General features: G+C 29.2%; 5 protein-coding genes across 16 annotated transcripts; 2 read left to right on the top strand and 3 right to left on the bottom strand.

Moving 5' to 3' along the window:
* The first annotated feature begins 10,046 nt into the window (after positions 1-10,046).
* LOC136968290 (BET1 homolog) lies at positions 10,047-15,303 on the top strand. Its single transcript, XM_067262291.1, has 4 exons — positions 10,047-10,184; positions 12,193-12,287; positions 14,973-15,029; positions 15,127-15,303. Exons 1-4 carry the CDS (start codon positions 10,166-10,168, stop codon positions 15,280-15,282), a joined length of 327 nt encoding a protein of 108 aa, XP_067118392.1. The 5' UTR covers positions 10,047-10,165; the 3' UTR covers positions 15,283-15,303.
* A 14,859-nt stretch (positions 15,304-30,162) lies between these two features.
* Positions 30,163-30,681, bottom strand: LOC136968304 (heat shock protein 30-like). Its single transcript, XM_067262310.1, has one exon. It carries the CDS (start codon positions 30,679-30,681, stop codon positions 30,163-30,165), a length of 519 nt encoding a protein of 172 aa, XP_067118411.1.
* A 3,251-nt stretch (positions 30,682-33,932) lies between these two features.
* LOC136968279 (tRNA wybutosine-synthesizing protein 2 homolog) lies at positions 33,933-43,341 on the bottom strand. The gene is made up of 6 exons (XM_067262266.1): positions 43,240-43,341; positions 41,898-42,265; positions 41,655-41,805; positions 41,429-41,538; positions 37,471-37,628; positions 33,933-34,622 (listed from the first exon to the last, which is right to left on the bottom strand). Exons 1-6 carry the CDS (start codon positions 43,317-43,319, stop codon positions 34,197-34,199), a joined length of 1,293 nt encoding a protein of 430 aa, XP_067118367.1. The 5' UTR covers positions 43,320-43,341; the 3' UTR covers positions 33,933-34,196.
* Positions 42,795-75,369, top strand: LOC136968280 (pleckstrin homology domain-containing family J member 1-like). Of its 2 annotated transcripts, XM_067262268.1 has the most exons (9): positions 42,797-43,112; positions 43,265-43,566; positions 48,188-48,273; positions 50,235-50,313; positions 57,621-57,711; positions 57,781-57,844; positions 67,371-67,473; positions 70,114-70,179; positions 74,895-75,369. In XM_067262268.1, exons 2-9 carry the CDS (start codon positions 43,473-43,475, stop codon positions 74,921-74,923), a joined length of 612 nt encoding a protein of 203 aa, XP_067118369.1. In that variant the 5' UTR covers positions 42,797-43,112; positions 43,265-43,472; the 3' UTR covers positions 74,924-75,369. The 2 variants fall into 2 exon arrangements, with proteins under 2 accessions (XP_067118370.1, XP_067118369.1); XM_067262269.1 differs by lacking the exon at positions 70,114-70,179 and having other exon boundaries at positions 42,795-43,112.
* A 4,270-nt stretch (positions 75,370-79,639) lies between these two features.
* On the bottom strand, positions 79,640-241,218 carry LOC136968281 (tyrosine-protein phosphatase Lar-like). Of its 11 annotated transcripts, none has more exons than XM_067262270.1 (37): positions 241,163-241,218; positions 232,027-232,099; positions 211,832-211,945; positions 178,357-178,395; positions 169,510-169,794; positions 156,778-156,957; positions 153,562-153,672; positions 151,912-152,184; positions 151,544-151,840; positions 148,660-148,680; positions 147,851-147,951; positions 145,106-145,301; positions 134,317-134,601; positions 133,459-133,758; positions 118,959-119,270; positions 116,041-116,238; positions 115,685-115,777; positions 109,786-109,972; positions 108,396-108,603; positions 105,917-106,103; positions 102,173-102,267; positions 100,255-100,471; positions 98,221-98,390; positions 97,952-98,134; positions 95,674-95,894; positions 95,309-95,558; positions 94,903-95,208; positions 94,707-94,820; positions 94,469-94,623; positions 94,113-94,398; positions 88,873-88,966; positions 88,711-88,787; positions 88,495-88,629; positions 87,713-87,838; positions 87,483-87,637; positions 83,544-83,679; positions 79,640-83,459 (listed from the first exon to the last, which is right to left on the bottom strand). In XM_067262270.1, the coding sequence occupies exons 3-37, from the start codon at positions 211,896-211,898 to the stop codon at positions 83,391-83,393; spliced, it is 6,129 nt and encodes a 2,042-aa protein (XP_067118371.1). In that variant the 5' UTR covers positions 211,899-211,945; positions 232,027-232,099; positions 241,163-241,218; the 3' UTR covers positions 79,640-83,390. The 11 variants fall into 11 exon arrangements, with proteins under 11 accessions (XP_067118371.1, XP_067118374.1, XP_067118373.1 ...); XM_067262273.1 differs by having other exon boundaries at positions 95,309-95,537; XM_067262272.1 differs by having other exon boundaries at positions 151,553-151,840.
* Positions 241,219-252,523: the final 11,305 nt, after the last annotated feature.

The raw sequence follows: 252,523 nt of genomic DNA, 5'->3' as shown, positions 1-252,523 counted from the left end.
TGTTATGTATACATAAAAGCCAGGAAAGTAAAATACAGTATAATGTAATTACTTAACTTTTTATTGTTTTTTGAATCTATCAATCAACTTATTGAGAATTCAAAGATAAAAAATAGATTTCACTAATCACTGGTGGCATAGCTACAAATTTACATTACAAACATTACAAGTTCACTTACATATGGATATTTGTGGGGTAAATTTAAAAATTGGCACTTTTCTAGATAAAAAAAAAAATTAATATTTAAATTATGTTTATAAAATTATTGGAAAAAGTACAGTATAATTTCTGTACAAGACTTAGTTCTTAAAATTTTTAACTAATATTCTCTTGTAAAAAGTTTGAAGTTCTTTCTACTAAACAATTTGAATTCACTATTATTAAGATAATTATACATTTATAAACCAAATACAGCAAAACTTCTCTACCACAAACATCTGTAACTCGAATATAAAGCACACTGTAGGTTTAAACAAAATAGCATAGAGATTTAATGTCTCCAACTTGAAGTTTTTGTGGTCTCCTGGCACCAATTTGTGTTATTTTCAACTTCCGACTCAAATTTTAATATTTATTCTATTCAAAGTGATCCCAATTATCGGATTTCCGTTTAATTTTCAGCAATTAGTTGTATCTACTGTCCAATGCCCATTTGCAGACATGTTCCAGTCCAAAGCAAAGTGTCCTCTTGTTTTATCTCAACAAGATGTATATGCAAAACTGTTCGATTCCATTAGATTAATATATTTGATTTATGAAAAGGTTTAAATAAAATATAGCATTTAGTGTAAATCTTTAAAGAAAATTAAACATTTTTAATTTGTTACTTACAGTGTGTGTTTTAATAATAGAAATTAAAATAATTTTTAAATATAACTCCAATAAATACAGAAGTAAAACATCACATTTATTATACAGTATTTTTAAAATTCACAAAGGAAGACTGTATACTTTCAGGCATAATTTATAAGCAAATATAGTATACTATATAATACATATAAATCATAGTACGAAATAATGTCATATATAATAAATTATATCATGAAATAATAATAATTTTTTAAAAATAACAATCAACTTTTCTAAAATTAAATTTTTATATTGAAACTGATAAATATATTTCAATATAAATGAATTTCTAATATAGAATATGAATTCAAAAAATTAATAACAAAAGAAATATAAAGAAAAAAATATATAAAATGGCTATAACAGAAAATAAACATACTACATTCAAATAATTAAAATAACCATTACAAATTTATTATATATTGACATTATATATATATAATTAAATACAGTACATTACACTAATAAATATTGTGATTGAAAGGAATTGTGTGTGAAGGTATCTATTAAAATTCAACAGTTCAAAGGACTGACACACATTTGAAGACTATTAATGCAAAATAAAAATTTAGTAAATCCAATGCAAAATTTATTTTAATTATTTTAAGCAACATACAAACTTGAATAGCTCAGTTTTATTATATCAGTATAATACAATTTATATAGTAAAACCTCGTTAAGTCAAAGTTTAAGGAGTAAAAACATCCTGACTGAGTTTTGAGTTAGCTTGTTAATTAATACCCAATTTTTTCAAATTTTCCAATGGCCATAAATTTTCTATTATTAAGTCATTTCTTAAGAGACTGTTCATAAAATAATTACAAAATTATATACAATTTATGGCACTTTTGAGTTTGTTTTCAAGGCTCCTGCTTGTATCCCAATCAAATGCCAACATCATACTATCAGTAAGGATGTTGATATATGGCATATGGATATAAGGATGTTGTAATTGCATAATTGTGTTTGGCATGGAGCTGTAATGTTTGCTTATCTTAATTGTCTGTATTCACACAAAAGAGAAAATGAAAATTACAGAGCTATCAAAGGGTAGAGGGTACACAGGAAAATAGGTTTGAGTTAAAAGAACTGACAATTTCGACTTAATGAGACCATACTATACAGAAAACCTTATATACTGTGTCTGGTATCTGTAGACAACTTTTGAGTTCACAGAGTTTGACTTAGTGAGATTTAACTGCACTACAACTTAAAACTACTGTATTTCTTGTAATAATCATCCATCTAACTTGTACTGTGAGGTAGTTGACCTAAATACTGGTATATTAATGGTATTTGATATTATTGAATAATTGAATATTGATATATTATTTTCCAATATCAAACTCAGAAAAATGAATATTGATTATCATCAACATTTGATATTATTGACATCAAGAATTATCTAAATTTACAAAGTTAATTAAGACAATTCAAATTACTTTTTATACATTTATCATGATATTCCAATTTAACTCGCTCTTATGTCTCTTTTAACATCATATTTTTTTACTTCAATAATTGCCCAGTGGACAATTATTACAGGAAATAAAGTATCGTACATAATCATTTATTTTGCTAATTTAAAAAGCTAGAGACAAATTTAATAAATAAGTTACATCAAATATATTTTAATAGTCTTGAAAAATCATTCTTAAACACTGTTGGCAAATTTTATATTTGTTTAACATTAAACAGTTAATTGACTTATGGAAAGTGTATTTGTGCTCAGTTATATTTTAATATTGTAATATACTGCTTTGAAACTATCAAAATTAATATAGAATGGTTTATTTTAGCAATTGCTAAGTCTACAATTATTTGATATTAAGATTTGATAATATAAATTCACTTTTAATAAGAAATTTTCATATTTCTATAAAATTATCCAATTTAAAATTTAGCATCTTTTATTTAATATTTACAAACTGCATATAAATTAATAAGAATTATTATTTATAAAACCACAATAATTATAGATATTTGATTTGAATATATTGATAATTGTCCAAAATTATGACAATCTTGATAATTGCATTAAATCTAAAGACAGAGAATGAAAGCCCTAAGTTCTATTATATGATCTGACATTTCTTTTAAAAATACACACTGAAATGCTTTGTTAGTTGGTCAATTTCAATATGGCATTCAATAGCTTTATATAAAATATAATGTATACTGTTTTTCTTAATTCAATTATTAATCTTTATTAATGAAATTAACTTTTTCAAAGTATAAAAATAATAAACGATTTTGTTATGAAATAATCTTGAATTTATAAAGGTAAAATGTATTTATTAATTTTATTTAATATACTTTACAATTACATAAAAATTAACTGTTTATTTTTACTTTACTAATTTAAAATATTAATATTTTTCTAAAATAATGTTTAAATTGCTTAGTTTTCTTTTAAAAGTATGAAATATTAAAAATAGTTTAATTTTTCAAATATTTTTAAGACTAAAATTTTTGATTTCTGAAAAAAGTATTTTATCATCAAATATTTTTGTGAAATTGTCATAAAAATTTGAATGAAAATTTTTTCTGGTGTTTCAAACATTTTATTATATTTTTATAGTAAACATTTTACTAATGATATGCACTTCACTTAATTACCAACTTAACAACATGAAAAGGAGATTCTGAAACAAAAAAGAAAAATTTTTTTAATAAATAAATAAAAATGTTTTTCTTCTGAAAATATATAAAATTTTTACTAACCTTTGTAGAGACAGAATCTAAATAATAATACATGGCTTTGGTTCTTTAAAGGGATTATCAGCTTGGCTTATACCTGTTACCAACACATCTGACTTCTCATGTTCTGTACAATACTTCATTAAACTGAAAATTTACATTTAAGTTAACCATTTACTTAAAAAGATTACAGTATTTTAATATAAATATTTTATCTTTTAAATCCTAGAAATTTTTAAAATTACATTTAAATAAATAAAGCATAGAAAAATAACACTTAAAATTGAAATGAAAAATTTAATTGATCTATTCTAACATAAGAAGAATCTACGTTATTTAGATTAAAACAAAATGTGTCATTTTAAAGCACATCAATGTAATTAATTATTTCACATACTAACTAACAGTCAATGACTAATATTGTTAATAAAATTAATTAAAAATATAAATTCTGGTGTATAAACCAGACATCCATCCAAAGCAAGAAACTAAACCTTAATAAAAAATGACTATTGAATTATGTTCTTCAGTAACGTTCCAAATGTTGTAATACAATTGCAAACTGTCTGGAATTTTTCCGAACTACATGAAATTTCAGTTATTGTTAAAAATTGTTCAGAAATGTTCCGAAAAATGAAATGAGTTGTACATATTTTTAACACATCTTTTTTCCTCGTGAGAAGTTAGCAGCCCCAATTGTAATCTGAATTATTTTCATTCCTGCTAAGTTTCTTTATTTTAATTTTCTCTCTTTCTGCTCTGTGGACACCAATGAGGCCTTTTTTTCAATCTACACATAATGGATTCAATAGCAAAGCAAGGACCCACCATATCTGAGACAGACCAGTCCCTGAAAAATCCCTGGAATTTTTCAGACCATCATGCTATCTCATCATCATCAAGTAAAGAAAAAATGTTTAAGTTTGTTTGTAGATCTTTATTTTGTTCATCACTTTGCACATTGTAATGCATTATTATTTTTCTATTTTAAAGTAATGGAGAATAAGTTCCTGGTTAAAATGTTAATAGCAAGGTTGAAGCTGAAGTTTTCAACACAAAAACGTGTACGTCGGACATTCAGCACTGGTTTTCTGTAAGCCTAGAAGTTTGACAATGGGATTTGGAAAGTCAGTGGAATCATGCTCAACATTCCAAACGCTATTGCCAAACTTCTAGTCTTACAGGAAAGTGGCACTGAACGTCCAACGTACACATTTTCACATTTAAAACTTCGGCCTCAACCTCGCTAATGTTTAATGTCCTGTTCTTAAACAGATTATTGACATTTAACATTACCCTGTATAACAACACAGTTATAGGACAATTTACTAAACTACAAACACCATATTTATTTATTGTGGTGTACACAGGAAATGCTATAAATAAAAATAGTTAATCTACAGAAAATATAAATACAATGGAGAAAATCTTTTCCATAATTATTTAAAGTAAAAAATAAAAACTGTAACGAAAAATATACAGTTAAGCATTATTTTGTATCTGATCATAACATATTAAAATATTAGTCCTAGATAATGTTCATTAACTTTGTTCATTTAGCTGTAGAAACAAAAGTTTTATTTATAGTAGAATGCTGCCATAACACTACATAATACTGTATTTTGCAACGAACCAAGGTAATGCTATTACCAGAGAAAAATCGGGAAATGAGAGTCCGAAACAGTTCCACTGATTTGTTCTCTATTAAAGAAACTGATTACTTAATTGTCATACAACTTGTGACTTCATTGCATTCCAGTCACAAGATCCAGTCATAATTGGTCAATCAATAAAACTTCTATGAAGTTGATAGGTGATTTGAACTTTAGCCAATCCAAATTTCCAAAAATAACACATTTTACAATAATTCCCTATTCTGAGATAGTCAACTCTGATAATGGGATTGGCAAAACATATACAGTATACGAATAATCTTCTTTCATCATCATCAAGATTGGAATTTCTCCACAACTTTCTAAAACAAACTTCCATTTGAACATTTTTCTTCAATTGTTCTCATTGAACTCATTCACATACCTACATTTCAAAGTCTAATCAGTACATCACACAGTTCATTCTAAAATATTCTACATTTAAAATTCAATTATTATTTGATTCTTCAGGTTTGATCCAATATATCTTCCTAAGCCTTTTAGTTTCCGGTACCCAAGATGAAAATTAACATCCAACTAACGTTTTTGATTCTCCTCTGAGATCTTCGTCAGGTTCTTTGACGGTTTTGAAAATGGAATGCAATGAAAAATAGATTGCTTTTGAAATTCAAATGATAGAACGCCTCTAGCGTGCAATAACTGAGAAAGATCCAACATGCATTTAATATACATGAGACCATCGTAAAAATGACGCTGTCTATCCGAACAGGAATACTACTCAGCTACCATTGCGGGCGCACCTCGGATATATATCGCCACGCATATGATAAAACGTTGCCATCTTTGAAATTAATACACTTTCCCGATTTTGATGCCTTGTAAATCTCAAGGGTCTCAAAGGCCCTGATGCGGTCCGTATCGAATGATTTTTTAATGAGGCTGGTATTATCAAAATCTGGGTTCACATCGGGGTCCGTGGCGTACGTCGACAGGGCGGTGGTGTGTCTTTTTTTGGCAACATCATATCTGTTCCAAAATCCTTCTTTGAACAGACCTCTTGGTAGATCCAATATATATTAGGTCCCTTTGGAACCTGTGATCCCTTATTGGGATACTATATACCCCTGGCGCTCTTAGAAAATCCGGTCTGTCTTTGGCATTCCTGAGTAGCGAATAGATCAGTTGGGTTCTTGAGTACGCCAACTTTGTGCCCTTCTTCCGCACTATTTCCTTGTACAGGGCATGCAGACCTCTGTTGTACTGTACCACCGTGCGTTGGTTCGGACCCGAATTGGATTCATCCCGCGCCACTGAGGCTTGATGTGTTGTGTTTGTATTAAGGAAGTTACGCGCTAATCTATGGACAAGGCCACGTCCGTATCCATGACTAGCGTCTATGTCCTCTATGTGTCTCAGTTGGATGTTAATTTTCATCTTGGGTACCGGAAACTTAAAGGCTTAGGAAGATATATTGGATTGTACATGTACCGGTATGATGATTGTTTTCTTCAGGTTTGCTAATGTAAAATCCCAACAGGCACTACATAAAAAGATCATTCTACTATTTTTGTTAACATTTTAATGTTATGATACATGCATAGCAAAACGCATTTTTATGGTTTATTTAAATTTTTTACAATGATATAAAACTTTTTGAAAAATGAAGTATTTCTAATATAACTATAAAATGAAATATCTGATTCCCATAAACATTAGCCTTTACTATTGTTGTGATACTTCAAGAAGCAAATTTATAACCAGTGTTGTGGAGTTGGAGTTAGTAAAGTTCTTTTGACTCCAGTGACTCTGACCTCGGTTTACTATTAGTAAAATGTAAAGTAAGAAAAATACTTTTTAATTAATTAGTATTTAAAGAAATTTAGAAAACAAACACTTCAATAAATGTAGATATCAAAGTGATATTAATTTAAAGCCCACCAGTGACTGAGTGAATAAAACCACTAAGCATTTGTAGTTAGTCGTCAGATAGTGCCTGGAAAGTAAATGCTTACAGTATTACCAAGCTAATCTTTACTAGAGAGAAGCTCCCAAGAAAAAAAAGTTGACTTTCATTTCGAGTGCCATAATTTTTACCTGGGGTGATATTTTTTTTACATCTCGGATGCTTTACTTTGGATATCAACTGTCTTCAACTAATTTGACTATTTAATTTTTTCATTTTTATTGGTTTTGAGGTATTTCTGACTATTATAGCTTCGATAAGATAATTTAGTCTTAAAACACTCAATAAAAAAATAAAACAGATCGTATATAGTTAATCAGGGCCTCCCGCTCCTAAGCTTTCCATATATAGTCTCCATCTATCTAACTCCATTCTCAAGATTAAGAAAGGAGGGCAGACAGATGTCAGTGGGAATTTATAGGTCTGCAATTTGAAAACTGTAGCCCAAATATTGGGGATACTATAGATTACCAACTATGGAATTTCGGGTCTTTGGGTATATAGCCGAACTCAGGAGACCGAGACGAGTTCAACGATACCCTACTTTTGGACCGGAGACGAAAAATAAAAAAGTTATCATACTTTTTTCCAGTGATCGCACGATGATAGGGAGTCGCGTCGCTCTCTCCGCTAAGTCGGCCTCTCTATCGTGATCAGGAGTCACGTCACTTGCCGTTAAAATTGCTTTTAGTAGATGTTTCCTCCCCTTTTTTTACTTTGTTCAAGAACTACTGTGAATCAATAACTAGTGATGTTTAGCACATGGCGGCCTGCCGGTGGCTCCCCTCCAGGGTCGAGAGCATGAACTGTGGGAACGGCGCAATGTTCGCTGCCATAAGTAACATTAACTGAAATGGCGATCGCGCGATGATCGAAAGTCGTGTCGCTCTCTCCGCTCTCGTATCGCGTGTTTAACCATACTGGAGATGACCATAGTCCGATGTCATGGTTTGCAGACTTTACCGCAAGATGGCAGTACTAGCAACTATGGTGCCCTCTTCATGAGAGCATTAAAAAAGTATGGTAACTTAAAAAGTATGATAACTTTTTTTTATTTTTCATCTCCGGTCCAAAAATAGGGTACCATTGAACTCATCTCGGTCCAGAGTTCAAATATATAATCAAAGTCCTGAAATTCCATAAGTGGTAATCTATAGTACACCCCAAATCACATTTGAAAGCAACCATAGGAATTGAGAGTTCAATTTACTATATTTATATCATATTCACAACCAAGAATCAAGAAATAACCCAACAAATATACACATACTAAAAACTTATCCTAAAGAATAGATGCAATTGATATTTTAAATTTAAATAAATTAAGACTACTATATTTTCATCACGTTCTGTCTCTCCGATGAACTGTTATACCACCGTAGATAAAACGTTACTACAAAGTTCATTTTGCCTAAACAAAAACTAAGAATTGAGTTGAAATGCTAGCCAGGCGATATTATTGTTTCAGTGCTAGCAAGTCAATAATATCAGGCAATCAATAATAATATTAATAGAAACACACATATATAAGTTGTGCTTCTATTAATAAATGCTCATTTCGTATATAAAGGCTTTATGTTAAAAGCAACGCCTTTATATACGGAGTTTATATATTTTTTTAATTTATCTCGTGTTATATATATATATATGTAACACGAGATAAATTAAAAAATAAATTTGAACAAGCAAATTTGCAATAACCTATAATTACTAGCTTAATAATTTAACTGAAAAAGACACAAGAAATGCACTATTTAAAAATGACGTAGATATCACTTTCAGATGAAATTATAATAATTCTTTATTTTGGATAATTTGATTTTACGTACTCTTCACACGCTTGAGAAACATTAATTCTTTGTATGTTAGCTTCTTGTCTCAGCTGGAGAACTTGTTGTTTAATTGCTTGAATTTGTGACATATTCCACCGTATGCTTCCTCGATAAAAGTTTTGATAGATAAATTAGACCACACCTTTGAAAAGGCAAGCCACTACGATAAGTTGCAACATGTTGCCAGATACAACCAATTTTCCATGATTTCCCCAAATTAGAGGATTTTATCAAAAAATTTCCTACAATAATATTAATATAATAGATAAAATTTTTGAAATTTTAATGCTTTTAACTTATTAGTAAAATGCTTTTCGATTATGTATTAAATGTTCACTTCATGATTTTTTTTTCATATTAAATAATTGAAAGTTTTTTGATTTGCGATTAATTAGTACTTGGTCGTCCCCACAGTGGGCCAGGCCAAGTTCTAAGGGTTGGACCCAATATATCTAAATTTACCCACTTATATACCATAAGTACTGGTACTGTACAGTACATATAAGTACTAGTATCGGCTTATGTATACCATACAGGTGCATAAGCCGATTGAATTCGACGCAGGATCTCGAAAAGGGTCTTTACCATCTTGAAAATGCGGCTAATAAAATGTATTAAATATCTGTAATATTTATACAGTATATTTGTTTGGAATAAATACTTTTTAAATTAATCATAACCTCGGTGCTAAATAACAAGGTCGGGAACTTAGACAATAGGCAGCGTCGGCGCGGATGGCTTAACAATCTGGGGAATCCGGGATCGAATCCGGACGGGTCGAAAAATCTCTAAGAATATTTCGGGGGATGATCCGGTCGTATATGTCGGCCCCCGTCTTTCTACTACCCGGTCGTCCCATTGTGGGCCAGCCGAACCATAATGGGTTTACTAAGAGATGCCCTCTTAGCGCTCATAGGGCGGAAAGAGTAAAAAAAAAAAAAAAAAAAAAAGCGAAGAGAGAAAAGGAAAAAACTTATTAAACAAAAACAGAATATAATTTTTCTGGTAATTGCTTTTTCTAAAAAATGAAAAATAATGGAACCAAACGAAAAATTTTAAAAAGTCGCTAATAAATAACGTCAACAATTTGAAAATCTGGCAACCGTAAATGACGATTGCGTCAATGGCCGGTCCAGGAAAGACACGTATTTGTTTTGAAGTTATGTTGCACGTTTAAATCACGCTTTGTAATCCATAATTTACAAAAATGAGACGGCCACTTTCTTGTAAGTTCTTTTATCATATGCTTCATTTTTTAAGAAATATTTAAATTACTTATTCTATATAATCTCTATAGTAAATATATAATTGTGAACGTAAGGCAAACGTTACTTTTGATCTGAATGACGTTTTAACAGATTATTTCGATTTTTCTATATGATTTATTTGTACGTAAGCGTGATTAGCGACTATTAATTGTTGCGTGCATTACAGATAACCGCTTTAGTTAGGAAAAATAGCATTTGGACAGGCCATTGAAAGCTTGTTTGGCACCCAGATAAAGGGGGTCCCATACTAAGCCATATGGTGAAGTACTTATGTATGGTTGGAACCTCACAGATGATTTCTTCAAAGCTTCATATACAATATATATATATATATATATATATATATATGGTATTGCTTGCAGTCGAAAAGAGTAGAGAAACTAATTTTAAACTGAAAAAGGGGAAACAAAATATACATTTTATTGCACTTTTAATACATTATTTACCAAAGTCATATTTGAACTAATTTTTTCACTCTTCTCTAACTGCAGTTAAATAACAATCAAACCTCAACAAAAAAAACCTTTAAAATGCAGCTTTTTATTAACTTTTCAAATGTTTTCGGCCATTTGAATGACCTTCTTCGGGAATAAAAATCAAATTATTCTGATTTCTATAAAATGCACTTTGTTATGGAATGATTTTAAATGTTTGAATTATCATAGATGTCTAGTGCACAAGTCTATAAGTAAAAATACAATATATATGGGTTACTTGTACAGTACAATATACATATAAATGATACATAAATATAATACAAGAATAAATAAATAAATAAAAATAAAATAAATAAGTAAATAACTAAAACAGTAACTCAACTGTGCCTAATTCTTTAACCGTTTGTCCCTTTTTCGTACTAAAATATTCAGATTATGCCTGCTCTTAGTGCCACTGAGACTGTACTCAATTCTCTGAAGTTTATTGCTTGTCCTTCTTGGTTGGTCTTGTGTATTTGCCATGCTTCTGTGTATTTAAGATGTCTCTTGTCCGAAAATGTTTGAAAAGTTAATAGAAAGCTGCATTTTAAAGGTTTTTTGTTTGGGTTTGGTTGAACTAAGTTTTTCTTTCTTCATATGTAAAGTCACTATATAAGGTACAGATACCATACATTGGTTGTTTTTTCTTTCATTTTTTTGAGAGACATATTTGATAATTACCAATTACTTAGTTAAATGTTCGACAGTATTGCAAATAATTCGGTAAATGTTCGATAGAATATCAAATGCTTCTTGCCCCATTCAATGTTGCTATTGATTGATTACATTACAATTATTGTCTGTCATTAGTGTAGGCTCCTTTTGTCCTTTAGTGGGTCTCTTTTAATTTTTTTTTTTTTTTAAACAAATGAAGTATGTAGAATGTTTCTTTATTAATAAATAGCAGTCTTAAAGATTTTATTTTTGTTAGTTAAAAATAACATTAATTTATTGAGGTAGAAACCATTAGGGCTCCTAAGTTTTTTCCTGGTCTGGGGAAAATTCTCCGCTTTCCTTTCTTCATAGCTCTATGTTTGAACCAGAGATAACTTCTATGAAACATAAATCTTTATGCATTGTTAAACAAATAACAATCATTGAAATAAAAACAAAGTAATGCATTAGTCATTTTTAAATAAAAATGAATTAAGATGACATAAATTACAATTTTTCTGTATTCCTTATGATAGCATACAGTTTTCATGGAATATAAAAGTGTTAAGTTTTTAAATAACAGTTTTGTTTAAAGTAGATTAAACCAAATTATGAATATTGAATGTTAAAAAAAAATTGATAAATCAGTTTATAATAATTAGAAAATTAACTTATTCAAATGTTTTTGTAACATATTTTTAATTGCATGAATAAAAAGTAATAATTTGATTATAATTTTAAAATTAATTATTTTATCAATGGTTTTATTCTTACTTAAATTATTATTATTTTTTACCACCAAATCTTGCATTAAAATTTTCATAATGTAATTTTAGCAGAAGGAAGTTATTCCTATCCTAATAATGCAATTGAAGAACAAAATGAGCAACTTGTAGATGGTTTAAAACATAAAATTTCAACTCTGAAATCAGTAAGTTATTTTCTCCTTAAGTGTTATTTGTATACTGAACTGGCCAAATTACTATAGTTTTAAAATTAGTGTTTAAAGTTTTATTGTTGAAAGTATGTATTCAGGTTACATCATAATAATTCTCCTGTAATATCAATTACTGAATCTTATGTTTGTGTAGAATATTGAAGCTTTTTATGATTGTTGTAAAGAGAATCCTTGAAGAGGAGCTATTTGTCAAAAAAGTGTTTGGGATTAAGTTAATTATAACATAAAATATTTGGTTGAATTATTGTTTTAAATAGAACTTTGAACTTTAAGGTGCAATATTCAAAATAAAACATTTTACAATAATTTACTTTCCTTGTTATAAAGAATAAAAGTGTTATATTCCTTTTTCTATCTTTTAAAACACACAAAACATACAAACATAGAGGAAAAGAAACTAGAAAAATTAATAAAGATGTTGAATTCAAACTGTTGAAAGTAAGTTTTTCCAGGAGTTTAATTTAACAGTTTATTAAATATATTTAAGGATTATTCTCCTCATTGTCAGAATTTATATTTTCAAAGATGTTTACTAAGTTATTTAATTTAAATTAGATTTCCAGAAGGAAATTTGCTTTCCTCCCAGTTTAAAAGACAAGTTTTAAAATTGATAAAAATTTCTAGTTTTGTTTCTGAATGTAGTATTCAATCACGAGATGGTATGGATTCCCTCTACTCAGAATTTATACTACATTTTTGTATGTATAGTCCGACAGTCGTGAATAAGTTTCTCAATCAAGAAGGACTGATCATATATGTATTCTAGCTTTCAGATACAATAAAGTAGGGTAGAACCAAATATTAGAATGTTTGCCGTAGCTAGTTCTCATTGTCTATGCTTAGTATACATAAATTACATCACTGAAAAAGTTTATCCATAAATCACATATCCTATTTTCATTAAAGTTTAAACTCCATCCCTTAGTATTGATAGTCAAGTGTGGCCTCACCCCATATAAAACCACATGGAAATTTCAAAATTCCTTTTTGGAAAGGTAAATTATGTTATTGTAAAAAAAAAATACTTTTATGTTTTTGTCACTTCTTTTTATTTTCATTACGATACCTATTTGTTCTAATTATAAAAATTTCAATTATTTGTATTTCATATTCTTACTGTTTCACATTTAAAAATTACATTTTATGTATATGTGGTTCAACAATGCTAATAAAATGCTTGTTTGTTTTTCTTCTTTTAGTTGGTTTTATTTTGTTTATGTTTCTTGCTTGTTCGTAGCTTAAAATTAATGAATATAAACAAGAGCGAATTTTTGTTTCTTTCACTTGAAGGAGTAGACTTTGCTTTTACTTCATTTATTATCATTTCAAATATTTTGTACTCCTGGTGTTCTTTAATGCTATCTATTGGATAAGCACCAATACATAACAAGATGTACTACTATATAAGCTAAACATTATGGTGAAAAGAATACCAAAAATGAAATTAAATTAATTATAAACAAAAAGAAATAAAAATTAGTCTAAATTTCAGTACATTAAAATACAGTAGAGCATCGATTATCCGACTCAATTGGGGACTGAGGTTGGTCGGATAACTGAAAAAACAGATAACCGAAAAGTATGAAAAAATACATTATTAGTATAGTGTATTAGTATATTAGTATATCCCATGTAATAAGCACATTAGTATATCGCTATTAACCTACTTCGCATTGAATTTTCATCGATGTTAAGCCTAACAAATTTTTTATAAAAATAATAATCATTGTTAAATTATTTCTTTATTTTGCAGAAAATAAATACAGAAATAAAGAAAAATAGAAAATTAAGCCTGGTTTAAATACTGGCCTCTTTTTCATGGTCGAGCCAGTGTTTCCAGCTAAAACACGCAAAAATTTAACAAAAATAATATTAAAGTAGCCAAGACATAGCCAAATATTGTAGTGCCACATCACTAGCGGACATTTGAATTTGCCGACTAGAATGCGGTTGGTTAACCGACGTGACGGTTGATCAGGGATCGGATAATCAATGCTCTATTGTAATAATATATCAAAATAATTATATGTAATAAAATGATATCCTTCAATTTTTAAAAAATTAATCTGTTTCCTATTTGTTATAAGTAGTTAATTATCATATGAACGTTAGTTTCTAATGTTTTTTTTATGAAAAAATACTCTTAAAATTTTCCTTGTAGACTATATTTAAGATTATTACATCATGTATTTTAATTTTATATTATATGAATAAATATTTTCTTCTATTTATTGAAGATTTTAGATGTGTGAGTCAAAGATTTCAATTTTTATTTTTTTTGTAAAGAAATTCTGAAAGACTGTTTTTGGTTAGGAATTTTTCCTTTGTGTAAAAATGTAGTAATGTTATTTGATTCAAAGATTGTAGAATTAATTTTTACAATGTTTTGTAAGTGGATTTGATATTGAACATATTTTTTAATTTGTTTATCTGTATTTATAAGAAAATTTTATAGCAAAATTTATAGTTATGATTATACAGATTTATTCAAGATTAAAAATATTTAATCAAACTTGTTAGTAGTGGAGATTATTTTTGAATTTCTATATGCCATTTGTGTATGCAAAAATTTCATATAATATATTTTAATGAATATTTAAAAGATTCCATTATTATTATTTTTAAATAAATAATTTATTGTAAATATTAATTTTTAAGCTTTCCATTGACATTGGACAGGAAGTAAGAACTCAGAATAAATTATTGGGTGATATGGTAAGTGAAAAATTATTGATTGGAAAATTTATAAATTCTTTTAAAAAATAATATTAGTACATATTTTACTAATTGTAAAATATTTTATTATTTGCAGGATAATGATTTTGATTCCACAGGTGGTTTTCTTTCATCAACTGTAGGCCGAGTTCTAAAATTATCTAAAGCTGGACATAATCGTTACATTTTGTATTTAATATTATTTTCATTTTTTGTATTCTTTATGATTTATTTAATTATGAAATTTCGGTGAATAAAATAGGTTTTAAATTCATTTATAATAAGAATTAACAAAAGCTATGTTATTGTTTTTCATTGACAGAATAAGAATAATTATCAAGAATTCTTATTAAATAATTTTTCTTTTGATGACAATATACATACATAAGAAGGTAAATATTACTAATGTTGATTAATATCTTTAAAAAGATTGCAAGAATATCTTTAAAAAAAAAATTATAATCATAAAGATTCTGAAAAGAGACAAACTTTTAATACTAACTTATATTATTTTGATTTATTTTTTTCCGCATGTTTCAACTATTACTAATTATTTTGAATTTTACAAAATAATTATAATAAATTAAGTTTTTGATCACAGAAAATCTGATTATGCTTTTTATAGTTATAAGTACAGAGTGTTTGGCTTAAAGGTTTAGTAAAAGAAAATTTTATAACTTGCATTGTATTTGTATCAGACTAAAAGTGTGTGTGTGTGTATTTTATGTTGACATCTATAACCATTTGTGAGAAATGCCACACCATATAGTGCTGCAGTTACTAGAGCATGTGCAAAATGTGCACTCAGTAATGGATTTATGGATTACAGGATTAGAGCAAGTTATTTAGACATGCTGCAACTTTTGCCATGCCTCAACTTCTTCCCAGCACCATTTTTCAATAAGATTTCTGATTCAAATAAAGCAATTTCTGAATGGAGTTTTTCAGATGATAATGTACTAGACTTACTTTCCCGGCTGTTACTGTACTAGACTTTTACTTTCCCGGCTGTTATGTATATGTAACAAAGGAAAATATTGGAATTGTGTCAAATTTGACTCTTCAAGTTTTTTGCAAATTTCTGTTAGATCTCCTGAATTGAAAAAAGTAAAAAAAAAAAAAGGCAAAAGAATTCCTTGCTGTGTGTGCGTGTTGGCATCATTTTTTTGCATATCACAGGATGGGGTAAAGATTAAGTAATGAAATTTGGTATGGTGACTTCTATATGAGGGGCTTTGATGCTATTAAATTTTGGTGTTTGAAGGTCAAGGGTGTTGGGAGATAAAGGGGAGTTATGTATATTTCCAGTAAGGTCAGGTTTAATAACAATTTTACTTATTGACATTTATACTTTTTTATAAAACTCATCCCTACCCACAAAATTAAGCTTTTTGATATTTTATACTAATTAAAAATATAGAAAGTTTCTATAACACACTCTCATAACAGATGGTGATATACAATTTTACAGCTGGGAAAGTTATGCAACTTGTTGCTGGATTTTTTTCCTGTGGGGTTTTGAAGAACAGTGTATGTTTATATCTGTGTATAACTTGAATAGTCTGAGACTCAGAATTATCGATTTATCAACAATATCACACCTTATATTCCTCCTCCAATCATATTTAAGTTGAACATGTGCTACACCACTGTTGGTGCATCTATAAAAGTACTGTACATTGAATGTAAAGAAGAAAATATGTTTCTATAATATCAGAAAACTAACTTTTTCTATTAAATTATGATAAATTTCCAATTTATACAGTTTTATTTTATTAAATCTATAAGCTGGACAGGATACCCTGTATTTTATATATATAAATGAAGATATAATTTTATCATAATCTGGTTTCTAAATTATATGACTGTAAATGTAATATCAGCATGATATCATTTCTATTAATACACTTCCATTATCAAACCAGAATTATAAATCATTACATCACATATTACATTTAAATATTTAAAAAATTTATATATGAGTATATAATGATTAACTTTAATATTTCTAGAATATAATTATGTATTATACAAAATTTTATTTGCTTGGACATAATTTCTCTGTTTTTATAAAAATGTTTTTTTCACTCAACAATACAAACTAAAAACAATAAAAACAAATTATTATGATTAAATGAAATATTGAAAATTCTACAATTGATATAAAACAAAAAACCAGGAAACCCACAATAATGTGTGTCACTTTTAAACAAATATTAACCTTAATCATTTTTTGGTGTATTATGTGAATGCCTCTCAGTTTATATTTGTAACGAAGAATACTACATCTTTAAAATTTTTAACTTTCGCTTGTTTGTTGATAGCATGATTTTTCAAACCATAATATTCTAATGTAAGTTTGTGCTAATAAGGTGCTAGAAAAAAGTTTGAAGTCACTTAAATTTTATTTATATTTTTCATATTGTTGAAAATTATTTATTTCTGCTGTTAATATACATTAATCAAAAGAAGAATACAAATTATTATACAGTTAAACAGGAATTTAAAAAATTAACAAAAATATTAGAAAAAGTTAAAATTTTTAATGAAATCTACTTGGAAAAAGAGTAAAAGGTCACATGTGTAAATAATTTTCACAACTGTTGTTAGTATGTTTAGACTTGTTACAAAATTGCTACAAGTATTTTACATGGTATTCATTCTATAATTTTACTTGCAACAAAGCCAAGAGGAAAACATTTATCAGAATTTGAGAGGAAGCAAATTTTAGTGTTTTTGGAAATGGAATTGAATGGAGCAGTAATTGGATTAAAAATTGAATGATTTAAAAGCATGGAAAACAGTTTTCTACATAATCTGGAAAATTATGGTACCAAGAAGGACAGGAAGTCAACAATTGTGATCTTCCAGTCCTTTTCTATTACTCAATGAAGATTGATTAAGTAAGTAATTCAATGAGATTAATAATGTAAAATAAATGTTATAATGCCTTTTTATTATATATAGAACTAACTGAACAAATACACAAATTGGTGGTGCCATTTGTAATATACAGTGAGATCTATTAATAGAATAGTTCAGGTTTTGTAGTGTATACAATTGTTTTATGATAATTATATTCACTGAGGAGGAGCCAAAAGGATCTCAAAGTTGGCTCAAAATGCATGTGAAGTATTTGAAATATATTCAATAAAGGATGGGTTGAAAGCAAGGAGTCTTGAAAAACCGGTTAAGTTGCAAAATCAGTTTACTGAATTATGTTGATGCAAACATAAATATTTTATTTTGTTGTAAATTTCAAATAAAAAGCTTTGTTGCTTTCATAACTTACAATGATGATTAAAATGAAAAATCTTCATTAAATTTACATATAAACTTGAAAAAATTTTTATTAAATCTTATGCATAGTTTTTTACTACTGCAATATGAAAAAGAAATTTTTGTTTATTCTAATGAAATACTAGTTCTTCAGCACTTATTTGCAAGTTTAAAAAATGTTTTTGTATGTGTGATCTATCTTCACTCAGCTTACAATGTGAATTGATTATGGATATTTGGAGTCTTGTTCATAAATTTCACTTCAATATATATTTAGAGGAAATGTTTAATAAATTAGGGAGTTAACAACTATTCTTTACATTTATCTGATAAATAAAATATAATATTCATTTTAAAGTTAACAATATACTGTATATTTACCATACCAAAATTTCTATTGCAAAAATTTGAAGTTTTTTTAATAAATCAATGAAATTTACTAACTTGTAAGTTTTTAATTTTTGATGAATTTTATCAAATTAAAATTTAAAATAGACCAAGCCAAGTATTTTTTTACAGATTTATATCAAATGGTAAGTTTTATGGAAATTTACAGTAGTTATTATTGATGGTTATCTCATTTAAATTTTTCTTTATTTTTTAATTATGGTTATGTACTTTACATATGACTAGTAAATATATATTGTTAGAAGAAGAAAAAAATATATCAATAGTATGTGGCAGCATATGTCTTATTTTTAAATATGTAAATGTAAGGAAGGCTATTTGATTCAAAAAATAAATAAAAAAAAAGGGTGAAGTTTAAAATAATTTCAACAATATTTATTTATAAATATATTTTTTTCACATTACACACCCTACAAAAGTGACACAACTAAAAAGTGTCGGTCTCTAGAAAAATGTAACTGTTAAACTGAAAATGACATAAAACCTGAATCAATTGTTGTTTTTAAGTGTTGTTATTGTTGAATAATCTGATTAACAAAATAATGTATTATTCAAAAATAGTTTCTTGCATTTTTCTAGAAACCTACATTTTTTTAATTATCACTTTTAAAGATATATTTACTATTTTTGCAATATATTTACTGTTTCAGAGATGAATATTGAGATTTTAATAGCTACTTTCATTATTCAGCTATTTTAATCAGTATTAGAAAATATAATGATTAGACGAATGCAGTATATTGAATATGTACATAATTTACCTAATTACGAAAATGTATTGAATACGTGTTTATTTATGTACGTACATTAATTTTGTTCTAAATTATGAAAATTCAAAATAGATATAATTAAACATATATATATCTTCAAATGTTTTAAAGTTTTCAGCCATTTCTAGAAGAAACAAATACCAGCTGATCAATTGTTGTTTCTTTTGAAGATGAATTAAAAGACTCGAGACAGAAAATTCAAAACATTTTCAATTTCATTTTTTTTTTCCACATATTTTAAATTGTATACAGGTGGTCCTTGACTTTTGAATGATCAACTTGCAGGAAACTTGTTATTTTGTACATAATATTTTGATATCCCTAAATTGATTTTCTATGCCAAATTCAGTTTCATATTTTCATCTGAAAAACAAAAAGTTTGAGCTGTCATGCGGTGATGCTTTCAGCCAGTTTTAGTTTTAGTAATAGTAAATTTATTTCTGAAAATTAATTTTTGTTGTTTAAATTTTACTTTTAACATTTTAAAATAATCTCTTTGTGTAGAAAATTAAACTTTACTACCTTACATAAGAGATTATAAGTTTTTTTTTTATCTGGGAACAGAACTCCCTTCATAATATGCAGCTCTGTTGTTTGACTTTTTTACACATTTTTAGGAATGCTGCTGTTTATTTCCATATTTTGTAAGAATTATATTTCTTTATCATCAAATGCAAGAAAATTGATTGTACCAGCATTTCTAAGAGGAAAAAACATGTGACACTATATGCAATTAATTCAATTCGGTGGCACAGCATAAATTTGTTAGAATAGGTTGAGTAACTGTTATCTGAAATGCTTGGAACCAGAAGTGTTTTGAATCTTAGAATATTTATATATTTGCAATCTGATTTGATTTGATCTATATTAGTATAATTTGACTTTTATTTTTATGTTGTTTATTTAGGAATTTTATTAATTTTGGATAAAACAAACTTTTCATACATCTGTGTAAATATGATTTTTTAAATGTAGCTACAAAGATGTGAAAATATTTTTAAAAGATGTTAAAAACTGGGATGGAACTACACTCAAAGAATACAAAAAAGTCACTTTTTGTGTGTGTGTGTGTGTGTATTTGAATGGCCAGAAAATTCATCCAGGTGGAGGTGGAGCACCTGGCAAAAGTATTGGGAAAACCACTGGAATGTTCCCAGTGCTTTGAGGAATTTTCCATTTGTGGCACATTGTAAAGGACAGCAGTGTTTCATATTACAAAAGCCTACAGAACAACATCCACAGAGGCATTACTGGTAATTGCTGGTCTGCTCCCAATAGACACTATAGTCTAAGAAAAGACTAAACGATACCAAATCAGAAAGGGACTGCTGATCAAAATTGATGGAGAGGCTTTCCAATCTGGCATTTATGAAATCAAACTAGAGTATGCAGATCTGCTGGAGCTGTATAATAGGCTAAAAGTAAAACAGCAATAGACAGAGAAACTGTAAAGACCCAAATCTTTACTGATGTATCTAAGACCAAGAACTGCATGGGAGCTGCATTCACAGTCATACATAACAATGAAGAAATTCATAAGGGCCAGTTCTGACTTAACAACAGGTGTTCAGTCTTCCAGGCAGAGCTGTTGGCTATTAAATAAGCAATAGGGTGGTGTGTAAAGAATAGAACAAATCGAACCATTATTATAAACTCCGATAGCTGCAGTGCCATTGATGTACTATTGCAATTCATGGACAACATCCAACTGGCAGTGGATATCAAGGAAAACCTTACAAGGTTTAATAATAACATCCTTTTCAGATGGGTAAGAGTCCATTCTGGTATTAAGGGGAACAAGAGAGTGGATGAGCTAGCAAAAGAGGTAACCAAGATGACTTCAACATGTTATAAGATTCCTGTGACATGCCTATATATCAATAGATTCCTAAGAAATCAAACCTACAAAGAGTAGCAAGACAGATGGAACAGAAGCGAGAAAAAAAGACATATCTTTGACCTCCTACCCAATGTCTGGGAAAGAATCCAAGACATGAAGTGGATACCAATAAACCATATAACAACACAATTCCTCTCTGGCCACTGTAACACAAAAGCCTACCTTAAAAGGATAAGGAGAAGAAAAGAGGCCATGTGCAACTGTGGAACAGAAGAGGAAGATTTGGAGCATCTCTTTACCAAGTGCAACAGATTCCTGGCAATGCGTAACCAATTGTATACCTACCAGAGAGATACAGCTTTTGTCTGTATATGACAGACAAAAGCTGTCTCTCTCTGGCTCAAGGATGTCTACACTATCACCATTTGATCAGGAACAGACTTCATGGAAATCCAACATTTTGTGAAAAAGATATTATTGCAGAGCTAATCTATGTATATGTTAGTCAAAACCCGTTTTTAGTTAGAACACGTTTTAACTAGTTGAAACTAGTTTATACTGGATGTCTTTGTTAAAACCCATTTTGTCTAGTTAAAACTAGTTTTAACTCGAATTCATTTTTGACTAGCAGTGAATTCTAGTTTTAACTAGACAAAATGGGTTTAGCAGTAAATTAACTACTACAGCAGTACTACAGCAGTAAATTAACTAGACAAAACCCGTTTTGTCTAGTTAATTTACTGCTGTACATGTTTTGATTTTAGATAAAACTAGTTTTAACTTTTAACATTAGTTAAAACTAATTTTAGCTACATAAATATGTTTGGAGGAAATAAATAAAGTTATGTGTAGTGATTTGGGGGAAGATGCCTAACATTTTGCTTATGAAGGAAATTATAGCGATAATTTGGGTTTTGGAGGCCTCTAACGAAAATATCATATTCTTGAGCATGTTTTTCAAATAAAACTTTGGAGTATATGAAAAATAATTGTATATTGTGTTTGCAATGAGGACTTTTTTACTGTCTGGCATTTTAGGCATCTCACCCTAAGTATCCAGGTGAGATACCAAATGCCATTAGGGTAAGATAACAAATATAATTGCATAAAATTAATTTTCGAATATCTTAACCAAATTTAATTTATTGCATATGTAGTACAAAGTACTTCATAGTAAGTATAACAGCACAGTATAAGTATTGTTAAGTTTCTGCTCGTTCTAACATGCTTTATAGCTTTTCAGCCCAGAAAGCTTTTTTCAGTCCAAAAACCTTTTTGAGAAGTCCTTATATTTTATTTCTATGCATATCCTGCAATAAAATGAGAAAACAAAAATTTATTAAAAATAGGCATATTGGAGTTCAATTAACAAAAAATAGGCATGTTACCCCAAGATAAATGTGACATCTTTCCCATTTGTCGGGGTAAGATGCCTAGTGGAGTCACGTGTTCTAGCGTGTCCGATCGGGATCGGCAGTAGCTCACAATGGAAACTTTAGAACCTTAACTACATCACACATTAATTGTTTTTCGCAATTTTTAATAAATTCTATTTTAACTTTTAGTTTTAAAATGATTCTAGAAACATTTCACAACAAAAACTTCATTCTTATCTTGCTTTTATTTTTCTCAAATGTAGAAAATAAGGTAACGGTAGCCAACTACAGCTTTCCACACTCAATATTGACCCAACGATTCATCATACAAACACATGACAATATCTGACGTCACAGTTTGAAAATATCAAAAAGTAGGCATCTTCCCCGCTTACCATCTTACCTCTAATCACTCTATATGTTACAGTTAAAACCAGTTTTTAGTTAGGATGCATTTTAACTAGTTTATACTGGATGTCTTTGTTAAAACCTGTTTTGTCTAGTTAAAACTAGAATTTACTGCTAGTCAAAAATGAATTTTAACGGGTTTTAACAAAGACATCCAGTATAAACTAGTTTCAACTAGTTAAAACGCGTTCTAACTAAAAACAGGTTTTGACTCTAACATATATACTCTAAATACTTAAGCAAGTAGCTTTTTAATTTTGTAAGTTTATTTTACTCTAATTTTTCTCTTTGATTGAAATCCTGATTCTTGTATTTTTATTATTTCAAAGGCAAAATTAAAGCAGTATCCTTGGAATGCTAGTGTGAGACAAAGATAGTCTGATCTCTGCAAAGGGAAATGGTGCATATCTAATGGAAAAAAATGTGACACATTGTGTCACATTTTGTGTCAGCACTCAAAAAACTCGTATTCTGGAAGTTTTCAGCTTTTGGAATTTTGGATAAAGGATTTTCAACCTGTTTATTGTATATCATCTTTAATATTAAGTATAACAACAAATCCAGACTTGTATATAAATGAAAAAATGAGAAAAGTGTAAGGTGATGCTGATTGACTGCTGAATGATTTTTTATGTATTCCAGATTGTCTGGAATACATAAAAAATAATAAATATATAATTTATATTAGCAAATAAAAATAAATTTGGTTGGAGATTCTCCAAATCGTTTTTATTGAAATCAAGCTTTCGAATACAGTACAATATATGCATTAAGTCAATATATTATGTGTTAATACAAATAAATTTATTGATGTTTCTGTTAATATTTTATATATTATTAAATATACAATCAACTGGAAAAATTGCACATTAATTATCTAAATTGAAAAACAATGTTTCAGTTTATAATATAATTACTTACAGTCTATTCTTGAAGTTGACTGAGTGGTTTGAATGCGGAGTAAGAAAGATGAATTATGATAAAATGAAATTTTGAAAGTGTGCATTTTTCAAGTTGAGATTTTAGATACAATAATTTCAAAAACGTTTTTTTTATTATAGAAGTTTGTAATGATATTTCAATTTTGTGTAAAGGTTATCATTTGCAATGTTCTAGAAGTCTTCATAATATCTTCATTTTGGAATGGATTAAATGTTGCACTTGGCTCTTTCATCTTCAAATTCTTAAAGATTCAGTACTGTAAATGAAAGCTAGATCAGTGTTGTATAGTTTTTAAAAAAAACTATGAATTAATTTTTAAAATTAAATTTTAATCATCATATGCTGTGAATGAGTACAGTAAACCCTTGATTTAGCATATTATCATAAGAAGAAAAATCCGTAACTTAAAAAATCACAAAAACATCTCAAAATAAAGTTGCTTTCGATATTACTATTGCTACCTACAGTAAACTATTGATAACAGTCAGAATAGGTTAGGAGTAATGGTGGTTTCTGTTTGAATAAATCTAGAATCTTTAATGAAAAAATACTTTTATAAAAGCAATTTGCAATTTTTTAGATCAATGCACAATGCTATTGATTTTAGTAGTATCTTGCCCCTGTACATCATACTTTTCCTGTTAACAAGAGAGTCACACTGGTCATCTAACTCTGTTCTTGAGAAAATTTTTGAATTGAAATAATGTGACTTCCTGCCCAAACCAGAAGTTCATATACACTTAATCAGGCCTCTAGCCTCCTAAGCTTTCCATACCTGGTCTCGACTATCATCTAACTAGCTCTGCTCTCGAGATTAAGAAGGACAGAGAGACAGATGATGCCAGTGGAAATTTATACGTCTGCAATTTTAAAATTGCAACTCAACAACTTCAATACTACTATAGAATGAAATCTGTTTTATATATATTCATATTTAAAGTGACTATTTTTTGCAAGCCAAAGCAAGATACTTTTCATGTTTTGGGTATTTGTATATAAGACTCCACCTACACCCATCAACTACCCTGCTCTGCTTTGTACCCTGCAATCTACACCGACTGCAAGTCAACACCAGTAAGGTTGTTACATCAATCAACCCAAAATTTTCAATTTCCTACGCGTACTGTAACCAAAACAATGTAATGCCTATATATAAGTTACAAACTCATATTTAAATGTAAAAACGTTTAAAACATTGCTTTCTGATCACTACTTAGCCTAATATGATGGTTAACAAAAAGCTATATACGTGATAAGCCACATACACAGGGCTGAGCTGTAGATTTTCTCAGTATGATGCAAGTCTTTGAAATGGCACCCCTTAAATGCTGCTTATGCCACACCCCCTTACGGTGTCGCCTGATGCGGCAGCCTCTGCATCATAGCACGTCACGGCCAGAGTAGGTTCGGCATTAAGGTGATGGCGACATCTGAACGAAAGTGTGGCGGAGCTTCGTCTCGTTGGAAAATGAAGTCTTCCCAACTGTCCTCTAATGCGGTATTGGCCACTGTTGCAGCACGTCTAGATATGCGATATGAAGTAAGTTTGCTCCACAAAGAAAAAGGGATTGTACACGTTGGAAGAGGAAACAGCATAAAACACATTCAATTTAGGAGAATCACGGATGTGTTCCACCGCTCTATGAGGAGATTCTGTGTCCCAAATGCGTACGTTGTGACGATTTACCATGCCACACGTGTTGCCGCGTCACTAAAACTAGTTTCTTAGCAAACCAATCTTCCTCTAGTAGCTGTTGGAAATGCACGCAGAATTGGAAACGAAGATCGTGATATTGGTGATTCATCGCTTGCAACTGCTGCATTCGATATAGTTTCACTCGAAGACGTTTACGTAGAATACGCTATATTGTTGGTTACAAGATCTGCAATTCCAAGCTGTTTCTGGTACAAATTGACGATTGGCCTGTTCGTTTTGATGCGTGCAGGCTGCTGAAACTCGGTGTACCATGAATGAATTGTCTCGCCTGTCGGACGTCTATGTGATATTGGTTACGAAATCTTCACAACAAACTCTCATTTTACAAGATCCAAGACTCAGAAAGCTTTCTTCTTACCAATGAACGTGTTAGGCTCAAAGACTGAAAACGCTCATTGAGCGAAAAAAACGTCCACAACGCGTTGTGACTAACTCAAAAAGATCACAAAGCGAAATGAAACCTTAGGAGCTCACAAATGTTCAGAATGTCATGAATATCTGCGGAGAAAGCAACGAGAATGAAGGATTTGGTGCAAATGTTACATGCAAGCTCTGTTTAAGAAAGAACAGCATCAATGCTAAGAGAGAATATGCCAGATAGGCTACGTATAGAGTAGCCTACATCAAGCACCTACTAGTACATGTAGTTTGACCTTTAGCACTTTTAAGTAAAAAAAAAAAAAAAACAAATGTGTAGGGGAGACCGGGGCTAGTTGTCACAAGGAGCATGATGTCACAGTGCAAATATCACCTATATAATCAAAACTGAATGGTCACGTCATCGTATCTCGCCTACGGAACGGAAAACAATGCCGCTGCACTGTTTTCCGTTAATTGGCGGTTAAAAGATTTACAGCGAGTCGCGTAAATTTTGATGCATCATGTCTTGTGCTGTTTGAAAACTTGCAATTAGAAAAAGGTGAGTAACAACTGTATTTCCTATTAGATGGATCCTTTGTGTATATGTACTGTACATTACGAGCAATCGAATTTTCTATTTTGAAATTAGAAACTATGAACCTGTTTGTTAAGGAAGTTCATTTGGGGCAAATTGTCACTAAGACCGACTCATCAGAAGAGAAAGAAAAGACTTTCTGTTTGGTCTGTGGCGAGATTTTGATCTCACGAGCTATGTACAGATGTAAATCCATATTATGTTTGTCACAACTGTGACTCCGAAGACAATACGTAAAGATTCGAGTTATTTGTCTTTCGCAGAATAAATAATAGTAAATTAGTAATCTATTTTCTTTATAGAGTTGGCACGAGTAAATGTCATGATATTACGCATAATTTAAAGACCCTAAAACTAGAAATGACTAAAAACTGTGACAACTAGCCCCGGTTCTAGCTCCCCTATTTTTCTCCATACATTTTATTTCTTTGAAATTTTTTAATGTATGAAAATTAAATTTCTCGGAAAACTTGTAGAACTAATGTTGTTCGGCACTAAAAATTGTAAATAAAAATCTTTCGAGGCTAGAACCCATATATCCGAAGTGCACGTTTCGACGGTTATTACGAAAGTAAATTTGGAGAATTCTCTACTTATTGATACGAGTTATTCTGATGTTTCTGCTTGGTTATTATGTTATCGAGCGCCGAAACCCCGGTAGGACTTATGAATAACCATGGATATATGACTAAAATACCACATAACATGTCTTTTACGACTACACACCATCGCATTGATAGCTTTATACTGACAGGAATAAGGTAAAAACTAGTTTTTTCAAAATGAAAAACTAGAAACTAATAAATTATTTATACAAGAATACTGTATTTCTTTAAGACTCGATGAAAATTTCTGAAGTACTATTAAAAAAACTTTATAGAATTAATTAAGTTAGCGACTACTGTTAGAGACGTCACAAAGGCGTGTTTAGGCCACCGATATTTTGATTGGTTCCCACTCTGTCGCCAGGGTCCGAATTCGGATCACGGAGGAGATTGATATTCCTCCACCCCGACGGCAGTCCCAACTCTCCCCGAAGTGTTTAATTACAATATCCTCGAACGATAGCCCACAATTACGGGAAAGATGTGTTTTTCTTTCTGTTCAGAGAGGATATAGCTGTTTGTAGAGGGTTTCAAGGTGGAACTTGACGCAATAAAGTACTCTCCCTCTTGTGTTCCTTGTTTATATCGAAGTATGATGTCGGAATCCACCGTACACATTATTTTCCTTTCCATTTTAACTCGTCTAAAACATCTTATTTTCCTTTTCGGGCCTTTGGTAACAAAGAAAGTTTTGAACATCAACTCTCTTCCTTCGACAATTTTAAGTGCGGGTTTGGACTTCACAGGGCTTCACGCCTTTTAAAAATGTCTCTCGATTGGAATGCGACATTTAAAAGCATCCGTTTTTTGGCTTTCTGTTAGTAATGGGCAAAGTAGTTATTTGTAAATAACTGACAATTTGTTGTCATTTTTCAATAACGATAACTATACTAGTATTGTTACAATTAACTGGTTGTTTTGAAGCCATTGATCGATGGTTTCGTCTAATCATCGGCGATGGATTAATAATAAAAGTGTTAAAAGCAGCGGGCATATAGCTTTAGTTAGCATTTCTGTTCTATCACCAGAAATATTTCCTCAATTTAAAAATGAGCAAATACCTATTAAATGTTTTCTCTGTTCATTCGTCTTGATTACGTCTGGCCATAATCTAGCTTTTCATTTTTCTAATTTTTAACTCTCCGCCCAGTGGACACTAAGAGGACCTTTTTTTAAATCTGTTCATCATGAGTTTGACCGCAATATGGGCAGTGGGTTTGTGAGGAACGTGAGATAAATTTGTTCATCCACTTTAAAGCTTAATAGCGAGGTTGAGGCCGTTTGGAACGTCTAGCATGATTCCACTGACGTTCTAAACTCCATTGTCAAACTTCTAGGCTTACAGGAAGGCGGCGCTGAACGTCCGACGTACACGTTTTCGCGTTGCAAACTTCAGCCTCAACCTAGCTAATAACTCTTGCCTTTTGTTTAAAATTTCTGAAATTTTACGGGGAGGTTTGTGTATTAGGGGATTAATTCTAGTAAATTTTGTTTAAAGGTCGAGACCATTAATTAACCAAAATTTACTAGAATTAATCAGAGATAGGTGGAGAGTTAGAGGAGGTTGTGTCATATCATATAAAATTGTTGGTGACTGTTACGTCGTACCAAAAGTCAAGTTGATTGGTGAGTAATTGTGATGTCACTTCGAAAAGTCATATCTCGAGTAGGGTTGGACTTAATGAAGATTTTACTCGTTCTCGTTATTAGCATTTACAAATTTTTATAAAACTCATCTCTACCCTGAAAAGCATTTTGCCATTTTATAATAATTAATTATAAAAAAGTTTTTAAAATAAAATATTGTAACAGAAGGCTCCACATGCAATTTTAAATGTTACTCAGCTGGTTATTAGTATTGGATTTTATTATTGGGAAGTGCTAGATTTTTCTACCATTCGTTTATTCTGACTTTTCTCCAGTTGTTAGCGTACTTAGCCCTATATAATAACGCATAGGGCCTATGTGACGTAGTTCATACCGGCTGTTATATTTTATCTTTTTTTTTTTTTTTTTTTCGAAATAACAGGTTGTTGAATAATAACTATTAGCCTAATCACTACTTTCTGCTATGAGAAGTGTTAGTATGATATGATGCTATGACGCTTCTTCCCGCACCAGCTATTTTCGATACGCATACGCTTGCCAACACTGGGCATTTTTCGTGCGATTTTAACATTATAACCAATTGTATATAGAATGCAATGCCAGACTTTACCCGTGTATTGTTTTGTTAAAGATATTGTATTGAATTTTTGAGATACCATAAATATAATTTTTCTTATATTACTGTATCGAGTACATACTCAAAAAAATTTTGTTGCGAGATACGAACGTTCTGTGAAGTTTGAGTAGGCCCTTTAAGTTAAAAGCTAAAAGACGTTCTACTTAAAACAATTTAATATTTAATGTATATAAACAACATAGAATTACAAATATAGACAATAAAATCAATGTTGATCCAAGTAAGCTCGAAGAATGTTTATGGAATAGCCTAATAAGCCTATATCTAAACTTCCGTTTGATTATTAATGCTCAGGAGAAAAATGTCATGAAAACTTTTACGAGGTCAAGAAGAATCAAAGAAAACAAAATCTATATATAGAGCCTATATGATTATAACAATAAAGCAACAAACATTTTAATTCGATTTTATATAGCCTACTGCTATATATATATAGTAATAGAAATAAAGTAGTAGATTAAAACATATAATATATTAAACTATATATAATATATATTAAACTAGATATATAATTTTCAATTGCAGATGTGTGTACGGTGCTGTACCTACATTTTGTATCAGAATAGCGTAAATCGATACCTCCTAAGGTCAGCATTCGGAATTAACATCTTTCTTTTCGCATTTCGACTTTTTTAAATTATCCTTTTCAACTGTGATGTGTATTGATCTTTCTTTATATAAAGGAGAAACTCGAATCCTTAATAATCCGTCTTGCGTTAATTCCGAGGAAACAGATTCGGGATCAGCATCTTCCGGAAGTTGGAAAACACGTCGAAATTCTCTATATGAGTAATTTTTCTTCCTTTCGTGTTTTTCTTCGTGCTTTCCGGTAATTTCTATCTGTCGTCCTTTCATCTTTATTTTCAATTCCTTCGGTTCGTAATGTTTTGTTTCGTCCAGCTCTAGTATAACTTTACTTTCAATACATTTTCGTTTCAGTGAAATTTTATTCACGTCATCTTCAGAATATCGAGAGGAAAGATTCTCTAATTCGAAGAACAATTCGTTCTGAAGATCGGCTAACAAATCGCTGAAAGGATAACAACGTTTAAAACATTTGTGACGTAGTACGTTGTTATTTTTTCCCCATAAAGAAAGTAAAGCCATGGTTAAAAGTATTCACTAAATTCTGCGTTTAATGCCGACGTTTCAATTGTTTAAGAATTTGTGTATATACTGTTCTATTTATTCTAGAAAGAGCTATTAATTTCAGCTTGCCAGCTGATTACGACGTCATATCATATAAAATTGTTGGTAACTGTTACGTCATACCAAAAGTCAAGTTGATTGGTGAGTAATTGTGATGTCATTTCGAAAAGTCATAAATACATATACGATTTGAATTATCAATACAGCTGTATAACTTTTTCATTTTAGAATTGCGGTATATTATTTATTTCTGATAAATATTATTCTGGTTTTATAAAACTTAATGATAATCGATTAATTTATTATTACATCTATGATAAAAAGGAAACTATTTTGAATTTTTCATTTCATTTATTTCTTATATTATACCAATTAAAATATATAATTTGCCTGGAGTCAAATATTCAACATATTAAATTTAGCAATTTAAAACTTAAAGTATATATTTTGCATAAGTATATAAAATATCAGATACATATTGAAAATTACAATCAGATCAGATCGTTGGAGTCTGCCAAATTATTGTATTCTGCTATTAAGTGCGAATTCACAGTAGAGATCAGCTATTAATTACAAATAAATTTGTTATAGGATCATTTTGTTTTATTATAAATAAAATTTTATCATAATTGTCAAATTAAAATTATATTACCCTTATTTCTCCTTTATAGGCAAATTATTGCTATTAATTTTTAAGTTAACTTGATTAAAGAAGACTACTTTATTATTATTATTATATTTTTGGTCAATTAAATGTTTAAAAAAAATTTTTCTCCAACATTAAAAATACAAGTTACAATGTGAATCCAATAGTTACAAGAGTTTTAGATTGTCTATTTTGCTTCATAAAGTTTAATAATTGTTCATATTAGTTCATTTTTTTAAAGTTTTTATTGGTAATAAATTAAAAATTATGTTTTTTCTTTAATTCTTTTGATCCAGATAACCTTCTAAAGTAACATAGTTTCTACTACTAATCATTTCTATTATAAGTACTTTCTAGTTATTGCTCTAAAGCTTTTTAAATTTATAAATATATTTAGATTCTAAAACATCATTAGATTCAATAATTGATACCATAGTATAAATTGGTGATGAACCTTTTCTGGATTTGGGCCACATGCATTTTTTCTTAGGGTTGCAGGCTTTAAGTCTGCTGAGTACCAACATATTCCACAATCACTAGTACACTAGATCCTGAAATAATATATGCTAATGATACGAAAACTAGTAATATATATTACTTTTAGTTTATTCTCATTTTTTCACTGGTTGAGTTTAGTTTGAATGCTCATCATCACAAATATCAGCGTAATAAGGGTTACATAATGGCATAAGACAGAGAATAGGAAATTAATTTATGTTGCTAGAGCCGTATGGGCCACATGTTAGGACCTCATGCAGCCTGCAGGTTGTTTATCACTGCCATAAATAATAATAGTAAAACATCTACTTTAAGGAAATCAAAATTTTGTTAAAAATATTTATAATCCTTTATTTAATTATTGTCAACTTATAAAATATTTTTGAGCTACAATTTGAAAAAATTGGACTTATAAATTCCCACCGTCATCTGTTTGCCTTTCCTTAATCTCGAGAATGGAATTACGTAGATGAAAGATAAGAGCGGATATGGAAACCATAGGGGAAGGAGGTCCTGATTAACTATATATGAACTTCTGATTTAAACTGGAAGTCGTGGTATTTTAATTCAAAAATTTCCCCTGAAAAGTATTAGATGACTGGCACAACTCTATTGTTAAAGGAAAAGTATGATGTACAGGGGCAAGTCATTAGTAATTTGAGGTGAGGGCATATATTTTAAATAAATAAATTAAAAATTGCAGCTCGGCATTGTGATGATGTCACAATAAATAATTGCTCATTTAAAATGACTTTAATATTTAAAAATTTTAAAAATGTTTTTTAAACAATTTTTTAAGTAATGTTCTTTTCATTATAAACAGACATTATTGTTTAAAAATAACAATTGTTTGTATTTTTACATATTAAATTTATACAGGAAATCTTCGTTAGTTTAAAATTCAAGGAACCAAATAATTGCAACTTTGAATTAGAGATTTACTTATTCTCCAATGCCACATAATTGATGTAATTTATTAAGGAAATGGAATACAGCTACATATACAGAATGCTATTTTGTTAATTAATAATAATAAATAAACTGCAGGTAAACAGTATGTCCAATTGGAACCTCACAGGTCTCCAGATAGTTTTTTTTTATAAAACCTATCTGGAGACTTGGCTTACCTGGAGGATTCTGCCTTACTTTTTATAAGTAAGGCAGAATTCCTTGAAATGTAGCCCAAATAGTAGTAAATCACCCAAATGTAGTAGCCTAGAGCCTACAAATATCTTAATCTGCTACTTGTAGCCCAAGCTTGCAATCCTGATAATCAGTCATATTTTGAGATAAGAGGAAAAAAGGGTAAGATTATACTAAAAATCTGTTACTGTAAAAGCAAATCCATATTGATCAAATTAGAGTTGTTCTTGATCTATTGTTCTCTTATAGTATGGAGCACTTCAATCTAAATGAATAAGTTTACACACATCACAGTTCAGATAGAATTTTCACTTTGAATTTTGAAGTAATTGTATTTTAAACTAACCAAATTCCCTTACATGTAAAACTCTATATCCTGGACTGGGACAAAAGTATAGTTATGAACTAACAGGAATTCAAACTACCCGAGTTCAAATTAACAAAGATTTTCTGTATTTTTAATGAAGATAAGAAAATGGACAACGATTTTACATATTTCAGATAGTTTGTCCCCATCACACATTTGTAATACACATTTATAGTAATAATAATGTAGAATTTTACTTAAGGTTACAGATTAAAAATTTAAATCCTTAACATTTAATTTTTGTTAAATAATGGTGCATAATATAAATGATATTTAATTTAATAATTAACAAAATTTTATAACTCATTATCTGAAAATTTTGTCACTAAATTGTATGTTGCATTAAAAATTTTATAATCTGTTAAAATATTTTTTTTAATTTTAAAATTACAGATATTCATACATAATCAAATAATTTCATTTCATTGTAAAATTTATTACTCAATAATCTTTAGTTAAGTAAATAAATAATAAAAGTTTATAGTTTTAAAATGTAATACTGCTTTAATAAAGAGATTTGTTTAAAACTAGAATAATATATATTGTACACAATTTAATATGAATACACAAACTATGCATTTATCTTATAGTAGATTAACATTTTCATTTGCTTCTCTCTCTAAATTTAATTTCCATATTACTCATTTACAATATTCATCGTTTTTATATTACTTCATTTTATTTTGTTTTATTATTTAAATCATCTTATAAAAGTTAAATTTGTTTAAAAACTTTTAATACATAAAAACATAAATACATTATGTACAAATTTACATGTGTGTTGAATTCATTAGCAATTGTATTTTTATCACAGAAAATTTATTCTGAAGGTTTACATTCAATATCAATTACAACATGATCAATGTGAGGAGCATAGGATTTAACATGTTCCACATGAAGTATTGTTACATTCCATGGTTTATTATAAATTTGAAATAATAATGTGTTTATTTTTTCTGCTGTTTTTGTTGCCCAATTTTTCCATTCGGCTTGTAATAATTTTGTTCCTTTGGATTTTATTTTGTCACCTTTACTAAAATTTGTTATGTTGTCATTTTCATTTATAAATTTCAAATCAAATGAAGAATCTAGATTTTTAGTTCTTGCTGTTTTGGTTTCTACATTAGAATGGATATGCAGAAATCCTCCAGTAGATCTAAGTGCAAGGCATGCAGTTTTATATCCAGGTTCAGATGAAGGAAGAAGACCAAGATTTATTCGATCTGCTATTCCAACTGGACACACCTATAAATATTGTAAATGTAATTATTTTATAAAAAGAAAATAAATAAAATATAAAACATGTTTTTAAAATTATATTTATTAAAATATATATAATTATCTTTTTTGAACCAATCATTACATGATTAATTGGTTGAAAAAGTATTGAATAAAGTGAAATTGCATAAAAATTTTTACACAGTAAAATAGAGATGCATTTTCAAAATTAAAAGTAACTATGTAAATTTAGAAAGAAATATATATTTTTCCAATTAGTATGTCTGTAACTACCATTAAACCTTGCTTTGTGGACGCTTCAGTTATGTGACCATCTTGCTTACGTATTCACTCCTGAAATTTCTCTATATAGCTGCATAAGTTCTAATATAACTAGCCATAACTATAAACTAGGACATCATGCAACTTTTGTCATATTGGAATAGAATTGAGACATAGGATTTCTGCATTGTAAACTTGACAAATTTAATTTGTTGAATGTAAATAAAGATTTATTAAATTAAATTAAAATTAAATTTATCTCTAAAATTTAGTAAGAAGAAAGACAATTTTTTGTTCAGTTATTTTATACAAAACCTGATTGCATTTTGTAAAAATATAACTATGTAAACCAGTGATGATTGGTTATAATAGTGATAATACATTACCCTGTAGGAGAGTGTGAATTTCTGTATATTGCAAAGGATGTACAGTATTATGTGAATATATTTGTGTGTTGATTTAATTTTGTGTTTGTTATTTGAAATCATATTACAATGAAAATACGTAATACTAAGATCATCATACTGAGAGATAATTTTTACATATACAGGGTGTTTGGAAATTCCCGTTACAAACTTCTAGGACTTGTAGAGGAGAGTGAGTACATAATATTTTGATTAGGAACCCATGTCCAGAAATGTACCATTTCCGTTCTACGACGATTTCAATTCAGATGTTTAACTCTTCCACTTCTGCTTGAGGAATGTGAATTAGCCGTGATGCAGTGCAATTATTAGGTAACTATTTGAAAGGAAACATAACGAAGCATCCATTTATCACTTAAGCATATTTGTTTTTATTAACACTTAAACTTTACGTGTTTACATTATTCCAGAACAAAAAAAGAACCCAGCATACTATACATACAGAACAGTACTGATGCATTACAACAGCAGCTCGATGTGGCGACCACCAACGTTCTTACAGACATTGTACCTACAAAGCATGTTCTGGTACACTCAGACTTTTCTCTTTCCCTCAGCAGAAGTGGAAGAGTTAAACATCTGAATTCAAACCATCGTAGAACGGAAACAGTACATTTCCAGACTTGGGCTCCTAATCAAAATATTATGTACTCACTCCCTTCTACAAGTCCTAGAAGTTTATAATGGGAATTTCCAAACACTCTGTATAATTATTTTAAATATAAACAGAATGTACTTAATTAATCATACATGTTTACAGCTAAATATCAAACTCTAATAAAATATTTTAATATTTAATTAATGGTAATTAAACTATTAATACCAAACATTTAATAATTTGCTGAAAAATGTCACTGATATTAAAATGTAGGCTGGTATATTTCAATGAATTATTAATACTCTGTCATTCAAATGCCAATTAACAGGTTATATATATTTAAAAAATTATATATTTATATTTCGAAGGACTTAATATATACAGAATGATAGCAAAAGTCTTTTTCCAGACAAATATTCCAAAAATAAATAATACAACCATTGTAAACTTGTTGCCATTATATGCTAAATTAAAGGAATGCTTAATAATGTTGATACCCACCTACCCTCTGTTCTTAATTCACAGAGATGGACTCTCTGTCCCTAATGGAAACAGGACATCAATGTCAATTAAAAAAATTGAAGAGAATGAGAAAATATGCAATTTTAGCTTTTCTTCTATTTTGAAATATTGAATAGGACCCCAGTACAAACTGTAAAAAATTTCTCCCACATGCACCACTGCATAACAAGGATACAATGTGAGAGAGACTAAATTTAACATTCACATAGCTATAGACAGGAACAAATAATCTAGTTGAGTGGAAAATATCAAAATCCGATTAAATGAAAAAGAAGAAAACAGAATGATACAAAGAAACATAGATTGATGTTTATACACACCTTTTATTTTACAAACTCAAAATAACCCACCACTTGCAAACAGAACTCTGCATTCATAATATACCATTCATTATGATAGTTCAAGTAGGAATGTAAACTTAAAGAAATTTACATGTCAGTGGGATTTTACATTCCTTTCAAATGGGATCATTATGCCTGTTTGGCACAGAGTGGTGCTGGCTTAGTGTGGAGTACACCAAATTGTTACCAGGGCTGCCAAGAGCTTGTATGGAATAGAGGGAGTAGAGCAGGACTACTGTCTCTTAGTGGGCCTCTTTTTGCCAGTTTTTTCAGAACAAATAAAATATGTAGTGTGTTTCTTTATTAATAAAAAGCAGTCTTAAAGATTTAATTTATAGGGATAGGAACCACTACATGTCCTAAATTTTCTCTAAGCCTGGGGAAAAATCCTTAGTTTCCCATCCCTCTCGACAGCCCTGACCATCACCACTCTACACCAAACAAGAACACAAATCCAATATATGTATCAAACCCTTTTATACTCAAGGCAAGGAAAAAATAAAAACATTTGATTCATGTAACTAATTTGATCTTTGTTCTTATTTGAAATGCCATATCAGTGAGAAGACCATTTTGTAAAGCACTTGAACATTTGAAAAAAATGGCATAGTATTTTAATATATTATTAAATTTGAGAAATAAATTTATTATTCAAATAAAAACTAAATAAAATTATACTGTAATAATAAATGAATATAAATACAAACTTTTCTATTATCTCCAAAATGAATAACACATCTTTCATCAACATGATTCAAAAGAACATTTTTTCTTAAAGCTTCTACTGCATCGGGATTCCATTCACATGCATGTACTTTAGCAGCATTAGTATGGACAAGATAAGGAAGGGTAAAATAACCAATTCCTATAAAAATAATATTTTAATATTAAAATAATTTGAAAATTCTATAAATATGAATATAATAATAAAACTTTCCAAAATCCAAATATCTGTATTTAACAAATGTTTTTCAAAATTTAAATTAACCAAAACATTTTTAAGATGTCCGTAAAAAAAATCTGTGGAATTCAAATAAATATAAAATTAACACATTATACTTTCAAGTTTTATTGGGTTTCAATTTCAAAAACTGTAGACCTATAAATTCCCACTGTCACTTTCTGTCTGTCTTCATCTCAAGAACGGTGTTAGATAGATGAAAGTCAAGACCAGATATGAAAATCTTAGGGACAGGAGGCCCCGAATTAACTACATAAGAATTTTTAAAAAATTCAGTAAAGCAGACAATACATAAGTGTCTTCATATGTTGTCCCATTGCACACACGTGAGGAAAATTAACAGCTTCACAGACAAATAAATTTTTTTATTTGTCCATGGAAATGTTAATAGTAAGTAAATTTTTATCAAATTTATTTGTTATTTTTTAATTGTGCCATCACCAGAGGGATATTTTTAATGTTTTACATATTGAGGCAGATGAGTAGCCTCAAATGGATGATTAACTCTGCCATAGAACTGTTAATTTTCCTCATGTGCATACAAAGGGAATTTTCCTCAAAGAAAAATTCCCCTACAAAGGGAAAGGGAAGGGATGGGAAAGGGTACAATTTTCCTCATGTGCATACAATGTAAGAAGACACTTATGTATTGTCTGCTTTACTGAATTTTTTTAAAATTTTGTAAATTTTAAAAATGTATTTGTCTTGGGAATTTTTATCAACTATATAAGAACTTATGCTTTGGTAAGGAAATCATGTTATTTCAATTCAAAAATTTTCTCCTGAATGGAGTTAGACACATGACTGGCATGACTTCATTGTTAACAGGAAAATTATGATGTACAGGGGCAAGACACTAGTAACTTAAATGCATTGTGACAAAAAATTGCAGCCCAGTTTTGTGATAATGTCACAATAAATAATTGCTCATTAGGTTCCAGAAGTTAACAAAAATATACTATTCTTTTTCATTACTAAGAGAAATATGTTTATTAAAGCAGTCAAAATTTATTTCCAATCAATAATTAACTAACAATCACAATTAAAAATACTGTATTATGCATTAATATTAATTTTACTTAAATGAGAAAGTTTTTTTTTTTTACAAAGTATCATCATCATCTGAGCTTTTTCGTTGATCTTTATCAAAAATATCAGCAAAGTCTTCATTTTTTATTTTTATTTTTACCATAAAAATCTTTTATGCATGACAAACTAAAAAGTAAATATATGTTATTAATTGAAGATTTGTTCTAGCAGTTTGCATTTTTCAATTGAGGACCAAGCAATTTATTTTCCAGAATTTATATTCAAATACTGAATTAGTATCTTCATACTTGAATTGTTGGGAACAGTTCAAGTATCAAGATACCACTGTATTTCATCATTTTTATGGATGATTACTTATCAACAGTTAAAAGAAGTTTAATGACACTTACCTAAAATGTTTAAATAAACTTTACTAAATACAAAGATTAATGTATAAACATGATACACTTCAGTGTCAAACCATACTGGTGGCACTCCAAAAGGGAATTCAATTGTAGACATTCCTTGTGCCAAAATTATTTTCCATTTAGAAGCATGAAGAAATATCTCCATGCAGTTTCCATGGAATATGAAAGAAATTATTATTTTGTCATGTCAGTGCATTCACATCCGTATGCAAAAATCCCTCTTACCACCATCAGAATTAGAAATAATAAAAAAGGATTGTATTTATATAAGCCTCTCCATCCCATATCTTGGATCTGTGTCCTTACACATTACCAGAAGATTTCAAAAATCAGGATTTAACCTCCAATAAAACCAAAGCTACCCTTATGCAGAATACTGCATAATGACAGGGACAAATTAACTATGTTAGAAAATTCCTTTGCAACAACAAAACAATGATGAAAAAGTGATATATATTGGAACCACAAGTAGAAAATTGCAAAGCCAAATATTAAAACATCAAGAAAACATTTGTAAAAATAAAATTTCCACAGATCTATCTAGAAAAATTCTCAATCATTACTTTACACCCTTATGGAATGACTCTTCCATCCTTGTATAAAGTGAGGACTTCAACTGTTTATTCATCTGGGAAACATTATTTATTGAGAAATTAGATCTGTGTAATAGGCCCACTCTAGCGCTCCCAAAAATCTGGGTTTCACTATTTAATAATCTAACAAATTAAATCAAAGCTGCCAATAATTTTTAATTATAGTTTGACCATTAATTAAATGTGCAAGTTTAATAGTGCATCATTTAAATTTAACACATAGATTTCAATTACTACAAATTAACGTTAATATTAAAATTTATGTCAACATTCTAAAATTTGTTTTGTTTTGCCTGAAGAAGATATTCTATACACCTAAAGTGCTTGCGAGATATTGTGTGTTTATTTTCGTGCTTTACTCATCAAAACTTTGTTAATTTAATAATCTTAAACTTTTATCTGATAAAAATCTGTTGTGACAGAATAATAATTTCTTTCATACTCCATGGAAGCTGCAAGGAGATATTTCTTTGCACTTCTAAATGCAGAAGAACATTGGCACAAGGAACATATACAATTGAATTTTCTTTTGGAATGTTGCCAGCATGGTTTGACACTGAAGTGTACCACATTACATTACAAATTGCTTCCAAGGTGTATAGGTATGTTAATGTATAAAAACAAAACACAGTGACAATCTTAAAAGTTAAAGCCCTGAAAGCAATGACAATGACACCTGGTTGGAAAGCTAGAACAAACGAAAAAATTGTACTATCAGTTTTCATTAAAGTAAACCTGGTGAAAAGCACAAAGCAGATTGAAAATTTCAATATTCTAAAATCCATGGGCAAATTTAAGACAGCATGAATGAATATTTGAATAAAAAAACATATTGAATAAAGGAGTTTACAATTAAAAGTTGTGGAATTTTGTACAGAGGATTTCTCAAAATCTCAAACGTATTAGAGTGAAACTGGAAATTGTGTTGTACAAAGGATATCTCCAATTTCCAAACCATGTAGACGTACCGTGTTATATGAGGGATACCTGTATATAGTTTGTTGGATTTTCTTTTTTATTTATGTTATACAAAATCCATAATAGTCATTTCATATGGTCATTTCTTTTACCCATTAATCAATAAATATTCATATTATTTATAAAAGTAACATAATGTACTGATAAAAATAATCTTAACCACAATATTTTTCAATGTTTTCTATTTGTGAAATGATATAAATATTTAAAATATTGAAATAAACATTAAAAAACTTATCAGAAAGCCATACACACGTATAAAATTTTTGCAAGCAGTTAAATTATATCTAAAAGCATTTCATAACACCACACACACACATCTACTTGATATATTATTTGAATTCAGATACACAGAAAAATCATAGCAACAATACATAAATATAATTCATAACAAAAGGAAGTAACTTCAGAAATTCTGAGGACATAAATACACTCTGATATATTTCTAAAATATAAAATATTCATTAATGAATATTGTATAATCCTACTCAATTTAAGTAATATTTGAAAACAATTATATAAAGCATTATGTATAATTTAATATTATATATAATGCTTTAATGTTTTTTTTCTGATGAAAGCAATTTGAAAGTAGTAAGCACACTTCTAGTCTGTAATGCCTGATAAACTTTATGTTTTTATTTAATAATAAATTAATAAATACATAATCTTTTACCTGCATACATATCAATGACAGTTTCATTACTACAATCAAATTCAGAAATTCTTAATTTTTCAGTAATATTTCCTGCACTAAACATGCATTTTGTAACATCATAAGTATATCTGAAATAAAAAATTTTAAACTATTTCATAAAATATTTATATCTATTAATTTAATTATCTGTTTGAAGTATTTTAAGTAAATAAAATCGCACTAAAAAAATCTTTAAAGAACTTACTTAATTCCATTTTCTTGACAAGTTATCCAACCATCCTTGCCTAGTAATAATTCAACACGAGGGGATCTAAAATTATCTGGTTTTATAGAATTTTTCCTTGCAACCTTTTTACATTTTAATATGTTTGCCACAGTCTCCCATAAATTAGGACCTTTTGAATAAACATCACATTTGTAATTAAATAAAATAAACTAAATTAAATTAAAATTTTCCGTTAGGTTTAAGAAGTTCATTTCCACTTACACTTATTCCATTCAGATTTTAAAAAAGACATTGGTGGTAATAAAATTAAATCACCATGCTTTTCCCAGTGATTTGGAATATCTTCTTTACAAGATTCATCCCAAAGATTATTTTTCTGCATTAAAATTTTCAAATTTTCAAGCAAACACCGATATGGTGATTTTACTTCTCTTTTTTTAAGTTCCATTTGTGGTGTATTTGAAAGTTTAACTGAAATGCCGTTAACTTTCGGTATTTCGTCTGATACATCAACCAGTTTATTTAATTCACGAGTAAATTCCGTAGTAGTTGCAGCAATTAAACATTCGTCGACATTTACTTTTTTTATAATTAAATTCTTTTTTAATACTGTCTGTTTAAGGTAATCTCTGTAATTAAATAATTAATTTTTAAAAACTTTTAAAAAAATTTTGCTATTATAAATGTATAAATTTTGATTAATGTAATTCTATTGTCATGTAGTGACATGAAAAACAGTTCTATCATTCAAACATATTCCAATCTTTTAAACATTTAAAAAGGTGTTCGATACGAAAATTTGTGGTACAGTACATCAGCATCTGGTACGTCGAATGGCCTTGCTAAGGCACGTTCAACGTACCAGATGCCCGATGTACCACAAAATTTTGTATCAAACACCTTTTTAAATGTTCAAAGGATGTAGTAAACAGCAATAGGATTACATTAATCAAAATTTTACTTTCACTACATCTTTCTACCAAGTTATTTTACTTCTATGGGTTTGTAAAAGGTTTTATTCTGATAGAAGTATAAATTCATCATTTTATGTTAACATCCATTACATAGACTAATTGATGCAAAAAACATTATTATAATATTCAAAAGACAACAACAATATTACATTATAATAATAATGAAAAGACTTTGTGAGGGATGACAACTAATATGACATCATTTATGAGTTGGGCTTTGTCATAATGTGATAATGAATGACATGGGAGGGGGAGTTAAAATATGGAAGTCGGTGTGATATCATTTATGGATGACCCATACATTAAAACAAACTAAAAAATAAATGACAGCATTTTGATATTGCTGAGTAAAAATGTCAATTCGCCCATAATTTCTTACTCTTGGAATGGAAAACTCTCCCAGAATCAACTCAAGAGTTGGCAAGCTTACATATATATAGTAACACCTAATAATCAGTGCGAAGTTCGAATCTGTTTAAACCTGAATTCTCGTTTTACAAAGGTAAAATTGTCAACATACATCCACGTGCAACCTTTTGTTTTATGTAAATCTTAAATATCTGTAATTTAAATTAAGCTTACATATATAAATAATTCTCATATTAGTTTAGAAATTCAATAATTATTACCTAACTTTTTGCATATCTTGTGCAGATACAATAATTCCATAAAAATTTCCTTTTGCATTCCTGGCTACGGAAGCTGCCATTTTGGATCATAACACCATCTGGTGAACGAATGCAAAAGTAATAACAAAATGGCGTCACACTAGTAAGAGATGTTTATAATTTTTAACTAGAAAACGTGCACGTTAGATATATGCTGTTATTTTCATTGGTTATGAAGAAGTTGAATACTCGAAATGAGGTATAACGAGAAAGAATTAATAGGATTAGCCAATGGTAATGCAGATAAGGAAGGAAGACTTCATCATAGATGTCCAGGATTCAGAGAAAGTAGGATGACTTTACACCGGTTATTTAATTTGTATTTATTATAAAAACTATTAATTAATTTTTAAATAATTAAGTTGGAGATATCTTTAGCTACATTTGACTCTTACTTTGAATTATAAACTTATTAAGCTAATTAAATGGTTCCTGTTTCATTTAGGCAAGCTTACAAACTTTCTTATTCAGTTTATATGAATGTTCAGCAACAAGGGATATATCTAAATTGCTCCACTTTACAGCATGTATACATATTTGTTTTCCTCTATTATTTGTATTTATATTAAACATATGTGTTTATTTTTGTTAAGTAATAAATTGGAATATATATACAGGGTGTATCAGTACAGTGGTTACAAACTTTCAGGAGAGATAGAGTACACCTAGACGATGGGAAATCACATAGCAATGCATGGTCGGAAATGCTTTCCTGGCACAGTAGGGACGACACAATGGCAGGACACAATAGTGATTGGGCGGGGTTGTTCGGTGCATTGGCCCGCTCGATCGCCAGACCTCACTTGCCTTAACTATTTCCTCTGGGGGTACGTCAAGGTACTGGTGTACAAAACTCCCGTTAACAGTGCTGCGGAACTTGTTGCATGCGTCGTGGCAGCTGCTGGGGAAGTCCAGGACACGCCCGGTATTTTCGACAACGTTAGATCTTCAATGTGCTGGAGACGTGAGGCCTGCATCACGGCCCGGAGTCGTAATTTCGAACACCTTCTTTGATTTTTGTTGTACTAAGAATAATAAACATGTTTTCTCACCCTGTTCGTGTCCTTCCTTTCTTGTGTTTTGTGTCGTCACTACCGTGCCAGGAAAGCGTTTCCGACCATGCATTGCTATGTGATTTCCCATCATCTAGGTGTACTCTATCTCTCCTGAAAGTTTGTAACTGCTGTACTGGTACACCCTGTATATATATATATAGGGTAATGTCATCAGTTGTTGACTTGACTGGTGGGTCGCACGTTCATTGAGGGCCTCAAATGTGTCAACTGTGAGAGGATGAGCAAGCACATTTTGTAGAAAACATTTGCTCTCGTATTGTGTAGTGCTTGCAATGGTTACAAGCAGTGTCGTGCTGTTTATGGATAATGAAACGGAAGAGTATCTAACCCCCTTTTATTTTCTAGTTTTGTTACCGAAAGAGAAACAATTCATCAGGTCTTTTAGCATTTTGATCAAAGAAACTAATAGGTTGTTGATAATGCCATTTTGAAAATAGATGTACAAAGTATTTTTTGGAAACAATTTAAACCAAAAATGATGATGTAAAACATAGTTGAACAACTGGTATTTGGTTAGCTACACAAAGACAAATATAGATGATATTAGAAGTTGCATAGATAAAACTGAGCAAGATAACTTACTGAGTCAGTTAACACAGTTTATTAAATTAATTCAGTAAATCTGCTTACTTGCCATTATCTATGTGTAAATTAAGTTTTAAATTTTTATGGATGTTTATTAGAATTAATTTTATCAATTTTCATCAAATTATTTATCTGATAAATTAAAGAAAGTACTTAAAATAAATATGATCTTTCAAATGTGAAAATAAGAAAATTCATTAAAAATTTAACTCACTTTTTGTTTAGTTGTTAAATTTATTCCATTTTAAAATTTAATATTTTAAAATATTTTTATAGTAAGCATTTGCTTTTATTTACATTTCAAATGAAACTGTACATAAAAGCCTTCTGCTGTTTCTGTTATTTATTCAGCTTAATATTCAAATCCAAAATTGTGTTTTTTTATTATTATTATTATTATTATTCTTATTTAAATGTTTACTAGGACAGATTGTATTATTAGGACTTATTATACTGGTGTCCAAGTTTTGCAAAATGAGGAAACATATCCAGAAAAAAGGGAAAATCTTTATTGTTTGCCTGTTTCACCTGTACACACTTTGTGTTTCGAACCATTCGGTCCCTCATCAGCAAGTTTACAGCCACCATGTTCTAAAACAAGATTTAAAAAATGAGTTATTATAGCATTATTGTAATCCATTTTTTAAATCTTGTTTTAGAATATGGTGACTGTAAACCTGCTGATGAGGGACTGAATGGTCCAAAACACAAACAAAGTGTGTAAAGTATGTACAGGTGAAACAGGCAAACAATAAAGATTTTCCCTTTTTTCTGGATATGTTTCCTCATTTTGCAGGACTTGGACACCGGTATAATAAATCCTAGTAATACGATCTGTCCTAGTAGACATTTAAATATTAAAATTGTATAATGAGGACACAAAAGCTTAAGAATTAATACCAAAATTGTATTGTTTGATTTTAAAAATAAGAAGTGTTTATTTCTATTTACTTGATGATGACTTTGCTACTGATAAGTTAAAAAAGTTTTAATGGTGTATGAAAATTTAAAGAGCATCAAATAGAAACATTTTGTATTCTGTCTCAACTAAGCTGATAGTGATCTAGACAGCATGACATCATAAAAATCACCATGATATTTCTCAAATAATTTCATAACGTAAGGACTTCTGTAAACTAATTTTTTGATAGAGCTATATTGTAAGTGTATTGGCATTCTTTGGTAGTTCACCTATCATGATGATTTTTGTGATGTCATGTTGTCTATGTCTACACTATAGTACAGGTATACCTCACCTTACGTCGGTAATTTGTTCCAGGAAAGGCGACTTAAGTCAAATTTACTTGTCACTAGGCTAAACCACAAATAACCATTCCCAGTTCTGTATTTTATTTATAAATGCATTTTTAATAATAGATGGTTAATAAAAATTATTTTAAGCTTACAAACAAAAATTTTAGTTTTTAATATAGTAGAGAAAAAAGTAATCTAAATTTATGAATACATGTATGTACATACTTGTATATGTACATGTTTACAATTTGGCAATGTTTACAGTACATTACGGACTCTTTATTTGTGAATGTGGTTTGCTCTAAGACATTATAAAATAAAATGATTTTGTAAGATTAAATAACAAATACAGTTATTAAAATTATTTTGCAATAGTAGAAAATAAACTAATTTATGTAAAATTTACCAATAAAGACCACTAAATAAGACGGCAACACAGAGTCACAGATGTTTTCATATTTCGTTCTCTAGAATTTATGGTGTACGATATTAACATTTACTGTAAATTTATGTATTTTAATATGATTTTATATACTTTTATTCTTATTTATTGTACAGTAACATGATTTTATGTGCTTTTAATGCTTTTCTAGTGATATTATGACTTCAGTATTGTGGCAGACAGACCTAAAGTCAAATAAAATGACTTAAACTTGATTCTTATTTTTCCATATATTTTTTTGACAAACGACGTATAATCGAGAAGGACTTAACTCAAAATGATGTAACCTGAGGTATACCTGTATTAGCTTAGTTGAGACAGAATATAACAATCTTGAGTTTTACACAATAAAATAAAATAGTTATGCTTTTATGGATGCAACTACAGCAACAACATACTGAAGAATTTGTTTAAAAATAACTCAAAAATTACAGATATGTTTATAATTTCTGAATGTGCTGTTGATGTTAATGCTATTGCACCATGTGTCGTGAGTAATTCCATCATAATCTACAGTATAGAATTATCTACAGTTGCAGTAAATTTTAGAAAAGTATCCAAGTTTTTCAAAATTTATTCAGGTTTCAGTCAAAACAGTCAACTGTTGCACATTGCAATTATTGTTATTTGAAATGGCTACTGGCAAGAGAGAAATATCAGTCAGAGTCACGTTAAAGTTTCCAGTGAAAACTTTTGCAGATATCATCTGGAAAGAATTTATAACACTTATATATAATAAAAATCAAAATGAATGCACTTGGGGTAATTCTGATAGCCGCGGCACCATTATACCAGCATAATATCACAATTTTAAGATTCGAGAAAAGAACGTGTGAAGTAGTCCATTATGTATGTCAATGTATGCATTAATAAATGTAATTTTATGATAAAATCAAAAGAAATTGTTAAGTCCATTTATCTCAATTTTTTGAATATGGAAAAATTACATCATTTTGGCATCAGCACTCAAAAATAACAGTCTGAGAGCACATGGAAGAACAGCATAATGGTTTCAACTGTATGTGTTTACAACTGTAACTGCTACATACTGGGAATGTTACCAGATTTCTGATGCACATAGCAAACTAGTTGCTGAGGCAGATAGTATTACCGAAGGTAGCACCAATATCCTATTCTCCTCTAATTCTTGGGACTTAAGTTTTAAATTTGTTACAATAATTTTTTAAGAATGTGATGTATGAGTAATTTTTTTATATTTGAAGAAAGAGAAGTAAAAATAAAAAAAGAAAATATTTTTTAGAAACTTAAAAAACATTCTAATTTAGATATATGAATTAGATGTTGGTTGCTTCAAAATTAATAATAATATTCTGGAATAACAACAGATCAAGACTAAAAGTTAAAATATATATATATATATATATGAACTGAATATTATAATAATAATTGAGATAATTGTAGAACACATCTCAAATATTATAGTAAATTAATTTTTGAAAATTATTTAAAATAAATGCTACTGTAGTGAAATTCATTTAAAAAAATTTAGTCATTAAAAAATTTCTTATAATTTTTTACTTTCTTTTTAAAGCATATAAGGAAAGGTGGTTTAAATTAAGGGGCAATCTATTATTTTACTTTCGATTGAATGAGTATGGAGCAGTTTATGAAAAAGAGGTAGGTATATAATATATATGAAAATATTTTTCTAATCATATTAATCTATAATATGTAAGATGCAATTTTTTAATTATATTTATTGTATATCATGTATTATTTGTACAGTATGTATGAATGAATTATATAGAATAAGAAATTCAAGAAATGGCAAATTTCAGCATGTGACTACAAACGTATGTTTGTAGCCACATGCTGAAACTTGCCATTTCTTGAAACACTAGTATATCTTGTAATAAACATTTGTTTCAGAATCTGTCTAGTTTTTCAGGTCACTTTTTAAAATATTAACCTAGTTTCTGCAGGTGTTGGAACAGATGTATATTTCAGCATCTGTTTAACAAAACTAGGAATTTCATTAATGTCTAACAGCTTATTAGCACATAATGTAAAACAAAACAGCTGAATGTTTTCACACTTCTATATATTGTAACATACAGATTCCATACATGAATGCGTGTCCTTGATGGTCATTTTTACTCATTTTAAGTTCTTTTTTATTTAATCTCTCTCTACCCTGTGGACCTTTTTTTTATACCCAGTTTCTTCTATACTTCAGGCCCATGGTGGGGTGACTGGAAGTTAAGAGACAGGACCCCAATATATCCGAGAGAGACTCTATGAAAAACTTGTAGGGAGTTGCATGCTCAGATTTGATCCTAGGTCTTTCAGAGTGGTGGGCTAATGCCTTAACTGCCTCATCCATCTAGCAGTTGCATTTCCAACATTCAATCTGTGTAGCTTGTTTATGGCAAGGCAAAGAGCTACTAACAGAAGATGAAATAATGCTGCATTGTTACTATTACCATTTTATTTGATAAAATAAGATAAAAAATTCTCAAGCCAGCAATTATTATAAACAAAAACAGAATAAAAACAAGTATGCAGTTTGATTTTTGAGTAATTTATTTATCATATAACATTGATTTTCATTTTTTTTTTTTTTTTTGTTGTAAAATATTATAATCTAGTAATATACCCAAAAAAATTAGTAATTTTAAGTTCCCCTATTTTTATTTCATTTATATTTTATAGCCATTAAATATTATTAAATTCAAAATGTAAAATATACAATTTTGCCGTATTATTACATTTAGAAAAATAATTATATACAAAAATTGTTTAACTATAATTGATTTATTTTTATTGAAAAGGTATATTTTTGTCCAGTAATTCACATTCAAAAAGTTACAACATTAAAAAGTTTGGAAGCATTCAACTAATTGTTTTACTCTCTTTACTACTAATTGTACTAATTGTTTTAATGTCTGGTGATATATTGTTAGACATTACATAAAATGCTGAAATATACATCCATTTTGACATTTGCAGAAACCAGGTTAGCATTTCAAGAAGTGACCAGAAAAACTAGACAGACTGAAACAAATGTCTATTACATGATGTGCTAGTGCTTCAAGAAATGGAAGGGCATTTCTTAAAATGGCAAATTTTATATGAAGAAACAATGTGTAATAATTGTTTGACATTATTCAACATTATTTATTTCTTTCCAATATGATTCTTACAAATCAAATAGTGTAATTTTAAATTGCTTTAAACAGATTATAATATTTTATATTAGAGTTAGATATTTTTTTTAAATTTAAATACATATTTAGAAAGAATTCATCATTTACATTTATAAATCAAGGTAATATTTTGATAAAGTTAACTTAAATATTTATATTTATCATCATTGCAAATAATTTAATTTAAAAAGAATTCACCATTTCCAGTTGATGAATTTCTGTATTAAAAGTTAGAATAAAAATCTTGATATTATATTTGATATGGTAGTTAAAGTGAATAAACATATTAAAAATAAATATTTACAGTTCTTATATTTTAAAATTTGTTATAGTTTTACTTTTTAAAATTCACTTTAAACTTTGTATTTTATTAGTCATAACAGCGTAATTAATAACATTATTTTGTAAATGTATTTTTTAAATGTTTTTTAGCCTGTTGGTGTTTTGGTTGTAGAAAACTGTAGAGTTCAGCATGAACCTTATTCAGATCTTCCTTTTGCATTTTCTATCAGTGAGTATATAAATGAACTTTAAAGTTTTTAAAATGACAACAAAAATGTTTTCATTGTGAACATAATGAAAACATTTTTGTTTTCAATAGCTTTTACATGTAAAACAGGATTGAAAGAGAAATTAAATAATCCAAAATTAAAACAGACGAAAAGCTAAATTTTGTTACATGATTAGAGACTCAAAATAACTTAGTTACAAATTTTAACTAAAACTTTATATTACAAATAATCATACAAATATCAATGTACATCTTTCAGCAAAATGTTCAATGTAACTAATGGAATTGAACAGTTCTGCAGGTACATCTTGTTGAGATAAAGCAAGAAGACTTGTTGCTTTTGACTGGAATATTGTCTGAAAATTGGTGTTGGAGAGTAGATACAACTAACTGTCTGAAAATTTCATGAAAATCTGATAATTAGGATCTCTTTGGATAGAATAAATATTAAAATTTGAGTCGGGGAAGTTGAAAGTAACATAAATCGGTGTTATAGGACCATGGAAAACTTCAACTTGGAGAAAATTTAAGTTAAGACTTAAATTTTCTCCAAGTTGGAGATGTTAAATCCCTATGCTATTCCATTGACACCTACCAAGTGCTTTGTTTTTTTCAAATTAAAAGAAATATTCAAGTTATAGACATTTGAGTTAGAGAAGTTTTACTATATTGTAATTTTGATAATCAAACTAGTTCATTAACACTTGTATTTAAGTTAAAAGATTGATGACAATAAAATGAACTTTTGAATAGGAATTAGATTTGTATGAATATTATATTGAAACTAGTTTGCATAAAATCATAATTTATATGATCTTATTTTGAATGATTTTAAAATAATAATAGCTGATTTTTTAATATAAAATAACATTAAATAAATCTTATTACATGTAAAAATTAAAATTAATACACTTTATGTTTAATCAGGATTTTAAAAAAGAAGTGTGTATAAAGTTAATGACTAATCACAGTGAATGACACTGTACTTTATTTACATTTCTGCTATACAAATATTTATAATTTTCAATTGAATTTTGAAAGAAATATTTTAATATAGTACACAGTTTCATTACAAATTCTGTTTCACTTTACCTTATTTATGTCAGAAAAGTTAAAAAATTTTACATAATTGACATTAGTTGAAAAATTGTTTAAGTTGGTAATTATGCATTTAAAGAATGCATCTGGAATTTTAGTGTATTTCTATATTGCATGAATTCTTGTTTATATACTTGCACCAGGAATGCAACTAAAGCATAGATAATGACAAAAAATTAAGTTAACAATTCATTATTATCAATCAATCAATCAATACTTTATTATTCACATATATACATCATATAGTTTAATACAGTATTAGTTCGTATTAACAATAGAGAACAATTTCTCTGTTTAGGGGGAATTTTACAAATTATTTAAAGGAATAGAACAAGAGATAATAAATTTAAAATTAAAGTTATAAACTACAAGTTAGTTCTTATTTTGTTTAAACATCAATTATATTTACAAATGTGGTAATTCATCTATTTTCCCACGACAACGGATGGTTGTATTAACATTAATTTTGATTTGACAAATAGTATCGTTCTGAAACTTTTACAAAATAATTGTAAATTTTATATAAATCCGTTTTATTAAGATTTTTCAGATTTGATTTAAATTCCAGTTCTGAATTAGTCTGACATATTTGGTTTATTTTATAATAGTTACGTAGTTTTAAAAGTTCTTTACAGCTTTGAATTAAGTGGAGTAGTGAAAATTCTTCAGATTTGCATAAAGGACAGTGATTTCTTGTTAGATCAATATATTTACCATCAATAAACACAGAATATTTATTTAAGCGGAGTTGAATTATTAGACGCTTCACGCTAAAATTTATTGGTTGAAGCATATAGAGTTGCGAGGATGGAATTTGCAATAATTTAATATACCATGAGTGATAACTGCTTTGGTATAATGAATCTTGATCTCTTTTTATTGCTTGTGAAATTGCAGAATCTATCAAGAGAGAGTAGCCAACTTTCCAGTCATTAATATTATCGTTGAACAATAATATTGATATACCAAAACTATTTAACATTTGATTTAATTTATATTGCCATAGTTGTTTGCATTTTTGATCTTTACTATGAGTAATATTTTGATGATGAAGATATGTTATTGTATTATCATTTTTAAATTTAATTCTGTAGTAAAATTTAATTATACGTTTTAAAACAAAAGGAAAAAACCAAATTCTATTTACTTCATGTCTCAGAGCGTAACCTGGAATTGTTCTTTCCAGTTGAAATAGTTTGCGTAAATAATAAACGTGAAGAATTTCTAATTTGTATATATAATCTAAACTCCATATTGGGCTTGCATAATAAATTATTGGCACAATTGTTGAATTAAATAGTTTAATATGAATTTTCAAGTTAGTAGTTCTTAACCTAGAACATAGAAATAACAAATTATCAATGGCTTGTTTTGCTTTTATTTTTATTTTGTTAAAATGTGCCTTAAAGGATAAATTCCACTCAAACCTAACTCCCAAATAATCTATTTCGTTTACCGTTTGTAGAAGGATATTTTCATGGTATATTTTAGTGTTATTTTCAGATATCTTACAGTTGTTGCGAAATATGATTATTTTCGTTTTAGAAGAATTTATTGTTAAATATAATGATTGTAGAAATTTATTAAGTTGATTTATTTTCCTTTGTAGTGAAATTTTTGTTGGCGCCAGGAGCACAAGGTCGTCCGCAAAAAGAATATAATGATAAGTTCTGTTTCCTATTGTAATTCCATCGGTTGGTTCAGTAAATAAACGATCAATACCAATAAGATAAAAGTTAAATAGATATGGGGATAAAGGATCACCTTGGAGAACTCCACGAAATAAATGTAAATTTTGAAAGATATTGTTACCTTGTTTTATCCTGATAGTATAATCCAGATACAGTTTTGAAATTACTGAAGTAAATCGAGTACTTGCGCCACTGGATTTGAGATTATGTATCAATAAAGGCACATATATTGAATCAAATGCTTTTTGGATGTCAATAAAAGCAGCATATATTTTCCTATGTTTTTTTAAAAGATATAGTTGAATTATCATTAATAAGGTAAAGATTGCAGATTCGGTTCCTTTATTAGTAGTAAATGCATATTGAAATTCCGCTTCCAGTCCCATTGTTCTAGTCCATAGCTTAAATTTATTTGCAAGAAGTGAGGTAAAACATTATCTTATTACTGGTAGTAATGCTATTGGTCTATTGTTGCTAGGGGAAAACGGATCACCCTTTTTGTATATCATTGTTATCATGGCTGAATTCCAGGATTCAGGAAAATACACAGATTTGTACATACTATTAAACAGATTTAATATTATTATTCTAGAGCTAGTTGATAATATTTTTAAGAAATCAATAGGAATATTATCGCATCCTGGTGTTGTTTTACTTTTTGATTTACTGATAACGTCCTCTAACTCAGTTATTGTAAAGTCAGAATCCAGGATATCATTATAGATTTCTGTGTTTGTGTTTAGCGGTATTTCCATATTAATTTGTGGAAATCTATTATAGAATTGTTTCCAGGTATTAAAATCTATTTTAGCAGTGTTTCCATTTAAGTTTGATTTAGACCAAAATCTTCATATTGTGTTCCAGAATATGCTACCATTATTGTTATTTTTAATTAAGTTTTGTTCTATTTTCCGAAAATAATTTAATTTTTTAGTTTTAAGAAGATTATTATACATTCGTTTAGTTTTTTTATAACTGTTAAGATTAAATACTGTTGAGTTTTTCCTGAATTTTTTCAATGCTGCTTGTTTTGTTAATTTCATTTTATAACAATCTGAATCAAACCATCCTTGCTTAGCTCTAGTATTTTTGTTTATACATTTGTATTCGTTTAATATAGTTATTATTAAATTATATATTTTTCCACTATTAGTACTTGTTACTTCTGGAATTGCTTTAAGTCGATTGTCAATCTCCCTCCAATATTTTGAAAATTTATATTTTATCTTTGGACTATTTATACCTTGCTTATTAGTTCCTTTTGTTGAAGATATTTGAAATTTAGTTATTGTGGGGAAATGATCTGATATATCCATTAATGTTATCGTAAAGTTCGTACAATAATCCAGAAGTAGTTCAGAACATATTGTAAAATCAATTGTTGATTTCCCCAAATGAGTTAAACAAGTATATTCCGCAGGAGAATTGGTTTTAATACAACCATTCAATATATAGAGTTTATTTTCTTTTATGAAGTTTAACAGCTTGCTCCCCAAATTATTAACCTGTTTATCTTTTGATACTCGACTATTACTAATTAAATGATTTGGTCCCTTATATTTGGAATCCATTTCCTCACCAATGCGAGAATTCAAATCGCCCAATATAATAATATATGGAGTTATATAGAACCATGATTCTATAACTTTAAATATTTCATTTAAAGTATTTACATCCCCAGGAGGAATATAAGTTAATAATATCATCATTATTTGGTTATTCTTATTTAATTCTTTGTTTCCAATTATTGTGATGAGAAGTAATATATAGTTCCTTGATTTTTTAACTTGAATTATTTTACAGTATTCCCTTTCCAGCAATAAACATAAGCCGCCCCTTGGTCTTCTGGGCCCAACTGGTTTACTTGCAATTGAGGATTCAATTAAAAATTTTTTCAAGAAATTTGTAGTATAAAATTTTTCCGTTGTTATCCAAGTTTCCGTTATACCAATAATAGCCGGATCATATCTAGTATACAAAGAATTAATAACTGAAGTTTTATTTTTTAGACCTTGACAATTCCAATTTAATATATCAAAAGAGGAATTTTTATTAGATTTATTCGTACTTTGGGTTTGCCTTTGATTTGTATTATATCAACTTCCCAAAACTATCGTTTTACGGTAAGGTAAAAAAGTATCAACATATACCAAACTTTTCAAGTTAATATTATAAGTAATTTTCTCAGATCCTGATAGTAAGATATCATTATGTAGTTTAGCCTGTGCATTTTGTTTCCGTATTTCATGTAACACTGGAAGTAAATTTTTTCGTCTTATTCTTGTATTTTTATTAAGATCTGGGGATATTTGAGAATCTCTCCAATCTTCTAACTGGTTTTGCATTTTTTTCTGAATAAAAGCAGAAAACATTCGATTACGGAGTTGACTATTTTTAAAAATTATTTTAGTAGTAGTTTTTGGTGGTTTTGTTAACTGAATCACATCTATAATGTCCTCTTGAGTTAAATCACAAATTTCCAATAAGGAAGTAATGAAATTATGGATTTCTTCTTTAGAAACAGATTTCGAATTAGGATAATTATATATTATAATATTACTACGATTATTATCATTAACTAAAGAATCTAATCTAAATTGTGTAAGATCCTTCTCATTTTGCATAGTGTTTATTTGTTGTCGTAAATTCGCTATTTGTTCCTCCAATTCTACTTGTTTTTCCTTAACTTCGTTTAAATTCTCATGCATTAAGTTTCTTCCTTAAAATCTTTTATTTGCTTAAATAGCTTATCATTAGATGTTTTTATTAAATTAGATATCTTATTCCATAGAATGGCAGATGAAGTGTCCAATAGCTCATCCGGATTATTTGGTAAAGAATCAAATACATTTGGCTCACCTGAATCATCTTGAGTATTGCGTTGGTCTGATATTTCATTAATTTTCTTAGCTTCCATATTAGTGTCTTATAAATTTTTATCCAGTTGTAATTTATAATCAGTAATTAATTGGGAACTTGTTGCAATATCGTCATTACGTTTACCTGCTGATTTGGTTCTGGTGAGCGGTGGTCTTCCACGTTTAACTGGAGAACGTTGCATTGCTATGAATACTAAACTTTTTGTTAATATTATAGTCCTATAATTATTAGTTTCTTTTAAAGTCAAAGTTGATTAAATCAATTATTTAATTTAAAAAATCATCACCGATGAAGTGAGAAAAAATTTCACCAGCAGCGTCAAGAGACAGATACGCCCCCACAATTCATTATTATTAAGAAACTATTATAGTATATAAAATTAATTGAAAATTTAATTGCATTGATATTTTTAATATCAACAACCCAATGTTTACATTGTAAGAGAAAATGTAACTGATTGTTTGGCATTAAATATTCTTTTATCAATACATACAAAATATATTCATTTCTTATAGATAACAGTATAAATGACATGTAATCATTTCTTTCAGTTAATTACAATATATAATACTACAAAATAAAAACTGATTAAAAAATACAAGTAATAATAATATAAATTAAAATTATCAAATAATTATAAAATATATTAACATTATCATATTTATATAAAAATTTGAATTTCAAGTAAACCAAGTAAAGTTTCCTTCAGTTATAAAATTTAAAAAATAATTATGAAAATATAGTTGTTTGTGAATACTATTATAATTAAAATGATTAAAAATCATAACAGTATTATATGGTTCTGAACTCTAGTTTCATTTGGTGCAGTAAATTACTAAAACAATCATACATTAAAATGTAATTTAAATAACTTTAAAAAAGAAAACCTATATTTTATTTGCAATTTTAGCATTTTTTGTGTGAGGAAGTTTGAGAGAATTTATGGAAAGATACACTTTATTTTAAATAGTTTATTATTTTTATCAAATAGAGAAGGAATTACAGATGTCCAAATGGGACACTAGGAATAGGTTATCAAAGATTGAAAATGTATAAAAAAGCAAAAACTACTGTTTTAAAACAGATCTTATTTCTTATAAAATCTATTGCATTTGGTAATATATTAATATGCATTTGTTAATCACATTAACAAACTGTTTCTTTTTTATATAGAATAATCATAATTTTTGTCTTGTTATACAAACATAAATAATAGTAAAATTCCCTGGGATAATAGAAGTTTTAAAAAATAATAAACAGGTAGCCCTGAAGTAAGAAATAAACTGAAGATAGTTGTTTCAATCATAGATATCTTTGAAACTTCAAAATTTAATTATTATTATAATAATGGTATAATAATAATAACAATTAGTCAGTGATAAGCTTAAAATATCTCTTATTTAAAAGTTTTAATCTGATAAAGATTAAAATTAAAAAGACTTTTTTTTTAATTTAAAAATATCAGATGTAAAATATCACTCTGGTAATTTAAACTAAAATAAATTAAAATTGTATATATTATATTATATAAGGTGCCATATTAATAAGCTTCTGTTGTAGTTTAAAAAATATTTTAAAGTATATTGGAATTAATAAAATCTAAATATTTATTTTTACATTTAATTATTTTTATTATAGCATTTGCAGATGAATTAGATAAACGTCATTATTTTAGTTGCATTACACAGAAGCACTGTGATAATTGGATTAATTTAATAAGAGAAGCAAGGTAAGTTTTTGAAAATTTTTATGAAGAAATATTTGCAATGGCATTTACTATAATCTTATTGCATTTTAGTTATGAATATCAAAGAGAAAAATTACTTAGAATAAAAACAAAAATACTAGAATTAACAGGAACAGTAAGTTTTACTTTTTATTTATTTTTTAATTAAAAAATTGAACAAGTATTCACTTATATATAGATTACATTTTAGCTATTTAAACTGAAAATTTATTTATTGTGATATTTGAATATTTCTAAAACTGAGATAATATTTTGATTATTTATGTGAAAAGTGTATTTTCTTATGTTATTTTAAAATTTTAACTATAAAAATCATGAAAATTAACTTGAAGACATAGTCTGTCCGAAATTGGTAACTACCATTTATTCACTTCTTGTGTTCCAGAATACAAACATGTGACGACCTGACCTTTCTTTTTAGGCTGCTTGGCCATGGTAAGGTTGGAAAGAAAAATGAAGATGTCTGTAAGATCTGCCAGTTCCAACTTTGTAATTTTAATTGGATATTTTTCTGTTTTTTAAAGGAATGTTTTTAAACTTGATGGCCAAGCAACCTAAAAAAGAAAGATCAGGTTCGTATTCGTAAAAATGTTCGTATTCTGGAATACAAGAAGTGAATAAATGGTGGTTACCAATTTCGGACAGACTATGTCTTCAAGTTAATTTTCATAAAATTGCCGTCCGACAAAATTCTACAATATAAAAATCATATTTTATACATAAAGTTATTTTCATCTGTAATGAAATATTAAAGTAAGTATTTACAAGATTAAGGGAGAGTAAATGGATTATTAAAAAATTTAAACTATTAAATTTGTTTTTAAATAATTTATTTAAAAAATTAATTTTTAGATATATGTAGCAGAGATCTTGACAGTCAAAAGTGGATGTTAATTCAAAAAATTTATTTATGATATTTGATATCTGTGGTTGTCAAAAGTTCGTAACCATTTGAACCAAAAACATTTGATTCAACTAAGGTAGCTACATAAAAATATACTTATGTATTGTGTTGTTAATTCTTTCTATAAAAATAGTAACTGAATTTTTCATGGAATCAATTTTTTTTATAAAAATTTTGGTTTAAAATCAAAAATCTGTATAAAATAATGATTTATATTATTTTTATGAAAATATGATACTGAAGTCATTAGAATAAGGTTGAATAATTTAATTCAAAATGATACGAAGTGTAAATATTCATACAATCCCTCTACACACCGGTAAAATAAGTGTATAAATTCTTCAAACCTGTTAACCGGAGTGAGGAGTAAGAGCCCAGGAGGTGCTGTGAAAACATTTGCAATTCTAAAATAGATCGACTCCGGTTAACAGGTTTGAAGAATTTGTGTGTGTAAATATTCTTTAAAGATTGAGAAATTACTAATAATAATTCAGCAAGTAAATATTTCCTTAAATATTGAATGGGAATATGTTGTTATTAATGTTCATTATGGAAACTGATTTTGGAAAATGCTAGAATTTTTTGGTCATAAATGTAAACATATTCTACCTGTTTTTACAGTATTTACACTATTCTAAATAATTCATTAACTACATTAGTTGCAGTTATCACAATATAAATAAAAAAAAATCAATTTTAATTAGGAAAACTTCTTGGAACATTTTCTAGTTTTTTTTTTGTTTTTTTTTTTTTGCTTTGATAAAAAGTTAAACATTAAACATTTATATTTGAATTTATTATATTAAAACAGAAGTATTTTTCACCAAAATTTAATTCATTTCATTGAAAGAAAATCTTTTTAAAAAATGTAATTTTAACCAATGCATTTAATATAAATGACATAAGTACACCGATTAGGTTTACATTTGAAGCAATGAGATAAAAATGGGACTTGTTATGATTTTGTATTTTTGAGAAAAACACAAAAAACTTCATTAGTTGTGTTGCTGCTATTGAAAATAAAGTTTTACTTTGTTATTAGGAAAAATGCATTTTCTTTAGCTTATCTGTGAATAATTTTGTTTGAATCATAGGAAAATTGTTTTTAAATGATAATTAAAACTACTGACTTCTCTTCTGAAGTTTTCTTTCTGATCTCATTAAAAGTAACATTTGAAATTAATTAAAAATTCCAAAACACACATATATTTTTGCTGTAAGTTATACATAAAGTTAGAAAATTATAGAAACTACTTTCTTATATCTCTTTGGTAGCTATATACCTATGAGTATATCTTATACCTATCCAATATTAGTGTATACATATACTAATGCCAACAAATAAGATTGTAAGATATCTTGTAAGATATATCCCTGAGCTACTTATTTACTGTTGTTCTTCATTATTAGAAAGTAAGTTATGAGATAATTTACTGCCTGAACTTTCTTGAGCTGATATTTCTGTATTACTGAACCTGTTTACAATGACATTGTAAACAGGTAGAACTACTACAGTATCAGTGCAAAAGCAGTTGTGATAATCTGATAAGTTATTTTCTTCAACTAAACTATTTATTTTGAGGGTCATCTATACTGTGGATAGTTTTCATTTTATCATCAAACTTTGTAAGATTGTTTACATACATATGCAATGGTCTTAACTCATATACCCCAAAATCATTAACAAATTTTTTTTTTATCTAATTCCTTCAGCTTTATGAATATATATTGATATTTTTAAGCACATTTTGTGTTAATTTCATCTAAATTATTAATTGCTGTAATTCAGTACATTTAGTTAAGGTATGTTGTTGATATTTGCTATTGATGTATTAGTAAGGACAAAGATAGATCAGCAGGCACCAAAATCATCAGAACCACCTCATCCCTCTCATGCCAGCATCATAGATAAGTGTGAAATTTATAATACATATATGCAATAACCAAATTTATAACCTATATAAACAGCAGAGACAAGAATTTCCTTCCCCTGCCTGGCAATATCTTTGTAGTTTTTCACATCAACTACTGCCATCATAGTCCACTTCCCATGATTGTTTACTCCATCAAAATCTATCTCATCTTCTTTCTATCATTATCATTCCTGTTTCAACAGTTCAATCTGAAGATGGCTCATTTACCAGGTCAAAGAATGTCAGTTGTTGTTTAAACTTCACCCCCTGTTAAAGGTACATTCATTAATTCAGATGTATTAGTTTTGTTAGTTTAAATATAATTATTCATTTTCTTTTGAATCCCAAACTTTTCACAGCCAACAATAGAAATAATATATAATAAGTGTAAATACAAAGTATGTAATATATTTAAAAGTGCCATTTAGATGATTTTATTTTTAAAATATAGATACTTCTATTGATGATGATTTATTTATAATTTCTGCAAAAAACAATTGATGTCAGTATAGCAAACAACTCAGCAAATGATAAATACAGCCTAAGGCTCTTGTACAATAAAGCAAATGAAGATCATTGTTAGTCCTTTTTATAATTATTTCAATGAGTTATTCTATCCCATTAATTCATTGGCTTTATAATTTCTGTTATCGATTAACTGTAAGGATTTTATTCGAATCTTCTTCTTTCATGAAATGAAGTATATATACTACATTTACTTGAATGTATCTCTGAAAATAGGGTGCATCTTAGATTCAATGTAAAATTTCATAATTAGCAAACTCTAATGCCACATATCTTATTTCTCTGTTAATAATTTCATTTCATCATTTTAATATTCCAATAATATGAATAGACCAATATTCATAATAGTAAACATTTAATAGACCAGCTTATCTCATACTTATTAGTATATTATTACAGTAATGTCATAAGTAGGTGGATGAAAATCTCAGAAAAACTTGTGCAGCACTCTCAGGAAATCTTGCATTTCCAATACTTTAAACAGCACCGAGGATGATTGCATATGGGAGAATGTGATCTTCAAATACAGTGTTGACTCAGAAGAGCCTAATATAGAAAGTGAAGTGGTTTCAGATTCAATATCACGGAAGACAGTGTTATATAATTTACTTATTAAGCAATAAATTTGTCTTACTATAAACTTTTAAAATGGAGTAAATCAACTATTTCAGTATGCTTTGTTTTCGAGTCCACTTGCAAAATTTTTTGATAAGTGACTAGTTAATCAGGAATATCAACTAAATATTTTGTCACTGTTTTCATTTGGCTCTATTTTTCATTATTATTATTGATCTTAAAAAAACTCATCTAGTAATTACAGATAAAGACTGGAAAAAATTATTACATAGTCAAAAGTTTTATTTTTTGAAAATTTTACATTATGCTGTTAGTTTAATTGCTATTTAGAAATAGTGAAAAAATTTTGTTAATAGATAAATTTATCAATTTAGTATTTTATTTTATGGTAAGTTAAAGATATGTATGTTTCAGGATCATATTAATTATTTAGTGTTAGACTCCAGCTAAATTACCTGTTGTTACTTTTAGAAAATGTTTAGAATGTTATTAATCCTTTAAAGAATTTTATCTTTATCAAAGTCAATGTAAATGTAAGTACAATAAAATAAGATAATGCTTTTATCTTTAACTTTTTATTTAACCTTCAGTTCCATATACATCTGATAATGTTGTGAGCTTTCATTTAATCTATAATTTTAAATTATTCTAATAAATGTAAAGAAAATTACAAAAATGTTATATAAAGTATAGAAATCAACATTTATTAATGGATAAAATATATACTTTATATAGCATTTCTGTAATTTTCTTTGCTTCTCCAGGGAGCCCAGAAACTTGTCTATATGTAATTTTTCATCTTAATATTTTGTTGTAATGATAAATGCATTAAATATTCAGCTCATATCAATTTGTTAAAGTTCCTTGCTCTCTCAATATCTTAAAAAAACTTTTTATGAAGTAGAAATGTATTAAACATCACGTGGATAATTGCATTACTGCATTGTTATTTTTTGCTATAATATATTCAACATGTTTTTCAATTTTTACTTTTCGTTTTATGCACTAATTGCCTTATATGGAACAAGATAATGTAAGCTAGTAACAGCACTATTTGAGGACGAGCGACAAGCTTTTGAAGTGTATTACCATATTCTAATATTTTATTTATAAATTCATATAAAAATGTTCTGAATAATTATAGATGTATGTATGATAAATAGTAATTTCATATATCTAGAATATCTTACATTTTGTGATATTTTCAAAATTGAATAAGATTGAAAAACTATATATGTACAATATTAATATTAGTTTTTTTACGTTTGACTAATTATTTCGAATTAATAATTTTGTGAACGAATTTCCATTAATTTCATTTACCAGTTTTTAGATTAAATTGTTTATTACGGATGAATGACGACAATATTTCAAATAATTTTTTTATTTAATTGTTGTATTAAATAAATAAATTTAAATATATTCAGTTCATATTCAAAATAAATTTATCAAAAACAAAATGTATTAAAATGTTGTAGTTTTTTAATATTATTATGTTGGGTTAAGTTAGATATACTCGGTTAACACCGGTGGCTAAGTACTATGCCGGACCAAAGTCAAGGCATAGTAACCAAAACAGAAATTAAAGAAGTGTATCAGTGTGTGTGTCTGTATTCAGGAATTTTCTCACAATATGACATGTATTCAATATAGTGGCCTTCTGTAGAGTGATATATGTGTTTCTATTCAATTCTAATGTGCCCAGGCTTTTGTGTAGTGTGTGTGGTATGACACCTGTAGAGGAGAGAACAACAGGTACAATAAGCACCCTATCCATCCTCCACAGATGCCTTATTTCTTGGGCGAGTTCTGTGTACTTGCTAATTTTTTCAGTGCATGCGTTTTGTATATTGTGAGTGTTTGGAATGGATATGTCTATAACGTATGTGATTTTATTGTGTTTGTCAATGAGTGTGATGTCTGGTTTGTTGTGGTAAATTGTTTTATCTGTGATTATGGCTCTGTCGTAGTACATTTTGTGCGTGTTGTTTTCCAATACTGTCTGTGGAATGTATTTGTAGTATGGTTCGTGGATGTCTACTAATTTGTGTTTCTTTGCAAGCTCTTGGTGTATTATATTTGCTACTTGGTTATGTCTGTGTAAATAATCTGTCTGTGCCAAGAGCTTGCAACCAGAGGTGATGTGTTGTATAGTTTCTGGCATGATGTGACATTTTCTGCATGTGTCATTTGTGAGTGTTGCATCTTTGAGTATGTGTTTTCTGTAGTTTTTAGTATTTATGACCTGATCCTGTATGGCAATCATGAATCCTTCCGTCTCCCCAAAGAGGCATCCCCGAGCTAACCAGCTGTTTGACGCAGTTTTGTCAACAAAATCCTGGGCCAGATCGTAAGGATGCCTGCCATGGAGTGCCTTTCGAGCCCACGATTGCTTAATGGTGTCTATGCTTTTTATATGTTGTGTTGTGTCCATATGATGTGAGTGTAAGTTTAATGGTGTGTTATTCGAGTCTGCTAGAGTTACTGCTTTATGTAATTGTGATGTTTCTTGTTTTTTGTAGAAAAACTCTCGCAGTGACTGTATTTGTTTGTAGTGAAGGTTAACTATGTCAATCAGGCCACGTCCGCCATCTTTACGTGGAAGGGTTAATCTTTCTGTGGCGGATTTAGGATGATGTTGTTTATGCTTAGTAAGTGTTGTTCTTGTTTTCCTTTGGAGTTGCTCAAGATCAGTGTGAGTCCAATGTATAACTCCAAAAGAATATGTGAGTACTGGGATGACATATGTGTTTATTGCTTTAACTGTGTGTTTTGCATTTAATTGTGTTCTGAGAATAGCATTTAACCTACTTTGGTATTCTTTAATTAATCTTTGCTTTATTTGTGTATGTTCTGTTAGTTTGGCCTGTTGGAATCCTAAATACTTGTAGAACTCGCCCTCTTCCATGGATTCAATAATGTCTCCATTTCCAAGTGCAAAATCTTCTTTCTTCAGGATTCCTTTTTCTATGTGAAGTGTTTTGCATTTATCTAGGCCAAATTTCATTTGTATGTCCTTGGTGTATGAATGTGTGATTTGTAGGAGTTGATGAAGTTGTTTTTGTGTGGATGCATAAAGTTTTATGTCATCCATGTACATGAGATGTGACAGTGTAAACTGTGTTGTTTTTTCGTGTCTGATATTGTAACCATATTGCGTGTTGTTTAACATGTTGGATAATGGGTTCAGGGCTAAGCAGAACCAGAGAGGACTCAAGGAATCTCCTTGAAAAATTCCTCGCCTAATAAAAATTTGGTTTGTTTGTATGGAAGTGTTATGGGCCCTGAGATGTAGTGTTGTTCTCCAGTGCTGCATAGTGTTTTGAAAGAATGCAATGAGTGATGGATGTATTTTGTACATGTGTAGGATATGTAGCAGCCAACTGTGTGGAACACTGTCGAATGCTTTTCTGTAGTCTATATATGCCATGTGTATGTTTCTGTGTTGTTTGTGTGCTTGCCGTAGAATGACTGAATCTATGAGTAACTGTTCTTTGCATCCCCTGTGGTTTCTACGACAACCTTTTTGTTGTTCTGTTAGAATGTCGTGTTCTTCAACATGTTTGTATATTTTGTTTGCAATACAGGATGTCAATAATTTGTAGAGTGTTGGAAGACATGTAATTGGTCTGTATTGTGTGGGGTCTGTGGTATTGTTGTTTTTAGGTTTCATGTAGGTGATGCCCTGAGTAAGAAAATTTGGCATGTCTTGTGGATTGATGATGATGTGTGTTAGATGTTTAGCTAGTTCCTGGTGCAGTGATGTAAACTTTTTGTACCAGAAATTGTGAATGTTGTCTACACCAGGTGTCTTCCAGTTGTGTGTTCTGTTAACAGTGTATTGGAAATCATGTATGTTTATTTCAACACAGGGCATAGTTGGTATGTTGTGCAAGTTTCTGTTCTCCTCGATCCAGCCTGCATCAGCATTGTGCGTGACAGCACTGGACCAAAGAGAAGACCAATATGTTGTGAGTTCTTCTTCTGTTGGTGTGCCACTGTGCTGTGTATCAGTGTTTGCTTTGTTATTAATTTGTCTGTAAAAGAGTTTTTCATTGTTTGTAAATAATTTATTTTGTTGTTTTCGTAGTGTACATGTTTTGTATCGTTTGAGTCTACGTGCTTTGGCAGCAAGTTTTTGTTTTAGTGTATCAATGTATTCTGTAATGCATGTGTTGTGATGTTCATGTTTTGTGTGTGTTTTTATTTTCTTGAAAATGTTTTTGAGCTGTTTCCTTAATTTGGATGTTATGTTGTTTTTAGTGTATTGTGTTAGCCTGCCTAATTGCTGTCTAATGTCATTTATTTGTGTTTCTATTCTTCTCTGCCAGGCAGGCTTGTGATAGAATTGTGTTTTCTGTGTATTTGTCTGTGATTGTACTTTCAGTCCATGGTGTGTCACTACTGTGACTGCTCCAGCATAAACTAATGTATGAATGTCTGCGAGTGTAGAAATTGAATGAATGTAGTGTGGTAGTAAGTGAGTGTTTACATAATTTAGTGTTTTTCCTACTTCCTTTGACGTGTTGATTTTTGGTATTCGTGGTCGTTGTGTGGGATCTGTACCTGTATATTTAGTGAGTGTTTCCTGAAATATAAGTGAGAGCGTATTAACTAAATTCATGTCTATGTTATCAGTAATGGATGAAGAAGTGTCTGTAGTATCATTAGTGGTAATTGTTGTATGTGTGTTATTATCAATGCTTGTTGCTGGATTATCCTGACAGGTTACATGATCTTCATTAATGTTAGATGTTTCTGTCTGTTGATGTATTTGATCAGCAACCTGTTGTTTGATAAGTTCAAGTGTTGTTTGTGGAATAAGGTTGTTGTGTATAATTGTTCTTTTTTGATCAACAACCCTTTGTTCGGTGACAGTGAGATGAGGATACTGTTGTGTGAATCTATGGTGTAGTTGTTGTCTGTATGCTGTCATGTTTGTTTCAAGTTTTGTGATGGTGTAGTAAGTACGGATGATAAACTCGTTCATTTCTACTGTCCATTTCATCCGTTGGCATGGTTTTCCAGCCTTTGTGGTCTGTGGATGCATTGCCACAGAAACACCAAGGCTGGGTTGGTTCCTCACATCTGTTGAGGGCATTGCAGTAGCCATGCTTGGGCCGGTGCTGCTTTCGCCACCGGTAACCAAGGGAGACTGTGACCTATTTTTCGAACGTGAGCCTCTGCCTAACCCACGAACGCGGACCTTGTTAACCCGGGCGACGTCCGAGCCGGTATCACACTTTGATCTAGTTATTACCATGATGAATATCTCCACAGAATGTGGGCGTGGTCACTCTTAGCTTCATTTCTCCCCATAGACCTTACTGGCATGGGTGTCCCTACCAGGAGCTTATGCTCCAGCCTGCATTGCCCTATGGATCAGTAAAATTACTGGGCTCTCCCACCACGACCAGGTAGTGACCATGGGAGAGATATTATTATTATTATTATTATAAAATTAAATGACTTTACTCGATTTCTGTATGGTTAAAAATTTATTTATTACAGCCAATATTTATTATAAGTTTCTTTAAAGTTCATTCCAGATTCTACAATAATTTTATTATTATATGAATTATTTGAACTATTATATATTGCAAAAGATTTAAATAAAATCCTTATTTAATTTTTATTTTGTGTTCATAATATATAACATTAATTTTTGTGATTTACTCAAATATTAAATTTAAAACATTTTAAATAGTGAATTGTTTCAATAGGATCCACTTGTAAGTTTTCGTTCTGGATATGAAGGTAAAGTTTCTAAACAAGATGCATTAGTCCCACCAAAACGCCCTCCAAGAAATATGAAAAAATCATCAGGTGAAACTTTAAAATATCTTATTAAATATGCATTGTAAATATACTTTTAATATTAATCAGCCTTGAAATTTTTATATATTTATTATTATTTTACGAATAGAATTTTTAAATATAAATAAACAACAACTAACCCGTTATATATAAAGACCAACAACTGCCGAATTATCGGGCTAGCAAATGGCTATCGTAATATTAATAATTTAAGTTAATTTGGTACTAGAGTTAGGCGTTAGGTGCCATCTCTTGCTAAATTTAATAATTAGAATTTTAATTAAATAATTTTAAATAAATTTAGGCTTAACTGGAAGAAAAGAATCGGCCCGAAGCGGGATTCGAACCCGCAACTTCTGCTATCCGTGCAGACACGTTACCAGTTACGCTACCCGGACCTTCGGTCCGATCCTCCTCTTCCAGTTGATATAAGATTACCGTACGACCATCGACAGCTATTACAATGCCGGCTGGGGACACATTAATTGCCCACGTCCTCCCAAAGGCACTCAACCGGCCATCGCAAACCCCGGCAAGGTGTATACATATAAATAAACAACAACTAACCCGTTATATATAAAGACCAACAACTGCCGAATTATCGGGCTAGCAAATGGCTATAGTAATATTAATAATTTAAGTTAATTTGGTACTAGAGTTAGGCGTTAGGCACCATCTCTTGCTAAATTTAATAATTAGAACTGGTAACTGGTAACGTGTCTGCACCGATAGCAGAAGTTGCGGGTTCGAATCCCGCTTCGGGCCGATTCTTTTCTTCCAGTTAAGCCTAAATTTATTTAAAATTATTTAATTAAAATTCTAATTATTAAATTTAGCAAGAGATGGCACCTAACGCCTAACTCTAGTACCAAATTAACTTAAATTATTAATATTACTATAGCCATTTGCTAGCCCGATAATTCGGCAGTTGTTGGAATTTTTAAATACTGGACAAATGCATTATTTTAATTCTTAATTAAAAATGGCCATGGTTGTCTGTTTTATATGAGTTTTCAGTTATACAGGGTAGCATTGATTCACATTACCTCAGCTAATCAGAGTTTTGTAGTATTATTTGTTTGTCATTTCAAAAATTTCATTATTATGGAATTTGTTGTATTGCAAATTGACTTGTATCAGTCTAGTAGAATATTCTGACAATATTTTCAAGAATGTTATACTAGGGTGTACAAATAGTAGAACTAGTTATTTCAAGTGCTTAGTCACAGAGAACACAAATGACAAATAGACTTTTTGTGTTTCATGGCAATTTCCTAGTTTCTGTACTTAATTATCATCAAGACATTGCAGTTACATACATTTACATATACAATATTTTTTGCAATTAACCCAAAAAATTTATTAATCAAATAATATAGCTAGATTCTTTTCAGGCTATGTGGAGAGCCATAGATGAAAAGTTGTTACTCTTTGGTACTGTATGGTTATATATAAATGAAATTGAATTAAATTGGTCTGGAAGCAAAGATTGGGTGAAATGCTGAGTAACATAATTGGTAATGCATCATGCAACTTTATTGTACCACAAAAGAATTGAGACAGAGCCAGAAAGAAAGAGGTGATCCTTGCACTTGCTGATACAGAGGAGGCGATACAAGAACAAGGCAATTGATGCCAATTGCATTGTTTTTGTGTTTCGTTCATTTTTCATGTCTGTTATCTGTTAAGTGCATGCAATGTTGTTTTTCCCCTAAATTCAGTTAGGCGTGCTGAATTGCATCAGGGAGTATGGACATTATCACTTTGACCCTATGGTATCTCGAAAGTGAAGTCATGGACTTACATTTTTTATTACATTTTTGGATTCCATATTCTAAGTAATGGAAAATGGCAGAATTTAATTAAAATTGGTCTATCAAATTTTGAGAACAAACACAATTCTGTAAGCACAGAGAAGAGGCTTTGCTAACGCTCCTCCTCAAACATGACAGCTGAATGCTTTTAGTATATTAAAAGAGAAGGAACAGAAGAAATTTAAAAATAATTTTTCCAAAATCTACATTTTGGATTTTTGTCTTGTGGGTTTTTTGAAAAATATTTGAAATGCCATAATATTTCTTTGTTATTTGATCAAAATAAGACTAACCAGACTGACTGACAAAAAATAATAATTTAAGAAGTTCCCCCAAAATTAATAATAATAATTAACATTTCAGAGAAAAAGTATACACAGTATGTAAAAAGTTTGAGATTAACTAATTTTATTTCTTATTGAGAACAGCTTTTCTTCAAATTTCTATTGCGATTGTTTTATAATTTTTGTTGTTTTAGTTTAGTAAAAGTGAATATTTTTTGGAATTTTATTGGGTGAAAATATCGTGATTTTTATTAACGTCATCATATTGAGAAAGATTTTGGTTACTTTTCCTTTATCTATCTTCCACTTAAATTTTCTCATTTTTAATAAGAAAGTGCTCTTAGCTGCAAGAATGTACAATTATAGTAATTTTACTTTTTCAGCATGTTCTTGTCCTAGAACAGCCAACATATTTTTAGGAAAGAACCTATTTTAACGTTAAATCTTTAATAAGTGAAAATTTTTTGTTGCTTTTAAAATCTAACAAAACTTTAAATGACTTATTATTGTTATAAAAATCACAAAATTCTAAAAGTATTTTTTTTCCTTAGGTGCTGCCTCTACATTTTGGGGAGAATCTTCATCAAATGATACACAGCAGTTGAAATGGGATTTTGGTATGCCATGTTAAGTTTTTTTATTTTAATCCAAATGGTACGGCAAACATGTAAATGCCAGATAAATTAGTTAATTGTATTTGTCGTGCATATAATAAGAACTGAAAAGCTTTTATTTTTAACTATTTAGTAACTAATTATGCTAAACATTCTGAGTATTTTGATTTTTTTTATCACGTAATGAAATACAATTGACATTGATAAATTTGGTAAGCCGAATAAATCTTCAAAATTGTTCAAAAAGTTCACTTAATTATGGATTTTGAGAAATTCAGAAAATTGAAAATATATATTTTCCTAAAAGTTTTTAAGTATTGGAGATAAATTAAAATAAACAATGCACAATAGATATATTCAATAATTATCCAATATTCCATTATATACTGCATGTTTTTAAATTAGTAAATAGTTGTACACTAATTGAGTCAAGTCAACATTTTAGAAACAAAAATCAGCATATATATATATTTTTGCAACTGATTGTAAGTGTTCTGAATAGCATGGATATTCCTCAAATAAATTAATAAAGACTTTACAATGTTTATTAAATCATTTGATGCACAATTTTATATTTACAAAATCAGAATCATATTTTTGTAAGTCTAGGTTCCAATATATATATATATATTATTTAAATGAAGGCTTTAATATTTGTTCAATGAGTTTTACAAATGTGTAATTAATGAATAAACTTTTGGATGTAAATATAACAAAACTTATTCACACCATTGTCAGAGTTCTATTTAATGAACAGTATAATCTGATATGAGTATTTATTTATTTTAATGTGTTTACTCGGTTTATAAAAATTAATTTTCTGTTAGTGACTTATTTCATATATACTTCTTAAACATAGAGAGAGAAAAATTAATGTTATGAAAATTTTTAATCATTAAATCTATTTTTACATATGTTATTTGGTAAAAAAAATTATGAAAATTATGTAATTTGTTTATTCTTATTTAATATTTTATTAACCGAAATAGGTCTTTTAAAAGTAAATAGTTTTCTATACGCAAAGAGAGATAATAAAACTTTTTATGTAATTTTCTTTTAAATTTGAAAGATTATATAATTTGCTCTTTTGTGTTTTTCGTATTCAAACTTTGTGAGGGGAGAAGAATCATACACGAAATTATAAAAACTGTATACATATATTTCAATTATTATATATAACTATGAAAACATCTGCTTATAAAATTTAAGTTTAAAAAACTTTCTGATAATGATTTTTCTCAAGAGAAATAGATGTTGTTAGAAAAATTTAAGATTCTACTAAGTCGTCATTATTAATATTCAAGTTGTGCTATAATTCTGCATTGTAGATCATCACAAAATAAAGACTGAGCACTTTATTAGTAAGATATTGTGTATATTGTGAAAAATATCTTGTTTTTTACTTTTATATGAATATAGAAATAAAGCAGAATTGTGCAATGATAATTACATGGATATGTTATTTTCTGAAAAACAAAAAAAATTTAATTTTTAAAAAATATGATTTCCTGTTGTTCAAAATTATTTCAACTTTATAAATTTCAATAAAAAAATTTTTTCTTATTAAATATTAATAAAATATTGTTATAGTAAATTTATCTATATAACATGTATATTGCATCAACATAAATTGTCGGATATAGTGAAATCATCAAAGAAATGTGATGAATTAGTGTTATTTTATGCTTTTGCTATTGTTATATTTGAAGAGAAAATTTTGTAATCATGCTTATATCTTTGATATAATTGATACTTTTATTATACTAAAATTTTTCATTACTGTTTACAGACAAATACATTAATATTTATAATGTAGTGATGAATAGTACATTCAAATCATCCATTCTTGACAATTAGATGGCAGATGATGATACTGTCCAAGCTACTACCAACAAACACCAGACACAGCCAGTTTATTTTACTGTTTATTTCTGGTTTGTTTAAAATAAACTATTCTTCAATCATAAAAAGCTTTATCCACTTTGACAATTAAGCATCATAAGAGTATAGAAATACTGGTTAAGATGATAAGATGACCATATAGCTACAGAAGCTAAAGTATGTAGATACTTCTAATCAAAGTTGCATTCTTAGTTATTTTTGTGATGGATTTGTTTAGATAAGATTCAGAGCAAAGGAGCCCACATTTGTGTTTTGTGAATGTGTTCCCGACGACGACGACAAATTCAAGAGTAAATTAAAAATGTACAATCAGATACAACCAATCGCACAGAAATACGAATGTTTGAGGTTTTCTTACTTTAGGTATAGTGTTTGCTTTTCTATATTAGTTTGATAAATATTCACTCCTTATTACAATTATTATGAAAATAAAAACAAAGCTGATACTATAGTCATGTTTAGGTTGGAGCACTAATATATGCTCTAGATTGTTGTATTAATATTTGCTATAAACTGTGCTGAAATGAAAGTCAGTGTTTTGTCAGGACAAGCGTGGTTCTCTCAAACTATCATCAGCCTGAATGCAACTTATGTAGTTTAAAAATCTTAGAAATTTGTGCATTTTTTCTTTCAGAATACCTTAATTGTTTTCAATGCATATGAAAGTAGTATGAATTTATGAAAGCAGATGGCTTCCATGTTCTCTTATTTAATATGTGATAATTCTGAAGATGGTAACTACAGTAACTAGAGATGAACAGAAAGATAGCTGACAAAAAAAAAAAAAAGATATTTTGCAAGTTTCATCTAGACATTGTTATTTGGTAAATGATAATTTCAAGTGGAAGTGAGTTTTTACGAGATTCTTCGGCTAGAAAAAGGTTGTGACAGTATAAAACCAGGTTCGGGTGTAATTGGACAATGAAGACACGCACAACCTGAAATTTATCTTCAGTACCAAAATTGGTCTTGGTTCCAACTTGGCCAAAAGGTTTTTATAGTTAAGCTTATAAGGGTATTAGACAAAAGCATAGTGCTTGATGTGGGATATTTGATGAGAAGGCAAAAGTCTGCAACGGAAATGAACCCAGATCAAGAACTGAGGCAATGGCAGCAACTGTGTCCACTCCTTTCCGGTATCAGTTCTAACTTTATCTGAACAAAGGAGGTCAGGCTTGCCTGTCAATGTATAAATAGTATAAATTTTACGTCCATTTTCTCTTGGCATTCTGTGAAACTACATAGTATAAACTCACGAAGCTGGAACAACAGCCAATAACTTGTGCAAAAACTTCAATACTTACTCCAGCACTCAGTTTACTAATCTCACAAACAATTTTGGTATTTTTGGCCCATTTTACTGGCCTTCGTCAGGTAGTACAACTGTTCCATCAAACACAACATATACAGAATAAAATTAAAAGTAAAAAGTTTTCTATAGGAACATTCCATCAGCAGAGTGACACAAATATTTAAATTGAACATTTCCATACGGATTTTCAAGCATGAAATTAAAATATACATGAAATAAATAATCTACAAGAATGCTTCATTGGCAAAGTGACACAAATTTAAAACTTACCAACTCCAACACTCAATTTATTAATTATTACTGAGGTTTCGATGCGAGTTATTGAAAGTACACTGTTTAAAAGGACCAATACTGGCTCTAGGTATGATCACACTTGATTTAATCAAGCTTGACTGAGTTACTATCCTTTTCTGCCTCCTCATCCTATAACTTACTTTGTAAAGAAGGGAGAAATATCAATTACAAGAAAAGATTGTACTACAGGACAAAAGTTGATAGCATAGGTTACACTTGGACTAAAAAAACCAGTATAGCCACTTTTCTTGAAGTCAAAAGCAGCCATAAACCAGGACACTCATATATAACTGAGTGCATTAAGAATAGATATACTACCCAAACAATAAAGGACGCATTTGTTTTTTGCCCAACTGGCCACCGCTCACTTCGCATATCATACTCTAGCAAAGTTGATTGAGTTGGGCATCGGTTTTGTGTTCAAAGAAAATCAGCCCTCCAAACATATCCCAACTTTAACAAGATGAAAAAAAGTTGGCAAACAATCCCTGACTTTATTTCGTATGCGATCCATTGAGCATATTGTAAAGAACTATTCTATTCCAAACAGAAGTTTTGGAATAGAGTAGTTAAAGTTCCAAACAGCTATTGGTCAAACCTCGTATCAGAGGTTTGCTGCACTGCTAAACAAGAAGTCATCGGTATCATTTAGTCTTACAGATTTGTTGTCTGCTTAACACTATTTTCAGTTTTTATGTTTCTTCTTCATAATATAATAATTCAACCTTTGTTATGTTAAAAAAAATTATTACCAAATGAATTGGCACACAAAATAGCGTAATATTTTGTGCGCCTTCATCCATTGATAAATCTCGAGCGTCATTTAATTTTTGAGAACTATTTTATTACCGTGCCGTGCGATAGAGGGATGCAGTCTGGTCGAGGTAACTTTCTCACTTTAACTTGCAGAAATTATCCATCAGAATGAAATAATAATGCATTTATCCACAATACAAATTCATTTTTAATAAAAAGTTTAATTTAATTTTTAACACAAAGCTTCGTCAGTTAATCGGTTATTTTTTTGTTTGACGTTACACCTTCATCCATGCAGGATGATCGGATGAAAGTGTTATGTTAAAATTACTCAGAATCCATTGCATGTTTGTTTAATATTATAGAAATTTTTCTTACTATCTAATTCATTTAAAATATGTGACTTTTCTTATTATTGATATATTAATTTATACTAATTCAATATCATTCCTAGCTTCTGCAGACGGATCGGCGAATAAATGAAGATTTACTTACACGATTACACGTGAAATCCAAAGCTTAATAGTCGTGCCTTAATTGAAGATAATCAACAAATTTATTGTTTCCTCAGGGATTGTTTCTTTAAATTAAAAGGTCACAATTACATTGTTTTTTTAAGATTTTTTTAAAATATCTATTTGAATGTGCAATATATACAGTATATTACAATTTGTCTTTGATCAAATAAAACAGTCCACCATTAAAAGTTTTATATATACCAAAAATTTTTGATATATAATAAACAGTGTAATGTAAATTTCATTCCATTTTTATTTTATTTTATTTTATTTTTTTCGTAATATATAAAAAGAAATTTTAAGCATATACATTTTATGTAAAGCTTTTTCATATTTGTACTGTTTTTAACTAAAATTATAAAAAGAAAAATGTAAATCTGTGTGTAAATAAAGTAGTGCTTTTGATTTTAACATTTGTATGAATTGGATTTTTAATCCAATAAAAAGATCTATTTAAACTGGTTGAAAAAGATTTTAATTTTACAAATGATAAGATTACAAAATGCCTAATTAACATAATTTTGTGCAGGCAACTACGGGTTATCTGTCTTCGAGAGCCAGTTTGAAAGTGGGTGCATTTTATACACCGATCTTTAAATTTCAGTTATAAACTCATCGAGCAACTTTTCCTTTTCACCAAGAGCATTTTTAGAAACCTTAAATATGTTTGTATACAGTAATACCTCGGTTTTCATTGACTTCGGTTATCGACGATTTTTTTTTTTGTGAAAAATTTGTCTCGTTTTCGTCGGTTGTCTCTGATTTTGTTGGCATGCTTGTGTGACCTTGCAGCTAATTTTGCAAAAACAAAAGCCAACCCATGTGTTTTCCTGCTCAGTGTGGCATTGTTTCTCCATTGTGTGAGTATTACCCTGCACATCTAGCCAAATAATTCCATTGCTTTCCTTTCCTTTTAGCTTTATCACGGGACCAAACAAAGTTTCCAGAGCCAGCAGCCCTTTGAAGAAGAAGGAGATTGTTGAAAAATACGAGAGTGGCATTAAGATTGCCAAAATCGGTCGCACGTATGGAAAGTCGCCATCCGTGATAAGTTCCATTGTGGCAAAAAAGGAAGCAATAACAGAGGCTAATGTAGCAAAAGGTGCAAATGTGCTAACGAAACAGTGATTGCAAACAAGTGAAGATGTCGAACAGTTGTTATTAATTTGGATCGATTGAAAACAGTTAGATGGCGATTCTGTTTCGGAGGCCATCGTATATGAAAAGTCCAGACTGTTGTATGCCACTCTCGTTAAGAAAATGCCTAGGACGAGTGCTAGTGTACTTAGTGATTTTAAGGCCAGCAGAAGCTGGTTCAAAAAATTCAAGAGGCACACTGGCATACACTGTTACTAGGCACGGCAAAGGTGCAAGTTCAGACAAGTCTGGGTCCAAAAAATTTGTGTCCGAATTCAAAGATTACGTAGAGGATTCTCGTTACTTTCTTCATAAATTTTATCTGATGAACCTCTAAATGAGATATTTCGATTTCCTTTTAAATTTATTTGAATTTGAATTTTTTTATTTTTAATTTCTAAAAAAAAAAGAAACAATATAAATAATATGTATTTATCAGACTAGAATAGAGGAAAAATTGGGCAAATTTTGCCACCTTTAAAATTTTTGCACCTTAGTGCTTGTGTGACGGTCACGCATTGTACCCGCCTAGAGCCGGCCCTGTCTGATACAGAATTGTCCTTAAGAGAGTTCTGGCAAAAACATTTCGACATTCTCAACTGCATTAGTCTTATAGATAAGGCTTGGCAGGGAGTGACATCCAGAACAATGAACTCTACCTGGAAGAAATTATGGTCAGGATGTGTGCATGAAGGGTTTGAGCCTTTCCCTGATGGCCCTACACATGTGATACAGTCAGTTGTTGATTTGGGGGAAGTCCATGGGTTTGGAGGTGAGTGGTGAGGCTGTGGTAGAGTTGGTGAATGACCAGTGAAGAACTCACCACTGAAGAGCTGCAAAACCTTCACCTAGAAGTGCAACAGACGGCAGATGAAGAAGGATCTTCAGATGAGGAGGAAGGACGAGAGAATGTGCCTTCTTCAGAGCAAGGACATCTTTTCTACGTAGAGTAAGGTACGGGGGGTTTGTGGAAAAAAATCACCCAGACAAAACTGTTGCAGGCCATGTCTGCAACTTGTTTAATGATAATGTCTTGCCCTATTTCGGGCAAATCTTAAAGAGGCAGCAGAAACAGACTTCTTTGGACAGCTTTCTTGTGCGACATGGATCCACCAAAGATGGTCTTAGTGCCAAAAAAAACCAAGACTGGAAGTGACCCCAGATAGTGCCTTGATATCTAAGGTCCCTATGGGGGGGATTCCCCTTCCAAATAATAATAATACAGTATCTCCTCCTTGCCGTCTTCCATATGCAAAGAAGAGTCTTCAGAAAGGTAAATGCCATGTTAAATGTTCATTTATTCTTTACATTAGTCTTATATTCATTTTATATCAATTTCTTATTGTTTTTAGTATTAAACACTATATTTATTCTTATAAAATGTGTTTTTGGTATGTATTTTGAAGTGTCTAGGACGAATTAATTGGATTTACATTGATTCGTGTGGAAATAATTGCCTCGGTTTTTCATTGGTTTTGGATTTTGCCGATTGTTTTTGGACGGATTACCGACAAAAACCGAAGTATCACTGTACTTTGTTTTTTGATATATTCCATTCATTTTCTGCACATTCATTTGTGCTTTAATTATTATTATTATCATTATCATTATCATTAGACCCACCTAATGGAAACCTGTCTTAAAAATTTATCAATTTTCAGTTAATTCTGCCCTTCTATATAATATCTATTTCAGAGAAATGACAGATTATACAATTACAATAATTTTTAAATTTAATAATAATGCAAAATAATATTAAATGATTTGTTGTAAAGATAGATTATTCGGGCTACATTCCAACTAACTATTGACAGTAGTCTGAATATAATAAATCATCAAATATCAGACTTGGATGTTTATATGTATATGTTACAGTAAAAACCCGTTTTAACTAGTTGAAACTAGTTTTTACTGGATGTCATTGTTAAAACTAGAATTTACTGCTAGTCAAAAATGAATTTGAGTTAAAACTAGTTTTAACTAGACAAAACGGGTTTTAACAAAATGGCTTAGAAAAACTGTTTCGACCAAGGTCATTCAGTGTATGATGAATTTCGTATCGCTCTAACCCTTTTCCCCCGACATCTTGTTTACGTTTATTTTGCAATCCTTCCTAAGGCAATATAGGTCAGTCAGGCGATATTATTTTAAAAGTTCACCAAAAATCAAATTATCATTATATCTATATGAAAAAAATCACTTACATTTATTAATATCTTTAGTTTTAAATACAATATTTTTTTTCTTGTAAATTTTTCTAATAAAATGCATTGAAAAATAATATATATCAGAACTGACACACAAACTTGATAATTTGTAACATTTTGTGAAAATTAACATTGTCTAGTTACATAGTTGTTTGCTGTCACTAAGCCAGAAAGACATATATCGAATTGTACAAAACAATATTCTAACACTTATGCGTGTATGTTTGTTTATTCCTTGTGAAATTATCGTGCATTATATCAAACATTTGTTTGAAATCAAACTTTTATACTGTTATCAACTAATATAATGAATTATTATAGTTTAATCACTTCGTGTCGAACGAGATTATATCTGTTGTTAATAAATTTTAAAAAAATTGATATTTACCAAAGTAACGACGAATCGGTACCCTCGAAGTTTTGCTTAAAAAGCCAGGGTACCGATCGATTGGTGACTTCGGGGACAAAGGGTTAATTAATGTTAATAACACAGATGTGTGACCAATATTTTCAATAAATATCGTATTAAATAATACAAATGTTTTAATCCCAATCGTCACTTTATTTATTTCCCCCAAACATATTTATGTAGCTAAAATTAGTTTTAACTAATGTTAAAAGTTAAAAAGTTAATGTTTGATTTTAGTTTTATCTAAAATCAAAACATGTACAGCAGTAAATTCTAGTTTTAACTAGACAAAACGGGTTATAACAATGACATCCAGTAAAAACTAGTTTCAACTAGTTAAAACGTGTTTTCACTAAAAATGGGTTTTTACTGTAACATATATATGCAATGAATTTCTTGCAGAAGTGAAACAGAAAACATTGGTGTACAGTTTAGAAGATAAAAGAACATATTAATGTCATACTTTCAATGGCCACTCCAGAGAGACAGGAAAATAGCAAATCCAGGAACCTTAGAGGGGGTGCAGAAAGAAAATAATCCACCTTACAAATTCTTTTACTAACTGAGGTAACTGGCTTTACTCGGGAAAACTCCGAGGAGGGTGCAGCTGTGCCCCGTACCCCTAAATCTATCCCTGAAGAGCATATTTGGTGGTGTGGGTTATGCAAAGATTTTATTTCCATTCTGGGTATTTTCTGCAGCTATACTCTGCTGCAAGCTATCCACACAAAATTACAGTAATTAGATGTGTCAATGTAGAGTTGAGCAAATTAACAATTTGCTAGATTACAATTTGCACATTGAAATTCTGCAATATGTAAGACACTAAGTGATGTTTCATCCCAAAGAACATAAAACTTTTAGGTTAAATGCAATTGTGTAATTGCAATATTATGAAAACAATGAAATAAAATGAATAGAAACAATATTTTAATAACAGTTTGTATAACTTGAACCTTTTACTTTCTTACACACAAAAATGTTACAAATACAAGCAAAGTAACAAAAAAAGGCATAACTGTACATGATCAACTTATACAAAAGTTTCAAATCAACAGAGAAAAATCATTCACAACAGGTATTCAGAGATTGTCATCCTTATTATTAATTTATTGTTGGCAGAGAGGACATTGTTACACGTTGCCATTTACGTTTTCCTGACATTCTTTGAGATATATTTATAAATATCAACATAGTCGAAATTCTAACGTAGCTAAAACCACAGTGTGATTGATGCTGAATTCTCTGCCACTTGCTCAAATTAAATTGACTACAAATAAAAGTGATGTGTCCAAAAAGAATTCTCATTCCTGCACAAGCAATTGTTGATATGCAGTTTTTTTATCTTCACACAATTAAATAACAATTATATATATTTATTTTATATGGTATATACCGTATGTACGTGAACGGCATATATCATTCAAACAAAACTTACATCTAATACTACTAATCTGCTTTTATAATAGGATCCTGACTATTTACATGTTTCCTTTCGGGTTTATGGACTGCTCCACAAATGATAAAATAATTTTTGAACTTTTCTCTTGCTTCTTAAGTGCACTGTTTATAAGTACTGTTATGTTGTTACATTTATTATTGGAAGGTTCATCCAGATGTGGATTTTTGGCTGTATATTACATTCATTATATACATTTAAAGTTATATAATTTTGTCAACGGTTTGAATTTTTTTCTATGGTCGACTTTAGACAAATCATTCACCATTGTCGGTTCGGACTTTGTCCTCTGGACATATCGATCGTTAATAATCGTAATTTACTTAGATTGAAAAAATTTCCTTGGGACAGGACGAAAAACGGATGATAAATATAAAATTTTATGGCATTTTCGTCCAGATAATAAATTTTGGTAGGAATAAGCTCACCCGAAAACAATTTTTTAAAAGACAAAAGAATAAGTCGACACTTATTTTATAATTCGACGTGACATATGGTAAATGATTTAATGCAAGTCGATCGCATCGGATGACGATTTAAGACGAAGTAACGGATTGTCAATGCATTTCGTCCCACGGATGACGGACGTGCATCGAGATGGCTGATTCGAACAGATTTTTTAACGTCTAATTTAACAAAATCTTTCAAATTCTCCCTCTGTTTTTAATAGATTTAGAAAAAGTGTAAAAGTTCGGCACTTTGATGAGAGAAGAAAAACAAACCGTAAATAAATCATTTATACAAAGCAATGCAGCACCTCGATCACAAAGTATTGCTCATTATAAATGCTAAATTTAGAAATGAAGTTTAAAAAACTAACTACACAATTCCACATCAGGATTCTATGGTTTCTAACCATACAAATAAAAATCCAGAAAAATACAAATAAAAATAAGGCACTAAGAACATTCTCGAAAGACTGCCGGTTTGTTTATAACCGGTTAAACGGTAAAAGAATTACGAATTACATGATTCCAAAGAATTTTGCACTTAACTATTCATTTTTATGTCAGATGAAAATTTCAACTGGAATTAACGTACCCGTTTCTCGGGTGCAAATTGAAATTTCAGTCACACAATTACTCTAGATTCCAATTTTCCAACAGAATATGTCATGTAATATAAAATACATCAAAAATCATTCAATATAGCCACTTGGATATTAATCAATGTATCAGATCGTTAATATATGGAATATAAAGCTAAATCAGAACTCCGATTTCGGTAATAAATGCCGTAATTGCTATAGTCAAAAACCCATCGTTAAAATAAGTGTAACCTGGGCTTGAATAGTTTATGTAATTCTAATTAGAAATATTCTAGACACACTACACAATAAAATGAACTGGAGATCCCAAAACAACTTTCTACGTATGAAATAAATAGGCATTTTATAAAAATTGTATATTTTAAATTTTTCCAAATTGGAGTGTGCACATTGATTTTTTTTAATTAGTACTAATCACAGATAATACATACATAAACCACAATACAGGATATTTTAGTTTGACACTAGCTTCTTCCTTTGCCCATTGTGTTAAAATTTATGATTTGAATTTTGTTGAAAGTTTTGTCAAAATGGTTTTCTGACATCGGTCGGTGAATGAGAGAGAAATGAATCACTCTAATTACCTATCGAAAGAGGCATTTGATTGTACTCTCCAGATTCTCTACGGAGCCGGATTGCACAAGACTCCGACGGCCCGAATGACATTTCTGAGCGAGCAAGTGCGTCGATTGACTGCATTGACGTGTCTAAACAGAGGCAGAATGAGATTTTAAACAATATTCAAACCATTTTGCTACAAGAACCTGAAATTCCGATATCGAACGGTCGGATTTATTCGACGAGTAGCACTTGTCTTACTCGAACCTAAATGTATTTTCCATTAAATCAGATTAATTACAGACTGCATACGACAATTCAGTAATAAGAAAAAGCAATCTGATCAATTTGTTCTAATCATGAGGTAGTTTCTAATATCTGATTTAAATGAAATGAAGTAATTTTATGATGAATAATTGAGCAAAATTTTTGACATATAACTATTTAAAAGATTCGCTGAATTCTGTAGCACCAAAATATGAAATAAAAAGTTAGGATTCTGGTATTTTAAAAACTAGTTTGCATTACAGCAGGGATTCAACGTGTTATTAAAAATTTTCTGAAATACCTATTGATAGCCACACAAACTGAATATTAAATACTCATTCTTTTGGATAGTAGCACCATGGATTGGAACATTGTCGACACACCTCGATATACTGCTTTTAACGTCCTCGTTTTTCTCCACAGAGCTTCTGTGATGATTGTTAATTTCTACTATTTCTTTACTTTGTTTGATAACAAATGTAATGATTAATTGGAAAAAGCCTGTTATCGTCAAGCTAACAGTACAGATGTGGCAGTGCTGGCACATATATTTGATGAAATTCAATGACCAAACTAAAGTAATACTAAAATTCAATGTTATACTTAAAAGAAATGGGGATGATGACAATTGAATGAGCTTTCAAACAATTGAAAGCAGGATCTATTCAATATAAAAAACATGAGGCATCACAACTAAGTCTTCCAAGATAAAACTTTGCACAGGTAAAAGTAACTGAGAATTAAAAATTGTTTTACATTCCAACTTGATATTGATCTAGAGGATCAAGTAAATCACATACACAACACATGCATGAAGCTAATTATTATTATCATCGTCGTAATTATTATTATTACTTATTTTTGGTTTTGTTTTTGAAGAATCAACATATACCACCGATAATTCAAGTTGGAAAAACTGGTAAAAAGACTCACATTCTTTATTTGGTTTTAAGAGACTTGAAAAGATGACATTGTTGTAGAAAAGATGTCATATAATTCTTTCTAATCTTTTTTTCTTCAGACCTAACAAGTGCAAAGCAAACTTCCAGGTGTAGGAAGCTAAAATTGAGCCATTAGAGTTTGTTTTTCATTATGATGGCAATTAAATGTCACAATGCACCCAAAAGTGTACTGTACATGGTCTGGACAATCACACACTTTACTAATTATTTGGCAACGTTGTGCTTAAGTGATTGGTTAAGAATAAGGAACTTAACAAGGCCTAGATTGCTTTCTGTGCTAGATGGAGGGGACGTAACTGGTCCTTTCATCTTTCCTGCTTATTATTATTGTTATTTTAGACCCGATTTTCTTTGGAAAGTATTTTTTGATCCTAATCGGGCAAGGTCAATTTGCATAATGGTCGAAAGACCCGAGATATTCCAATGATGCTCGATAACAAAATTGATATTGGTCCTGAAAAGCATTTATATTTTAATATGATATTTTAATAAATTTCAATATTTATTATTATTATTATCATCATCATCATTAATTTACCTCTGTATGTACCATGCCTGGTCTTTGCGTCCTCAAAGTCCTGACTGTTTGGAACATATCTACCACTCCTTCATATTGCATTCTTTCTAAAACAATGCTCAATGTAATAAAAACACCTGTTCTTCCTACACCAGCACTAAATAGAAAAATCGATTTCTAATTAATGTATTAATAAAAAATTTTGCTTAACAAGTAATGTTAAGCAAAATTTCTAAATATTATTTTGTGCTCTTATATTGAGATAAATATAGGGTTATTCAAAATGATTCATCTTTTCCAATGACTATATTTTTTAATTTAACAAATAAGAGTGAGAATGATACAACAATGAAAAGTTAGACTGCCTAAGTTTTACCTCTTACTATACAAGTGTTTTATTTAACTTCAAATAATTACATGAGCAATGCTGACACATAGTGAAATTCTTCTCCTACTTGCACCAGCATGTCTGCAATCATTAACTCCACAGCAGTAAAAATACAATTTTGGAGTTTATCAAAGGTTATGGGCAACATTTACATATACATAGCATTCTTAATATACCTCCAAAAGAAGACAAGACAAGATCCAGTGATCTACAGACCAGCTATAGAGTGCCAAGTCATCAAGTCTACTGTCACCAATTCAATGGTGGCGATACCATTGAATTGGTGGCAGTAGAAATGGCAAACATCCAAAGGTCAAAGTAACCTATATCTCGAAGATTTATTGTTTATATTGATACAAGAATACACATTAAATATACCAATAATAATTCATTCTAAACTCTTTTATCATTTGTATTTGCTTTTACATCAACAGCTAGCGACTAGCCATTTTAAGTCAGTGCGATGCTTGCGGGAACTCGATCGCTTGTTCGTGCGGAGGTTTGCCGCAGCAAACAAGTGCGCGTGCGTGACGTCATTCGAAGCATTTAACATGGCCAGATTTATCAAAAGCTTGTGGTACCCAGTCAGCATACATGTATTGTGTACGGGGGCGGATCTACATGGGGACTAATAGGGCTTAAGCCCTGGGCCCACAAAAATTGAATTATCATAAATTTAATACTTTTTTATTATAATATATTTCATGTATAGATATAATGGTCTTTATAATAGTCCATATTTTTTTATTCACACCGAATAGCATTTCTGCCTACTGTTTAGTGCTAGAGATAGGCCTATTATTCTCCTTATACTTTCAGCATGCCCAAAAATTTTGGTCGGGATTCGTCCTTGGTTTATAGTTATGAAATTATCCTCATTTGAGATTGTACAAATCATTTTGAATAACCTTATACTATATGTGGTCACACATTCTCCTAAATTAAATAATTTAAAATAATTTATACATATATTTTTAATTCTCTAAATTCCAATTTATAAAATATACAAATACATCTCTTCCTTGAGATTTACATAAAACCTAATGATCAAAAAATAAAAAGTTATTATATTAACAAATTTAGCTTCAAAATCATATATTTAACATCAGTTGCACAAATCCATAGGTATGTAATGATATAATCAGACATATCAAAACTATTGATTTGTCTGAATTTAGATTGAAATAGGAGATTAGATTAAAGTTATGCTTTAAAGATTTTGTAATCTAGTATTGGTGAACAACGAAACTTTTAGGTCAAGGTGTATTAGGCCTACTGATCTCCACCTGCACGATAACCATCTAAAGTAATGTTAGAATGGAATGGCAAATATGAAGAATAAAATAATCCTTAATCTGGAGTTACCAGCTCAAAACTCAAAATTTTTGATTCCTGATTTGAAACATAGAGGATATGTTTTTAATCTGATATTAAATCATATTTTTGTTTGTATTCTTAAGAATTTCCTGATGAAGTCGGGAGAAATGAGTGTAAAAACAAAATTAAAGAAGCTGACATAATAAGACTGTTTTGTGAATTTGAATTGTTTTCGAAATTTGTATGGAAAATCTATTTCTCACAGAAATGGATAATTTCTTCAAACATGTATTTCTGAGAAGATATAAATGTGAGATCCAGAACATAATTAATAATTTAACTAAAGACATAGAGTTAATTTTTGAAGTGGAAAAAACCCATTCTTGTCTCGCCACCTGGCATTTCCGTTGACCTCTGATTCAATAGATAAATCCAAACAAATGGTTATTAAAGATTATCTTGAAACTTATTCAAAACATTGTTAATGAGGAAACTGTCAAAATCGGTTAAATTATGAGGTAAGGAGAGTCACAGCGCCTCGTTGATGACATCTAAGAACTTTGAAGTTGATTGCCTTATATGGTAAAAACAGTTGGAACACCAGGCAAGGAAATACAGTAGAGACTCGTAAATTGGCACCCCGGTAATCGGAATCGCCGGTAATCGGCACGATTTTCAGTCGGACTGTGTCGTGCTGAATCGAACGTTTTTGATACTAAATTTACTTCTAAAGTATAATTTTCATGTTTTTATATTCTTCAATATATTTATTTTGTTTGTACAAAATGCAGAAATAATTTTTAACGATAAGATAGCCTCGATTATTATTATAAAAATTTTCATTAGGCTTAAAATCAACGAAAATTCAACACAAAGCGACACGCAACGGAGAAAAATTTGAACATCGGACAGGTTAATATATTTTTTCGTACATAAACCGTAATCGGAACAAATCCCTAATCTGAACAACCCCAGTCCCCAATTGATTCTGATTTTCGGTTCACTACTGTATCAACAACCCGGCCAAAGTCGTCAAATTTTACAGCCCGTATCAGCCGGACCAGTGATACATCTCAACCTTAGATCACATTAAATCAAAAGCACCTAATTCTACTCCCACACTCTGGGGATAAAGAGGGCTCGAACTTGAGCATCGGGTGGACATTCTCCTAGAAGCCATAGATCACGGCTCACCCGCCATACTCCAGGCCAACTTCATGTCCCGAAAGGACTCCCAACTGCTAGGCCTCAACTATAACCAAAGACATCATCCCTCTCTCAGAGGTATCTTAGATAGATTTATGTAGACTTTCTCTCTCTCTCTCTCTCGGTCTATTAGCCTATAACTACTTAGCTGTATATTGTAATCTACTTTGTTTTATATTAAATGTGTTATATTGTTAATTTGTCTTTATTTGGACCCCTATCAATTTACCCACTGTACTCCCCACTCAATCAATAGCCCTCCTATTTTCAACAAGCCATCCAGTGACATTTGAGTGGCTTTACCAGGTCGACACCGATCAAGAGGTCTAAGAGCATTAGCCTCAAACTCCCGGCTTCTCACATAATAGATAAAGCAAGAACTAGGCAAAACAATTTTTTTTAAATTTAATTTTATACAAATGCTAACTTTTAAATATTTTAGAAATATATTTAAATCTTTCAGCAAGAATTAAGAAAAATGATTGACTTACTAAAGTTATGCAAACATTACAAGATTATACATATATTAAGCTTGCTGAATAAAAAAAAATATATAATAATTAGCTGTAATGTAGAAAATAATGTAATATAAAATCTGAATATAATATGAACTTTCAGTAAAATGTAAACAGAACTTTACAAAATTCTATTAATATTTGTATCTTACTGAAAATTGAATATTTCCTAAAATTTTATTGCTTAAATATTTCTGATAACACATTTGAATTAAATACGATGAAAATTTATATACAATTTTACTGTATTAATTGTTATCAATAAGGAGATTAAAAATTAATTTTTGAATTTCAGTAATTGTGAAAAAGATCAATAATAAAACATTTTATTTTCTTAGGCATTTAGAAATACTTTAAATCAGACCATTTTTATTTTATCAATGATTATTTTTTATTTTGAAAGATTTCAATGAACATCTATAACCAAATTGAAAAATCAAGTCATTTTTCTTTAATTGTATACTTTGACTTCAAGATCAAAAATATATCAGTAATGAAATGATTAAATGAATCAAAACAAATGTATTTTCTAACCTGCAATGGACTGTAATGGGACCTTCTTGACCAAACTGTTCTTTTGTTTTGTGCACTTGACCAATAAATTCAATAAAGCCTTCACCTGATTTAGGCACTCCTTGTTCTGGCCAGTCAGTAAAGTGAAATTGTCGAATTGTTCTTGATTGTCCATCCTAACGAAATTATAATTTCATAATATTACGAGATGCAATTATTAAACGAAAAAAAAAAATGTATAAATATCTTACCCGTGCATCTGTAACTTTAAATTCCCTAAGAATATATTGTGGCATGTTATATTCTGTGATAGGATCAACAACATAATATAAATATCTTTGTGATCTTTCATTTGGCCAATACTGATGGCACTTATCCTATAAAAATATTAAATATTTTAAAAGCTTGTAAAATCGTTTTTAATTCTTTGTAAGCTATATTATAAAAATGTTTAACATAAAATTTAAGCAAATGAGATTAAACCAATTTAAATATATTCTGAGATTTAAGTTTCATTCCAGAAGGGTGACTAACAATATTAATTGACAAAAATCATGAAAAATGGAATAATATTTAACACTTACTCATCAAAATAACATTACATATTTTTATTATTTGAATTTAGATATTAATGTTATTTTTCTTTCCTAGTGTCACGTTTTCTCCATAAAAAAAAGTGTTAAACAATAAACAATAGTGTTGAGAATCATACTGTCAGCATCATATTAAACAACAAATCATGTAGTATGTTGTAATAAATATTTATCTATCTATAAAGTCTACAAATATTTGAAATATGGATATAATAAATATACATAAACACTGTTTATGTAATGTTGAAAATAATGTTCGTACTCTGTGTTGTTCACGAGAAAATGTACACTAAACTTTCAGTTATGTGAATATTCTAATTTTTTCTCTAGGAGTTGTAGTAGCAAATTACTTAGTATTAATCATTAAATTAGAACCAAGTGATCAGATTAGAAACAGAAGAGTTGTAGCCTGATTATTTATTATTTAACATTTTTCTTACCCTTCCCATTTCTTTAAGCTTTGTCAACATGACTACAATATTGCAATTATGTTCCCAAAGCATTCTCCAGAAATCTTCAGTGGTTTCTGGTAATGGTCCTTGAGTGGCAATGTAAGCATTTCGATACCTGTATCCCTAAAACGAATAAAATTAGCATTTCAGATACGTTTTGATTATTTAAGTATTAAATAAATGCTAACATTAATTGTTACTTACATCGATAAAACTTGCATTAATGTAATCAGAGCCATCAACTCCGCGTATAGGTTGTAGACATACTCTTGTAGACTCATCTAATAATTTATACATTGATTTTTAAATTATTCAAAATATTATTTTATAATACTGTAATATATTTATAAAATTAATTGTACTCACATGGTAAAATATTCATTAATCTATTTTTGAATTTGTTAATGGGAAGATTTGCACTAATGAATTTATTAGCATGAGATTTCGTACTTGAAAGTTTCTGTGCAAAAAAATTTTATGAAATATTTATATATAAATAAAAAAATATAATATTTACAATTTTTTATAGATATGTTCTTATACTAATTATCTCTTATTTTTATACTAATATCAAATTATTAGCATTGCAATAATAATAGAAATTCTTAATGTTTTGATGACAATCATACTAAGTGATTTATGTTTGAAAATGACTAAGTAACATCTCTTAATATTTATTACTACAGGTATACCTCGCCTTATGTCGATAATTGGTTCCAGGAGAGGCGACGTAAGTCGAAAAATGACATAAGTCAAATTTATTTGTGTAGTTACAATGTAAGTTGAAACTACGGTGGAAAACACCAATAACGAGCACTTAAAAACTGCGAAATAAGATGACAACACAGAAACACAGATGTTTTCGTGTTTCATTCTCTAGGATTAATGACGATTATATTAACATTTACTGTAAATATACATATTTTAATGATTTTACGTGCTTTTAATGCTTTTCTAGTGATATTACGACTTCGATATTTGTGGCAGACGGATGTAAAGTCGAATAAAATGACTTAAACTTGATTTTTATTTTTCCGTATACTTTTTTGACAAACAACATATAATAGAGAACGATGTAACTCGAGGTATACCTGTATTATTATACTATTTTGGTATCTATTTTTGATGACCAAAAATATGAACATTACAATTAAGAAAGCACAGTAAATCTACAATAAAGAACATATCAGTGTGCAGCTTTTTCAAATGTTATAGAAGATTTATTGTAACTGAATATGTATTTGAAACTTTTTATTCAGAAGCTGTATAATTTTTATATTAATTGAGTAGAAAATAGAAAGCAATTTTTGATAAAATAAAATGGAAATATTATTCTAAAAATATCAATTATATGATTTTATAGGTTCATGAAAAAACATTAATTAATAACTACTTCAGAATTAAATAAAGTTAAATATTTGAAAAAAACCAAGATCCAAATAAATTTAAAATAAGGTACAGGAGGGTCTAATGATGTGTTCACTTGTTTATAATCGATCAGCGCAAATCGCAACCGTCAATCTCGTAACGGTCAAATCGTAACGGTCAACTCTTTGATAACAGGTGCGTGTCTGGGAATTGTAACGGATAAGTTACGGCGGCGCTGATCAATTATAAACAAGTGAACACATCATTAGACCCTCCTGTACAACTTGAAAATGTTAAATAAATGTTTACAATGTAAGACAATTTGGTAAACATTTTTGTACTATTTAGTAATATTGCAAAATTTTGGAAGATATGCCATAATTTTGTAATATGTTAGTTAAATGATTAATTACAACCAAATATTGGACAAATTTTGACATTATATATGAAAATGTAATTTTTGAATTTTTCAAAGTATCACTGTTTCTTTGCATAAAATTGCAAATTTGAAAAAATGTCATTACTGAAAAAATAATGTATATTAGAAAAATTTTTGGCACAAAATTCAAACGAAAAAGAAATTAAAAATTTTTCAAAAATGATTTTACTGGTTTAGAACAGGGCAACATTTCAAAAGTTTTTATGAATCTTTTTATAGTATAATACAGGGTTATACAAAGATTGCAGACATCATTTGCCGAATGCAATGTAGCTAAAAAATAAAATCTGTGATCATGTGATAACATCTAGCCAATACAATACTAAGAATGAATATTTTTACTAGTTTTTAGGATAGTTCTTTCCTTGGTCTTATAGTAATGTGTGGTATCAGTGCAGAAAGTTTATTATTTAATATTTTAATTAATGTTAATATTCTTTTGCTTAATCGGGATAAGTATATATGATAATAGACTAGTTCATTTAAAATGGTGAATAATTAGACATAAAATGATTTATGTTGAATGTAAATTATTGATTATGTAAAATACACTTATGTTTGGAAATAAAATTGAAAAGAGACTGATAGATGACATTATATCTCTTAAAGGAGAGACTAAATAGTTCGATGGAAGAACACTTAGCAGATGAATAGGCAGGTTTCAGGAAAGACAGAAGTACAACGTAGCAGATACTAAGATTACGGCTATTAGTTGAAAAGGCAAGAAGAAAGCAGAAAAACATCTATTCCTACTTTGTGGACTTTCAAAAGGCATTTGATAACATAGACCAAAAAGCCACCTTGGCAATGCTAAAATCTTATGGAGTGGATCATAAACTAATAAATTTGCTAAGTTATATTAATGATAATTCAGAAACAGCTGCGAGATTGCGTGGGGAGCTAGGAAACTGGTTCAAACCAAAAAGAGGCACCAGACACGGAGATCCTATATCCCCAACTATCTTCATAAGTCTCTTAGAAAGAGTCGTGGATAAGATGACACGAGATGCAGAGAACATCAGTTCACAGTGTAAAATTCAATAACCTGAGATTTGCAGATGACATAGTTATCATTGAAGAAAGTGAAGAACAACTAGAGAAAACATTACATCTACTTAATGAAGAAGGAAAAAGATATGGACTGATTATCAACAGCGAGAAAACTAAGACAATGATATCTGGTGATAACAACATGACAAGAAACATCCTAGTAGATGAGAAAAACATTGAAAATGTAGAGAGCTTCACATATTTAGGAAGCAAACTAAACTATAATCTGGATTGCAAAAAAGAAATAGAGATTAGAATAGCCAAGGCAAAAACAAATTTGAAAGCAATTGTGAGTTCAGCCAGGGTGATAGACACATTAAGTAAAACCTGTTCACTGCTTACGGACCCTGTTCTAAACAGTTACTCTAAATCGTACAGAATGGCTTCCTAGAGTTATGTTTATTTATCAGTTCGCAAAAACCCCTGGAAAACGTTTTCTCCTGACACCAGGTTATCAATCTTCGAATGCAGATAACCACGCGTATTTAAATCTATCTCGCGAAATAATGAGTGGGAGGGATGATGGGTAAGTTTGGAAAGACTTACTAAAATATGAGTCAGAGAACAGCATTATAAACAATAACAATTATATATTTAATTAAACAAATAAAAATGAATACAAAGGATAAATGAACATAATTCGATTGGATCTATATATATATCTTAATTTAATTCCTAACACCCGTGAGAGAGAGTTTACAAAATGATCTACAATCATAATACCTCATTTATTGATGAATCTAAATGTTTTCTATTGGCACATAACTTAAGCCTTTATCTTCCACTTAATAATTAGGACTTAATTCATAATTAATTTCATGCGGAACTATCGACGAGCTCCTGGTCTATATTGGAGACCCCTTCTCTCTATGTGTCTTACAACAAGGACTTATAGCAGACTCCTATTTCTATGGGAGGACCAACCCTTGCTTCTACTTTGGCAACTATCGCTGGTCTCCTCGATTTGGGTGCGAATTTCGATAATATTCTTGTGCTTTACCCAATCAAAACCTTTCAATCTTACATCATAATAGGGGTAAGACAATTGATGTCAATAAGTTTTGTCATCGATAAGGATCTTAAAAATGGAACTCTATTTCCTTTGAAATGAAAGGGGGATGAAATCCTTTCCTTTCTAAAATCAATTATTTCATTTAATAAATTCTTCAATATCTAATATAATAACATTCTTCAGATAGTACAATAAATTCTACATACGATAACATAAAACAAAAGGGTTTTCTAAAGTAACCACTTGATAATAATTAAGCTTATCGATGGTGAGGGGGAATAGATTGGTGGGTGAGAAAGTTCCATTAACATCTGCAAGGAAGTTCTAAATGAAAATGTCTTCCTTTCACAAAATGTTAGTTTTAACACAAATAAAGTTATATTATTTTATAAAATTCTTATATATAATTAATTATAAGTAGATTATTAAATTAATCCCATAATACAAGGGGAGAACAAGGGGGCTTCTGGTCCTTACACAATGGACAAAATCTGGAAAAGAAAAGCAATCAGTTTGCAGACAAAATTAAAAGTATTGAACACCTGCATCTTCTCATCCATGCTGTATGCCTGTGAGACATGGGTAATAACAAAAGATATGAAAAGAAAAATGTTAGCATTAATTTTAGCATTAATGTAAAAACACGTAAACAGATAATAAAAATATCTTCTTTACTCGCCATGTCCAATTACCAGGAACAAACTATTCTCTACAGCAGAGACAACTACACAAAAATATTAGCATTTGAAAGACACTGTTACAGAAAGATCATACAAATAGGATGGATGCAGAAAGTAACAAATGAAGAACTTTATAATAGGATATATATGAAAAAGAATCTCTTACAGAAAATTATACAATGAAAACTTCAACTGTTTGGACAAATTACAAGAATGAATGAAAACAGAAAAATTAAGACTGTAGTCTATGGTATTATGGATGGATCCAACAAAAGAGGCAGACCTTATAGAGAATGGATTGATGACGCGAAGAAGTGGTGTGGAGCGAATGTATGGGAATTGGGAAAATCGGCAATGGATCGAGAGAAATGGAAGAAAATAGTGAAAAAGGCATCAGACGGCAATGGGCAATGAGTGCAGAGTTGATGATGATGATATCTCTGAAATAACTGCTGTATATTTTTGTGGATCTTTTAAATACTAAATTGAACTAACATAGTTTTTTTTACTAAAATAATCTCAAGACCAGAAATGTTCAAGTCTGAGATGTGAAAGTCAAGGCTTGCAAGAAAATTTTTATTTATGACATAATTATAAATTTTTTTTAAGAAATGTTGATAGATTCTTATTTAAATTATTAAATTAAACTTTATTGATTTTCTGAATGTTTCTTTTACTTCTTAGATTGTGTAATAATTAATAAAAAATAAAACAAATTAAAATAATTAAAAAAGTAATAATTTTTCTTGTTTATGTTCTGAAATATTGATATGTATCAATAGTAATTTTGATGAAAACATTAAAATACATAATAATTGTCCAATATGTGGTCTACATATAGTCCAGCTTTAAATAGCTCTAAAAAGTAACAACGAAAATGTTTTCATATGAGATTACCTAACATTAGAAATATCTAACATGGATAATCAACAGGTGCATCAGGTGCAACAGATCCAAGTTTATGATATTATGTTTCTTATAAATTATGATCTCAAAGTTATCTCTTTCTAATAATGGATAACAACAGTTTAAAAAATATCGATAAAAATTTCTTTACCTTAAATTCTAACTCCATTCCTGTACAATTTTCTCCTGGTACTACAAGCATTAACTGCTGAATATGTGCGTAAAGATTGCGGGCAGCAATTTCTGTATTGCCAGCTATCACAGCTTCTAAAACAGCATCGTGTATAAAAATGTATTGATCTTCTGTCTGCACCATATAATTACGTTGAGCTCGAAGACAAGTTACATGACCGTAGATATCAGTTGTATTTTCTTGTTTTAGTCTTTCTAACATTGAATCTATTACTATAAAACAACCAGTCCGTCCAACACCAGCACTAGAAAATTTATGGTTTTAATATATTTATGTATAAAAATATTATTTCAGTGAAATATTATCTAATATACCTGCAATGAACAATCATGGGACCCACATCGGGTGGATTCATACTCCGTACTCTCCGAAGAAACATTAGGAATGGTGTAGGATGATCTGGAACTCCATGATCAGGCCATGCAGTAAATTGGAATTGACGTACTTCTCTTTTTTCAGAATAACCAGACTACAATTAATAAGTAGCTTTAGTATAGTTTTTACTAAATAAACATTAATGATATTTATTTTGAAAAATTTGTGTAATTTTACCCTATGTAAACAAAAAGTACGAATGCAATAAGTAGCTAATTCTTGTAAATCTACCAAAGTTACATGCATCACTCCATACACTTCAGTTCCTCTATTTGGCCAATATTGATCACACTATAAAGAAGAGTTTTTGCATTAATAAATGTCTATTATTATTATTATTATTATTATTATTTGTTGAAAGCTTAAGAAATACCTTTATTCTAGTTCTTTCTTCAAGTTTAGTCATCATTACAATAGTGGCACTATGTTGTTCCCAGACCATTCTCCAGAAATCACCAAAAGTTTCTGGAAGTGGACCTTGAGTGGCAATGTAAGCATTTTGTTTTCTATATCCATCACAATAATTTGCGTTAATGTAATCAGAACCCGGAATTCCATCCAGCTGTTGCAGTACAACTCTGCTATGATCATAAGCTATCACATTTGCATAACGATTCTTAACTTTATTCACTTCAATATTTGAATTTTCCCACGTAAATTGTTGACCAGGTTCAATTGACTAGAAAGTTATATAAATTGTAAAATCATCAAAAATTGAATAAATTATTGAAAATAAAATTAATTACAAAAGATTATAAAAATCTGTATGAATTAAATACCTCATATTCCTGAGAAAATTTTAAATTTTCATTAGCTTTCAATCTTTCAATGTGATTAGCTAATTCTGTTACTGGAATAGGAGGATGGTTCATCATTGCCGGAGTCTGATAATTTAGACGCCTCATCTCAACTGGATCTGTAGGATGAGCTGCCACATCTCTTTCTTGAGTATTTGTTAAGAGTTTCATTGTTGTCTCTCCAGCTGGTGTTTTAATAATTTGGTGTCGTCTGTATAAGTCAGATAAATTCCTGTAATAACGTCACTTACCCAATGACTGACAAAACTCTCATTTGTCAATAATAAAAAAGTATTTACTCAATCATTTATATTTTTTAAAAAATAGTCATTTACTTAATAACTTACCTGCGAATAATCAATAAAATTATAACAGGAGTAAGAAGGAGAAGAGCTACTATTGGTCCGATAATCCAAACTACTCCAGCTTTATCAGCCGAATCATTAATTTTTGCAATGTCTGGTGTATCAGTTTTATCTCGGTGATCAATTCCCGAAGATGGTTTTCCAGACAAAATTGCCATATCAAGACTCAAACTATCAGAAAACGGGCTACTTGTGTAAAGAACCTACCAATTGAAATTTTATGCATATTAATTTTCTATCAACTTAGTAATTTATAACAACTAATTATAAAAAATATCTTGCAATGTTTTAAGTTAGTTTTATCTCAAATTTCATAATTAAAAGTTTTATTTTAAAAAATAATCCAGTAGTCTGAATAAAAACCCAAAATATTCAAGCTAATTTAAAATATATAAAATATGAGAAAAAGCTCTCATCCTATTCCAATTTCAGAAGTTAGAGTTTTTTCTTGTATTATATGTATTTAAATTAAAATAATTTCCAACCCCAATGAATAGTTTTTTAAACTTTTATCATTTTATAAAAATTATAATGTTTTTCAAATTATAATGCATTGTGCAAAATAATAGAATATTATTTTTGAAATATTTAAATATTACTTTGATGTAAATATTGAATTCAATTAAATACTATGACAAACTGAAAACTGATTATAGTTTTACTATTATATTAATTTGTAGATATTTAGATGCAATATGTATTTGGTTTCATGAATACTAAAAACAAATTTTAGTTTTTGAACCATTAGTAGCTACTAAAATTCCAAAATACTTTTATCTATATTGGTTTATTAGTTCAAATAGTTAAAGAGTTTATCATTCTTTGGCCTAAAGTTATTTATTAAATTGTAAAATTCAAATATCTGTTGAAGAAGATCAATTAAGAAGACCAAAAGCATTAGAATGATAACTGTGACCGTAATAGAAGAAGTGATTAAAATAAGAAAGCATTTCTTATTCATTAAACAAATATTCTCTCAAACATTTACAAAATTGCCATATCAAGACTCAAACTACCAGAAAACGGGCTACTTGTGTAAAGAACCTACCAATTGAAATTTTATGCATATTAATTTTCTATCAATTTAGTAATTTATATCAATATTACACAAACATGTTTGTGTGGCTCATTCTAAGAATATTTCCTTAAGAATCACCAAACAAGAAGCTAGCACTGCTAACATTAACCAGACTAAAGAGGAAGTGTTGACCAGCACAAAGTTTTAAGTAAAAGTTTGTTAATCCATTTTAATGATAATTTAATTTTATCACATTTATTACATTTTTATTTTATTTTATATGCTGTTTTTTGTGTTTAGTATTCCATAGTTTAGTTTTACTTTGTTTTTTTTTTAAAAATGTTTAATTTGAATGCTTATTGGAAATATTTCTATTTTATTTTCAAGTATGTTACATTGTTCTACATTCAATTTTGTTAGTTTTTGTGCTGTGAAAGTAATGATAAAACACACAGTGTCTTGAAAAACATTTAATCTGAATAAACCTATAAGGCTTCTTGATCATTCAAATAAAAAAAAACTAAACTGTTTAATATTGTCATTCAAATTATTACAAATCAAAAATATTTAAAATAAATTTTAAATTCCAAAAATTTGTTCTTGATTATTATTTTTAATCATAAAGATAGAAATATTGTTTAATTTTTGCCCTATTATTGCTATAATTTTGTAAATTAATAAAATATAGATTAATAATTTTTATTATTAAGAGTTTAATACACCAATTCATAACCACACTTATGCAATTTCACAACTTTTATTGTCTATTATAAAATTAATATGCAACTAATAAACCTTTTTTTTTAGTTGCGTATTAATTTTAGTACAACAGAAAAAGTTTTCATATTTATATAAGATAGAAGAGTTCGAATTAAGTAGCATAATAAGTTTCATAGTTATTCTCTCAAAGTACAAATGTCACAAAATTGGATGCTTTTTCTAAAACATCTCACTTCAAAATAATTAAAATGATTTTGATAAATAATGAGTTAACTATTTTAAAATTCAAGGATAGTGTATTAAAGAAAAATCTAAATTTGGAATTACATTTTTATAAAAGAGAAAATAATCAATTTATAAAAATATATTACTATTCTACGAATAAGAGTTAAGAACTAATTTAAAAATTTATTTACTATTTATCTTTACATTAAAACTTGAGAACATAATTCATAATTATAAAAAAGCTTTAATGTATTGATATTTTATCATCAGACCATTAAATAAGTATCGAAATCTTACTTTCTGTGGTGTATCGACTACGGCTCTAACGAAAACTTTATAACTGACACCATTCTGTAATCGACGATTTAGAAAACCCAAATATTTACTTCCATCACCGAGAGAAAATGTATCGGGAATGTATCTTCTTAAAAATTTGGCTGCGATATATGGACCCACTTTATCAAATGGAGTTGCAGTTAACTAAAAACCAATATGCTTTATAAGTATTTTCAAAATGATAATTTATATTTAATTATCAATATATATACAAATATTCTAGTGTTTACCTCTTCAATAGTATAAGAATCTGGTTCTTTCATAATTTCTTCAGCAGGAACTACAACTAAATAATAATGACTAATTGGACCATATTCTTCAGAAGCTTGTGGTAAAATAACAGTTATTACATTATCACTCTGTACACCAAATGAATCTGGTTTTACCATTGGTTTGGGTGCTACAAATAAAAAAAGTTTTCAAAAAAAATGTATATTAATTAAATATTAAAATTTATTTATTACTTTAATCATCGTAAATTAAATAAAATGTGAGTTTTTTGTCATCTAGATTAGAATTATTAATCATATTGATCAACTGAATATAAATCAACTGTATCACAAATTCATCATGTTACAATTATCAAATTGTTGTCTGTCAGAAAAGTCTTCTAAACTCAGAAAGTAGAATATAAGTATGATTATGATTATTGTTATTAAGCTAAATCATGAAAATTTAAGAAAAAGAATTGAAATTGAAAACAAGTATAAAGTGATAAAAAATGAAAATTAATCTTATTTTTCTATTCGAAAACATTCTGTAATCTCTGAAACAAAGTTATTCGTTAAATTAGATGTCAAATGTCAGCATATTATTGCATAAATTATAAAACTTGAAATTTGATGTTAACATAATTTGAATTTGGTTATTTATCAATTTATATGCAATACTGTAAAACAAAATTTGGCAATTAATGACCCACAGGTTGGATGCACCCTTAACTATTACTATTACTTTGATTTTATTCTTAGTGCGACCCATGGAAACATTTATGTTAATTCCCATAAATATAATTATAGAATTCTTCATTAAATTTCTATTAGGAGAAAAGTATATATTTACGTTTATTTCGATATTTTGGCTATGCTTATTTTGATAGATACTAATTTATTCTGTTCAGTAATACCAACAAAATGTACAGTTTTGTGTTGGTTCTGCGGCATGGCATCAGAACTCATAGAATTCTTTTTATTAAATGGTATTTTATCCTTTTATAATTAATATTTGCGCAGTTTCTTCGAAATAAAATTAATCTAGCCTGTAAATCTCAAATGGTTGCCTCTGTGAAATAAAATATAGCTGTTATATACTGTACACATATAAATATTAAAAGGTAGAACATTTCATCACATATTTTCAAAATAAATTAAGCAACAGTTTCATCACCCATTTCTAGTACTTCATTGGCATTTGAAAAAGATAGTTATTTAAAAACTTAAAGACAGTTAGTTGCTAACTGTCAGGGAGTTACAACATCCTGAACATTGTCTGAATCTGTGCAGAATTATGTAAGTTAATCTGGCTGGTTTCATAGATTTATTATACTATTTTATTATAACATTTTTAAAGTCTTTTAAAACAGAAAAATAAATTAAGTTGAAATTCTTAAGATAAAGTTGATTCTCATGACTTTGTTCTATAAGCAGGAGAAAAAATATTTTTAACAGAATGTGTAGCTTATCGTTTTCCTGATCAAAATCACAATAAATCAAAAATATTAAAAACAGTTAAAATCTGGTATAATCAAAATCTTAAAAGTCGAAAGTCCCGATAATGAAAATCTTTTAATAAAAATAAATAATAATAATTTTGTTAAAATTTTTTATGTGCACCATATGTGACCTTAAAAGTTTAATACAAAAATATTTGTTAAACTTAATATTAATCTGATTCTCAGAATAAAACAGAATATAGTATAATCTTTTAGTGAAAGAACAGATAAATAATAGCTACATGTATTTGATACAAAGTAATATTTAAAATTTTTTCAATAGCTTTATGAATAATATTAAAAACTACTTTCATTGTAACATATTTATTATAAATTTTATAAACTATAATTTGCAATGTATAGAATTGTATTATTATTTGAATAAATGTATATTTATATTTTATTTTATAAAAAGCTATTGTAGTAGTAGTAGTAGTAATAGTAATTAAATTTAAAATTTTATCTTAATTTGATTATTAAATTTATTACCTATTAAAAATATTGTCATTTATTAGTATAATTTTTTATATTCTAAATAATAATATCAACTTGCCTGCCATTGCAGTTGTAACTATAATTTTGGCAGCAGGACGGAAACTTTCATCTGCTGGCACAGCTGTTACATTAACTTCATAACTTGTAAAAGGCATTAAATTATCAATTGTCACTTCAGTAACTTGAGAGCTAACAAGCACCTTTTGAATAGGTATGGGTAATTCTTGTAACATTCCTCGACTATCGTAGAATTCTTTATGTGCACCATATGTGACCTTAAAAGTTTAATACAAAAATGTTTGTTAAACTTAATATTAATCTGATTCTCAGAATAAAACAGAATATAGTATAATCTTTTAGTGAAAGAACAGATAAATAATAGCTACAAATAAAAATATTAATGAAATTCTAATTTCCCTCATGCATTCTATAAAACAAACTTTTGTGGTTATGAGTTTATTAATCTAATTATGTATAGATGAACTTTTTAAAGAATAACTAGTAATGCTATAGAAGCCACTAAATGCAATAGGAACAAAAATAAATAAGGTAACAAAATACAACAAAATATTGTAGTAAAATTATCAATTGATGTATAATGAAATGCTATCAGCTGAAATGACACAAAGTGTAATATGAATTGTTTTGAATAAATATTTATACTGTGAAATGACAAATGAACATTTCACATCAATCAATGTTCAAATGAAATGAATTATTATGAAACAGTCACATTGTCATTTCGTAAGCTGAAATGACCATTCAAAATAATTCATATTAAAGGGTATCAATTAACAATACTTCAAACACAGTATCTATTAATGTAAATAGTTTTAAGTGAGTGTTTCAGATTATGAAATTGAAATAAACCTTCCCAAACTTGAAGTTCGGCCTTTTCTTCTTTTGAAGATAAAAATGTTATAATGTTATATGGTACAATTTTCAAGTAGTGTAGTGTAAAGGAGTAAAAGATAGACTCAAAAATGTAAAATTTTTTGTAAATAGTCTAAACTTCATAATATGAAGTTATAATGTTACTTTAAAATACATGTAATAATAATTAGTTTTAATTGACCATAAATAATTTTAATTGATCTCAGATTATTTCTATTAGTCCTAACCAATATCTATAGCAGATAATATGTGTTTAGGTGAGATTCTATCTAGTTTGCTTGTGCTGTTATGGTTTTTATAAAGGATGCTAATTAGACATGATACAAAGTGTGCATAATTTTTGATTTTAAATTTTTTTTGATATAGAGTCTTTTGTCTTCGGGCAGTATAGTAGTAGAAGTAAATACACTGTACACAAACACATACACCTTATTTTTTATATCTGATAATGAGAAATTTTTCAGTGTCCTGAATGCTATATGCAATGCATCACTCCAACCAGCCCCAAACCATCCACATTTTTGCTGATGCTGGATGATAGAAATTTGTGCAGACACAGCTTGTGACTTAACCTGACCTATATATACTCTGGTCCAATGTCCCCAATATATGTATATATTGGTGTGATGCAGATGCATATGATATCAAGTGTTTTGATAATGTTGAATTTGTCCCATTTACTTACTTATATTGTTCTCTCTCTAATAAAATAAATAAATAAAATAGTAACATATACAACAACCTGATTCAATTTGTAGTGCCAAATAGTCTTCCAGATTATTTATAAAACTATATAGAGGCTAATTTAAAGATTAGAAATGAAGCAATTTGGCTAGAGGTAGCTGGATAAACATCTCATGACGAATTTAATAATTAGAAATAAATTAATTTTTAATTTAAATTTAGAATATTCTAGAAGAAAAGACTGGCCTAGAATGGGAGTTGAGCCTACAATTTCTACTTTCCATGCAGATGCATTGCCAATTATTCTATATTTAAATTAAAAATTAATTTATTTCTAATTATTAAACTTATCATGAGATGGCAGCCTATTTACATAAATTTATAAATAAAATTCTTACAATGTATTTAGAAGGATCTAATTTAGTTGGTGGTTTCCACATTAACCACATGCTGTGTGTCGTGACAGCTTGAGCACGAAGTTGTGTCGGTACATCTGAAAATTAAAAATCATTGTTACATTCAAAATTTATAATATTCTTTGATGTTGAAAATAAAAAAGTATATCATGACAACCTTTAATGAATAAAAATACAAACAAACACATAAATTGCTTACTTCAAGATTTAAATAATTATTAAATATAATTCAGATAAAATTTTGATATTTCTTGAATACAGGTTGACATTCAAAAATCCGGCCATAATCTGGATAATCCGGTTCCTTCAGATTTCCAGCATTGATTTTGGAGTGCATTCTCAAATTTACGTGTTGGCATGACACTGTTTTCTGGAGGTACCTAACTAAAATTCTATACAATTGTTTTATTTAGTTGATAAACATTAAAAAAAAGAAAATTAAACACTAAATGGAAAGAAAATGAAATTTTAAAGGATTACACAGGTAGTCATTTTCTGTTTAATATATACAGCATATATAACCATAAAAAATCTGGCACTCCTCAGGTCTGGAGGTTGCCGAATTTTTGAATGTCAACCTGTACCTATATTAAATAATGAATATACAAAATTTTTCAAAAATATAATTTTATATTTAATTTATTCGGGAAATTTTTCTTCAAAATATATATCAGGTGACGGTTTTTGAATTTAAAATAAAAAGGTACATAAAAAGTGAATGAAAATATTTTATTCAGTGAAGTAATCACCATCAGAATCTACAATCTTTCCCCAATGAGATACAAGTTTGTAAATACTACTCTGAAAAAAAGTCCTGATCTTTAGAAGTGAAGAAATCCTTCAACTCCATTTCCAGCACTGCTTAGTTTCAAAACTGTCAGTTGTCCATATGATTGTCTAGCCACAAATAAGTTGATAATCCAATGGTAATATGCCTGGTGAATATGGAGGGTGGAAAAGAATTCCTCAACCAAGAATATGGAGCTTGTTTCAGGTCACATACATTGTATGAGGTTGGGTATTGTCCTGAAGAAACGTGTCTTTGCAATTAACAAGTGTAAACTGTTTTTGCAGCAGTGCATCTTGACCCCATTGCAGTTGTGCTGAGTATATATCTGCAGTGATTGTTTGGCCAAAAGAAAGAAATTCATAATGAAGAATTCCAGCTGTAGTCCACCAGATACACAATAAAGTTTTCTTTTGATGGTTGTTGGGCTATGGGGTCTATGGGGTATGTGTTAGAGATTAACTGAATAATAACCAATGATGGAAATATTTAGGGTTGTCATATATAACTCATTCTTCACCACACATCAACAACTGTCAAATAAAGGCTCATTATTGTGTCATGAAAATAGTGAAAAGCAGATCATAAGCCTCTGAGCCTGTTATTAGCACTCAGTTCATGTGGAACCCATTTGGTCAGCTTCCAGCTTCTTAGGCAATGCAAATACAAACAAATGGTTTCATCACTACATTAAACCTTTTTGCAAGCTCCTGGAACATTTGTCTTGAATCCAACTTTGGCCACCTTCATTTCATCCTCATCAATGATGCTTGGTCTTCCCTTACAAGGTTCATCTTCAAGAGTCTCATCAATTGATGCAAATTTTCTTAACTTTTGGGCTCTGTGTTCACTCACTATGTTTTCTCCAAATGCTCTACATATCTTGCAGGCTACTTATGTTGTGTTAACCACAGAATAGTATTAGATGACAGTCACAGGTGAAAATCTGTAATTTATTGTAGGCAATTCTTATCATTTCTGGGATGCATGCTAACATTTTTCTCTTCTACTTCAAAGATGGTGCTCAATGAAATATTAGTAATGCAGATTAGCATGGAGAACAAAGGTGCCAGTCAGCTGATCAATACAAGGGTCATCCAGAAAGTTTGTTAGTTTGTTCTGAGATGATGTTGAAAGCAATAGATGTCAAGCAGGTATCTATCCTGAGTCATATGTACACTTCACTCAAAGTAGCTTACATGTTGATTGACTGCACTGTATAGTTGTTGGGTATCATTAAAATGGAAGCAAAAAAATTAACAATCTCATGGAATATGAAGTGCATGCTGTTATTCAGTTTCTGAATGCCAAAAACATTCATCTAAAGGACATTCATCATTGCATTGTGGCAGTGTATGGTGACAATTTGATAGACTGTGTAGGGCCAATCAAAACAAGCAGCATGGCATGTTATGGTGATGCATGTCCTTACATGGCTCACCAAACCACACTCCTGCTTTAATGCTTCAAATGGGACATTCTGCACCATCCTGCCTACAGTCCAGACTTGGCTCCCAGTGACTATCACCTGCTTGGGAATTAAAGAAGTTTCTGAGAGGAAAATGCTGGCAAGTGTTGATGAGTTGAAAGATGAGTCATGCAGTGGTTAAAGGGCTTGGCAGAAGGTCTATGATAACAGCCTTCAAAAAGTGGTCACAAGATACGACAAGTGCTTAAACAACAGTGGTGATTATATCAAAAATGATTAAATCAATGTGTAATATTATAGCAAATAAAAAATTTGAATAAGTAGATTTGTTTTGTAATTATGAACAAATGGGTATTACTTTCTGGACAACCCTTGTACAAAGGCATACGGACTGGAATATGAGTCAGATACAACTTGATCAAACAATCAATAGGCCAAATATATCCTTTTTTATTTTAATATTAAATACTGATATTGTTTTTGATATAGTAAAACAAAGCATCAATTTTAAATTGCAGTAGAGCATCGTTTATCCGAAAGCCGGTCAACCGAAACATCAGTTAACCAAAAGCTTTCCAGTCAGACTGTGTCGTGCCGAATCGAACATTTTTGATACTAGATTAACTTCTAAAATATAATTTTTTTGTTTTTATATTTTTCAATATATTTATTTTGTACAAAATAAAGAAATAATTTTTAACGATACAATAGCCTCAATTATTATTATAAAAATTTTCGTTAGGCTTAAAATTGACGAAAATTCAACACAAAGCGACACGCAATGGAGAAAAATTTCAACATCGAATAGGTTAATATATTTTTTCATACATAATCAGTTATCCGAACAACCCCAGTCCCCAATTGATTCGAATAAATGACGCTCTACTGTATTTGGAATGTTTCTGCTGAAAGAATTTGTTCAAATATATTTGAATCATCAAAATGAGCTTTTTATTTTTCATATATAAAATGTGTAAAGTAAGAATATGCTGAGCAACCATGTCAAATTTCTTTATATTTAGTAAATTACTGAAAATTCAAATTTGTTTTATTTTCCATCTTTTCGTGTTACTGAAAATAAAGCTTATTCAAAAAACTGTGTGTGTGTGTGTGTGTGGTCATTGCGCAAATCTTTAACAAGATTCATTGCCACTTGACTTGCTACTCTGTCAATGGAATTTGAATCAATAAGCCCTAAAATATAATATTTGAAGAGCTATTTTGTTTATTTTAAATGTATTACCACTCTCTTAATACAAAGAAAAACTAGATTTAAATTATTAGAGCAAAAATTTTAGTTATAATTATTAAAAAACATTAACTGTTATAATCTAGCTTCAAAGCAGTTAATTAAAATATTAAAATATGATAAAAATTGGATAGTATTTACAATAAAATAGAAATATAGAAAAATTTTCAATAAATGTATTATATATTCAGAAACCATTTTTTTTTTTATAATAAAATGTAAAACTTAGAAGTCCAATTAAACTTTATAAAATCATATTACCAGTAGGTGTAACACGAACTGTAATTAATTCAGAGAGACGTCCTAATCCTTGTCTAGTCAGAGCAGCTACACGTATGGCATACATTGCATGACTATCAAGCCCACCAATTTCTGCAGATGATGTCAATGGTACTCTTTTACTGTTCCATTGATCCAAATCCTCTACAGCAGTTTGGGTATATAATACCTACAATGTCAATCAAAGAAATATTTAATCTATTTAGCTAAAATTTTAATTTGCAAAATATAATTAAATTTCAAACTTAGCAAATATAAACAAAAGAATTAAAAAATAAAGTTTACATTTAAATATATTTATTTGAAAACATTCATTTAACCAGTCATCTATTTTTTGTTTTTAATTCTTAAGAAAATAAAAAAGACATTTTAGATATATTTTATTGAAAATTCAAAAAAAACTCAAAAATAAATTTTATAATTAATTCTCTTAATGTATTAGTTAATAATATATTTAAAATATCAATAAACATAAAAACATTTTTCGTGAAAAAAGTTACAAGGATAGTGTAAAGAAGATGCTCTTATCACGAGCTTTGAAAATGCTGCAAAGAAACCTATTGACAACATTAAATGAGGTCTTACTCTATACAGGATTCATAGCAGTTTGTCATTGCAAATTTCATTTAAGGCTGTGTACACATTAGAGCGTTGCATTAAACATGCGTTAGCAGCATAAACACTGCACATTTAGCTCGGTGTTCAATGACCGTTTAGTGGGGTAAGTGCACTGGCTCAGTTTGGAAATGGACGTGGAAGTGATTGCTTATGTGTGGCTTCTCTATCATCGCTATAAAAGATGACGGCAGAGGCAAAGAGAATTTTGGGTGCACCCAATATCACAAGATAGACTGACGCATGGAATGTTTGTGACGTATCCAAAACTAAGACAACATGAACCCAAGTTTTTTAATTATTTTAGAATGTCTATAAAATCTCCCAAATGGTCTCCATGTCTCAAATGGCTGGTCTCTTTTGGATTTCATCAATAAATACATCAGTATCGAAATGATCATTCTCCATTTTGGCCAATGTCCCAAAAGTGCGTGATCAAATGTACGACAAAATGACAACTCATGTATCTCAAAGCGTGTGGCTGATGCCCGCAAAATGCGCATTCTAACCAAAATCTATCAACATGCTTTGATGCATGCTTGGTCAGAAGTGCACATTTGAATGTGTATACCTAAGCAGAACTCTTGGTTTTTTAAAATGCGCATTACCAAAGTGTGTACTTCAAAATGCCTAATGTGTACACAGCCTAAATCTAACAGTATTAGGACACTAAAAATTTCTGATGATAACATTGAAAATTTATAGAAATTTCAAACTTATTCTGTATGTATATAATTATTAAGTTCATAAACTAGCAATAATACAAAATTCTTTGTATACATTTCTGTTAACAGCTTAATTGTTCTAACATGATCAATGCCATAGTAATTAATTGTTTGGTGCAATATGGTTCAAGTTAAAAACAAAATATATATATATAAATAAAAAAATACCAATACCTAGTATGATTCACATTTGCTTCTAAACAAATAAGCACTGGTTTCTTATAAATTATAAAGTAATGTGATGATAAAAAGACTATGTCAATAGTTTACGATGTCAGACTGTTGAACATCTGTGAGGCAAAGATAACAAAACATCACCTTGTGGACAGTCAACAGAAAGTATACCTAACCGATCCTAACCAGAAATGTACAAACTGACAGAAAACTTACAATGTTTATTTTTATTTAATCTCAATTAAATACTGTGTGTCTTCGTCTACAGCAGCCTACATCACCAACAATACATAGTATATAACCCCAAAAGCTAGGGATTATTTTTTAATTGTTATTCACTGAGTGCTTCATAAATGCTACACTCTACTTACTTTCCAAACAGATTAGTTGGTTTACTCAGTTTCTAATTAAACTAGTTTCCAAGTGCACTCTTTGGTCTGGTGCCTTAGAAAACTCCTATGCATTATATACAAATAAAATTTTGCACTTTCAATCATTAATTAATCAATTACTTTGGGCAAAAGCATATAACATTAACACATGGCAGCAATTTCTAAGGAAATTTTACAAAATTCTATTTTCTAAATCCATAAGAATTCCATGTTTTCCAAGTTTACCACAAACCCCAAATATAATAAATATAAGAAAATATTATATAGCACTTTAATAATATACTATTAATATATACATATTTTATTATCCATCTTTTTCATTTCCATTGAGAATAAATCTGTGTTTTGTATTACTTTTTCAACAGAAAACATTTAAACAGCATATAGTAGCTGGATTTAACATTTTATGCACATATACATACACAAGCACAAATATATATTATTATTATCTGTATGTGTGTAAGAATATGTATATACATACAGACATACACCATTATATATATATAATAAACTTAAAAATTTTATGTTATAGAGTAAAAAAAACTAATATTTTACCTGATAACCCAAAATATCAAGAAAATAGGGAACTTTATCCCACCAAACTTCTACACTTTGATCTGATGTTGCCATGGCTTGAACATTTGTTGGAGCTGGAGGAACATCTCCAGGAGTTGGCACAGTTATTTTCATACTCCAAGGACCAGGTCCTCTGCTTGTGTAAGCACGTACTCTAAATTCATATTCAGTATTTTCATCCAGCGAGCTAATAATATTTTAAAATAAAAAATTATAAAAACAAGCTTAGACAATAAATATGATAATTTAATATCAAACATGTTAATTTAAATCTATGTAAATAAATTACAATTCATAAAAATATTAATATATTCTTATGGCTTATTATTAAAAAACCATCCACAAGATATTTTTATTATGTCATTTATTTATACATTAATTAAAAGAACTACAAAAGCTATAGAATATTGAATTAATTCTAATTAGTTTACAGATAAATATGTTTGTGGGAATTGAAGAGGCACAATATAATTCTTTTCATTTTTAGCTAATGTCGAAAGTTCTTCACATCTTTGGAAAGAGTCTCTATTGTTTCTTAATAATTATCATTTTTAATTTTTTTAAATAAAACAGACAAAAATAAAAAGTACACAAAAAGTACACTGGGGAATTTTTGAAGACATTTTTGATATGCACTCCATTAGCATCCGGAATCATTTGCAGATAATGTCCAAAGTTCTCCACATCTTCAGAAAGAATTTCTCATGTGACAAAAATCACTATTGCTGAAATTGCAAACTTCAACTTTTTACTGAAATTAAAATTGGTGAAAGATGTTGACCAGGACCATCTCTAGCTGAATGATCCTCTGAGTCAAGTAGACTACAAAATGTTCATTGACCATTCTAACACTGTATTTACAGTGTAGAATCAAGCTTTGTCCTATTAATAATACATTTCTTGAAGGAAATGATGAAAATGATCAGTATTCATTGTATCATTGAAAAATATCAACCCGATAATATCACATATTGATAATGCTCAATTTCCCAAGTTTGCTGAATTCATATATGCTAAGAATGCTGATATTTGATATAGGTTTCAGTATAGTAATCCACAAAAATTATAGTTTTTTCTAGAAAGATATTAAATTTTATACAAGAAAATATAATAAATGTATATTATGATGTGTGGTCTTCACCTGTACAATATGTTATTGCATAAGTATCTATGTTACAACTGATAATTCATTTTATATAATATAATAACAACCAAATCCTATTTATCATTAAAAACCAACTATATTTGCCAGATATTTGGGTTATAACCCAAGAATATTTGGCTTTCAATTTTTTTATAATAAAATTATTGATATTCTATCAGCAAAATATTTTGTACAATTATTAGAATTAAATATATATATTAATACCTGAACACCATCCTTGTCGCTGTGCTATTATGCTCAGATAATGAATGATCTGGTTTCTTGTGAAACTGAATTCCATAATGAGTAATTTTTCCATTACAATACTGTGCCAATGGTGGATCCCAACTAACAACAACAGTTGTAGGACTCTGAAGGCGATGACTCATATTCAAAGGTGGTGCAGTGGGGACTAAAATAAATTACATATTACAGTTATTATTAATGCAATATTATAGTCATTATTTATCAATTTATATACATATATAGACCAATTTGTAAAGATTATACTTTTGTGCATATAACCCCATAAGTTATCTGTGTTTAAAAAACAATTTGAAACAGCTGTAGATTATTCAAGTGGGTAGGCTATATGATGATTTTAAGTTGCAATTACAAGTTCATCGCTATAGAGCAACGGCGGATCCATATGTGCAGGGTATATAATGAGGGCAAGTTATGCAAAACTTTTATTTTTGCAATTTTCTGCAAGGTATATACCATTGTGAGTTATATGCCAAAGTTTCAATCTAAAATTATTAGAAAAAAGAAAAAGAGATTGCTGAATAGAATCTAAGTTTTGGAAAAATGAAGTGGATTTAAAGAGTAACTTAAAATATATATGTAACTATCTGATAAAATATGATTGAATTATACAAACACATATTTCAATTATATTTTATTAGGTGATGATAATAAAAACATAAGAAATAAGATAAATAAATATAGTTATTACATAATTACTTATAAAAGTAAAAATTATTTTCAAAACTCAAACAACTTTTAAGTAATAAGGTAGAATTTAAATTTTAGTTTTGAAGATTTAATTTTAAATTCAATTTTAGCATTTCATAAGTCTCTATTTTAATTTAAAAAGCATGCACATAATTCTATTCAAAATTAATTCATTGATCAAAATTGATATGTCTATTGGATCAAAAATAAATACATTTTTAGACTATTTTCTCAGAAATAGCCATTGAATATGTAGAGAAAAATATAGAAAACTAACAACAGGAATTCTCTCTTATTTAAGAAATTGTTTTTAATTTTTAAAAATTAAAAGAAAATCTTTCTTAATAAAATAAACAAGGATGATTTTAACACCAAGTACTTTATTTTCTGCTTATTTACTTTACATCCAGAGCCATATTGAGTAATCATTCTCACAGAGCCATATTGGCCACAATATAGCTCTGTGGGAATGATTACCCCACTGGACTGATTACTCCAATATTGCCATTCTGGACTATCTTGACTCTAGGTGGATTTTCAATCATCAAGTGCACCTAGAGTGACCAACTTTTTGTAGCGACAACTTGGGATACATCCTTATCAAATCAAAAAGTTAAAGTAATGATGAGTTTTATAATTACATATTATTCTTCTATTAAAACAAAGATTTAATTTATTAATACAAAAATGTAAAAAAAAAAATTATTGGAAATGTGAACATTGAAAGTTATATTGTAATGTATTTTTTATTTTTTATTATGCACAAATGTTAATGGAATAATAGAATCAATAGACAGTAGTGGAACTAATAAAATACATCAGCATAAGTAAAATAAATAATTTTCTATCCTCCAACAAATCTTAAACATTCAACTTTGGCTCTTCAATTTCTTTTCTCCAAAAATAGATTTATTCATTATTCATTTATATTCTCACCCTTTTTATTTCAACCCTTGTATCTACACTACATAAGAGAGATTCTATACACTAGCATTTTACATTTAAAAATAGCATTGTAAGTTGTCAAAAATCATTTTTGTGTAATAATATTAAAAATACTAGGTGTTCTTTTTATTTATCCGTTTTATAAAAAATAACGTTAATATCAACATCACATACTATATTACATTTAAACAGCATTCTTTTTTACACTCATTGACAAAAACAAAAATAACACACCTAGGAGGAGTTGCTGGAATCAAAGAAACTGTATGGGACATATATATATGTATCTACATTACATTTACACATATACAAATGATTACAATATTAAAGCAAAATGAGAAAACTGCACTTCAAAGGAGGCTCTAGTACCCTGTTGGGCATGGTGAATCTCTAGCCTGGATATAAGATGAGATAGGTTGGGCATGAAGGCATATAGAATCTGTAAGGTATCCTGCAGCATATTTGTCTACAGATGTTGAACTGGGCCTCCAGATCTTGCACATTGCATGCTGGCATCCCAGATGTCTCATAAATGTTTGATTGACAATAAATAAAGAGACAAAACAGGCCAAGGAAGTGTTGCTAACCAGGCAGAGAAATTCCTGAGAAAGCTTTGCTGTGTGCAGGCAAGCATTATCCAGCTAAAATATGCCTGTTGGAAGCCCTGCCACGAGAGGGAACACAAGTAACCACAGATGTGCTACATATTGCTGAGTTGTTAGTGTCCCTCTTATCACTGCTAGAGTTGACAACAGTCATATGTGATGGCTCCCCCACTGCATATAATTGACAACAATTTTTCAACATGAAAAAAATACTCTAAAATCATTTTAATGATTTGTTCCATCTAGAAGTCTTCATGAAATGATAAAGTAATATGGGATATCTTGTATCTTTGTTGTGAGGACATGAAAGATAAAAAGTGAGAATGAATTCTTTTGCTTCTACTTATGAATGGAATATAGTATTATTTATTCATTCATTGATTTTCCAGTAAGCCAATCTTTGTTTAAACATTTTAAACTTAGCTTAAAATGTTTTAACTTAAACGATCAATTATTATTAATAGTGCTTAATCCTGACATCTCAACTAAGCAAGTCTTCTTGATATGGCAATAAATTACAATGCACTACACTGGGAAATAGTAAACAATGTATACACAACCAATAACCGGTGTGAAATAATAGAAAACAAAAACTATTGCAAATGTTTTCCAACTCCTGAGTTCTGCTTCAGGCACTATAATGGCTACCAGATGAAATGTCGTTAAGTACTGTACATAAAAAGCTTTTTTGAAAGAAAAATGTAAATTCAACAACATTCATCCGTGCTGTTAATATGAAAAAATTTAAATGTCTTATTTTAGTGACGGATGCAAAAGGTTCTCATAAAGGGATAATTTAATTTTAATACATATTTTGCTAATTGAAAGATTCACAAAAACAATAGGAAGTTAACCATATTCAAAAGAATTAAAAATTTTACTGATGGAGTAATGAAATCTTCTGTGGAATTAATTTTAATTTCATAAGGAATCTAAGCGAGATTATATTTTCTTATACTATGAGCCTAAGCTCCATAAACTCTATTCAAGAATAACTACAAACTTAAAATGCAAAGTTCCTTACACTTGGTGCCAAACATTATTGGTTTTGGTTAGTTTAAATATTTTTGAATGTAAGGAAGCTCAGTAAAACTACAATTCTATCTTATTCTTTCATCTGAAGAGGCTAAAAACATTTATCTTTGAATACCTTTTGTGCTGGAAGTTGTGTGATAAGCATTGTTTTAAAATACATTGGTTAATTTCTTTCCTAAATTTAAGAATACTTTTTAATAATTAAAATATAAAAGATATTACAATATATAATAAATATTAAAATATATAAGATATTACTACCATAAGAAGTTACTTGAGCTCATATCATGCTTGTCACTCAGCCAAAATAGAGCCATCTCCTAATAATTAACTTATTTCAATCCATTCAAGACACAGGCAAGGTCATCAGAATGGTGTAGGAAACATACATTATCAAATTCAACCTGAATATAGTTATCAGCTGTGAAACTAGCCTGCGCCATGGTGTAAAGGCCCTTCCGAATTGTATACTGATGTTTTTTAATTAATACTCATGTTCAGGCATTTAGCCATGGCACCAATATATTAATTTCTTATATTTTGTAATTGATTTGTCCCTCAATCCACTAAGTCAGTGTTCCTCAAACTTTTTGGTCCGCGACCCCCTTTTGCACTAAAAAATTTCAAAGGACCCCCGAAGAATGAGTATGTGTAGAAAAACATCTCGGAGGTAGGGGGTCAATTTAAATTCAGGAGGAGTTAATTTCTTTTGTTTAATTAATCTATCCCATGTTGAAATTTCTCTCTGTTGCGTGTTGCTTTGCTAGAATTTTTGTCAATGTTGAAAAAACAAAATTTGTTAGTCTTAATTATTTCTTTATTTTTCACAAACAAAATAAATATATTGAAAAATATAAAAACAAAAAAAAATGTTATATTTCAGAAGTTAATCTAGTCTCAAAACGTTCTGATTCAGCACAACACAGTCCTCAGAAAAACAAGCAAAACTTACCACTCATGATGGGAAAAAATTCTTGTTCAAATACTGGTGCATCCTTAAATACCCTCTCATGGTCGTGCCAGTGCTGCCAGCTAAAAACGCATATCAACTAAAATAATATCAGAGTATCCCAAGACATAGCCAAATATTGCAGCGCCACAGCACTAATAGAAATTCAAATTTGCCGACTGAAACGCTTTCGGTTGATCGGTTTTCGAATAATCGACGCTCTACCATATTTCTAACTCGACTTGCCTACAGACGCAATGCTGCTAGCAAATGCCGTTCCAAATGACAATGTTGTTCTACGATAGTTCAGGCGGAGAATGGAACTCGGGAGATTCCCCAATAGCGCACAAATTTATGAATATTATATTTAGGCTCGTATTAAAATATTTATATTGTTTTTATTGTTTATATGTGCAATTTATTTAAGTAAAAATTATTTTATATATTTTTTTCCCCTATTATTTCTAAACATGAATCTATAGTAAATTTATAAAATATTTGAATAAAAAAGTGATCTGGAATCAATTTTTCAGCGACCCCCAAGGGGATCGTGACCCCAACTTTGAGAATCACTGCACTAAGTTACTAAGCACACATTTACAATGATTTCAATTCCATTTAAATTTCTTCTAACCTGAAGATGATCATTTAAAACAGAAGAAAATGCTTGTTTTGTTTAAAATACAGGTAACCCCCGCATAACACAGGAGTTACATTCCAAAAAATTGCTATGTTATATGAAACAAAAAACTAGTGCAAAAAGGGGGATTAGATTCCAAGAATTAAAAAAACATGCTGTTAAATCCTTTTTTAAATCGGATTTATTATTCACAAGTCGAAAGGCCCAATGCCAGGCATCGGGGCATACAAAATTACAAATAAAAATAACAATATACTGAATATTATACTGTAAAAATATAAAATAAATTTTATATTGTTAATTTAAATTAATTTAAATACTTGCTAGGGGCGCCCCTAGTGGCCATTTTTGGCATACATTAATAGAATCCGGTTTTTCAGCTTTATATAGTATATTTTTTTTCATGGGTAAAATACTTATTTATTATTTAAGTAAATACTTTACCAGAGGATTATTCATCCTATATGATGATCTCAACTTGAGCATCATCAACTGGTAACAGTTGTTATTACATTTCATGTTGTAGGAGGGTTTTACCTAATTCCCGAACCGTGTTAGAGTGAACCCGTGCTATAGAAGTGCCGTGTTATACAGGGGATGTTCCCAATTTTCGAACCATGTTAGAGCAAATCCGTGCTATAGAAGTGCCGTGTTATACGGGGGTTACCTGTATATCCATTTTTGCTGGTTATTGGTGTCTAGGTGTACTTATCACTACATTATACCAGTATTCTGGTAGTGACTGTGTAAATAAATGACAACATGATCTTGCACAAATTACATTTTGATAAACTTTTTTTACAAACAAAAAATTGCATTTGCAAATTATATGTCACTGCAGATAATAGGCAAAAAATTATGATAAATGTTTTAAATAATTAAATAGCAATGATATTATCAAGATAATTATATTTGTTAAATCAATAAATGTTATAATTTAACTTATTACAGTACAGTTTTTTACTACTTTTCACTATAATATTTTATCATTTTTACCTCCTTCTGGTGTATCAAGATATGCAACCGATTCTTGTCCCCATCCTAAAGCATTTCTTCCTGCAAGACGAAAGACATAACGAGCACCACGATCTAAAAGGAATTATATTAATAATAAATAATTTATAAACAGAATATATAAATGAATTAAATATATTTACAAATTTCAAATTGCTATATTATATAACTCTGTATGTATAAACATAATAAAAATACTAATGAATAAATGATATTAAATTTTAAAATCATATTCAGAAAGAAGAAAAGAAGTTATTTGATTTCGTTTTTGCTTTTTGATTTCTTGAGTGAATCTATTACACTAGTTTTTGAAAATGCTATTTGTTTATTTGACTTACCTAAATTCTGAACAATTGTTGTATGATCCAATGGATTTATTTCCAATTCTTCCATATGAATACCATCAGTTCGTCCATAACTTAATCTGTAGCTCAGCAATTGACCATAGATATGAATAGGGCGTGTCCACTGAATCTGAACTTGAAGATGAGGTTCTTCCTGCATTAACTGAATGCTAAAATCGGGTTTAGTTGGTACTAAATAAGAAAAAAAATTAAGTACAGAAATTAGATTTTAATGAAACAAGTCGAACTTTTAATTATATCTATCAGGTCAGTCCATAAGTTCATGCGTCTTTTTATCTACAAAAAAGGCAGCAAAAAATTTTAATTAAATTTTATTTCAATCTATAATGTATTCACCATTATTTTGTACACTTTCTTGCCATCTTGATGGTAGTTTTTTAATCCCGTCTTCACAAAATGATTTCGGTTTTGAATCAAAATATTCAGAAATAGCCTTTTTTACATTGTTCTCATCCTCAAAAGTTTTCCCTTTTAAAAAATTCCACAAACTGTGAAAAAGATGATAATCACTGGGAGCAATATCTGGCGAATATGGTGGATGAGGTAAAATTTTCCAGTTGTAGCTTTCAAGTTTCTGTACAGTTATTTTTGCAGCGTGTGGTCTGGCATTGTTATGCTGCAAGAGAACCTGCTTTCTGTTCACTAACGACAGTCGATTTTTTTTCAATTTTTCATTTAAACACTCTAATTGCTCACAATACATTTGAGCTGTAATTGTTTGAATAGGTTCTAACAGCTCAAAGTGAATTACATCTGACATATCCCACCAAACAGACAAAGAAATTTTTTTGGATGCAACCCACTTTTGCAGTCGGTTTTGGCTGCTTGTCGCGATCCATCCATTGCCTTTTTCTTGTCACATTATTATAGAGGATCCATTTTTCATCTCCAGTAACCAGCCTATCAAGAAAAGGTTCTAAAGCAATATGGGATAAAAGAGACGTGCAAATGTTTACATGTTGTTGTCGGTTAGCTATTGACAGTTCATGTGATATCCATTTTCCTAGCTTTGAAACTTTCCAATTTGTTGTAGGCGTCTATGAACAGTTCCACGGGATGAATTTAAACGTTCCGCAATTTCATCAACTGTTAAAGATAGTTCTGCTTCAACTAATGCAGAGAGAGCATCATCATCAAAGTCAACAGGTCTTCCAGTACGAGCCTTATCCTCCACACTAAAATCATTGTTTCTAAATCTTTCAAACCACTTCTGCGCAGTCCTTGCACTAATTACAATTTGATTATGTACAGTATTTATTTTTTTGGCTGCATTTGTAGCATTCTCACCACTTAAAAATAAAAAGTATAAAACATATCTTTTATATTCATCGGTTACTTCCATTTTAAAGAAAATAAACAACTGAAATGTTCACAATTCTGAACAGTATTATATGAATGAGATCCAATTTAACACTTCAGTATAAAAATTATCACATTAGACTGACATTTTTAACAGCAAAACAAGATTTTTCTGAAGGTCATAAAAATGAGCATGGACTTATGGCAGTGGTTCCCAACCTTTTCTAGGATGCGGAACACTTTTGTGAGCAATTTTCTTTAGCGGAACACTTACTTAAGTTAATATGAAATACATAAGCTTGTCATCAGTTATTTTATTAGAATTGAGCAGTTATAATTCAAAATCTCTACTCATATTATTAATGCCAATTCTAAGACAGGAAAATAATATACCTAAATAACTTTAATGAAAAACTTGTGCCTGATGTTTTTTACATATTTCATTCAGTTTTTATCATTGCCTTTATCTTATTCGAAACAGTAGTACACTCCATAAGTACGAGTCGTACATATATATTTAAGTTTATGAAAATTTTATGATTTTAATTTTTTGATATTCGGCGGCTCGAATACGATTGTACACTTTCCGATTTGCAACTAAATCTGCGGAACACTTGGGAGATGCTAACGGAACACCAGTGTTCCGCGGAACACCGGTTGGGAACCACTGACTTATGGACTGACCTGATAATTTCAAAATAATTATTATTTAAAAAATTATATTATTTTCTTTTCTCACTCAAGTATAAGCTTTGTTTTTTAATTGCTATTATAATCTGTAGTGCTGCGCCACTTTATTGTTTTGTTTGTATAGTTATATATTATATTGTGTATATAAAACATCGTTACGTGTCGGGATCTACTTTTTGTATGATTGTTTGCAGAATAGTATACTGTATCACTGTTCCTGTCTACACCAGTCAGAGTGGGCTAATTGCCCAAAGACAAGTCACGTGAGGAAGGGAGCATTCGTGCATGACGGGTAATATAAAAGGGACCATTGCACATGCTGAAGAACTTTTTTCTGGTTTTACTTCGTGGAAAGCTAATCCGTTTCCATCCACAAGAACAAGACATCCTCAACCTCGTGGTGTGTATCTATAGACAGTATATAGTTTACGGAACAAAGTAAGATTATTATTGTAAACGTGTTATATTTGTTTACAATAATTTATTTGTTTGTAGTATTATTGTTCATCAGTTATTGTATTGGTTATAATTGTTTATTATTGTAAACGTGGTATACCCGTCAACAATACTATTGTTGGCCCTGATCCTTGATTTTATTAAAGTCGTCATCATCTTGTTTCAATTAGTATTGTACAGTCCTTTATTTCGTTTACACCCAGACTCAATATATTCCGATATATTAGAGATCAAAACAAATCATATTACCCATTAATCATTATTCACACTATTATTAAAAAGTCTTATTCTAATGAGAATTTTATATAGAATAAATTTAAAACATTAATAAATGAAAAAAATAGCTATTACAGCTTTTAAATTAGCTATTAGCTAATGAAAATTAGTTTATAAACTGTAATTTAAAATTTTATAATGCAATTAAAATTATTCAACCTAATACTTACCACCCCCTAATGTTTTCACTGTTTTCGCTCTGCTACGTGTCCCATCTCCTTTTCTTGTAACAGCTGCAACTTGTACTGAATATTCAGTATCAGGTTGTAAGTTTGTTACGTTATATTCTTCTGCATCTTCTTCGGCCACGTCGTATCTTATCGGTTCATTTATCAAATCGCCTTCTTTATTCATTTCTTGTACGTGAATCTGATATCCACGAATTAGACCGTTACGATCTCTATTGGCAGGAGGTTTCCAACGTACACTAATTGCAGTACTATTAATTGGTGTGACTTTAATTTGCTTGGGTTCACCAGGAACTAAAAAATTTAAATATTTTTCATTAATCAATTAATAATAACCTTAATCTTAAATGCGAAGAAAATTTCATAATTCATGTATCCAGTAATTTTAAACACATAAGCTACAAAAGCAAAACACAAAAGATGTTCAATTATTATCTCTTTTAACTTAATGTCTTCAAATTAAATACACAAAAAATCAAAAATCCAGCAGTTTATAATCTTAACTTTTAAAAATGACGAAAAATATTGTTTTTATTTAGAAAGTAAAAGTTTTTTGTGTGTTTAACTTAGCAAAATGTGTTCTTTTTCAAAATTATATTATTAATTTTTACATAAATCATCATTACAAGTGAACTACAAAAATTTCCAATTAATTTTTTGTAGCTCATTTTATTCCATTGAATTATAAAAAAAACAGTGGCGTGCCGTCATTGGAAGCGATGGAAGCGCCGATTCCACCTTCCAATGACCTTCCCTTGTATTTTATAAAATATAAATTTTCATATTAGAAAGAAGTTTAACATACTTTGAATTAATTAAAATTAATATTTTATTACAACTGCATTATGTATCTTTTACAAATTTCTATACTACATGTGAAAAAAAACGATAAGATTGCTATTGTATATTCGAATAATTCGGTGGCGGAAGGAATGTCGAAACCGGGTCAGTCTCCAATCAGCCAGATTATATAGGCATTAGCACATGCGGTTTAAGAGCACCAACCTCACCCGGTTTAGCTGGTAGAAGCGACACACGCGTACGGAGTCCAACTTTATAACCCGGACCGGTTCTGAGCTGTTAGCCGCCTGCCTGTCAACTTCCAAGCAGCCAGATTATAGGCATTGGCGCATGCGCTTTACAGAGCACCAACGTCACGGTTTAGCTGGTAGAAGCGACACACGCGTAAAGAGTACGCGACTTTATATCATGGAGCGGTTGTGGGCTGTTAGCCGCCTGCTAGATATTCAACCACCCTCGCCCAATTATGTGAATCATGAGCAGACTAGATCAACGACGGGCAACCCGCGGGCCAGCTACGGCTGGCGAAAAGTTTCTATCCGGCCCGCGAGATCTTTAATAGATTATTAAATTGGAAAAATAACTATTAATTAGTTATTTTTCCAATTCTTTGTAATTTTCGAAAACGATAAAAAAAATAAATGTAGTAATTAACTTTTTATTTATTTATTTCATATTTGCAGACTAAAAAAATTACGAGTCACAAGAAGACGTCAATTAACTACTACGGCGCGGAAAAAAACGTAAAATTTATTCTGGCCCATGTTATAAAAAGGGTTGCCCACCCTAGACTAGATTTATAACAACCCAACCGATAGGAGTTTACTGGCACGTTTTTATGATAGTTCTGTATATTTGACAGGAGTTTAAAAAAACTCCATTAAAATATTTGATATATTTATTCTGCGTTTATTCCGCTCTCCCGTCTTATATTACTTACGAATTTCAATGTTAAACCGGTGATATTACGATTTAGTATGTCCCATCTGTAAGGGGATGCAGAAAAAACGTGTACAATTCTAGTACAGTGTTAAAAATTAACTGTTACTTTGGCAGCATCATTTACAACCAAATTTAATGAATGAGACGTACAGTACATACAATGGTACAAAAAAAAAGCTCTAGAATTTATTTTCCTTAAATTTACGATTTATACATCCGTTGTCATAAAAATTTGTCTTTCCACTGTTTTCTCAAGACTACAGATATTCAGGTACAAAGTAACTGGTTTCGACTTATTTCTACTTAAGAAGTGACTAAATAATTAAGAGATTAGGGAATGGGGACATAAATAAAATCCTGTTGAAAGAGCCAGAATTTTACTTCAACAAAAGCTTAACAGAACCAATCACTCGCTCAGTACAGTGGGAAACTGATTTCCGTGTACACCTGGTATTAAAACGAATTAGTTAGAAAACGAATGACTATTAAGTTTAACATAGTTAGATTTTTACAGCTACGGTGAGAAACGTTTAAAATTTACAACAGCCCTGTGGCGTCCTTTGAGATATACTAGTGATGCGACAAAAGAGGCATTTGACATTGACCGGTATCGGCACCCTCGGGATTTGGCACGCACACACTCACTACACACCTACCTGGACCGTCACTAGTTCCATCCATTAGCTACTCGTATCAAGATATTTGACTAAGTGGATTGTTTTAAGATTTAAAAAGTAAAGAATATTTTATGTTATTTTTATGTACGTTTCTTTACAAAGCTATATTTTAATTATAATTTTCTTTAAAAGTATATTAATACAATCGAACAATACATTGTACCAGGTATGTATATCCACCGCACATTTTATTTCACCGAGTAAGTTTTTATAATTTATTTTTAATTTTAGCCCTTATATCGTGGCTAGCAATTCAGAATGTAATTGTGATATTAAAAATACATTTAGAGAAGTCTACAGTTTTTACTGGCTTATCGAACAAATGAATACGAATGGACCCTAGACCAGTGATTCTTAACAGGGAGCCGCGGCCCCTGGGGGTCCATAAGAAGTTTGCCGGGGGCCGCCAAATTATGCAAAATTTCCTTCAGAATATAATAAAAAGAAAATTGATGTATAATCCGAATATCGTATTGAAAAGTGAAATAAGAAAGATAGTTTTCCTATTTAGTTTTTATTTATTTATTTTGTATTTCTTCCTACATACAACTTTGTTAGTACAGAAGAAATAAATGTAAATATGCTACTTACACCGCAGTATTTACTTCTTTTATTCCAAAGCAATTTTAAGAAACTATTAATGCTTGGAATTTTAAAAATAATTAGGAAAAATAGTAGGCTTTGAAAATTTAAATATTTTTGCAAAAGTTATGCAAAATCCTTACCACAAGTGGGCGTTTTAGTTTTAGTTTAGTTTTAGCATCGACATTGGATCGATTTATCGACATGTTTCTTATTTTATTTTCTGTTAAAAATTAATGAGTTTTCATGTTTAATTGTGAAGTTTGAATGTTATTTAAATAGATAATGAAATAATAAAATTATGATTTACATTTATTATATAAAAAATAAAGCAATAATAAAAAAATCAATTTATTATAGATAAATTATCAAATTATCAAATATAAATTATTATTAAAAAATGGGGGTCACAAAAAAATTATGAAATATTTGGTCAGCGGCGAGTATAAAAAGGTTAAGAACCACTGCCCTAGACCATCACTGACACGCAATTAACTGATTGCCCCTGGAAGTCGGCTTCTTACAGAAACACAGCTTCCCTGTCATCAAATGTCACGGCACGCCACTGAAAAAAAATAACCTAAAATTTTCTATGACTTACTTTTGGAATATTTTTATTACTTCATTTAATTTTTATTATGTATGTATTTAAATATAGAATGTTTAAATCATTACATATTTGTATATTATGTACATGGATGTTAAGCTTTATTCCAGTTTTTCACCTATATATTTTCATATTGAGTGTATATCAGAATAAAGAATGGTGTCGCAACATATAATTGGATGTCATTCGTATACATGAAATATATTATTTTATAGTACGTGATAATTTAATATAAAAGCCCTGACTACATTAACTATATCACTATCTATATTATTTAACATGCTAAATAAGAATTCAAGGCAAGACAAAAATTATAGAAACTTGAACAAAGACATCTGAATATGCTAATTTTGTGTTTTTATTTATGCTATTAAAAATAAAAATATATCCATATTTATATTGTTTTTCATATAGTGGATACTTCTGATATTCTGGTGAAATTGGCCAATAATTATTTGGGCTGAATTTAAAGACAGAGATTCTATGTATAACTTTAATAAGTGGTACTTGGATATTTTTAATGAGTGAGGTTTGGTGACTTGCTTAAATATGGAAAGGCTATTTCGTGTTATACAGATGGTTCCTCATGTACGTTGTAATATGCTAAAGAGTATGACAGCCTTGTGTTTGGATTATTGTGAATTTTCCATTCCTATATTAATATTGATTCTTCCCACTCAGATGGTCGTCCTCAGTGTTGCTTGAAAAAACTTTATTTTAAGAATAAATGTTGTAAAAGAAACAGATTGGTAATTAAAGTTATCAGCAAAAAAATCAGACAAATGCCAAACATAGTGAACATATAGACAGCATCCTTGAAAAACAGATAGTTTAGAGGTTTGAGTAATAAAAGTACAAATATGATAAATATAAAAAATTTGACTATACTTCTTACTGTAGACTGGATAAATTATAATTCTTTCTTCCACGGAAAACCTTGACAATCCAGTGTTGGGTGTTTGGTTGTGCTGTGCCTGATGAAGACCCTGACGGGGTTGAAAACGTTAGCAGTTGTATAAACACCCAACACTGGATTTTCAAGGTTTTCCGTGGAAGAAAATATAAAAAATTTACCTATACAAAATTAAATGTATATTTAAGGAGAAAAAATACCATACTTATGTAAACATGATGCATTAAAAAGTGAAGATAGTTAAAAAATAAAGAGGTATATCTTGTATTAATTCTTAGCTTTTGTGTCCTTATTATATAATTTTATTATTTAAATGTCTACTAGGACAGATCGACACTAGTATAATAAGTCCTAATAATATGAATTGTCCTAGTAGACATTTAAATAATAAAAAAGGTATATCTTGTTTTTACAAATAGATTTGTACAGTACACATAGAAGTCAAGATATAAAAAGTTCTCACAAAATCTTTCATATAGCCTTTGACATTATAGTAAAAAGATTGATGTGATGTACTGAAATGGAGCAACAATCTATACAAACATGAGAAATTTCTTGTATATTTAGTCAAAATATATTATTTTACTTTTTAATATCTGAAAACCCTAATCTTGCTCTTTCAAAGTTGCCAGAAACAATATGTGATAGATGACATATTTTATTAAGTAAAAGATATAATGTTCCAAAGCTCTATCAAAAGTATATGTTAAAGAAAGAGCAGCTGAAGACTATACTAGAAGACAGTAATCTATAATTGATTAGAACTTTGTAAAAAAGATTGCATGGATAGCTGAATGTGAAGAAATAGTTTATTTCATGTTGCCAATATTTATTTGTTATTATACTGGATAATCATAATTAAATTAAACCTATTTAATGCTGTTTATAGAAATATATACCAGTTCAAATGCAATCAAATTTGTTATGGTGACATTTCAAGACAAGTAGATGTCTCTATAAAAAAAAACTTTGTAGCAAAACTCACCACTATGGCACTTTTGGCACTGCAAATAACAAAAATTTTATTTGTACAAAACAATCATGCTGTACAGAGACCTTAGCAATTCAGGACAACCTGCCTAATTTGGTTCCCCTTTCTAAAGGTCTAAAATCTGAAGGAAATGAATGTTCTCAACAGACCATGCTTTTTGTGTGTCCCACAACCAAATACCACACTAATTAAAATCTGGGAAATGAGATGGCCAGGGTATAAAAACACATAACCAATCACTGTGTTATCAGTGAAATGTTGTAACAGAAACTGCTATACACAGCATCTGATATGTGGAAGTGGACTATCTTGCATGAAAGTTCATGCAACAATCCACAGTACACTCAAGGGATTGTGGATGTTGCTTGTTGCAGATGGAGTATGATAAAAGTGTTGATCTCAGTATCTCTGAGCTATCACAGAGCATGCCAAAAGGCCCATTGGGGCTAGCTTCTTCAAAGAAGAATGGTCCGAAGATAAATGTGGCTGTGAATCCACACCAGATTGTAACTTTAGGTAAGTGCAGTGGAATCTGCTGAAAAACATGAAGGTTTTTCCATGTCCAATGGCAACAGTTTTGGATATTCACAGCTCCAATGAGGTGAAAATGTACCTTATTGCTCCAAAAGATAATCTATTGCTACAACACGTCCATTTCCATTCTGGCAAGGAAAGTCAACGAAAAGATTGGCCAAGTTTCCCTGCCAGTGATAAGCAACTTCTGCTAATTCAATCAAAACAATGGTTAATTTAATGAATTCTTTCAAATCCATAAAAAAGAAACTAATCTTAATCTTCAGTTGATAGTTTAAAATTCTATACACTGAAGATGGCCTCAAAAAGGCTAAATACATTTTGGAATTTTTAAACTATCCACTGAAGATTACGATTAGTTTCTTATTTTAAGTAACTGTCAGTTGTGGCCGATCATATATAAATAATGTGCTATAAGATACATCTAACTGCAATAACTGCAAAAGCACAGTACATGCATTATTGGAGTCTGCAACATTTTCACTAACTGTTTAGTTTAAATAACTTGTGAAGTGTTAGGTTTGTACTGCCAACTGGGTTGAACCTTCAGATGTCTAATTTCCTTGAATCAAGTGATCGTTCTCTTGAGAGCTTGAGGGGTCAATAATTTTTATGAAAATGAAATTTCTCAAGTGCAGCCACAACATTACTGCTGTTTTCATAAAGCAAATTCACAAGAAATGCATGTTCAGATAAGGTATTGACCATCATTGACAGGTGTGTTAAATTAAATTTGATATCTCATTTTATTTATTCTGCATAATCAAAACTGTAAACTGTATATAATGATTATCTGTTCTCTATTCTCTTATAAATAAATCAGAAGTTTATTTATATATTTATTAATAAAAATATTGTTTAAAAATAAATTTAATAAAATATATACAGTTAATGTTACCTTAGGTAGCCAAGATGGCGGCTCATCTCTAATTCCAGCAAGGAAACAGTGGGACGCACGTTCTAACCTAACCTAACCTATTCTAATAATTTGATTGCTAATAATTATGGCAATTTATTAGAATAGGTTAGGTTAGGTTAGGTTAGGTTAGAATGTGCGTCCCACTGTTTCCTTGCTGGAATTAGAGACGAGCTGCCATCTTAGCTACCTACGGTAACATTAACCAAATAATACTACAGGAAATTTTTTATATATAAAGTGAAGAAAAGAGTATATATATTTAAATTGTATTATGAATTTGAAAAAAAAATAAATATATATAAATATATTTATTTATATTTACTGCTAAGAAATACATATTTTAGAAAAATAAATTATTATGCTTTTAATTTATTTAAAGTCATGATATATTTTAATTTAAAAATGACATAAAGAACTATTTAATTAAGATTGCTGAAAACATTTTAAGGAAAATGCATAAAATAGCTATTGTTGGTAAGTTGTTATTGCAAAATCATAAATTATAATTAACTACACACATATTTCTTATAAAAAATTTTTTAGTACTCAGAAAAACATATAAAACTTTTCCATTAGACTAAAGTTAGCCAAATATATATATGAATATTTAAAATAGCTTCACTACAGCTCCAATAAAATATATTCAAGTTGTAAATTAAAATTTAACTTTTCTAATAGCATTTTATTTTAAAATATCTTTTAAGAAATGTTATATAGATTTCAATATAAAGAAAAAACAAGTTAGAAAAGTTTTAATTTAATTTTATTCTATTTTGTAAATCTGAAGTGTAAGCAATTTTCATTATTAATCCAATTGGTTAATGTTACCTTAGGTGCCAAGATGGTGGCTCGTCTCTAATTCCAGCAAGGAAACAGTGGGACGCATGTTCTAACCTAACCTAACCTAACCTATTCTAATAAATTACCATAATTATTAGCAACCAAATTATTAGAATAGGTTAGGTTAGGTTAGATCGTGCGTCCCACTGTTTTCTTGCTGGAATCAGAGGCGAGCCGCCATCTTGGCACCTAAGGTAACATTAACCATCCAATTTATGTACAAGAATGTAAAAATTAAACTAATTTATTTATTGAAATTTAATTTGTCTGAATCTATATTCACTTTATTAAAAATAGTTTTTAAAGACTATTTTCATAAAATAATTTTAAAATATTTGTAAACTTTCATGTCTTAAGTTTTTTAAGAAATTTATTTTATATCCACATTCTTAGCTTAGTTTATTAATAATAATATTTACCAAATTATTAAACTCAAAATATAGTTTAATCAACTGATACAAGATATCATTAATGATGAAGATAATTTCGTTGTTAAAAGCTAATTACTAACATCAAAATGAATATATAATCTGTTTACAGTTGAACTGTGAAGGAATCTAATCCTATTTAATTTAACATCATATAATTATAAAATAAAAATTTTTTTATTTTAATCGAAGTGATCATCAAAATGGCAATGGAAGAAATAATGATCTTTAAACAGAAAAATACATTTTTACAATAACTAAAATGTTTAATATCTTAATGTTATAATTTGAAAATTACTATTTAAATGTATGAAACATATAGAATTTTTATAAAACTGTAATTTTTAAAAATATCTAAAGTATGTAAAAATAATAAATTCATATTTTATAATATATTATATTAATCAATTCTGTTAATGTTACCTATGGTTCCAAGATGGCAGCTTGTCTGATTCCAGCAAGGAAACAGTGGGGACGCACGTTCTAACCTAACCTAACCTAACCTAACCTAACCTATTCTAATAATTTTGTTGGTAATAATTATGATAATTTATTAGAATAGTTTAGGTTAGGTTAGAACGTGCATCCCAACTGTTTCCCTTCTTCTATTCGCTGGAATCAGAGACGAGCCACCATCCAGGAACCATAGGTAACATTAACCATAAATTTTAATAAACATACATCAAGAAAGAATTATAATTTTATGAATCAATATGACTATTAGTCCAGAAAATGTACTGTCACAAGAAACACAAGTTCTCCATCTACTCCAATATCAATTTTTACAAATTTCATAATAGATTTCTGTCCATAAAAGTTTTTTCGTGGCTCCTAAATATAATTCATAATTTAAAAACTTATTCAAACACGAGAGAGAACAAAAAAATACCTATTATTATATGCACCATTTTACATACTGAATTGTTATTAAATCATAAATAAATGTGTAAAAAGTATTATATTGTTATAATACAAGGCACACACTACTTATTTATGTTAAAAAAATTTTTTCTGCATATATAAATTAAATAATATTTGACTAAACTAAATTGAAAACAACAAAACTTATAAAGAATGAAGAAATGTTATTTTATTTTAACTATCTTCCTAATTTCAAATATTAAACTTTAGTGTTCTGCTATTGAGAAAGGTTACTTCATCAAGTGAAGAATAAAAGCAATTTATTCTTCATGCTGTTATCATAAAAGAAAGAGAGAAGATGAAAAATTAACACTAGAAATTAAAAAATAAATGATAATAATGTGCTTTTTTTATTTATGTTTACATATAAGTAAGCCTTTGTTTTCTCCATTATTCATATACTTTGATTTTGTATTTCCGACAAAAATGTCAAATAAGTTTATTTAGTTCTTTCTGTATATTACATTAAGTTGATTTTAGCTGAAGACAAAGTATATAAACTGTCATTATCATCAAGATTCTTTTTAGTAATGATAATTTTTTCTCTGAGAATTTGGCATTTGAAATATCTTATATAGTAAGCTCATTATATCCAACAAGAACTTTATTAATGAAATATTGTATTTCCACTACATTAAATTTTCTTGATTATCTGAATAAGATTCTTAAGAGTATGAACAGAAGATATAATTAGTGAAGAATGTTACAGACATATTCTGAATCTGTTAAACAACTAGCTATATATTGGCATGTAGTTATGCATTCCGATATATATAATGCAACAATGTAACCAGAAATTTTGGAGTGTGAATCACCTGCATCACTGATGGTTTGTATACAATTAGCACTCATATGTGAGCTACTGTAAAAATGCAATAACCCACTATTATTACATTATTATACAAGGAGCTGCACATTGTATGGCAACACCTTGCACGTCATATGCGAACCAATGATATACATTACAATGCTCAATAAAAAAAGACAAAAAGTCTGAACAAAAACAAGTATTAAATTTTATTCTTCTTCACCTCATGGCTGTTCATGCAGCCTAGTATTTGAGTCGATGTGCCTGTTTTCTGCTTCATTCAGGGTCAGCTACTTATAACATTTTTAACACTGTTTACTTTTAAACTTGCGTGGACCAGCAGTAGAGACTGGCAGACAGTGGAGGCAGAAGACATTACCACTTGTGATTATATCACTGATAAAACATATTTGTATATCATATACTATTACCGATATAATATGCATTATAAGGGCTGTACTAACTGGGATGCAAAGTGATGCACTACACCAGGATTCCATGTCTAAAAAGGCAGCACAATTTAGTCATCTACTTTTTTCCTTTTCTGACATTTTATACAATATGTATAAAATATATATATACATGCATGTATTTAATATACTTTATGTATAGTGTGTAAAAATAAAATTTGATAAATATTATTAATATATAATTTCAACTATCTTGCAATTTATCTTTGTGTGGCCCAGAGTATATGTCAGCATACATACATAAGAAATGTGCTACATAAATTATTGATTGAATTATACATTTTTTATAATTAAAATGTAAACTATTTTGAGAATAAAAGCAATTTTATAGAAGAAAGAATTATTTTTGATCATAGCTGAATCATCTCTAGATATTATATTTTTTGTCATTATAATTACTAGTACCATATATTTATGCATATAATGCATGGGTTATCTGTTTGAAAGGAAGTTATTGGATGGAGTGAGTTTAAATTGCAATCACAAACACTTGCCTCTGGAGTAGTAACTGCTCCCATATGTGTGAGATATATGGTGGGGTAGATTATGTAAAGAATTTATTTTTGTTCTAGAAATTTTCTGCAGATATATGCCATTGCAGATTATATACTGCCCTAGGTTGTACCGGTACACATATGAAAGAATAGTAGTTATTATCATGAATTAGGTATTTAAGTATAAAATAAAGTATCTTCATTTTCTTTCTCTTTTGTATTATTTGGTTATAAGCAGAAAGAAATTTTATTCAATAATATAAATAGTATAATAATTAATATGGTTATCTAATAAAATTATATCACTATATTTATTATACTATTTATTTTATATTTTTGATGCAATGATAAAATGCATTAGAATTTTTCAAACACATTTGAAATAAATACTTTGCAACAAATTCTATAATGAATTATACAATAATTTTTGTTAATTCACTAAAATTAATCTAAATAGAAAAAAATTAAAGATAATAAAATAAACATTTCTATTTTAAAAAGTAATACTTTAACAAATGAAAGAAATTTATAAGCTTTTTCCATTTTTGTATGATAAATTCTCTTTGAAGAAACATTCTTATTGTTTTCTGGTGATTGAAAATGGCTAAAAGAAGACAATTTAGTTTCTTCAAAGCTTTTTAATTTTAAAAAATACTGTCAGCCATTTTAATTAAAATTATTTAAAAAATGTTAAAATGGGTTATATATTGACTTAAGAACAGAGACGTTTGCTATTTTTCCTATTTACTAGTTTGCCTACTTTTACATTTGAAAAGATAACACTGAATATTGTATAGTAAAAGTTTATTTTTCCATCCTTTTTATTCTTCTAAAATAATTTTTTTATAATATTCAATAAAATTAAATAGACTTTTTAAAACAGAATATAATTTAATGAACATATTAGAATATTTGAAAGTGATATTAAATAAAATATATTTAATAAATAAGCATAATTTAAGAAGTCAAGGGTTTGTTTTTAGTAAGGATGCACCAATAAGCATAACAGCCGATTAGTGTTAATAATTTATTGTGTTAATAGTTAAATAATATGATTATTATCGCATGAAATTATGTATTCTTAATAAAAATATAAAATTTCATACAATAAAACTAATTTTTTAATATGCAGCTATTTTTTTCTTTTACCACCACAAACATGATAAATCATCTTGAAAAATGTCATTGTGAAAACTTTTTAAAAGAAACTGGGTGTTCATCAGTAACAATGGAAACTCGTATCCAAAGACAAGCTACTTTAACTCAATTAATAGAGAAGAAAAAATGTGGAATATAAATGATCAACGATCCAAAGAAGTTCATTGTTTGATTGAAGAAATGATAAGTGTAGATATATAGCCATATTCTGTTGTGTCTGATTTAAGATTTCAAATATCATTTTAAACAATCATTCCTAAATACAATATTCCCAGCAGAAAATTTTTTTTTGAAAATATCATCCCTGAAAATTCAGAAAGCTATTGATGATGAAAACATATTTCTTTAATTGCTGATATTTGGACAGCAACTACAAACAATTCCGCTTTTTTAAGTGTAACAGCTCACAGGTTGAAGGATAATTTTCAGCAAGAAAAAGCTGTTTTACGAATTGTTTCCTCTGAAGGTTCCCACACATCTACATGAATCAGTGAACAGATAAACATTGTTCTTGAACAGTATAAGTTGACAAGTGATAAGATATTCTTAGTACTTGAACAATTCTGGATCAAATATGGTAGCTGGAATCAGGAATTGCAACTTAAAGGCATTATCTCAACAAGATGTGAAAACTATAATCACAGTTAATAGAAATATTGTCACATATTTTAATCATTCTGCTGTAGCTGTAAACAAATTGAAAGATTTGCAGAAACAAATTAATTCAAGATGTTCCCACTCGCTGGAATTCTACATACTACATGTTTCAAAGAAACTTGGGACAGCAAAAAGCTTATGTCACATATGCTATAGATAATAAAATTCCTACATTGAGCCCATATCAGTGGTCTCGTGTTGAGAAAATTGTTCTACTTTTAAAAACATTCGAAAAAATTACTGTGAATTATCGAGAAACCACCTCATCTTCAATAATTCCCACAACTGAGACACTGAAATTATTCTTATCAAAAGTAAAGAGCAGTAGTTCCTTTAGTGGCATTAATACCACAATAGAAGGACTAGAAAATTCAATTAAAAAAAAAAATTTCAGCATATGTTGGAAAACAAGTCTTTATGCTTTTCATCTTTATTAGATCCAAGATTCAAAATGAAATTTCAAAAAAAAAGGATATGGTAGAGGAAATAAAAAGATGGACAATTGTTAGCTTAAAAGATATTGATAATTCAAAATCTTAAGAATTAAATTCTGAAGCTTCTACTTCTGGAGATGATCAAGATGGAAGAGAATCTCTAAGTTTTTCTAATTTATTTGATGAATTAGTTTCTGGTAAGAGAAAGAATGACATGTTTTTAAAAAGAAAGAAAAAACGAAACAAATGTTTCGATTAAGAATTAGAAAAATATTTACATTTACCTCTTATACAAAGATATAGTGACCCATTTTTGTGGTGAAGTTCAAAGGAACTTTTTCCTAATTTGAGCAAAATAGCTATGAAATATCTAAGTGCCCCAGCATCTTCCATCGAAAGCAAAAGAATTTTCAGCACTGGAGGTAACATTTATGAGCCAGCAAGAAATAGACTATGAAATTCTCATGGTTTTGCATTACAATTTAAGGGTTTTACAGTTTGAATGTTAAATTTTTATTTGTTTTATATGTTTAAAGTTTAAACTTTAAATAAAAGAGATAGTTTTAAATATGTTATATTATACCTTATAATATGTATTGATAAAAGGAATAATTTAAATTGAAAAATTTTTTTAATATGCAGTTTGTCGTGTAATAAATAATAAATATATAACAGAAATCTATTATGTTTCTTATTTTAAATCAAATTCTCATATTACAACTTTATAGTATAGATGACAAAATTAAAATTTTTTAAAAATTTTTGTTAAGTTTGAAATGACTGTAAGTCAAAGAATTTTGTTTATATTTTATAATTGAATAATAAAACATTATTTCCAGTAAGATTCCTAAGTAATTAAAAATAGCTACATTTTGCTTTTATAGATTAAACTAAAAAATATATTTAACCTATAAATTAATGCTATTTGAATTTATAAAAATGATCACAAAAAGTTAAATAACTATAAATGAAAAATATATTTTAAAATTTATTTTGAAATTAAATAATTTGTTTTTGAAGGTAGCGGCTTGTAATCTAAAACAGTAGTTCTCAAAGTATAACTGTCTGCAGACTAAATTAGTCATTTTTTTTTCAAAATGCAATTTTACATTGTTTAGCCAAATAAAAGAACATTTTTATGCATTACCTCTTTTATGTCAGATTACCAAATAAACAAAATATTTTAGCATACAACCTATCATTATCTAAGGTGATATTTACAGGATAAGTAGTACACGGGACATAGAGGTCCCCAGATCAATAACTTTGAGAATCACTGATCTAAAAAAAAAACATAAATACCTACCATATTCATCTGTTCGAAGTATGAGAGGAGGTGATAATGGACCATCTCCTTTAGAAGTTCCAGCCAAAACCCATATCTGATATTCAGTCCATTTTTCTAAACCGTGTATAACATAAAATCTCTCGTCTGGATTTAGAGAGACTTCAATAGCAAATTTTTTCGATCCAACCTTTTGATATTTTATTTTGTAATAAGTTATGATCCCATTCTGTTTATCACGAGGAGGTGGTTGCCAAGATATACGCAAAGTAGAGGAATCTATGGTAGAACCTATAACATTCTGGGGAGGAGCACTTGGCACTGTGGGTGAATTAAGGATTGGGTTGTGCAATCAAAATTTAACTTAACATTGCATTAAAAGCATGCAAAATAATATTTAATATATAAAATAATATATATTCTATTAATTAAGGAAATTAGTGCAATTAGTAACAAAAATAATCTTTAAATAAAATATAAAAAAAAACATGCATTTATAATTATACTTAATAAAATTTTCATAAAAATTAAATTATGAAATATAAAGAATAAACTTTTATTTTGTATAAATAAATTCAAGTTAAAATATACAATAACAAATACAATTTAAAATAATTTAATTGAAATAATAATATTAAATCTTGCTACAGGTCAACATGCGGGAACAATATCAGGCAACCATATGTTTCAATGTCAAATCGGTTTTCTTTGAATCTTGATGTTTAATAAGTATTTCAATATAGATTTTTATATATGAAAACCTATATTGAAATAATCTTGATATCAATCTTTTTGATATTGGAATTTTTTCTAAATTGTTCGAAATTTGCATTTTTCAAACGTATGTAATTAAACTTATTAAATATTTATTAAACTTACTGTATTGTTCTGTTTTCACAGGAATGGGTGGAGTTGCAGCTCCTTCTCCTAATCTAGATTTTGCTGCAATCCAAACATAATATATGGTATCAGGATAAAGTTCGCCAAGAGTATATGTTTCTACATCAGGAATGCTTAAATGGTATTCTTGTTGAGTAAATGTATCATTCCAGTATAGTTCATATCCAGTAATACTTTCTCCAGTATGAGATGGACGCATCCACGTTAAGTGCACAGTAGTAGATGATGTAGATGTAGCTCTCAAATTAACAGGTTGACTAGGAACTATAAAATATATTATATTAGTAATTTTTTATTTAATATATTAAAATATTTATACTATAAATAAATATTCAACAATTTAAGAATATAATAAAGAAACAATTTATGCTATTTATAAAGTTAAAATAAAACATTGCATATTTGAATTTATTTAATAGTGATTATCGATAAACGTGTATTGAAATAACATCCATATATAAATTTAAAAATGAGCTATTATTTATTGTGACATTGTCACAATGCTGGGCTGCAACTTTGTCACAATTATCTCAATTTTAGTAGTGTCGTGCCCCTGTACAACATACTTTTCCTGTTAACAATAGTGTCATGCCAGTCATCTAACTCCATTCAAAGGAAATTTTTTAATTGAAATAACATGACTTCCAATGATATACAGTTAATCAGGGCCTCCTGCCACTAAGCTTTCCATATCTAGTCTCAATTTTCATCTATCTCACTGTTCTTGAGATTAAGGAAGGACAGACAAACAGCAAGACAAAGGACACCAGTAGGAATTTATATTTTGAACCATCATACGGTGATAAGATGATTCAAATTGTATTTTAAAATATTAAAAACAAAAAAAATATCTACAAATTACAAGTTAAAAATTGTAAAGTGATTATATATAAAGAATCATACCTTATTCAGAGAATAAATTTAAGATCTAAAGATATGATCTAAACTCATTGATGATGAGGGTAATATGTTATGTTTGATTAAAACATAATACGTAAAATAATATTTTTATTCTTTCAACACTAAAATGCAATTAACTAAGTAAAACTTATTAAGAGAGTAGAAACAAACATTTTTTAACAAAAAATTAAATGATTATATAAAATACTTTAGAAAAAATGAATTAAATAATAAAGAAAAAAGAAATTAATTTTACACATTTAAAAATATTAAAAACTATTATACTAAAAATATTTGATTACCAATAAATTTTGTTATTAAACTTTAAATACTTTTAAGCAAAGTACAGTAAATGTTAAAATATATATTTATATTATTATATAACTAAATTATTACATATATATGTTGTTAATCCAGAAACAGGGGAGAGACACACAGACGAAGCACATTGTAGTGGTCAAAGTATCTTGGTTTAATCAAGGAATTAATGTACAAATAAGTCTTTACACAACTGTGGGGCAAACGTTCGTACGTGTTGACAGATTGCAGTCAGAACAAAGAGTAAGTTAAAGACAAAGAACCATAAAATTTTTATGGTTATTGGGCAGGTCCCTCTAGTAGGTCAAATTGGTTAGCATCCAGAGTACTGACAATATACCCATTATATTGCTATAAAATTTAATTTGTTACATTATATAATGAATAAATTACCAATAGTCTCATTAAAGTTACATTATTTCTTGTTTATTTGAAAATATTACAACTTTTAATTATATTTTGAGTCTAGAAAATCCAAATTTGGTAAGTTTTCAAACTTCAATATTGCTTTTTGTATTTTCAATAATTCTTGTAATAAAAGTTAAAAATAATTGAATGTAATAATTAAATTTGTAAATTTTACAAAATATTTATATAGGTAATTTACTCAATTTAGATATTAAATTCTAAATTAATTTGATTTCATTAGTTCAATTAATTAAAAATTTAATTTTAAACTTCTCATTTTCATGGTCTTCGTATCAAAAATACTTTAAAAATACATTAAATTGGAGATATATTTTATGTATCGCATTTCCCAAATACATTAAATCTTCATACAAAGCAAAAAGATAGCATTTATTTTGACTACTCAAAGTAAGTCTTCTTTTGTGCTCAACCGATAAAACATCCAGATGTGTTCACTGATGTAACATCAGATCAAAATTGGCAAATGACAGTTGCTTTTGAGTTAGTTCCACTCTTCTTCCTTCAAAGAGGTTAAGATGGCAAATTGTTGTATGCATGACTGATAAAATTGCCATATGTTGTTTCTGCAACAACACGTGGTATGTTGAAGATAAAATGCATTTTGGTCATTCTTTTTAACAGTCCTAACACAAGTTTCACATAATGACATCTTTTAAAATGCCAGAATGCATCATGGATCTTAAGTATCCAGGACGTAAAATTTCTTGTTTTGGCTGCTTCAGTAAAACCATAATGCATTCTGGTAATTTTTTTTCACTCATTGAATATTTTCAATTTTTGAGCTTAACATGTAAACTCCTGGATTTATTGGATCATCCTCAATCATCATGTACTTATTAATTATTCAAATATTTTTAATTATTGACTTGGCCTGTTTTGTATACTTCTGGATCTGCCATTGCATGTGACCAAAGCAGGAATGACTCAGATGCAGCTAATGTGAGGATTAGTCAAGACATTTGGAAAGTTTCTTGAAATTTTCAGATCAAATCAAGATTTGTGACCAAAAATCATAAACGTAAAAAAAATCGTAACATAAATCAATGTCAGAAGACCTTCGACTTGGAGAAAATTCAAGTTAAGGAAATTCAAGTTGGAGACATTAAATCTATGTTATTCCATGCCAAGTGCTTCATTTTCTTCAAGTTAGAGAAATATTTGAGTTACAGAGTTAGAGAAGTTTTACTGTATTTGTGGAATTAGTGGATTCTTGTGGAACAGGATATATTCTGAGAAAGACTACTCACAAGTAAATATCTTGCATAAAAATTAATTTAACATAGTCTGCAAAAGATAGAAGAAATACAAGGTATTTCTAGAAAGACTATCATTAATATCACTCATAACTAACGTGACCAGACGTCCCGTTTTGAACGGGACTGTCCCTTTTTAGAGTTACGAGTCCCGGTGTCCCCGAAATGAACTCTGGGACGCAAAATTGTCCCGTTTTCTGAAACCGCGCGAAAATTTCAGTAGTCGCGCCGGCGGCCGAACGCGATCGGTGTGCGAGAGCAAACCGCGTTGTCGGTTGACGCGACGATAGCCGAGAGTGGCGAAGACGTCATCGCTCGCGCTTTGTTGACTAATTGTTTGGCAGATTTTTCGTTCGCCCACTTCTCGATATTTGTTTTGTTGTTGTTTGATGCTCGTGTACCTAGTAAATAACTTAAACTTCTTTTGTTTTGGAATCATAAGTTAAAATGCCGAAACGCAAGTGTACGTTCAATGTTAACTTACAAGCAAAATATCCGTTTATCAAGCAAATAAATACTCCCTCAGATGTCAGATGTGAAAAGTGTCGTACAGAATTTAGCGTTTCCCATGGTGGTGCCAGTGATATTGAACAGCATTTAAAGTCTGAAAAACATAAAAATGCCGATCGTACCGCCGCTTCGAGTTCTTCGATGTTAACCTTTTTCAAGAAATCGGACGCACCAACTTTAAAGGATTTGGATATCGCCGCGGCAGAAGGCGTCTGGGCTTATCACACGATACAAGAAAACCACAGTTTTCGCTCTAATGATTGTGCGTCGAAATTAATTCAATCATGTTTTGATCCCAAATTTACATGCGCGCGTACGAAATCAGAAGCTATTGTAGTAAATGTTTTGACGCCTACAGCAATGAAAGAATTAAAAGATGATCTTGATAAGTCCAATTGTATTACAATACTAAACGACGCTTCAAACCACGGTAACAAGAAAATATACCCTATTCTAGTGCGCTTTTTTCAACCTTACGTAGGTGTGCAAGTAAAAATTTTAGATCTCCAAGACCAACCAGGTGAGACTTCTGACATCATTGTCGATTATTTAAACCAAGTGTTGACAGATAATAATTTGACAGCAAAAGTCGTGGCATTTTGCGGAGACAATGCCAACGTCAATTTCGGAGGTGCGGCTAGGCGAGGAACTAACAATGTGTTAACGAAATTGCAATCATCACTGAAAAAGCCATTGATAGGTATTGGATGTGGAGCCCATGTAATTCACAATGCAATAAAATCTGCTGCAGACAGGCTACCCTTAGATTACGAAAGCATTATTGTGAAGATATATTCATTTTTTTATATTTACACGATTCGAGTTGAAGCTCTAAAGGAGTTTTGCGCCGAAACTGAAACGGAATATCAACAAATGCTCGGCTATAGCAAAACTAGATGGCTTGCTCTTATGCCTGCCTTGGAAAAGGTTTTAAAAATGTATCAGCCATTAAAAAAAAACTACTTTTTGAGTATTGAAAAATGTCCCCTGTTACTAAAAAACTTTTTTGAAGATCCCACATCCGAATTGTGGCTTTATTTTTTACACGCTCTGTCAGCAAGTTTTCATCAAGCTGTATTGAAACTGGAAGGTCAGACTGTATCGGCAATTGAAGCTGCAAAAGAAATCAATCAACTAAAAGACAATTTGACTCAGAAACGGACCAATCAGTTTCTTCCATTTATGGTCCATCAATTAATAGTGAAATCGAAAGATAATGTTACTGACATAGATGAAGAGTTTGTGAAAGGGCGGCTACAGAATTTTATCAAACAAGCCGTGAATATCTGGAGCAGTGGACTTGCTTTCTTACCAAAGAAATGGAGATATTTTATTGGGCAGATTTAAAAAAGGTCCCCGCATGGGAAGACGTTCAAAAATCTCTGGATGTATTAATTGAAAAGGAATATATTGACTGTAATAAAGATGCAGAAGTTTTTGACGAATTTTCGTTAATTTGTAACTACATTACATCGGATAAAGTAACCGAATGGAATAATCTAAATGTTTCCACGGAACTCGTTGGGTGGAAGTATTCAAACACTTTCGAGCCAACAATCTTCAGTATGAAAACTCTTCTATTTTAATTGAATATATTTTATGTTTGCCTGCTACAAATGCTCCAGTAGAAAGAGTATTTTCTATGATAAACAAATTGGGGCCATCTGAGAAGACCCAGTTACAAATTTCAGTTTTAAAGGCGATGTTGATAATTAAGGTGAATATTAAAAAAAAACGTGCCAAGAGTTTCATTCTTACTTAAAATCATCACCAGCTATATTAAAACAAATTTGTTCCTCTGATAAATATAAACATAACTAAACGTTTCGGGTATATATATTTTTTAATTCGTAACTTTTAAGCTAACTGACTTTTTCTGAATAAATAACTTTAAAAAAGTGTTTTTTTTTTATTGACTACCTGTTAATTAACCTAAATAAACCAATGTCCCGTTTTGAGTCAAAAAATAAATGGTCACGTTACTCATAACTGTAACACTGGAACAAGATAGAAACTCTGGTGATCATTTGCCCTAAAAATTCATGATGGGAAACATTTATTTCAGAAAACAAAGACAATAATCAGACAAAACCAGCTTATGAGTAATTGCCTCCAGGAATCCTTGAATCTAAATGTATCCCACTGTACAATCCACTGAGTTCCGTAGCAAGAGAATTTTAGCTACTGCAAAATATCGAAACTGTCTCTGACCCAAGGCAAAAATGAGCACTAGAGTTCACCTGCCCCATCTCTCTAAGGGTACTAATTTTAATATGGTAGGTTTTTTTCAGATGAAAAGCAATTTTCTCTAGATGGCCTGACAACTGATCCATCAACATCTAAAGTATCAGCAGCATGAAGGAAGTGTTATAATTATGGTGGTCACTTTGATCAGAAACACAAAGTTAAGGTATTGTTAGTCAGTACTGTATAACAACAGGGCTTATATGGAATACCTTCAGCTTATCTTTCTCCCAAGAATCAAGTGCCAGTTGGACACAAAAAATGAATGTAGTAGCAGGATAACGAACACATCAGTCAGACAAGTCATTGAGCAGTGACATATTCAGGATTTTGAGAATATGGATGCTGCTCAAGGCAAATCAAAGGGGTACCAAGGCACATACTCCATCATTTTTCAGAAAATGTTACTCAATTACATTAGAACTACCTTAATTACCTAACTTTTACGTCATTCTTTTTTTATTAATGTTAAAATTGTTAAATGGAAGATGGAAAATAGATAATTTTGAATTGATAGATTGATTATAAATGATACAAAATATTATAGAATTTATATGCAGTGTGATTCCAAAAGGAGAAATAGAAAAGGTATAAAATCATTACATTCAGGGCCGGATTATCGAATAGGCAAAGTAGACAAATGTCTAGGGCCCGTAATTCGGAGGGGCCCGGCTTTAGTGCAGAAGATTCCTCTGGTTGAAAACGAGTTACAAATTATTTAAGAAATTCGATAGGACAGAAAAGGGTGTATTTAACAATTGTTTTCTTACTAAGCTCCGCTCGACTGACTATTACCTCAAAAAAAGGTCAACAGCCACCCGTGCATCAGAAGTAATGTACAGTACGCCACGGGATCTCTCGCGCCATCTACAAATATTTCTAGGGCCGCGTCTCGTGATAGTACTGATGTATGGATGGTTACGATTTATCTTCTAAATCTACATTTATACGTCGCGACATTGCATATTCGATATAGCGTTCAAGTTGCTCGAGTGCGAAGATATTACAATTTAATAGTGTTTTATAAAAGAGTTAAAAAGGGTGACACTATGGTGTGACTTGGGGTGACACCACGATATCCGCACCGGGTGTCACTCATGCTAGCTACGCTAATGTCACATTATATAAGATTTGTTTAGAAGCAACTTATTTAAATGGGGCCCCAATTTAAATTTTGTCTAGGGCCCGCTAGAGGCTTAATCCGGCGCTGATTACATTTCTTATTTTCAGTAAAAATTATTGAAATTACCCTTATTTGAATTTATATGTAATTATCTTAGTCTATTGTTCATACTTTTTAATATGCATCTCTGAGAAATATCAGTTTAAATTTTTTCTGCTTTTTTTTTGTTTGTATAAGATTACTTTCTGCCATTGAAGTCATGTGATATGCATTAAGTATTATATTTTTTTCTACTTTACAGTAGCAAAACCAATTGCATTCATATCAATAAAATGCTATAGAACAATAAGCACCATTCATCCAGTACTTCCAGGCCAACAATGTGAATATTCTACACCAGCCTGCTCAAAAAGTCCAGATTTAAATATCATAGAAAATATATGGCATCTTCTAGAAGTGCAAAAACATCAAAATCAACAATATAACAACTTCAAGAAACTCTAATATCATTAATTGGACTGCTACCAATTTTAATAAAGCTCTGATCAAGGATTTATATAAATCTGTATCAAAATGACTTCTTGAGATGATAGAGAAACAGGAAAATCAGATGAAGTGAAAAACCAGACCCACATTCCTTTTTTTTTTATATAATGTGTGCTTGATTCTTTACAATAACAAACATTTTATCCACGTTAAAATCTTAAGTTTAATAAAAACTACCGGTATGTAACAGTGTCTCACACCTGTCTCATTGATTTCATACACTATACCCAAAATCTCTGCATTAGCTTCATGAGTATGGCACATTATATGCCAGATCAATGTGCCAAATAACAGAAAGCAGTATGGTCAAGAGTATATATAAATATGTATCTCATAGATAAAAATTATCATGAATTTTTAATTTGTATTAAATACAAATTACCTAGCACCAGAAACATTTTGGGAATAATCAATTAATAAGCTCTTAATAATTTTGTTATGATATCTAGGGCTCCTATGTTTTTATATAACATAAACTTTAAAAAATTAATTGAAAATTTCAATTATCCTACAAAAATTAAGACTTCCAAAGAATAGTGGCTACATATGGCTCGAAGAACTAGAGGTACCATCTTGTTTCATGTGGGTTTTAGCAGTGCAACTAATATTAAAATGTTTCTTACAGAAATGTCATTACTTTATAAATTTGGATAAAAGAAGAAAACAAAGAATAAAGCAATCTCAGGAGGATCAATTGGTCCCTCTCATTGAATGGGTGCCCTTGTACCAGTATACTCAATCATTGTAATTTTTTTATTCCTGTATGTACTTTGTGCAGGTAACACAGAGATTGTATATGTTTAAAGGTCAGTTTGAAAGCAGGTGAGGATTATGCAATAATGTGGTTTACCTGTCAATCTTAACTTACAATTTCAACTCATTAAACAGCTTCAACTTACCAATAGCATCTTTAAAACTCCTTTGCACATTGCAGACATTTATCTACCACAGTAATTTTGCCGAAAACTACCAATTTGGGTATGTACACTTTGTCTTTAGTTCTGTCTGGTTCAATTTCCTTATGTTAATCAATGTTTTAATTGATATTATTAGACATTCCCAGTTGAATTTGTATTTTGAAAGCTGATAAGTTTCTGTTGAAACTATTTAGAAAACTGACTGTCAATTTAAGTGGATGTTAGATATCTACAGCTCTCTTGAGCCCGTGTTCAACTTTCCTATTAAAATCAACAGCAATGACATTAACAGCAACGTACTTTATTTACTGGCTATTTATTGCGAATCTGGTAGGTCAATCATTCTTATCAACATCATATAGACCAAGACGACACCCCAAACGTATCTCGTAACTTACAAAATAGAAGAGACTAGTAAATACTGGGGTGGAAAAATACGACAAACTGGAAATTATTGTTGAAACTATATATAATCTACTTTTATAAATAGATTTATTAGCTTATTTATGAGTTACAAAATAAAAAATCACAATATAGTTTAAATGTGGATACCCATTAGCAAGTACAGGAGTAATAGATTTATGTCATATATGTATTTAAAACTTTTTTTAAAGTGCATGCATGGTCATGTTGTTATTGAATTAAATTAAATACAATGTTTTGAGAAGAAAGAGATTACATTCAAGTTAAATAAAACTTTATTTTTGTCATTGTTTCAAAGATTGATACTGGTAAATACTAGATCTTTGTTTATCATTTTTACACTATGAATTTCCTAGTAACAATAAATTTTTTTTATAGTTATTGACTTTTTCTAGAAAATGATAGGTTGTTGTGCATTTGCTTATGCAAGTAGATCAGAAAATCAATGAAAACTTTAATTAATTTAATGAAAACTGATGCTTATTTAATGAAAACCTTTTCAAAAAATTGAACTCAGAAAAATTTCTGCTAATGTGGTCTAGAGTGGAAAATAGATTCTGGCTGATAGATTTTTCATTATAAAGAAAACGTTCTTTGGAAACGTTTATAAGGGGGAGGGAAACAAAATCTTACAGAAATCTGAGATTATTGAAAATACATCTACAACAATTAAGAGCATTGACATAGTTCTAAGTAATAATGACGACAAAATTTAAATGGCTTTAAATGTTCATTGAGCCAGCAAATTGAAACACTAAACAAAAAAGTAAATGAACATAAAGTTAAATATAACAAACAATTCTTAAAAACTAAAAGTTTGAAAAGATTTGTTAAATGCTGGCAATAAGAATGCATAATGCCTGATTGTAATTATCAAATATTAAGAATGATTGTAATTATCAAATATTAAGAATGATTGTAATAAAAACATCTTAAAAATTCTCTTTAATGATAATCAAATTAATTTATTACAAGGGGAAATGCACCCAAGTGGACGGAGTAGATAAAACCACCGAACACTTGGAAGTTTCCGGGTTTTATTCACATTTAGGGACCAGTTTCTCATTAAATTCCTCCTGTGGGGATCACCCATGTATTGTATTGCCATAACCCGATCAAACCAAACAAGGGTGAAAACTATTTGGATTGTTTCAGTGAAAGCGTAGACCCATCTGGGTTGTCTTACTAAAGATTAATAAAAGTAAAATGTTACAAAAGATACTGTTTTTTTTTGTAATAAAGAAGTTTTGATTTTCTTTATTCAGCTGGATAAATATTTCAAACTATTTTATTATGAAATTGTGCTAAATAAAATATAAATTGAAGACAATTTTTAAAATTAAAACCTTTATATTCCTGACAGTTTCAATAATAGTTTCATATTATTTGTACAGTAAGATAGTATTTAATTTTTATATTAAAAATAAATTCTAAAAATTTCAATAAACAAATATCTTTAGTAATAATATTGCTACATCCCATAGAAAGTTTATGTGAATTTTAATGAATTTTAAATCACTGGTAAAGTATTATAAAAAAAAAATATAGAATGCATCATATATTATTATTCACGTACTGTATAAGTAATGTATATTACATTATTCATGCTGTTATACCACTGTTTAAATTTTAAAAAGAATAGTTGCAATAATAAAATCTCATGATACTATATACTCGTAAGTAATATATTCGCAGTCATCTCTGATTGCTTATAGATACTTGAAGTTTAGTAAAATAAATGATACAAAAATATTCAACTGTTCAGTTTTCTAAACACAACTGCTACATTGATATTTAAATGAACATGTTGAACAATAATCAAATATAATACAAATGATATATAAATGATAATGAACAGCTGTTTGACTTTTTAGTATCTAGTTTAAATATTATAATGATAAACTTATTATATTTATAATTTTAACCAAACTTTCACATTACATTTACTAAAGTATTTGTACTAAAATATGCTAAATAAAATTAAATCTAAATAAATATGTCAAACATTATATTTATCATATGTTATACATCATAAATTTCAATGATATTATACAATTTCAGATCATAAATATTCATTTATAGAATAAAACGACACACAATCTTACCTCCTACTTGAGTCTTTACTTGAATAGGACCAGATAAAGGTCCGGGACCACGACTAGTAAATGCTTGTACCCGTACGGTATATATATTAAGAGGTAAAAGACCACTAATGGTTGTTAATTGATTATTATCAACATTTTGGGTCATCCAAGCTGACGTAGGAAGATTAGGCTTTATTGTGTAATACACTTTATAGCCCTAAAGGTATAATTAAGAAAAAATGTTAATATTTATTTAAAAGACAATAGAAATATGAAAATGTTCTGAATAATTTAGAAATAAACTCAGGTAAAATAAAGATGTGTTTAAGACTAGTAATATTACATTAATGTCAATTCATTAGGAAAATTTCTTTTAAATTAATATTTAAAAAGAAGTAATGTTTAAAATTTGAAAAATAATTCTAATTTATTTACTTTTTAATAATATAAATGGATTTTTATTCAATTTTTTTCATTTAGCTAATATTTCCAGCAAATATAAAATTAATAATCTAAAATAATGATTATTATATCCTTTTACAAAATAAAAAAAAAAAATAAGGATAGGTCTGTAAAATAAAAAGTCAGATTAAAGTACAAATAGAAGCCTGTATATTTTTTTTTGTCATTTTATTCCTTGGTTTACATAATTACTTTCTTTTTTCTTAAATATAATGTAATTAAATTTTTTTTTTAAATATTAAAGCTTTAAGGTTAAAAAATTAAGTAACAGTTGTTTTTTTACATTTATAACTGCACTTAATCAGAGACAAAGCTAATACTAAGGTATTTAGACATTAATATTTATTAAATGCGTAGTGATAATAAATACTAAGGTCTAAATACCTTAATATGGGCTTTGTCTCTGATTAAATGCAGTTATAAATGTAAAAAAACAACCGTTACTTAATTTTTTAACCTTAAAGTTTTAATATTTTGAAGTATACAAGACAAAAATTAATGTAATTAGTTGCAAAATATGTAAATAAGTGAAAATGAATTAAATTTGAATGTTTTTTTTTTTTTCTACATTTTACTTCTGTGTAGTCCAGACTAAATTTATTCCCATTCAAACATGTTAATCTGGGTCTATATATGATTAGAACAAATTACAAATAATATAAGAAAATTTATCTTCTTTTAATTAAAGAATTAACAGTGTTGAATGGAACAAATTACACCGATTCGTATATTGTCCCATGGATCTATCTATGAAATACAGTACAGCGTCGATAAGTGGAACGTCGGTAAGTGGAATGGCCGGAAAGTGGAACGATTTTCAGTCGGACTGTGTCGTGCTGAATCGAATGTTTTTGATACTAAATTTACTTCTAAAGTATAATTTTCATGTTTTTTATATTCTTTAATATATTTATTTTGTTTGTACAAAATGCAGAAATAATTTTTAACGATACGATATTATTATAAACGATGATTATTATAAAAATTTTCGTTAGGCTTAAAATCGACGAAAATTCAACACGAAGCGACACGCAACGGAGAAAAATTCAAGAGGAAGCGATACGCAACGGAGAAAAATTCAAGAGGAAGCGATACGCAACGGAGAAAAATTTGAACATCGGACAGGTTAATGTATTTTTTCGTACAAAGTCGGAAACTGGAACAAACCATTAACTGGAAGGACCCCAGTCCCCAATTGGTTCCACTTTTCGACGCTCTACTGTATTTAAATTTGGAATCGTTTTATAATAATTGATATGTATAAGTCTATACAAATGTATATTCGTTGTTCAAATCATGAACAATAAACATTATTATTAGTATTAGCTGCATCCCTTAGCAACGGTTTGTTAGGAATAACCTAGCAACACACGATACTTTTTAAAGAGACAAAATAAATTTTTTAAAGCAATTAAGTTTCAGTAATTAATAAACTGTGTTCAATTTTAAAAGATTATTCTACTTTTTATTTAGGAAAGAAATTAAACGTAAGCATGTTTTCAATTATCAACATGAAAGCATTGTTAATGTTCTCCATTCAAATAACAGAATTACCATAAGTATTGTGCTTATAAAAATCACATTCGCGATTATACTATAATGAACTTTTAACCCAAATTAACTAAAAAGCAATGCTGAAAAACTGTTCTTATATTTTTTATTTGTGTTTCTGGTTAATGTTACCTATGGTTCCAAGATGGCGGCTCGTCTGATTCCAGCAAGGAAACAGTGGGGACGCACGTTCTAACCTAACCTAACCTATTCTAATAATTTTGCTGATAATAATTATGGTAATTTATTAGAATAGGTTAGGTTAGGTTAGAACGTGCGTCCCCACTGTTTCCCTTCTTCTATTTGCTGGAATCAGAGACGAGCCGCCATCTTGAAACCACAGGTAACATTAACCGTGTTTCTTAATAAACTTGTCACAAAATTCAAGTTTAAATGGAAAGATATAGCCTATCAGTCTACATAAAAGATTTCTCCTATGTCCACAAAAGAATCGTGTATAGATTTTTGTAACTTCTCGTGTTTGGGATACATTCTTTATCTTTCACACGTGTTAGTTAACTCTATTATGGATAAAGTCGCTCGTAATGGCCAACCATTACGAACTACATTATGCAGTGGTATCAAAACATAAATCAATCCAATCTAATTCTCTAAAAGGATAATAGCAGAAAAAGAAAAGATGCACTTGTATGCTTAACAGAGTTATAACTAAATGAAACTTTAAATTATAATAATAAACTGAAAGCGTATGCTAAATTTTCAGAATAATTAATAAATGGTGTGTTTTCATACCGTTACTTGACCATTTGGTTCTTTCGGAGGATCCCATTGAATCACAACTGTAGAGGAACTGAGTGCCCTCGCTTGAATATTTCGTGGAGCACTTCCCGGCTCTGATATCAGAGAAAGAAACCATTAGGAAATAGGTTGACATAAAACTATATTTACACAAAATTAACAGAACATCGAATTTACTTTATTTAAAACTATAGATTTGATTCTATTAACTTTAGTAATTACTATTTTAAATTAATCAAATAAAAAACGTATTGCTTTATTTATTTATTAATTGTATTAATTTGATTTTTAAATATCTGAATTAATTAACAGAAAAAAAAATCTACAAAAATCTACAAAATTATTTAGTTCTTATAATGTACAAAGTATATCACTAAATACATCAGATTATATTTAAAAATATGTTTGGTATTATCATGCACACACACACACACAAAATATCTAAAACAGCTACTCTGCCTGGAGGATACAGGCTAACCCTCCAATTGGGCTAACACTAATCTATCTAAAATCTACGGGTGACCCAAAATTATTAGAGGAGGTGGTGTGCTGTAACGTCATTAGGCATATTTAAATCATTGAAATTTCCGACTCCCCTCCCCCGAATACAGCAAACATCTCTTCTTTTTTCGAGCCACCGATCTCAAAAGCATGCATGCACACCGTAATAATGAAGACTTATTAATATAATTTTTTATTTATTTATTTTTTTGATGGGAGGATGGTGAGACACAACGGACAGGGCCTGTAGAATAGGGAGGTAGAGGTAAGACAACAGGAGGAGATGATAGCGCTACACTTACTGCTGATCCCTGGAGATTCCACTAAGGAGGAAGACAGACAAGAGACAAAAGGTTCAAAATGCTACAGTGCAAGGTATTTTGTAGGTTGAGATAACGGTGAAATTTCTAAAATCAGCTTTAAAACCTCTACCTTAAACAGGCAGTATTTGAAAATAATTCAAAATATCACTTAACGCGACCAGTGTTTTTTTTCTCTCTCTCTTTCCTCTCGAAGCGCGATTTATTTCACGTTTGATCAAATACTGCCTGCATCATGAAATTTTCCTCTTTAATCTCATAAAATATTAACCAGAAATATTTAAAGATATATAAATTTAAGAACAATTTAATAATTATAAATTTATATTAAAAATATATGCATTACTTATAATAAAGATAATATAAATATTTTTTTTAAAAAACGCTTTTAGAAACAACATATACTAGATATTATTATTATTAAAGAAAAAAATGTTTTAATTATATGCATATATATATAGTATTATAACTAAAGAATAGATAATATTTGCCAACGAAATTTAGATTTATTTTCATAATTAAAAAAAAAATAATAATAATATAAATCATTATTTATTTAGAATCATATTGACATATATAGCACACTTAATATTGATAAAAATTATTCTAATTAAAATTAACTGTTTATAACATTTCATTTATATTCTCATGAAACATTCAATTAATAATAATATAATTTGACAGGCTATTACTTATGATAATGCTAAGGTTTGTATTTTCTTTATTTAAAAAGAAAAAATACAAAAAATAAAATTTTAAATTTCAACCTGAAAGAATTGTATTTTTTTTTTTTTTTTCCTTCTTCTTCTTTCTTTTTAAATATAAAATCGATCAAAAAGCGAATAAATCGTGAAAAAAAGAAAAAAATATATATATTAAAAAATCGATAAAAGATTATCGAAGGTAGACTTTGTGTTTGACCAGATTAAAATAGAAAATATTCAAATCTGAATATTCAAAGCTGCGAATAATAAAAATAAAATTAGGAATGTAAAATTAAAACCTTTCCCCTTGTTACAAAATATATATTTTTTTTAGTTGAATATAATTTAATAACTTTTTGGGGGAGGTTAAAACTTAATAAGAGGAAGAAAAGAATTTTTCTTAGTTATGAATTACTATACATTACCATAATGTACAGTAGACCCCCTATAACACGGTAGATACGTTCCGTGTTATATGAATCCGTGTTGTACGAGTCACTTAAATACGTGAGCCAATCACAGCCCGGCACGTGTGCAGTATAGAGGCTACGGCTGTTTGAAAGGTTTTCTTCCATAAAATTAATCGATTCTAGACTAATTTGACTGAACATTTCCAAATCACGTATAATTTTTTGGGAATAATCCATATAAAGTATGCTATAAACAAAAAATTGTAGGATTACTTACCGAGTGTGCACCGTTCGACGACGCCATTGCTTAAGCTTGTTTTCGTCGCGGAGCGGCTCGTCGAACGGCGAGCGCGTGTTTCTTGATCGGCGAATTTTTCGCAGAAAAATAACTTAACTTTGGCGACATCATTAATAAAAATAGAATTTTTATGGCCGTTGGATAATAAATGTTTTTTAGTAGGTCCAGTGCGCGTTTAAACTCAAGGGTTTGTACAATATCCGCTATTGGTCCAAATTCGACCAATCCTGTCGCGACACGAGTCGTCGATGACGTTTTACCGTGTTATACGAGTCTCTTTTAGCGTGTTATACGAACACGATCGCAATTTTTCGCCGTGTTATACGAACTCGTGTTATAGGGGTCTACTGTATTAATATAAAACCTTTTTTTTTTTACTTTTATAAGTTATCGAACTATAGTTTAGTATAATATTCCTTTTTATATTAATATAACCAGAATTTTTTAAATATATAAACTAGTTAGATAAGCCAATTTGTAGAGGTCTGAATATTACTCAAAAATTATTATCTAGTAATTGAGATATAGTCGACTAATATTATAACTATAAAACATAGTTTACATATAACTAGGCAATTAAATATATTAATAAAATATAATAAATATATAATATACCCCTAATAATCATATATATATATATATATTATTATTATTATTATTGTATACTGCTGTGCCTAAAATTTATTGCTACTTATAAATATTTAAAAATCATACCTTGCATCGTGTTATGCTTGAAGCGCTCATATACAAAATAATGATAAAAACATCAATGATCAAAAAACCCGATGAAACGTATTGTAAATTAATAACTTATAATAAATTGCAAATCACGAAATATAGTACGATAAAATATTCAAAATATCTGCTTAAAAATTCTATGAAAATCCATAAAGAAATAAAAAAAAAAGTTGAGAATGTAGATTTAATAGCAAAGACATATGTATAACAGTTATTGTAGTTATTATAGATGCTGTGAAGAGTTTCACATGGAAAAGAAATGTTATAATTATGCAATACATAAGAGATTAGATTATAAAGCAGTTAAATTGTTCAATACGTGATGGGTATATATAACTGTTATACACGTTTATGTATACACATATTTCATTCTGAAAGTAAAATTACTCAAAATTTACTAAAAATTTACTCAAAATTCATAAAAAGTGTAGAAATGATTTCATTCTGCAGAAGATAAAAATTAAATGAAAAATACTTCAATCAAAATTGTCAAAAAACCAGAAAAAATAATAATAATAATTTTCAAAAAATTAAATTAATTTATACGACATGATTTACATTAAATTGTTTTTATTTTTCTTACTTATTAAACATTGAAATAGTCTACTAGATTTATATATAGTATTTTCGGTTTCTAAGAAATCCTTTCCATCTTTTTTTTTAGGAATTTTGAATATTTCCTATTAAAAATGATGAAAGTAAATCGATTGAAGTACCTTTCTTACCTGTTTCTCCAGTTGTTACTACAGCTGGTGCACTGGCAGAACCACGTCCTATTGCATTTACTGCAATTACGTGAAATTCGTACTCCGTATAAGGTGTTAAATCTCTTACTGTGTAGAACATGGTATTAATACCACTTATTTCACTGTATTCTTGATTCGCTTGTTTTGGTTTGTATTGAATGACATAATAAATAATATTTTCTGCTCCGACATCATAAGACCACGCCAATCTAATTGATGTGGCTGTGACATCGGATATCTGAAGATTTGTGGGTGGTCGAGGAAGTGCTAGAAACGATGCGGATGATCAGATTACCACCGACACGTAATAGATAAGAGAGAAATTAAATAAAACTTACCTTGCACGACCACCTGAGTTACGACCTCTATGTTGCCTAATGTTGAATCTGCTACACATGTATAATTAGAGGACTCTCGTACATTATCCAACTGGAGTACATTTTTCCCAATAGGAATCGAATGCTCCTGTGTTAAATCTAACGATCCTTTACGCCACTTTACATATGGCATAGGAGATCCAACAGCGACACAAGTTATATTGATACTTCCTCCTGGCATCACTTCGTACATTGATTCGGGCGGTATAGAAAAATACGGAGGCACACGTCGTACTATAAGTACATTTAATCCATTAAAAAATTCAAATTAAAAATATATTATATTTAATAGTTCGTTAATATAATCTTTACCATAATTAGCATTAGTACATAGTGAATAATATACAAATTGTATTGTCTTTATTATTGAAAATTACTTTATATATTAATCTTAACGGAAACAATTCTCAAATTTTAAAAATTGCTTTCAAAGTTAACGAAAATTTATGAGTTTAACTTCTTATTCCTTCTGGAGTTTATCCCCTATCGCCATTAATGCTAAAACGAAGTTGTAAGAAAACGGCCAAGTTTCACATACTTCCAGAGTAGGTTTTTGTCACCAAATAGTACACAACTCTGACATTATCCATTGAAAACCCAATAGAGATATATTTTACTGGCATAACCTGATGTCTGTCACTGAACACATTTCTGCCAGCTACTGGAAGGCATCAGTTGAAGTGACATCAACTAAGTCACTACTTTACATGACAAAAGAATATTGACGTTTCAAAACTAAAATAAACATAGAAAATATATATACATATATAGGATATATACAGACAGAATACAATCGAATCCAATACAATGATTTAAAGAATGTTTTAGATAAATATAAACAATTTTTACACTCGTAACGAGAAAAAATACCATTAGTTTCAATATAACTTATTTAATCTATTATCAAATCAAAATTTAATGCCATATATTTCTATCGTAAACTTAAATGCGGATAAAAGTCCGAAATCTTATAAGTATTTTAAAACTAAACATCAATAATTGTTATATTTATGTGTAATTGTACAATACTTTATATGTAAAGTATTTATAATTCATTATATATAAATATATTAATAATTTATTATTTTATCAAATTACACATTTTCCATTTTTACTTGAGAAAACACTGAATAAATTAATAATGAAAAATTTAATTATAATAATAATAATAATAATACACTTCATTCTAATATAATGATAAATGAATATATTTTATTTAATGTTAAAGCATGTGTTTGTGTGCTTTTGTGTACAGCTTTTGTGTGCTTTATAGATTTCAATGTTCTCTCCCTGTATAATCGATAAAAAATATATAAAATATAAATTAATGCACGTCGCCGATAACTTGAATTTTCATGAGAGAGATCTTCAAAAAAAAATGTCTTTTTTGTTAAGATTTGATATTCATTTAGCCAAAATTTTTCAGATTTCTTCACAGTAAAAAAAGAGTTTAAAATATGAATTATTAATTTAAATCGAATATTTTTATTAATTGTTTGCGAACGTCTTAATTTCTATACGTTTCTTGAAAATGAAATCATGTATATTATATTGCTTGCTAGTGTAAAAACAATAAATAGAAAAATATTTAGTAATAAGAAAGAAAAGTACCTCTAACGTAAAGAATAGCCAAGCTGGAAAATGCAGTTCCTTTTTCATTCTCTGCAATGCATTCATATTCCCCTTTATCTTCTTCTTGGGCATCTGCAATCTGTAGAGATGCTGAGAAGATAATATGACGTTAATATTAATTCAATACATCACTATTAAGCTATCATTTAATAATTCCTATTATTATAGAATGTTTCGACTTATAATACAACGTAACAATTTGAGATATTAAATTATATATGTGTCATACACAGGACTAGTTAATAATAATTATTATTATTGTTGTTATAAATAACGTGTGTTGATGTTTATAAATATTTAATTCTTCACTTTTAAAATATATTTTAAAAAAAACATCTTGAAAAAATCGTCAATAACTAAGTAATCAGCGCGTAATTTGCACTAATGTAAAATTACTAATGATACTTGAGAGAGAAAGCTTACAGATAATAAATCTTCTCTTCTATAATTGCACAAAGTGTCACCATTGAGATAAAGCAGGAGAAACGAAATCACATTGTCATTCATTTCCTTTGCACCACTGAATAAACTTGACGTAATATTGAATTTAACAACCACAGTATAATAGTACTAAGTGAGTTTAATCAGATATTCGACTGGGTTTTGCAATATTAAGACTCTAATAATAATCAAGTTGAAAGACACAGTGGTAACATAATAATTAAGGATGAGACTTACAAGCAAAGTCGGAAGAAAATCTCTTATATTTTTTAATAAAATTATAAACAGATATATAAGCTAATCTTTGAAGTATCTGTAAGAAAGATATTCTTTATAAGAGAGAGAAGACTTTATAGAAAATTCGAGACAAAGACTATAGAATAATTAAAGAATAAAATATAAACTGTAGCTTATAGATGTAATAATACTAGAAAAATGTATGTGACGGAAATAGCTGTGTACTTCATTCCATCTCTTAAGTGATTTGAAGCAAAAATGTTTTATTTATTTGTGGTTTTCTTTACAAAAGTGATCAAGTAAACTAGAAAAGCATTAACAATTCTTTTGAAAAATCACAATAACCGTGTGACAAAATGTGATGAAATTTATACAAGTCGCAGAACTCTATTACTGCTCGGATAATATTAAAACCACAAGTCCATTAATCTTGATGATTGGTGACATTTAGTCAATACATCGACTGTACTTTAGTCTTTAAGCAGGCATCTGTGTCTGCACAGCAGATGGCATGAAGCAATATAAAGAAAGTAAATGAAAACAAACTTCTTTTACTTAAGTCCTGAAGATGATACGTTTGTTATCTTAACAGATTCTTTTCACTATTTTCGGAAGAAATGGTCTTTTAATGCCGCCATAATAAGGCAGTAGTGTAAGTTAATACAAACATATTAGCTGTAGTGACGAAGAAACTGCATTATGAAAAGTGCCATTCGTCTTTTTATACCCAGTGAAACTATACGTTCTCTTACCAGTAATTTCGTTTGTCAATTTTTAAATGCAGTCATTAAACAGAAATGTTGGAGTTTCAACTTGTATTTTTTTATATTGTTAATAAGACAGATGGTAACAAATTGAATATTAAAATTTGTTACTCTATCCAACTCTTCTGAAGTTCAATTAAAATATCTTGTGTTTAGTTCTGAATTGTACAGTTTCTTACAAATAAATCCAACATATTTCTTAAGCGCAATCATTAGTGAGAAGGACTGCGGAGAGTGGATTTCGAAGGGACATCGAAGACACGAAAAAGTGTCAATCATTAATGACTGCAGTTACTTTACTGAATAACCCGCAGAATGTAACTAGTTATAACTTAAGACGGTTTCGTTAATTAAAGTGCTGTGATGATCCCATAAACGGAAATAGCCATGCAGGTATAATGTAATAATAATAAAACTAAGTGCAAACAAGATAGCATTTTTGCTATTTTTGTTTGAGGTAACAACATAATTTCCAGAGAGTCATCTTCCTTACAATAAAGTTAATTATAAATGATTCCGTTCTGACAGTGAAAGTTTTTTCATCCTGTCACAGGGACCTCACTAAGGAGGAACGGGTTTCTGGTAATAAACAAGGTAACACGTTAATGTACTTTGGGGAGAATTCCAACATTTCTAAAGTTATTAGATACTCCATTGGAGAATCTACTGTAAATCCGATACTTCCCAAGGTATAGTTTATTGCTTGCAAGCCTTTATAACTACTTCCAGAGAGTAAATGCGTCACAATAACTAATACGGAATGACAACGTTAAAGATTTACTGTTGTTAGTAATGTTTTGGTTATAAAGTTTATAAAAGTGTCTACGAACAACGTCTGGCTTAGGATATTTTATGAATAGACTTAATGAAAATGCCCAAGTCTAAGAAACTTTATACTGTTATTTGAAAACATTGCCGACTATTTTGCGATTATAATAGTTTATGATAACTTTTAATATCGAAGTTTACGGATCTATTCATAGCGTGCATCTATACACACATATAACTTATATCATTTTACATTGAAAGAATTCTGTTATATATATGCTGTGATGATCATATAATCAAAATTATTCCATTCTATATCTAAATTTTCACGCATTTTAATGATATATAAATTCGTGCAATCTATACGTTATATACGTCACGAAATTAGTAACTATTTTAATGAAGTCTATAGTTATTATTCATCAATAAAATGATTTATTTCCTGTCATTTATATACATAATTAACTTTTATCTCTATCGCACTGCTATTGATCCATACATAAAATAGGAGATAAATCAATACCTTTTGTAAAAATTATTTCAGAATTACTCTATATATTTATGAAATTTTCATTTTAATCAAATATTCGTTGATGTATCAAAGGAACATCATCGATTATATTATAACGAACATTCGATACTCGATACTAATTATCTTATATTCATTAGTATTGTTTACCTTAATCGGAAATTTAAAAATTCGTCAATCTTTTCAATAAAAGTAATTGTCAAACGAAACGACAGATTGACTCTCTTCTTTTGATTATAAAAAAAAGAAATTGAATCAAATTATAATTTAATGCGATAAATTAAATAAAAGAATGAGATTTTATTGACTTCTTTTTTTATATATTTTCTTCGGCAAGAGATCATAAATTTGTTTATTAAAGAAAATATTCTCTTACAATTCTAATATCTAAAAGTAATAAAAGGAAACAAAGGGAATTGACACAATGAAAAGAAAATTAATAAAATGTAAACTTACATTGCATAAGTGTGTATCTAGGCTCGCTCATATCTACAGGGATTTTATTTTTCAGCCACCTGATGTCAGGTTCGGGATCACCTACGGCTTGGCACGGTAATAAGGCATTTCTACCTTTCTCCACTCCCTGTGTAGTTGGGAGCAGTGTGAACTGAGGGAAGCCCACAGGCACATCTTCTTCTGTAACAAAGAAATACATTAACTGTAAATTTATATATATATATGTGTGTGTTTTCTGATATAACACGAAGCTACATTCATTAAATACATAAAACTTAAACTAAAAATAAACGATCAAATGATTAATTAAAGTGGTGGATCGATACACTATTCCCAGCTGTTTCAATCGAGATTTTGTAGTGATTGATAAACATTTCTTGAATAAATTACCATATAATATACTTATCCTTAAATAATTTTTGATTCACCTGAAGAGATTTTAATGTGAGGTTGAAATTTCATGGCAAGAACTTTGCCGAAGCGAACTAATGTACAGTACTTCACAGCAATTAAAATTTAATGATGTCGGTATTTTCCCGTATGAACTTACAAAATAATTTAATTGGAAGTAGAAACGGTCATGTTCTTCTAATTAAAATCAGAGAACAGTTTTTACACCAATGTAGGCCTAAGTATAGTAGCCATTAATCCAATTTAGCAAATGATAACTTGTTACAATAATTTAGTAATTATTGCATAAAAAGAGAAATTTTTATTAGTAAAAACCCGAATAAAATAAAGTATGGTAAGAGGAAGAAATATTCAATAGTTAATTCAATTGTTATTGTATCAGGCCGATACAAGGTCTATATGAGGTCCCTTGCTGTGTAAATATTATCGTAAGAAACTGTAAACAAAAAGCGAAATCCACGAACAAATACGGTCGACGAGGAGAAGAAATGTAGAAAAAATGATTTATTTCTTATCAATTTTAGTAGCGGATAAAAATATTTTTTAGTTGTTTATCAAAAATTTAAAAACAGATTTAATTTAAAAAAAATTTTGAACTAAAGAACTTAATAATTTACAAAACTGTAGAGCGAACGAAGATGAATTTTAACGGTTTTTAATAATAAATATATTTTAAAATAGTTTACATTTATAAATAATTTAGTGGGATTTTAAATTTCTTAAGCGAATAAACGTATTATAAACAAGCAGCTAGGAAAAGAAAATAAAACCAGATACATTAAAGCAGCGAAGTAAGGTATATGAAATATTAAAACACATCCATAAGATGTACTTTGGACATCCTATTACATGTCAGCAACATATTCGACCGCCGAACATCAACCCTGTCATGGTAGTTCTTCTCCAATGTTCGATTGACTAAGCCCGTCCAGAAGAGGAGGAGCACCTCCTCACTACTCCATTTATCTAATTAACTCATGAATTATGTAAAGCGCAAAGGTTGGCGCTCCTGCTCTAGTCTCTATTGTGCGCTGGATACATTCCCTGCTCACAGAGTGTGAACATACTTCCTGGTCTTATTACTTCACAGTTCTGATTAAGGTTAGAAGGATTATCTGGGATTTTCTTTAGTCCCGACCGCCGCAATAACTTCCACTAGCGATATTTTAAAGAAGAGAAAAGTGAGATTTACTCCTGATAAATCCTTTCCAATAATTTGTAAAGATATTCATTTATTGCATTTTATTTGTTTTCCAACTTTATTCAACAGTTAAGCAAAAATCTGTAATTTACAACAATCTTATAATCTAATCAATTATTATATATTTAATTACAGTCTGTTAAATATAAAACATCTATATTAAATACCATTTAGCAGTCTTAATCCTTAGAAAGGGAACTTTTTCTGTGTCGAGACAATACAAATTTCAATATACGCTTTTATCTTTCACAAAAATAAGAAATATTTTCGAAACGATAAACTTTCTTTATCAATTATGCATATATATTTAAAGTAACAACAGTACTTGCAAAAATAGAAATAGGGAGGTTCGGATCCATTGTAATTTAGCCACTGTCCTACTAAATAAATCTTTCAAGTATAGTTGTAATGTTTATTTGCATAATGTTGCCATTTAAAAAAACACACACAGAGAGAGACAATAGACTTCTTCTAAATTGTAAGAACAAATCTTTCAAATAACACTTTTATATAAAGATTGTCCTTATTTAATCAAGGCAACCGAATCGTAAACTTCTAAAAGTAAACCACGAAACCATTTAAATAATACAAAAGTGGATATTCTTGGAAACTTTTCTTTAAATAATATATATATATATATATATATAGAATTTAATTTCTACTTTTCTTAAACAATTTATTCAAATAACTATAACTTGTGCGAGTAAAATAAATTTTCGGTGTGATTATGTTAAAAATTCAATGCGTAATATTTTATAACGCTACTACCTTTTTATACCGCAAAAAACATTGAAATTTATATATAAATTTCATTCAAGAGCTTAATTAAATGCGTTCGAGCGTATTTTAAACATAAATTTTGAAAGAGTTTTCTCAAGATGATCGATAGAAGGTAAAATAATAATAATAATAAAATAAATTTCAAATACATAAAGTTATATTTGCTCTACGTTAACATTACAAAAAACTGAAAATCTAGCTTCTTTCCTATGTTTAATAACCGATAAAGTAATTCAAATATAATAAGAAATATCAATACACAAGTGTTTCCTCTTTCTTTTTTTTCCCCCTTTCATTTAACCGTAACCTATGAAAAAAGATTGACTGGAAAACTCGTCTAAGGTGAAACTTTCTTATTATAATTTAAACAAAATCATTTCTCGTTAAAGTTAAAAGAGAGACAGCATAAGAGTCAATTAACGTCGCGCACAATCAATGGTAGAATGAACACGCAAAGCTATTACAAACCATTGGCTTCACTAACTGGTCGAAAGTTATTATGGAATCAGAAACGAAATTAACAAACAGTCAGAATAATCCTCTTCTCCTGTAAATGGATTAAGACAAGTTTAAACAGACTGCGAATGTTAAACTAGAATTGTCTTTGTACGGTAGACTTTGGAAATGCTTTTACAAAATTAATTTTGCCATCCTCGTGCCGATTGGGAAAATTTCACTTTGTTTAAGCAACATCACCTAAGATTTTTCTTCTTTTTTTCCCTTATTCCATCGAACAAAAGAACAACAGAGAATTAACTTATAAAAATTTATCTATTTTCTACTTTTCTTTTATAAGGAAAACTGATTTCCTCCCCGCCCCAAATTTAAATAAATATTTTAGGAAAAAGAATAAAAAATCCTTTATATAGGCTTTTATTTTATTTAATAAAGTGCACGTTTCTTTATTTAATTTTACGTATAGAAAATGAAAGAGAATTAATTCTTAAAATTTGCTCCTTTTTCTTTCTAATTTTTAAACGGTTTAGATTTTTGTTTACATTTACTCGAATTACAATAAACATTTATGTTTTTATTATATATATATATATATATATATATCTTTAATAATAAACGTTTGAAAAGAATTTTATATGTAAATATTTTTACTCTTATTTCAGCATAGATTAAAATATATTTTATTTTATTTTATTTTAACGAAGGGAAAAATTCTATTATTTTTCGAAATTATCCAAGGAATAAGAGGCGATTATTCTTGCTTAAAATATTCGAACAAAAGTAAAATTTTCGGCAATATTTCTACGAGAAAAATGTATCTTATGTAAGGAGCTTTAACTCCAAACAACAAAGAAATAATTTGTAGAATTTAACCATTTTTCTAACACAGAAAAATAAAATAAAATAAATTCATTCAAAACATGCATTTTAGAAGAATTTTTACTTATTTACGTGAACATTTTGTCTTATTTAAGTAACTTCATAAGCGGTTGTATAACATAAACACAGGGAAGAATAAAAAAAAAAAAAAAACAAGGAAATGTCGAGTAATTTGTAAAATTTTCTGATATTTATAGTTTTATTGAATTAAAAAATATATGTATATTATTTTCTAAATTTAAATAAACTTAAATGCAAAATTTACTTTACATTCTACGTATAATTTCAAAGTACTTTATTTAATCAAAGAAACGAGATAATAAATTTATTTTATGCGATTTTAATTCGGTTATCTCTCTTCGAAATTTCCGATTAAAAAATAAAATAAAATAAAATCGACCGGTGTATAAATGATCGTTTTTATCCCTACATTAATAATTAATAATCTTAAATAATTAAAAAAAACTAATATTAATTTAATTCGAAGTTATGGTGATGTGTACTGTACATTTATGTGTACAGTACCGTACGTGCCGTGGAGAAATGTCTAAAAAAAAAAAAAATAAGAAATGCAATAAATAAAAATGTTCTTTTCGTGTTTATGGATTTAGTTAAAATTTTAAAAAAGTAAGAAGAGTGGGGAGGAGGGAAGGAAAAAAAAAACAATGGCCATACTAAAATTTCATAAAACTCGAAATGGAATACTAAAAATGGAATACTTGACTCGTTAAACGGAAGAGAAAAGGAGAGAAAGTGTTTCCTGTTAAATAGGATGTACACCCATTAAATAGTCGATTAAGATTGCTTCAACCAAAGAATTTATCGATTTATCAATTGAAAATTGTTAATAAAAGTAAGCAATAAAACAAAAAAGAGAGGAAAAATTGAACGAAAACTATAACCAGTTTCATTCCCTAATCGTATCTAAAACTCAAAATTGCGGATTATATCGACATAATTATAGTTTCGACATTTTCGTTCCTCTTTTAAGAAAAATTATCTATCATAAAATGCCCGTTTACAGTGAAAATATGGCAGCATTCTTGGTCTTTTCCTACGTGACATTAGTTGGACCTTTCAACGTGGTACTTACAATGATGTAATTAGTCATGCTTTATATAAAAATGAAGCATTATCACATGCTATTATGACGTTTTCGGCTATCATCTATCAAAATCTGATCCCAAAGCCGTGTTATACTTATAAAAAAAACAGCACGACATACTTGAAAATATAGATCACGTCGACTTCTATTCATCGAAAGTTAAGTAAAATAGAAAGAGAATTTTAATCGTTCATATGCCATTCATTTATACAGTTAACAATTTAATTATCTCTTTACTCGAAAACTTCACGTCTTGGATATCTTATTGTTAGAATTATTAAGCAGATATTCGATCATAAAATCATTTAATTTAATGAAATTTTGTAAGAAAGACATTTAATAGATAGCATTAACGATCGGTTTGGTAGGCAGACGTTGGATAGCATTATAACTTACCTAACAAGGTCTATGATGTGGGAAATGACCCTCCAGACACTTTATGATCGCTGAATCGTTCCATTGTCTACACCATCGGGTACTGTTATCGGGTCTTTCCTTTGACCCCTTGTGGCATCAATTAGCATACCAGCAGCGTAATCAAACATAAAAGTTGTAGTATAATACAATTATTCAAGCGAAATATATCAATCAAAATCGCGCTGTTCTACCACAAGGAAGTATCAATTCGGCATAGATTATTTGACAGTCCACGCGTGATTTTTACACGAAAATTGCTCCTCTCTTACCAACTTAGCTACTACATTTAATATCGGACAAGATTTCTTTTTTTGTAAAAGAAAATTAAACAATATTTTCCAAGAAATTTCGATATTGTTTAACCGTAGCTATGACAACCCATCGTTGACATAATTGAGTGAATTAAAGGTACGAATTTCTTTTAATAAACAAAATACCGACGTAGAATATTAAAATAAAAAAAAATATAGATATATATAATATAATTAAATCGCTTGCATTTCATTTAAATATAGATAATTACATTATGAATTGAAATTTATTGTATAATGCGTTGGTGTGTCGTCACTCACGTGTAAGTAACCGAAGCTATAATGGCGACTTTAACGCGAATTTATCCACGAAACAAATGATACAAAATGGAATTACGACAGGCAAATTAAATGGCAAAGAATATTTTCTAAGAATTACAAGCGTATAAAAAGAAATTAAGGTAGGCTAAAATAAAATTTCAGTCATAACAACTTGTAACCATAACAACTAGATACTCACGTGACGTTCGACACACACCACTTATATATGTGTGTGTGTGTGCGTACACTTATACACGTGTACGTATATAACATATAAAAATTAAATCGATTTATAAGTTATTCCTCGAATAATAAACACATTTTCATATAAGATAATTATTAAATTCGATAAATAAATTTAAAGGAGGTTTTAAAACGGGAAAGAAAATCCAATTCGTTGCCATGACGAAAACAATCTGATTTAGGTTGTCATGACTACGCGGTCATAGGTCCTGCCTACCACGTGATTTCTTCGCATATCACGTGACTGGCTGAGGATGGAAGATTTCTCTAGGGATGTCAATCTATTCTAATGACTATACGTGATATAAAAGAGCTAGGGATTTTCACTCCTCTTTTCCATTGAATAATTTATATTTTATCAGTTCAGAACAGGAAAAGTAGGTTTTCGTCGAAATACTAGCTATTTTATTTATTTTCATATTTATATTTTTAAAATTAAATTTAAAAAAAAAAAAAAAAAAGTTTTACTTAAATATTATATACTGTATTTATATGAAACTTAAAAAAATTTAAAGTTTAAGTCTACTTTTTATAATTAAATTTATTAGCTTTTTTTTTAAAAAAATAATAATAATTTTCCCTATTTTCTAGGTAAAATAATAATAATAAGGTTACAAATTAGCATTTACAGTATCAATGAACTGAATAGAAAACTCAAAGATTAATCCTTTCAAATTCTACTTTGATTAAATTATTTAAGTAATTAAAGCTATATTATGTTTAAATAATTACAAATATAAAAGATTAACGAAGATGAGATTTGTTTCCTTTTTTTTTTACATTAAAAAAGTCGTCTAGACTAAAGGTTTTTTTTATATTAAATTTAACTAAAAGGTACTTATTAATTTACCTATACAGTTATAATGGAAAAAACGGAAATCAATTAACTGTGTAGTAAATAATATAGATCCATTTTCAATATATAACGATGTTAAAAACAAAAAAATAGTTTCTTTGCACTGTGGTAGAATCAATACAGTTTAGTCTGAAGTATCAGAAAATGTAATAGGGCCATTTTCCTCTCTTCCATAACAAATATTAAGGAAGCGTGTACATAAATACTTGTTAGCGCGACACAATACTCTACAATACTGAAAGCTATGGAGTCACAGCAATCTGCAGTAAGAAAGTATTTCTAGTATAGAATTACAGTAGCCTGTTCCTTTTTTTTTATCGCTATTCTTTCCCTTTTTTTTATTGCATCAACGACATTTATACTATTTTCTACCGAAAAAGTTGTAACGGGAATTTGTGGACGAAGAGACAATTTGGAAAATTCATTTTTAATAAAATTTTTAAATGGATATAAAAAAAGAAAAAAAAAAAGTTTGAAATGTTTTTAAAATCTCTCCCAAGGCAATAAAAATTTCTAATTATTGGGAAGAGAATGGAAAGAGCCATTGTACAATACGTTGGAAAATGGCTGTCGATTTAGACACAGCAGGGTGCGTAACCACGAATAGCGATTTTTTGATATATACTGAAAGAATAACGTTTTAACTCAATTGAAGACTCCAGGAAAATGCGTTAATAAGTTCTGATTGTACAATCTTTCTTATAAAGAATGCAATTTGCTTCAGCTTTAATGAACTACGTCTCTGAAAACTTAGTGATCTGTGAGTTAACTGACTTGCATTATTGGCAAACAATCAATTCCAGGTGTTTGTTCTATTGTCTGATGGAGGAAAAATCGAGGATATTTTACTTCCCTCCTTTTTTTCGTGATTTTTTTTTTGTGTATTAAAGTAAGATCTTAAAAAAAAGAAGAAGAAGAAGAAGAAGAAAGAAGTTGTCGTTCGGCGGCAACTTTCTTAATTAATTTTATAATTAATCTTTTAATTTGCATTTGAAGATATCATAATAATCTGAATGATGATTAAAAACAAGGCCAAAAGAAGTATTGAGTTGGAAATTGGAAGGAATCGACTTATTTTCCATCTCATTATTGTGATGATCATTATTTAAAATTAAATACAATGCGGATGTTTTTATTAAAAAATATTAATAAGGACATCACAAAAACAAGTTAATATATTTCAGTCGTTTCAAAACATGTTTGTTAAGAACAATAACAAAAAAAAGAAGATAAAGTTCAACTGCTAATTAAGAGGGATGCTTCGAAATTTTATAAATGCAATCCACATCCATAAATAGTTATCTTCTGTATTTTTTCCGAAAAAAAATAACAAAATTTATTTTTAAAAAATTCATTTAATTTCCAGATCCTTATAAACTTAATATATTTATTATTAAAACTGTAACAGTAATATTATAAAAAACAGATAAAGTAATTACTTTAAAATAGTTTTTAATGAAAATTCCATATAAACAATACTATATTTAGCTAAATATCAACATGTAATAAATTATTTTAATAAACCAGCAATGAGTTGCTCAACTTTCCCGGCATCATTTCGGTGGCGCCATCTGTTATTATATTTTATTTAAAATTTATATATATATATATATATATATATATAGTATATAACTATTATAAAATGGCAAAAACCTTAATTTTGAGGGTAGGGATGACTCTACTGGAGATACACACGACCCCCATTATCTCCTCACCCCCTCGACCTTTATTTACCAAAATTTAACAGCATTAATCCCCCTAATAAACAAATCTCCCTGCAAAATTTCAGAAATATTCGACAAAAAGAACAGGAGTTATTAAACTTCAAAGAGGGTGAACGAAATCGTGCCCCCCCCACACATGCAGAAATTACCCCCGATTTTTTTTTTTTGCATTTCCCGACGTTTCACTAATATCTTACATTAATAACCGTCTTGATATTCACGCTATTATTTTATAAATTATATAATGACACACAAATATAGTCATTATTGTATTTATCAATGGAGATGTAAAATTATGTACTGTAATTGAATTTAAATTAAGATTTAAAGATATTTAAAATTTATGATGATAAATATTTATTACACGTTGGCTTTTACCGGTGAAAAGAATAAGAAGTAAACTAATTTAGGCTCAAAATGCAAAAATTAGAATTTTATAATTACATCAATTAATTGCTTTTAAACTCTGCTTCCACTTAAGTAAACGTTGAATAGTATATATTAAGTGGTTATATACTAATATACACGTTTCCATATACATTTTGTTCTTGTGTATTTACATTGTATACGTTGCATTATCCAAATTACAATATTTCTCCGACTAATAAAAATTGCAAGCATCACTTCTAAGATGGAGATCAATATCAAAATTTAGTTTGAAACACTTAAAAAAATTAAAAGATAATCTAATATATATTACTATGATTTTAATTAGAAAAACACGTAATTATCTTATCCGTTTCTGCCGAAAAACGAAGAAAGAAAAAAAAAACCGCTTCAGCCATTAATTCACGGTTGATGTATTAAATATTTAAATCCGGAGTTACCGTTTTTGAGGTGATCAATTTTTGCGAGAGCAGAAGGAAGATCGTCATCCGATCACGTGATGTCGTAGTAAAAGTATCTGGAAGGTTGCCAAAATCTTCTACACACTAGAGACTTATTTAAACGGATTTAAAAGCAGACATTTTAAAAGCAGAGATGTAGAGAGAACAATGATGGACATCAAAGAACATAGAGAGAAAAGGGTGCTATTTTGGTCCATATTTATGACCAATATCCTCCGGAGAAAGCGGGAGGACGAATCTTGCCGAAGTAATAAACGACAATGATCCTCTTCTGGTCTCACACACACACACACACACACACGACTATTTTGCAAATCTAGTTACTAACAGCCATTATGTGACAGAGATTTTTCGATTTTTCTCAACACATTAATTAATAAACTTAAAATTACTTTAAAAGTCTAGTAATTTTCCACAAAATTTTCGCTGTTATACAAACCAAATTTACACTTAGTTTTAAGTAAAGGCACGTTAGTTACCATGGGAAATATATCAATTCAATTTTAAGCAAATCCCATAATCCTGAAGGAGGTTATAAATTGCTAAAACCAATGAAAATGGGAACGATGCTTTTCTACGATTAAATTCCTCAGAGTCTGATATGTAAATCAGATAACAGACAGAACGTTCCTTAGTAAAAATGATTAAAAACAAAACCCGAAGTGTTTCAACAAACTTAGAAAAATCTCTTTATTCTTTTATATATATATATATATATATACAGTATATACTTATATGAAACGTGAATAAAAATCCTATATTGCTAAGTCATTTATTTTTTATGTCCTTTAATGCGGTCAACGTTTGATAGATACTAGAAAACAAGCGAAGCGAACTAAAAGAGATTTCTTTGCCATTCCAGTGATTCTTTTATAAAGTAATATCTTGTTTACAGAAAATGAAAGATTTTACACAGAATTTCTCTAAAACTGATGCAGTAAACTCGATAGACGAGTTTGGTTGATGATATAAAATATTAAATCACCGAATTACATCACTGACTTGTCTTCCGATGATTTAATTAAAGATGTTCGACTGAATGAAATCTGTGTACAGAATCAATTCTCGCATTGCAATATTCTATCCCACAATTAATTTTAATTGAAATTACTCGGTGTTTACTGTGTTAAGCGTGTTTACCATTGTACAATCTTATCGTTTATTTTATTTTGTATTAAAAAAAAAAAGTAAAGAAAATCGACGAAGTAAACTTCAGCTTCTAAGGGATTTTTAAAGATAAATAACATTTTCTTCCAAAATATATTAGCAGGAAAGCTTATAAAACTTTTATCAATTAGTTTAAACAAGTCTATTTTTAATCTTGAATTATCATGCAAATTCACTTTCAATTCTTTTTTTGCTTGATATCAACTTCTTACATAATTGAAGGACTGTCTAAAATCTGTTTCCTAAGAGATTATGTATATATATATATATATACATAATGGGACACTTGTTATTAGGGAAAGCATTATAACCGTATGTATTTATAAAGAATAAAGATATTCTATTCTTTAATAATAGGTAAATATACTACGGGAAAAATTGAATAAAAGAATTTTTATGTATTTTAAATATTAAGTAATATCTTTTTTTTTTTTTCTAGACAAACAAGATTTTGATGAGAATTCCTGGAAACAAACTAAGATATTCTAAAAAAGAATAAAAGCCGTAGTATATTTTTGATTTAAATAAACAATATACTTTTAAATTTTTCCATATTTATGCATATGACCTCGATTTTACAGTCATTACTTTTCTTATCACAATTTTTCTTTCGATACGAATGTAGTAAAGTATGAAATAATATTACATCTATATGCATACGACGAGAATATTAAAATATAACTCGTAAACACAGTACATTCTTTTGCAAGTAAATAAGAAAAGAAAAAAAAAATCCCATAAACTGTTTAACTAACCGATAACTCTATATTATTAGTGAATATACAAAGGGATATTTCATTGAATTTTATGAAAAAAAAAGCATTAGTATTGATTAATTCATATTATATAATATCCCGAGAGCCAAGAATATCCCTGAAAGGGGGAAGAGTATAGAGAAGAGTGTCATATCTATATTACTTTGTGTCATCCGTTACCGTGGTTACCGGGGCATTATGTTGACAGTTTTTGATGAAAGAGACAGGGGCTGAACTTATTAAAATAGATTGTCGCCTTCCCTATTTTACCATATTTTTGATCTTAATGCAAATATGATATTTCAACCTTATTCCAAAGGCTTTTTCTAGATACGAAAGTAGGGCAGGCATAAATTTGTATCGATAGTGTATCAGCAGTTGAGTTACTGTATGCCACAGGGGTGATATGAAATTACTATTTTAGTAAGAAAATTGCTCTAAAACGATTCGAAGTAAAAGAGTACTGCGATCTTATTTATTAATGATAAGAACTTAACTGAAGTAGTCAACTATTTGAGAATTAAGATTATGTAATATAGTTAAAACATTGTTCAATATTTTAGTAGGAAAGGAAGTGGATGGAAGAGAGGAAAAAAACCAGTTTGATATTCTCCTTAGCTCATCAGAAAACGTAGCTGAAGTACTTAAGCAGTCGACAAGTAATTTAATTAGTGTGTGTGCGACGAGTGGGAGATGTGTAATCCGCAAGAGGACACTCGAACCGTTGGACCGGAATGAAGATCACTGGGATTACAGTTAGACTGCCAAGCTTTCCATTAAGTTTCGGTTACGGTTTATGAGAAATAATACAAGAAACAACCGGCTATATGCATTATTGCATGCTCCACGGCACATAATTCAATTGAGCAGAATCGCCTTTCCATGCGAGCAAAACTCGATTTTTCTGTTCGCAGATTAATAACATTGTTTATAGTTACAAAATTAAATACTAGAATTTAAAAATTTATAAGTTTTTATCGCTGGTTTTTGTCTCTATTCAGTCGCAAAAAATTGGAGACGTACTTCGCGTACTTCAATGGCCTTCTTTACATTACCTGTTGAATAGTTTTAGCTAAGCAATTAAAAAATGATTTAGAAGTTTAATCTTTTTTAACGTCGCATTCTACCTAAATAAGTATTTCGTCACGAGAATAATTGCCATTAGCTAAATAAATGTCGGCCATTTCGGTGTCGTTACACACACGATGATTATAATATATAGGCTAGATCACAATAGTTATTCGGCAGTCCATCAAAAAATAATCATTAAGTATAAATCACCTTATGATAGTCGATTTAGGAAGCAAAAGAAACTAACCTTGTAGCACTTTAAGCGTTGCCATGGCTCTTACGGGTTCTCCGACGCCATTTTCTGCCACGCATTCGTAATTCGCTTCGTCCCTGTTGTAGCGAACGGGTTCTATGCGAAGTACAGAACCATTTGGCATCTCTTGAACGGTGTATCTTTGAGTTGTTACCCTTTTCCCGTTCTTCCTCCATTCGATCTGCGGTTTGGGATTTCCTTCAGCGATACAAACGAAGCTTGCAATTCCACCTGTTGCCACCGTCTGGTCGTGAGGGGCCGTTTCAATCCTTGGTGGATCTAAAATTGGTGGAAGGAGAAAAAAAGACCAGTGTCAATCAATGTAAATCTTTCCAGGAAAATCTTTTAAACACCACACAACAATTGTAAATCCCTTCGAAAACCGTCCGTTAGACCAAAACTGTTTTGCTCTTCCTATTTATAATTAATTCTATATAAAACTTATGTACTAAATTACCAATTCGACATGTTTTTTCAATCTTTAAACTTAGTCGTTAACATTTATCTCAGATTTAATAAAAAATACATTCATTTTACATAGATTTTTTTCTATTTTAGTGAATAATTTTTTACTCGAAAGAAACGAGGAGAAAAATTTTAATTGGATATTAAAAAAAAAAAAAAATTCGAAATATAAAAATTAAAAATTTTAATTACTTTATTTATTTATTTTCTTAGAAAAATCTAAATGTAATTTTTATTTTTATAAATTTTATTTGTGTAGAAAACGTAGATTTATTTTAATAGAAAATAAATGATTTAGTAGTTAATTAATTTGATTACTCTTAATCTTTATCGTTAATATTATGGTGAAATAATTAAAAATTTGATCTCTTCTAAATGTAAATTTTCAATTATATCCACCATTTTGATTTTTGCAGGCGGTAAATTGAATAAATTATTAATTTATCGCAAATATATTAGAGTTAAATTGAGTAAATTTGAATTAGGGAAGGAGGAAATAAATTTGAAGAAGCTAAATTAGGTAAAATAAGATCGTGACAATATTTAATAGCTGTTTTGCATAGTGGAATTAAATTTATCTAGCTTCTATGGAGAATTTAAAACTCATATTTTATTTATTTATTTATTTTATTTTTTTTTTTCCTGCAACGGTATCGATGGTTCAGCGAAGTGACAACCAGAATCCAACTTTGTACCAAAATACTAAAAATATTTTTCTCGTTTCTCTAGAGAATTGAATTATTCAACAAAATAAAAGAAAGACGGCCAGCTCTTTTGCTTCTGTCCTTTCTTTCAATTATGCTAATCGTACAAAAAATAAATAAATAATAAATAAAATATTTTCGACGTGTATTTTGTATTATGCTCGTTTAACAAAGCACTTTTTATAGAATTTTCAATACAAATTTTTCCATTGAAACAACTCAAAGTTTCGATCATATTTTAAGATTTTTAATATTTAAATACGCATTACACAAATGTACAATTTTCAAATGAAAAACCTTATAAATATTTATATATATTATTACTTATTCAATTTTTTTTTAATGTTATAACTGAAGAAAGAAGGGGACTTGTATATGTCCTATAGTAAAAAATAGATTTGTGTCGACTTAACCGATCACGTGAGTTATGTACGGTTTATAAATTCGAACCATGATCTTCTCATAGGATAGATGATGCCGAATTCCTCGTAAATAACCATCAAAACGATATGACGTCACACAGGGACGATACCGAAAAGTTAATAAAGGCATCTTCTGTGATTTCCGGCAGTGCAAACGTGGAATAGCAAAAAGTTTTTTTCCTTTGGTAAGAAAAAAAAGAAGGCGAAAGAAAAGAGGCTTAGTTTATACCGACTTCTGCGTGATTTGACTGAAAGAGTGTGCTCCTTCTGACAAATTTCTCTACCTTTTTTCCTAAAGTTTTCGGGAGATTTCTTTTACACACGTTCTTTCCGTAATGAATTATTAATTTATGATAGATAGAATTTTAAATATAGAAAGTATATAATGCTATTTGAGCGATAGAGGACGAGTAATGACGAATAGACTGTTCATCATTGAGGTAATTGACGTTGAACTGGACGTATATGACGATACGAGACATACGACGAACTTATCTTTCTGTATTTTGTGGAAGATTAGCGCACCTCACCAATCAAATCTTGACAATGACCAAAATGGTCTCGTTAATAGATAAGACTTTCCGCTTTCTGCACAAACTACACGCAGTGACATCAATAAGAACAACACATCGTCACTCCTACCTACTGCTAAGGCTAAAAAATTCATAGACATAGGTTAGATAGCGTTAAACACAGTTTATTTTAGTAGCCGAATCAATTACATGGTTATATACTTATTAGTTAGATCATAGGCTAGATTAGAAACAACGTTTAGATTTAACGTGCTATAAATCTATAAATAGGTAGAGCAAAACGTATTCTCGTCGCGAACAAGAACGACAATTATCTTAAAAGCACAAATTCTGCCATCGAAAACCACAACCGGTGCCGATTTATCTTAACGTATTATACAAATTTTACAATATAATTCGTTATCGGAGGAACGTACAGTATTGTATCAATACAAACGAATAAACCGCTGTAGTATAAAATTCTTAGGTGGAAAAACACAACGTAGAGAGTTGCAGGAGCAAAATATAGAAGTAAAACTTGCAATTTATACGGCAAATAATACAAAAAAATATGATTTAAAAAATAAGAAAAAGTGTTTATCATTCGACATCTGACTGTCATCATTTTGACTTCATTCGGTAAGGTTCGAGTTTGTGTCGCGCGATATTAAAACACGAAGGAAACTTTCCTTTCTTTCCCCCCCCAATCTTTTTTTTATCGTTTCTGTATTCTCGTAACTCTGCCTGAAAGCATCAAAAGTTTTGATAATGGAGAAAGAAATATTGAATAAAAGATTTTAAAATGTTTTATACATACAAACTGTTCGAGTGATTGAAACTAACAAAAACATCATGTTCTCTTTTCGATATTTGCATATCTTGGAATTTTGATATTTTCACGAAAAATAAGTACGAATTCGACGATATACGCAAACTTTATTCATTTCTTCCTCTAAAATTGTTTACTTTATGTAAACAATTTTAGACCTAGAAGAGCGAAAATTGAAAATGTTACTTCCTATGCTGCAATTCTCTACATGATTTATTCCGTGCCGTCTAACCTTCTCCGAAACAAAGAACTACGCTTAATATAATTCCGAGAATAATTTACAAATTGTTAAATGTTTATTTACGTAATGCACCATTCTATTATTTACAGGAAGAAATTTCGCCCTTAAATCATCGAACGTTAAGCAAAAATTTAGCCATTGTTTGAATGTATAAAGATGCGCTCCTTTGTAGGAATTTAGACGTCAATCTTCGTGTTTGGAATTATACAAGTATTATTAAAGTTCTTAAAATAACACGCGAAAATCTTACATGTTCCGTTTCTTTGTTAAGGATGCGAAAGTCAGAAGCACGAAATGCTGAATTTTCAGAAAAATACACGACGTAAGGAGTAAACGAGAGAGGATTTAAAGCTTTTCTTTTATTTCTAAATTGACCACGAATATGTATTTCTTTTTTTAACGTATCGTTCGACGTTTAAAAATATACCAAAGGTAATAAAGAGTCGGGTGATTTTTATCATAAAAATTTAAATATAGCCTGCACGTTTTACTGATCGAAACCTATCGATCAGACAAGTTGGTATTAACGGTGATTGGAAAAACAGATTCGGTTCTCCATCATCTTTGAAAGTAACAAAGATTGCATTTTACTTTATTAATGCATCAAAGGAAAAATTTTTGTTAAATATATTTTTTGGTATTAAGTTATGATGATATTAAAACATGCGAAAGAACTATACAGTAGATGATTTATCGATTCATTTTTAGAACAGAGTTATTATAATGGTAGTTTATGAGGTATAAAAATTTTATTCTTGCGGAATTGCTTAAAAAAAACACTCACTTAAGCGAGCGCAAGCAAACTTTTATAAGTTGTTTATGAACCAACCAATTTTCTTTATAGGATTAAGGAAAATATAAAAGATCAATAAAAATCTCAGCAAAATATAGATTTTTTTTTTTTTAAAGAAAATAATTGTTTTCCAATTTTTATTTTATAATTTATTTAATTTCGAGTTATTATTTAAGAAATATATATATATATATATTATTTCTCTGGTAGTAACTGCATAAGTTATTGGCTTCCATTCCATTTAATCTTGCGTCAAACAGTTTCGATCAGGACCGGTGATCACCATCTCTGCCGCCGTAACCCGGGTAAAAGAGTGATAAGGAGCACAATAGCTTTAGCGAATCAAAAATAAATGAACAAAAATCAACGGTTGGAGAATTGACAAATCTTTCTTTGTATCTCTTTCTTTTGGAATTAAGTCGACCGAGGCAAACAAATTTCTTGTTGACCGATCAAGAACTTTCAGTCGTTTCATCGATCGATTTATTATTATTATTATTTTGCATTTTAATTTTAAAAAATTACTTGCAAATTTTAAAATGATTACGTAATATAAGCGCATAAATTATTTATATATTTAAAATTTTACAGTCACATGATTAAAAGACGTTAGAGCCAGTGACTCCGAGCTATTAAGCTTTCCTTCAATCACACGACTTTGAAATTAAATGTATGGATTTCGTGGACCACGTGACTCGAACTTAAATAAGATTTCTGACACGTGTCTGGGATTTAAATATGTATTCTTTAGTAGAGTGTCTGGCCAGAATGAAAATGAATCTGCTTTTTTTTCTGCGCCAGACAATAACCCATGATTAAGACTTTTCCCAATAGAAAAAAAGTCTAGTCTTCGACTAAGTTTGAAGAATACCAATATCATTAAGGTATAAATGAAAATCCTTAATTAATTTACTTAATATTTTTTTTTTCGTTTAACAGTCGAAAAGTTTATTTAATAAAGTAAACAATAGTAGAAAGAGATCAAATGAAATATTTGTGTGATGTGCAGCAGCTGTTTTTTCATCCATTATTTTATGGCATTACCAACTCATTTACTGACCCAACGAACACACCATTCTCTATCTGGTGGGCGATAAGAGCGAATGTCACATTGTCGACTACGCCTGGCTGCTCAACTACACTGCCACTTCTGCTTCACAGATTTGTTGTACGCTACTTTGTCATTTACTAAACTTATCTTACTTCTGTACTGTAACCGAGAGGAAAAGAAAAATCAGACTAAAAATATAAACCAGAAAGAGTTAGTCAATTTAGTTTTTATGTGTGCGTGTGTTTAAAAATGAGTAATTAGTGAAAGTAAGTGTACTATTTATGGTCTTCAGTCCATTAGAGCGATACTTCTTTTAATCTTATTCAGATTTCCAAGCTTAAAAATCATTTACAGTGTTTCAATTTACGTATTTTTTTATTATTTTTTTTTTCTAATACACATCTCCATACATTTTATATTGTATTTTACGCTATAACTGATATTTTCTTATGATAAATTGTTAAATATGAGTTACAAGTCTATTGTTCTGTCAACTAATTTATTCAAATGGTCCATTAGAGGCCATATTTTCTTATTAATAATGATAATAACGCCAGATCTAGAAGGTTATAACGTATTGACTAAGGTCTTAGTATTTTCTAATTTATCATATTATTTCTTCGATTTGTTATAAATCTAAGAAGTAAATCTGAAGTTTATCCTTCGATTTAAATATTTCTTTTATTATTCATAAAATATATATATATATATAAGATTTATTCTCTCTTGTTTAGTTTCTTATGATAAATGGACGAATAATTGGCTCTTGTTCGTCATTCTTTGACAAAAATGAAGTTCGGTACGGATTTATTTTTGCAGATAAAAATTTTAAATGATCATTTACGCGGTTATTGGATTTGAATAAAGTGTTGTGCAGCATTCACGGAAAAATAAAAAATAAAAATAAAAAGAAGAAAGACCCTTCCTTCTTTAAACGATATCCTATTGAATGGAGATGGTTGCCTCAGGGGGAAAAAGTACTCTCTTTGATATAAATGACGTAATTTCCGGTCGTGAGTAACAAACTCCTGACCTCTATTGTCGCCTCACTTTAATAGACAGATGATAGTGATCTCAGAATTTGGCTTTCTCTTCAATTCAATAACTGACGAAACGGTAACTCAATAACGGAAGTGATTCGTTAATAAAATACAAAACTAACCGTTAAGACCGTTTTCACGGTTTGTGATAGCAAAGGGGGGGAGGAGGAGGAGGAGGAGAAAAAAAAGCATTAAATAAGAAATAAATTTTTTTTTTAGAAATTACGATAATTAAAAAGTAAAATTATAAATTAGTCTATTAAATTCGAATTTTTTACAATTTTTAAAGTCGAATAATTTAAAAGAAAAGTAGAAAGTGGAGGAGACGATCCGTAAAATTTTCGAACTTAAGGCGACAAAGAGAAAATTACTATCCGGGCAATGACGAAAGTCAGGAGGAAAATTATCCAACTGTTAAATTCTTCCGCCACATAGCACGAGGAAATAAGAGGACAAAGTCTCTCCTCTTTTAAAATGACTACCGAATAAACGGTTATCCACTTGTAAAAGAAAGAATTTCAATCACTCGTGTATCATTTCATAGCCAAACTCTAAACGAATAAATTAAAACCCTTCGGTGTACTTCATTGTGATAGGATTATAAACAGAAAATAGGTCGGTAGAAATACTTAATTATTCTCTACACTAATTATATTCTACCAGCGGAATAATATTTTAGGCAAAAAGATTTTGATTTAATACACGGAATAAATTTACGAAAAGAATATTAAGGCGTTAGAGAGTTTGAATATTTAATCGCCATTATGTATAAAATGGATAGCATTTTTTTCTTTTTTTATTTAAGTCGGTTTATCAAAGGAGAGTGAAAACCAGTTTTGTCGCCTATCTTCAGACTTATGGACCTATAAATTTTGGGTTAGGGTTATGAAAACGGTCTATGAAGAATGCAGTGTTGATCATGAATAATAGTCACACGCCATTTCTTGGCCATGTGAGGAAGTTCTGGATGAAGACAAAATGGTTATCTGTCAAACAGTCTTCGAACAATGATGCCAGGTGGAAAAACTCTTTTCCTAGTCAAATATGCTCGAAGGAAAGGAAACTCTAATTGGCTTATTCTTTGTTAAAGAAAAACAAAGTTTATAACTAAAATTGGGGGCTTAATACTATTTAATTATATATATATATCTATATAATATAAGCAAATTTTAATGCTCGATTAAATAAATATAGAATTAAAAATTAGAATTTTGTCTAGCATTTTTTTTTTTAAATTAATAATTATGTAAACGTATTTCGAATGTAAATGTAGAATTTTCATCAATTTTTCTCATTATTTCTTTTTAACTCCTCAAAGTTTAATATTCATAATTTCAGTTTTATATTCGAATTTCCTTTATCCTATAATTGATAGCCAGATCAAAAGAGGAATTTTAATTTTACAATTGTTTCTCCTCTTCCCCCAATTACTCGTTTTTGATGATAAATTTGAAGATTGTTTTACTTGAAACGTTCATTCAATTCTATTCTTAATTAATGTTGCTTTAGTTACATGCAGTTTTCAATTATTAATCTGAAGATATTCTAATTTGAAAAAAAAAAAAAATTTCTTTCGAAGATAAAATATCATCGTAAATCTTTCTGAAGAAGAATGAAAATAATCATACTTATAATTTTAAAAAGAAAAGAAAAAAAATTCTAATTTCATCTATCAAATATTTTCTAATGCTTAATTTGCATTTGATTCCGCAAAAATAAATCTTATTTTCGTTTTTTATCATTTCAAATCTCTAAAGAAAATACAGAAAAGTTCAGAATGAAACAACGTCAACTCCTATTTGCATCTTTCTTGCATAATCCTTTCCAATATTTCATTCGTTATATGAGTGATTCTGAACTGTACTTTCTTTTCTGTTATTTTCTCCATAAAATATACATAAAAAACATTATAAAAATTTCAAAATAATCTCTAAACTATCTAAAATTAAAGCTAAAGATTCTCGATTTTCTTTTTCTTTTTTTTTTTAACCTCTCTAATACCACACATTGCTCATTTGTTTACCTATTCTATTACAATAATAAATATCAATTCTCGATACTTTTTAAACAATAGTTAATTTCTATGCTTCTAAACCAAACATTTTCTAATCACGAATGAAAAAAATATCAATTTTCTACCGTTATTTAACTTTAAAAAAATCAATAGCATTTTTATTGATTTACGAAAAATGCAATGATTCCTATTACTTACATCTCTCTTAGTACAATACAATTATATAACTTTTCTATCAAGTAACACGACTAAGCCTTATAATCATTAACCTTATTACCACTCGTAACAAGGTGAATAGCAGGAAAGTGACATTTTCCTGCATCTTATCATTTTCCTAATGTTAATTCCATTAATATATTTATAAATAAAACACCATTTTCTAAGCAGTAACGTATCTACGAGAGAAATAACACTTTGCCTTATTTTTAGGTAAGAGCAATAAACACGTATACATTTAATAACTTGTTACGTTCACGTGACGGAGCAGATTGATTAAGTGATTATACAGGCCGACAATTTCCAATCATATATCGAATTTATACTAGAAAGCTATCGACACAAATCCTCTCTCGTAGACTGTACAATGGGGTCAATATAAACGTTACCGGAAGAGCGATTCCGTCACAAGTACCTATATGTCCGAATTAGCCGTTGTTTATGGCCATTTGCAAAGATAGGTACGGGGGGGAAGATGAGAATGACGGTTGCTCCGGTAACGTTTTCGACCGTATAAAGCCGCAACAAGTACGCCTGCGCTCTAGACTACTTACTGGTGAGATACGGGACGTATGCACGATGAGGGAAATTTCCTGAAAGCAATATAATAGCTTAAGTGAATAGTCCCGTTGAAAACAATTCTTAAAGATTATTTTTCTGGCAAAAATTCACTTCAAACTTTATATATATATATCTTAATTATTTATTATATCTTATTATATAAAGTTAATGCATTAAACAAATATATACTTATATATTGTGGATGTAAGGGAGCGCAAGGAAATGCAATAGACAGTGATTCTGAGACCATTAATAGATTAATTGCTAAGGTTAAAGTACGAAATGATATTAAGCTGTGGATAAATTTCTAGCTAGATAGAAGTAACTCCATAGAGGTTAATAACACATCCCATTTGGTAGTGGGAAGATTAAAGCAATGGCTGTGACACTAAGGATATGAAGAATTTACTTGGGAAATGATGTCGAGCAAAGTTCGCTAACCTCCAAGGATTCAAACCTTTTTAGATGTTGCAAATAACCTTATCACCTTAATAGAGAAAGAGCAAGAATCCCAACATAAAAAGGAATTCCAATTAATGCTAATTTATGAGATTATATATCCGCTTTGACATCAAACACCTTGTTATGTGAGTTGTTTTATTACTTTAACTTGAATCAATATTAAATGTAGAGCTATAATTATTTCTACACCTTTTTCAACTAATAGCAATTATAAAGAAGAATAAAAATATGAGAGAAATTTTAAGTATACTTTGGTCTTTTGAAGGTTTTTCTGGAAATATTGTAGACAAAGAAATACGAAGCCAAAACAATGATTTGAATACACGGCCCAGTTATATACTGTAAACAAATGAATAGATCGAGACTAGAAAATAGACCAAGTATTAACAAAAGTGTATATATTAAAAGGACAGAGTAAGAGCGATATAGATTTTTAAAGAAAGAGAAATTGTATTCAGTTAATCCTTAAAATAATGGTAATTAAATCAGTTCATGTATTTGCTATTTCCTTTGAAAGCCTAAAACTACTTAATTAAGAAGATTTGTTTTAGTTTCTCTTCGACGTGTTAACATTGTTCGAGTGCATCCTCATAATAGATTGACCTTCATACGACCTCATCTAAAGCACCTATTTGTTAAATTCGGTCTGTTGAGCGAGTTTCTGGATAACGAAGTTAGAGATCGAAGCGTCCCTAGAGAAGACAAGAAGTGGGAACAGAGAGAAGTGACTGAAAGAAAACCTTTCGCACAAATCAAATCTTCTCAGCAAAGGAATACATTTATTGCCTTCTTTTCGTTTTTATCATTCTTATAGAAACTATTTTCTTAAAGAAACTTATATATTAAAAACCTTATTTATAAATAATTCGAAAGCGAGTCAAATTGAAAGGGGAGGGGGGAAGATAAACAAAACTATTATTAAAACCTTTCGAATATCATTAAAGCCATATTTTATATTAAAAAAAAACTGCTATATTTTTCATATCGAAATCAAATAATTCTGGAAGAGTACGTCAAAGAAAGAGGAGAAAACCGACACGTGTTTCTCACATCTACAGAGATATACTAAAAAAATTTACAAGGACTATCTGCAAATAATTCTAAAAACTGGTGCTTAGTAGGCATAAAAAATCAATCTTGTGTGCAATTCTAGTCTTTTGCATCGTTTTACATTAATTTTCTCGCTACAAGACATAGCACAACATACTTAGTAATGCCATTAAATAAATAACTTAGCTTAAAATATATAATGTTAATGATACTATTTATTAATTTAGTATAAGTAGAAATCTACACAGTTATGTAAGTTTTGAAATGAGATTTATTAGTGCATATCGGAACGAAACTAACGTAGAAAATACTTAAAGAATTTTCGCTAAAAGTAATTCAGGATTGGAGCTTTATGTATATAAATTACTATGCTATTAGTGATTTTGTAACGTGGTTATAAGTATTATTAGTTTCTGTTGCATGTTGAATTATTAGTAAGATGATTTTTAATATATAATATTCTATTTTACGTATAAATCTGTAGGTAAACGTTAATGCTCTGCTCATATGTTTATCGGGGTAATTTTATCGGATAACGAGCGATTTTTTTAAAGATATGATAAAATTTATATGAATTAAATAGGAATATAATAAATATTTTAATAGCTATATCATATAGAAACAATATAGCTACGAAATTTTATTTATTTTTTAATCTAGCGGTGATGCGGAGAACGTGTAACAGATGTTACGAATAATTAAAAATTAATTAGAAATTTCCGAACAAACTTGGTAACAGAGTGAAAGTTTATTAATGTCTAACTCATATGTCTAATATATCGTATGATAGGAGCTTAGAAGTGTTTCTTACAACTGTTTTAAGCAATGATAACGAGTTATGATCCATAAGAATATGCATAAATAGGATTAAAATTGCTATTCTGCTCATGAAACAAGAATGATTGAACGAAGTTACCGAGGATGTTCATTCATAGATGCTATTATAATATTGATGGAAGATGCTAAAGTCGTGTCTAAAAGGTTCTTTAAGGATAATGTAGAAATAATGGCGCTTAGAAAAAAAAATAAAGAAAGATAGGAAAATATATTACTTGGCTCTTCGACATTTATCGTCTTTTTAAAATTTTTAAAGAATTAAAAAAAAAAAAGTTGTCATTGTAAATCGCATCTCTAATTCTTAGTGAATTTGTCGAGATGTCTTCATAAAGCTTCATTTAAAGATGTTTAGAATAATTTTAAAGAATATCCTTGATCTTTTTATTCTTCCTAATATCAAGGATTCTTCAATTTTTGTAAAGATTTTTAGGTTAATGTTACCCTTGGTGCCAAGATGGCGGCTCGTCTCTGATTCCAGCAAGGAAACAGTGGAACACACGTTCTAACCTATTCTAATAAATTACCATAATTATTAGCAACCAAATTATTAGAATAGGTTAGAGAACGTGCGTCCCACTGTTTCCTTGCTGGAATCAGAGACGAGACGCCATCTTGGCACCAAAAGTTACATTAACCTATTTTTATTGTACTACAAAGTTTTCGAAGAATTTTATATAATTTCATCCATTATAGAAATGAATGTATTTGAAAGGAAGATAAAAAGAAAATCAATTCAAAAAGAAAACAATTTCTTTTTTCTTTTTTACAGAAAAATAACAAAGCATTACTTTAAAAATATAATTTTATTAATCCAAAAAGAATGTGATTTTCAAAAGTGGATTTATGCTGATTAAATCATTATGGATCAAGCTTGGAGTAGATTAAAAATTTAATAATAGATGACGTCTAAATATTAATAAAAGAAACTGAAATAAAGGCATTTCGATAATTAAGATTTTCGGGTGGATTTTATCAAATTTTTATTCAATAAATTCATTATATAATGTAAACTGTTTGAGAAAGAGAACAAAGAGGAGAAACTAACAGAATTAACAATGCAAAAAAAAAAATCTTTATATTAGAGATTTGCTTTCTTTTTTTTCAGAGAATTTCCTTTGGGAAATGGTTTGAAGAAAATTAACTTGTTGTTTACTTATTTTTTTCAATTAATATCATTTAAAAAAGGATTAACGATCTTGGAAAGTGCGGAATTACAATAAATGAGGCTGGTATGGTTTATAAAGCAGGTTTAATTAAATCAAATGGGAAAGGGAGTTACGCTCTCACAATCTTCTTTACAAATATCTAAATGTCTAATTTATGTTTTTTTATAATCTCATTTTTCATGTATTAATGCGTATTATGTGTTACTATACGAATTAAGAACAAATTAAAAGAGTTAGATTCTTTAGTTAAATAATGGAAGCTCTATAATTCTTTATCATTATTGATTTTATGTTGAGATTACTATTTTTGTCGGAGTAACTAGAAGTTTTGCGAGAAAGAGTTTATAAATTTTTATCTTCAGACAGACAAACAGACAGCTTAGCAAATTCTCAGATTACTTTTTTCTCGTCCCAATATTTAATACATTACATACATTTTTTTAATACAGGAGTTGAGATAAAGGATGCTATAATTAAACAAAAAAACAAGAACGTTTTCTAGTTATATTACACGATTATTTTTCTCTACAATTTCAACAATTACAGTCGAGTAATTCAAGACTAAGTGATTGACTCTTCTCGTATGACAATGATGGACATATATGCTATTAAGTTAATTGTTTTCGAAACGGTATTTCGAGTTTACATAAATGATATTCTCGTTAAGAATATGGGTGATATTCACGTTTTCTGAACGTATCAGGACGTAATTACACGTTTCGAACATAACGTGACGAATTCGTGATACGTGGGTGTTATGTAGCATTTTTCTCCCAACGTATTTAGAAGTCAATAATAGTCATATAATTTAACAGGTTAATATCACCTCCGTATGACATGATAAAAATTAAATAGGATTATTATAATGTCTTTTTATATATATATATAGAATTTTCTGCTTGTCTAATCGCCATTACTTCAAATAAAATTCCAAAGATAACACGTTTAATATAAATATTTATACATTCAGAGTTTACGCTTGAATAATATTTTATTATATAAATTATTTGTCACGGTGATGAGTTAATTATAAAAGTAAAATAAAATTTATATATTTTAAAATTTAATATTAAATCTCGTTTATTAAAGTATTAAACACGATATAATATCAACGTTATATTATTTAAGTAGATTTCTCCTATGCATTATTAAATAGAAAAGATAATCTATGGGCGATAATTACATAAATAATGCTCTGTAGAATTTTAATTACAGAAAATCCTCCAGCATACATCAAATAATTACATATGTGTATATATATATATATATAGAATCACATTTTATATATTTATATATAATACACGAATTGATACAGTCTAGTGATTCTTCTGCTTGACTACATTAAGTAGTAGTTTATATAAGTATTCATCCATAAAGTAATTATTTTTTTATCTTTGTAAAATATGAATATTAATATCATTCTATTTTATTATAGAATTAGATAGAAAACACACGTCATTTTTTGACGTAACTTGTCAACAGAACGAAGTCGTAACCATTCTAGAATGAGATTAAATGAGAAAAAAACGATGCCGGATAATCGATTATAAACTTAAGTGTAATGAAATAATCGATTAATAGAAATTCGATTTTGCAGAAAGTAATAAACGGATAAACAAAAATCGATAAAACCGCTAAGAGGAAGAGTAGGAAGGAATTAATTTGTAAATATATCGATTGTTTATTAAATCGACTCGTCTACGATAAAATCGATATTTTTTTTATTAAAATAGTCGGAAATAATTAAACTTTAATTAATATCCAAGAATCTAATAGGAGGACGAGGAGAATTTATAAAAATAAATAATAAATGTAAAAGAGTAGTAGTAGTAGTAGTAGTGCATTTGAAAAATTGAATATTCAGAAACGGGAATCAGGTTTCTTCTGATGGTTCGGTGGTTATTTACATAAAGGCTATGTGACCTCAAGCGAGATGTTAAATTGATTGTGACGACTCTGCAGTCAAGAATGATAGATTGCCTCCGTCATATAGCAAACTAGGGGTCATTAGCAGGGGGACGATATCGCCAAATTCCATCCGCATCTTCGACTCTATATATGTGTGTGTGTGTTACAGACGAGTCTCAAACAACAGATTCATATTCAATAATCGATACATTCTGACTAATTTTAATTACAATTTCATCGCTATCCTTTATATTTTAGTAATTTCCCTTTGTAATAATTTTTACTTTGAAATGTAACTTCATTCAGAGAAATGAAATCCTCGCAGATAAATTAAAATCAATTTTCAAGAGTTGGTGATTATCTCATTAAGGAAATCGATTTCTATCTAAAAATCTGCTCTTAATGACTCTTTATTTAAATATTTTTTAATCGAAAACTTTTCGAAATTTCGTCAATGAAAAGTGCTTTCCGATAAATTATTCTTATAAATAGAATTAAGCAATGGTTTTACGTATAACACGTCGAAATGTATGCTGGAATATATTCCGAATTGTTCTATTTCGTGTTATTCGGGTATTTCTAAATTCCAAACTAAATCTAATGAGGAGAAAAATTAAAAATCAAAAATTACCTTTGTTAGAAAAACCAGCAAAGATAACAGCCATTAGGGAGTAATGTATCGCATTACTAATAGAAGGAAGAAAATGCTTGAGAAAAATAGATTATATTACTTATTTCTCTAGGAATATCTGATATAATTCGACTTGTTATAACAGTATTCGTTAAAAAGCGAATACTATCGGATAAACAAGCATTAAATCCACAGTTTAATGATGAGCCGAAGGATTTATATCTCATTTGGAAACTATACATGTGTTTAAGTGTAAAAAAATTCGATTTTGAAACCTTTATAAGAAGAAAGTTACTATATTTTTAAATATGTGCATCGTTTTAAAGTGGATTTCTACAATAAATAAATAAATAAAATGCAAGAAAATAGTAGAAATTCTACTTTACTTTTATCTGTAAATGAAAAAGTTTATGGAGACTTTCAAGAAGTGTATATTAAAAAAAAGTATTATGATAATCAAATGCTTATGATATAATACTTTGCGAAGAAATTTAGAACTAGTGATTCTCTAAACATGAATTTTTTTATGATTATTTTACATTACTTTTAAAGGAAGCTTAGCGAACTGTCCTTTCCTTATGATCATTCGATAACGTATCGTAGTTCTATGATATCGTTTAAATTATATAGAAAGTCTATGATTATCGATTACCGAGTCTTCATTTTACGATAATATGAGAATTTAATGGCCTTAAATGGGGATAACTTTAATAATTATAAAGATTAAACTTAAGTATAATTTTAAAAATTAAGAATCTTTGACCATAATATATTAATTATTCAGATATAATATTTCACGAAATTTGACTTAGATTAATTGTATTTTTTTTTTATTAATCACTGAAAGAATCTAACGGCCGAGAAGAAAGGGGATGCAACTTTCTGGCAGTCATTTCAGAAAAGGCTGATTTCGTGTCGAAAATAGCTGCATGTCACACAAAACGATGAGAAATGAGATATGAAAGGTGAAATTTTTGAAAGAATTCTGCTTTCTTTTTCAAGGGTTATCTTTTCTCTATCGATTATTCTCTTACTGTTTATTTACCAAAGCCATTTTAAATGTGATTTTAATGAGATTTATCAGCTTTCAGATGGATCAGACTAAAGAAGAGGAATCATTAAGAGGAGAGAAGAAAATGATATTGAAGAGAGCTTCGGGAGTTTGTCAAATAAAAATAAACAAAATAACATAACAGCTATTTCCTTCGTTGTTTATTCAATTAGGGAGTCATTTCTTTTTGTATATATTTCATTTTTATTCCATGCATAAAAATCAGACGAAGGTATTAAACTGAATTATGGAGATAAATTTTAGATTATGATAAAGTAAAAAGAGATTTCTTTTTTTTTTTGGTTTGTTTTCTTTTATGGAAAGAAACAAAAACCTTAATTTTATGGGAAGAATAATAACTTTTAAATCTGTACAATTTATAGAGGAAATAATTATACCCTACTATTTAAAAGTAAAGGGATAAATTATGTGCTAATCATTAAAGTTATAAATTCGAAAGGATTACTCGTTTATTGCAAGTTAAGAGATAACTAATCTCTATAAATTATAGATTTCACAGAAACACAAGATCATTTCCGTATTTAGAAAAAAAATTAATGCGGAATAACTTATAAATTAGAATTAATTCACTTAAAAAAAAAATAATAATAATAACTTATAAAACTGTGCTGAACAGTGTCAATAAGATAATAATAAGTAGTTTTCTAATAAAAGGTATTGTCATTCGTGTCTAGTCACCGAAACGTTTTTGTTCCATTAACAACTACAAAAATCAATGGAGTGTGGTAATAATCGTGCCATTTAGCAAATTACCATTGATCTCGAATTTTAGTGCATTTTGGTTCTAATTAAGTTATATATAATTTTCCACAATTAAGTTAGCCCTACATCCTCGGGCTTTTGCTAAACCCTAAGGTTATAAACAGAATATTCGCTTTATTGTTTAATATAATAAAGACAAACTATTACAATTCGAAATTCTATATAATAATATAATAATATATAAAGATTATTTGGTAAAATAAAAATTGTAAGATCTTAATTAATAGTAAATTCGATCTTAATTAGCATAGAGTAATCATCTAATTTATGAATAATTGAGATTATTATTGTTATAATGATTAAAATCATTTTAAATTAAAATTTTGGTTTAATTAAAAAATTATAAAGCTTTTCTTGGCAGAAAATTAAAAATTAAAATTTAATATACGAGTACTATTAAGAGAATGCTGTGTAAATAAATACTTTTATTTATTTTACGCCATATTTACAGAGAAGCATGATTGCTTAGCAACTTGTGAAAACTTTCAGTCAAATAAACAACTTTACGTTCCCTATTTTCATTCACTACATTGTTAACTCTGTTAATTATAGATTTTGTTATCAGTCAAAAAAAGAACTGTGAGGTTAAATTCATTCTAAGGTTACTCTATTTCCAGGGCAGGATTTGCAACGTAAGTTAAACAAGCTGCGGCTCGGAGACTCCCGTTTTTAATTTATTTGGTGGAGGGGAAGGGCCACAATTCTACCTATTTCTTGTTTTGAAGAAATCTCTGTATAGAAAAGCATTAATAACTCCTTCTTCTTTAACAAATACACTAAATTCTTATAATAAAGCGAAGTAGATTTATAGAAATACGTACTGTACAACATATAAAATTGAATTCTCTACTCCAAAATCTTTCTCATAAAAGTCACTTTAACTTAATGTATAATAATAATTTGTTCGTCAAAACGATCGTAGACAGATGGACTTCCATCAGCTTCTTTAGTTCATAGCGTAAATTCGAAAATGTATATTGGAAAGATAGAAGTTTGATAAAGATCCCAATTGATTTTTCTATAATCTGTTAAATTTATCGTCATGTTTAAATATTTAAAACTTCGAGAAAAGTATGAACTATTTTGAGAGAAATGTAATATTTTAGAAGATATTCATTAAATTTTTTATTACCTATAAATTCTAAGGCGTTGATAGATGCGTCAAGCTTTCTAAATGGCAACGTCGGAAACTTTAACATTTCGTGCAGAGCAAACGGCAAAGAGGAGAAGCAAAACGTTAACTGTTTCCATGGAAACTAACAGTTGCGAGGAGCGAACACTGACCCCGGTACGAGTCGGTCCCTTGGGGTTCCCGCATTCATTCATTAATACCACAGCAGGCAAAACAGACACTGGGCTTGCGCGAACCACCCCCGTATATATACCAAAAATGGGCATCGCTCTCAATCCACCTTGAATTTAACACACTATTTCTTTCCTATCCTTCTATACGTTTTTTTTCTTTTTTTTGTGTGTGTGTGTGTGTGTTTCCAAAGACGAATGATAATACATTACTATATATATTTTAAATAGAAACATCTATTAATATTGAACACGAAGAAAGACAAAAATAGAATAAATCTGGATATTATTACCTATGGACATTTATTGCCTTCACTAAAATAGTTTTACTCGGATGGCAAATTACTAGATCACTGAACAAATATATCGAATCCTTAGTGGAAATAAGCATTAATTCTATTTATTAGTGTCAACTTAAAAAATAACGATGCACACATTTACTCCATCTTGTCTACTGTTATTTATTTAATGTACCGGTTGGAAAAAAAAAATATTAAGGAAATTCCTGTTTTATATACGTCAAACGAGAATTATCTCTTCTCGAAATTTAAAATTACCGCTATTAAATCAATTTGAAAACAGCGAAAATACACTAAATCTACTCGAAAAGTTATAACTAATAGTTCTTATTTTATATTCGGAATAACAGGAATAACAGAAATATTTTTTTTTTCTGGTGCTTATAATTCATTTCTGTGTTATCTTTTATAGATTTTTTTTTTTTCTCATAAAACTATTTCAAGAACGTTCATCTCGACTTTTATTTTGATGAAATCAACATTGTAATAGCATATCGATGTATTTCTAGGCATTATTTTTTATTACTTTAATATTCAGCAGTAAAAAATTCTATAAATAGTTAATAAAAATATAAAATTATATTGCTTCGTACAAAAGATGTACGAAATTAAACGTAATTATTTTAAAATGAAATACTCCCGGAGTTAACTAGTACAGTACATAATAATAATAAACTTTCTATAGAATTTTTATGTGTGTTTTAAAATAGGCCAAACATTATCCGTAGAACGGAAAGTAGACTATAACATTTTGATGCAGCACTTACTCTACTTTTAAAAACATTTGTAAGGTTTGGGATATATGCTGAAAAGCTACATCTCACAACACAGCATGATCTCAGTTACATTTGATGATAATGGATAAACATTACATTACCGTTTCCATATATCAAGGTTAAAAGATATCTACTTTACTAAAGTCGGCACATTCTTCAAAAGTATGCTGTATATCCATTTTGTAATATAAAATATCTTATGAGTTGAAGAGCAGAATAAAATGTAGTTTATTAAATTCATTTTTCAAAATAATGCCTTTGTATTTGAAATTTATAAAACGGGCATTTCGTATATATATACTACACATTGAAAAATTAATATAGGTCTATTGTGTATCTGGGAGAGTTTTTTTTTATTTATTATTATTTCGAGCAAATTCTGTATAGAGATATAATGTCAAAAACTTTCTTTTTGATGCCACTTCTATAGAAATGCAATGAATTTCGATGTATCAGAAGTTTCCAACAGTAGAGTGAATTTAAGTTTATCAGATAAGGTGTAAAGAACACGACGTCAAGCTATCATTGCTGAAAAGAATTACACCCGAATTATTGATTACTTCGGACAGTTAGGATGACGTCACCTACTCCATCTACTAATTGTTTACTCCCGGGTTATCAATCAGACGACGAGCAGCAGGTTTTAACAATCTGTGGTGTCGCACAACGCGACTTCATCTATCATCTTACACGACCCGCTTCCAAACTCCGCGGGGGATATCCTCCCGAAAGACCTGGGCAAAATTACATCACATGTTATGACGTCACTAAGCTGGCTTAAACGTCGTCCGCAAAATCGATAGGAGGTGGAAGTACTTTGCACAATCAGCAAAAAAAAAAAAAGTAACTCGCGCTGACCGGTAGATTAGCCGAGCGAAAGAGATCTTCCGCAATAATACTACAAGTAGAATTAATAGTTTGAATTTTTATTGATTCCATCGATAAGTTAGCGCTTACCTTTTTAAGATTATTAATTATTTAACCTCTTTTAATAGTTAACTATAGTAGAACATAGGCTACTTGGCAAGCATTGGCTGCTAATTCTGCCATCATTATTCTATAATAAACAAAGAGAGACTTTGAAGAATACCAAGAAGGGTTTCTTAAGATATGCCTACTTGTGCCTTTTTTTAAATCAGGACATATTACACTTATAGTATAGAACCGAGAAGTTTTCTCTTCTTCCACACTAAGTCCCGATTTAAAAAAAAGGCCCAATTAGGCATAGTATATTTTTAAAAAGCGAATTAAGGACAAGAATTTAACTTTAAAAGAACTAAGAAAGGTCTTAGGATTAAATTTTCTTTGTCGTATTGAGTATTGTTTTAGGTAGAGGTGTTGCTAGAAAGCACCTTTGTCTCGAAGGATCGGTCAGACCACCTTCATCAGTCTTAATGTATCAGCGCAATTTACTCGCCTTGTTTTATGGCATCGCCTCGCCTTTCTCAGACTCTCTTTTCTAACGGCTAATGGAACACTAACGATAGAGTAGAGCAGCCGATGCTCGTCGTGTCGCTTTCGTCGTTCGGTTAGTCGCGTACCATCACCGTGACGAGGGCAATAGGCCGTACCGTTCACTCTAGCTCCGACTAGGCAAGAAAAGAATCGCAAGAAGGATTCTAAGTCGTTAGATTCGAGTTAGAACGATAATAGCTCGGCTTTAAGTCGTTGTTGCTACTTTTTCGTCACGAAAATGGCACCGTGGAGGACATACCATTAAAATGATAGCCCGAGCGAGGAGCGCGACACACGATTTTTATTGTCGGCGCGACAGCGATTTGGTTCGCTGTAAAGTATCGCCATTGAATTTCGCATATATGAAAAATTTAAATGGATTATCTATGTAAAAGATTGCTTTTGAATATCATGAATAAATCAGATGCGATTGATACCAGCGCGTTATCGTTTCCATTTAAATCTTTATCGTCGTTAGAAAATTGATATTCTAAAATAATATTTATAAATTAAAAAAAAAAATAAACTTCAGAATAATATCTTTACGTATTCGCATCTCTAAATATGTATTGATATCTTCTTGCGTGTAGCTGTACACTTAACAATGAATATCTTATTATCTTACTGACGATTTAATTATTCACGATCAAAATTATTTATGAATGTACTAAAACTATATACAATTATTTTTACACAATGGTAACAGCAAGGTATTATTTTACAATATTAATATGAATTTAACTCATACATACACGACTGAAGTAAAGAGGTTTTCTACGATCTTTAAATATCCTTTATTGTTTGTTTTTTTATCTAAGTGCAAAAGTTTTTGCATTAATATAAAATAAATTATGAGAAAAATCAATATCTAAACTTTTTGCTCATCTAGAGACAGCATCAGAGAGAAAAATTATGGTTTCATCCTCTGATAGGAACCGATTCTTCGATTTCCTTGACGAATGTTTTTATTATCTAAGTCATCGGGACTCTCTTATGCTGTCTTCCATGTCACATATCACGGTATAATTAATATTAATTATATCAAATGTTTCCACTTCCAACGCATCACTTTTTCTGAGTTTTGATTACTTTCTGGAATAGACAGTTGAATAAAGTTCTTACATTAAGATTTGAGTTAATTTGCTTATTAACCAATAATTCAATCAGTTATTTCATTAATTTTATTATATCTGAAGTATGTAAATTTAATTACTTTGTTTCCTTTTAAAAACGATGATGGAACAAAGAAATATGTTTATAGAAACTGGTAAAATAATAAAATAAGAATATTCGATTTGTAAATAATCTGAAAAATGTCATTTATTTGTCACTATTTAGATAGAATCGCATTAATTGTTTTAGTAGTAGAGATAATAAATAATTATGACTAATATTTAAAAAAATCAAGATGATTTATTAAAAATATAATAGAGTCTCTTCATTTATGATTTATATAATTGTTTCCAAGTTATTCCATTTCATTCGATAAATCTCTTATATGCTTATACTCAAACAATCGTTCTGCCTTATTGACAAATTAATTTGTTTATGAACAAGCTAATGAATAAATTAATAATGTCTTCCTATCTATGATTAATATTAATTGCCGTTTTGTTACAGATTCTCGAGATGCATCCTAATAATATTCCATTTCTATTAATATCTTATTAGTATACATATATATAACATGGTCGTACACGCATAATTATGTTAATTGTGTATGTGCTATTTGTTTTAGAAGGTTGCGGAGATTCCTAATTCGGTTGTACTACTCTTGTAATATTGCCAGGACATAGAGAACAGATGGTACTGTTTAAATAAATTAATCAATATGAAGTCAGAGAAAATATGTTTCACGATATTAAAATGCCTACTCAATCAAAATCTCTCTATAGAAAAATATCCTTACATTTTATGCATAAAGAAATAGGATATTCATTAAATATTAATAAATATTTTCTATCCTTTTCAATTATAGATGATACCATTTTTCGCTTCCTAAATAAACCAAAGGATATCTTAAGTTGGTTATACTTGCATGCCAAAGGCTAAAATACAAGATGAATGGGAGAGAATTGATCAATATTTCAAATCAAAGTGTAGTTCTAGTTGATTATTCGCTAAAAGTTCATTAAATCTTACATACTGTGTACGAATGGATGGTTAAAAAATGAATATTTTGTCTCGATCATATTTTATTTATCTTGATTTTCCTATGATTTAAAATTGTCGATTTAAATTCAATTATTTTCTGCTTGACTGTTCGAATTATTGTGATGTATAAGGTGATGGTAAAATGGTGAAAAATTATATGCGAACATCATCATATATCATTATAAGGTTCATTAAGTTGATGTTTTAATTAGCAGGAGACTTTTTCTAGTAATGTAATTCTTAACGTCATCCTTCAAAATGAAACTATTAAGATTAGAAAGATCTCAATCTTTGATGCTGAAAATTATCTGCTAAGATTTATCGAAAGACATTAAACACCAGAAAATTAATTGAAGTTTGTGTAGTTAACACTTTTTATTATTTATTTTGACTAATATTAAGGATAATAAATAATAATTTTAACAGAGATTTCAGTCTTTCTTCTTTTATTCCAGGGTCAATAATAATAATATAAACATTCAATTCGGATTATTTAACCAAGTTTTGTATTAAAATTGCTCATTAATTTAAACAAGATAAAAGAAAAAAGTAATTTGTAAATTGTAGAAAGTGTTTTTCCTGATTTTCATAATTAGATTTCAAAGGTTAAAAAGCGCTATAATTACTAAACGAATTAATTAACAGTTTCGGTTCTTTGTTGGCCGATTAAGAAAAGTTTAACGTGGAAAATTGAAAGTAATACAATGATACTAAATGTATTTCGATTGATTATTTGACATCTGTAATTATGTTTTGCTAGTTGCACGCTTACTAACATATCAATCACTAAGCGAATATGCTGGAACCGGAAGAGGCTGTCAAACAACACCGGAAGTACCATGAAATACTGGTTGATCATTTCCGGAAAGTGAATAACAGAAAGAGCTTTAAAGAGAAAGGAAGGGAAGTGTGACCACTAAATAGGAGAAATTTCGGACTATAATAATTACAAAATTATATCGAGCCTTTATAAGAACGTTATATTCTAAATCTCATTAATCGTTAACGAGCTCGTATAATATAATTACATCGTGAAATTCTTCCTATACATATACTAACAGTACGTTTATATATCTCTCTCTGTTTTAAGTTTGTAACGTACTATTAACCTTCTACTTCTATTGTCGGAAATAATGCACAGAATATTTGGCAGTTTGCATACATTTTCTCCTCGAATTTATTTTTCATTCTGGCAAATCTCGAATTAGATCCAATTTACTTACGGATAATATCTTAATATAATGGATATTTTAAGTCAACATCTACATGCTGTTGTTTATCATAACAATTCACAAAAGCTACCATAGAAACTCCCAATTACTCTTCTAAACTTCCCTCGAGACATTTATATATTTCATCTTTATTAACTTTAAAATAACTCCCAAGGTAATCAAGATTGTTAAGAAGAGAAAATCAAAATTTTATAGCTATTTTAATTAAATAGATGGATTTTTAAAATACTACAAACGTGTTAAAATATTCATCAAATATCTAAAAATGCTGAAAATATACTTATTTTTCTACCAGTTTTAGTTTAAAAGATGGGGAAGAAAATATTATCAGCAAATTATTTATTTTAGTAATTAAGCGGAAGAGAAGTTACAAACAGTAAACAAGCATAAATAAAATGTTTTCTTTTAAAAAAGACATGCGGATATTTATAGTTATCCACAGTGGAAAAATTGAAATATATCTTAAAAATAGATTTATTAAAAATAAAAAAATAAATATACGTATATGGAAAGTGTTTAGCTTCGATCCGAGCTTGGTGAATACACGATCTGTGTAATATTATGTTTGCATTGTCTGGTCATTGTTGTCACGCAGATGCTCAGGTCGAAATGACTGACCTGAAAAAACAATATATCTTAATTTATCACGAAAGATCGATTGTGTAATATTATACCATTCGATTGTTTGGAGTATTCATAGATTCTGATCAGACCATGACATTTAACTGAACTTTTGCGATTATATATTAGTAATTATCTACTTTACATTTTGGCACTTTGTTTTAAAACTTATTTGATTATGATAAATGAAGCTCCGTGGGATCGAAAAGAAAGAATAAGAAGAAAGAGGCCTAACTCTATTTATAATGCTAAGTAAGTTTTATTGACGTAGATCTGAGATTTTGTTTTACTTTATCAGCATTCTACGTTATAGGCTTTTATCTCTTCATTCTCAAATACTTGCCTAAATTAAGTACATCGTCGAGGTTACTAGCTAAAATTAATAGATAGTACTTAAAGATAAAGAGTTAACTAAAGGGAATTTTTATGGTAAAAACCTTTAAATTTATATATAAATATACGAAGAATTGTTAGAAGGAAAAAAAACATATTGTATATACAGTACAACGTATTATTAATTCAATTAACTTTTAAGAATTTGGATATATATAATTATCAAGCATTTCAAAGTTCTTTATTTCATTTTTTGTAATAAGGTTTTTAACGAGTTTTTTGTGCAGCTAAAAATTTTTACTATTGATTAATTATTAATACTAATGAAATTAAATAAATTGGATTAGTAAAAATATTCCTTCATATAACAGTTTCTAAAGTCACTACATATCGTAATTCCGAAAAAAGCATAGCGATAATTAGGGTGATTCATTAATACAGTAAATGTATTTTTCTTTCTTGTTAAAAGAATTCTCTGAGTGAAATTTATTCTCGAGAGATATCTGATGCATTTTTAATAAAAAAAACTTCAGATAAAGATAATTGTCTTAAATAAACGCATGTTATTTTGTTAAACAAATGAACTGTCTCATCTTAACTTTTCAAATCTCTGATACATTAAAAGTCCAAGCTATGTTTATCAGACTCGACTGATATATTATTGTGTACTCACAGTTTCTTTTCTTTTCAGCTTTTCGCAAAAGCCATACCCGCAGGTGAAGAAGATTCTATTGTATTCTGTATTTCTTTCATTACCTCAAAGAAACAGGTTAAGTCACTTGCTTGAAGATAAGTTTTGTCTAGTCCTCAAGAGAAAGCTAGAAAGAGTTACAGAGAGAAAAATATCCTGAATATACATAAGGATAAACAGACCTCACATTTTCTTACTTCTAAGTTTTCTTGAAGGAAAAAATACGATTATCGACTCTCTCTCGGAATGGTGTGTTTTGCAAAGTTGATAGCAATTTTTGTTTTTAACGCCTGTAAATGACACTTCACTGTCTTACGTCGTTATTCAACAGTAAAAAAGCGATAGAAGTTTGAAGAAACATTAAATTTTTTTTCTTTTTTTTTAAATTAAAATATAAATTGTTTACTATTATCCCGTGAAAAATGTCAGACAAGTATTTATTTAATACTTTCTTTACTAATTTAGAGACTATTTCAATGAATGAAAATCTGCAAACTTATCGTAAAAAATAACGCCGTTTAGACTATAAGTAATTGGTTATACAAAATGATAATGATGCTTAAAAACCAATCTTCTGTATCTCATCGTGTATAACTAAATCTTATTCTCCGTTCCAAAAGAAGAATATTCAATTGAAGCCTGAAACTCCAAATCCCAATAGTAAATATACACATTCTCTCCCTCCTTCCCTCCCTCCCTCCCTCTCTCTCTCTATAAAGGAAATTTTGAAATAAAAAATAAATTTGCAAAGTAATTTTAAGAAAAATATCATCATTTAAAAATTATAATTTGTTATTTTTAAATATTTATTCATTAATAAAAAATTTTATATTAGATCCAGTAAATGACACTTTAATATTTCACGTCTGTTTTGTAATGTATATATATTTCTTTTAATAATAAATGCACTTTTATTTTATAAAATTTCAATAATAAAAAAGAAAAAGATAAATTAGATTTGATTCCTTAACATAATTTATTCGTGAATCTAATGAGGAGAAGGAAAGAAATTTCGAAAATGAAAAGTAGAATACATAAATGTAATTTAATATAAATAAAATTGCTTAATAAACAAACGCTAAACGGATTATCGAATAAATAATTAAAGGAACTTAAATGAGTCCATTGGAAGATTTTAAAGTGAGAAAAATCTTTTGAACTAAACGGTATATTTATTTTTCATCAGTCATCTGTTAGCCAATTTCCACTGAAAAACGAATTAAGACATTGTAAGAATCTCTCCAAAACAGTTGTCTGGGCACAATTTCAACTTCGTTGATTCCCATTAGAAACGGTCAATACTAGACAATTGTATTACTATGCAAGCAGTATTATTGATTATTTTCTAACACAGTTTTGTTACGTTATTGTAGCATGTATTATTCGAAGTGAATTACAAGAGGCGTGAAAATCGATCGTATGTCCGTCGATTTAGATTTCTCATGGATATACAGTATTAACTTGCAGCACCTTCGACATTAAAAGCAAAGAAACGATGTCATTTTAAGCGAACGACTTGGAAATTTTCATTTCGTTCATAAATATATTCTAATTTATTGACATTATAATTGCAAGAAACTAAAGAAGGTGTGTTTATAAACTTTCAACCTAGTAGGAAAACTTTAAAGATTAACCCAAAAAACCGTTTTTTTAATAGAAAAATACACATTCGAAGTTAATTTTTTTCTAATAAAACAGAATACGGTGAAAAATTTTTTCGATTTAAATATATGAAAATAGAGAGAAAAGATAAGAGAACGAGCGTGGTGTTTTTTGCTTTATTAAAACACTGTGCAGAACTTTTAATTATATTAAAAAGATACTAAATGAAATAAAGAGTTAAAAATAGAATGTGATTATATATAATTTTTACAAAGATCCAGTTTTAATTATAAATTTCTAGTTAAGAGATTCGAGTGAAAATATAAAAAGGTACAGTGCGGGAAGAAAGAGTATATAAATCGAAACATATCAAGAGTTGACATCTGAATAATTCTTCGTTCTCATTGATGTAAGGAATAGAAAAGTAGGGCGTCAATAGGGAGGTTATCCACATGACGGGCTCTCATTGTTTGTTCGTTTATATTCCGCCTCGGTGTCTTTGTTGCTATAGAAACAGGCCACCGTGGGCGTCTCCAGGTGTCACAGAGTAAATTCATTCCCTGTTAAGTAGGTTCGTCGTTTCGAACTTGCTTATCAGTTCAATTAGAAAAGTTGTTCGGAATGCAATTCTTACGATATTAGATGTCTAGAATCCAACAGGTACGATTTAATTAACTTTCCATTGGAAAACTGTTATTGTTTCCAAAGCAAAAAAATCAAAAATCTCTTACCACTGCTTCTTTTCATCGATATACTCATGAATGATGCAGCAATGTAATTAAAAATGCGACTCCGTTGCCTTGCTTCGGCATTACATGGGAAAACTGATTTACAGGGGTAATCGTCTGGAGGAAGAGTTTGGAAATAAGATGGCAAAATTTAAAAAATAAAAAAAAACACCTCTTAAATTTTACTAACAATTTAAAAATTTTTTAATTTCACTTAAAATCTTCATAATTATAAATTATGAAAGTTGACAATAAAACTGAAGTATATTCTGTCGAAAGGGGGATAAAAAAGTTCTTTTTCCCTGTCAAACTATTCGTTTTAAGCTTTATTAATCATTCTTCTAAAAGGACAAGTTATCAGATTATTAATTTTTTTCATTCATTATAGAAAGTGGGTCTCCGTTTTTTCTTTAACTAAAGTAATAATATGAGGAAATTATCTGCTATAAAATAACCTGCATATTTCCTAAAAATTTCTGCCCCTCCCGTTACTATGGTAACCGATGACTAAACGACAACAGCGGTTTGGATAGCGTCCAATGTTACCATTTTCTCTTCCCCAAGAGGATAGGCAAACAATGTTACTGTTATCCCTTACAATAACGTGTGATTGAAAGTTTGGTTTAATTTTCGAAAACTAGAAACCTCCCTTTTCATTTAGTTTAAATATATTTTAGCCTAATGCAAAATAAAGATTGGACAATATGCACATACAATTCGACCCGTACGCACACACACTCTCAAACAAACGTTTACTCTGCATAATCTATTCATCCATCATCTCCGACAAGTTGTTGACTAAAACAAGAATAAGCTGGCATAACTTATTTATAAGAATGACATTTACGTATCAATAAAACATCCAGCACGCAGAGAAGCCGTGCTGTAATTTGTTAGACGATCGGAACCATTTTTTTCTTTTTTTTAAATCCTTTAAAATATTTAAATTTCCTTGTTGATGGTCTCTTGTCGTAGTAATTCTATTCTATTTCGTGTCGTTTGTAGAATTTTCTGGCGTAATTTTCGCCCAATTGAGCGAGGAAAAGCGAGAAAGGATCCGTATCATCACGAAAATTTCGCGCAGTCATTGAACATTGTGTGTTTCGTGAGAACATCAGAGTGATAGAGGAAAATAAATCGACACTGCGACAGATATTGCGCATGTTCAATACATCGCGTGCACTTCTAATGATGATTAAAGATCGACTCGTGAGCGGAAGTTCACCGTTACCTAGAACGTTTCTGCGTCACTTCCGTTTTTTTTTAAATATTGTAATAAGAATTGCATATACGGAACGACTCGTATACGATTTTAGTAATTATTTTCATTAAAATTAGCTCGTTAAAGCTACAGATATTGAGTTTCTCTAGTTAAATTCCACTTTTATTGTTTTGGCGTATTAAATTATTTTATATCTGAAATTGGAGACAATTTATTTACAGCTATTTAACACGCATTCTTCAATCTGCATAATTATCTTTACCATCTAACGCGATCGTATTACATTGCCCATCAAACCTGACATAATTTGACATAACTGTAACCCGGTTGACAGAGGACAGTTTAACATCGTCAAACCTCGTGAAACAGTTTATTTACCTGATGTAGACTGGATTGACATAATATTTTATCGATAAACAAGGCATAAAAATGCTGTCAGAATTCTCGGTAAGATAAAAGAAGAGCAACATTTTACCACATCAAATCCCGTGGTACATGTGCTGCAATGAGAGACTTACGAGTATCAAATCTCTTGGGAAAGAAAAAACAAAAAAGTTGATGAGAAACCCATCTTCGATGCCTAAGTGCCTTTCGTGGTTTCACAGATTAGCTGTCGAAAGACTAGAAAAAAGGCTTAGAAATCAGACTGACTGGACGGAAGAGCGATGACTCAGAAACCGATTTGAGGCTATGGCTCAGTCTGTCCCCCCAAGGGAATCTTTTAAAGAATCTGGATGTGAAGACTACCGAAAACGATCTCATGACCTCACACTATCTTCTTCTAGCTGTTGGCAATAGAACGAGAATGCCGTGTGAATGGATTTAACCTACTTCTATTGACATTATTCGCTCGCCTATACTTCGATCATTTCCAAATATTTCTATCTTATTTTTCAATTCTCCAACACGAATTTACCATCATACAATTACTCTTAATCATTATTAAAGATAAATTTATTAAATTCCTATCAAATCTTTTCCGTTTTCATCAATTTTATTTCGCACTCGACAATCTTTATCGTGTTAAACAATAATAATTACGATTAAATTAATCGCCAAACAAATAGACAAATGCATAATTTAACTAAATAATAAAATTCACAATTAGAAAATGTTTAATTAAAATTAAAATTTACTACTTTAATTGAATTATTTACAGTTTTTATTTTATTTTATTTATTTATTTATTTCGTTACCTCACTCGTAAGTTTAAAAACACGGATTAAATATAATCTATATGTTAATTATAATTAAATTTTATACCTCTATTCAAATTATTTAATAACCTCTACAGTCATTTTACTTTAGTTAAGATATGACCTTTCGTCCATTCGAAATAAATTCCTAAGAGATTGATACAGAATCTTCAAACAAAAGGCAAGTTAAATTTACAATTCTGAAACGTGGGTTAATTTATCAAAATTTTCCACTTGACAGTTAACACGAAACTCTGAAAGAGAAAATATATTTCAAAAAATATATTAAAAACATCCTCCAAAGTAAGAATAACGTCAATATTTTCTGCTAATCAAAATTACACCGAGTTAAGTATACGTGATATACATTAATAAAACATCATCAGAAATTGATTCGAAATGATTAATATTATAACTATGTAAAGTAATATATTCACAGTGAAAACTCAGTTAAACATATATTGATTTTATACTGAAATTCTCAAATTTTATTCCCTCGTTTTTATATACATACATAACGTACTGTACATTTATGTACGTAAATGGAACGATTTTTAAAAAGAAAAAGATCTCCTTTCTCGTATGAATTTATGTCTTTTGTTTAATTTTTGAATCAGTCTTTATTACTCAATTTTTATTCATTATTACGGGATTAAGCTTTTAAAACAGGAAAATATAGAAAAGATAAATTTTAAGATTAAGTTAGAAAATGAGAATAAATGCTTTTTTAACTTTAATTCTGCGGAAGAACCCATAAACAGTAACTATATTACACTATCTGATTTTTTTAGTGTTTCCTCTTCGGTTAATGACCACGAGGTATATTCTAGCGTGACGTCATCGACCATCTATTCCTCCAATCGATTAACCATACAGCAGATGATGTTTGTCCATTTTTTTCCTCCTTTAACTTCAATACCAATCATTGCCTCTTTGAAATAGAAGAAAAAATAATATATATATATATATTTACTTCGTTGCTATCGTCACCGTTGGTCAAGAAACGTCAAACATTCACAAAAAAACTTTTGTGATAATTGCGTGACTATCGTAAAATGCCCTTTCGTGACCATAGATCTTTTGTTTTGTTAATGCAACGTGTCTGTGAATTTCTTATTCGAGAAAATGCTCTAGATGGAAGTAATAAGTGTGTCTTTATGTAATGCTGATAGATTTGTTTGGCCAGAAAGGGGACGAAAAAAAAAAGTCGAAGGGCATTAGCCAGAAGTCAAAGGTCAGCGATACGTTAAACGAATTCGAAATCTCTATCGGATTCAACCTGTTCGTGTGATGAGATGGCCATTAGTTGCGTTAATCCTTACCGGGCAATCACAGTATGAGGATTAATGATTGTCCATTCCATCAGACATGGGCCAGACTTTGATTATTGAGACTAGCATAAACTCTCTGCCTGTGATTTAGATAAAGTTTAGTGTCAATTCAAGTCTCCAAGAAGATAACGGAGAAGAATGACGCTTAGGAAGACCGTCTGTCTGGTTTATAACGTGTTTGTTACGGTAGAAATTCTCAGATGGGAATTTATTAACTAACAAATGTAAAAGAATTTATTTATATTATTTTTGGGGATGCGTAACTTAGTGTAGATATATTTATATATATATAAATTATGCATATTTCGAGTCTTAAAAAATATAAATATAAAAATAAATATAGCATAATATATAGTGAATAAAAGTCAAAAACAGTCACTCGAATAAATTTTAAACTAAAAAGCAAAATCCATGTTAAAAAAAAAAATGAATAAATATATACAATATATTCGAAGAATAAAAGCAAGAAAAACAAAGCTGAATTTAAATCAACAAAAGATATATCTATATATATATAAATCTGATTTATGTCATATTTCTATTGTTTTTTATTAAGTTATTTTCGTTTTTTTTTCTCATTTATATAAAAAGGACTTAATTATAGACTTTTTTCCCCTTATTAAAAATGCTCTATTTTCTCTACACTAAAGCGAAATGATTAATACTGAATTGGTATAAGTCTATCAGGACATAATTAAAGTTTTTATTATTATTATTATTATTATTATTATTTGAGGTTTTGGAAAGTATAATACTGTTTGGTATATTGGGTAATAAAAATATCTTTGGTAATATCAGAAATATAGCTAAAGCAAGATCTATACGGTTTCTAGAGACAAGATTGAGTTATGGATGCATTAAAGTTAACAAGGTTGTCCAAAAAATAAAATGGAGGTTAGAATTTATAGAAAATTTAGGGAAGCGGAGAAGAAGAATAGAAACAGCCGATAGCTTGAATAGAATTTTTCTCCTTTTTTTGTTTAGTTTTTAAGTATTCGTGAGATTAATTGACTTGGAAAAGTATAACTGAATGCAAATCCATAATCAGAATTTTTGTACACGCAATAGATTTTCAAATCTACTTTATAAATGGAGATTTAATACCCTATGGACGAAATGGTAAAGGACTGATGAGAAATAATACATTTTTATAGCAAAAAATTCCCATTTGAAGCGAATTATTTATCGGTTTTCGATCCTTCACAACTCCTGATTGTCCTGAAGGATTAGATTACAGAAAATTAAAGAGAATCTTGATGAGGCCTGCAATTGTTCCCTAGTGTTTCTATTCACTTCGAATTTCATATATTAGGTAACGAAAATAGCTAAAAGAAACTTTTAGGCAGAAAACATTTTCGACTTTGAGATCTCAAAGGAAAAAAAACTGATCGATACTTCAACAGCTATTTGTGCAATTTTCTAAATTGACTGCTAAATGCCACGATCAGTGCATATACAAACATGTAATCAATAAATAGTCTGTATAAGGATCACATTTCTCATGATATCAACTAATTTGAGGAAGCATCAGAATAAATAAAGTGGAAACACCCAGGAGAGTATAATTTCAAAGTTGCCAAGCTTATAATTAAAGTCTTGATTATATATTCATGAAAAAATTAATTTTAAATGTAAAAAAAAAAACATTATAATAAAGTTATCCTTAAGCAAAGGTTTTCGTATAATATAGAAGATAAAATTATTTTTATTCTAGTGTATCTGAGTGATGGGTGAACACTCTAGTTATAATTTTCGAACATTCCCAGGTGAATCCGACTTAACCTACTGGGGAGAGAGGAATGCATTAATCACTTGGCTATTAGACAAATTATTATGGGCGTAACGCTGTTTTTACGGAGAACTCAAAACTCTAGAGACATTACGCACTATTCTTTCTTTGAATCCCTTTCTTACGGACATAAAATCTCGATGATATCTTCTCGAAACGTCTTGTAACAACAACGGGTACCGATTTCTATTGATTTCGTATAAGCAAGCATTAAAACAGACATCATTAAACACCTAAATCCTGAATTATATCAAAAATCACAAGAAAATCTGTTAATATCTTAGCAATTTAAGAAACGGGTCGATATAATTCCTAGGCTTTGTTATATCGAGTTTTATGGACGTTTTAAGTAGATTGCGCTTATGTCGTGGATCAAAAGCGCGATATTTCTATATAAGAGTTAATCCAACTTTTATAAACTACTATTGTTATAAAAGAAAGACTGCGCATTGTTACCAGGGAAGACCTTTTCCTCGTATTTCTAATTAAAGGCAATCAACTGCAAGCGTTGATGTCAACAGATCCCATTCAGCGATATACACAAATCGGATAATCAGCACACCCATACAGCCATCCCATCAGCCAAAAACTCGCTAGGCGGTCGAACTGTGGCATTTTGCCAAACTCACAATGCTAAGAAAATGAACCCGAGACGATCAAGAGGGATAGCGAGAAAAAGGGGAGAGAAGAAAAAAAAAAGAAACAAAAGAGGGAGTTTGTAACTTTGGTGAATAGCCTGAGATGCTGGATACACCACATTACTTGTCCACAGCGTGACTGCTGCATAAGCTATAAAAACTTGCTTTTTCGTGATATTGCTAAAGTAACAATGTTTTTAACTTCTTTTTTTTCCATAAGTTTTCAAATTATTCTTTCTTAATATGGAATCAAATTTGATTAATTCCGTTCATAAAGTTACTTTAAAAATTATTATTACTTCTGCAAAAGTTTAAATTAGTCGAAATTTTTCTTTTTGAGGAAGAGTGACGACAATTTTGGAATTTTTCAAGAGGGCCACGGCGTATATTTAAATTAATATTCGATTGTAATTTTTTAAAAACTTAAAACTTTATAGATTAAAAACGACTTATCGCATCGAGACGAATCTTGGAAATTTCATTATTATTAATACAGGTTTTTCTTTTTCCGTTTTCCATTCTAAACAGGAAGTAAGTAGTGAAAAACATTCATTTCCTATAAAATAAATGAATATTATAAATTAATTAAAATTGTTAAAACAACAACGGTTATCCATTTTATAGCGAGTAACACGCGAAAGCAATTAAGATGTATCTACTTATTAAAGAAATTAGCATTGATGTAGTTTGTTTTAAACGTCTCTCCAGGTACTAAAACGTAATATCGGTTTGGGAAAATAAAATTATGCGAGATTACATTTCGTACGAATCAATCATCAGAATTTAAACGTCATAAACAACGTTTAAGTTTATTTTTCATTTCTGGCATGGCGGAAAAATTGGTTTTAGTGGGTAGTAAACCTCATTCGGCAACGAGATTTAACGGCAATAGATGAATATATCGAAATTGTATTACGAGAAAAAATTCATAAACGACTGAAGGACCCATTTCACTCGTGCCAAGAAACCAAGGGAGGAGAGGAGAGGAGAGGAGTAAAGAAAAAAAAAAAAGAAATTTAAAAAATCAGGACATAGTCAATTCTTGGTCTGGTTGCCTTATCTCTAGAATGTAACCTCCCCCTCGCTTTTCCCCCTCCCTCTGTTGTGTTTCATCCCACAAATAGCAGATGTAAATTCCAATACCCAGTCGATGAACGGGGCGACAAAGGGGCCGGAGGGGGAAACTGTCACGAGACTTTGCCTAATGAGGCGAATGTGGAAGCGATTCCATCTTCCGTCGATAATTTTGTAGTCGCCGATCTGCCGATCTGTTTAATGATAACATTTTCAAGTTAATTCCATTTGATGTTACCGCAAGAGGTGTTCGATGAAAAGTATTGAGGCGATGAATATATATAATATATATATATATATATATATATATTTTTAGAAAATGCACAGCTTGAAATTCGAGAATTCTTCTTAAAAACTTCTCCAAACACAAAATGAATTAAGAAATTTTTATATACGTTGCTCTCCCATGCACTAAACATTCGTTTCATTATCTTTTTAATAAAGTTTTCAACTTTATTATCTTCCGTAATTAATTAATAGCTTGATTTAATTTCGTTTATTATTATTTTTCTCCTCTTCTGTGTATCGATATTAAATTTTCATCTCGGTTATCTTATTAAGTTGTTACATTAATTTACTTTATATTTATTATATAATTGTCGTATATGTATATATATATATATATATATTAAAGTAGTTTTAATTAATTTTTTTATATCGTTAAAAATTCTCATCGTATTTAATTTTAATTACTATTTAATAGAAGAATTATATGCGATTTTATATGAAGAAACTTGAGATAAAATAAAGAAAGAATGGGGAGGGGAATCGATATTGAGAATTAGTTGAAATTTCTCGAATAAACCGATCAGTATAACAACAATAATAAGATTTTTATACATTAAACTACGCTAGATATATATTAAACAGTATTAAATATTTACATAGTAGGAAATTTTGTTTATCTATCAACTCGATTCTTAATTTCATCCAGGATTTTTGTCACTCTGATAAAAAATAAAACTCTGGGGAAAGTTTGGAAGAAAATAATCAAATTTTAAAATTTAATTTTTATCTCTTTTTCTAAGCTTCATTTCTACACGATTATCGTATCATTTAACTGATTATACGTATCAGTTAGAAAGTGTACACAAATAGCGAGGCCTGCGTATAATTATTTATTAATTAAAAGATAATATAAAATGATATCTCGAATTTCTCTATTTAAATGTTTAATATATAGATAACCGCAATGTAAATAGCTAACGAAATTAAATTCTAATCAGTTATCGGTAGTCTTATTTACATAAAATTAATCGTGACGAATTTTTCGGGATAAATTTTACCGAGGTGTAACTCTCCAACAGTTTGTTACCGGCTAAAATATGTGAAAATCCCACAAAGCAGTTGCCTTGGCGACCATCCTGCTTCAGAGAATACACCAATTAGTCTCATAGTTTGTCTAATGCAATTAAGTCATAGTCGACAACGACAGGTGGTCCCATTCAAATATTCAGACTTGCTTTTCAGCCACTTCCGATCACATTTCCTCCTATAAGTGGCAGAGGAAGTGGGAATTTCTACTTCCGAAACCACACATTTTAACAATAATTATCGAAAGTTTCCTTCGTAAAAAACATTTCGAAAATCCCTTTTAGGATCTTATTAACGTCTAAAAAATCAGATTTATTAACAATTTATGATATTTTTCAATCGGAAAAATGTAAAAAAATGACTCTAGTTAGAACATTTATAAGCTCACGCCAACATTATTATATACTACATTTTTTTTTTTTTTTAATCCACAGTTTAATGTTAGAAACAAGTAACAAAAAGTAACATTTAACAGAAGCAACAAAAAGTATTTACAGCTTTATTTTTCAATGATTTTTTCGTTAGTTACAACGGTTTTTTATGGCGAAAATGTTACCCATGTGTCGAAATGATAATAATAAATTTTCATTTCTAAATATTTTTAATAAAATACAAAAATTTTCGTTTGTTATTTGGTCCGGGATCTTCTTTTTTCCCCCCTTCCTTCTTGCGCATTCCTTGATTGGGTGTAATGGTGATGGAAATAATGTTTAATTATCGTAAGTGCATACCAAAAAAATTTTTATGTGGATCATTCAGGCATTTCCTTAATTGAATTGAATTGCATTTTATATCAATGAAAATAATAAAAAAAATTCTTTGAAAAAGTATATATATATATTCAGTCAAAGATCGTTCTACATTCATAAAACAGATCGATTCTTTTCGATTATTTCTATTTAAAATATCGATCATCGTCTTATATTTAGTAGAAACGTTTGTTTAACTGTAGAAATTAAACATTTACACATCTGTTGCTGTAAAGTTTTTCGAAATTTAAAGCGTAGATATCTCATCATTTATTTATTTTATTATGATTAGAGATATGATTTATATGTTAACATTAGAAACTCGGACATGCTTTCTACTCTTAATAAAACAAATCGTTTATCGTAGATTTTAATTTGAATACATTTTATTAACAGAAAACAGACTAAACTAGTTAAATGTTCCCTTATAAATTATCAAAGTAGATTAGAATCATAATTATTTAAACAGCTGGGGTGTCTACAATTTAAAACTTCATTTTCATTTAACGTAACTAAATTTATAACTTCTTTACTACAAAACAATTGATTTTTTATGTGCCGAATATCCATTTTTAAAGAAATAAGATTCAAAAATCATTTATACGAACGTATAAACTAGTTCAATTTCAAGTAGGAAACTTCTAAGCATAAAGAATCTCTCTCGAGACTTCAGACTGTTGGTGTTGTAAGGATCCCGGACTCTTTTGCACCTCTTCCAGAATGCTCCTGGATTATTCATTAATCTGTTGGCAGACGGCCAATACTCTCGTTTCAGTTCACTTCAATCAGCTTAACCCCAGCCTAGCAAATTTTGTTGATGATTTTGCCCCCAGAGAGTTTAAAATTTTAAATTTGTTGATATACTACATCTGTTTTATAAAGCCGAAATTGAAAGCCAAATACTCAAAATCTTTAACTCTATGAGTCTTTTTTATAATACTAAATCTATATAAAACACTTCTTTTTTAATAAACTGATATTTTCAAATAAATTCCTTTTATGCCATTCCACTTTTTTTTCCCTCCCCCTGTTTGCAGTGTTTTAAAAGTGCCTAGAGGACTTAGTTAAACTAAATATTTTTATAAAATCCTTAACAAGACATGACAGCTTAAAATGCAAAAATTACATTAAAAGCTTGTTTAGATTCGATTTTTCTTACTCAAAAGATAATAGAACCTGATCAGAAAAGAGTATTAAATAATTAGGAAAGGCCATCCTTTAGTCAATAATATAGTCTTCAAATGTCATAAAAGTATAATGAATATTCTTTTGAAGTGTTAAGTCTTTAGAATAATGTTTCCTTTTTATACTATTTGCCAACATTCTCAAGAGACAAAGCAATACAAAGAGCTTTAAAATCTCTCGACATCATTCATTCATTTTTATTAGATTTTATTAAGTGATATATTTATAAATTTTCAACATATATTTTTATAATATCTTAACGTTATAAAGAATGATATATTTAGGTAAAAGTTATAAATTTTTAAACAGAAAACCTTTAAAAAAATTATCATAAATTTAACAGGAGAATATACAATTTATAAAATTACTGCTTAGATATCAAGTGGGATATTATCTACAACTCCTATATTTCTATATATAAAATATTATTTAAGTTGATAAATATATTAATTTACAATTTTTAAATTATATTCTGACTAAATAATAAGTAAAAGTGTGTATTTTCATTAAATAAATTCTATAATATAAGGGAATTATTAAATTTGAATTATAATACTAAAAGAAGATTTTTTAATTTTACAAATAAAGACCTATTAGACACATTAAGCTGAGGGATTTTAATCAAATGATTAAAACTTTTGGAAAATTATTACTGATTATTATTAAATATTATCATTATTAACCGATTAACTTTAAAGATTAACTGACAAAACATAATAATAATTTAACTAAAGATTAAAATTATGTATGAAATTTCTGATCTGATTATGATTAAATGTAATAATTTAAAGAAAAAGAATATAAAATATTACAAGAGATTAAAATTTAATCATTTTTATTTTTATTTAATTACAATTATTATTTATTATATAAAAGAAGATAGGAGAGAAGTATTATTGTGGATATTCAAACGGTATTTTCTTTCAACTTATCCAACCTAAATCCCTTTAATACTTTCTCTAGATAGAAAAGATTAGCAAGGATTCTTTCAGTCTATAAGATTGGTTGTCTTACTAGAGAGATAACCAATCACATCGAAAATCCATACTGTCCTCACCACAGAAGACCCGTTTATCTTATGGTTTTTACTTTATTTTTTTTATATTTTTAAAGTAATATTAATGGATTTTAATAAACCTAGTGCTTAAATTTATATTCTAATTAAACTTTCTTAAATATTTTATAATTAAATACTGGACATAATCAATTAGAAAATATTAGTGTAAAAATATATGTTTAAATACTTTTTAAAATTGAAAAAAAAAAAAAAACTAAGTGATAAATTCATTTTTACATTTTATCTCGTAGCAAAATCGAATTCAATCAATCAATTTGAGGAAAAATAATCCTACTTTTATAGAAAATCGAAGGGGAATTAATGTAATTTGCTATTTTAAACTTTTATAAAGATGTGGGCGACAAATTTATACAAGGTTAAAAATTAGGCAAAGAAACATCCGTTATTTTTAAACGATAAACTAACTATACCTAGGTTTTTCGCAGTAAATAAGATTTAAATTATTACATTAATATAAAATAATTAATTTAAAAAAAAAGACATTAGATATTTAAATTGATTAGGAGAATGTTATTTTATAGAAGGAGAGAAAGGAGAAGGGGGTAAAGATTCGTTTGAAAAAGTCACAAATCATAATTTATGCGAATTGTTTAGAAAACAATGGAGATCTTGTTGATTTTTCAGATTTATAGCTAAAGGTAAAATATATAATATTCGTAAACTCGATTATAATGCAAATAGTTTGCCCTGAAGCCATATCCTATATTGTTGGAAAGTCATTCTTCGACAAACAAACCAGAAGCAAATTCATTGAAAGCAACGAAACCTGTTACTTAGCAAACTATAAACCTTTTCCATTATCATATATTTTCCTAGCAGAGTTAGTTGCATGACGAATTGCATATTTTATCTTTCGTTACGTCACATCCATCAAAAGATAGATTGTACATCAATTTTTACACGACGACGGGTAATTTTTAATGACAATTTTGATTGAATATTCTTCTCGGATTGTTATACAGAGATAAATAAAGTCCATTAAAAACAAGCCGTGTAAAAAAAGAAAAAAAAAACGGAGAATTTTAATTGATCATCTACGTGTCAATACAGATGCTTTTATTATATCTAGTTTCTCAGGTAAGCAGTTTGTCTTGGCAATTGCCCCGAACTACTGGCTTATATATCACTCACAATACCTAATGTCGATCGTATTCAAATCCCAAGTGTTTTCCTTCCATAACAGAATGGATACGCATATCAGAACTTATATAGAACCTAGAGGCAAAGCAATGTGTACACAAGAGCGATTGGATGAAAAGAAATGTCTGAATGTTTTTTATCGTTTGTATATAGACTATGCTGACGACAAATGTACTTTCATTCCTACATTCTCAGAAATAAATTACATATTTTAGCATTAGGGAAATGTAAATTCTACAAAAAAAAAAATTACCACCTTTTCCCCATTTCCTTTATAAAATGCAGTTTTAATTTTTTTTAAATTAATTTTCCTTTACTTTACTCCGCATCACTTCACGTAAATTAACTAAAATGTAGATAAATCTTTTTAATTTTTATATATGATATAGGTTATAGTTAATTAGGTGAATTAATAGCTGTTTCTATATCTAATTTTATTTACAGATTATGTCAATTAATGAATTTTATGTTGGATTTGCTATAAACTTGCCTGTAGTTTTATGACACATAATGAAATTAATTTAGTTGTGATTAGATTTATATCATAAGTTTTTCCTATTTAAACTCGTTACAATTCGTACACTTTTACGAAAATCTTAAAAGTTAAATGGTTTTATATACTAATTAAGGAATAAATCTCTTTTTAAGGGCTACATAACGTAGTAACTTCAGGTAATTATATTCTGCTTAACTTATATGTAGCGTAGGCATATAATATGATTTATTTTTAATTAACGACCTTTATCCTTTCTATAAAGCTGGTTAATTATGGTATATTAATTATTTAATAATACAATTATGTAGAAATTTGAAGCTTTTATGTGTAACGCATGAATTTTTCATTCTAAATCCGTAATTTTTCCCATTGATCTTACGCCTACTAAGCACCTTAAACTGTATAGAATTTCAGGTTATGAACGACTATAGGAAGTAAAATGTATGAAAATATATAAAATATTAAACTTCAACTAGTAAAGGAATGTGAAAAGTGAAAATTCGAAAGCTAAGTTTACAGAAAAGATACAAATTTATATTAAAATTTAAATATTTTGTCTGGTGCTAAAGAATAGAAAATGTTAAAATTAATTTTATAAAGCGAATATATTAAATTTTAACATTTCTTTAGCTTCAAATGGAAGTAGTAAGAAATAGCGAATATGAAAAGTTAACTTTATATAGAAATATTTAAATATTTCCCTACATTATCTAGAGCAGAACTAACTACTTAAAGCAGAAATAGAAAACGGAGTAAATTCGAATTTTATGCAAATTAGTAATGATTTTTATCTAACAAAAATCCTTCTACGTAAGAAAATAAACAAAAACACGGAGAATTTCTTCGATTGTGAGAAACCCAACCTTATATAATCAAGTCCTTTCTTTACTAATCTATCCTTTATGTTCGACAGTCATCTACTTTTCCTTATTACGAGATCGTTTAGATAATACACAAGAAAAGATGTAGATTTTCTCTAATCTGAATTTACACAGAAACAATTTAAAATTTCTGTAGAACTAAAAGATAACATGGACGTCTTCGGAACCGTCTGCGAAGATCAGACACAGCGTGACCAACACTCTACCATAATTTATTCCTTCTTGCATGTAATTCTGTCTATTATAGGGAGGCTCCTTTCTTTGGCAGAGATAAAAGAGAAGTATCGGACTTACCTTCACCCTTGATGGAGCTTATAAAGGTAGCGACCAACGCCACAAACAGCAAATATGACTTTAACATTTCAGACGATCTCCCTATTTTCAATATTAGTAGCCTTGGTATACTACCTATAAAATGAGAACAAACAAGAAGAAAAAACTTATAATTATAGAGAAGCACAGGTATACTGGCCTGAATCCTCCTTCCTCACTAACACCACTCTCCCGTAGATAATCATCAGTTCAAATCCCTCAATAAAACACAACACCTTTGGGTCATTTCCTTTTATCCAATTACACCGAGCACTATTGGGGGGGGCGTTGGGATTGGGACGGGACTACCACCTCCGCAGGCCCCCGGGGGACATCCCTTTGTAGCGGTGCATGACGGGTAGCAGTGCTAAGCGCCCACCCTCACAAACACGCACACAAGATACAGACAGGCCCACTAACTGTATCAACCTCCCGCCAGGCGTAGATTGCGTGGGGTTCTCCACGCATGCGCATTCTCCTCCGACCGGTGTGGTGGCACGATCTTCGTTGAAAGCGTCCAATCATCGTGGGGCGAGCGACAGTCGTCATGGTAATGGGCCCCCTCTCTCGTGACGCCACGTTTACTCGGACTCTAAGCTGCGTGAGATACAATGATATCCCAGAGGCTACGCGGCTATACTCCACTCTTTTTTTCCTCTCTATCCTTCTAACCTTAAGAATTAAAAAAAAAAAAAAAAATTGGGCTTGTTTCTCCGGATAAATATTCCCATTTCGTATAATTTACCTCTAGAAACTTTAATCATTTCGTCACGATAAAGGGGTCAATTCATTTTTGATATTTTTAGCATAAAAATTACGTTCATTTTCTTTCAAAAAATATCCCTTTTCTTATACCGAAGCTTATGTATTTGTACACTAAAATAATAATAATAATAATAACTGTTCAAATATAAAATTTAAAGCCTTTCGCAACTCGGTGATCGATACGTCGCATTTTTAATAACTAGTATAGCTAAATTGATTTATTTTTGATAAAGTAGCCTTTATCTTTTCTATAGAAAACATAAAGGTTACTATATATTTAATATATATAAAGCATTATCCCTCATTTATCTCGGTATCTGGGCAAAAATTATCAATTTATTCAAGACCCGAAATTCTTAGTGGAAAACAATTTTAATTAGTAATTAAATCAGTCAATGCTCTTCGTATCAAGGGACACGAAACGTCGTTTCTGTATGTAAAAACTGCTCCCCTTCATTAAAAAAAAGAGCTTAAAAAATATAGTTTTGCAGCTACGTTCGAATCCCATAAAGCTATAACTTTCTTATCCCAGAACACGAGACATTACAAGATGTCGAGTGTTTATGTCATCCTATGTCAAAGTGTTTTCAACTTTTAAACACCAGAAATCTAATTTTAGATCTATTTATCTTTAGTACTTAGTGGATTTCTCTTCAATAAATTAGATTTTTCTGCTCTAAAAGTTAAATCTATCGGAGAGATGCTATTAAATGAAGAAAAAAAGATTAAAGCCAGCATTAAGAAAATTTAATGATTTACAATTATATTCGAATATACACACATAAGTGTATATGGGATTAACATTAAATTATTTTTTTATTTCCTTAATAATAATTAAATCTTAAATTTATATAAAAAGAGAGAGAGAGAAAGGAATATATTTTATTTAAAAAACCTTAAATAATAAATAAAATATAATGATTAAAAATGATTTATATGCTATATATTTAAATTATAACAATTAAGAATTATTTTTGTTTTTTTTTAATTTTAAACACTTAATTAAATACGTTCTATGATCAAATTATTTTGCTCTTTGATCGTATAATTAACATAATGAACAATAATGACTCCATCTCAATGGGAAAACCATCAGAGAATTAAAGATAAGTTTAAAAGTCAATCATTTAATCTTCAGCGAATTGAAACGACGAATGGCAAAATATATATATCGTTTCTTTCTTTAAATGAAAGTTTTTAAAGAGTGATGGAAACTTTTTAAATTATTACACGTTAGAAATGGCTATATCTTACTGTAATCCATGAATAAATCAAACCAATAATTGCATCTCAAGGTTAAAATATCCATTTTCTACGTACGTGAAATATCAGAAAATTCACGATAATAATTTATATAACTATCGGCGGAGAAGAAATCATTTATGCTACTCTAATAAGACTTTAAATCTTCCTTCGTGTGTTTATATCCATTCGTTTAGTAACATGCTGGCATTTAAAAGTAAAGCTAAAAATAAACATATTTATTACAGAAATATGCTTTTAATTTCGATTTAAAATATTTTATAGAATTATAATTTATTTAGTAAAATGGACACGAAGATAAAATAATTATTAATGGCACTCACTCTCTATTTAAATGATTTAAAATTTGGATCTGTTAATAATCTTATTTTTATTCTAATGAAATTCTATAAACAAAATTGATTTATTTAATGCATTTTCTAATGTATTTACAGTACATAAAGATGGAAGATTTTACAAATCTTTGCATTTATTAAAATTAATTTTTTAGAGAGGAAAAAACACGATGAAATTTTAATTAATTTTTAAATAATATTTCTATCAAATAACAAATGCCGTTACGTATGAATCTTCGTAGATTTATAATGAAATTTATCTTATAACTTTCGTAGATCATCTGTAGGTTTCTTAATAATAATTAAACGTCCAGATGATAATTTACATAAAAGACATTTTAGTGCTTGTAAAAGCAACTTGGCAGACGTTTATAAAGATGAACGACAAGCAGAAGACATCAATCGATCGTTGTGTAGCACTTGCAACACTAAGAAGAAGGGGTGAGGGGAAAAAAAGGCTGCACGACTTTTAAAATGATACACAGAACTGGAAAAAAGGGTTATTTAAAAAAACGTATCGTTTTCCTATATTAGATTATATGAGGCACGGGACATTAAAAGCTTATTAAAACTTTGCACAATAGTAAAATAGATTGACTAATCATCACTCGAAAGTTACGTAATTAATGGATAATAAAAAAATACACACCCAAATTTCTCTTACATAATAAAATCATTCGCTTATGTTTCGCATTATCTTGACTTTTTTTACGCTCGCAGTAAAGATTAAAATGTAAAATAACGTTGTTATCGTTACGATAATTATGTATATTTGAGCTGTGTGAGGAAAATCTCCGTGTTCATTGGAGAGTAGAAATGGTGGGAATTTACACATGATAAATTTTTACACGTTTAATGATTGAGTTTTTCTTATCTAGACAAAAATTGAAAACGATTATGATAGAGAAAACCAAAGAAGAAGAAGATAAATAAATACGATATCCATTGATTCTTAACAGCCATATAGTGTAATCAGCGAAACATGCAGGGGATTTTTAGCTATCTTATATAACCTTTCAGGTAAATGACTTTAGCCGCTCTCAAATGGTCCAAGGATCAAACACGAAATGGAAGAAAAAACAAGAACATCGCAGCCAACGGAATGCATTTTGCTGCGTTTACGATCGCGTTAACTAGCAATTTGACATGAGTAATGATGGCAGAAGAGGGGTAGAAGCACATCCCCAGTCCTCTCCAAAACTTCCATATACATATTCCCCGCCCACTAACGTACCTGCACGCGGCATCCATGTATTTTTCATGACGTCAGAGATCTGGGACAGCATCACTGCCATTTATTAATGAATCGTGCTTCTCCGTATAATTCACTTCTACTGTTGAATATATCGCATTCAGAAAAACATAAGCGTCCTCTCGGTCTTACCGGCAAGAGGATTTCTGACGTGAGCCGGAACTCGTTCCTTGACACAAAATCATTCAGGAAGATGTAGATACAAAACTACATCAAATTAAGTAACAAAGAGAGAAGGAATTGTTTAAATTACTACGTTCGATCTACATTTCCCCGCTTTTCCAATAAGAGCTTTTTTCTTTTCTTTTTTTTGGAGGAGCCGAGAAAATTTTTTGGTTCAACACATCAATTTTCTAAACAGTAGAAGATTAAATAGTTTGCACATCCGTTCAGTAAATGTAAAGTTGTCAATTTTTTACATAAAAAAATTGCAATTTTTCACTTTCGAAAAATGTTTTTCGTGAAAATAATGGCTTTTCACTAGTCGCTTCGTAAAAAAGTCATTTCTGCACTTCAAAAAATCATGTTTTGCGTGATGACAGAGTATAAATAGGCTCTCACGAACGAAACATCATCACATTCAACAAATAAATAAAAATTCCTAAACACCCACCCACGAGTATCTAATTCATTTTTTTTTTTTTTAACACATCCCTGTAATTAATGATTTGTATTAAGAAAAATTTATTTGTAACATATAAAACCGAATAATAATAATAATAATCAAAAATGATTTATTTCCATTAAGCAATTTGAAATTACTGAAGGAAACGACTATTTCCATTATACATCGCTTGCAAACTAGACAGTTAACAGTACTTGTGTGGTCAGTTGTAAATTGATTTTGACAGGGAATGTCAGTTGATGCGAGACAAACTGTAGAATTAGTCGAGATACAAGTGAAAATGGAATCTCCCTTTTTAGTAGAAAAGTTCTGTTAAAACGTCAAATCATTACAAATGCATAAAAGAAAAATATATATATATATATTAATATATTAAATATTCTCTTTCATTTACTTAAAATTAATTCTTAAATAAATTTAATTAAGAATTTTAAATGTATTTTTACGTTTCCTTTCTTTAAAATAAAACATAAATCTCCCTCCCATTACGAAACGTCATAAAGTATTTAACTTTACCATTTATGATTTATGCTGTTAAGCTACTTAATACCAATTAAGTAAATTTAATATATCGATAGTCGAAAATTTATAATAATTCTTCATATAACCTCTAAATAACGATAAATATAATTTATTTAATATGTTTATCATCGTGATAATTAAATATGTATGGATAATATAAGTAATTAAGACGTATTACGTAAACTATATCAAGACACTTCTACTGTATATGCTGTATTTAACTAACAAAAGACTTAGATGAGGCAACTAGAATATATTTACGAATAAAATTATATAACTTGTATAATTAGTTAGTTCTAATTACTAAAATTAATTAACGATAATTTGTTATAGAAGTATCTTAAGTGTTTATATAATAATAAATAAATCTCGTATCGAGTGTTGAATTTAACTCTTTGGTTCGTCAAATAACATTTTTGGAATTCTTTGCGGTTTATTAAGAAAAATAAACCATAAACCATTTTCTAAATTTGTTTCGACCTTAAAAATTCAAGGGCTTACTATTATGAGATATATCATTATTAATTTACACGTAACGTAATGTAATTCAATAGATATAATTCAAAGACGAAGATCAACACCGCCCACGTATTCATATATTTACTAAATTCTGCTAATTAAGAAAGTTATTTGCCATCGTACATAATATAAAGCTTTATATAATATTATTTTACTAATCAAGAAATTAGGTGATAACGTTACACCAACCTCCATAACACCACGTTGATTGATATTACATATAACAAGCTGGTGACGAATAAAAACCTTATAGAATTACATATAGACACAAGGCTTTTAAATGAACACGGATCAAAACTTCTGTGAATTATATTATTGAACTATTTAACAAGTAATTAATTAAATGAGTAACAGTTGATATAATCCGTGGACAAAAATCTATAATGATATTTCACGCTAGATGCATTTATTAAAACAAATAAACTTAACCATATTAATTATTCACTTGTTAATGAGAATGCGGTGTAACTCCGTTCGTTTTATTAATTAAGTGACCCATTAGTTGGGCATGAAGTCAATTTTATGATTCTCTAAGGGTTAAAAATGTCGGTTACTTAATTTAAAAAAAAAGAAAAAAAGTTTTAATGGTGTATTAACCGTTAGAAGAGAGGGATGTTTTCCTCCCTCACATAGGTGAGTTGTAAGCATAAGGTGTAGAGTATGTAAAGCAAAAGTGATGAAGTAGAGAGATTAAAAATACGTTGATAAATGGCATCTACGAGTTAATATCGACTGAAATTTGGTTGTTAGCAAAGGACTTAATAGTTTGTAAAATAATGATATAGTATCTCAAGCAGGAGGGTCAATAATGGAGACAGAATTTCTAATTTAACATAGATGTAAACACTATTATATGTTAATATATAGGTTTTTCGAATTAATATAAATTTATTATTATTATTTTCTGTACAGTACATAAGAAAAAATAGCAGGAAGTTGGGAAGAAAATATCAAGTTAAAGAGAGTAAATTATAAACTTATTTTAAAATAGCTTTAAAAAGTAGACTTGTAATACCTTTTCTAACATTAAAAAATATATATGTAAAAGTGTTAATGCATTAGAAATGTACGTATTTTAAAGGAAAGGTTGGAATGTTTTATGGAACGATATTTTTCTACTATATTATATTAATAAGCATTATGTTCATAAATTAATTTTGCATCAAATTTCCTAATGAAGTATTCATAGTCACTGTATCCTATGTGTATACGTCGCATTCGTATGTAATTTTCTTTAATTTTATCTGAAGGAAAATGCGAGCAGATCTGTTGATCAAACGTTCAATATCGTTTCGAGCCTGTTGTTTGTTCAAAGACATTAATTAGTCAGTTGCGTGACAGCACACCCTCCCACTTTTCCACTACTAAAGCCAATCGCAAATATTGTATACATGCAATATATAAAAAGTCAATAAATGTCGAAAATTGGACATTTACGTGAACATCTTCCAAAATATATATGTGGGGAGGTTTAAAAATTTGATTAATTTAACTTAATTTAAGTCAAAGCTCGGTTGGATCACGTGACTGGACGTGTATTTGGGTGGAGTCGCGTGACCCGTGCTCACTTTCCTCGCAAATTACTATGATTATCATTATTATTAATACTATTATTAGTAGAAAATCCTCCGTTTTCTATGAAATATAACCGAATTGTAAACTTTATACTACATTTTATTGGCAAATATATATATATATATTATATATACATATATAATAAAAGAATAACGTTATTTTAACGTACACTGTACAGTACGTAGCCAACAGGTTAATTATAATTATTTAATAATTTTTCTAAAAATATTTGTTGCATTACAAATCCTTTATAAAGCGATGGACTTATTAACTCTTTTATTATCATTTAACAAGGAAAATACATTAAGCTACATGATAATAATTGTTGTAATTTATAATTATCGTTAATTATTTTAATTTGATTGATTAATGATTCACGTGCATCGCTTCCATTTATAACTATATAAATGGTACCATTTCTCGTAAATTTATGGTAAACATAGTAAAATTTATCATCTATGAGATTTTTATTTGGTAATAATTAACTCGGTTCTAAGCATAATTTATGCCCCATTTACGATCATTTTTCGTAGTTATATTACCATATAAGAGCGTAAAGGTGATCAAAATATAGGAAGGAAATAAAAAATCAAAAAAATTGCCGCCAACTCGTATAGATAACATCTTCAATACGACTCCTACTCATTTCTATCGCGTGGGATGTTTGTTTTTAAGATAATTTTAGATAAAAATTTAAACAAACGTATCTTCTAAAATTATCTTTCATATATTTTACCTGTATTAAAGCTATCTTCTTGATATTAAACGACCGTTTACTAGCGATTTCTGTCATTAAACAACTTAAAATGATGGATAATCAAGCATATCGTAAACAATTAACCATTAAGGTTATCGTACGTTCATCTTTATAAGATTAATAGCTATTTATGACGATAACATTATATCCATTTAGGTCAATTAAATATTTACATCACTTTTTCATTAATCGTGCGTAAAAAATACATACATATATATATATATATATATATATATATAATTATCACTACATTGTTCAGTTTATAAGAGCAGACAATCGCCCATTTTGTCTATAAATACGCTAATGTTTAACATCATCAACCGCAAACGTCAGAAGTCAAATAGAGGAACGAATCACGTTGACCATTCATCAACGCCATCATCCATCATCCGCATCATCAAACTCGTTTCATCCATTCCAGTTTCGTGTCGAAACTACAACACTGTTACCATAGAAACGACGACCAATAAACAGATGACGTCTAAGCCGTCATGGGAAATCGCAGAGAAAGATTCAGAGACAACCGAGCTCTCGGATATGGCTGAGGTTTTATCCACTTGAGATTTACCATCTCATCCAGTTCCCATGCGATGATTTTCGGAGAGACTTGTACATCATTTTAAGGAAACTTTTAAAGAAAATGGAATAGAAGATAAGAAGGATGAGAGGGAGTCGAGAAAGAATCGCTAAAAGGAAAAAGAAAAGCTATACTTGTATGATTAAAGATACACATTTTATATTCACTATACCGAAATGAAATGATGAAAAATGCGGTTTTTTTCCCCCCTCTTCCCCTATCCTCATCTACGAGCTGTTATATATATCTCTCTCAAGTTTATTCAAAATATTCAATCTTCCGAAGCTAATACAGTTTATTTTATATTTAAAGCATTGGAAATTCTAATAAAAATGTAATATTTGCACAAGAAAATATTGCCTATGAATAATATCGAGTGTAAAATATGCAAATGGCTTGCTTTTTACTTCATAGAATCGCCATGTAAAATAAAAATAAAAAATAAAAAAATACTTGCGTGATTTCATATTTAGATTTTTCTACTAGCTAAACATAAATGCATATACAAATTCCATTATAATTTATATTTACCCTTACTAATAATTTTTTAAAAGCTTGCAAATCTTAAAAATTATGAAATTTTTTTACAAGAGAATTGGAATAAAGGTAGAAAAGATTTAAATTTTTTTTCAGTTAAACGATGCGAAACGGAGGAACGGTCCCAAAATATAATTTCGGGGTAGGAGAATAGGCGAAGAAGTGAGAGAATGAACTCGTATTGGATAGAAAGGTCAATCCAAACATCTATTGACATAGTGTTAGTCTTTAATCAGAAGACACGGTGCCATAAAACGCGTTCTTTTTACGACATGGCACACCAAACAGCCGAGGACACGCCCTTTCTATTGCACATGTTGAACACTTTCAAATACCTCACCGAGAAAACGGTGGCATTACCGGTATTAACAACGTTTCCCCTTTGTACTTCACTCGTTTCCACACTCTCGGATGGATTTAAGAGCTTATTGTCCGCTCGGATCTCCTCAACATCCGGAGATCTCGCTCTTACATCACCGTGATTAACGCCCGATATTTATATCTTTAACCGTCAAAAAATTCGCTTTTAAATCTTTCGTATACGTTAGAAAAATTTACAAAAATTTTCACGAAAAATTAATGCGACTGTTATATTAACCGTTTAACGGACCAATTGTTCTGGAAGTAATTATTAGTTAGGAAGGTGTGTGTTGTGTGTTCGATAGTTTGCCAGTCACGCACGGATCTTTGGCCACTTCCGGTCTCTTTCCGGTGTCGGCCACGTGGGAACAATACAATCTACTTCCGTTTCGTTCTGCTCATGCTCCGTGCCTTACCAAGGACAGTCACCCGGAATTTATTATATCACATAATGTAAACTTACTCCGATGTTAAGTTGTAAGTGCATTATTGACTTACATTATTTTATGTTCTGTGAATGTTAGTTTTTATCATACACGAAACAATTGCGCTTAACCATCTAACGCTACGAAAATATAAGACACGCTTATTATTTTATTCAATTTTATAACCACATATTAATTTAACGTATATTTCCTCGTATTTTAAAAGTATATTAAAAGATAAACGGGTATTTTTTTTATTGAGCTGGATAGAGATGATAGAAATAAAGAACAATATTCTCTCATTGCTGATGCTGTGCAGCTTAGTCTCGACTATGTGACGACCAATAGCAGTAGAAGGCGTGTCTCAGGTATTCTACAGGTCTGTAAACGTTATTTTCATCATCTGAAGGTGATACATCACTCATTTCTTTGTGGTAAGTGTAAATTTATACATCGTAATATTCGTTCTATATCTTATTTTCTTGTATAAATATCATTCATACGTCCCACTCAAATTAAATATATCATTTTCTTCTTAACTTTTCTATATATCCAATCTAGAAATAGAGGTTTAAATAAAATATTTCTCATATCTTTATAGCGGTTTTTAAGATCGATACATCATTTTTTTTGCCGTTATAAACACGTATATATATATATATATTAGAAATTCCTTTAATGAAACGTATTAGCTTATTCGCTTAAATGCAGATTAATAATTAAAATGGTTGGGGGAAGAGAAGAGATAATAAAATTTGAAAATAAATAACCATGCATCCAACAGGTGAGATTATATAAATGGAGGGTCCGTTGCTAAGAGACAGTTGTTATGATTTCTAGCAAAGCTTGCGTGAAATTTTCTATTCTGTGCAACATGAAAATTCAAATTGTGCCTCCTAAGATAACGAAGAAGAAGGATGCTTTATCCATCTTTCGTTTTGTTTATTCCTTTAATCGAGTAAATTGTAACGAATATTAACGTAATTATCTCACACATTATGCATCATTTTTCGGTAATTTTATAGACGATGCACCTTGAAAAATCCGTGCCAAGGTTAATAGGAGGGCAAGAGATGATAAAAAGAAAAGGATAGATCGATAAAAATAGATGATGATAATAAGATCGATAATGTAGAATTTATAAGCGAAGAAAAGAGATTCGATGGAGAAACGATAACATAAAAATTTCAAAGATGAAAAGAAGAATGGAAGTAGATAACGTGAGAAAAGGAGGAAGATGACGGAAGAAAGTTAATAGAAACCGTAAAAAACCGTAAAAAACCAAGAGAAACCGTAAAAAAATGAAAAGTTAAAATAGGAAAGTCAAATAAAGGAAAATAGCCGAGGGATATAATTAAAGAAGAAGAAATGGTGGTTTGAAGTGCATTGGAGAGTAATGAATAGATGATGATAAAAAGGAAACATAATCGATGAAGGATGATAAAACAGCAATAAATACAAAAATAATAAGATCGTACAGGGGAAAAAAAAGACTAGAAATTGTACAGAAGTCGATAATAGAGTTTGGATTGAAAAAAAAAAAAATTATATATAGATCAGTGACAAGTAAAAGGGTAAAAGATAAGAATAATACAAAGGATAAAACAATCTGAGCGAGTAAAAGAACAGAATGATATAGGAGAAACAAGTAGAACAGAAGACTCTAAATTGTCTGTATTGACTAATGGATAATAGATGCTATCGCCCTCGATATTATCTCGGGTCTCAAAAATAATTCTTGATAACTTAATGCCATACATTACCGAAACCCAGAGAAATTTATCCCGACGTTTGTCAGAATTGTCAGTAATAGTTTAACAACTTGTAATAACATATAAATTAACTATTTTTTTCTAATATCTGTATAATGTATCAATTAATCGAGTGAGTTATAACGTGGCATACATATATATATATCGTTCGATCTTTAAGATCTAATACTTAGAAGTAAGAATATAATAATATAAGAGAATAATTATCAATAGGGATTATCAAGTAATTATTATTGATTTGAGAATATCGTTATCAAATTAACGTTAGTAATATTAACTAATTACGATGATATGATGTTTCAGTTATTAGATTTGATATATGATTACTAAACAAAATTCAAGAAGCCGGATTATAAAAGTAATTATATTGTAAACTAAATAGGTAGACTATTGCCAACAGAATTAATTTTATAAGTTAAAATGGCAGGATAATCGATGATTTAACTATAAAAAATTCATCCTTATATACGTCATTTTCTTAACACTTTATGGTTTAGAAGAGCAATCTTTTAAGGCTGCAATTTTATTAATAATTTAAGTTATATCTTTCTACTGTAATATATATATATATATATTTAAAAAAATAACTAGACAGAATATTTGAAAGTTTAGAAGATTTAAATAAAAGCAGCGAACATTTAAAGAAAAATAATCCGCAAAATTCCTGCTTTAATGTAAACCATAGCCACATATTCTCAAGAGTTTTGGTATTGATTAAGTTAGAATTTATTCGTTTGTAGCGCTGGTTTCAAAGTACGTACAGTACATTTGCCTAGAAAAATATATATATATATATTTGTGTACTAGAATAGCTGCAATCAGTATACAATTCTATTCTCGATTTCGATCTTTAGGATCGATGTTAGATTCATTCCAATCAACGTCATTCTTTCCTAAAATAGAAATATTTATTCCGAGTGTACGATTTTTAATTATAAAAAATATTTTTAAAAATCGAATTATTTATTCCAAAGTAAATATTTTATGTAAATTTAATAAATATTAAATTATTTTTTTCAATCGAAACATTAATATTGATTTTTTTTTATACGGTTTTAAAGTATTTATAGAACTGACATTTTCAAAATTTATTTTGTTGTAACCGAAAACAATAGGCTTTTTACAATATTATAATATATAAAAATTGTAATTAAATTAAATTATTTAATACTTTTACTTAAAATTAAGAGCGTTAATGTTCATTTTTAAAGCATTTTTCGGGTTTAACTACGCAGCCATTCTCTTTATAACTTAAACATCATTCAGGTAGTTGAACTAATCGTGTTAAGCTCCGAACTAAAACTCTTTCTTACGATTAATTCTTTAAATATAATAAAAATTTTTAATATGTTGTTTAATATTAATAAAGAATGCAGTTTAAAGTAAGGTTTTAATCCTTCGGAAACCCATGTTAAATTAATGTAAAACAAATTTACAAAATAAATATTAAATGTTACTCTTATGAAAGGAATTAATACAACTTACCCAAGGATTTATATTATTCATCCCGACAAAAACTATTAAGCTACTAATTAACTAATCCTAATATTATGAGATTATTATTTTTAAAAAAAAGCTTTTAATCTTGATTAAGTGAAAGAGAAAAAAAAATATATTCTCTTGGTGTTTTTAATTTATAAAAATCTATTGGAATTTAAGGCGAAATGCGAGAGTAAATCTATTTAACAGCAGCTTTTTTTTTTAATTTATCAAAGCACGAAAAGATAATAAATATGTTAAGTGTTAATGCGATTACACGAATTATTAGTTACAATGAACAATAGTTAAGGTAAATTCAAAAATCTGAGCTGATTTATATTGTGATGCTTTATCCATTTAAAAGACAAGTAAAGTCACTTGGGGCGAAGATGCTACGAAATTGACGTTTCTTTTCTTCTTCTGAAGACGTTAACTCCCGGAAGATCCACACTAACTGGGTACAAGTTGAACGAAGTGAATCTACATCCGGTGCGAAGTAATCCATCATCTCGTGTCACGCGCGGGGAAGAAATTATTTATATCCCTTTTACTCTCTTATCCGAAGAGAAATTTGCCACCGGAGGTGGTTTCTGGGTTATAACGTGTCTTTCCGACGTTTTAAAGTCATTTCGAAACAAATTAATCCACTTTTTTAAAAAAAATATTTTTAAATTGAAATTTCAACTAATCGATCCTAGAAGTTCTCTGAAAACGTTATTGATTTACACCATTCGTTTGCGCTTTATTTATGAGAATGGGCCTTAATAGTTCAATGTAGGTTTGAATAATAGAATTATTGTAGTTTTAGGGTAGCGGTTTGCCAAAATACTTGAGAGGTAACATATAAAATTCTATACTATCTGACCAAAACAGGTGAATGGTTGAGAGAAGTGATACTTCGTTTTCGAGAGGAGAGCAATACATACCAAAGACCATTTGCAATGATCTATGATGTTGACATTCGATTTCGTTTTTTCTCTGTAACACATTCGAACAACTTTACTATAAAGATGTTCAGACGTGCTATTTCTTTTCATTCAGCCCTTTCTTCATAATACACTTCACTTTTTTTTTTTTTTTTTTCAAAACGTCTCAACTCATCCGAGTGAATATGTAAATTCACCTTCTACTTTCTCCATATTCATGAGAAAATACAAATACAAGATTTTACTTTAAAATCACATTCGAGATTTTCAGAAACACGCACTTTTTAACTACAAAAAATGCATAATAATTAATAAGATAAAATTCCATATAAAATGGCTTATTCCGAAGTCCATAACATTAACTAATTTCAAGTAATACCGTGCACAGAATTAGCCGAATATGGAGATTCCTCGGGGATATTAAAGAGGAATGGGTCTTTCATATAAACTAAATTCATCTCCTAGTAAAATTTATTCGATAATAAGATAAAACTCCCCTGATATTCAACTTAGAACTGTTAACAACAGATGATGTCCATATTCTCTGAGTTACATAGAAGGAAACATAGAAACCATCTAATCTCAATCCTCTTTATGAATATAGGTCTGTGCTTAATTATATTAAAATCAAATAATGAATTAATTATCTTTTCAATCGTGATGCTAATTAACAGCATTTATAAGTATTAGAAAGCGCAAATGAGATTAAACATTTCTAGTTTATATTAAATTATGCCATTTATCATCAATTATATTGACTTATTTCGAAATATATATATATATATTATGTTTGATTTTTAAATTATTTTTAATACATTTTTATTTGTTCTGTCGCCTTATAACTGAATTAAACTCCAATTACAAATGGATATAATAACTAGAGACTGTATAGGATAAATATACATTTATATATTTTATTTTATTGGCAGAAAAATATATTAAACAAAATCATTTTCCTACTTTTTATATTAGGAAGATAAAAGCCATTTAACGTCGACATTATTACACATATTATGTTACGTATTTATGTTAAATAGGAATATGATGCTTATAAAGTGAATTATCTATAATGTAATGTGCGAAGATCGTATTATAGTATTAATATATAAAATTTATGGTAATGTGTAAATGTAATATATATAATTTTCGCTTCCAAAACGAATATATACCCGGTATATATTATGTAATTTTATACATCAAAGGCTTATACTGATAATAATATAATATAAACTATTAGGCATATATTATATAAAAATTTGATTACGTATAACTTGATAAACTTATTTTATCCAGTTATAACTAAATTTTATTATCATTATAATAAATTAACCTATATAATTTATCATTAAAACTAAACGTTTCTACCTATACTGAGAATTATGTTAATGAACAGTCATGTATATGAAGTTATATTATTAAATACGCTAGTTATAATTTTATAAAATAATATTTAATTAAACTAATAATATACATAAAAATATATAATTTAAAGATAAATTTTAGCCTAGAAACGTATTGGATTTTTCTCATAAGTATTTATAAATATCTTATAAATAATATAATTCTTTATGTGATAAAGTATAACATTTTTTATTAATTACGATGGAACCTGCAATAACGGACACCCCCCAACAGCGGCCATTTTTCAAGTTTTCTTTTTGATTTTATACAAAAAAATACATACAAAATAACCTTCAAACGACGACATTTCCTGTCAGTGGCCGTTGATCACAGGTTTGATTGTAAGAATAATTTATTATTCTATAATTCAATTTTCATGGCTTTCATTTGAAGATCAAATTCTCCTTTAATTTAATGGATAAAAATCAAAATGGCTAAACAATTATAACTATTAATAATGAAAATTGTATAAGATAACATAATAAACATTATTAAGATTTCTAAACAAGATTTTATTATTATTATTATTTTTAATGAATAATTGGATTTACAGAATTTCATTATTAATTCAAAATGTTGTTTTGTTACCAAAAATCCATTAAAAACCATTAATATTTAATGATTGAAGAAGTTTTCTTTAAATGAATTTTTCTAAAATAACATTGGGAAGATATAGTTTTTACTAAATTGAAGTAAATATATATATATACAAATATTAAATAAAATTAATGACATTTCAGCTTATATTTTTCATAACATTTGTAAATTATTTAGTTAAAAACTTTTTAAATATAATCCTCTTTATTATGGGAATGATATTGAAAACAATTAAATAAATTAATACATTAATACTTTAGTTTGGGAGTGAAATATTTTAAATATTGTTAATAAACTCTGTGACAAATTTATGGACAGGAAACTTTGTCTGTTATCAAATAAATATAACAGGAGAAGGAACTAGCAGTTTGGAAATGAATCAAATGAAGATAAATGTAAAATATAATCTGATAATTCTACTGTTTACAAGATTCTATCCAATATTGTAAACCAAGTTTAGTAAACAGCTAAAAATTTAGAACTCCTTTTTGATTAATTAAATTTGTTATTGATCCCTTCAATTTTTCTGTAATAATAATAAAGGTTTTGTATAGATGATTCATATTACTTCTATGTGAGACAAATTGCACTAAATTATAATCAATAGTTTATCTTAAGTTTTCATTAAAAAAATTAAATTTTATATATAATTTAAGTTTGTTAATTTTGAATTTAAATGTAAATATTAGTTGCCTTAACAAATATTTACATTTAAATTTATTTTTATAAATTTTTCTTTTATTTTTTAAAGCAATAACTTCAAGAGAATGTTTTAATATTGTGTAGCTACATCATATTGAACATATTGTGTCTTCTTTACATTATAATAATAAAGTGCAAGACCCTGCAGTTGTTTTGTAATATATGTTTATAATATTTATTGTTTTTCTGTAAATTACTGTACAAAAAGTTTTATAATATTTATTAGTATGAATAATATTGTTCTTAAGGAATATCTAATAACATTAATTATTAACCTCATTATCTTCGCATGAAACGTTTAAATTTTATTTAGTATTATTTATTTATAGGCTATAAGAAAGAGAATTACTACAGACGTTACTACTTATTTGTATGGCCTTACAAAGAATATATTTACAATATAAAATTGACTCCACTGGAGATGCTACGTGTGATCCCTTCTATACCCCCATTCCCTTGACCTTTAATCGCCAAAATTTAATAGAATGGATGACTCATATATAGAAATAACCCTGACAAGTTTCAAAATATTTGGTTTATTCGGTCCTGAGATATAATGCAAAATAGATGAAGACACACACCTTCACAAACACAGAAACAGACAAGCATGCAAATACAAATGCATGCACAAAGAATTTTGTAAGGTTTTTTTTTATCCGAAGAGGAAGGGGTCGAAATTTTGACCATCACCCCTACTTTCTCTATGTTATATTCTATTGTATAACAGCCAGGAAAGTAATAACTTACATTTAGCCCACTTTACATGTATTCAAGTTCCTCAATTATGATTTAAAGACAGCGATAATCAATGTTATATTTAAAACAATTAATTTATACAGTAAATAATACTTGTAATTTTAATTAAAGACGATTAAAGTAGCCTTTGTTCAGTGATGCGAATATTATTTCTATACGTGATAGCAACATTCTATGGCCGTTAGTCTAGAGTCGAGACTGATTTACACAGATGTTAAAACATTGAGATGCTGTAGAGTCTAGACGAAACAAAAGTAGACAAATGATTTATTCAATGTGTAAGTAAAACAAATGTTTGAATTCACGATTCATTCATTTTCTTCTGGTTTACTTTTAAGTCTAAATATTTCCGAAATTAAATAAATGTTAATTATTTTACACTCGAAAGTTCTCAAATTGCTACGAATTTATATTTGTAGATGAAAAATTGAGTAGTGTTTGGTCTAAAGGGTAACCTTTTGACCCCAGTAAGGTCATCCCACAATTTTCTAGAGCCTGTTAGCGGTTCCAAATGAACCCAAAGGGGGCTAAATCAAAAATGAAAAAATGTTTGAATAATCAATAAGTACAGTACCTTTTTATTAACACGTGCAACACGAGTGGTCCGAAAGACCGTATTGTTCCAACATAAATACGTTTTGAAGTACGAACAAATAAATTTTAATTTTTTGGGATATCAATGAGCAGGGTTTAAGCTTCTGTAGCCCTTGAAAGCCCTACTGTACCCCTGGAGCCTAAATATGCCTTACGTAAGTTCGAACACTTTAAAACAGTGAAGACTACTGGGAGTTAGACATGACAAATTTCCATGACTCAGCAATCAAGCATGATCCATTTAGTTTAGTCACTAATCTACAGCATGGAAATTCATTGGACTATGTCCAAATCCTCGAAGTCTTCGCCGTTTTAAAGTGTTCGAATTTACTTAAGGTGTACTTATGCTGTATTCTTAATTACGGTTACGCGTAGTGTGTTATCCTTTGTTACGTACGCTTAATTTAATCGTTTCATAGAAAATTCATCGACTTGTAGAATTTTTTTTTCTGTTATCGAAATAAATATTTAATATTTCTAATTATAAATCCAATAAATAACAGTTTTATCGTTCTTTAGTCGGTTAGAAAACGTGTAGAATATTTCACGTTTAAACTATAAATTTAGTTTCTATAATAAAAATTCACACAAACTATTAAAATATTAAGTTTCATAATGTCCTAAATATTTCAGGAAAAGATTTAGTACCTTAAATTTATGTTATGGCTCTGTTTAATAATAAAAAATTGGAAATTATTTTTATTATACGCTCAGCTTTAAATAAATTATCACTATATAAAACTTACTAAATAGCTTTTAAAAAATTATTATACACGTCGTACGTAATATAATTTTTCTTTTTTTTTTTTAAATTCATATACTATTCTACATTTAATATAAATAAAAACTTAATAACGAAGACATTCTTGAAATTTTTAGTCGAATAAAATAGAGATTTTCTTAAAAACAATAACATTATAAATTATAACAACTTTTTCACGAGTTAAAATACATTTCACGCATGAAAAAGCGGGAAGTTCATAGGCTATATTCTACACGATCGAGTGTCAAATAGGAAATTTACAAGGAATATTGGTTATACCCGCCCAGTCATGCGAGAAGTCACTAAAGATATAATCATGATCCCTGGCATATCGTGAAGAAAGTAAGAGATTCAGAATTCTGGAGCAGCAGGAGCAGCAGGAGCAGCAGAGGAAGTTCCGGAACAGATTCTCCAAAGAGAAACTATTCCAAATCAAGTAGATCAAATCACAACGAAAAGAGGATAAAGCTTAATTGAATGCCAGCATAAATGAAGTTTGATAAATAACTAAGACACGAGACTAAATCTCTAGACAATCTCCGCTATGCATCTCAATTAAACAACTTTGCCACTCCATAACACAGACTAATAGGCCAATCTAAGCATACATTTACACTTTATATCTGCACTTTCTCGAATACTTTACTCAATTTATAAATGCTACGTTTATTTATTTATTTATTTATATACTTTCTAGTGTTTAGCGTGGAAGTTTTTTTTTTTTTTTACTTATTTATTTTACAAATATATTTGCCCTGTATTTGCTGTTCGGAATAAGTTGCAACGTGTTTAAATTAATATTTTATATAAAATATACTTTCTAAAACTTAAGCAACAATATTCTAGTTTAAAATTCAGCAGGCGACAGGTATTCTGTAGCTTAGAAAAAGCGAGGAAAGAGAAAAAGTAGAAAAATCTCGTGAATTTAAAGTATGCAAACGTATAATTTGAAATGTTTTATGAAATTTTGAGTCGCTTTTCCCAAAACAGAAAAGAAAAATATTCCAGTAAACAATTTTAAAAATAAATACTTCCTCTTCGTATACAATAGAACAGTGTTTAATCTACCACAGTTGAAAACTGCAAGCAAATGTTCGGAAAGATAATTATATTTTTTTTAAATATTAGAACGATTTTATTTCTATTTTAATTTCTCTCGTGTATTATATTTTTTACTTTTTTCTTATTTTAAAATATTTAAAAATATTTTAATAAATAAGAAAAATAATCCGCCTCCCTTTCTAGTGGCGCCATCTTGCGATGATAAAACAAAACAACACATTTTCGTACATTAATATTGTAAATATATATATATGTGTACATATAAACATATTATTTCTTTAATAAATAATCTATAAATGCACCGAAGAAACAAATATATACACTCAATTCTTACAAAATATACGAAAATTATAAATTTATTACAAAATATTCTACAGAAGGTGCAACCTCGTGTAACATCCTATTGTATATTTATACATAAACACACAATAGGAATATATGTTTATATTCCTAGCGTACGTTATTAATTTAATTTAAATATCATTTTATATTTTTATACTTCTAAATTATGAAAAAATAAAATGCATAGAATATAAAACTCAATAAAACAATTAATTTATTTTAACCCTTTTTATTTTATAATACTGTATTATTGAAGTTTAAATCATCTTACTTGGCAGAATGGTGAACTAGCGGCGTCCTCTGGTGGCAGGAAATCGAATTTCTGAAGCTGTCAAGCCTTCATTCTACACGAAAATATAAGTAAGTAAAATTGTATTTTAATTATATATTTTACCGACCAGTTCAATAATTTAGGGATTTAATCTGTAAAAATATAACTTAGAATTATTATTGTTATTATTTTTTTATTTTGCTTTATACGGGGGAGGGAAAAGATCTTTACTGTAAAAATTGAAGTGATGATACAAGCATTTCTTTATCGAGTAAGCTTTTTTTCCCCTTATTTTTTGCACATTTTTATTTCGTCGAAATGATATTTTGTATCCATACTTGAAATTCTTGCTATTATCAATTACTATTTGTCACTATGACACTACTTTTTTTTATGTCATAGACCTACCAAGTTATAAATCTTTCTTGCAAGAACTTCGAAAGAAAGAAAAAGAAAAAAGGTGAAATTCAGTTTTCAAGTATAAACTTCGTAAATTTTAACTAATTTTTTACATTTCGTATAACATTTTTCATCTTGTATAAAAAAATTAGGAATATTTTTGAAGCGTTTTACATTAAAAAAATTGAATTTTATCTTTTATTTCTCTCACAACATGCAAAGAATTAATTATTTATATAAACCGATTGACATTAATTAATCAGCGCAAAAATATTCTAATAAGTTATTATACAAAATTACTAAATAATCAAATCCTCATTCCTATTAAGAGAATTTTGTATAATATTTAATTTAGCGTAAGATTTTCTGTGGAGAAGAAAGGCATCCATTTTGGATAATGTCGCCTACTCTAAAAGGGAAATGCCAATTTTAAAAAAAAAAACGTAGATTTACAGAAAAATTTAACAAGAAATCTTCTAAAACTAATATTTAAATTCGATATATCAGAAGCTGGAATAATAATAATAATCCCGTTAGTTTAAGTGTTATACAGATCGGCGCGCAATAAAATAAACAAATATAGGGCCTATAACTCTTAAGTTGCAACTTGGATTCATTAAACAGGTGAAGCATTAAATGAGGAAAATTCGTTGTTTATACATTCGAGCTTTAAAGGATCGAAAGATATTCAAAGAGACTATCGAATATTCTTCGTAATGTCGCGTAGTCTTAATTAGGGCAATCTTATTCGATTAGGTTACATTTTCCATTAAAAATATAATGAAACTCGATTATAAATGAAAGTCGAGGTTGATACGAAGTGTTCTCGACCGTAGTTTATTTTGTAATCTTCTTTAAGAACCGAAGAATCGTTTTGTAAAGCATAAAAATTCAACACTAAAATACCGTAATTAGTGTTTAAAAAGAAAAATTGCTGTATACTTTTTAAGGTTTCGATAATCACGGACACCGATAAAACTTTTATTTGCATAAAGTCACGTGTAAAATTCGTAATTCTACAACAGAACAAACTATTGTTATGTTGACAGAATGTCCATTTCCTCGACGCGACAACGTCTTGCTTGTGGCGCCATCTGTTATTGAATTTATTGATTTATTATTTTGTATTGTGTATGTAAAGTACATTTTCCCTTTACAACTGTGTTAAAATATTTACTAGAAAGTTACATTAAGTAATAATTAATAAACGTTTTGTCGTAGTAATTTCAAAGCGTGTTTAATTATAATTTCGCTTATCGCCACGAGATGGCGACAGGATAGGGAGTTCAGTTAATCGATGAATGGTTCGGGTTCGGGTACGGGTTTATTTTACGAACCCTTTTTTTTATTTCGTCACACAAATCATAATTATAAAAATAAAGTTTATAGAAAAATTATTAAATAGCGTATTTTTCTTTTAATATATCGATTTATGTAAGTAATTTAATGATTAAACAGAGCTTAAATTTTATTTTTTTTTAATCTCTTACACGGCATTGTTATAGGAAAGAAGTGTAAAGCAGATAACTTTTAATGGCATTTTTAAAAGAGGAGTTTTCTTTTAAGTAAACATAGCATTCTACTATATTCAAAAGTAAAAAATAAGAAAAGAGAAGGGGGGAATGTTGGAGCTACAATAGAAGCCCGCTGTTTTTAAAGTGGATTCTTGTCACCCATTATGTACACCGCATGACTCCTAGTTAACCAGTTACTTGATATCCCAGGGTACGGAAGTGACGCGTGCTGTTTTAATTACATCTTTTCAAAACTCGAAGCTACGAACACGATTGTCATTCATTAAATTCAACCGATATTTTGGTAATTACGAAGTCCCGTCTTAATTTTGTTAGCTGTAGATTATTATAGATCACTCTCTTCCCTGCCATAAAATTCTCCTAAAGAACCAAATGTTAAACTGCATTATTGAGAAGACATCGAGGGAAAAAATAGTCCACGTGTCACTTTATTGATATAAATTCGGCTGGGAAAAAAAAAAAAATCGACTTTAACTGCGAATACGACGTTTCCAAAAAGAGCGATACATTATTAATGCCTTAAGGCTATTCAATAAAATTTATGCCTTTTTTTCCTTCTAGTTTTTCATATGTTTGTGATGGCTTACAACATTTAGTTAACCGAATATTGCTGATTATAATTAAATTAAATAACAGTGATTAAATACAAGCTTTATAATATGACTCGCTAATTCAAAAATCCACTTAGAACTTAGCAAAGAGTGTTTTATATTAGTTTTAACCGCAATTAAAGGGACCAAAACCTATAGTTATTAAGGGAGAGACTTACAAGTTTATTGATGCTAGAATCTAGGACAGTCGATAGCTGGAGACTCCGGATTAACAGGTATTAGAGGGATTAAAATTATATTAAGAAAATTATATATTAATATTCACAAAAAGTCAGTTTCTGTAAATCGTCCCAATTGTTTTCGTATTCGTTTAGCGTACAAGCTAAACGAGTGTGAAAGAATATGGCCACCTGCACGATATTCTAATCGAATTTGTATACACATACTGAATTATTAAATTGTACACGAACTGCAACCTGTAAGCGTGGAGAGAGTGAGCCATTTGGGTGCACCTGCATTACAATTGTTTCCATCTTTATTCGCAGGTGTATTTCGATTGAAAAGAGTTAGAAAGAAAAGAGAAAAAAAAGATCCAGATGATATCATACATCCCCAAAGGAAAACTGACAATTAGCATTTCTGTCACCTGCCCCTATCTAATTAACAGGTGAGACGTCATTTCTGTTTTAATTGGTCATCTAAGGCGATCGATTACTTCTGTCAGTTCTCACGAATATTACGTGACAGTCTGCACACTTGGCTCCCGTTCAGCCACCTTTCACTGGACACTTTCTTCGTGACGTAATATTAGCATTAACTAACTAACAATTCGTCTTTTTATACAAACAAGAGCATCTGTCTCTCACCTATCATTATATTATTAGCGCAGAAGCTTTGTTTCTTTTCTCTTTTTTTTTAAATTTATCTAAAGGGGACGTGTTGGAATGTCTAATCTAAAAACCGTCCATGACGGGTGCAATGTCACGTCCCATTCCGTCTCACGATCTGTCGCGAGTTGGCGACAATACCACATTAATGCACGCGCACAAGGACGGATTTTGATGTTAAAAAAAAATGTATTAACATATGAAAAAGCTTTAACGTGAAATGATAAAGAAAAAAAAATAATAAAAATAGTAGCCTGTATATGAGTCTAGAGCTAGACAGAACTTAGTTATCATTAATTGTTATTTTCCTCTAAGTCTAAATGCTAGCGTTACTCGGGCAACACCCTAATTGGCGTCAGTTCCGAAGCTCTCTTTCGTCTTATACGGCAAAACCCAGAATGGATTTCATACAAAAGATTTAAAATTGAGAGAGGGTGAAAAAAAAGAGGGAAGACTTCCATGCAAATAGGTCATTAGAACCCTTGGCAACTGGCAAAGCTGATTAGGTAGCGACGTTACTATGGTAACCGACCATCTATTCAGACGTAAGCACTCCACGTCTGGATAGGAGCAGAGATTAGTGCATCCTGGACACTGAACCCGCCCGTTCTGTGGCAGAAAGCCAGCCTATCGCCGCTCCAACCGACAATATTTCTTATAAATTGATAAGGAATATTGCCGGTCACGTGATTAATGTGCCGGATAAAGCACCACAGAGTTAGATCCAACAACTTCATCAACGTATATCTATAAATAGATACATTATTTACCTGTCGGTGCTTAAGTCATTGTCTTTGCAGGTTTATCATTTAAACAATAATAATAATAATAAAATTAGTATAAGGGAGAGGCGCATCAGAGAATCTGTCCTTTGCGGCCCACATGTTTTTTTCCTGCAGGTTGGCCCCTAAAAACCACGCCTCAGTTTCTGTAGGTGTAAATAATACAAGTCCGGGTGTATGTTACGAGATGTCAACATGTGCTGACTATAATTAGAAGGTCGCAGTCCTCGAAACGAATGGAGTATCTTTAACGCAGCAGATAATGAAGTTGCGACCCGCATTTTCTTTTTTCGTGTGTGTTAGTGGGCTAAAAATATGATTCACTCTCTGGGAGTTAACAAACCTAACAAATTGCTAGTATAATCATGAATAAAGCGAGATACTACGTCTAGATTGTGATGCCGAACCATTATTTTCAATTAGGGCTTCAAGAAATAACATTTCTGCGTAATTTATAATTTTTATGATTAATTTGTGTGTAAATATCGAAAAAAAAAAAAATGCTATTCTACATGATTTGATTTATAGCAACAAGTTTCAAAGAATTGTTCGAGAATCTCCAATTTCGATCCAATTGATGATTTTTATATAAGAGAAGATCCAGTTACCTGGAAATAAAGTTAACTTGATCCTAGGTATCAATATAAAATAAAAAATGGTTTCCTTTTACGCCAGAAAATCCGCGGGCTCTAAATTTTCTGGGTTTATTTTCAAATTACTGGCTTCACCCAAAATCCCCAAATAATCTTTTTGAGGTACTCTTTAGCGACTAACAAGTAATTGTGTAAATGCACGAAAACAGGTCCTCCTTTTAAAAGAACCATTTGGGCGGTTCCTCCATTAACCCTATCATATACCTTTGCCAAACAATAGTATGACTGGAGCCGCGCTAATCCTCCAAACCATCTACCACCCCTCCCAAATAATCAAGCTTACAAGTCAAGAAAATAGCACCTATTAACTTTATGGTTAAACGATTTTGGTGGCAGTTTCACTTATCTCCATCCACGTGGTATTCTTTAATGGTGCTGTTTATAATTTCCACGCCGAGAATTTTTAATGCTGTCAACCTAATGACTCGGACTTTTTTTTTTAAACATATAATTTATTTTACCATTTGCATCTTTCGCATTTGATGTGGTCGATATATACCATCTTTATTTATCATTCTATATTAATTTCCGGGTTATAATCGAAAGGGAATTTTTGTTTATCGTATTTAATACCGTAGATATTAATAATACAGCCAGGAAAAACTGTATTTTTAGAGGTTTTTTTTCCACTCGAATAGGCAATTATCTTCGAGCGGCAGCATCCGAACACGACATTAAGTGATATTTGTAGTGGATGATAATCCAACGGCGTGCCACTTTTGGACTTGGCCGTTTCTTATCTACCCCCCGAAGAGCAAAGATCACCGAAAGTTAGCTCTATTCACCGGCACGGTGATAAACAGTGCCATTATACACCCAGAGTAAGGCCTCTGCGGTTTGGAGGAGGCCTCCTATCTAAAAGAGATGCGCTGGTTCCACTCCTCCCTTAATCTCCTCCCATTTACGAAGTTTGATTCGACTAGGAACCTCTCCTTAATAGGTTAAGGAAGCAAAAACATAGCTTGGCACTTTTCTTTACTAAGTAAAAATAGATCTACTAGAAGCTAAGTTGGTTGTAAATCTTTTTTACACGAAGAAATGTTAATTCAAATTAAGAAAGGCGCTTTTTTGAGATGAAAAATTGGTTAAAAAAAGAAAAAAAGAATCGCTGCCAAATTTTTCCTTAGTGACTTTTCGGTAATAAATCGTAATTACGGGTCGGTACTTTGTAATAAAAGAGTCAGCTGATACTTAGAACCACTCCCATTAAACACGGCTAAAGGTCAGTGAACTAGGCCCTACTAAAGTGGATGGTGCCTAGACTCTCTTTTGTTTAATCTGACTTTCAGCCGAACCCGGATACATAAGTAGATCTAGTCAATCTGGTTAGTTCCGCCTGGGGTTCTAAAGGTACACGTGGTGCTCCTTTGGTGCGAATGGGTTCCCACGACGAGCTCCACTTAACACTTAAAAACACCTAATTTTTTAAATCTGTGTTGGTAATTACTGAAGGGAGTGATTATATTTAAAGCCCTAGACTAAAAATCGATTATGGTAATATTTCGTATTAGATTTTTATAATTTACTATTGAAATAAACTGCGATAAGTTCTTGTATCGCGTGCCGTATTTACAAGAGATTATGCTAATTGTCTGGCCATTTTATATGATAGAACAAAAGTATGCATTGATCTAGTGTGATTGACAAGATAGGTGTGGTTAATCACGATGTGGGTGGAGTGGTTGCTATGGAAACAACATTACATCCCTTACCGACGTTACAATACAAATCGAACAACCCATTTCACTCTATCAAACAAGTCTCTGTCGTAAAAAAAATATGCTTTTATTTACTTTCCAAGCATGTTTAGCGGCAAAAAATCCGATAAAAGTCTAACATAGTATGGTTTGGATGCAAGTTTGAAAGGGGATAGTTTATTTTATACGCCACTAAGTATATCACAGGCATTCCTCTCCTCTCTGCGGGCGTATTTTTTTTCTGTTTTATGTGGCCGCATAGTAGGATGCCAAATTTCGTGAATACGAATAGGATAGGCGGTTTATTTATAACCGTCTGCCGATGTATGTAGATGAGTTAGTTAATAATGCCAGATAGAAGGTGTAGAGTTTACATTCGCTGGTATGAATGAAGGTGAAATTCGGATTTCAATGAGTAATAAACACGCTTAGCCTACGGTTAGATAATTTAGTAGTGGTTATAAATTATTAGTCTAACGTATAAAATTAATCGCTAAAAGGAGTTAATAGTGTTAAGAGGAGAGCTTCGTCAAGTATTAAAGATCTTTTAGTAAGGTGCAAGCACATTTTATAGAGTGTTTTAAAAATAAAGGAAAAGGCTATCTTATAAATGGAGCAAGTTGAAAGGATCAAGAGGAAGAAATTTTTTCTCAACGAGCCTCTCTTTCTCATTCTCTCGGGTGATGGAGAATGGAATGAAATTTATGTAGGTGTGTCCTAGAGTCTGTTGAGCGGTACTTTGCCGTAACTCAGATTTAATATGTAGTTTACGTAATGGAGGATAATAATTTAAAGTTCAGTGACATTGACTCGAGAACTTAAGGGAGACATGTTTAGCCTGTAAGAGTCACGACTGGAATTCATGATTTTTTTTCTTTTGGTCACTTAAAATATGGTTGCGATTTATATTTAAAAATGTATAGTTTGATAATAAATCAGTTATATATAAGTTCGTAAACATTCCAAATTTAATATTCCGTTCGCATGTGGTAGACGTCTTTAATTTAACCATAAACTTGAATTTTTTAGAGTTATGTTGGGTTATAAATCAATTTTGTAACATCTTTAGTAAATCTACGAGCTTATATTCAATTTTTTGATATGATCCAGCCTGCAGATACGGTTAAAAAAACTCAAGTATTTTGGTATAAAATGCTATTTTTATAATACGAATCGCCAGAGGATAAAAGTTATTTAAGGAATGCTCTTATCAACAGGAAAGCTTAAGGCTAAAAAGAGGGAAGATGCAGGAGAGATGTAGCCATTATTTATGTTTTAATTTTTAGAAACTTTATACTTAAACATAACATCGTAGCATTTTTATGCGGGAAAATTTGAAAGGAGGAAGAATGCGTAGTTCAGCTATAAAGCACCAGTAAAACAATTTTAGCCTGTGGATGTTTTCTCTCCTACCAACAATATTTCGTGAAAGTGCGCGCGGAATAACAATTTACCGCTTCATTGCTTAAACAGAAAGAGAAAAAACAAGAAAATATATTGCAGAGACGTGCCACCTTCCTCGTTTCGGGCAATAACTGTAACTTATGTCACTGGCGAAAATTTGATAAAGTTGCTAAGTAATGGTTTACTTTGCGAAGGTGCGGTGGCCGACACCACCAATAAAGTGCCCCTAAACGTGATCTAAAATTATCTAAAAGGAATAGAAAATAAGATTAAGTGAAAATTAAGATTTTTAAGAGAAATAAATGCGAAAATATTGTAACGTGTTAACTTTGCAAATCGCACGATTACGTTCCATTGTAACGACGTATCGATTGCCGTTTTGGTTTTTAACTTGTTCTACTGACAATGGCAGGAGAATCTCCTATTCTAATTTCCTACACCTGTAGGCACTTAACGTGTTATTCGACCAAGCAGTCACGATCTAACATTCGCTGGAGATGCTCGCTTTATAAAAACATTAAAACAAATTATTATTGTGTTAAAAAAAAAAAAAAATATGTTAAATTTACATAAAGACTAATGTACTTTACATGTTTAAATAATAAAGATCTGTTTACATTTTTTCTTTCTTACAACGTATGCAAATTTCATGCAACTTTTAGTAGTTGACATTTATTTCTCCGGAAGAATTACACAGTTATTTTCGATTTTTCATTGAAAAAATATTTTAAAAACCACACGAAAATATTGAGATCAAAACAGGTTTCTTTTTTTGTCAATTTTATAACAAGATATGGCACTTTAATTAGTACAATATGCAAAACGACCGCACTTAATAGGAAAATATGAAAACTAAACTCATCAGTGGATCTAATTTTAGATATTGTATCAGTCGAATTTCATAGTTTCCTGTGGTTTAATAATATATAACTCAGGTTTGCACTAGAGCATAAATTAATATAGGATGTGTATAATAGAGAATATCAAAATTTCATGATAAAGTTAACAAAAAGATTAAAATCTTTATGACTGCGTGATGAAAGGCATGGCTGCATTTACCCACGTATAAACTTAAAACACTCAGATAATTTTCTAGTTATGTCATTTCTTAAATTATTTTCGACATTTTTTTCGTATACGTCACACTAAACAGTGCACGAGAAATTCTACTTTTATTAAACCCTTTAATTAAATTATTTAAATAATAATAATAATAATAAAAACTCACTTTTCAATCCCTGCTTCATCGTTCAATTCTTCATCAGGACTTTATATATTTCACCTGTAAATAGAATATAATAGATTATCCTTCTAAAAGTGGAAAAAGTTTCGACCAATTAAATTGTATGATACAAAAAAAAAGTTTTTGATTTATTTGAAAATATTGACAAAACATAAATCTAAGTGATTAATGCCCTGAGATTAATACGTTAGCATTTACGTGGTTAATTTAATCCGAGTCAGCTATAACAGAAATGTTTGCAAATTAATCTTAATTAATTAATTAATTAAATCAACAGTTTTAAATACGGCAGTCACGTAAATTTACGACTTATTTTAAAATAGGTCAAATGTCACGAAACTTAAGAATCCCGACGTTACGAAGTGGGGAGGGGAAATATTTTCGTGGGTGTAACGTAGTTTCTGCTAGTTAATTGTAAAATACGACTTAAAAAAACAATTTAAATTTCTACAAGATTGAGATTACATTGAAATTTATTGAGCAATTAAATCAAATTTAATAGATAAGGTGTAAAGTTTGAGAAACGAATTACAAACTTGTGTCGTGTTTGCTTCATTTGTTGATGATTGTCACGAGATGGTCATTCCGTGATCTTTGACACGGAAGAGGTCACGGAATTTTCCTTCGTGACCCGTTAGAAAAGTTAACGTATTGAACGAAATGCACGATTTATATATTCCATTAAAACTTATGGAAATTTTGTATTGTTTCTGACACCCACACCTCCTCCGGCATCCTTCTCTAGGCTAACAGTTTGGGCACGATCGTGGAGGACGTATCACCTTTTCGGTATGTAAACATTAAATAAATTTCCCTCCTCTTCTAATCGTAAACACCTTATATTACGTTATACCACGTAAAAATTTTGTAGAAAAATTTATCTCTTCTACATAACAAATATATTAGAATTTTATAACTTCGGAAGCAGACTTACTGCTACATATTACCGCTCCTTATTCGAATGCTTTAGGGTCGCAATGCCTGCTCAGCATTACTATCTTTTCGCGACTGTATATTTGCAGACACCAAAAATAATTCTCACGTCGAGGTGCCTGAAGATTTCTTTTTTTTTTTTTAACTTAAAAAACTTTTTATAAAATTCTGAAGAAATTCTCTTTATAAAATCGAATTTCTCGGGATAAAAAAAATAATAGAGATCGTGCCGGTTCCTTCTTTTTGGCAAAGCTTCTTTCACTTTTTCGTAGGATAAAAAATCAAATTGGTGTAATTTATCTATCCTAATTTATGCTGAGAATAAAGTAAATTTTTTAAACCTGTAATGGGAATTTCTATAGTGAAACTTCAAAGATATGTTTAAAAAAATAAGTAGAGATTACGAAAAGAAAGAAAGGTTTTTAAAAAGTTACGTCATAAGATGAAGGTAATTACATGCAAGTTATTAAACTTGTCCCTTTTTTTTTGTTGTTTCAAAAATAAAAACAAAAATTAAAGCGAATAAACTGAAGAGGGAGAGGAGAAAAAAATAATAATAATAATAGCAAAATATTAAAAAATAATTAGTTTGTTCACCCTCGATATTTTACAATTTAAATGTTTTCATTATCTGATATTTTTAAAAGGAGAAAGGAGTAAAGAAAAACCTCGGCTATTATCAATAATCGGTATCTATAATAACCGAGGTTAAGGGGAAATATTTTCCTATGTAATACAGTAGGAAGTCATGAATGCAATTAAGCAATATCCACCCATGAACAGGTGCATCGTGATTTGGTCCTTGAAAATCTGATTTGGAGTCACGCCAATAAACAAACTAGTAGAAATTACCAACATTTCTGCATATAAATATTTGTTTACGTACAGTATAAGCCTGTAGCTTAACATTTTACGCATTTTTTGCATATATAACAGCATATTTTTTTTACATGGAAATGATGCTTCAGATATGCGAAAATTAAATATTCTGTATTGTTTTATTGTTATTATTTTAATGTATAGGCCTATATACGTGTACTGTATATATATATATTATAAATTAAATGATAAAAATACTACGATGTTTACATGATATACGATGGCTGTTGATAGAAAGTTGATAAAGAATGGTCATGCCAGTTGTTGATTTCGGTATGGAACCCTCATAGATTTTTGTACACTTACTAATTACGGATGAAAAAAATTCGAAAATGATCCGTTAATAACCTACTAATGGTCTTTTAATGATGATCGATGAGTAATCTTTCTTTAAAAAATCATATATGCCTATTTTGGTAAGCTATATTACAGATAGGCCTTATGTTGCCCTTACACAGATTTGCAATACGATTGAAAACTAAAGATCCCACTTCGATATAACTACTTGGTGAATTACTTTAATCTCTTTCCAAGTCGATAACTTGCTTTTATTGATTAAAATCGGCGAGTAGCAAGTTTTATTTATATTTCTTTTGTCGAAAGTAGCGAGAGGGAGTCGAGGAATCGATGATAGGAGGTGCGTGGTGAAGAACAAAGTTTTCCAACCTATTTAAATATTTAATATTTCGCCTATTCTAAAATATTTTAATGCCGGTTGAAATCGAAAACGGGGGTTGTTATTTTCGTGCGAATAATTTATTACTAATATTTAAAAATTAATAAGAGTAATTTTGAAAGTCATTCTTTGATATATCGATCGGGGAGTATTTTAGTGAATGCCACATTTCCTGTCTGCTATTTCTAATGTGTTACAGTTTCCCTTAAGAATGCCATTAGGAAGAACCGAAACTTCCACTAAGATTACTAAGAGATACGAATGGATGTGACTAACGACACATCTAACTTAGTACGGTGGACAAGAAGTGAGATCTTTGTAATTTGTAAGCGATTTTTCAGCGATTCGTCTAATTAGGCCATATAGGAAAATAATTAGGATTGCCATTAACGCAAACTAATTACTTCCAACATACCATCCTTTTCCCTAATTTGTTAACCACTGGAAGGCATGCCAACGTTCACAAGAATAAGCCAAGCTTTCCATCTAACCTTCAATCCTATCCTTTATTAAGGTCTAGACAATTCCATAAAGACCTTTCCTGAACGTTTCTCACGGCTAATGACGGCTTTCCTAAGGCAAAATTTCATGCCACGAATGAATACAAAGACGTAACAATTAAATAATATATTACGTTGACAATAATTCTAAACCAGAAATATTGGACGAAAGGAAATGATCACCATTATTTTCTCATTTATGCTAAGTCTATAACGCCAAGAGAAAAATATATTAAAACTGTATTAGCTATAAAATATTATCGAATGCAATTTGTAGAAACGATTCACGTCAAATCGCATCCATTTATCCACGAAGAGAAAATAAGATAAATTTCAAATCAGGGAGCTCTGCCGTGTCATTTCTATGCTAAAAGATAATGTACGGTGATAAATGACGAGTAGTGAGCAGCAAATTTTTAAATGGTTACGCAATATAATATTAACACCTAACGAAAAATTGCATAAACAATATATAACTCTTATTTTATGGATGCTCTTTATGGACGTGGTTCTCGTCTTCCGCTTTAATTCTTTTTGGCATTAACTCTTAGAAAATATTTTCAGCCACAATAAATGAAGACAATGAACTCGCATCTTAATCATTGGAATTTCATGGCAGGGACCAAATAGAAACATTATTTTTAAATGGCAAAAAATAAGAGAGGAAAAAAAATCCATTGGCATTATATCAAGAGATCTGGGACATCGTGCCCTTTGGTTTTGCACTTTTATGGCCAAACTATGTCCTAAATACCTTTTCATTAAAGAATTTCTCTAATTTATACACTAAGTGTTCTCGTACAATCCATTAAGATTTATGAAGAGTATTTGATGGATTTTATGATATTAAATAACTTATAACCAATTTAAATTTCTTTTCCTTACAATTTTAAGTATAATAAACGTTGAATTCATTTCAAATATCAATTTTACCGTTTTTTTTTTTAAGTATATTTCTTGATAATTAATCTTAAAATAATTCCGAGGCATTTCTATTAAAATTAAATTATACGTATCAATAAAATGCCCACGAATTAATAGAAATGTAAAATATTTTATTATTGCGAAAAAAATCAATTATGCTAATCTAATTTTAAATATTGATGTACTGTACTTTCACTGGTGTTTTCGTAATATTTTCTACTTCTAAATTCAGAAAAAAACGGTCGAAAATGACGAAAGTTAATTATAGATTACGATTTTTTTAATTATTAAATTGATAAAAAGATATTTTATATTAAAAAATTCTGTTTTCTTTTACTGTCATTCGACTTTTGTCTGTTATAATTTCAGTCTATTTTCGATAGATTAATTCATCTGTGAAGTTATTGGGAGAATATTTCTGATGATAACGTAAATTATCGAAACACTATAGCTATTAATTAACAATTTAACAATAAGATTTCCACTAAATCAATCATCTAATGCTTTATTATTATTATTGAAATTCGTGTTTCTTGTATTGGCAGCTATTTTTTCAGACTGGCTTCCAAGTTACATTGACAAATCAATTAGTTTTTTTTAAAGGAAAGTAAAAGAAGTAGAAAATAGCTTAGTGTATTGGATATAAATAGATATTTATTGCTTAATGTAGCACTTAAATAGGAGAATTTATAGAAAATATATCGGGAAACGTATTTATTTTTTGCGTTAGTAGCGCTGTACAGTAACTGTACATAGTTGAAAATTGCCACGTACCCATTGATTAATAAATTGTCATTAATACAATCTACGTAAATATAGATATTAACTAATAATTTTTATTAAGTTTATTAATCTTTAATAATATATACCCTATATATATTCCTTCGTAATTGTAACGCAGTAGAAATATTTTATCATACGAGACATAGAACTATTAAAATTTGCTCGTTAAATATCCATTGAGTAATAATGAAAGGAATCGTATATTTCCCGTTTATCGTCTCTGAATAGAATATACGATCGTGTAATGTCGTCAGGGAACTTTTCAAACTTTCGTCACACTGACTACTCGCTTATGATTGCCTATTGACCAATGGACAAAATGGTCAAAGTTATCACGTCGCCATTACGACCCATCATTGTCTTGTTACTAGAAGACGTATAATTTTTAAATTGAGGTTAGGAATGTTATAATGAAAGTATTACTAGATTTAATAGCGTAATCAGTAAAATAGTTTGGGCTATTACGCCGAAGTAATAAATGAACAAACATTTTTGTGCAGAGTAATAAAAAAAAAAGCAAGTCTTGTTCATGGTCATTCGATATTTTTAATTACAAACAATGAACAATGTTACGAAACACCATCTCTAATTACTTTACGATGTATTTTTTTTTTTTTTAATGGAAGATTTGAAAAAGCATAGACCATAATATAGGTCAAAGCGCAAAAAAACAAGGTTTTTTTTTCCGTGTTTTCTCCTTTAGTTTCAACGGCAAACACTTGTAAACTTTATTAATTATTTATAATTAATTTTAAATTAAATTTAAAAACATAAATTAACTCACACTGGTGTCGAAACACGGAACGTTTTCTTCTTGTTTTTTTCCCACGAGATTATAAGATATTGCTGTTTCAAAGTTCAACAAAAAATTAAGCCGATACTGGTATAATTTTTACCCTTTGAACTCGTAAAAATTGATTTATGATATAATAATAGATAATTTAATTCGGGAACATAGTTTCTTTCGAGCTAGGCCATCTCTACTGTAATAAAATTATATAATTATCGTTAAGATGATTTGTGAGTTATTATCACAGCTGCAAAGTTTGCTACTAGCTCAGAAGAAATTAAAAAGAAGAAGGAAAAAATACACACTGTAAGTGTATTATTCCGTCTCGGAAAATATTAGTTCATTGAAAGGAAGCAAATTGCATCTCCAACTTAGAGCCTTTTGTACTATTGTAACGATCAATTTTAGACATTTTGTTTAGGCTACGAGTTCACTGCACAATATATTTATTGTGTGGAAGTAAGTGATACGTCATTAACGATTGTTAAGACATCGAAATGACTTTTTAGGCAACACAATAATTTCATGGAAGCTGTTGGTCAACAGAGAATAAACATAATTATCATTAGGTGATAACCTACTTTTATAGCTCTTGCTACGATAAAGGGATTCGTATCTGATAAAAATCTTAAAGCACTTCTCATTATAAAGGATATTTTGTTAAATTTCATATAAATACGTTTGGAAGAAAGTTTGGAAAAAGTCCGAGAGGGAAAAAGTAACCATTATAGATCTTGTTAATAATTTAATAGCGAATAAACAATCCCATCCGGTATAAGAAACTTAAATAGGACATCCGAAAGGTAATAAAACTAGAATGTTTTCTTTTTTAGAAGTTAAATGTTGAGGTAGAATTCAACATTGGAATATAGCATCACGTGGTAAACGATTCAGTTCACTCATCACTCTCCTAAGTTGTTCGTTTATCGACATGTTTTCTGGAAAATCGCCAAATTCCGTCTCCTAGCAACCGGTGTAAGTCGTTCATTCATTTTCAATGGTCAAACTGCTTCTCAATGAAAACAAAATGCTAACATACAAAACCACCATTGCTAGAAAATATCTATTTTTTTTTTTTTTTTTTTTTTTTGTATTTATTATTCTATTTTTATTTTACATCATCACGTGACAGGAAAGGCCCGAGTCGAAGTAGTGTCCTTGGTGATTTCCTTTCGGTGTACAACCATTTTTTTTTTTGACGTCACGTATAGGTAAACGATTTAAGAAGAGAGAAACAAGTAAGGTTTTCTCAAAGTTATACACAATTAACTACGTTAACGAGATAAAGCAGTATAATTTTACTTATAAACCAGTTTTTTTCTTTTTATACATGACAATATTACAGTAGTTTGATTATTTATTCCATTGAGTTATTATCATAAATTGCCGAATAAATATCCTACGCACGGTTTTATTTTTTTTAAATCATCTTTCTTCTCAGATAAAATTGAATGATAATGTTTTGACACGAAAGTCAAGAATCAGAATTGCATCATTGATAATCTTATAAACTTCACGATAATAGCATTTCGACAAACTTAAGAGCCATTAAAAACTCGAGCAATTATTTTACACCATTAAGAATAAACAGAACAATCTTTCATACAGAATTGTTCCCCCGTCGGAATGTTTTTATCCTTTTAACGATCCCGCATCATATTTATAATTGATAATTTAGAAAGATGAATTTAACACATTTCTAATAATGGACACACACACACACACACACATCTTCAATTATTGCGATTTAGTCGAACATCGCTTTAAACACAATCTCGCATCTAAATTCTAATTGAGTCAAAACATGTTGACATATCTCAATAGATAGTCTAACAATCCCACGAGGTCTCATTGTCAGACAAGTGACACATCAATGACAGTGACGAGCTAAATAGTCTTCTAACGCTGTTGCATCTCTCTACTTTTTTCCTTTTTTTTTTTTTTAGGGTCTAAGGAGCAATGCCCTTCAAGAATGTCGATAAATATCTAATCGTTCTCCTATAGCTTTTATTTATTTTTTTACTCGAAAATACAGCTGGTGTTTTTACCGTGTTTTTTCGTCTTTTACTCTATTTAAGTTAATATATTACGTAAAAAAGGAAAGATAAGGAATCGGAGATTACATTCCTTAAAGTGAATGCGGTTATAAATTTACCTTAAGGATAATCTCTATATCTTTCAATCTATCTGTAGACATTTTATCGACTTCTTTTTTTTTCTTTTTTACATTTTATAGTTCGTCGAGTGTGGAGTATTCCCGTAGGGTATTTTGATGTATAGATGTAGGGTAAAATTATATAAATACCATCGTTTCGAAGAGATTAGAACGTATATAAATCCTTATTAATCAAACTTAACTATTTATAAAGCTTTAATTTCTCGATGTTGATATTAAAAAAAAAAAGAGGAGAAACAATATTTAGGATTTCAATTGAAATCGAAAGAGATGAAAAAAGACGTCTTTCATTAAGCTCAATATAAGGTTTATACTGAAGAATGGGTCATTTTTCTGTCGTTTCAGTATAAGGAAAGAAAGCGTCCATGCGTGACTTCATCGTTTACGCTCCAGGTGACAGGACTTCGGCATTGCTATGAGGTTTCTGTCTATTCCTTCTATTGAACGGACCAAAAAATATCGAACAGCGCAGAAATAGTATAAATGCTGTAAGAAGCAATCGTTTTACCAAAAAAGCAAGCTAACAGATGGCGACACATTTGATCCAAAAGTAGAAATTGCATTGATAGGTTTTATAGGATAAAGTGGCTTCTTTAAATGGACCAATATCCTTTCGTCTCTGCACCAGATAAGAGTTAAATAAATCCTAAATACAGATCGAAAAATGTGATCCAACTTTCTAAAAAATCACTTACCTTACCAAATCGCCATTATTGTTTAGAAAAGAAGAAAAAAAAAGCACTTTCGAGACGTTAATTCGCTAATTAATTGGCTTTTACGTGTAGGAAAATAAAGATATCTTATCTTATCTTTGTTTTAAAATCCAAGTTTTAACTAGGGAATTTAAAAGAAACGAATTCTTTAAAGCTTTTAAATATTAATTAAGAGATAAAGTAATTAATTTAGATATTTTTTATTTGTTAAAAACGACGATTTTCTATACTTTTTCTTTTTTAATAATTTGACGTCTGTATGGAGATCGAATTGGCAAAGAACTGCTTTAGAAGTGAAGAACCGCCTTCTACTTCCGCTGGCATGACATCACCACCACGTGCACCGGAAGCACTTCATTTGTCTCGTCCCTGGTGGAGACGGCGACATCGATCGACACCGTCACGTGGCCAAAATCAAAATGTTACACGCTGCGCAACAATTATAGAAAATCCTTTACGTTTGCATCTATCTAATGCATCGATGCCAATCTATAATTTATATTTTTCGCTTAATTTAATATTCTACGTTAATTTTAAAAAGTAAACTTTTTAATTTGAATATCCATTTAAATAAAAATTTATATTAATTTTTTTTTTCCCCTCTACTGTATATAAATTTACATCTAACTTCCTCGCATCTAACAATATAAGAGAGACGACACATTCGTAGCATTCTGTCTAAAACTCGGTATTGATGATGCGGTTTTAAAGAAAGAAATTGACCATTGAAATGCGATTTATCTTCTTTTCTATTTTGGAAAAAAAGAAGAAAACAGTGAAGAACATTGATGGAAAATTTTCTTTAATAGCAACGCACTTCCTTTATATCTTCTACGCCTTCAAAGTAAAAGTAATTGAGGTATATATATATATATAATGTTTATACAGTTTCCTGTTTATCACTACTTTGAATGGGTGTAAATGATGATAGAGGACGTAAATAAATTTATAACAATTATAGTGTGAAGCAACAATAGTAGCTATAATAGGAATCGACCTCTAAACTTTCTCCTGACTCGTCTCTTTCCTTTGTCACTTTTCCAGTTTCTGGAAGTTTCGTCCTTAAGAAGTGGCCTTCACCTGACTTTCGACCTGGTATTTCCGGTGTCTATATGTGACCCACGCCATTAATATCTGTCTGACCGCAGGCTACACTTTGATAACCTGTTAAGAATCGAAACATCGGATTTTAAACTATTATCTAAACCAATCTCTAACATTTGTGAGTTTAAAAATCAAAATTTTTCATACTCGTGTAATAAACTGTTATTTACAGCTCGTTTGTTGTCTTTTGTGAAGTATAAACCGGCAAACATCTCCATTGGACGTCTTATTTCCACATAGGAGGTCTACCGTCCTCGTGATAGTAATTATAATCAATGGACGGTTTAACCTGATAATTCTTTCTAATAATAACTTTCATATTTAATTTATATTGTGTTTTATTGTATTAACTAATAACCTATCAAATGTGTCGTCTCGGCAGTTCATTTTTAAGTACTCAACACCGTATTAAGTGGGGATCGAACCAATGTGAATAGAAAGGAATAGGAGTGAATAGAAATAATAAGGTACAGTGTATTTGTTTCTATGCTTAATTTTTGACAGGAGGGAGAAATTTGACAGGGGATATGTTCCTCTGTTGCTTATAGATCGACACACAACTGATGTGAGGTAGTAAATATTGAATTTTAAAGGGAGTTTACATAAAATTCTTGTTGTATGCGATAAGCGAGTGTGTAGAAAACACGATAAAAACAATAAAGAATGTTAATGAAAGTGATAATTTTTTTTTTTTGCAATTAAATTTCAACGTGTTCGTGAAATTTACGAATGGTCGAACATGAATTTTTCGTGAAAAAAAGATAAATGTAGATGGATAATCTGAAATGTCATTTGTTCTTTCAATCCAATGAGATTTTAATGGAACGGAACGAAGAAAACAAAAACCTTTCACTGGAGATTTGTCAACTTCATTTTTATATTTTGTTGTCATAGTTACAAAGAATCTTCGGTAAATATACTAAAGAATATATAAAAATGTTTATAATAATTGAAAAAAAAAATCATATTTATAATTTTAAATCAGTCAAAACATCTAGCGAATTTTAAAAGATGTCCATCATTAATCAATAAGGATAACCAAGTTGATTATTTAGAAAAATTCTTTTCCGCATATTTTTTTTACGATATAAATTAATTATTTTGTGATAATGGTAGACAAAATATACCTTTGATCAGTCACGTAGACATCATTTCTGAAGTTAAAAACATTCCCAAGGTTGGATGATTGAATGAACCGACTAAACTTGAAAGAACTATAAACCGGATATTTAACCTAATTTAAGAGTTACACGGTTTAAATATAAACTGGTTTAAAAGATTTTTAAGCGTGGTTTGTTTATTTATTTTATATAAATTAAACCGAATAATCAAATTTTCTAATTTATTAAGCGATCTACTACCTTGCAATATATTACATAACAATGCTGTTGCGAGAAGAAACAAACTCGAAGGAATCTTCTTTATTCCGAGCGAATTATATAAGATATAAAGGTGAAATTTAGCATAAATCCATTGGCAATTTTTATAGCAGATATTTAAATTCGCCATAATTACCATATGTTTGTGGATTTTCAATACTTTTGGGAATGCAGCCGCCAGGCGAAAGTCCAGTACTTTTCATAAAATGATTTTCTACATCAAAACAAAAAGCAAATAGCAATTTTACAGTCGAAGAAAGCAGAATTCTGTGCCTTTATCCGATATGCACCACAATACCACAATGAGATTTGGACTTCATCCAGAGCAGCTCAAGGCGAGTTCACTTCAAGCAGCTTAAACGGCTAAAGGCGAAGAAGGAGCTTTAAGATATGACAACGGATCTGAAATGGAAACAGTTCTTTATGAAAAACGTTTCCAGGAAACTCCTATCTCGGGTTTAAAAGTTTCAATAGTCTCCAATATCCGTG

Source organism: Centruroides vittatus, unplaced genomic scaffold (assembly GCF_030686945.1).
Source record: "Centruroides vittatus isolate TY-2023 unplaced genomic scaffold, ASM3068694v2 contig_1427, whole genome shotgun sequence".
Taxonomy (NCBI): Eukaryota; Metazoa; Arthropoda; class Arachnida; order Scorpiones; family Buthidae; genus Centruroides; species Centruroides vittatus.
The sequence above is the reverse complement of the archived record's forward strand: the minus strand, read 5'-3'. Positions and strand labels throughout refer to the sequence as shown.

What these genes read in the sequence shown, in the direction of transcription:
- LOC136968280 (XM_067262268.1), top strand. Translation starts at nt 43,473, where the DNA reads ATGAGGTATAACGAGAAAGAATTAATAGGATTAGCCAATGGTAATGCA. An exon ending in ATGTCCAGGATTCAGAGAAA is followed by an intron (nt 43,567 to 48,187) that starts GTAGGATGACTT and finishes TTCTTTTTAAAG; the next exon opens with CATATAAGGAAAGGTGGTTT. An exon ending in TCCTTTTGCATTTTCTATCA is followed by an intron (nt 50,314 to 57,620) that starts GTGAGTATATAA and finishes TTTTTATTATAG; the next exon opens with CATTTGCAGATGAATTAGAT.
- LOC136968281 (XM_067262270.1), bottom strand. Translation starts at nt 211,898, where the DNA reads ATGTTAAAGTCATATTTGCTGTTTGTGGCGTTGGTCGCTACCTTTATA. An exon ending in AACCAAATGGTCAAGTAACG is followed by an intron (nt 145,302 to 147,850) that starts GTATGAAAACAC and finishes TTATACCTTTAG; the next exon opens with GGCTATAAAGTGTATTACAC. An exon ending in AGTTACAACTGCAATGGCAG is followed by an intron (nt 98,391 to 100,254) that starts GCAAGTTGATAT and finishes TTTTATTTGTAG; the next exon opens with CACCCAAACCAATGGTAAAA.
- LOC136968304 (XM_067262310.1), bottom strand. Translation starts at nt 30,681, where the DNA reads ATGGCTTTACTTTCTTTATGGGGAAAAAATAACAACGTACTACGTCAC.
- LOC136968279 (XM_067262266.1), bottom strand. Translation starts at nt 43,319, where the DNA reads ATGGCAGCTTCCGTAGCCAGGAATGCAAAAGGAAATTTTTATGGAATT. An exon ending in CAAGATATGCAAAAAGTTAG is followed by an intron (nt 42,266 to 43,239) that starts GTAATAATTATT and finishes ATTTAATTACAG; the next exon opens with AGATTACCTTAAACAGACAG. An exon ending in ATTTTGGAGATAATAGAAAA is followed by an intron (nt 34,623 to 37,470) that starts GTTTGTATTTAT and finishes CAATATTTATAG; the next exon opens with GTGTGTCCAGTTGGAATAGC.
- LOC136968290 (XM_067262291.1), top strand. An exon ending in AAATTTCAACTCTGAAATCA is followed by an intron (nt 12,288 to 14,972) that starts GTAAGTTATTTT and finishes TTAATTTTTAAG; the next exon opens with CTTTCCATTGACATTGGACA. An exon ending in ATAAATTATTGGGTGATATG is followed by an intron (nt 15,030 to 15,126) that starts GTAAGTGAAAAA and finishes TATTATTTGCAG; the next exon opens with GATAATGATTTTGATTCCAC.